At 41.0% G+C, this 288,358-nt stretch overlaps 3 protein-coding genes and 1 long non-coding RNA gene across 6 annotated transcripts; 3 read left to right on the top strand and 1 right to left on the bottom strand.

Annotated features, from left to right (window-relative positions):
• Positions 1 to 30,304: 30,304 nt before the first annotated feature.
• SEPTIN7 (septin 7) lies at positions 30,305 to 85,688 on the top strand. 2 transcript variants are annotated; one of them, XM_072153316.1, is made up of 14 exons: positions 30,305 to 30,346; positions 38,907 to 39,009; positions 57,409 to 57,515; positions 60,862 to 60,962; positions 64,480 to 64,614; positions 70,642 to 70,759; positions 71,268 to 71,360; positions 71,442 to 71,538; positions 73,074 to 73,125; positions 73,435 to 73,560; positions 78,129 to 78,149; positions 79,161 to 79,296; positions 81,856 to 81,995; positions 84,621 to 85,688. In XM_072153316.1, exons 1-14 carry the CDS (start codon positions 30,320 to 30,322, stop codon positions 84,658 to 84,660), a joined length of 1,296 nt encoding a protein of 431 aa, XP_072009417.1. In that variant the 5' UTR covers positions 30,305 to 30,319; the 3' UTR covers positions 84,661 to 85,688. The 2 variants fall into 2 exon arrangements, with proteins under 2 accessions (XP_072009417.1, XP_072009418.1); XM_072153317.1 differs by lacking the exon at positions 78,129 to 78,149.
• A 79,593-nt stretch (positions 85,689 to 165,281) lies between these two features.
• On the top strand, positions 165,282 to 249,069 carry EEPD1 (endonuclease/exonuclease/phosphatase family domain containing 1). Its single transcript, XM_072153312.1, has 7 exons — positions 165,282 to 166,390; positions 204,446 to 204,497; positions 228,054 to 228,164; positions 234,990 to 235,124; positions 238,562 to 238,688; positions 246,594 to 246,788; positions 248,422 to 249,069. The coding sequence occupies exons 1-7, from the start codon at positions 165,525 to 165,527 to the stop codon at positions 248,619 to 248,621; spliced, it is 1,686 nt and encodes a 561-aa protein (XP_072009413.1). The 5' UTR covers positions 165,282 to 165,524; the 3' UTR covers positions 248,622 to 249,069.
• A 6,861-nt stretch (positions 249,070 to 255,930) lies between these two features.
• LOC140134205 (uncharacterized) lies at positions 255,931 to 257,314 on the bottom strand. The gene is made up of 3 exons (XR_011856121.1): positions 257,190 to 257,314; positions 257,009 to 257,090; positions 255,931 to 256,658 (listed from the first exon to the last, which is right to left on the bottom strand). It is a non-coding gene; the product is annotated as an uncharacterized lncRNA (long non-coding RNA).
• A 4,888-nt stretch (positions 257,315 to 262,202) lies between these two features.
• MATCAP2 (microtubule associated tyrosine carboxypeptidase 2) lies at positions 262,203 to 277,902 on the top strand. Of its 2 annotated transcripts, XM_072153313.1 has the most exons (7): positions 262,203 to 262,342; positions 268,664 to 269,328; positions 272,432 to 272,575; positions 274,385 to 274,517; positions 275,321 to 275,626; positions 276,474 to 276,571; positions 277,526 to 277,902. In XM_072153313.1, exons 1-7 carry the CDS (start codon positions 262,318 to 262,320, stop codon positions 277,685 to 277,687), a joined length of 1,533 nt encoding a protein of 510 aa, XP_072009414.1. In that variant the 5' UTR covers positions 262,203 to 262,317; the 3' UTR covers positions 277,688 to 277,902. The 2 variants fall into 2 exon arrangements, with proteins under 2 accessions (XP_072009414.1, XP_072009415.1); XM_072153314.1 differs by lacking the exon at positions 268,664 to 269,328 and having other exon boundaries at positions 262,213 to 262,342.
• Positions 277,903 to 288,358: the final 10,456 nt, after the last annotated feature.

The raw sequence follows: 288,358 nt of genomic DNA, 5'->3' as shown, positions 1-288,358 counted from the left end.
CAGGAGTGTGCATGTGACCTGTGCAACCAATCCTGGTCCACCGGGGACCACCCATGACCTTGGCTTCCAACGCCGGCTAATCGCACCTGAGGAATGACCTGGTGGCACCCCGCCTCAGTGAAGACCAGGTGCCAGGGCTCTGGTGAAGACCAGGTGCCACTTGGATTCCGGTCCCAGGTGTCAGCTAATACCATCTCCCGTGGTGGTCCAGAGGGTCCACTGACCCCAAGCCCTGACAAGGGCTTTTGTGTAATAAGGGAGGCTGTATATAATAAGGGGGGGTTGTATATAATATAAAGGGGCTGTATATTATATAACAAACGGCCTGTGATATTATATAATAAGGGGAGCTGTATATAATGTAATGGGGGCTGCATATTATATAATAAGGGACCTGTAATATTATATAATAAGAGGGGCTGTATATAATCTAATGGGGGCTGCATATTATATAATAAGGGACCTGTAATATTATATAATAAGGGGAGCTGTATATAATGTAATAGGGACTGCATATTATATAATAAGGGACCTGTAATATTAAATAATAAGGGGAGATGTATATAATATAAGGGGGGGCTGTATATAATATAATAAGGGTATGTTGTGGAAATGATTTAGGAACACTGTTATTTAGCTGACTTTATACTGTAAGTGACTGTGGGCACAGAGTGGAGATGTGGCGCTGGAAGTTGAAGACATCTGGCTGAAAATTCAACTGTCATAGGTAGGAGAAGATGTAATGATGTCCTCTTCGTGATGGAGCGGATCATCACCTAGATGCCACTACTGTCTGTGTCATTGAATAACTACTAGCTGTTAGCACGTGTAGTGTCGGTCACAGAGGGCCTGTCACTAATTTTAAGTAATGTTGTCAGCATTCTTTTATCAGGTTGTAGATTCTTCTTAAAAATGTGTTTCTATATTCAGTAGGCCAAACAGGGTTGGTATGCTGTTGGGGCGGGGGTAGCATTTAAATTTAGGCTTCATGCATCAAATAGGCTAGAATCAACCCTGAGTATGCAATTGCATTTAAAGGGCATTCACAGTGCCAAAACAATTGTAACCCTACAGGTGACCCCATTTTGGAAACTACATCCCCTATAGTATATGGAAAGTAGTGGTAAATAGATAATTTTGCTCCCATGGTTGTGGCAGCACTGTGGCTTAGTGGATAGCACTTCTGCCTTGCAGCACTGGAGTCCTGGATTATAGTCCCACCCAGGTCAACATCTGCAAAGAGTTTGTATGTTGTCTCCGTGTTTGCATGGGTTTCCTCCGGGTACTCCGTTTTCTTCCCACACTCCAAAACATACTGGTAGGTTGTTTAGATTGTGAGCCCCATGGGGACAGGGACCAATTTGACATGCACTGTTCAGGAGGTGTTCACCAACTTTTTTTGTGCATCTTTAACATACAGCATGCAATACAATTCTGTCGAGTTGCAGTAATAAATGTGGCGCATGGTAAAACTCTGAACCGGAACGCCCCTATATGTACATAATGTTGTGGCTTGGCGGACACATGAATACATGTGCCAGCGGTTTTCACATTCTTTTCCATGCAAAGTCAGACCGAAGGAGTTGGTATCCAACAAATAAATAAACTGGGAAAGGGATGGTGAACTTTGTAATGGCAGAGTAACTAAACTACAGCTAAAACCCCAGTTATTTATCACAAAGTGCCAACACAACAACTTATTGCTCCCTGCTCTGCCACAGCTATCAATAATATTGGCATGTTGATGACAACAAGTTGATAGAAGGAGGGGAAATTTGAATGATCATTTTAGCTTCCTGTGAAGGTCCCCTGAAAAGGAATAATTGTGGGCAGGAGCTCCTATGATAACCCTGCCCTGTCCACACCTCCTGATTCTTCTACAGAATCCCAAGAAGTGTTCCTTTAAAATATATACTTTACTATGGAGGACTGGTGTGCTGGGGTTATGGCCTGCATGCCCACAAAGATGGCCCTGAGCGTTACTTATGTCACATATATACCGTTACAGTCCTGGCTAAATGACAGGCTGTCATGGTGATGAATAGTTATCCCCCCCCCACACCCACACACACATTAAAAATGGGGTTACAATCCCAACCAAGATGGCACCATGGACACGCTGCCAGCATAAAGTGGTGGCATTGAATGCCGCTAATGGCTTTGCTGGCAAAATTTTAAGTGTTAACACCTGCGATTTCCATATTGCCCACGTTGGTTGGAACATTGCTCATCAGCTGCCAAGGATTAGCAGACACTGCTTGGGAGGTAACTAAGGACTTCTTTAAGTGCACCCTGGACCCTGAACAACTGAAAACCACAGTAGCAGTGATATATGAATTATTGTAACAGCTCATTTGTATGGTATCAGGTAAATGTTATTAGTACAAGCAGATTGATTTTGTCTTTTGTTTGCCGTGTATAGAGGGTGGCAGAGTTTATAAAATATTGAATATGTATCAGTTCCAAATGAAATTGTAATAATATGTTATATACAAATAAGCAGCAGTGATCAAATATTGCGTTGTCTTTGCTGATGGGACTTCTTAATGGTTGTAAGTGTAAAAATGCAGCCCCATAATTACAGCACACTCCCCAAATGCTCATAACTACTATGCTCTATTTAACAGAATGTTTGTTTGAATTTAGAGCAGGAATGTTTCCATGGTATTTATTATACTGTTGGCAGGCACAAGATCTCAAACAAGCAGACTTTTTCCATTTACTAGAAAGCCAGTGCCAATAGTAGTATTTTTATTGGTGATATTAATACATTCTAGTTTTCTTTAAAAATAAAAAAAATGAAAATCTTAGTGATATATTACTCATGTTTAAAATTGGATACAAATTTCAAAATTCTGATTTTATAATAATAGTATTAAGAAAAAAGTATAACAAAAAACTAATGGAATGCAATAGCCCACATAGAAAATTCTAGGGCAGCTGTTGATGTCAGTCAGTATAGTGTAGTACTAATAACATGTATGTAAGCATGTTTTGAAAGGAGCAGCAATGCCACTCTGTGCCATCCCTGTGTGCTAAATGCAGAGAATTTCAGTAGCGTTTTCCTATGTGAAAATACCAAGGCAATAATCAGGATATGATTTCCCCCAGTAACGGCAACGGCCATAGTCTGATCTGAGGGTGGGGGAGGGATTGTTTGGCAGCACCAGCCATTATCTAGTTTGGGTGGCGTCGTCATCAGCCATAGTCGGGTCTGGGGGGACATCAGTCATCATCTGATCTGTAGAGGTCAGCGGGTTCAGCCAAATCAGCTGATAGAGAGCAATGCAGAGAAGGTTTCAGGCAGATATTTAGGACAAAAACCAGATACAAGATGATGGCTAAAAAATAATGATAGTTTCGTAGTTGATGGTGATATTTGGAGCTTGAAAGTGAAAATTTCAAAACATTGTTACTCTTTTGATCATCAATGTTTACTCTTCCCCCAACATGTAACCTCTTTGCTTACAATCCTCTCGACCCATTACAATCCAGTTTCCGCACTTTGCACTCGGCTTTGAGGGCTTTTTGTTAAAGCCTCCACTGAAATCCTTACATCTAAAAGCTGATACTATTTACTATGCAAATTCATGTGTGGAACAGCATCCAGTCAGTCAACAATTTAGTGATATAGGTAGGGGTGCCCGCGAGATGTTGATCCTACTTGCAAGACTCCATTTGTAGATGAAGTAGAAAATATCTGCAGCACTCCAGGATGAAGCATTATATCAAAAGTCTTCATTTATTTATCAGAGGTATGGTGCAATGTTTTGACCATATATGCTTCATAAAGATCTATATGTTTGAAACGTTGCACCATAGCTCTGATAAATAAAGGAAGACTTTTGATATTTCATCCTGGAGTGCTGCAGATATTTTCTACTTTAGTTATTATTTACTACTCATTCTTCTAGATCTCTTTGTAGCATTCAATACTATGGACTGTAAACTCCACAATGGGATCCTTTAGGCCCCTTTCGCACTTGCGTTTTTCACAAGCGTGTGCTTTTGACGTGCAGAACTTGCATTGCACTCTGACCCATTGTAATCAACAGGCTTTTTCAGACTTGCAATTATTTTTCACGCACACACGCGTGTTTTTTTAACGCGCATTTAATTCATCATACAAGTCTATGGAGATGCATCAAAAACGCATTAAATTCTGAGGCCCCTTCCACACTTGCGTTGCAGATCTCATCAGAGTTTGATCAGGGTGCGATCAGGGTTTGGTCAGTGAAAAACGCACATTTTGCATTAGAGTGCAATCAGTTTTCAGTCACAGTTTGTTCAATGTCTCAGTTTTTGACGCGCATTTTCAATGCAATTTCGATGCAATTTCAATGCGTTTTCACGCATTGCACTTGCAAGTGTCTCAGAGTGCAATGCGTTTTTGATGCATCTCCATAGACTTGTATGGTGCGTTTTTCACGCGCGTGACTTGCAAAAGTAGAGCATGTCGAGATTTAAACGCGCGATAAAAATAACGCGTGTGTGTGCGTGAAAAAAAATGCAAGTCTGAAAAGACCCATTGGTTACAATGGGTCAGAGTGCAATGCAAGTTCTGCACGTCAAAAGCACGTGCAGAAAATGCGAGTGAAAAACGCAAGTGTGAAAGGGGCCTGAGACAGATGCAAGTCCAATGCAAGTGCAATGCGTTTTTCACACATCAGTTGCCATAGAAAAGATAGAGCTGAGTCCTGAGTCCTTTTCACGCTTGTTATCTGCGCGTGAAAAACACATTGAAGTTGCATTGAAAATGCATTGAAAACGTGTGTGAAAACACTGAGACACTGAACAAACTCTGACTGGAAATTGATTGAACTCTGATGCAAATGTCAGTTTTTCACTGACCAAACCCTGATCGCACCCTGATCAGACGCTGACGTGATCTGCAACGCAAGTGTGGAAGGGGCCTAAGAAGATTGAAGACTCAGTTAGCCTCAAAAATGTATGCCTAGATTTTTATTGTAGGTATATATTTACAACCATCACAAGCACATGCAATATATTAAAAAATATATCCATCAACCCTTTATACACATAAAAACTCCTAGTATATACAAACCTCACTATATACCTCACTATTACACACACATACATCACTTTATACACATATTTACACTCTATTATATATTTCCACGTTGCTTGCTACTCCCTGTTCCTTCATATCTGAAACTATTATCCACATCAAGCTTTTTGTCCACCAACTTACCACAAATGTTAGACAAAGAAATGAGGAATTAACAGTTTCACTTAAGGGTGGCAGTGCAGACCATTTTATTGCTTCTAGCACTCATATACATACATGCATACACATTTAGATACCTCACTATACACTTACATATGTCTAAAAACACAAATAAACCAAACTATATACTGTACACTGTACTATAACACATCTCACTAAAAACTCATGCATATACTTATCTATATTGTTAAAGATATTACACTGGACTCAGACGCCATCTTACGTATTGTCGGACATTTTAAAGATTCAGTATTCATTTCATATAACTTTGTGTAGTGATAACTAAAGTTTGGGTTTGTCCCTCAGCACACAAAGGACTTAGTGCTCACTTGCACCACCTAGTGGAAGGTATCCAGGTGCACATCTGGACATTTGGTTTATGTGAAAACAGCCAATGGTTCTACACTCCTTTGTGTGCTTACATCCAATAGTGTTACATTTCCTGGGTGAGAACACCCAATTATAGTTGCTGCTTTCCTAATTACACGCCTTATGTAAAGTGCCTTATGGTTTTCTATAAATGTCGGTCCCTCAATAAACTTATCAGTCTTGTTTGCTAACTTCCTGCAAGGACAGGTTTTGTCTTTTCTTTCAAGTTAGTCAAATTCCAGCGCTGGACACAGACTCATTTAATTTGAAAGTCACCTTACAATGATTAGGGGTTTGAGCCCCAGATATAAATCTATAAGAATATACACATAAATACACATCTCTATATACTGTACTATAACATATATAGTTAACTTGGAGCCAGAAATATAGCCGTGATGGAGAGGTTGTTGCTCAAGTGTTTACACCTAGGTGCTGTTGAAACTTTGCTCATTATTTACATAGTATTCTAGTGTGGGCAGTGAGCAGTCTTCCCTTAAGCAATATGGCAACCGGAACATCGGCACTCAGTGTCGGACTGGGTTTCCTTAAGCCCACCAGAGAAAATCAATTTGGGGGCCCACTCTTCATTTTACCCCAGGAAATATACTCTAGCATCCTCCAAACTGAGGTGTTTTCTGATGGACCTCTGGGGTTCAGTATTGGGTTGAGCCAGGGCCCACCGGAGGATCCTCTGGTACTCTGGTGGGCCAGTCCGACACTGTCGGCACTCGTGTACGCATGCGCGCTCTCTGCCGTTATCACACGATCGCCTTCTCCCATACTTCCCTGTGTATAGGCTAGTCACATGATTGAGGACATGTGCAGTGACTAAGGCAGGATGCGGACGGCACTCGCTTCGGTCAGAACTTATCCTTAGGTAAGCGATGGATCACTATTAGATTATAAGCACAAGAGCACTTTATAGTACAGTTTACTTATTGCTTTATCGAAGTAACATAATTTATATAAATTTTTTAATATGAATACTTATATGCACTATTGTGATCACATGATTTGATTGTTTATCTCAATGATGTCACTTCCTTTGTATCTGTTATAAATTGTCACATTGGAAGAAGGCTCCAGGTCTAAGGAGACGAAATGTAGCTTGACACGTGTGAATAAAGGAGTACGAATCATCACATTCAAATCTCGGAGTGCTGACATTTATATATATATACATATACCGTATATACTCGTGTTTAAGCCAATTTTTTCAGCACAAAAAATGTGCTGAAAAATGTCCCCTCGGCTTATACACGAGTCAATACTTGTAAAAAATAATTAAAAATGTACTAAAAAAAAAATAAACTTATTTACTCACCCTCCGGTGGCCCTGATGCACAGCGCTGCTCCCCCGATGTCATCGCGGCTCCTCTTCTGGCTTCCCGGCTCCTCTTCTTGCTTCCGCGCCGTCTTCTGTCTTTTTTAACATCGTGCTGGGCGCCGCCATTGTTCTTCTCCCGTGCGGCGCCTAGTATGACGTCAGCACCGGCCTTAAAAACAATTAAAAGTGTGAGAACACACAAAAAGGAAAAACAAGTGGATCAAGACAGGGTGAGTTGATCCACATTCAGCCATAAATATCTGTAATCAATTCCCACAAAAAGAAATAATATCTGATGTCTGAATGCCCAAGAAAAAGTAGGTACTCCTGTAGCAGTCCCTATGTAAGTCACCAAAGGTATCCCTAGGGTTGAAAAGCCAGACAATAATATAGTCGAACCATGCACATGGGTCACAACCTGGGTATATGCAAAAGTAACCAAAGGGGGTGACAAAGCTAGGGCAGGGGAAGAAACGGTTACCGTATTACATATGGCTGGAGGCACCCCACGTGTTCCGTCGCAATCCTGCGACTTCCTTAACCCTGAGGAAGTCGCAGGATTGCGACGGAACTCGTGGGGTGTCTGGTAAGGCAACAGTTAACTTTGTAATATGTGATTATCCAATGATGTCTCTGTTATGCAAATCGGAAAGTTGTGAGAGATATACTCCTCTACAGGCGCCATTTTGGAGATCAAGCGGACATTTTAGTCTTAGCTGGGGATTATGTTGACTTGTGTACAGCCATCAAAATGACTGGAGACTTCATCCAATGTGAAAGTGTTTAGAAATTACTGTGTCTTTATTAGCTACCTTATCTTTTCTTTTCAGTTTCTCTGCGTGAAGGCCATTTTGTGACTTATACAGAGCTAACACAAGGGCAATTAGTATAAACATTATGTTTCCCTGGAGACGGTGCTCAGTGTGAGAAATATTATGTGAAGTTCACATACATGTTTTGGGAAAGTGAATTTATGAAGAGATATTCATTATGACCAATAGCATTGCAGAATTCTGTCACCTTTTTATGCCCCTATGCTGATGATAGATCAGGAAGAGTACTTGTCTTAAGTCGGCGCACACAGATACGTCAAATGCACAAGATGGATCCAATAAAGGGGGTATTTTTATTCGGTATCTTAGAAACACAACACGTTTCGGAGTCTAATATGACTCCTTTATCAAGTGGGTAGATACTGCAGCGCGGGTGAAGATAGGATTCCCCGGAGCTCTTCCTGATCTACTGACTACGCTTTCAGACCGGTTTGGCAACCGCGTCTCGACGACCCTTGTCCATAGGCAGCACCAGGAAATATCAACCTTTTCACCTTCACTAGAGTTGTGCCTAATACAGCACAACCAAATCCAGTGAGCCTCTCTCCACCTCTCCTAAACAGCACCATAGCCTACGACCTTACTACTCTATGAGCGCTTTTTGGTCTCTCCTTGTCCGCCTTTCTATACCTATGCTGATGATGTTATGTTTTATATATGCGGTTGCACACTAATAAACTGGAGAGTTTCTGCATTTTCTAAGAGACTGGTGTGTCTTAGTTTGTGCTCTCGTCCCGGTACCAGGTAGCCATGAAAGGGTTAATATGAAAGTCACCTTGCAAATGATAAGGGTGGTTTAAGTCCTAAATAAAAATCTCTTTCAAGGTGATTTGAGAGGTGGTACCACCTGACCAGGGGAGTATATAAAATCCTGCTGGACGGAAGCACATGATCTTTTGCTAGAGTCTTCAGACAGAACGAGGCCGCATACCAAGCACCCTGACCACAGCGTGCCCAAGGCCGCCCTAGCCAGCCACTCCAGTATTCTGCGCCCTGGCTGCCTCCAGGCCACCAAGGCCAGACCCCAGTGGGGGATGTTGCACTCCCACTACCAGCCTGCCCTCAAGACCACTGTGGGCGGTCATAGGCCCCTGGGGAGTGTCTGCCCCCCCCCCCCCCCCTGACCACCTGTAACCCTCTTTTGAAGATCCTGTCATTAGGTGAAAATGTATGTCCTAATTACAGGTTCACATCATGATTTACTACCAGACCCCTCACCAATTACCAATTTATCAGACATGCATTTGCCTGCATTATACATTTTCATAGACAACCATGACATTGGATTAATAATCTTTGTGTCGACCCTTATCGTATTGAACATTCAAGTTGTCCCTTTTAAATTTCTCAGGCATAATGTTTTTATTCCCTGTAGAACTATAGTCAAGAATGTGGTATTTTTATGGCCTTATAGAAAGCAGGTATGTTCAGCTGTTGAGAAATGCTAGTTCTGCAAGCAGCAGAGAAAGAGAATGTGTGGCGAAGCACATGATAAAAAGAGCAGATGTTTTTGGCTACAGTAAGAATTTTCTTAATCTTGGAACCTCTTTCTGAAATAAAGACGTATTAAAAATATGAAGTTATGGATGCAGAATTATAACTGGTTACCGTATATATACTCTAGCACAGTGGTTCTCAACCTTTCTAATGCTGTGACCCTACAATACAGTTCCTCATGTTGCGGTGACCCCAAACCATGTACAAGAATATTGTATTCGTGCCAAAAAATGCAATAAAATCGTGGCTCCGATGGCTTTAGGCGACCCCTGTGTTTTGGTCGTTCGACCCCCACCGGGGTCGCGACCCACAGGTTGAGAACCACTGCGTCTAGCATAAGCCGAGTGTTTTACACACAATTTGTGTGCTGAAAATTCCCCACTCGGCTTATACTCGGGTATATAATAAAAAAAAAATAAACTGAATACTCACCATTCCGACGGCCCGGGCAGCTACTCTTCTATCTCCATGTTCACGGTGGGTCTGCGCCTCTTCTTTCTTCAGGCTGGCGCCAGGTCCGCGACTGCTCCGTGCGCATGGCTCGGCCAGCTATATACTACAGGGAGCTGGGAGGCTATATATTACAGGGGCTTGCTGGCTATATACTGGGGCTGTGACCAATGCATTTCCCACCCTCGGCTTATGGTTGAGTCAATAGGTTTTTCTAGTTTTTTGTGTTAAAATTAGGTGTCCCGGCTTATACTGTGGTCGGCTTATACTCAAGTATATACGGGTATCCCTAAGCTAAATTGAAAAATAGCTGGAGCATCAGATAATACAGAGCCACATACATTTTATTTATAAATACAGCAAGATGCAGAATGCTCTTTATGTGACAATATACACTCACCAGCCACTTTATTAGGTACACCATGCTAGTAACGGGTTGGACCCCCTTTTGCCTTCAGAACTGCCTCAATTCTTCGTGGCATAGATTCAACAAGGTGTTGGAAGCATTCCTCAGAGATTTTGGTCCATATTGACATGATGGCATCACACAGTTGCCGCAGATTTGTCGGCTGCACATCCATGATGCGAATCTCCCGTTCCACCACATCCCAAAGATGCTCTATTGGATTGAGATCTGGTGACTGTGGAGGCCATTTCAGTACAGTGAACTCATTGTCATGTTCAAGAAACCAGTTTGAGATGATTCCAGCTTTATGACATGGCGCATTATCCTGCTGAAAGTAGCCATCAGATGTTGGGTACATTGTTGTCATAAAGGGATGGACATGGTCAGCAACAATACTCAGGTAGGCTGTGGCGTTGCAACGATGCTCAATTGGTACCAAGGGGCCCAAAGAGTGGCAAGAAAATATTCCCCACACCATGACACCACCAGCCTGAACCGTTGATACAAGGCAGGATGGATCCATGCTTTTATGTTGTTGACGCCAAATTCTGACCCTACCATCCGAATGTCGCAGCAGAAATCGAGACTCATCAGACCAGGCAACGTTTTTCCAATCTTCTACTGTCCAATTTCGATGAGCTTGTGCAAATTGTAGCCTCAGTTTCCTGTTCTTAGCTGAAAGGAGTGGCACCCGGTGTAGTCTTCTCCTGCTGTAGCCCATCTGCCTCAAAGTTCGACGTACTGTGTGTTCAGAGATGCTCTTCTGCCTACCTTGGTTGTACGGGTGGCGATTTGAGTCACTGTTGCCTTTCTATCAGCTTGAATCAGTCTGCCCATTGTCCTCTGACCTCTGGCATCAACAAGGCATTTCCGCCCACAGAACTGCCGCTCACTGGATGTTTTTTCTTTTTCGGACCATTCTCTGTAAACCCTAGAGATGGTTGTGTGTGAAAATCCCAGTAGATCAGCAGTTTCTGAAATACTCCGACCAGCGCTTCTGGTACCAACACCCACGCCACGTTCAAAGGCACTCAAATCACCTTTCTTCATGTCTACATGCCTAAATGCACTGAGTTGCCGCCATGTGATTGGCTGATTAGAAATTAAGTGTTAACGAGTAGTTGGACAGGTGTACCTAATAAAGTGGCCAGTGAGTGTATTTGTTAAGACTAATCCTGCCTGATCTTTTGGCTGCTGTAGTTTTGCTAACTGGAGCTTAGATCTAGATTTACCCCAGATAAAGGATGTCAGGATTCGGGATGAGTGAATCCTCTGGATCACCGTGGGGGGTGGTACTAGCCGACACCTGGGACCGGAGTCTAAGTGGCACCTGGTCTTCACCAGAGCCCGCCACAAAGCGGGATGTCCTTGCTACGGCAGGGTACCACCAGGTCGTTCCACAGGTGCGACTAGCCTGCTGTGGCAGCCGAGGTCGAGATACCTTAGCACAGTGGTGGCGAACCTATGGCACTGGTGCCAGAGGCGGCACTCGGAGCTCTCTCTGTGAGCACCTGGGCCATCGCCCCAGCATGAAGTTCACCAGACAGAACTCAAAGAATCTTCCTACAATGATGGGCGAAGTTCCCCTCCTCCTTTCAACTGGGTTGGTGTCTTTTGGAGGCTGAACGAATGAAAGTTGTCAAAGAACAAGGAGAAATAAATTACTGCTTAAACTGCTGCGCTGGCACTTTGCAATAAATAAGTGGCTTTTGGTTGAAGTTTGGGCACTCAGGCTCTTAAAGGTTCGCCATCACTGCCTTAGCAGAAGACAGTCTCGTAGTCAGATACAGGACAGGCACAGGGTCAGGGCAGGTGGCAGAGATGCAACGTCAAGTCCAATCCAGGTTCATCAACGGGGGGTCCAGGCAGATGGGGACAGGAACACAGACACACAAGAACGCAGGACACGGGAAATCAGGAGCAGGAACACAGAGGAACAGGAACTCAGGATACACGGGTACATACAGGAACACACAGGAATGCAGGAAACACTGGAACACAGGTATAACACTGGGAAGCCTTTTCTAAGGCAAGAAGCACAAAGATCCAGCGGGGAATGCAGGAATTGGCCAGCTTTTATAGAATTCCTGGAAATGGCCAGCACTAATTAGCGGTGTGCAGGCCCTTTAAATTGAGTGCTGCTGTGCGCACACCCTAGGTGAGCAGGAGCGTGTAGAGGCAAGACAACACGGGGGGAAGCTGGGGACCGCATAGGAGCCGGGGACTGGAGCGAGGCACAGGTGTACACGCGACCTGAGATGTGGGTCGCGGGGACACCCATGACAAAGGAGACTGTCAGCCACTTGTAGATTGCACACCTGCGGGGGAGAGGAGGCCCTATGTGGGGAAAGGTAGAGCAAGTAGAATTTGGTCCAATTGATGGAAAACTGGAATATTGGCTAAAGTAATTTATAACTGCAATGGCTTGTGTCCGGGCTTGACATGAACAGGAGAAGGTCGTCCGCATAAATAGCAAGACGTTCCTCATGTTGTGCCTCAAGGACCCCCTTATATTGCTCATCCGCCCTGATTCTCATGGCCAGGGGCTCGTTGGCCAGAGCAAAGAGCAGAGGAGACAGAGGACATCCCTGACGGGTGCCCCTGCACAACCCAAAGCTCTGCCACTGTTGGCCGTTCAGGGCGACTAAGGCTTTTGGGTGTGCATATAACATAGACATCCACTTAACAAAGGAGGGGCTAAATCCAAATTTCTCAAGAACTGCTATCAAATATGGCCACTCCAGAGAGTCGAAGGCCTTGGCGGCATCCAGTGACGCCCAGGGCCCAGTCCTCCTGCCTAGCCTTCCTATTTGTTGTATTACCTGCGAACGGAGCAAGTTGTCCGAGGTGCTGCGACCCGGCATAAAGCTGGCTTGAACTGAGTGAGAAGACAACGACATTCAATCTATGGGCTAAAATTTTAGTTAGTTTATATTCCGAATTTAATAGGGATATGGGTCTGTAAAACCCGCAATCTATGGGATTCTTACCGGGCTTTAAAATCAGTACTATTGTGGCTTCATAAAACAGCAAAATACCCCCGTTTTGTAATACCTGAAGGAGAGGTGGGATAATCTGATCCTGATACTGTTGATAAACCTCAATCAGGAAGCCATCCGTGCCTGCCGCTTTACCCTTAGCCATCTCCGCTAGTGCTTCCTTTAACTCATCTAGAGTGATAGCGGCATCTAACATCTGATTTTGCTCAGGAGTGAGGCGTGGGAAAGTCAGATCGCCTAGATCAGTGATGGCGAACCTTTTAGCGACCGAGTGCCCAAACTGCAACTTAAACACCCTCCCCATATTTATTGCTAGGTGCCAACCAAAATTAAAACAGTAACTTATTGCTCCCTGTTCTTCAACAACGTTCAATTATGATCAGGACAAGATGGAAAATTTACATAATTTCAGCTTCTTTCCAGTGTCCTTCTGTACACAGAGAATTGTGGGGCCAGCAGAATGTCTTCCAAAGATAATTTGGATAAGTTGCTTGGAACTGCAGGAAGATTCTTTGAGTCCTGTCTGGTGTGCTTGGGTGATGGCCCGGGTGCCCACAGAAGGTTCGCCACCACTGGCCTAGATAATGGGCCAACTCTGAGGGTGCATCTCGCACTGTATAGGTCCTGATAGAATGAGGTGAACGTGTCAAGTACGCCTGGGTTGTCAGTCTGAAGTATCCCACCTGCTCCCGTTATTTTCAGAATAGCTTGGGTTGAGTTATTTTGGTGTACTACAAGGGCACTAGATTGCTGTGTACTCTGTATTAGATGTAGTTAAACAGACTATTGCTCCAGTAACTGGGGCACCCCAGCTAATGCATAGTATAATATTTAACCAGCAAACATACAGATTATCCTAAATGAAGAGCAGTATATTGACAGATATATAAAGACAATTGGCACAAGGTGCATCTAATAATACCGGACATAATGTCAATCGGAGCACGGGCCAACCTGGGCAACAGCTGAACTTCACCACCACGGTGATGTACGCAGGGAGTTGATCCAAGAGTCGGCGTCAGTAGGAGAGGGAAAAAAATGAGAGCTTTCCTCATAAATGATCCAGAGTCATGCTATATTGGATCTGCATCTCCCATAAAGGAAGCCCTAGTTTTCTGCAGGGCGGCCGAAAAATCAGGAAAGATAGAGATGTTAGCGTTCTACAGGCGTCTGGCAGCCTGTAGTAGCTGATCCCGGTCCTTGCTGCTCTAGATTCTAGCAAGCATGGGGCGCAATGGTGCACCTGGCATATGTGGTCTCCCCGGTACTCTGTGGGCCCTCTTGATGGTAAAGGAGGTAGATAAGTTGGCATCTGGCAGCGTGTCTTTTAGCCAAGCCTCCATGAAAGCCACCGGGTCTCAGCCTTCGGCCCTCTCCGGCAGGACCAATATGCAGAGGTTATTCTGGCGCAGCCGGTTTTCTATATCGTCTGCCTGCTGCATCCATAGAGCAGCCATGCGCTCCAGGGCCTGTAGCTGGAGTTGTGGTCAGGCAGAAGGTCAGGACAGGCAGCACAGGATCAAAGTCCGGGATGTAGCACAAGGTCAAGGCAGGCGGCAGAGAATCGAGGTCAGAAATGTAGCAGAGGGTCACAATGGTAAATACACAGGAATCGCAGGAGACAGCTTTCTCTAGGCGAGGTATTTAACAGGTCAGTGGCCGTCCAGCGCCAATTAGCTGCGCAATGGCCCTTTAAATCTTACAGAGCTGGCATGCGTGCCCTAGGAGGCGGGGACGCACGACAGACCACAGCAGAAGCAGCTGGACCATGGATAGGTAAGAGACATGGGGAGCCGCTACTGCGACCCAAGATGTGGATCACAGGGGCAACCTTGACAATAGGACCATGAGCATCATCAGCATTATAAACACCAGTCTCAATGAATCTCCCCCAATGTGTAACAAGAAAACAATTCAAAATCGTTGCAAAGTTAAAACCACTTATTGTGACACTTGTCATATCCTAAAAATTGGGCCTGGTCAGGAAGGGAAAAACTTCACTCCCTCACTCCGATTGTTTCACATGACTTGTTACTCTGTAATGTCTTATTTTATTTTTACATATTAGCTAAAATATTTAACGCATTTTAATTATTATATGGACATTACGTCAGAGATGATCAACTTAAAGGTGTGCACTCAGGTTTTTTAAAACTTCCCTCATTTCCTTCCTTTCTGCCTTCTCTTTCAAGGAGATAGCGCACGCAGTGATCCGTTCACCGTAGCCAGCTTTTAGTTTTTAAACTACTGTCTAGCACAGATAAATCATTTCCTGGGTAAAGCATGCTCTATTTCCTTCTACACTGACCCATTTCCTTTACAATGTTTATGGTAGAATGCTTAACATGCCAATTACTGTGCTCCTTTATCTGTTTCCTGCTACGGTCATTGATCTGCAAGAAACACAGGAATAAATCAGCAATGTACAACAGGAATATATCTACAGCAGAATAAATGAAGAAAGTGAGTTCTCCTTTATAAGGAAAGTGGACATCATATAGAAATAGGTGTAGTGAAAATGCAAGATTACTACTGTAGTTAACTATAGGTAACCGGTATAGATAACTGCTGCATTCGTTATCCATGTGGTATGGAGGTTCTAGGTCTTATTGAAACTGTGTACAGTATTGAATTGCCTGCTACCCCCCACATTATCTCCTTGTCACGCCCACCAATGCTGATTTTTCTGTCTTTTTATTATGCATTTGAGATATTAAACGGGAGAAGATCTTTACATACACTAAGAGACTGACGTGTCTTGGTTTTATGTTCAGGTTCCTGGTACCAGGACAACCATGAAAGGGTTAATTTGAAGGTCACTGTACAACATGAAATAAGGTCGGTTAGGCCCTAGATAAAAATCTCTAACAGCTTGGATGCTCTATCATGTTAGGAAGCTCCTTGTGTATGACTAGATTCAAACCTCTCCTTCTACAGTGCAATAGTATGTAAATCAAATGAATAAAATAAATAGGCTTGAGAAAGGAGTGTATCTTAAGAGGAAAGCAGAACGTTAGATTGAGCAGATCTGGGGTCCCTGGCTCGACTCTCCTGGTCTACCATCTATACATTTCCAACGAAACTCGCTTCCTATTCTACCATTACATCCAGACTCTGAGCTGAGCCTGTCATCATAACCCTCTAGGTGTAGCGAATTTCCTTTCCCAGTAATCACTGGGATTCCCCTCTGAAATTTGTGCATCCCCATGTACTGTCAGGTATGATTTTTTTCTTCCTGTGACAACACACTGCGCATATTTATTGTGTACTTTGCAATTCTATTGAACTGATTACTACGGTTGTACTTGTCTGACGCTGTTAAATTGTAAAAGGTTCAATTAAAAAAAGATTGTATTTTTTTTTTTTTAAGTAACAGTTCTAATGTCAGTTTAAAAATAAACATCTTCCAGGTGTGACTGAACTGGATATATTGCTCCCGCCTGTAGATTGAAGTGTAGATACCGCTGTGTACACAATCTGAAATTCAAGAGGAGCTTCTATAAAATGACAACAGAACTGTGATCTAAATGCCACAGTACAGACATAATAGCTATTTGAATTGGAGATGTATAATGATTGTATAAGAATAAATGTGGCTTTTTAATGTGGAATAAAACAAGCCTCTGCCTTGTTTTCACACAGTATACAGGTAGTGCACCTGGAGAAAACTCCATAAAAATACATATGTGTACACCAGGCCCACAATGTACTGGCAGTAGATCTAGAAGGGCTGTATTAAAGGTCCCTATAAAGTACGGGTAGTATCGGGAGACATTCCGCACATGAACTCTCCATGTACCGGCTGTGTGTGACTGCTGGCGCCCCCTGGCTACAGCCCTGGTATATACAGCCTGTAGTAATTGTGCTGCCTAGCAGGACGCATCCGCAGCGGAGGACATGTTCTCCCCTTGAGCGCGCACATCTCCACGTCACAGGGTGCGGCCTCCATTTTGTCACACAACACCCCTCCGGTCTCCGTCATTGCTCCCGTTCCGCCAATCGCGGCGCTCGGTTCCTCCTCTTGTGACCGCACGCAGAGTTCTGGCGGAAGCGGCCCAGCAGCTGCCCCTCTCCTCAGCCGCCGCCACTCCCACCTCCCGCTGTACGAGCAGGGCGTACGGATTCCACAGCCAGAGCACCTCCCATTTCCTGACGTCACCGTGTGGGCTGAAGTCGCCGCTTCCTTGCCGTCTGTAGACGTAGCGCGCACGGCAACGTCCCGGGGCTGTGTCAGTTACAGAGACTAGAAGCAAGCCAGGCAGAGCGGGAGCAGCACCGGAGCAAAAATGGGTGAGTCTCATATCCGGCCTGTGCCTGTGCGGGGGTTCCGAGCTCTGCATGGTGGAGGGAGGGAGGGAGGGAGAGGACGGGGAGCTGGCGGCGGGTGTGTGCTGCTCTGCTCACTGCTGGGCCTGGGACGTGCCCGCTACTACTTCCATGTGTGCGCCTCCCTGACGTGATGTTTATAGTATGAATGGAGACATGGACTCTTCCACTGCTGCCTGCGTGGGAGGGTGGGGACATGTTATGGTCTCTTCCAGTCGCAGAAAGGCCCAGCTGCAGTGTGTGGATGAATTGCTGTGCTGTTGTACATCTCCACATGACCCGTGATGGCCGCAGAGGGCAGTGGACCAGGACCAGGGGCATCCCTGATCATGGAGCAGAAGGAGCTGAGGATACAGAGTGTTGTGGGGAAGATAACTATTTCTCCCGGGTCCAGTGACTGACAGCTGGGTACATTTCTCAGTATGTATAGTGACACAGGGAGGGCCAATAGGACCGCCCACTGGACCCTTGCTCCCAAATTGGGCAGAGATTTCACTGAATAAATGCCAAACTTTTCCCCCAAACTATGTCTGTTCAGTGTAACACAAGGCTAGAAGGGAATGCAAGGCTGCTCTGTATTTTCTGATGGTTTATTCTCTGGACCGATGTTACGCGCTGCTGGATGACAGTTGTGAGCTACAGGGAATGATTATTCTGTGAATGTGTAAGAGCCAGCAGAAAATGTCAGATTTTGCATACTCTTCTACTATTGACATCACTTCCTGTCCAGTGGAATTTAGCATCTGCTTTCCCTACCCCTCGGAGCAGCAGCTGCCTGGCCGGAAGCTGAGCTGTACTGCATTGTGTATAGTGTAAGACCCTGTATGGGTGGGGGGGGGGCATAGGCGTGTTGCCATTTATTAAAGACGGTATCCTGTCTGTAGGTTGTAACTTGTCTGTGGGTTTAACTTTTTTTTTGTTTTCTGTAAATATCCTCAACATCAAAATATCAGCATAGGCTCAGGACAAACAGGATGTCTCAAAATATAAAAACAAAACAAAAACAAATACTTGCTGAACGTCCCCACTTTAAAATGCTCTCTGATCCGCCCTGTTGGGACGCAGCATTGATGCCATACCTACCACAGTATACGTTTCCAGCTATTTAAAGGAGGAGTATGAGGAAGATTATTTTTAGTCAATAGCTCCCTTCTGTACCAAAAGCATAGAATTTCAGTATGTATGATCTCCATACAGAAGTGGGTGAAGTTGCTTCTGAAAACTAGTATCTATTTAGCCCTCATGCAAAAGGACATTTTTTTTTGTCTGAGTCCTACCTATCAATGCAACAGATAGCGCACACGCATTTTCTATAGGCTTATAAACATTCCTGTGGTTCTTAAGCAGAGCCGCAATACTCAGAGCAGGTCCTAATTGCAGTTGGTCTTTAATGCACACATAAGTGTTTGCGTTGACTTCACCTGCTGGTGACACACAGCCCAGAAATGGCGAATCATGAATATGTTATTTGTGGCCCATAACATACACGTTTGTATGCAGAGAGCCTTAGGCCGCATTCCATCTTGCATTTTTTAATGCAACAATTTCCACTATGCATTTATAGTTCCACTAAAACGCCTAGATTATGGTGGCTGTTTGGGTAGCACTTCTGCCTTGCAGCGCTGGGTTCGAATCCCACCCAGGTCAACATCTGCAAAGAGTTTGTATGTTCTCTCCGTGTTTGCGTGGGTTTCCTCCGGGTACTCCGGTTTCTTCCCACACACCAAAACATACTGTTAGGTTGTTTAGATTGTGAGCCCCATGGGGACAGGGACCAATTTGACAAGCTCTGTGCAGCGCTGCGTAATCTGTGTGCGCTATATAAATAAAGAATTATTATTATATATATATATATATATATATATAATATATATGTGTGTGTGTGTGTGTGTATGTATCAGTGGAAAACGTATGCCTTCTGACCAAGCCCTGACCTGTTGTTTTTAAAAATGCAACTCAGATGGAACGTCTGAGAGCAACCTTAGGGGGTAAAGGGAATGTGGAAATTTAACTTGCCGATTCTTCCTTTCAATAGTGGGATACTGTTAATCAGTTTTGCAGACATGTAAGAACATTGTACTTGGTGGAATTAGATGTGCAATCCAGGTGTCTGTACGCTGCAGCAGTTGTAGGCTGTGACAAATGCATTGCTGTACTAGACTAGGCAGGTTAAGTTATGTTTATTAGTGACTTTGACCTTGTTGTAGATGGTTATTATTTCTTTCTAATTTCCTTTATTTCAAAATGGAGTTTAGTCTCTACTTTAGCCCGGGAAGGAAAACTCCTTGTGGATGTGTTCAAAATTGCAGCGGTGACTGTGGGAAAGGAAGTTTTTCTAATTGTATTCTCTGGGCTGGACATCAGGAAGTTGCTCCTCCCTCATAACATTGCTGGAGATGCAAGGGTTTGGCTCTGTGAGTCTGTCAGAGACCAGCTTTTACCTAATTTATGTCTGGGGGGTGGAATAGCTGTCCTACCGGAAAGGCAGACGACGGTACCTTCATGAGGGAGGAAATGGAAGAACAGGGATTGGAAGGTGAACTTCTCTTACTTTCATTTATTTTCTTAGTAGCGAACTCTTTGTTGAGTTGCTCTGCTTGTACATTCATTTATCTTTTATTCTCTGACTGATCTAGAAAACAATGTTAACTTTGTTACAGTTACGTGACATGAAATTATGGCAACAGTTTTCTGTAAGCACTATGTATGTTTCGGGAGGAAGTTAGTGTTATGGAATCCTTCATATCTGCATCTTAAGTACCAACTGTCTTTCCAGAGATTTCAATTGTTTAAGTTTTCAATTGTCTTTGAAGTTTAATTATCTGTTGGTAGAACCCTCTCCCCAGTTATTTCCATGGAGATTACACAAGAAGCATTCATGGAACAGCTGCTGTCATACAAATGAAAACCATTAATAGCGAACCTTTATGCTGTAATATCATTCTCATAATGAGAGAATTATTTTAAAGGTGGGTTTACATTACCAAACCACTGATACATCCCAGTGACACTGGTTAAATAGAGCGGCTGTGTTGCCACTGCATTATGTGATTTCATTTTTATATATGTTGTGTTACGTAGGAAAAGCTTCTATAGCCACTTGGAAACATAGTGACAACGTGTAATTCTGCCCAATCAAAAAAAAAAAATTCTCTTTTGACTTTATTGTAATACGGGCGGTCCCCTGCTTAAGGACACCCGACCTACAGAAGACCCCTAGTTAAAGACGGACCCCTCTGCCCACTGTGACCTCTGGTGAAGCTCTCTGAATGCTCTCTGAAAGGTGTCTTTTATGAAGCTTTATTGTTAATTCTTAGTTAATTACAGCAAAAGATTTTGAAACTCCAATTGTCACTGGAGCAAAAAAAAATTGTCTGTATCTACAATTATAAAATATACAGTTTCGACTTGCATACAAATTCAACTTAAGAACAAACCTATGGAACCTATCTTGTACGTAATCTGGGGACTACCTTTATGTTACCTTATGTCAACCCCACTCCCACAAAAAAAAAAAAAAAAAACTTTTGTGCGAAGAGAATCCTCTGCAGTGGAAAATGATGCAGTTTATGGAATACGTAAATATAATTTCATAAAGATTGAATTCCAAAGAATTTTGTATGTTTAAAGAATAGGTTCTTTGCTATTGTAACTTGGCTTACTGAATGTAGAGCTCCTGGAGCAAATTACTATGTGCTACACAGCGTTGGAGGAAGATTTCCTGCTAAAATCCGCTTTCTTAAGTGACTTAAGTTCCCATTATTCTCCTTTTGGGCAGAGTTAAAGTGATCTCATTTATTTAGCCTGATCCCTGATTCAGATATGTGGGAGAAATTGAAACCATTAGGCACATTTATCATTAGACTTGTTTTAAGAACTTTTTAGATGTCTATTGCAAATCAGATTTATAACAGTTGCTTAGACAGTTTGATAAATGTTTATAAATGTTGTATATGAGTTGTCTGCAGTGGATATGCCACTTTTAAGTTAAAGGAAACCTACCACCACAAATCTACCTATAAAGGTAGATTGGGTGGTAGGTGGATCAATGGGACGTGAGGATAGCCCTTTTAAGGGCTAATCCTCACGTCCCCTCACTTTTTTCATAACTTTTATTCCACATATATTTAAATGTACTTATGCGGCTACCGGGGCGTGGAGTAGCCGCATATGAGATTACACGAGGCGGCTACTCCACGCCCCGGTACCCACTTTACCCCTCCTACTCACCCATCTTCGGCGCGCAGCTCCGCGTAGCTGCGCGCCCTCGTCCGGCGATCCTGCCGTCTGCGCATGCGCAGAAGAGCAGGCCCGCGCCTGCGCGGTCACAACTCCGAGACAGGCGCGGGCCTGCTCTTCTGCGCATGCGCAGACGGCAGGATCGCCGGACGAGGGCGCGCAGCTACGCGGAGCTGCGCGCCGAAGATGGGTGAGTAGGAGGGGTAAAGTGGGTACCGGGGCGTGGAGTAGCCGCCTCGTGTAATCTCATATGCGGCTACTCCACGCCCCGGTAGCCGCATAAGTAAATTTAAATATATGTGGAATAAAAGTTATCAAAAAAGTGAGGGGACGTGAGGATTAGCCCTTAAAAGGGCTATCCTCACGTCCCATTGATGCACCTACCACCCAATCTACCTTTTATAGGTAGATTTGTGGTGGTAGGTGCCCTTTAAAATGTAGTACATAATTTGTAAACTCATCGTAACTAACTCTTTAGTCTTTCCTGCACCATTGAGTGACTAGAGTGGATTTGCAGGACATTTTGAAGACAGAAACCTGACGTAACTGCAATTACGCCCCCACACGTTATTTCCTATTTCACAGCTAGATGTTCTGTGGTTACTAGGTTACTGTATCACATATAAAATCATGTGTTCATCATTTTACTGGGAGCTGAATCTTTAAAATGAGAATTTATAGAACAGTGGCTTTTCTCACCTTGGAGATTTATGTGATGTCCTCTGATCCTGCAACTGTAAGGTCTCATTCACACAGCCATGTGTTCTCTCTGTGGGCAGAAGAGCAGCTACATCACATATCTTTATCCTGCAGACACTACACCAGGGTTACAAGAATTTATTCATATTCCTCCACAAAAATTTCTAATTTCCCGTCAGCCAACCCGTTCCCTAAATCTCCAGCTCTGGACCTACATCCAACAAATACTTCAGTTGGATGTGGCAGTTCCAGTACTAGAGAGAGAACAAAAAATATTAAATATTATTTATTTTGTAAAAGAACCCAATGTGTCTTTTCATTTGATTTGTTCAGTATTTTAAGATTTATAATCAATCAGATGGAGTCCATAAAAACATTTTCCCTCCTGATAGGGCAAAAGTATTGTTATGTGCACAATACACCTGAAAGACATTACTTTGTCCCCGCTCAATCTCTTCTGAAGGGTCACCATTTAAAAATATTGTCCAGCAATACAACTACCGTAGCATACCTACGGAGACCAAGGGGACCACATACAAAGACCTGGTAACTCTATCCCAAAACCTATTAATGTGGCTGGAATTAAACTTACTGTCTCTGACAGCCACTTACCTGAGGGGTAGAGCACAAACGAGCAGACTTCCTAAGCACAGTCTACCTGGACCTATGAGTGGTTATTAAACCCTGAGGTCTTCGGCCTAATCTCCCACAAATGGGGGAGACCAGTAATAGACCTGTTTGCAACACACCAGAATACAAAGATGGACAAATTCTTCTCGCTAGACCCAAGCAGGACAGGATGCCTTCAGCCAATCTTTGGATGTAGGCCTAGCCTAAACCTTTCTTCCTTTGCAACTGATCCTCAAAAGTTTACAAAAACTGAGGCCAGTAGGGGGCAATGAGTCTAAGAGTAGCTGGCTCTGTCATAAAGTTGGCAATAGCATCTGATTTCCCTAAAAATCGAGAAGTCCTACCTTTTGGTCAAAGAAGAAAACAAAAAAAGTGTGTATAGGCAGAAAAATGTTGGCAGAAAACTTTATTTCATATACTACAAAAACTGCTACATTTAAAAGCATTTTAAAAAGGATAAAAAGTACATGCATGAATAACCCAGGTACCAGACCCCGGTAAGTCAATGTACTCAACCCTCACAATGCACAAGTCGGTGCAAACATGAAAAATGGCACTCACAATTGATATCCCTCAGTACTAAAAAATGGTAACCTACTAGCCCTGTGTATACAAATATCGTAAGGATGGTTAAGTAGACATAAATACAAATATAAGCTATTGGCACAACTAGTAAATGAACAAGGTACATTGTTACCAAGTAGTTAGGTATACGCCACAATCATGATGTGAGGGTAGGAATACCCTTCACTTATATGATTTAAATTGTTTATAGCACAATTCTCTACCTATTATTGACTACCCATTCCTCCAGTTTTTCTACTCTTTGTGGTCCCTTTTCAACATGTTTCTGGACTACATGGTAACTATCTATTGGAGTAATTTACTGACAGGCCAATCGAGAGACAACCTTCTTGATGCATCAAAAGATCGGGCAGTGACTCGAAAGGATAGTAAAATGTTTCCATAATAATAAATAATAATTCCTTTATTTGTATAGTGCACACAGATTACACGGCGCTGCACAGAGCTTGCTAAATCAGTTCCTGTCCCCAGTGGGGCTCACAATCTAATCAACCTATTGCTATGTATTGGAGTGTGGGAGGAAACCCAGGGAAACACGGAGAGAACATACAAACTCTTTTCAGGTGTTGACCTGGGACATAGGTTCTGAGCATGGATGGTGCATCGATCTGGTACTGCCATTGCAGAAATATTTACAGTGGATGTAAACAGAGAGAAAATTGGGCTGATGATGTTCATGGCTTTCCCAATTTTTTTTTTTTTTTTTGAGGAAACAGGTTTCCCTAAGCCAGTGATGGCGAACCTTTTAGATACAGAGTGCCCAAACTACAACCAAAACCCACTTTTAAGTTGCACAGTGCCAACATGACAATTTGAGCAGTAACCTGTTGATCTCTGGTGTATTACAAGTTTCAATCGTATAAGCATCCTGAGGACACCAATACAATAGAATGCAGGATTGTAGCTTCCCTTCTGGCTCCCTCCTGGCAGCTAAGTACGTTTCACTTTAAAATTGCAAGGGGCATGGCGCGTCCTGGGCCGTCTTGGACTGCAGGAGGAAGGCTTGAGTCCTATCTGGTAAATTCTGTGCTGGGTGCCCACAGACAGGGCTCCGAGTGCCACCTCTGGCACCCGTGCCATAGGTTCGCCACCACTGCCCTAAGCTCTTCCTGACTTGGAATAGCTTATTACTTCATAAGGAGCTACAGAATAAGCTGTGTTAGGCTGTTCTCATACATGTGTTTTTTTGCAGAGTAGGGCTGTCAAAGGAACACAGTTGCTAAATTTTACACCATATTAGCCCAAGCACATACAGGCGGTCCCCGACTTAACACTTGACTTACAGACGACCCTTAGTTATAAACGGACTCAACGTTCTTAAAATCCTATTGTCAGAATTTTGGCTGGGTTTACAATTATAAAATGTACAGTTCCAACTTGCATACAGATTCAACTTAAAGGAAATCTACCATTTGTTTTTATCCATCATGAACCAAACATACCTTGAGAATGCTGTAGCTACACTGATACAGAAACATACCTTGTTTAATCCTTGATCCAAGTGATTTTGCTCAAAGAACAATTCTAAAATGATCAAGCTCTGACGCTCGGCATCGTCGCTTTCCTTACCTTAATTATGCACTGCACCAGCCTTGTCCTGCCAAGCATAAGCCAAGAACATCTCATTACTGTGTTGTCCCTGATTGTGATTGTGTTGTCCCAAAATGAATCGCCGCACCATCCTCGAGCTGCTGTGTGTGAGTCATCCAGCTCAGGTTGATTAATCCTGTCTGGACAGTTCAGGCAGCTCCTGTGTATGTGTGTTATGTACTGCAGACAGCCTGCACCCAGATTTCCCAAGGTCCTGAATTTTATACATTTTTTTTCTTTTGAGCAAAACTACTCGGTTCAGGGATTAACAAGATGTTTCTGCATCGGTGTCGCTGCAGCATTCTCAAAGTATGTTTGGTTCACAATGCATAAAAACAAAATGGTAGATTTCCTTTAAGATATAGTTGAGTAGGTGTATGTGTGTTTTTAAATTTATATGCCCCCCATGAGGCCATAAAAGACCTCTAGGAGACATGTCCATTTTTTTAAAAAAATTTTTTTAAACTTTGTTTTCACCTGTAAGTGGGTCATGTATAAGAGCCCCAGTTAAAGGGGAAAAGGACCCCCAGCGGGGACAGATGTTTGACCTGAGCCAGACTAGGTCTGATTATCCGCAACAGACTCGGTGATCACTTGACCGATGGGGATCTATAGAACCGGCACCAGTGCCAGCTCTTCTCTCTGCATTGCGCTTCTTCAGCTCGATGCTGTGAATAAACAGCACCTCCCTTCTCCATACCCGATCCTGCTCCCACGATTAGCGTGGTGCAAAAGAAAACTGCAGAAGACATTGATACAGACTCGGGACGCGCACCCGCTGACGTCTTTAGTCAGTGATCGGTCGGGGATGAAGGGGTTAAAGACCAGACTCTCCAAATGTGTCAGCATTGTTGTTCTTTGAGCTACTTTACAATGATACTAAAAGCATGTCTCTAGGAGTCCAAAATATGAGTCTAAAGTGACCCCCTCATCCAGCCTCTAAGGCTGCACTCGCATGTTGCATTTTGGTTGCGTTTTTAAATGCAATAGGGAGGGATTTGGCCAGAACGCATAAGCGTGTTTTGCCTTATTTGCATGTAAAGCATGTGAATCTCATTCCCTATAATGTGTTTAGGTAAAAGTGGATATGTGTTTGAATTGTGTTAAATGATGCAACTGAAGCTCACTGTTTGAACCCGACCTAACGTAACCCTGCAAAAAATAAAAGCGGTCATATGTGAATATACTGAACAGCTCTGTTGTAACATAAGAACTTTATAAAGGATGTGCGTTGTACCTGAGGGGGAGGTTAGTTTGTTAACTGTTATTTTCTTAATTTGTAGCAATTTTTTTTTTTTTGTCTTTAGCTACAACTAGACCCTGGATTTATATTCTTGCTGTCTGCAGTTGATTGTAGAAAGTATTAGTGGTTATTCCAAGTCATCAATTCCAGTTAGCACCTGATGCCATTAGATTGTCATTGGTGTGACACGTGACAGGAAAGATTACTGTAATGTACCGCTTGCAGGCTGGCTTGGAGAATACTGTGTAAAAAGCTGAAATATTTTTACATTTCAGTATTGGTCTCTACAGGATATTACCAATAGTATGTTGTGTTACTAATTGTATTGGTGAAACTACGACTTCTTTAGCCGTGTAATACAACCACTTACAATAAAAATGTCCAGTCCTGAGCATGCTATACAGATTGTCTGGTCTGTCTGTCTGCCTGCCTGCCTGATCAGCAATGATAAACTGTACAATATGTCCATGAGTACTTGTCTGCATCAGCCCTTTAACATAGGTCAATTTTATCAAGATCCTGAGATTTGTGTTACCTGCTTATTTATTCCTTTTGAGGTTCAGAAATATTGGGGAAATTTATCATCTTGTAGCTTGAGTCCATTTTGTTGGAGACTGTATTTAATTTAAATGACAAATGTATGCATTATTTGATTAAACCTGATATTTCCAACCTCAAGGGAAAATAAGCAAGGAAGAGTCATATTTTGCCTGAGATGAGTCAAGTTTAGAGGCTGTAGGGGACGTGTCACTTTAGACATTTCTATCTTCATTCTATAGTACCTAGAAACCTTCTACTGGTGTCATTTTAAAGATAAGAATCTCATCTTGCAGATCACTTGTTACAGAACCATAGATACTTGGAGTTAAAATAAAGTTGAAATGCAAGCTGCAGACAGATCCAGTTGTCACTGCTGGACTGAATGCTACAGCCAGCCTTTTTGATGCTTCTTGTTGCATGGCACTGTAGCGCACTTATTTTCCATAGTGGATTCCGTGTCCAGCAACACTTCCTTCCTAGCTGGGAGTATTAGAAAACCAACAGATGCTGTGAAACTGGAAAGTAAACAATTTTGTCCTATTATTTTTTTTCTACCCTCCATAGTTCACTATAGAATCACAAAATATGCATACATTTTACTAATATGCAAATATAGAAAAAGTACTATATATTTTGTTTGTTTTTCCCTTGCTGTTAGAAGTAATGTGGGTTGGGTTCAGTATCCTTTAGAATAGAATTTAGAATGTAAATGAATATACTGAATGTACTACTACAGTGAAGAAATCATTGCGATAACCTTGTCACTGAAGGTTGGTGTGTGCCTAAAGCAAAAATCTTTACATTGACGGACTGGGAGCCTTTTGTGTTGTGGTCCAATCTTTTCCCTTGACAGTCATTTAATGTAGTAACATATTTATATTCTATTTAGTATTTTCTTCCACTTCATAAGAACTATATTGTAGTTTGATATGTACCGTATATACTTGAGTATAAGCCGACCCGAGTATAAGCAGAGACCCCTAATTTTACCACCAAAAACTGGGAAAACCTATTGACTGGAGTATAAGCCGAGGGTGGGAAATACATTGGTCACAGACCCAGCCAAGTATATAGCCAGCCTGCCCCCCTAGTAGTATACAGCCTGCCCCCCTAGTAGTATACAGCCTGCCCCCCTAGTAGTATACCGTCAGCCCAGAATTAAAAAAAAAAAGCTTATTTACTCACGCTCCAGTGGCCCCGATGCGCAGCGCTGCTCCCCCGATGTCATCGCGGCTCCTCTTCTGGCTTCCCGGCTCCTCTTCTTGCTTCCGCGCCGTCTTCTGTCTTCTTTAACATCGTGCTGGGCGCCGCCATTGTTCTTCTCCCGTGCGGCGCCTAGTATGACGTCAGCAGCGGCACGTCCTACTAGGCGCCGCACGGGAGAGAACAGCGGCGGGCAGTAAATACTTTTATTTTTTTTAGTCCATTTATTTATTTAATTATTTTTTACAAGTATTGATTCGTGTACAAGCCGAGGGGACGTTTTTCAGCACATTTTTTGTGCCGAAAAACTCGGCTTATACACGAGTATATACGGTACTCATATAGTTGCATTTTATTCTGTCATTTGACATTTTAGGGGAGCTGAACTCCCAGGATCAGGAATTTATTGTATATCCTGTGGATAACAGAATACATGTGGAAAAAGTCCTGTACTGGTGTACTTATATTTGTACCTTTTGAGTTGTAAAACCTTTGTATTTTTTAAGGGGGTGATGATTAAAAATAACAGAGGCGTGTAAAGGGTACAACAGTATAGAGCTATTATACTGGGGACACTTCAAACCCCCCCAGTTATTATATTATTATTATTCCTTTATATAGCGCACAGAGATTACGCAGCGCCTCACAGAGCTTGCCAAATTGGTTATATAGCCAGTGCCTGCACCATCCATATATATAAATATATAGTGCTTCCTCCTCCTCCCCCCACCCCTCCCCCGCCTAACATAGCCAGCAGCTCCCTGCTCAGCCTAAAAAAAAATCCCCAAAAACTCTGTACTCACCTTTCCGAACCCCCCCCCCCCCAGGTCCTCTTCTATCTTCAGCTTTGGCTCCCGTCGCATAAGCCATGAAATCAGCCGCTTGCTGACATCATAGTGTGTGCCGATTGCGGTGCACACACTATGATGGCACCAAGCGGCTGAGATATAAAATACTGTCAATGGGAAGTACAATTTGTTACACAGAAAACAATCCTTCATACAGCTATATACATGGAAATATAAAAGTTATGAATTTTTGAAAGTGGGTAGCGATAAACAGGAAATCAAATTGAATATGCCCATCAGTGGCAAGGGGTTAAAATGCCCCCTATACCACACAATAAAAAGTTTACAAAATGGAGTCATTCTCTGGGATAATGGGTTTGTGGTATGTGAGGTCACATAAGGGACTTTGGTTGCGTTTTGAAACAAAATCTAAAGGCTTCACTTGTGATCAGTCTTATAAATTCAATCTTACATCAACATGTGATCACTGGTGGAGCCTTTAGATTGCAACCGAAATGCCACATGTGAATGTTGCCTCGGGCTCTGCGGACGGGTCAAGGGCTCTTCAAACGTCTGCCCTGCAAAAGTTTGATGCAGCTCTTTCCATTATGCGCCCCTTCATGTGCTCAGACAGCAGGTTACATCCATATGTGGGGTGTCATCATACGCGGAAGAAAACCGGCCAATATTAGTGGTTGCCTTTTCTACTTCAGCTTAAGTGGGTACATTTTAGGGCTAAATTAATGTATTAATGATGAAATTAGTAAATTCTAAATCAAACCTTCATTTTAAGTTCTGTAAAATACTTAAAGGGTTAACAAGCTTCCTATCTGTTGTTGTGAATAGTTTGGGGGATGAAGTGAATAGAACAGGGCTATATGTGGGGGGAGGGGGTTCTATTAACAGAACTTTCAAAACCCTATGGAAATAAAATGGTCCCTAAATTGACTGTATAATTTTCATGAAAATTTGAAAAAATATTAATTGATTTGTGATCTTTCCAAACAAGCGGACCGTTATAAAATAATGCAAAGCTGAGTTACATTATGAATTATGATAATGGTAAATTATCTAAATTCACTTTTTCCCCCAAAATAAATTCTAAATATATCAACCAAAATTTCCCACTAAGGAGCCTGGTCATTGAGGGGTTAAACAAGATTATTTAATGCTAATGATATTGTTTTTCTTGCTGTATTGTGATTTGCAAGACAAATGTTTTTAAAGAGAACATTTAACTGACTTTTTTTTTCCCCTTCTTTCCTCCTTGGTCCCTTCTGTGGCTTCCTCATTTGACCCGATGGAATGGTTGTACAAAATGGACATCTATTACCCTTCGAATCCATGAATGCTGTTATTTACAAAGTAGCTGTAAGTAGCCCTCATATGTCCTTGGCATCAGCCCACTGATATTGTATTGTCTTTTCTATGCTATAAACCTGAGGAGCGGATATTTGCCTAATTGCTGTTAACATCATGTAAACACATTGTTGACATTGTGTTTTGTAAACATTAGTTTTTCTAAACTCAAATCTCCCTCTCCTCAGCCCACGGGCAGTTTCGCACTACTGTTGTCGGTCCGTGAACACTGTCGGCATTGTTGTTTAGAATAAAAGCAGGAACTCCTTACATTTTAGATTGTATAAGGAGTTCTGTCCCCAGCAGTAATGTCCGTGGTTCATAGATCGACCACGGCAGTGTGAAACTGCCCCAACTCCTTGGTGCTTCCGCTCCCCACAGGCCATCTGTGTTGTCTCTTTAATTGCACTTCTATGGTCTGGGCCAATCCTTAAGGCCAACGATTGCTTAGTTTTCACACGTGTGCTGAATATGACATTAGCACCAGAGTCATTGATGTCTGTAGCACGTTCATGGCATTGCTATTGCAATGTTAAATTCCACGTGTGAACAAAGCCTGACGCCATGGCTGTAATAAGTGCTGCAGCAAAAGCCTGGTGGAATTGCATGTTTCCAGTTCTGATAGCATGGGCTCACCTTCTAAAACTTTTTTTTTTTTTTTTTACCCTGTTAGCATGCAACCCACATTCCAAAAGCTATTCTATCCTTTATTTTTTTCCAATTAAAGAAATGTATTAGGACTTGTATCTGCAGGACAAATTGTACTTCATAGTGAAACTCATTAATTTTGTGTGCAGTGCTCTAGAAAGCTTGAAAAAATCCAAATATGAAGGAATAGACAAAAAAAGCAAGCTTTCTGGCTTTCGATGTGCTGTCCAAATGATTTGTCATGATTATCCTTTGGGTCAGTACCAGGGCCAACTACAGGTTTAAGGAGGCCCCTGGGTGATGGAGCCTCAGTGTGCCGCTCTGCTCCTTATCCCCCGAATTTTGCAGTAGAAAGTACCCTAAAGGCATGGTGGGCACATGTCGGCACACCGGAGAGGAGGATGGGGATGAGTGCTGCTTGTCCCCGCTCCTCCCCACAGAGATGCATGGTGCACTGTGCAGTATTAAGGGAAAATATAGAACATGTCCTTTCTTTTTTTGGGGTACAGAACAGTACCGTACCGCTCCGTACGCCCATTGCCAGCCTATTGGGGATATATACATCTCCCACAACGGTCGTTTGACTTCGCCCTAAGGCCTGTCTTTTGCCTCCATCTCTTACCCCATCACCTTGTATTTCTTCCTACATTGTAAAATACCCCCCCATTAGTGCCTCCCCCCTCACATTGTAATACCAGCTCCGTGACTAGGCTCACTGTAGCATGTGAATTACATGTGCTTTACTGTGAAGGGGGGGGGGGACACTCATGGGGCTCAGCCTCTCCTATTTATGCCACTGCATGTACTCATGTATATTTGCTCACCTTAAACACATGTAAACATACATACAAGTACAGTTACATACTTGCCTCTCCTGTTGATAAGCTGTAGTTGGACCTCTGTCATCCCAGGAGGACAGAAGAGCAGATACACAGCTACAAGTGCAGATGTCACAGGGGGCACATGGCTGCTCAGGGACCTGAGTCTCTGCACTTCTGCTTCCTCACCTCCCGACTCAATACAATACAAGCACAGGGCTTGTAACACGTGCTCCAGGCTTGTATAGTGTCTTATGCTGCCAGGAAGTGCATAGTACAGGCCAGTTTATGGCAGCTGCACAGACAGGCCGGACTGGTGGGCAGAGGAAACTGCTAAAGAGAGGTAATACCACCAGGGGGAACAGTCCAGCGCTGCATTACAGGCACTACTCTTTTTGAGTATTCTGGGAAGCGGGAAAAAAATTCTGAATGTAGTGAAAATGATGAAAAACCACGTTTGCTCCATTTCTTGTGGGCTTGGATTTTATAGCTTTCACTGAGCGCCCCAAATGACATGTCTACTTTATTCTTTATGGTCGGTACGATTACGGGGATACCAAATTTGTATAGGTTTTATGTTTTCATACATTTTACAAAAATTAAAACCTCCAGTACAAAAAAAATAGGCTTCTGGCAAACCTTTTCATACTTTGGTGTACAGAGCTGTGGGTGGTGTCATTTTTTTGAGACTTTTGACAGCCTTTTTAATGCTTCTATTTTTTAGGACTGTGCGACCTTTTTGATAACTTTTTATTGAACTTTTTTTTATATGTTTATTTATATTTATGACTTCTAGGGAAAGGGGGGTGATTTTAATTTTTTTAGGTTTATTTTGTATATATATATATTTTTTTTTTTTTACTTTACTAATTTTTCAGACTCCCTAGGGTACTTTAACCCTAGTCTGATTGATCCTACCATATACTGCCATACTACAGTATTTATTGCAAATCGCGCATTGTAATCGATCGGTTACAATCAGGTGTGGAAATGCTTAGTAACCTGAACATTGTAATAGCCTAAAAAATGATAGCCTCGGATCTTTGTGTGACCCGAGGCTGTCGTGGAAATGGATCGGAGCCATCATTGCGGCACAGGATTGTTAATGCCACCTGCAGCTTTGCTGGCGGTGATCAAAGGGTTAACACCCGCGATCGGTGTTGGCGACGGGCATTTGCTTCATTGTGAAGGAAGCACCCGGTGAGTATTAAGAGAGCTCAGCCCGTGAGCCCTCTTCATACTTCCCCATGCGCAACAAGACGTAAGGGTACGTCTTATTGCACGATGGGGTTAAATACACTTTTATTACAAAACTGCAGGATATCCATTTTTAGTCTTGGTTTAAATTTATTTAGTAAATGAATATGTAAAATATTCAGTAGTAAGTGGTCAACCAATGCAGTATATTTTGTACTGGACTCTACACTCACCGGCCACTTTATTAGGTACACCTGTCCAACTACTCGTTAACACTTAATTTCTAATCAGCCAATCACATTGCGGCAATTCAGTGCATGTAGACATGGTCAAGACAATCTCCTGCAGTTCAAACCGAGCATCAGTATGGGGAAGAAAGGTGATTCGAGTGCCTTTGAACGTGGCATGGTTGTTGGTGCCAGAAGGGCTGGTCTGAGTATTTCAGAAACTGCTGATCTACTGGGATTTTCACGCACAACCATCTCTAGGGTTTACAGAGAATGGTCCGAAAAAGAAAAAACATCCAGTGAGCGGCAGTTCTGTGGGCGGCAATGCCTTGTTGATGCCAGAGGTCAGAGGAGAATGGGCAGACTGGTTCGAGCTGATAGAAAGGCAACAGTGACTCAAATCGCCACCCGTTACAACCAAGGTAGGCAGAAGAGCATCTCTGAACGCACAGTACGTCGAACTTTGAGGCAGATGGGCTACAGCATCAGAAGACCACACCGGGTGCCACTCCTTTCAGCTAAGAACAGGAAACTGAGGCTACAATTTGCACAAGCTCATCGAAATTGGACAGTAGAAGATTGGAAAAACGTTGCCTGGTCTGATGAGTCTTGATTTCTGCTGCGACATTCGGATGGTAGGGTCAGAATTTGGCGTCAACAACATGAAAGCATGGATCCATCCTGCCTTGTATCAACGGTTCAGGCTGGTGGTGGTCGTGGTGTCATGGTGTGGGGAATATTTTCTTGGCACTCTTTGGGCCCCTTGGTACCAATTGAGCATCGTTGCAACGCCACAGCCTACCTGAGTATTGTTGCTGACCATGTCCATCCCTTTATGACCACAATGTACCCAACATCTGATGGCTACTTTCAGCAGGATAATGCGCCATGTCATAAAGCTGGAATCATCTCAGACTGGTTTCTTGAACATGACAATGAGTTCACTGTACTCAAATGGCCTCCACAGTCACCAGATCTCAATCCAATAGAGCATCTTTGGGATGTGGTGGAACGGGAGATTCGCATCATGGATGTGCAGCCGACAAATCTGCGGCAACTGTGTGATGCCATCATGTCAATATGGACCAACATCTCTGAGGAATGCTTCCAGCACCTTGTTGAATCTATGCCACGAAGAATTGAGGCAGTTCTGAAGGCAAAAGGGGTTCCAACCCGTTACTAGCATGGTGTACCTAATAAAGTGGCCGGTGAGTGTGTATATATAAATCATGCCAGCTATTTAAAGGGGTTTGCCCATAAAAGAAAGTTCTCAAATTTTAAGCCATTTTTGTCCCCCATACTTTGCAATTTTACTTGGTTGTATTGCTGTTTTAGCTCCTATAACTCAGTTGTGATCAGAAACAATCACTTCATGATTCCTCTGTGCTATGAGATGCTGTGTGCTGACAATGTGCTCAGAGGTTACAGGGTTTTTCTATACTTTTATTTAGCTTCTGAACATACTACTAGCAGCTGACATTTAGAACAAAAGAGGTGAGACGGGTGAGAAATGAGAGATCATGTGATGGATATAAAACACAATGACACACTCAACTCTGCTATATCGCAGCTATAACAAAGAGTCCGCTCCACCATATGCTTCCCTCAGATAAAGACCTTATCTTGCCTGTAGCTTGCAGAGTAAGTCTCTGCACGCTGCTGCTTGCCGGCAGGAAGTGCCTTTGTCTGAGCTGGTCTTGTAATGCAAGGGGAAGGGCTGGTGGCAGAGAGCACTGCAGTCTGCAGGCAAGAGAAGCTATTCATGGGTAGAATCCAACCATAGTCCGAAGTTTCACTGTTGGATCCAGGGGCATCCAAATTGTAGGACTGATGGAGACGGTTTGGAATTATATCTGTGAAATGCTGTTTTGTGTGTGTTTTTTTTTTTTTTTTTTCTAAGAACAGTGAACTAGAGAGTGTGCTATTTTGTTATCCTAAGTATATTTAAGAAATTTGCCTTTGTGGGAATACCCCTTTTATGATGTAAACACAGACAGCTAGCATTTTTTAAAGGAATTTATCCTTAGGGCTAAGGTATGTCTTGGTTTGGGATACTTTTCGTATATATTCGTGTATAAGCCGAGTTTTTCAGCACAAAAAATGTGCTGATAAACGTCCCCTCGGCTTATACACGAGTCTATTAAAAAAAAATTACCCACTTAAAAAAAATAAACTTATATACTCTCCCTCCGATGTCAGCGCGGCTTACCGATGTGCCGGTGTCAGCGTGTTCCATCTTCTTTCTTCTCCACGGCTCCTCTTCTTTCTTCTGTCATGGACGCGCCCATGTTTTCTTCTAGCAGGCGCATACTATGATGCGGCCGCTGCTGACGTCATCGTAGCGCTGTCACAAAGAAAACTTGGCCGCGTCCATGACAGAAGAAAGAAGAGGAGCCGTGGAGAAGAAAGAATCGGTAAGCCAAGGTGACATCGGAGGGTGAGTATATAAGTTTATTTTTTTAAGGGCTGTGAGGGCAGGCTGGCTGTATACCACGTGGGGGCAGGCTGGCTGGCTGTATACCACGTGGGGGCAGGCTGGCTGGCTGTATACCACGTCGGGGCAGGCTGGCTGGCTGTATACCACGTGGGGGCAGGCTGGCTGGCTGTATACCACGTGGGGGCAGGCTGGCTGGCTGTATACCACCCTCAGCTTATACTTGGTCAGTAGTTTTTCCCCAGTTTTTGGTGGTAAAATTAGGGGTCTTGGCTTATACTCGGGCCGGCTTATACTTGAGTATATACGGCTTTCTAATACTGTATTTCATTGGACCCCTCTGTTTATGGTGAAGAAGTGGTAGTGCTATCTCGGTATATGAAAAGGGCTAGAAGCTTATGTAATGGCTAATGACATCAAGGGTTTTACATTATTTAGCAGTGTGTGATGTATAATGGATATGAGAAATTATCAACTTGTTTGGGAAAAAAGTAATATATCAAAGTATTGAACCAGATGAGTGGTGAAAGAAGCATTTTAACTAATAGCATATATAAATGAGTTTCTTATTTGCTAGTACTGTTGAATACTGTAAAGGTTGGTGGCCATATAACCCTTTCCTACCCGCTATGCTGCCTGTAACTCTTCTGCCAATGTCACATTGCTATATGGGTCATGTCCCCAGCATGTAGGCGGATGTTGCACATGGAGATCTGAGTGATTGTGAAGAAAGTAGGAAAGAAGCATTTTTAAGTCATCCGATACGGCAGATTATACAGACTGTATTTTCCAAAAGATCAACCAAACCCAAGCTAAGTTTTTCCAATGTTTTGACTATCACATTTGGTTGGTTGGATGCTTGCGTAGCTTTATCCACTTAACCGTGCCCAAAATTTGCCACATTTTTCAAGCATTTTACGAAATTACGTGTAATGTATTTTCATGTATAGAATGTGTGGTTGTAATGCCGGACTCTATAGGTGTGCCACTGGGAAGGGGTCCCGCCTTCATTCACAACGTTAAATAAACCCAGGTAGCACAGACTGTAGAAATGTACTTCATATTGCAGCCCATGCAATGATTCAACTGGTGTAGTTGAAAATAAAAAAAACAGGATATAAAAAGAAAGCCTGCATCTCTTTGTGTGTCCACAGTATCCTATATGTTCTGTTGTTGTATGACAAGAGAAACGTCAAGTCTTGAGTTAAAATGTTTTGGTTTGGGTTAAAAAGGTCTTCAGTACAATGTGAACAATTTGAAAAACTAAAACTGTTAAAAAAAACTGTCTACACTTTATAACAGACCAATTTATTATGTGCCTGGACCACATTAACGCCTGTTCAAGCCTTAAAGACGTTTGTGAAGACAGTATTACTCCTTGAAAAAATGTCCTGCGTGTCTAAACGCACACAGACTTTTCAATGTGTCTGGGTTGACTGAGGCTGTCGGGACATCGAACAGGACAGGACGTAGAACTGCTCATGCATCCTTTAGTTCTTCGTAACTCCTCCTCCCTCTTATGCTCTGTTACCACAGTGAGCCCTCTTCATACTCCCCCATGCTCAACAAGATGTAAGGGTACATCTTATTGCGCTATGGGGTTAAGGACCTGTTTGTATATGAATTATGCTTATTCCTTGAATACCCCTTTAAAGCTGTGTCAAATTCTGGGGAACAACCGACACGTCCAACCTACATGCAATGTCTCTAAGCTATAGTTGGTTTAGATATGAAAGGCTTGGGCTGTACTAGAGCAAAATGTTGCCACTTGAGAGCAACCAGTGATTTGGAGGCATGGTGGCCAAGTTCTGAAATCCGTAGTGTATTGCAGTATATGGCAATTTTACATAGGATTCATTACAATGAGACAATGGCTCATGCAATTTAAAGCCCTTCTGCAATTTGTTTAGTTACCTGAATCTTGCTTCTTCCACTTCTATTCAGAAGCCTTCCCCTTGCTATTGGCCTCTGTCAGTGATCCTTTGGATGACAGTTGCTGACTACTGAGTGAAAATTTACATGTCAGCCACACCCCCTTTCTCTGCACTGCTCCTCTCAGCTGATTCTCCACATGGCCACTCCCAGCACTCAGTTATGTGCTGGCAGGAGCCCTAACTAATGTAATAACAAAACACCTACTCTTATCTATCCCTGTACACCAGCTTTCCCTACACTTGTATATGAACAAATAATCCTCCTACATGGTCTTCCCTCTCCCATTCACCTCACCTCCTCCAAGTATCCAATCTTTCCCATGTGCTGTGCTGCAGTATAGATAGATGGATCGATAAAGTAGATGATTGAAAAGATAGGTGTGATAGATGGAGGGGAGAAACATTTCATTACACTCTTCTCTAGTCACAAACGTTTCATGTCATTGAATAAACCTTTACATTTTCACATATGTTAATTGGACTCATAACTACAAGCTCCACACTTGCATGTGTGGGTGTGTCTAAGAAGCTATTGTCTCATTGGTCAGGAGCACGTGCTTGTGATGATGTCACAGGAGGTAGGTCTCGCCCCTCCATCTAGCTGATTCTAGGTTTTTTGTAGAGCTGGAAAACATGGTTACTATAGACCAGAAAAGGTACTAAATGGGGAAAATGGACACCTGGAGCAGAATACAGTTTTTGTTTTGCAAAGAATGACTGTTTTCGCTTTTAAAATACATTATTGAACATCTTTCTATTTTCAGATTACATGAGAAATTTTTCAAAAATAATTTTTTCATACTGCATCCAGTATGGTCAGTGTTATGGTAATGGCAGTTACACATCATTACTATGGTAATGAAAGTCTGTTATATCATCACTGTTAGCAGAGCATAAGTGGTAGGAGGAGTTACTGAGAACTAAAGGATCATGGAACTTGTAGTTTCCAGTGGCGGCCATCTTTGTGATAACTCCACCTACTTTAGGGAGGCCATAAACTTTGTAAATCATAAAATCAAATTATTTAAGCTTTGTTTTGTGACTAATGACATTGAGTATTGTTGTATTCATTTAGTTATATCATCATGGGTTCATATTCCTGGAATACCCCTTTAAGCTGTAAACTGGCTACCTCCTTAATAAATTTATTTTGGATGAGTTAATTTGCATGGCAGGTCTACCCTAGTTTTAAAAGTATGTGGATGAAAAAAAAATGTAAAACGTCCCCTATTTTTATATTTCTAAATTTGGATTATAATGTTTATGAACTGTTGCAGCTCTTCTAACATTGCTTTTCCTCTGCATTGACTGCAGCAACAGAAGAACCTTGAAGGATATGTGGGCTTTGCCAATCTACCAAATCAAGTATATAGGAAATCTGTGAAAAGGGGTTTTGAATTCACACTCATGGTTGTAGGTAAGAGATAATATAAGAATTTCCATTTTCTATTTTGCTTTAAGATTTTCTGCTTTTGTATCTTAAATTCATGTGTCTCTTGCTTTTACCTGATGTTATCAAACCATTTTTGTTAGTATTTGTTGACCAGTTAAGGGCATATTTTTATTTTTTTAGCAGCGCTTTGGTGCATTACATACATGGCTGTGAGGGGTTTTATGAAGGCCAAATTCTGCTGTCATGCTTTGAAAACTTTCCTTTATGTTGTCTGTCTATATAAGAGGGTAAAGATGATTTAGAGACCAGAAAAAGGGCAAATAAGAAATTTTCTTTATTTAAAGAATATTAGAGCTTACTGTTAGCACCTGACCTGACCTGATCTGAAGGAAAAGTAGTTTCAAATGTGTAGTTATAATTTAGTGAGACGTCCATACGGAAATGTTCTGATGAAATATGGGGCACTTGCAATTAGTCAGACCTTTGTCCGGCTGATCGTGGCTTTATTTTTCTTTTCTCCTTTATTTCTGGTTAACTTTAAACAGAAGCTGCCATAAGGATATGACATTTCCTCCTGATGACAGGTTCCAATAGCCATTTTTTTTTTTAAACTCAGTTTTATTAATGAGTGCATAAATCAGGTTACATACATACAATATTCATAAAAGGTGTAAAATATAACAGTATTCCACTGTACAAGCAGTCTGATATGCAAAAATACTTGACATTATCATTCAAATAGAACAATTAAACATACTAACACTAACTAAACAAAACACGCTTGCTTCTCTTAGTATTTAATGTTTGGGTTATCAGGTTTTAATGAGTGGTTAGGTCAGATTAAGATAGAGAGGGTATAAGAATCAGACTTCGCGCCTCAGGTCAGTGAGAGATATATTGGGGGTTCAGGCTCCTAGATATGCAGTTGGGAGTTATGCCAAGTTTCTGATGGCTTCAGAAAGATCCCGCTCATCAGGGGCCGTGGCAGCTGAGTCACACCATCTATCCCATATTTTATGAAATTTAGCAGGGCACTTCCTGTGTTTGAAGACTACCTTTTCATATGGAATGACAGTATTAATCAAGTTTTCCCACATGCTTCTGGTAGGGGGTCTAGCGTCCATCCATCTTAGAACAATGGATTTCCTGGCTAAGAATAAGGTCTGCCGAAGAAAAATTCTCTCATAGTGTGTCCAAAGCTCCTCATCTAGCAGCCCAAATAGACATACCTCTGGGGAGTGCGGTATGGGCCTCTCTAATACCAAGGCTAATAAGGCAATCACCTCCTCCCAAAATTTCTGGATGGTGGGGCATTCCCACACCATGTGATGAAATGCCGCCGGCGTCTGCCTACATCTATGACACTCTGGAGCAGATATACGCCCCATCTTGAATAGTCTCAGGGGGGTCAGATAACTTTGGTGAATGATGTGCAGTTGTATCATCTTATTATTCACCGCCGGCGACACATGTAGGTGTGACTGACAGACTTCTTCCAATTGTTCTGCATCCAAGTTAGGCATTAGAGTGTGCCATCTCTCAAGCGCCTGCAGTGGCGTAGAGGTTGCCTTTGCATTAATCAAGTGTGAGTAGATAAGGGATACAAGCCCAGCTGGACCCTGAGATCGGATTACCCCTATCAAAGGATACCTGGAAATACGCAGGCCTGCATTGGGAAACTGCGCCGATATGGCGTGCCTGAGTTGTAAATACCTGTAAAATTGCCTATGAGACAAATCACAACGTTCCCGCAGGGAATCAAAGGTAACAAATGTGTCATTTACATATAGATCCGCTATTGTGTGTATCCCCAACCCAGACCAAAAATGGCTCTCCTGTAATTCTCCTAGGTGTGGGAGGGAGGGGTTATCCCATAACGGTGTTTGGGCTATGGTGCCATCTATCGGGTCAATATTCTTGGCCGCACTCCATACTTTCCGCGCCGTGCGGTGTACTGGAAGGAGCCTCCCATCAAACGCGTTAGTGGTCTCCAACACTCCCCATAAGGATCGCTGATTCAGGTGCGTTGCCAGATGTAGCTCCGGAGGGTTTGGGCATTCATGTCCTAACCATGGGCCCAGGAATTTAAGTTGGCCCGCTAAATAATATAAGAAAATGTTCGGCATTGCCATGCCTGCTAAATCCTTGGGGCGTTGTAATTTGCCCAACTGCAACTTGGCTCTGGAAGACCCCCATATAAATTTTATGAACAGGGAATCTAAGGCTTTAAAAAAGGAATGTGGAACGGGGGTAAATATGTGCTGCAGAACATAAAGGCATTTTGGCAAGACCACCATCTTAACCAGATTGATCCTGCCCGGTACTGATAGTGGAAGGCTAGACCAAGTCTTGAATTTGTCTTTGAATAAATTTAAGAGAGGGTTAACATTTAAATCTAGTGCTTTAGCAGACTCTTTGGTTATGACAATTCCTAAGTATTTAAATCTGTCAGACACCTCCAGATTGCAGACATATTGTGAAGTGTTAATTCTCTCAGGCGATATAAACATGACATTGGACTTGGACCAGTTGATGAGAAGTCCAGAAAATGCTCCAAAGTCATCTATCAATTGGATAGCTCTTGGAAGGGATATGTCTGGTTCAGACATCAACAACAGAAGGTCATCGGCGTATAAAGCTAGTCTCTCCTCCCTCTCTGCCAATACCATACCCTTGTATATGGGGTCATTACGAATGCGTATAGCCAAAGGCTCTATGGCCAGGGCAAAAAGAAGGGGCGACAGGGGACATCCCTGTCGAGTGCCCCTCCCAAGTTCAAAGCTGGAGGATGTCTGTCCATTAAGTGATATGGAAGCACTAGGGGACTCATACAACAGCGAGACCCACTTGATAAAAGTCTGTCCAATACCAAAACATTCAAGCGCCGCTAGTAGAAATGGCCACTCTACCGAGTCAAAGGCCTTAGCGGCGTCAAGAGACGCCAAGGCCCAATCGTTTTTCCCAGCTACTCCAATTTGCGTCAGTATCTGGGCCCGTCTTAGGTTGTCTGACGTGCTTCGTCCCGGCATAAAGCCAGCCTGATCGGTATGTATGAGATTTGTGATAACTCGGTTCAACCTAGAGGCTAATACTTTAGTGAGGAGTTTATAATCAGAATTTAGGAGAGATATGGGTCTGTAGGACCCACACTCTGTTGGATCCTTATCTGGTTTAAGGATTAGGACGATATTGGCGTTATAAAAGGAGGCCGGGAGACTACCCCTATCTAGAGAGCATTGTAGTACCTCTAGTAGGGCAGGTAGCAGCTGTTCTTGGTACTGAACCAGGACTTCCACTGGGAGGCCATCCGGGCCGGCTGCTTTCCCCTTAGCCATAGTCGTTAGGGCCTCTTGTAATTCAGTCAGTGTGATCGGGGCATCTAGTCCCTGTCTTTGCTCATCCGACAGTCGCGGGAATGTTAGGTCTTTCAGATAGTCCTTAAGTTCTAATTGAGTCTTATCACACCGTGTACTGTACAGGTCTCTATAAAAGTCGGTGAATGTTGTCAGTATAGCGAGGTTGTCCGTGTGTATTGTCCCGTCTAGGCTCCTGACCCTTAAAATCGTCGGGGAGGCATTATTCTGGTGTATAAGGTGGGCCAACAAGCTGCTGGACTGATTACCATGCTCAAAGTACTTCTGTTGTGTGAAAAATGTGCGTCTCTTCTGTTTCTCATACAAGCAGAGCATATATTTCCTCCCTGCGTTCAACCATTCATTCCTGTTGGTATCAGAGGGATCCGCTATGTATGTTGCCTCCAGGTTCGTGCACCTATTAGCCAATTCCTTCTCCTCTAATGTTGTGGCCCGCTTGACCTTTTTAATGGCGTGTTGTAGGCAATCTCTAAGGCATCCCTTAAGCGCCTCCCAATATGATGAAGGACTAAATGATGAGTCATTGGTCTCAATAAACTCCGCTAGGCGACTCGGGGTTTGGTCTCCCTCTGTAATCAGCGAGAGCCAAAAAGGGTGCACCTTCCTCATGCTGTTGTTCGGGGGTTGGGGAGTGCATTGTATAGTGGCTAGGATCGGGGAGTGATCAGAAATGCCCCTAGGGAGATGGACTATCGAGGTAGCCCAGACATGAGCTAAGTTGTTACCAATTATATAGTCGATCCGCGAGAGAGAGTTTCTGCCCGGAGTATAACAGGTAAATTCTTTAGTGTGAGGATGGCGAATGCGCCACAAATCATGCCATCCCATTTCAAGGAGAAGACGTTGGAGCGGGGTGACACTTGAGTCAGGGAGTTGCGTACCAGGGGGCCAGAGTTTATCCTGTCTAGGATCCAATAAAAGATTTAGGTCTCCCATACACAATACTGTCGCATTGGGGTAAGCTGCAGCAAAATGAGCTGCCTCGCATAAGATCTCCAGAGAGGAGGCTGGCGGGTTATAGATAGCTATTATTACCACAGGCACACAGTTAACCCTGGCATGAATGAAAAGGTATCTGCCTTCTGTATCTGCTCTTATTGTCCCCAGTTCCCACCGAACCGCCCGGTGGACAAGGACAGACACCCCTCTAGAGTGTGATGTGTAAGTCGAATGGGCAGCCCATTGTATCCAGGGCTTTTGCAGCCAATGTGTGGTTTGGGGGGTGAGATGGGTTTCTTGAAGGCATATAATTTTAGGGGAATGACTCCTAACATAAGCAAATATCATATTACGTCTCCTGGTCTCTCCCATCCCTCTCACATTCCAAGACAATATATCTAGCGCCATTGGACAATAATATACATTATAGTAGCAAGCAACTTACATAAAACAAAACAGTTAACCGTGTGTAACACCTGGAAAGGTGACATTATCGTACCCTTTACGGGTTAACCAGAACTAAAACGTACGTGGCAGGTAAGCAAGGGGGTAGTCTGTACTAGATAAAACAGTATCAGACTAGTGCTCCAGCATTTGGGTTCATTATTGTTATTGCGTTAACTAAGGCAGCAGCCAATATATAGCGGATAACAATAAATAGAATTAAATATGGAGCTATACCACATGAATTTGTAATAAAGGTCAACTTGTCATATTACCAGAGTCTCAAGTAGCAGTCCTTGGTGTGAGAGGGGCAACCTCTCCAGGTTTTCCTCAGGACTTTGTGTGAGACAGTCCAGGGACTCAGCGGCGTGGTGACCTCCGCAGCGCATTAACCCATGCATCGGCCTCCTCCGCAGATGTAAAGAAGTGAGAATTGTCCTCATATATCACTCTCAGTCTTGCTGGGAAGATCATGCTGTATTGGATGTTTAAGTCACGGAGGCGTTTTTTAACGCTCAGGAACGATGCCCTGGATTTCTGCAATGCTGCAGAGAAGTCAGGGAAAATGGAAATGGCAGAGTTCTGGTACTGGAAAGGGCCCTTGCGTCTGGCAGCTTGTAACATGGCGTCTCGATCTCTGCTACTAATCAGTCGTGCAAGCATCGGCCTTGGTCTGGAGCCCGGAGGAGGGGGACGAGCCGGGACTCTGTGGGCACGCTCGATGGCATACAGTGTTGACACTGAGGCCTCCGGTAGGACTTCTTTGAGCCAGGATTCCATGAAGGCCACGGGATCTCTGCCCTCAGCGCGTTCCGGGAGGCCCAAAATTCTCAAGTTATTGCGCCTCAGCCGATTTTCGGTGTCCTCCGCTCTTTGCATCCACTGGTTAGCCAGCTGCTCCAGTGCTCGTATGCGTCCGGGCACCGGGGCTGAAGCGTCCTCTATCTGGGAAATTCGGGTCTCCGTTTCTGTGACCCGCTCCCTTAACTTCTGCATATCATTCCTAATGAGGCCCACATCGATTTTAACCTCCTCGATTCTAGTTGTCAGGGCAGTTGTGGACTCCTGTATGGCTGTGAGGAGCTGTGCAGTGACCTCTCTCAGTGTGGGTTCTCTGTCACTGTCCTCCATGTCAGCGGCTTGTTCCTCTCGTGGAGGAGTGAAGGCGCGCCTTTCGGCGGGAACAGGGCCGCGTTGTGGATCTGTGCGGGCGAACGCTTTCAGGCGCTCCGCTGCCGGTGGCGGGGTCAGATTTTTCGAGCCGCCCGACGCCCCTCTCACCGGGGCCCCCTTGGATCTTGCTCCAGGCATGGCTGCAGGCAATTTCGGCAGGATAATTGAAGAAACCCCTGAGTTGCTGACGGAGCTCAGTTACATGCGTCCGCTCATGTCGGCTGCAGGCCACGTCCCCCCTCCAATAGCCATTTTTAACCTAATTTTCACTAAAAACGGTTACAGAAGCCCATCACACCTAGCTTTCTGCTTACTCTAAGCATTTACATTACAATATAATTGGGTGTTATAACTTACCTTGCACCCTGACATCCTCTGTGTAGTCCCAGGGGTTGGGTTTTGGTTTGGATGCATTTCACAGAACAACATGTGACTTATCTGTACTGCAGACTGCTCAGCCCCCACCTTTGTGCTCCTGTACAGCTCCTCCCTCCCCCACTGATGTCAGCCCACAAGGCTGTGAGCTCTGTGGAGGAACAGGAGGAAGGAGCTGTAGAGCAGCACAAAGGTGGGGGCTGAGCAGTCTGCAGCACAGGCAGGTCACGTGTTGTTTTTTGAAATGCATCCAAACCATAGCCCAACGTCTGGGACTACACAGAGGATTCTGTCGGGGTGCAAGGTAAGTAATAACACACAATTATATTGTAATGCAGATGCTTAGAGAAAGCAGAGAGGCAGATTTGCAATGGAGCTGTAATGGGCTTTTGGTATCCTTCTTTATTAAAGGGAACCTGTCACCAGGGACCTCATTTTCACTAATGACTCTAGGGGACAGAGGAGAAGGTAATGTCATATCATGATGACAGCTTCCCTTTTAGTGAGATGATAAAGACATTTTTTTGGTTTATTAGTCTTCATATTTGTTTATTTGAAGGCTTCATTCATATCTTGTTTTTCACCTCCATTGTAGGGATACATCAGGTATCCTCACAACAGATATCTAGGATATCATCCAAAAAAATGTTTATGCTCATGAGAGGCCATTGGAGGGATTCAATACTTTGCATCTGTCCCTCCTTGCTTCCACAGAGCGTTTGTCACTAAGCAGGATATCTTGCTATATCTCTTCTCTCCCGTGTTTTCTACAGTATACAACGTATACTGTGCAAACTGCAGCAAAAAGGATGCCAATATATGTGTATGGCATGGTTTGAAAATGCACTAAACGAGCGCGAACTGGCATGTCGCCTGGCCCTGCACCCTTGTTGTACAGCACTGTGTTAATAAAAAGTTGTATGCACAAGATACTGGATTAACATGGACTCAGCTATGGAGCTGAGCACCACGGTGTATTGGAGAGTTGTGTGTTTCCTGCTGTAACCACGAGACCCTTCATTCTTAACAAATGGCTGGATAGTGCCGGTGGTGTGTGCTCTCCAATTATTACATATCTGTATGGATGAGCTCCTCTACACGTTGGAAGCTTTCCATGTGTATATGCTGAATGTAACGCATTAACATGATATGGATGTAGCCTTATCATTACAAGACCATAACGGGTCACCCATAAAGTACGGGTCTGATTCCTGCCTGTATGTTGGTGCTTCTATCTCCAATGCATCACAAACTTGCGGCCTGTTTGAAGCGCCTGTTGATGTGCATTTATCTTTAAACTATATATTAAAGCAATGTTTCCACCCTACATTTGTTGGCTTAGTTTATATAAGTGAAACATGTGGAATGTTTTCGCTTGCTCGGTAAGCTATATAATTATTAGTAAAGGGTTCACTGTATTATAGCTTCTTTCTTTACTTGCTCTGATCAAGCAAGTAGAGGTTAAACACTATTGGTTTCTTGGAATTTCTTTCTCCCCATCCCCCTCCCTAAGTTCCTTTTGGTTTGGCCTGGGAAGTTTCCTGTGTTTTTATTCAAGAAGCTGGAGCCCTGAGCCAAGCAACTGAACAAAACTTTTATGTCTGAATGGACTGAAATCCTCCAATGCTTGGATTTTCAGAAGAGAAATTCCCATGCAAAATTGGGCAGTACCTGCTCTGGTTATGTAATCTTTACACATAAAGCAACAACAAAATATTTTCTAGTAACTTCTAGTTACTAGGCAGTTTGTGAGATCGTATTGTCCATGCGGAGTGACAGATCCTCAGCAGTACTTTTGGAATTACTCCTGAAATATTTAGAAATGTTTTTGTTATGGATTAATAATATATCTATTATTTTCTCAATTGTGAATACTTGTTTGTCAGACTGGTTGCCATAGTAACTAAGACCTAAACTAGGATGCCAAAAGAAACAGATGCATATGCTCTGATTTATTACACACCTGAGCCGATTCATGGTGATCAGTATGTTTCCCCGCCTTTATATATTTGGAGTTGTAGGGTGTTTGCAGAACATTTCGTCTCAAGGACAGTTACCCATTTCTCTAGTAAATTTTAAAAAAAAATGGTCAAACATGTTGTTTTTATTTTGTGGTCTTCTTACTTGTATTGTGGATTTCTACTCGTACCGTATATACTCAAGTATAAGTCGACCTGAGTATGGGCCAAGGCCCCTAAACTAAAACCTATTGATTCGGGTATAAGACGAGTTGAAGACTGAAGAGGACCAGTGGGGGTGGTAAATTTGGGGGGAGTATTATGTTGCGTCTCTTCTTTAAAGGGAACCCGTCACCACTATTTTCACAAATACAGGTAGTGGCAGGTTCCTATAGAGCTCTAGTAACTATCTGACCTCCTGCTTGTAGCTAAAAATTATTCCCCTCAGATCCCCATAAAATCAGAGTTATAATCTTGCCTGGTATCTATGCAGCTTTGGAGCGAGTCCACGGGGGCGTGGCCTACTGTCATGTGACCAGGGTGACATCATCAAAGGTCCTTGAGCTATTTAATATGCAAACTATACCCCATGTATATACCAGACCACATAAAACAATCACAGCAGCCTCCATGGACTTCTACTCCTCTCCATGCAGGCTGCTGTGATTTCATGTGATAAAATATGCTGTGATTTCATGACATATGCTTAGTGTACAGTTCCTAATGCTACTAAAGCTATAGGACCTGTGATGTCACCCTGGTCACATGACATTATAGCAGCATACAGCAATAGGGATGGAGAGGAGCTGCTGGACTCAGCCTGAGGAGGCCACGCCCACCTGGACTCCATGTAGCCATGCTTAGTTACCAGGTAAAACTATAAAGTTGAATATATGGGAATCTCTGGGGAATATTTTTTAGCTACAAGCAGGGTGTCAGATAGTTACTAGAGCTCTATAGGAACTTGTCACTACCTGCATTTGTGAAAATAGTGGTGACGGGTTCCCTTTAAAGACAGAAATTGGTTGCAAAACTATTTTCAGTTCTGAGTAACTTTGCATTGCCCATATTCTTTCATATAATATCATATTTTGAATCTGATCTCTCTAATGAAAACCCCAAATTTTAATGGTTTAACAATCAAGAATTCTTGTTCAAAGGAGTCGTGTAGTCACATGTGCCCTTTCTGTTTATATTGCTATATCAGATACTGTATGAGCATCATTGCACAACAAGTAATGTGTCCTGGTTACTTTTGGTTACAGATCTCCTTTCTAAGCTTATAACTTAAGTTGTGAATGTCACGATTCCTTTGGCTGTTACAAGCAGCGTTTTGAGATCTTGTGATGCTTCAAGACTTGCATTCTTTGTCCGAATTTTCTGATTTCTGAACACTGCAGGAGTATCCTGAAGCGGAAGGAAGGGAAAGGCATTGGATGAAAGGAATGTGCAACAAATGTTAACCCTTTGGGTGTGGAGCACTTGGAAATGAACTATTTTACAAATGTATTAGCCAGACGGGAGTAAAATTAGCAACTTAATAAATGACTGCTGAATGCAACAGATTTCCATGTTAAATGGCCTTCTTGTTGTAGCAGTTGCTGCTAAATGTTTCCGTTTTCACAAACCAACTGCGATTCACTACACATAATACGTTAATGTCAAAGAAGACATTCAGACCATTGCTAAACATACAAAGCCCTGGCAGAAGACTTAAAATAGTCTTGTAAACTTCCAAGCCCAATATGGTTACTTTCACCTTCTAAAATCCACTTTTCATTTTCTGTCATCATAAAGATTTTTTGTGGGTGAGTTCAATGGAATAATTTACGGGTCCATATAATTTATAGAAAAAACTTTTAAGCCCCTTTTTTTGGGGGATGGGAATTGGGGATAACAAATTCTGATGCTTTTTTTTATTGCTTTATATTTACTGAGTTGAGTTGGCAGTACAGTATAAATGATTCATTCTATTGTGGTCACTAAAATTCTGATCATTTTTATCTTTACATCTACAGAGCTTTGTTTGCAGATTCTCATAAGGACATGCCGAAAATGCATTGGTCCCAGCTCCCTGTGGTATACAGCCAGTCAGCCCCTGCCCCCTATATAATACCTGCAGGAAAAAAACAAAAGGTGTACTCCTCTTCCGATGCCCCCTGGCAGGTCCTCTTCTATGCCGCATTGCTCTGGCATTGGCTCCGTGTCCCCGCACGGTCCGTCGCACCATGACGTCAGCCGCTCGCAGACATCATAGTGTCTGCCTATGCGGCACACGTAGTAGAATGTGGGCAAGCAGCTGAAATCCCGATGCCTGCGATGGACCGCACGGGGACATGGAGCCGATGCCAGAACATCACTGTATAGAAGAGGACCTGCCGAGGGGGCGTCGCAAGATGAGTACACTGTTTGTTTTGGAATATTGTACATAGTTTTGGACACCAGTGTATAAAAAGGACATAGTAGAACAGCAACCAAGATTATTGGGGGAATGAGGGGGACCAGAATATAATGATAGATTAGGCAGATCCAAGGATCTTTTTACACCTAAACATGTGGCGAGGACAAGGGGGCATCCTCTATGCCTAGAGGAGAGGCGTTTCTACCATCACCATAGACGGGGATTCTTTACTGTTAGAGCAGAGACTATGGAACTCTCTGGCTGATTCTTTGTACGTGTTCAATAGAGGCCTAGATGCCTCACATGTTATGGGAATAAAACATTTGTTTAAGGTTGGACTTTATGGATCTGGCTTTTTTTTTTTTTTTTTGTTAACTTTGATACTATGACATCAAGAAATAATTTTTAGAGCAATGAAAAATGTTAGGAAAGATGGCAGCCCCCATTATCCTGGACCAAAAATGGAAGTAAAAAAATACCAATGGAAGGGAAAATATGTTTAGAAAAAGTGGAAAAAATGTGGTACTGCATTCCATTTGTACACATATGAAGGTACTTATTTGTTTTATTGGGTTCTGGATTGGCTCTTCCAGTAGCACTACATTTTTTTCATGTTTCTACAGCTGTTCGCATTTTAACAACTGCTGCCTGATATGTCTCTAAGCATACTCTGCGTGTCAGGCTGACTCAAGCTAAATAGATAGAAGTTTTAGAGTGCCACAGGAGTTCAGCAGAATGTTCTTCATGTCACATTGCACACGATTATGATCAGCACAAGGCACTTTTTGGTGGGGGGTTCTTCAGTAAAGCACAAGGAGAAAAGTAAATTCCTAAAGTAAGGTTAAAAAAAGGAAAAAAAGCGCAAAGAAACTTGACAAAAATGGCTGAGAGATACTTGTCTGTGTGTATAGACTTTTGCACTTTTTACTATAGATTTTTATATGTATATTTGGCCACAGCCATAACACAAATGTTGTATGAGTGAGACCAGCCTTAAAGGAAACCTACCACTTACAAGTGGTAGGTTTAGACGCATATCCAGGGTGAGCTGGTGCCAGATCATATTTTTGTTAGGGGAACAAAGCCCCTATCGCCGTTTTATAAGTTATATTAACTTATAACTCGGCACACCGCACTTGGGCACGGCGCACCATGCGCGTGCCCGTGCGTGCGCCGGATTCTAACGTGCTGGAGAGGCGGTGACATCACCGATCTCCCCGGCACACGCGCTCCCGGGGAAACAGGCCGTGCTAAGTTGCGCCGGATTCTAAAGTGCCGGAGAGCTCGGTGACGTCACCGACTCTCCAGCACTTTAGAATCCGGCGCACGCACGGGCACGCGCATGGTGCGCCGTGCCCAAGTGCGGTGTGCCGAGTTATAAGTTAATATAACTTATAAAACTGCGATAGGGGCTTTGTTCCCCTAACAAAAATATGCTCTGGCACCAGCTCACCCTGAGCTGGTGCCATGTATATGCGTCTAAACCTAGCACTTGTAAGTGGTAGGTTTCCTTTAACAATTGGGTTCTCAAGCATGATATTTATCAATATTATCTTCAGGATCCAAATTCCTGAAGATTTGCATATACAAATTGTTGTAGATATGATATGAAGTAATAAAACCTCTCTAAACTATTCCATGCTTTTGACTGGTCGCAGACATGGTTATGAGTACAACACTAGCATGCTTCAAATTCTTCACAAACCACAAGATCATCTCAGTAGAAAGAGTTCCTTTTACTTGGTCGTGTCACGATGTAGAACTGCAAGCGTTTCCTGCTAACATCATTACCCTACCTAGAGCAATGAAGAGCTTTGTGCTACTGAGCTAAAGGCTTATAAATATGATGACAAACGTGATTCAAGGTGTACTGGTACCTTCTGAATCCTCCAGTGGTAGTATTTTGGAGGGAGAGGATTGTATGTTAAAACAAAACTATTACCTTAGATTCCCAAAAATTGCTGCAATGAGGTAGAACTTAAAGGGCACCTACCACCACGAATCTACCTATAAAGGTAGATCGGGTGGTAGGTGGATGTATGGGACGTGAGGATAGCCCTTTTTAGAGCTAATCCTCACGTCCCCGCTAGCGTGTGGGGCGTGGAGTAGCCGCGCCGTGTAGCCCCGTGTCCGGCTACTCCACGCCCCAGTAGCCGCTTAATAAAATTTACATATTAGGGCAATAAAGTTTATGCTACACTAGCGGGGATGTGAGGATTAGCTCTAAAAAGGGCTATCCTCACGTCCCATACATCCACCTACCACCCGATCTACCTTTTATAGGTAGATTCGTGGTAGTAGGTTCCCTTTAAACACGACAAAAGCAGGGACACTTCTATCATGCTTGAGTTTGATGGTAGATTTATTTGATATTTGTGGTAAATTTACTTAAATTTCTCAAAGGAAATCTACCATTAAAATCAAGCAGGGATAAAACCTGTGACACCTTCTTATAGATCCAGCACTGTGACACTGCTAATCTTCTTCTAGTTTAAAATTTACTTTCAAACAAGTTAATAGAGGCCATGGATAACAAATATAAGAAGACCTCTGAGGGAGGTTCCTAGGTTATCTTCCCAGACTGTTAAACTGTGCAGGAGCACATCTCGGCCCCCTCACCCCACCGTAAGCTTAAACGGGGAGAGCTTTATTCCTGGTTTATGTATACAGAAATTTGGGATCTAGATGCAATACGTAAACCCTATCTAGGGCTGAACACACGCAAAAGAGCCTATATAATGAAGAAGAAGCATGTGTCATGTAGCCAAAAAACACAATTTTATTCAAATTACCAACATAAACATGGCACAAAACATCCAAAGAGCAAAAGATAAAAACATTTAAAAAGGGTGAAAAGAGTTGCACCCATCAATGAAAAATCACCTGGAGCCTGACACCTGGTTTTGTCAGGTCCTCCAGGCCTGAGCCCCCCACAATGGCATCCCACAAACACACTGGCTGAAATAACAAATGCAAGGTGGCTGAGTGTGTGTGTGTATACCCTGCGGTGAGGTAGCCACACGCAGAGGACACAGCAGGGAGTGATGAAAATCTGTGCACTGATAGTGCAGAGGTGTCCTGCTGTGTCGTGAATGTGGAGAATGAACCCACTAGTCACATGCCACCCATGAACAACCAATACCTAAGTGTTACCAGAGAGTGTGGGATGAGGGTGAAGGCTCAGGAAGGGTAGCCCCACGCGTTCCGCCGCCAACCGCAGCTTCCTCAGGGGTGCCCCATGGATGTAGTACTCGAGTATATATACACATGTAGTATCTGATGTGCATCTGTAGCCGGTGTGTGTGCAGTGGAGCGGCGTCAGGGGGCTGTCCCCTGACACAGGAGGAGGCGCGCCGCGTGGTCGCGTCACTTCCGCTGCCGCAGGAGGCCGCCTGCGCATGCGCGCCGCGTCTCTGTGTCTAGGCAACAGCGACGCCGATGTGTCAGTGCAACGAGAAGCGGATGCGAGGTGTGTATCAAATAGAGCGGTTAGCTGATAAAGTGCTAGTGCAGTATTATTGTATGTGATAGCAGCAGATCTAGTAATATATAACTGTGCAGAGGTATTTAGTCTAATAAGAACATTACTGAAATAGTGTCCAATACAATCGAATGGGCCAAAACAATATACTAGAAAATTCACCTAGTGCTGAATGCAATTACTCTGTACACAACATTAACAATATTGTTATATACAGAACATTTAAAAGTATGTAACACATCCAGTAATTCATATTAATAAACAAAGTGCACAATGAAAAAAGATAAAAAACATGGAAAAAACATAATCCCCAAGACACACTACCATCCATACATCCTCATGGGCCTATGCACACTCAACCAGCACGCATACAGAAACATAAGAAGATGTAAATAAATTCAATATTATATATCTAAGTTTCCGCAAGGAAAGCAATCGTTGTGAGTACTAGGGAATTGTCACTCTGACCATATCTGTTGCTTGTATAGAAAGAAGGAGATCAGGCTTGGATTCATCAGGGAATGGAGTGGAAGACGGAGGTCGGATCATTTAGTGTATCAGAAAGAAGAGACAAAGTAGGACATCCACTGTCAAATCTAGAAGCAATTAGGAAACAAATGAGAGTTGTACAGACCAAGGACTAGCGGATGCAACCATTATCTCAGAGCATCATGAGTTTTGGTACCAGCCTGCTGGCCTATATCCATATAAATCCTATGCTCCCCGTGTGGGAGAATGCGGTTGGCGGCGGAACGCGTGGGGCTACCCTTCCTGAGCCTTCACCCTCATCCCACACTCTCTGGTAACACTTAGGTATTGGTTGTTCATGGGTGGCATGTGACTAGTGGGTTCATTCTCCACATTCACGACACAGCAGGACACCTCTGCACTATCAGTGCACAGATTTTCATCACTCCCTGCTGTGTCCTCTGCGTGTGGCTACCTCACCGCAGGGTATACACACACACACTCAGCCACCTTGCATTTGTTATTTCAGCCAGTGTGTTTGTGGGATGCCATTGTGGGGGGCTCAGGCCTGGAGGACCTGACAAAACCAGGTGTCAGGCTCCAGGTGATTTTTCATTGATGGGTGCAACTCTTTTCACCCTTTTTAAATGTTTTTTTATCTTTTGCTCTTTGGATGTTTTGTGCCATGTTTATGTTGGTAATTTGAATAAAATTGTGTTTTTTGGCTACATGACACATGCTTCTTCTTCATTATATTATTCCTGGTTTATAACGCCAGTTTTTGACCATAGATTTCCTTTTTTTTTTTATTAACATCAACAAGAAAGGTGGACATGCTAGGTGATATTAATTGATAGTCACAGGTCAGGGTACACTTGTATTTAGCTACAGAACATGGTTTGCATTCTTTGTCAGCTCTGAATAGGCAGTTCTGTTGGCCTGAGCGCCAGTAGTTTGTACCACATATGCAAATATGTGTTGCACATTCATCCTCTTTCCGCGGCTGATGAGCAGATCCAATACATTCTTAGAAATTGAATGAATTGAAACATCCCATTTCTTGTGAACTTCTAAAAGCCTTTCTTTGGGCGAAAATCGTGCGCTTAACCAAGTTGTGTTCTCATGTAATATGAGCTTTTTTTCTGGATAATGGTCTAGGAATTTCTTAGACTACCGTTTTGTAATTTACTATTCAGTTATCATTGTTATGGCACAAAATGACCGGAATGTGTTAAAGAGACTGACTTCATGATCGGTTATTTGCATCTTGTGTTGATACTTCGGTCTGCAATGCTAGTCACAGACACACATTTTATAGAGATACCGGATTTAATTGTGAAATATTAGAAATTTAACACCTCCCTCCACCCATCGTCAAAATAGCCGTGTCCTCATAGGTGAAGCCACATGTACTACATGAGGCTGTAGAGAACAGATTAAGCCCATAACTTCAAAGATATTGAAATTGGTCCAAAAGGGAGAAGACTTTGTTTCTTATCATTAAGTTAATATACAGGCAGACCCCGGGTTACATACAAGATAGGTTCTGTAGATTTGTTCTTAAGTTGAATTTGTATGCAAGTCAGAACTGTATACATTATAATTGTAACCCCAGACAATTTATTTTTTGGTCTCTATGACAATTGGATTTTAAAATTGTTAGGTTGTCATAAGAACCAGGATTAACAATAAAGCTTAATTGCAGACACTTCTGATAACTGTTATAGCTGATTATCGTAGCCCAAGTACAGGAAATTACCAACATCCAGAGGTCCATTTGTAACTAGGGGTCGTCTGTAAGTCGGGTGTTCTAAAGTAGGGGACCGCCTGTATGTGCAATACTTGCTTATTATATAATGATCAACACTTTTAATTGCAGTTAATTAGTGAAATTGTTATAGATGTAGACCAAAGTTTTTATTTTTTTAAGAAATCAAATTTTAACCGCAAGCTCACAATTACTTGCACTAATAAATGTGTAGTACATGTGGATTTCCCATTGAGAACATAGACTGGCTGTTCTGATGATGGATGGAGGGAGGTGTTAAATTTCTACATTTTTTTACAATTAAATCCGGCATTTCAATAAAATGTTTGTCCTTTTTATTTCTCTTCTCTCTTTTTCTCCAGCATGGGTTCTTGTTAGAAATCCCTTGTATTTCTTCTATATCTTGGCTGTGTGGCTTATTTCCTTCTGCTTGGTATTCCGTTTTCGTCCCCACCTTAGCAACCAAACAAAAGTAGTCTTCAACACTGACTCTTAAAAATATTCTGCTCCATCCTCGGCTTAATAACAGAATTTACCCCCCCCCCCCCCCCCTTAAAATGTATCACAGATATATTTTCCAACCATGCTGCCAGTAACCTGTCTGTATTTTTATTTTTTTAGCTTAAATTTTTCTTGGTACAGTCTGTAAGTGTTCAGTTTTTGGCTAAACTCTGCAGATTTTGAGTATCCGGTAATCCCGGTGTTGGAAAGTAGTTCCTCCATTTCATTTGCTGATGTTAATCTTATATTTGTTATCTATGGCCTTCCTAAAAATAATAAACATTTCATATTATGATAATGAACCAGAAAGGCTCTGAGGGGTGTTACCAGTGCCCCTCCATGCAATGGTTTCACAGGTTTACCCTGCTCCTTCAGAATTCTTCCCTCCCTCTGCCTGCTGTAATCTCGCACAGCAGTAGGAGTGAAGTTCTTCTGCACAGCCTGTTGAGTTACAGTATGGAGGGGCACTGGCAAAGTTGATGTTAGGTGGAAGGACGCCATGGAGATTACCACCGTCACAGTGCCTGAATCTGAGTAAGTGTCCCTGGTTTATCATGCCTGATTTCGATGGTAGATTTCCTTTAATAGCAACAACAAAAAAAAAACTTCTTAAAAAAACACTTGGCTAAAAATATATATAAAGTTTTTGTTGGCTATTATACACACTGTGGTTGTTCCTTTAGTTACTGAAGTCACACAGCTAAGTAGCTACAGGTGGTTGTTTGTGACAGCTAAATTGATATCATGTTTTTGGATACATTATGTGAAAATGCCAAACCTATCCATAGACTTGTACAAGTAGGCGGAGGCAGAGCATCGTATATAAGCACATAGTACGCTCTGGGTGTTTCCCCATTGATGTAACTGTCCATATACAGGTAACACCCTCAACACGTTCACTCCTCCTTTTACTTTTGTTGGGGTAGGAGGGGGAACCGAAGGACCATATCACTCTACATGAGTATAGAGCGGGCTACATTCTAGCCCTCCATTGCACATATATACGTTTTGAAGAAAAATCTCCACTTACTGTTTTTTTTTTTTGGTTTTTTTTTTTGTTTCCTACTCTACTACCAGCGGGTTGTTTTTTAGACCTCGGTATGGAAAAAGAAACATTTTGTTGACCAGTCTACTCGTTCTTGCACGATTTCTTGCTTTATATTTGTCACTGCTTTTACCTTTTTATGAAGAAATGTCACCTGTAAGGGTTTCAATAGATTTGTTTTTTAGGCCTTTACTGTATGTTAAAAAACATCTACCACAGGATGACGGATTGTAAACCAAGCACCCATACATACTGATGTGGTCTCCCTCTGGCAGGATCAGTTCATCAAGCTTCCTCAACCTTTGTTTTTAATGAAGAAAATCTTTAAAATGATGCAAATGAACCTGGGTGACCCTGAGCCAATGAGGCTCATTTTAATAAATTTAAAAGTATGTGAGTGTTTGGTATACTATCCTTAAACCTGGTGGTAGATGTAAGTACTGACTGTTTGTTTTGCCAATTATATGTTAAGTTTATTTATTTTCTTGTTTTTTAGGTGAATCTGGTTTGGGAAAGTCAACTCTTATCAACTCACTCTTCTTAACAGATTTATATGCTCCAGATTACCCTGGTCCATCACACAGAATTAAAAAAACTGTTCAGGTACAGTATAAAATCGGATGAAAAGTTAGTGAAATGTTACAAGGTGCTTGTGTTTACCATAGTACGGGGGAAATAAGTCAGAGCCCTACAGTTATTAAGATAGATGCCCATGGAAGTTTTTTCTGACCATGTGCTAGCCATCACCCAGGTGACATATTGATAAATAAGTGCATAAATTGGAAAGTATGGTATGAACAGAAACAAGCAGACAAACTATTCTGTTGGATCTACATTCTCCGAAGTGTTTGGTAGGAGTTCAGTGCTCATTCATTGTCCCACGCTGTACACACAAACCTATTTCTGTGCTGCTGTTACTACTACATTCCACTGTAAGGATTTCTGAAGTAACTGGTGTCGGGGGCCACAGATCTGTAAAATGGATGGAAGTGACCTGCCTTACGGAGTGCATGGGAAAGAAGCCATTTGGAGTGGATCTGCTGAGAAAAGTTTTAAATTCCAGGACTCAAGCTAATTTGTTTTCCATGAGTCTCCTGGGAATTCTGGCAGAAGCAGATGATGGGATACATTTGGAAGTTTAACTGTGAAGGAAGGACACTGCTATACAGTTCTGTTTTCTTGGATCACTTCCAGATGTTTTACTGCGTGTGTATGACCATGTATGGGCATAGAATGCTATAGGCCACTGTATTCAAACTGAGCCAGAGAATGTTTGGGGAAAAGCCCGCGCAGCATCGTCTCCTTCCCTCCACATGTGGAATACATGAGTGTGCAGCTCAGAAGTAGCAGCTTTAGTGAACACATGTATATCGGTTTACTGTCTGAGTAAATACAGCGGTCCCCTACTTAAGAACACTCGACTTGCAAATGGCTACAATGATCAGCTGTAGCAGTTATCAAATGAGTTTGCAATGAAGCTTTAGTGTTAATGTTGATTCTTATGACAACCCAACATTTTTAAAATGCAATTGTCACAGAGACCAAAAGTTCTGGCCGGGATTACAATGATGAAAGATACAGTTCCGACTTGCATACAAATTCAACTTAAGAACAAACCTACAGACCCTATCTTGTATGTAACCTGTATACAGTAATTATATATGGATATGGTACCATACACAGCCATATGTCCTATCTATCTATCTATCTATCTATCTGCTATGAATGTTAAGAAAATGAAGACTACAAATAATTCATAGTCGGCAAACTGAATATCTGTACTAGTGACAATTCCAATATCTGTACAAACGAACTTTAGCAACCATAGTGCATCCCCGGAGCACATCTCCTAATTTTTAATGTCTGAACTTTTTTCAGAAAAACTGGAGGTTTGTCTGCTAGTAACAGGCCACATGACTGACCGGGAATGGTTGAACTAAACAACAGTAATGCGTGTACAGTGAAGGAAATAATAGTAATCTTATATAGTGGCATGAAATTCCGTAGCGCTTTATAAATCATTATAGGACCTATACAAATATAATATTACATTACCGAGTACAAACAGTGATAGGAGTGAGGGCCCTGCTTACAAGAGCTTACAGACTATGAGGATGAGGGTGTTGACACAAGAGGTTGTATAATGGTCCAGACATTCTTTATAAGGGAACAATATAAAATAATTTAATAAATAAAAATTCTGCTGCTTGAACCAGACATCAGCCGCCATCTTATTTACAGGGTCCAAGAAAGATAAAAAGACAATAAGTATTTGATCCCTGGCTGCTTTTGTAAGTTTGCCAACTGACGAAGACATAGAAAGTCTATTTTCTACTGTTCCCTTATAAAGAATGGCTAGATCATTATTTGCTGTGAGAAATAAGTATTTGATCCCTCTGGCAAACAAGATTTAATACTTTGCGAGCGCAGCAGTGAATGTTTCTGGAGTTTGAGGTTTGCGCTCATGTCGGAAGGAAATCTGTTATACAGGTGACTATATAGGACTGCAATCTTTAATGTGGGTAATGAATAGATTAGGAGCTCCCAACTGGTCTGTAGGAGCCAGAACACTCAATGCTTGGCAGGGGATCAAATATGCATTTCTCTTTGTAAAATGCAAATTTATATAATGTTTATCATTTTTGTTATTCTATCTCTGTGTTAAAATTAACCCACCCTTAAAATTATAGACTGTTCATGTCTTTGTCAGTGGGCAAACTTACAAAATCCGCTAGGCATCAAATAATTATCTCCTTAAATGTATTCTTATCCTATGCCTTGGAGATAGATTTCCTTTAACTCAATCTTTTGATTTCATGCATTATGAAGCAAACATACCTTGAGAATGCTGTCGCTACACTGATGACTGATAGCACATATCTTGTTTAATCCCTGAGCTGAATGGTTTTGCGGAGAAAGATATAACATTCAGGACCTTGGGAAAGCTGGATTGCTTCAGCCTGCCATTGATAAACACATTACATGGAGCTTTCTGAACAGTTCAGATAGGACTAACCAACCCGAGCTGGATCACTCACACGCAGCAGCTGGGGAATGGTTCAGCAATTGATTACTTCTGCCTGCCTGCCTGCCAGCACAAAACAATGATTACATCATTCTCCGGAGCAGTGCATACTTGATGTGAGAGGAGAAGCGACAGAGCTTCATTATCATTTTATAATAGTTTTTTTGCAAAACCACTCAGCACAGGGATTGAACAAGATATGCTTCTGCATCAATGTAGCGACACAGCATTCTCAGGGTATGTTTGCTTCATAATGCATAAAATCAAATGGTAGTTTTCTTTTATTGCACATGCTCAGCTACTGCTCCATTGTATATGGCATGGGTAACTCGATGACTCAAAACTGTGACACCGACGTAACCATTGTCAAGGATAGATCATGGCTTAACAATGTATGTAAGGAATACTCCAGAAACAATGATGCTTATAATGTCCATTGAGATGTGCCACCCCTGAAGGTTTTTCAGCTACAAGAAGACAAATTAAATTTTATTGGCCAACCACTGCTAGCATAAAAAATCTCCAGTGCAAATTATGCTGTGATATGGATTGTAACTCTCAATTTATTCAGAAAATTCCAAGGTTTATATCCCTTTCAATGACCAACATAAAATGATGATTTTTATGTTTTGTGTCACCGTGCACAAGGGCTGGTGTCACAAGGATTCAATCTGAAAAAAGGTGTGTGCTGGCCACATGTCTCCGACTATCCACGGGCATGTGGACCAAGCAAAGGTTACGATGCAGTCCACTGTGAGGTCTGTATAGTAGTTCAGGAGCTCCTGCCACCAGTATAGGTGACATGATGGGAGGATATGCCACCAAGACATGATCAGCGTTCCCCAGACTTATTAGGCTTATGGAAGTGTCCGAATACAATTACGCTTTGTGCTTATCCAAACATTTTTTTTTTTCTTTTATTAGGTTGAACAGTCAAAAGTTTTAATCAAAGAAGGTGGAGTTCAGCTTCTTCTCACAATAGTGGATACACCAGGGTTTGGTGATGCAGTGGATAATAGTAACTGGTAAGGTCTTTTCTCTCTTGTCAGATTTCTTTTTAAACCCTTCCCAACCACCCCCCCCCCCCCGCTGTCCTTTTGCGTTTTTGCATTTTCAGTTTTCACTCCCCACCTTCAAAAATCTTTTTTTTTCTTCTGTGTAACAAATTGTACTTTATAGTGATGGTATTTAATATTCTATGTTGTGTATTGGGAAGCGGGAATATTCTGAAAGCAGTGAAATTGGTGAAAAAACACATTTGCACAGTTTTCTTGTGGGGTTGGATTTTACAGTTCTCACTGTGCGCCCCAAATAACATGTCTACTTTTATTCTTTGGGTCGGTATGATCACTGGGAGACGTATACATATACATATATATAATATGTATATGTGCGAAAAAGTGCCATTTTCGACTTTGGTTGCTATTTACTGTTAAGGAGTTAAATGCAGTGAAAAATTATTATATTTTGATTGGGTATTTTCGGACACGGTGGTACCTAATGTGTTTATGATTTTTACTGTTTATATTTATATAAGTATTTATATAACCCCTACGGGACACAGCATCTTTTGGCCTAAAGGACGCGGACCCATTTTTCAAATCTGCCCTGTGTCACTATAAGTGGTTATAGCGTGGGAACGCTATGAGAAATCCAGGGGATTTTGAGATTGTTTTCTCGTGACACATTGTACTTCAAATTAGTTTAAAAATTTGGATGAAATCTTTTGCGTTTAGTTATGAAAAAAAACAAAATTTGGCAAAAAATTGGAAAAATTCTATATTTTCAACGTTCTAAATTCTCTACTTTTGATGCAGATAGTCATAGCACCCAAATAAATTCATAACTTACATTTCCCAAATGTCTGCTTTATGTTGGCATGGTTTTTTTAAGATTCCACATATTTTACTAGAATGTTCTGAGGCTCAGAATTTAGGTATCATTTTTCACATTTTTTGTAAAATCACCAAAACCCGTACTTAGATGGACCTGCTCAACTTCTAATTGACACTGAGAGGCCTAAATAATAGCTAGACTCATAAATTACCCCATTGTGGAAACTACACCCCTCAACGTATGAAAAACCACTTTTAAGAAGTTTGTTAACCCTTTAGGTGTTTTATAGGGGTTAAAACAAAACGGAGGTGCAGTCTGAAAATTGTAATATTTTTTCACAATACACTCATTTTGGGTGGAAAATTAAACATTTACAATGGATTAAATGAAAAAAGGCTCCACAAAGTTTGATACCCAATTTCTCCCGAGTACACCGATACCCTATATGTGGTGGTAACCTGCTGTATGGGCACACGGCCGGGCATAGAAGGGAAGGAGGCGCCATCCAAATCAGATTTGCTATGTCACATTGTACAGGCTATAATTTTTTTCTTTTTTTATTGAGGACCTATAGGGGCTTATTTCTTTTGCCACATGAGATGCACTTTTCTGGTACATAATTTTGGGGCATCTATAGCTAATTGGTGAGATTTAATTAAAGCTTTGTTGGTGGAGGAAATGAAAATCGTCAATTTTTAGGAACATTTTTATGTGGTTTTTTTTTGGCCGTTAACCATACCATAAAAATAGTATATTATTTTTATTCTATGGGTCGCCACGATTACAAAAATACTTCATTTATATATATTTTTAATTTTTTCCCATTTTTACTGAATAAAAAGTAATTTGGCAAAATTGTTGTTAATTTTAGCATCACCGTCTTTCATATGCATAACTTTTTTATTTTTCACCTCACAAATCTGTTTAAGGGCTTATTTTTTGCGAGAAGGATTGTTCTTTTTAGTGGTCTTATTTTAGATTGCGTAACTTTTTTAAATCACTTTTTAGAGCATTTTTAAAGGGCATTAATAAAAAATCATCTTTTTTTCAGAGAGAGTTTTTTGAGGTTGTTTTTTACGGGGTTCACTTTGCGGATCTAATAACGATTCTGTTTTATTATGCAGATTGTTACGGACGCAGGGATACCAAATATGTGGGGGTTTTGTGTATTTTATTCAATTGTACTGAATAAAAACTAATTTGGAGAAAATCTTATTCATTTTAGCATCACCATCTATTCATATGCATAACTTTTTTATTTTTTGGCTGACAAATCTGGTTAGGGGCTTATTTTTTGCGAGAACAGTTGTTCTTTTTAGTGGGCTTATTTTAGAGTGCATAAAATTTTTTAAATCACTTTTTAGAGCATTTTTTATAGGGTATTAATTAAAAATTATCTTTTTTTCGGAACGTTTTTTGCGTTTTTTTCCTCCGGCGTTTACCGTGCGGGTCCAGTAACAATTCTGTTTTATTATGCAGATTGTTACGGACGCGGCAATACCAAACATGCGGGGGTTTTTTGTGTTTTTATGTTTTTTATACTTTATTAAGTGTTTTTATGGGAAAGTGACATTTTAGGGGCTTATATTTTTATGTATTTATTTTTTATTTATTATAATGTGTAGTGTTCAGTGTTTTTGCATAATTTTACTTCTACATACTTGAACTTAAACCAGTGATACTCTGATCACTGGTTTAAGTTCAATACACTGCTCTACAATACTATTTTATTGTAGAGCAGTGTAAACTGTCTGAGCAAGCTTGCGCATGCTCAGACAGTTTACAGCCAGACCCGGAAGGGTTCTGGCTGCCATGGAAACCGGGCAGCTCCGGGGCACATGCCAGTCCTCGGAGCTGCCCAGGAGAGGATCGGATCCCCCGGTAAGCGGCACGGGGGATCCGATCCATAGGGGGAAGACCCTTACACGCCGCGGTCATGCTTGACCGCGGCGTGTAAGGGGTTAACACCCGCGATCGGAGTCGGCTCCGATCGCGGGTGTTAGCGCAGGCTGTCAGCTGTACTAGACAGCTGACAGCCGCTGCTTCTGGTACCGGCTCCGTTCGTGAGCCGGTGCCAGAAGCAGGACGTTATAGTGCGTCCTGGTGCGCTAAGTATCTAGCCACCGGGACGTACTATAACGTCCTGGTGCGCCTAGGGGTTAAGTTCTAGGAAAAGAGGGATGATTTGAATTTCTATGTTTTGTTTTTTTATTTTTACTATTTTTCAGACCTTCTAGGGTACTTTTACCCTAGGTTGTCTGATCGTATATACCATATACACTGTTCGATTCTACCATATACACTGTAGTATGGCAGTATATTTCCTCCTAATTTATTACAATGTGTAAATCTTCGGAAGACCCGAGGCTGTCATGGCGACCGATCGCGCAAAACCCAAACCCCCCCCCCCCCCCCCGATGACGTCACAGGGAGCGTCGATCGTCGCCATGATGGCACACCCATGGTATGCACATTTTTTTTTAAGCTGCTGGTGGCGATGGATGGGTTAACATCCGCAATCGGTGCTAGCACCGGTAAGTCTTTGCTGCAATTTTTATCACTTAGTTTATCTATATTCTGTGTTATGATTATTCTATTAATCTGTTCGTCAGGAGATGAATATTACTTCTACCAAATTGATTTATTCTAGTCAGTGTCTTTGATTGTCGGTTTTTACAAGAAACACAAACTTGATTGTCTTTGTAGTTGGCAGCCGGTTATCGACTACATTGACAGTAAATTTGAAGACTACCTTAATGCAGAATCACGTGTCAACAGACGCCAGATGCCTGACAACCGTGTGCACTGCTGCTTATACTTCATTGCTCCGTCAGGACATGGGTCAGTATCTTTTTGCTGGTCTCATTTATGTATGAATGTATATTTTTGCGATTGTACTTATATGCTTGTGTACTTGCTTATATTGAGACCAGTAACTGTATGCAATATGCTTTTATTATTTTAGTGCAGCAACTACTGTAGTTGTAATATTTCAATGAAAAAGACAAGGAATGGGGGTTTTCAACTTTCTACTTCTCTTTTTTTTATTATTGACCTGAGACGACTGACATGGAGTAGGGCTTAATTTGACCTAGAGAAGACATTGCAACTGCCGATAGCTCCTGCTCCAAAGGTGTCTCTGCCAGGACTACTAAGATTTTGTACAATATGCCAGTCTAAGTACATCTGTGTTCATATTGGGGTTGCAGGATGCATCAAAACCTCAGTACTTGTGCAATACTTTCATACTCAGAACGGTTCAATACCAGGATTCTGTCATTTTCTGTACTAAATGACCTCTGCTGTTGTATAGACTTCTAATAGCTGCCTGCAGGGAAACCTTTGTATAAATGTGTCGGGATAGGGAATCCTTTCAATAGATGTCGTGCTGCGGCAGAGTAGGAGCTTCTGTCATCAGGGAAATCCCATCATATTTCCTTATATGGAGTCTCTACATTGCCCAGGGCTTCCCCTGACACAAGGCTCTAAATTACTTCATGTTAAATTATTTTTTTTTTCCCCAGAAGTTTTTGAACTCACAACCTCCAACCTCTACCTGCCATAGAGATACATAGCCTCTATCCACTATGGATATAGGCCTACTGGTTATCCCTGGGAGGATGGAGTTACTGACACAAGCTCAATGCATTGGTATATAGAGATTGATCTTCTTAGAAATATCTTTATATATCACCACATTATTGGGGGGGTGTTTAACATATAATGAATGCAGTTAAATTGAATTTAAAAAATGTAGAAGATATAAAATGTATAGTTTATTTTGTATTAACATTACCAAGACAACATTCGCCTTAATCGCTACAGATCGCATGCTTTTCATTGGAAATTCATATGCAAGTGGGCTAAGCCCTGGCCCAGACATTTGCATTGTGTTTCTAAATGCAATGTAAACACTCCATGTGACCGCACCATAAACATTGAATGCAGATAATATTTTTTTATTTTCTTGAAAGCATTGTATTGGTGACACTCCGGGTATCAGTATCACACTCAAAATTCTGATAATGTTGCAACACTAGTTGATATGCTTAAATTCCTTGGCGTGTTGGTTCTTTATGCATAAATAAATTGGGGTAATCATTGTTTTGCCATTTGACCTTTTTTCAGAGGACATATTTTGACTACTTCACTATGGGAACATTTTCAGAAATAAACATTTTAAAGGCTATTGAGCGACCCTGGGCCTTTGATGGCAACATTTCCCAAATTCCTTTTGAGGAATGTAACATTATGATGATAATACTTTTATTTCAGACGATACATTAATTTCTTGCTGATTTTTTTTTTTTTCTTTCGCAAAACTATTTTTTTTTTTTGAACATAGGTTGTTGCATCTAAATACAGGGCATTGATTGTAAATTTTATTTAGTGAAAGCCTTTTTTATGACATGCTTTAACATCTGAAAAGCTGAAAACTACTGGTATTTGAGGTTCTAGATGCAACAGTCTTTCTTATTGGTCTGTGACAAGTTATGTGGAATTGGGGGTTAGTTAGTAAATTAAAACCCCTGGTTGAGAGATTTCTTTTATCTCATCATACTGCAATTTCTGTTCATAAAATGGCTGCAGATGAGGGCCATGTGATTTTTAACCCCTTGCCAGGACCTTAAAAGGAACTTGTCACCACATTTGCACATATACAGCTAATGACAGGTTCCTATAGAGCCTATTAACTAACTGACCCCCTACTTTTAGCTAAAAATTGTTTCCTTCTCATCCCCATAAATCAATTTTATCTTGCATTACCTGGTAACAGAGGGGGCGTGTCCTGCTCGACCGGCCCTTACCATCTACTCCACCATGCTTTTTGCCTCCTTACTATTCAGCAGTTCATGTCCTGTGACCAGGGTGATGGGTTCTGGCTCTGTTTTCTTTGTTGTTTGGGCTCTTGGACTTGTGATCAGTTGAATGTGACACAATCTACTATTAAAACCGTACATGGGATAGGTCCTTATCAAAGCCATGGGACTCTTCCAGGAAGCCGCACCCCTGGCATACAGGCGTTTTAAAGTTTTGGAATTCTGACCTAGGCATAACTAGCCACAGATTTGGCAGGGTTTGCTACCTATATCTCCACCCAGGATCTTTCTGTAGGTAATAGAAGTATAATCCTTTATTAATGGTTATTGGGATACTATAGCTCAGGAATCTGACCAATAAATGATTATACTACTTTTACCAACATAAATCGGTCAATTCAGGGATGGTATGTATGTTATGACTTTGATCAAGGACTCAAAGCTTATTATTATGGCCTAAATTTCACAACCTTCCGTAGTTGTGTATTTATTGTCTCCTGATCATTCATATGGTTTCAGTCAGTAAATTTCATTACATTGCCCTCATGTGAAGTACAGCGTGGCCAAACAGCCCTTCCATTTGCTGGAACCTCATTGCTCTGTCAGACACATGTGCTTACAGCCCATTATAAATGCACAATGAGCAGTGAATATATGCGGAAGGTGGTCGGCAGATGTTGTTGGAAATTTTTTTTTTGTCTTTCAGCTGCAAAATGAGTTTGCCTAAAGCATCTTTTGTCATTGTTCAGTTTTCATACGGATTTGTGCTGCTTTTACAGTGTTTATCTCTTACTCTTTCAATTTTCTATTGTTTTGTATCTCATTTAAACTGTACCTCAAATGAAAATGAAGAAAAAAAATGTTGTTCTTATTGAAATTGTGATTAGATATCCATTTTATGAAGTCTGTGGCTAGGACTAAGGGCCCCACAGTTTTTCCTCCTGTTCATGTTGATGGTTTTTCTCTTGTCCCTTATAAAACCTTTTATTTTCTCTGAAGAATTGGATGGCTTCTTCCTGTTATGTGCATTTATTGGTTTGCAGTTCGGTTCCAGGTTTGTGATGACTCCTGTAATGAGATTTTAGAGCACTCTGTGATGGGGTTTTCTCCATCTTTGTCCACGACTTCTATTTATAAACCACTAGTGCAGACCTTGCGTGTAGTTCAATTGTTCGGCTAGGAACCATTTCTATCCTATAATCTGATTTTGATGGTTACATGGCTCGAGCAGGCAGACAACATAAAGAGAGATGCACTTTCCCTTTCAGGTTTTATAATATTAGTCAGTTTAGGAATGTAATCTTTTTTATAATCTAAAAATATAATATAGATATATCGCCACGTTACCACAGGAAACTGCAAGATACACAAGTCTGTTGTAAAAAGCTACTACTATACTCCATATGATGGTTAGTGGGCTGCTGATGCCTTCCTGTCATCTCATCTGCAGCTTGGATCTTGCTTTATACTAGAAGTTTATCATTCACTTCAGTTTTGCTTAATTTAATCTCTCCCATTTTCCTATTTTGCAGTATAATTTGTGTTATAGCATTACACAAATATTGTTCTTCTAGTGTCATATGAATATCATCAACAGAAAGGTAAAGGCCACATCCATAGGTTATTTTATTTACAGAATTATCCTTTTTAATACTTGGTATGGCTCACATAATTCATAACAGAATTGCAGTACTGCCCTATTTAAAGGGCTTTGCCCATGAAAGAAAATTCTCAATGTTTACACATTAAATCATCAAAAGCTCATTTTTAACTCCTTGCTTTACAATTTTACTTAAGCTATCACTCCCTAAGCTGGTCAGTGAAAATTCCTGAGTGTGGGCGGGTACTCTCTAGGCAGACATATTATGATCGCTTTAGTGCTATGAGGTGCTGTGTGCTGACAATGTGGTTAGATTATTGTGGTACAGGTTTATATACACTTTAATTTAGCTTCTGAGCATTCTACTAGTATCTGACAATGGAAAGAGATGAGGCAGATGAGAGAAGACATGCATATTACACATGACATTCTCAGTTTTACTATCACAGCCATTACATATGGTCAGCTTTACTATATACCTGCCTCCCTCTGTCTGTGTGTGCCTGTTTGTGTTTGATTGTCCTGGAATACAAGGCTGGGCTGTGAAATACTGTATTTTTGTTAATAACATTGAATTAGAGAATGTTATTTTGATATCCTGAGTACATTTAAGAAACTTGTTGTCTTGTGGATATCCCTTCAAATAATGGGATCTGTATTGCACATCTTATGCATTTCTGAATTCTTAGTTAGGGACACATAGGCCATTTTTGTGACGCATGCTGTAGCACAAAATTTTGCCTATTTTTTTTCCCACTGTTGGTCCCCACTTTTGGCTTTCAATATTTACTGTTAACCTAAAACTGGGGATTTACCTTTTTCAGGATTTAAAACCTGTGTGTGTGTGTATATTTATATCATGCATGTGGATGGAGTAGTTTAATCTCCTCCTCTTCCGCCTTCCTCCTCCCTCCTCTGAAGATTTGTGTGGACTCCCCCAGACGAAGCGATTCACTTGTCGGGGTCAGCGCACACTGCCTTTTGGTCGGTTACTATTCACTATTCTAGTGCTGTGTGATACCCTTCAATTGTAGGAGGGTAATATGTTTGCTGCTTTACATTCCCTATTTGAGACCTACTTGGTCATTTTATATATTTGATCTATAGCCTATCATAGCTTAGCTTTCATTTCATGTTTGTCACTTATACGCAGCAGTATTACATGATTACTACTATCCTCCCGCCCTCCTTCCCTAACTTACTTTACAATCTTACTTTATTGCGATTTTGGCTCCAATAACTCAGTGCTGGTTAGTGTGAAATTCCAGAGTGTGAGCAAGGCCTCTCTAACCAGACACTGATTCCTCTAGTTCTGCATGCTGAAATGGTGGTTAGATTCAGGGTACAGGTTTTTATACACTTTCATTTAGCTTATGAACATTGTACTAGTTTCTGACACTTAGAAAGAGAGAGAATGAGACCGACGAGCGATAAGAGTTGATGAGATGCATATTAAACTTCTCAGATCTACTATCCCAGTCATAACATGCACAGATCTGCTATATACCGTCCTCCCCTGGATACAGATCTCATCTGTCTGTAGCTTGTAGATTTACTCTCCTTACTAGGTGCTGTTTGTCAGCAGGAAGTCAGTGGTGTGTCTGTGTGCGCTCGTCCTGGAATGCAGTGAAGAGCTCAGTGCAGCATCAGACAGAATAACAATATGTCTGCCGACCCTAAACTCAGAGGATCCAGGGTCGGTCTAGGGGCAACTAAAATTGTGTACACCAGGACTGATAGACAGGTAAAATCTGTAAAATTCGGCATTTTTTATAATAACCTTGAATTAGGGAATGTTATTTTGTTATCCTGAGTACATACCCTTTTAATCTTCTAAGTAAAAGCCTCAAACTGTTATTTTTCTTTGTCCAGCATTTTGGGAAACTTCAGGAAAACTACTTCAAAGTGTATTGGTCAATAGGAATCTGCTATAAAAGTAAAATACCAAAGTCAATGAAAGCCTTACATTAGACATTTGCTTTCTCTGCTTTTAAGATCTGCTATATTATATTTTTCTTGTAAATCTATTGGTGCTAAATAGATTCAGGGCTTTCATCGTAACCTCCAAGAATGTATTAATAAAGTTAGTGGGAGGAATTGAATATGGGGGGGGGGGGAGGGGTTATATGTACATGTACCGTCTTGTTTTTTTGTCTTGTTTTCTATTATGTGAAAAATGAAATTAAAATGTTCTGATTAAAAAAAACCTCCACATTTTAAAAATAGAATTCTATATTTTATTGTGATCATTTAGTCTAGGTATTCTTAATTTCAACCCTACATTCTTCAGTCACTCATTTAGTTCATCCTTCTCCTTTAATGATGGTAACTGGACATAAATGACTGTATTAGTAATGACAAAATCTTCAATGCCTTAGAATGACACTTTGACACTGGTGATTTTCCCTGAATTAGAAGTATAACCCATCTAGTTATGTTCCATTGCAGGCTGAAGCCATTGGACATTGAATTTATGAAGCGTCTACATGAAAAGGTCAATATCATTCCACTTATTGCTAAAGCTGATACACTCACACCAGAAGAATGCCAGCAGTTTAAAAAACAGGTAACTTTACATTTGTATGTTTACATGTGTTTGTACGTGTTTCTTCATTATGGTTAAGTTACAGTTAATGGCATTTAATACAATACATTGATTGAGGTTTACATAGTAAAATGTTAGACTTTTAAAGTCACATTTATGGTGTGTAGGGCGCGGCTTTACAGAAAGTTAGTTCCCCCCAACCATAGGCCATAACAAAGACAAATAAAACATGCGATGCGTGTGCAGTTCTCCAGCCGCAATAGACAGCCTGGGGCCAAGGAATCCACGGCTATGTGTTTAAGCCCATAGAAGTGAATAAGGACATGAGTGAATTATACTCTATTTTTCAAGGATTCCTTGCATCATATTTTGTCTACACTGAAAACCAGAAAAGTGCCTTGTCCCCTTAATTGGTTACATGGCCTTTATAGGATGTATGGACGCTTGTTGTTGTGATACAGTCCTTTTAAACAATGGAAGGACTGTTCAGAATCCTGCACAAAATGTCTTCTTCATTATTCTATTCTAGATAATGAAGGAAATCCAGGAACACAAAATAAAGATCTATGAATTTCCTGAAACAGATGATGAAGAGGAAAATAAGCTGGTGAAAAAAATAAAGGTATGATATACTTGTCCTATATTCATTTCTAGTATTCCAGTCATGAATGTGAAAAAACAATTTACAGTTCTTGTCATTTAGGACCGTTTACCTCTTGCTGTGGTGGGTAGCAACACTATCATAGAAGTGAATGGCAAGAGAGTAAGAGGAAGGCAGTATCCATGGGGAGTTGCTGAAGGTGAGAAAATGGTTAAGAGTATATTATTACTGTCCTTTTTATTTTCAATCTTCTGCCCAAAAACGTACAAAATGTGGTTTACAGAGTGTCCCAATACAGATTGGTTAATTGTTGAGTCTTTGTTTCCAAGGTTATTCACATTCTAAATATTTATTGTAGGGTTGAAGGTCCTGGGTGGAGATTGTGAGAAGAAGCATTCCGCTAGTGGTAGATGTTCATGTAGCCCGATGTTACACTTAAAGAGAACCCGTCATGCAAAATAACCCCCTAAACTAAATATATTTTCATAAACTGCCATTAGAGAGCATTGCCTCTATCCCTTCATTGTCCCTCTACATGCCTGTAAACCTAAGCAATGAGGTCCTAAAGCTGTATGCAAATGACCTGTGAAATGTCCAATGAAGCATTAGCATATTCAAGCTGTCCACTCTATTCATGAGTGGGAGGCACAGCCACACCCCCAGTGCATGACTGACAGCCTGTACAATGGTGTGAGACTGTATAATGATGTGCTAGCTGGTGCTGGTGGCCACACCCCCTGCAGCCTGTGTGGGCATGTGTGTGTGTGTTTAGGAGAGATACAGCAGCTCCAGGCAGCCATGTTACAGCAGAACATGTCAGATTCATGTGTAGCTGATGTCTGTGTCTCTCACCTGTATATTAGGAGGATGCAGCATGTCAGCAGATACAGCACACACACTAGCAATACTTTACTATACATTACACACAGACACAAGCAGGGGGAGGAGAGGGGAGGGGTAACAGGGGTGACATCACTGCCTCTGACCATGTGACCAGCCTCATTTACATAATAAAGAATAGATGATTTTACAATGAATAATGTATGAAATAACTAGATAAAGGCTGGGATGGGATCCTTGTGAGCTGCTCCAACAGGTAGAGGTGACAGGACAAGTGACACAGACCTGATGACAGGTGTCCTTTAACACAATGTGATCATGACCACTGCTTTATGTTTTTTTCTAGAAATTCTATTTGTCTTGTCACGGTTTGCAGACTTGTGAACTGGCCCTTAGAAAATTATGGCCCACTGCCTGAGATGTGCCGTTGTTTTGGGACCACTTAACCCTTTGCTTAGACTTTTTTTTATATATACCTTTTTTTGTCAGAACAATCAAAATAGAATGAGAATGTAGAGATCTGCCACAGAGGAGCTACATTTACTTTTGTAACGCATTATAGCTTCACATTTGTTGTTGAGTGCAGTGCAGGGGACACAGGCCTGAATTGTGTACAGTAATACAATTGTCCCATTCAGTAGAACATCCCTCTCTCTGGTGGTGCAAGGATGATGCCTGACCCATGCAATGCCTGTACTTATCAGATCAGTAGGCTTTATTGTCTCCTATTCCCCATTAAACATGCAGTAAAAAAGATAGTTTGCATATTTTGCCTTGTTTTTGCATACATCTTGGTTAATTTCCTGAAAAATGCAGTATTGAGATGACCTTTCTTTTGTTTTTTGCTAAACTTTATTTGATGCCTTGCCTTGTTGTTGTTTTTTTCCCTCCCAGTTGAAAACGGTGAACACTGTGATTTCACTATACTCCGAAACATGTTGATAAGGTCAGTATGTGTAATGTGGCTTCTCCTTTTCCTCTTTTAGTTTGGCTATAAATAAATTGGTCTCCCTTAGAGTGAATGGGGGAGATTTATGAAGACCTTGATTAGTAATGGAAATAGAGTAGAATACAACTTTTCAATTGATAGATAATCTTTGTACGGCTTGACTTGCCCTAGGTTCCTGTGTCCATAGTGATTGGAAATATAAAACTTTATACTTTGGATCATGGACTTTTTAATGCATTTTTATGTTTTGATGCATTTGTAAACAATTGTAACCTGCACCTTCCCTTTATTTCCATCCTACTGTAGAACTCACATGCAGGATCTAAAGGACGTCACCAATAATGTACATTATGAGAACTACAGAAGCAGAAAACTAGCAGCTGTGACTTACAATGGAGTGGATAACAACAAAAATAAAGGACAGCTAACAAAGTAAGTGCCTGCCACGTGCTCACATCATCTGCTTCTCTCCATCTCTTATCATTTCATTCCCTTTTCCATCTTGTGCTAGGACTTGTCTGTTATGTCACAATCATCTGTCTTGTGTCACTTTCACAGTTTTTGTCCCATCTCTTTGACCATAGTTACACACATGCATTACCAGCCTAACGCAGAAATGGAAATAGGAGGCCTCTTGCAAACTAGAATAGAAATGTATCTGCACTGTCTGCATTGTAGTTACAGCCAGCCTTGGATCCCTGTGTACACAATGCAATAATTGATGTCACATAGTGAGACTGTGCATTAGTAATGCATGTGCACACCTATAAAGCAGCTGGCATGCTAGGAAATGTAGTTCAGGCATTATGGTGAAAGGGCTCTTGAGTTTCAAGCTGTTTGGTGGATTCAAACTATAAGAAAGGGTAATGGCTGAAGAGCTCTTGACTCCTTACACAGCCTTGGCTGCCCCCCTATGCTCAAGGAATGTGTATTGGTAGATCTGATCTGTGTGATGAGGAATGTGTAGCTCAGGCTTGAATGGTTGACTTTCTTTGTAGTATAGCGTCTGGTTTTAATTTAATTTGAGGCCAGTTAGAGTTCAGGATGCTGTAGGAGTGGTGAGATGTCTGATCCTGAGAATGTGCTGCCCCCTTGTGGCTCTTCATGTGTATAGTGTTAGTCACAGTGCTGCCTCCTGATGGGATGAGAATTGTATCCATGTGGAAGACATAGACCAGTTACCTGTGCTTATCATCTGAACCATTTTATATAATGGCGAAAATGGCCCTATTTCTATATTTACTGAAGATCTTTGTTATATTTAATAAACCTTTTGGGAGCTCAGAGAGTAATCACTATGATTATTGTAATGTAGGTGTATGGTAAGAGTTATACATCATATTGTCATATTCTGTTTCACTAGTCATCTAATCTAGAGATGAATGGCTATGAATTGTGTACGCTTTGCTTTATTTACTTGAATTTCATCTGTAGTTAGTTTTATTGCCAATGACCCTAATCCCCTATATCACCTGTTATTAAGGAAACAAATTCCATCATATTCTACCAGTTCTAATTACATTGGGTTACATCATTAGTATAGGATTTGGCACCATTGACTGTACCTTGGACAAATCTCAAATCTAGCGAAGGCTACTTGCACACGTCCGCAAGTAGCAGCCGTGCGCTAGCTGTCATCTCTGTGCTCACAGCTGCTACTTGCGGATGTGTGCAAATAGCTTTCGCTAGATTTGAGATCTTAATTTTGTGCACAGACACAATGTGCACATTGGCCCACATTTACAAATAGTAAGGCAAACTGCACTATGTGCAACCATTGTCTCTATGCACCATTTCCAAGCCTTGCATCTGCACCACAAGTGAAAAGTGCAGGACCTATTCCTGCCCTGATTTGTGGCGTGGCCGCCTGGCTCCGTATGAAAATGGAAGGGGTGAGGAGCACTCGCTCCTCTCTCCACACAGGCTGACACTGAGTATCATCATAAACAAACAATCAATTGATTGCTTGCCCATGTCCCATGGTGGAACTAATAAAACGGTTAAAATAAAAGTTATACAATAATAAATACATCAACAAAAACGCCCATAAGTCCCAAAACATGATTTAGACTTATTTGTGCATTATTTGTCTCTTTATATAACACCAACCCCACATATATAGTATCACTGGGTCTGTAGCAAACCGTAGAATAATATTAAATAATTATTAAACCCGCACGATGAACGCAGTAAAAAAAAAAATTTAAAAGCCTTCCAAAAATAGATTTTTGCCTATTTAATCCCATAAAAAGAATGATGCTGTTGCAAAGTACACCATGTCCCGCAAAAACTATGGTATCCCCGTAATCGTATTAACCCATGGAATAAAGAGAACATGATTATTAGGCTATACGGTGAACACCCAGAAAAAAAAAAAAAAAGATAAAAAAATCCAGTACAGAATTGATGCTTTTGTACTCCTGCCCTAAAAAAAGGCCAATGAGGAAACTAAAATCCCGGCAGCTGCAGGCCCCTCCTTCCCTCTTGCACCTCACCCATAAAACAAGTAACAGCCACATTTGGGGGGGGTCCCTGTATTCGGTCAAAATTGTATAACAAATTTTAAGATGGGTTTTGTCTTTTTATTTGGAAATGTGTAAATTTTAGGGCTAAATGAACGTATAACCGACCACCTCCACCTCCATTTTGATTCAATTACTATGAAGATCTCAGGGGGTTAACAATCTTCCTAAAAGCTGTTTCTGATAGTTTGAGGGGTGCAGATTTGAAAATGGGTTGATTATGTAGGGTGGTTTAAAGGCTAAATATTTTAAATTTAATTCAAAACAATAATTATCCCCAAAATAGTCAATTCTGGAAATATGGAAATCGATATTCTATTTTGTAAGTTGCAGAACATCAAATTAAATTATCCAGACATTTCAAAAATGATGAAAATGTAAAGTAGACATGGGAAATGTTATTCAGCAACTTATTTAGGTGGTAAATCTGCCTGAAAACGCAATGATTTAGAAAATAGCAAATGTTTGAAAAAAATTCATCAATTTTTTTCTTAAGTTTTACGTTTAGCACCAAACATTTAGCGGCCAACATTTAGCACTAAAATGAAGTACAACATGTGAGGAAAAAACAATCTCCGAATCGCTTTGATAAGTAACAGTGTTCAAATGTTATAACCACATAAAGCAACGCAAGTCAGAATCCAAAAACTGGGGCTGAGCCATAAGCTATAAAATAGCTGTGTCCTTAAGGGGTTAAAATAGCTTCCAATCAGTATTTGGGTTTGTTTTGGGTTGCTTTTCCTAAAGTCTACAGGGTAGATTCCTGTCTGAAAGTTTATCTATTTTTCTTGTGTTTCCAATATGCTTCTCTATGAGCTCATACACCATGTGGATCTCCTCACTACACATAAGATATGTGTTTATGATGCAATTTGTCACACACTATTTTTTTTTTTTTTGTCTGAAATACATGAACATTAATTTCCCAATGTATGTCAATATTCCCTCCAGGTTAAAATCACCATTGCCCTAAATCTCTGCACTTCATTACCACTGTTCATTACATACATTTGTATGATTTTAAAGGGGTTATCTGAGGTTTCTCAATTTTACAAGGCATCATTCCAGTATTTAAAGGGAACATGTCACAAGGTTTTATCCCACTAAACTTCTAGACTTCTCCAGTAGGGAATGAAATATCCTTTCTAGAATCGCCTCTTTTAAGTGAAATTTCAATCTTTAACCAATGAATAGTCTTCCCCACAGTCAGGCAAATATGACTCTTCTCACATATAACACATGAGATGAATCAAGTGTAGTGGTTGCAGGGGAAGCCAGAAGCCTCTGTTTGGTTCTATAGTACCTACATACATATTAAAGACTGACTGTATCATATCAAGATTATGGTTCTGTGCGCTACAGAACTGGACATACAGGCAGTTAAATAGGGAACTGGATCTTTATCTGGAGCTTTTTCTAGCTGCCTGTATCTGTGGTTCTGTAGCCTGATGTGATCTGAAAGATGAGATCCTTATCTTTACTATGACTCCAGCAGCATGATTCTAGGTACTATAAACCAAAGATGGGTTGACCCCTCTCATGTGAAAATAAGGTGAGAAGAGTTGCATTTGCCTGGCAAAATTCACTGAGGGTGCTAGTAGTTTAATGGGGGAAACTATGGTGACAAGTTCCCTTTTAATGATATGGACCAGCCACTTCATGAAAGGGATTGGGCGCACCTTTGGATCCACAGGAGATTTAAAAGAAGAATGCATTTCAGGGCGCTTAGAAAAAAAATCCTGAAATCCCTTTAAGCTAATACTGAAAAGTAATGAGGAAAGTCTCCCTCTTGGCTCCAAAAACATGCTGAGAGGTTAGACACACTTTAATTTTGCTCTCATGTCTGTCTATTGGTTGTTATATAATTTCCCTTTGGTTGTATATATGTCCACACTCCTAAAGAATGAATTGAAATTTTGGTCTTGGAGCTAATCTGTCCTTAGGATATTGGGCTCCCGTTTGTTTAGGAATTTGATGCCTGAATCCATTGCGTATTCTACTACATCGACAGAAACATTGGGTAATTGATGTTGTATGCCCCTTTGATCCCAGGAATAGTAGAACCTGTTTACGCTTTTTGTATTCTAAATACAAATCATCTTAGTTTTGCAAAAGCAGTATCTTGTCTCCCCTCTCCCAAGGCTTCCCCTTTAAGGATTTAATCCTTTGCAATTTAACTTTCTGTGAAATCTAAATGCATGAGAACTGCCTGCACTTTTACCAATGCACATCTACACAATGAATGTTAAAAATAAGTGATTAATATTGAAGCTGTAATTGGCTGTTTGTCTAATCTATAATCTATTTTGCTTCTAAGAAAACTGATCTCTTATTCTTTCCACAATTTCTTGTTCCTCGATGCACAAATAAAGCTTTTCTTTAATTGATTAATTTTGATTTGCCTAATTTACTTAATTTCCGCATGCTAAGTCCTTGTGTTTTTTTTTTTGTTTTTTTTGTTTTGTTTTTGTTTTTTAGACTTGAAACAGTTGAAGGCATGTAAGTGGTCTTTTCAAATATTCCAAAATCCCATGCTCTGTAATGTGTTCTGTAATGGGGAAAAAGGTAATAAGAGTTACAGTATAACACAATATACTTGGCAGCAGTGTAGGTAGAAAGACTGTGTTTCTTCATATATACCAGTACATAAGTATGTGTACAGAATGTGTACATACTATTGCCATGTGTACGAGATGGAAATGTGAGGAGATTTTTAAAAAAACTGCACTTTTTTCTTTTGGATCCAACGCCAAATGTTTGTCATGAAAAAGTTTAACGTGACATGAACAAGTCTATTGTACAACTCATTCCAAATTGTCCTGAAGTCGAAAGGCTTCTTTACAGGACTTGTGCATAGTCTCTAATATGGGGACCTTGTGAGTCTCTTGTGACAAGTTGCTTAATGTCCTCTCTATTGACTATACAGTAAACCTACCATGCATGTGTATGGGGATGTCAGAATCCAAGGCACGCTGTTCTAAGGGGTAGATTTATAGACCTGGAGTCCTTAAATTAGTATATTCCTGCAGCCTAATGTGTGTAGCTACTACAGCCTTCTGTGTTTTTCAGGAAAAAAAACCCCACAGCTACATTATGTTGGGACTACACCTGCCACCAGGGAAAGCCACTGTTGCAAATAGCATTTTCATGCTTCTACTACTTCATAGGAGTTTATTTTTATATTCCTCATAAGCCCCTTGTGTTCAAATCTCAATTACATTTGCCGAGCTGATACTGCCTGATAAAACCTATCTAGATGACATGTCATTTATAATTATCTCATTTAATAGCCAAGATGACTTGAGCATTTGTTTTATATAGAAGTTTTTCAGCTAAATAGCAGTCTAAGGCATCTCTCTAGTGAGTGACAATGTCATTAATATCATCCTTCATCCATTCATCTCATGGTCTTATAGCTCCGTCATTCTTTTTCTTTTATTTAATGACTGCTTTTATCCCTCATTCTGTGTTTATGCTTAAAGCAACCTGTGTCTTCCTTTTTTATTTTAGGAGCCCTCTAGCTCAGATGGAAGAAGAGAGAAGGGAACATGTGGCCAAGATGAAGAAAATGGAGATGGAAATGGAACAAGTGTTTGAGATGAAAGTCAAGGAAAAAGTTCAGAAGCTCAAGGATTCTGAAGCAGAAGTAAGAACCTTTTATAGACCCATTTTGTTTTTTTTTCCCCTTGTCTTTTTATAGTTGTTTTGTGTGTGTTTTTGAATCTGCCTTTCTCCCCTGATGCTTTTGATCATAGATTGTAAGATATGAAATGAGAATCCAGTTTATTGGAAGCTTAGACTCCTTTATGGATGTTTTGCACTGTTCGGCTTGTGCTACTTGTATGCGTTTACAACACATTGTCTTCGGTGTCCGTTCTGGAAACGGGGTTCATGATATGTCCACAGTCCCTCCTGCTTGAGACACTAGAGCAGTGATGGCCAACCTTTTAGCAACCGAGTGCCCAAACTGCAACTCCAAACCCTTATCGCGCGGTGCCAATCAAAAATTAAAGCAATAACTTATAGCTCTTTGTTCTTCAACAACATTCAATCATACTGGCCTCATGAGTACACCAACACAGTAGAAAGAAGGAGGGGAAATTTGCATAATTGTAGCTTCTTTCCAGTGTCCCTTTGTACACAGAGATTCATGGGGCAAGCAGGAGGTCCTTCATAGATAATTAGGCCTTGTCTACACATTCTCCCTCTTCCTACGGTCCCAAGTAGCCAAGTAAGTATCACTTTAAAATATCACTGAAAGCAGCATCTTTGCTTCGAAGTTGACGGGAACTGCAACAAAATTCCTGTCTGGTGTGCTGGGGCACTGATGGCATTGATGCAGAATATAGTAATAGTTAGTAACTTCATATGAAAATATCATTAGAAACCTGGTTGCTCAAATGTTACGTGCATTTTTGTAAAACAATACTGTGGCTAAGGGTACCCTTTGGATATAACTAAATAGAAAATAATATAACCAATTCTCAACTCTCCTTTCAATATCATAGTTAAATTCCAAATAAGTAAAAGGTAAGGAAAGAGAAGAGTACTTTCAAGTTGGAGGTCACGTACACCACACCCAGTTTCCGAAAATCATAGATCCTATAGATGAGAGAAGCCAATTATGCAGATCACCAAGATTGAGAGAGAGGTATTTATTATCAAGGTACTCGCAAACATCATTTTAAAATAGCGCTTAAGTTTCTACAGGACGTCAGGGCGAGGTGTTGTGATGTCCTGTGGAAACTTTTCAACTTTATAAGCGCTATTTTACAAAGATGTTTGTGAGTACCTTTAAAATACCTATCTCTCTATATCTTGGTGATCTGCACGATTCTCTTATCTCTCTTCTATAGGATCTATTATTATCTTTACCCATTCAAAAGCGAGATCTTGCAAAGGGATTAATGTCGACAGTATACATCATGACTGTGAGTAATGGCCAAGCTCTGAAGCACGGAGGAATCTTCCATTTTCGGAAACTGGGTGGAGTGGTGTACGTGACCTCCAACTTGAAAGTACGCTTCTCTTTCCAAACCTTTTACTTCTTTGGAATTCAACTGTGATATTGAATGGAGAGTTGAGCATTGGCTATATAATTTTTACTTATGTTTTAGCATCTGTCAGAGAGCGTGCTTTTTTTTTTTTCCTAGCAAATACCTTTTCTGTCAGGAAACACTTTTTCAGGTGATTGTTTTTACCCTTTGGATATAAGCTGGGAACATTCTGCATATAATATAAAATGTTATTCATTAAATAACAATCCCATTGTTCCCATGATGTATTATTTCTGTTAGACCAGACTGTAGTTGTAAATATGAATAGAAAAGCAGGGACAGTGGTTGTCTTCAGCCTCTAGCCACCGCCACATATCACCATATATACTCGAGTATAAGCCTAGTTTTTCAGCACAAAAAAATATGCTGAAAACCCAAACTTTGCTTATACTCGAGTAAAAAAGTTGTATCAAAACTCACCTTTCTGGCTTCCCCCATTGCTGGCTATATACTGGAGAAGGGGGCTGTCTATATACTGGGGGATATGGGCTGGCAGGCTATATACTGGGGGGAAGGTGCTGGCTATATACTATGGGGCAGGGTCTGGCAGGCTATATACTGGGGAGTTCACATGAAGGAAAACTGGCGGGCAGCATCTTCCATCAGAGCAGTATCCCCATTAAGCCACAGACCAATCCTGGAACCAGAGATCGCGGTACGGGACCATGCGGTGGTGCTCAGTTAATAAACATAAAAGTCCATAAGTAACACGTAGAAGAAAGTAACGGCACTCACCCACTTGTTGGAAAAGTGTAATGTCCTTTATTCAGGTGAAAAAGCATAAAATCACATGCAGGGAGAAGCAAGCCTTGGCAACGGGGACGTTTCGCGCTCAGTGACACTTTTTTGTCAAGCCAATAATAATGCTATATACTGGGGAGGCTGTGACCAATGCATTTTCCACCCTCGGCTTATACTCGAGTCAATCGGTTTTTCCAGGTTTTTGTGGTAAAATTAGGGGCATCGGCTTATTCTCGGGTCGGCTTATACTCGGGTATATACGGGTAGCTTGTCTGTGGCAGCTGATCCTTGGCAGTAAAGATTTACCCCCCACAGCTGTGCAGACTTACTATTGTATTATTCCAGATTGCATATCCGAATCACTATGTATCGATCAGTCATAGATCTACTGTGTTCTCCTCTTGTAGCTTCAGAGACGTCATGAGCAGATGAAAAAGAATCTGGAGGCTCAGCACAAAGAGTTGGAAGAGAAGAGGCGCCAGTTTGAAGAGGAGAAAATTAACTGGGAAACTCAGCAACGTCTTCTGGAGCAGCAGAATTCTTCCAGGTACTGAGCGCCCAAACTTTGTATTTTGGGTAGTGTGCGTGCATCTCTCCACTAATCTGCGCTACTCTGTATCTTTCATTTGATCTATTGTAACAATTTGTTCCCTGACCAGAAATAGATTTTGCAATGCCATTAATTTGTTGCAGAACAAAGAATTTGAATGTAAATATGCACAGAGACTAAGGGGGGCTTATCACAGACGTGTAAGCTGTGAATTAATCGCAATTCTCAACTTCTCTGCCCTCTACTGTGGTTGGTCGGTGCTGAGCCAAGCAGTGGGCATTTTGTGTTCCTGCCCTGCGTCTCTGTACTGCCTATCTTGGACGCCAGCTATGGTGCAATTCTACACTCGGTCAAACCTGGCATAGGAGTGCCTCGCCAGGGTTATCAGGAGGCCGGAGCCTCCTTATAGATGCGCTGGGGGCACCATCATTCGCTGGCACACTTGCCTCCAGGGTGAGATAAATTTACCCAGAGGTATGTTTGTCTGTTTTTTAAAAGGGGGTAACCCTTCCTAAAACAAGGAGAACCATGTTTTCAATGTTATTTCTTGTACTTGTGTCTGTTCCCTTGTTTAATGAAGACAGACCTTCACTGGAGCAGACCTCCTGGTGCAGAGAGGTGTAGCCACATTTTATGTAATCTAACACATAGAAAATGTTGTTATAGTTTGTACCTAAATATGGGAATATATGGTTTTGTGTAAAAATGATTGCTACCATAGAAACAGTAAACAAGGTAAAATGGGCTCATATGTCACTTCACGGATCCAGAAATGCATTGTTACATTTTAAGGTTTGGAAAAGTTAAACACATTTCACTCAGTTTTGCATCCCTACATAATTTTATTTTGAGAAATGCTCATACAATGTGGAATAGCGGTACATTTATTTATGAATAACCCTTTGATGGTGAGAATGAAAAAATCCAATTAGCCAAGGAAAGTAGGGATTCAAATTTTGTTTTCAATCAGCCAATCATTGGATGCCTTGGACCACGGGATGTACAGTCATGGCCATAAGTTTTGAGAATGACACAAATAATATATTTTCACATGATCTGTTTCCCTCTGGATTTTGTGTGTTTGTCAGATGATTTTATCACAATCTGAAATACAAGTGCAATCATATTATGAGTAACAAAAGCTTTTATTGACAGTTAGAATGAGTTAATGCAGCAAGTCAATATTTGCGGTGTTGACCCTTCTTCTTTAGGACCTCTGCAATTCTCCCTGGCAGCTCTCAATCAACTTCTGGACCAAATCCTGACTGATAGCAGTCCATTCTTGCACAATCAATGCTTGTATTTTGTCACAATTTGTTGGTTTTTGTTTGCCCACCCGTCTCTTGATGATTGACCAAAAATTCTCAATGGGATTAAGATCTGGGGAGTTTCCAGGCCATGGACCCAAAATCTATGTTTTGAGCCATTTAGTTATCACCTTTGCTTTATGGCAAGGTGCTCCATCATGCTGGAAAAGGCATTGTTGATCACCAAACTTCTCTTGGACGGTTGGGAGAAGTTGCTCTTGGAGGAAATTCTGGTCCCATTCTTTATTCATGGATGCATATTTAGGCAAGACTATGAGAGAGCTGATTCCCTTGGCTGAGATGCAACCTCACACATGAATGGTTGCAGGATGCTTTACAGTTGGCATGAGACGAGGCTAGTGGTATCGCTCCCCTTGTCTTCTCCGAACAAGCCGTTTTCCAGATGTTCCAAACAATCAGAAATTCATCAGAGAAAATGACTTTACCCCAGTCCTCAGCAGTCCACTCCCTGAACCTTTTGCAGAATATTCTTTGCTGCCCTCTTTGACACCAGGCCTTGCTCCAAGAGTCTCCTCCTCACAGTGCGTGCAGATGCACTCACACCTGCCTGCTGCCATTCCTGAGCAAGCTCTACACTGCTGGTAGCCTGATCCCGAAGCTGAAACACTTTTAAGAGACGGTCCTGGTGCTTGCTTGTCCTTCTTGGGCGCCCTGGAGCCTTTTTGGCAACAATGGAACACCTCTCCTTGAATTCCTTGATGATGCGATAGATTGTTGACTGAGGTGCAATCTTTCTAGCTGCGATACTGTTCCCTGTTAGGCCAGTTTTGTGCAGTGCAATGATTGTGTTTCTTTAGAGATAACCATGGTTAACAGAAGAGAAACAATTATGCCAAGCACCAGTCTTCTTTTAATGTGTCCAGTGGTGTGATTCTTACTTAATCATGACAGATTGCTCCATTAACACAGGTGTGGGTGTTGATAAGGACAGGGCTGGAGATCAATCACTGAAACGATGTGAGCTGCTCCTTTTAAGCCAGGCCTGCAATGAAGTTGAAATGTGTTTTGGGGAAAAAGTTAATTTTCTAGGCAAATATTGATTCTGCAATTAATTGCTGTTAAGCTGATCACTCTTTATAACATTGTGGAGTATATGCAAATTGCCATTATAAAACCTGCTGCAGTAGACTTTGCAAATAACAGTGATGGCCATAAGTTAGAAGTATGGCGTCAACCAGTAGCTGGGTTTTTGTTTCTTTTTTTATTCTCTGCTATGGTGCCTCTTAAATGAATGTTTTCTCTTGTATTTTATGAGAATGTGTAGTTATGTTTTTTTTTCTCTTTTCCCCTTAAGGACCTTGGAGAAAAATAAGAAGAAAGGGAAGATCTTTTAAGACATTTGTTGACCACCATTCTCTGTATCAGTTGCCAACTTGCCAGCACAGACATCAGTGTTTGTTGGAACCATTCTGCCACTTTTGAAACCAGTTGCATCCATAAATGTTGGATTAAACGGCATGACCTTTTTTTTTTATTATTATTATTGATCTTAGTGGAGATTAAAATGCCTTGAATTATTTTGAGGTTTTGGTTGTTTTTTGTTTTTTTGCATACTTGGAGAACAATACGCTGCAAGTAACTGCTCCCTCTCTCCTCTCTCTTTTTAACTGACGTCTTCATTTTAAAATCAAGAAACCGCATTTTACTGTAGTGTTTGCGCAGTCTGGTGGCTGGTAGCAGGATATTCCACAATACAAGGACTCTGGCTTAACAATGAAGATAAACGCCATACTTTTGTTGCATCTTCTAATTCTTGCTCATGTAATAGAAAACTTACATGCATACGGTTTTTGTTGTTACCTTCTTTTGCCCCCATTTTTGACACTTCCATTGTTTAAGATACACATGGGAAATATAGGCTTACAGCGCACAGTTGGCTTTTTTCTTTTGTTTTTCCCCAAGAACCAAACTCTATTGAGTGGGGAATACCTAAAATATATGCTTTTCCATGTATTCCTTTCTTTCCAGGAGACTCTAATTGCTTCTTCCTTTTTGTAATAACATTTACTTTAGTATGGGCCCTACTGAGTTCAAGTATATCTTATTTTCTTTGCGGTAGGAGTCAGTGAGTAAAACCTTTATTATATATTTTTACTTTACTTTCTGCCTCTTTGAATACTTCCCTATGTTTTGTGGTAATGCAGCAGGAATGATGCATTTATAGGTCATTTCTAGAAACAAATAACAAACATTCTGTTCCTACCCTATTGTGCAGTCTATTTTTTGCTAAAAATTGGAACCTTGGCCTCACAAGGAGAGGAACATCACAATTTTGCATTTAGCTGTATTCATATACTGCAATCTGTATTTTTTTTTTGTTTGTATTGTACAAAGTCACATAATAAACAATGTTGTGATGTAATACCTGAAGTACTTGGTCTTTTATTGTCAGTGTCTCTGTAATGGGCACAGTTCTATAGACCTTTACCCCTTAATATTTAAAAAATGGAGCCTCACCTAATGTAGAGACACATATCCCTAGTATGTACAATTCAGTAGGTACTTTATTTAGTTATTGCTCCCTATCTGAAGAAAATTCCTTGTCGCTTTGACCTTGTACAAATTGCATGGATTTGTGCAGCTGACTAAAGTCTCTGCCTTGGCAGGAAATTAATCGCAGAACATGATGCCAATAGCACTCAGGGCATTCACAAGAATGTGCACAAACCACTCAGCCAATGAGGACACAGAATCAGTGTTACTGCTTGTACAGAGATCTAGTGCAGGGCAAGGCAGGGGAGACACAGAGCACTGGAGTTCTGCATCATACAGTTATCTTCTACTTTACAACGAAAAAGTTATATTGAGGGCTATCACATGTTAACACATGCGTTTTCAAACGCATCAGAACAGCTAAGAAGAGATTTGCCTGATTACATAGCTTGTTAACATTGTGTTTACAAAATGTATGCATTAATGTAATGTCAACACATGCATTAACAGGGTTAACATAGTATTAACACAGTGTTAATGGATGTGTTTGCGAACAATATGTTGACACATGTTAAAGGGTAACTAAAGGTTTTTTTCACAAATCGATAGCTATTGGGATGTAAAACAACTTTGCCTATTATCTTTGTTACCTATATCCAGTAGTTTCTCTGCTGTAGCCCTCCGCTTACCTCAGAGATGCCATAGCTGCTTCCTCTCCATGTGCTCATAAGTCCTGGAGTCTGTACTTTGTTTATAGTTTGATTCTCAGTCGGTTTCATGGGCGGGGAGGAGCTTCAGCTCACAGGGGAGGAGGTCATGTGACAGTGAATTCGGCAGAGATGGATGTGTGCATGCAGAGGTCTGCACAGAATAGTGAGGTACAAGATCTCCCTGTTCCCCATCAGTCCCTCCATCCCAGTCTGTGATTCTGCAGAACTTTCTCCATCTCTCTGCACCTCATGCTGCAGCCCTTCCTCACCTTGTCATCGGCAGTTTCAGCTCTGTGCTGCAGTTAATCTATTAACCCTTAGTGCTCACACAGCACCACATATTACATGTTCCCTACTCTTCCATGTAATGGAAGCTGCCAGGCTTGTCACCATATACATCCTGTATGTGCAGTGTTCAGTGGATTCACTTGTGTTCTCTCTAAAAGTAATTTGGCATTAAATCCTTTAAGTTTTCCACATGGCATCATGGGATCTATGGGTAAGCTAACTGGCCTCATCTTTAGGGCATAGACTGACATTAGTCTCCACCCACTTCACCTCTGGTGAGAGATTTTTGTAAAACACTTTCACAACAGAAAATGCCATACTTTTGGAAAGAAAAGGACGAGCAGCATAAAGTAGGCATAGCTCTGTTTGTTTTCAAAGGGGGAAATCGCATAGTAATTTTGGTAGAATCATAACTTTACAGCCATGCTTTAACATACCATTAATATATGTATTAGCATAATGTTAACATAATGTTAACATGTGTAACAGCTATGTTATCAGTTAAATCTCCTATTTTGACCTGTTTAAAAACGCATGCCTTACTGCCACATGTGGACACACCCTAGAACATGTCCACTACTCTATAAAACACAGGCAGCATAACTGTATGTGTATGTGTATGCTGCAGACCACCACTTTCCTATGCGGAGAGTTTATATATGCTGTGCTGTGTGTGCAGGATCTGATCCATTCGTTAGAACTGATAGGTAGCCTGAGCGCTGTCTTTATTTTTGCTCACATACACATTTCTACTATTGTCAAACTTTCAAACACAAACAGCTCTGCTAAATCCCATTCCTGGTATTTAGTTGGATGACCTGAAGCATGTGATCATGCTAATGACATCTAGACAGGTCCTGGAGTTGCCAGAGTTTACCGATCAGGAGTGTGCCATGTGCTAGTGACCCCTCCAACAATACCTACCCACCCTCCTCTAGTCCATCTATCTACAGAGTTGCTTGGCAACTGACCTACACAAAGACAGCCAGAGAGATAAGGTACTGCCTGTTCCTGCCTGTTAGCTGACAAATGGCTGCAGAAAGATAATGAGCTTTAAATTATAGAATTGCTTTTATTTGCTTAGTGCAGAGCTAGGCAAACTTTTTTTTAACTTTTCATTTATGCTTTAAAGAAGAGCACAAATCTGATTTTCTATATTTATTGTGGAACCTAAATAACATTTTTTTTTCCTCCTGGGTCAATGCGCATACAGAAATAGCGAATTTATAGTATTTTTGCATATTGAAATCCGTTGGGAGGCACTTTTTTCTTTTTGGAAATATTTTATAAGATTTTTAAAAATAATTACAAAACAGTTCAGACACTCTGCAAGGTCAATGCAAGTACATTATCGTAATATAACAGATCGCATCACTTTAGTTTATTACCTCTACTAAATATAATGGGTCCAATAAAGAATTGTAGCCATCTTCTCTAGCTCTGAGTACGGAGTACTACAAGGTGGAACCCGAATATTGTTGGACAGTGTCGCGTCCTTGACACTGTGTCCCATCTACGCTTACAACATGTGACACTCTGTCCCTTTGAATTAGGGCAACCATTAGTTCGAACCAATAAGTCTTGGCAGTTTCCTGAGCTTACTACCTATATTAACCAAAGAAGAAAAGGCCTCCGGTGGTCCCGAGGACCTAATAACTCCCAACAGACCTAGACAAAAACTAAGCTCTCCAGTGTGTGTGTGTCATCTCCCCCACCCACCAACCCAGACCACCTTTGCTATATCCTCAGTCTTCCCAAGCTCCCTCTGATATCTTTGTTGCAATACCATTGCGTATACTGAAAAGTATTAACAATTTCTATAATTTCAGCTCTACTGAGATGTTGCAATATAAAAATTCTCCATTTCTGGAAAAATATCTTGGTTCCTTTCTCTTTATAATGCATTGTATCTAAATTATCTATGTTCATTACCCACTTTAGCTGTTCTACCACTTGTGTAGTGTCAGGTGGCTTTGCTAGTGACCAGTTTTGCTGAATACATCTCTATAATAAGATTATATGTGGGAGCTTAAGCCTTTGAGGGATCCTAACTTCCAATCCGCCTGTCTTGTGTATCTCTTCCTAGTCACCGCGTAGATCATGAAATAAGCACTCTGGTGGTAAAAAACTGAGTTTTATACACCACCCCTATTCGATGTATTGACCTACGAATTCTCAAAAGCCCTCTATTTCTGGACATTCCCAGATCCTGTGCCAGAGATCTGTACGAGGTTGGTTGCATTTGGGGCATGCTATAAGGCGTTCTGGGTGTGCCTGAGATGGGGGATGTTAAACCCATAGATTAACCAGTGCTTGAGCTTGAAGTATGTTTCCCCCCATTTTTCGTTGATAATCACCTGTCTATCTACCACCCTCTCGAGATCAAAGCTTGCGTGTTTGGAACTCCTAGTAATATTTCCCATACTTTAAACAACTTTCTTGGTGCTTTCCCTCATAGATGCTTTTGGAGAGAGCCATACAGGGTCGTGAATGGAGTAGTGACTCGAAATTAGAGCAAGGAGATCCTCAAATACTTGCTCACATCTTTAACCCTAAAATCTGTTCGCAAAAGGAGAGAATTTACTGCAATTCAAATTGTTGTCTAAAGTTCAGACTAAACTTCAACTACAGCTCTGAATTTGTGGACCACCTCGAATTCTCTCTGTTCATTAGATCCTGCGCCGTGCGTATTCCCTTCTCCGCCCATTCATTTATTGTTGCTCTGTTTCCTTGCCAGGGTGACTCGGGATGTTTTCCTTTTTGATAATGAGTATGCTTGCCCGTAACATTTACAGTATTTTTCGGACTATAAGGCTCACTGGAGTATAAGGCGCACCATCAATAAATGCCTGCTAAAATGTCTAGGTTCATATATTAGGTGCACCTGATTATAAGGCTGAATGACCAGCAGATGGCAGACCAGAGCACAGTTCAAGGCAGCTGTTGTCTATAAGTACGGTTCATATATAAGGCGCACTGGACTATAAGGCGCACCTTTGATTTCTGAGAAAATCAAAGGATTTTTTTTTCGCCTTATAGTCCGAAAAATACAGTACTTATTTCTTTCCATACAATTATAGTATCTAGCATAAGCATGGATGATTTATTTGGCTTAGGGAGTTTCGCCTATTTAGTATGCAAGAGTGCAAGTGGTTCCTATGGGTGGCATAAGCCCCTTGATAAATCTGTTTTAGTTTTCTTATGGTATATTTGTTGCTGGCAACATTTGCATAAAAAGTCCCAGCACATTCATCAGGTGATATTGAAGTAATTTTTTCGACCTTATGCATATAGTAAAAAATAGCCTAAAGTAGTATAATGAATTTTCTACAACAGGATCTATGTCAAAGTGATTTTGCTTTGGTCTATGTTCTATTGTCACATGGAAAACTGCAGAACTGCAACTGCGCCACTTCTGCCCTAATACAACACCACACATAGACAGAAAATTTAAAGATACATCATCCCCAGTACAGGCAGTCCCCGGGTTACATACAAGATAGGGTCTGTAAGTTTGTTCTTAAGTTGAATTTGTATGCAAGTCGGAACTGTATACTTTATCATTGTAACCCCCAGCCAATTGGATTTTAAAAATGTTGAATTGTCATAAGAACCAGGATTAACAATAAAGCTTCATTACAGACACCAGTGATAACTGTTCTAGCTGTTTATTGTAGCCTAAGGATAAAGTACAGTAAATTGCCAACATCCAGAGGTCCGTTTGTAACTAGGGGTCGTATGTAAGTCAGGTGTTCTTAAGTAACATGAAGAACAGCACACATTTTTATTTTTAGAATTTCCACAGTAAACCACCAGGGTGCGACAAAGGAAAGTGTAAGCTCTATTCTGTTACGCTCTGTTTCTGACCCATACAGTTTTTACCTGATTCCCATAAGCTTTTATGTATATTGTAAATAACGGATGCAGCTGTATATTTTGAGGCTGTTTTTAATCAGTTTTTAACCACTTCAGAACTATTCTGTTCTGAAACAAAACAATAAATAAAAAGAAAAAAGTTTCAGGTCTTGGAAATCAGCTATGTGTTTTTTTTTTTTTTTATTAAGTAAAATTATCAAAATATAAAAGAGTAGGATCCTAAAATACAACTATTAATTTGGCATGGCAGTTTTCTTAAAACAAAGAAATACATTATGACGGATTTAAGCTGAAGTGTAAACATTGCAAACTTTGTGAGATCTCAGGAAATGTTAATGGGGGAATGAATTATGTTGTTTGCACTTGTTTTTTAGCGCACAATGTCTCTCTTTTAAAGCTGCGATTTGTGCAACATATTTATAATTTATCGGTGGCGCAATTTCTCTGTTTTTCTGATGCTCACAGTTTTTATTTTCCTCAAGTGTGGGTGTGGCTTTGTTTCCCTGCAATTACTATGTTTCTATGTCATTTTGTGGGACAAAAATAATCCGGTAAAAAATGTATCTAAAAGCTTCTAATGCAACATTCCAAGTATGTATCTGGAGTATGTAAGTATTTAAAGATGAAACTTAAATTTAACAAAAAAATAAAATAAATATATGAGTTTTAAATGAATTTTCGAGCGTTTATAATTTCATGCATTACTATTAATATTCCATGCCATGCAATAGATAGCTGGAAAAAAATTCCAAATGTGGTGAAATTGGGCTCTGTTTTTTTCAACTTTAACTATGCACTTCAAATTTATTCTTTGCTTCGGTATGATCACAGGTATATCAAATTTATATAGGTTTTATGATGTTTCAATAGATTTTTTAAAATGTAAACCTTTTGTACATAAAAGAAAAATCTTGATTTTGCCCAATTTTTTTTTATTCAAAATTTTAATCTGATGCAAAGTGGGAAAAAAGTGGTGACTCTGACATTTGGGCGCTATTTTTCTATCTATCTTCTATCTATCAGATATCTGCTTGATATTATTACCCTATATAGAAAAATTTACATCCATGAATGAACATAGAAACAAAAAAAAAAAATAATAACTCCAGAGGAGAAACAAAGTGGGAAACATACCCACTATACCCACTAAATGCACACGGAAAAGGATGAAATTTACAATATTAAGGATATGTTGTCTCCAATATCATCCCAGAGGTACCAGACTTTTGAGAACTGGTCCGTCTTTTCGTGCAAAGAGGCAGTCATATAAAGGACTTGGGGGTATTGGTGGATGGTAAACTTAATTTTAGTGACCAGAGCCAGGCGGCTGCTGCTAAAGCAAATAAAATTATGGGATGTATCAAGAGGGGAATTGATTCTCATAGTAAAGACATAGTTCTGCCCTTATACAAATCCCTGGTCAGACCACACATGGAATATTGTGTACAATTTTGGGTACCAGTGTATAAAAAGGATATAGTAGAGCTGGAACGGGTGCAGAGGAGAGCAACCAGGATTATTAGGGGAATGGGGGGATTAGAATACACTGACAGATTACAAAATTTGATTATTTAGTTTAGAAAAAAGACGACTGAGGGCAGACCTCATTACAATGTACAAATACCTGAACGAACAGTACAAGGATCTCTCCAAAGATCTTTTTATCCCTAGGCATCCTCTGCGCCTGGAGGAGAGGCGATTCTACCATCAACATAGACAAAGGTTCTTTACTGTAAGAGCAGTGAGACTATGGAACTCTCTGCCGCAGGAGGTTGTTATGGCGGACTCTATGTACATGTTCAAGAGAGGCCTGGATGCCTTTCTGGAGAGAAAAAATATCACGGGTTATGGGGATAAAACATTTATTTAATTCTTAAAGGTTGGACTTGTTTGACAGGAAGATCTAATAGAGAAGGGGGAGCTGTCCATCTCCAAAATAGTGTAATCAAGGTTTGTGCAGCACTTAAAGGACACCTGTCATCAGGTCTCTGTCACAAGTCCTGTCACTACTACCTTTTGTAGCAGTTCAAAAGGATCCATCACAGCCTTAATCTAGTTATTTCATACATTAAAATCATCTATTTTTTATCATGTAAATGAGGCTGGTCACATGGTCAGAGGCAGTGATGTCACCCCTGTTCCCCCTCTCCTCCCCCTGCTCATGTCTGTGTGTAATGCAGGCCCGGCGCCAGCACCCGGCTAACCCGGGCAAGTGCCGGGGCCCAGGGGTACTGGAGGGGCCCACTCGGCAGGACATCTGCCCCGCTGCCCGGGAGGTTCCTTCCCTCTCTCATCGCGATCTGTGTCCTCCGGACACAGATCGCGATGAGTACCTGTGCAGTCACTGCTTTCCCCGGCAGGAGCTGCAGAGGCTGAAGGACCTGTGATGACGTCATGGTCACATGACCTGCCGGGGAAAGCAGTGACAACACAGACCTGCATCTGTGAGGTGAGGGGGAGACTTACAGGGGCCAGGGAAGGGGGAGAACATGGGGGGCTGTGTGTATACAGGAGGTGGAGGGGGTGGGGCAGTGTGTATACAGGGGGAGAACATGGGGGGCTGTGTGTATACAGGAGGAGGGGGGCAGTGTGTATACAGGAGGAGGGGGGTCTGTGTGTATACAGGAGGAGGGGGGTCTGTGTGTATACAGGAGGAGGGGGGTCTGTGTATACAGGAGGAGGGGGGGTCAGTGTGTATACAGGAGGAGGGGGGCAGTGTGTATACAGGTAGAGGGGGTCAGTGTGTATACAGGAGGAGGGGGGTCAGTGCATATACAGGGGGAGGGGGGCAGTGTGTATACAGGGGTAGGGGGGCAGTGTGTATACAGGGGGAGGGGGGCAGTGTGTATTATACAGTGGGAGGGGGGCAGTGTGTATACAGGGGGAGGGGGGCAGTGTGTATTATACTGGGGGAGGGGGGGCAGTGTGTATACAGGAGGGGGGCAGTGTGTATTATACAGGGGGAGGGGGGCAGTGTGTATTATACAGGGGGAGGTGGGGCAGTGTGTATACAGGAGGGGGCAGTGTGTATACAGGGGAATGGGGCAGTGTGTATTATACAGTGGGAGGGGGGCAGTGTGTATACAGGGGGAGGGGGGCAGTGTGTATACAGGAGGGGGCAGTGTGTATTATACAGGGGGAGGGGGGCAGTGTGTATTATACAGGGGGAGGGGGGCAGTGTGTATACAGGAGGAGGGGGGGCAGTGTGTATTATACAGTGGGAGGGGGGCAGTGTGTATACAGGAGGGGGCAGTGTGTATTATACAGGTGGAGGGGGGGCAGTGTGTATACAGGAGGGGGGGACGTGTACATGGGGATGAGGGGCCGTGTGTCCACGCGGTGGAGGGGGGGGGGCAGTGTGACTACTGGAGGGCGGCCCATAAAGGGGCCCACTAGAGCTCTGTCGCCCAGGGGCCCACTAAAACCTGGAGCCGGCCCTGGTGTAATGTATAGTAAAGCATAGTTAGTGTCTATGCTACATCTGCTTAGAATGAAGGCTTTATTCACATAGAAGGCATAATTAATTTTATGCCTTCTATGTGAATAAAGCCTTCATTCTTTGGAATCTTCTGCGTGCTGTGGCCTCCTCCTTCGATGTCCTGTCTCTCAGGTTCGTGTACCAGAACCTTTGGCTGCGAGCACCACACCTTATGAACTATCGTGTAGGACTCTGATTGCTGTCTCTCCTCTTCTTGTTTATGCTACATCTGCTGACATGCTGCATCCTCCTAATACACGAGACACAGACATCAGCTACACAAATACCTGAAATGTTCTGCTATAACATGGCTGCAGCCTGGAGTTGTTGTATCTCTCCTAAACACACACACATGCACACACAGGCTGCAGGGGGCGCCAGCACCAGGAAGCACATCATTACACAGCCTCACATCATTATACAGACTGTCAGTCAAGCTCTGGGGGTGTGGCTGTGCCTCCCACTCATGAATAAGCCGACAAGCTTGAATATGCTAATGACTCATTGGACATTTCACAGGTCATTTGCTTTAGGACCTCATTGCTTAGGTTTACAGGCATGTAGAGGGACAATGAAGGAATAGAGGCAATGCTCTCTAATGGCAGTTTATGAAAATATATTTAGTTTAGGGGGTTATTTTGCCTGACGGGTTCTTTTTAAAATGTGGAGTTTGGATTGAAATTTCCCCAATCCCACTGGCGGAAGTTCTAGGAGAAATGCAACAGGGTCTTCTACCAAAACCTTCTTTTATTGCTGAAAAAGAACCTGACCTTAACCCCTTCAGGAATCTATTTTGTCCTCAAGGACACAGAACCATTTTATATCTGTACTGTGTCACTGTACTTGGTAATAACTTTGGAACAATTTAACACATTGAGGGCATTTTGAGATCTCATGGGGGGGGGGGCAGTATATGACATAATTTACAGAGGGGCCCAGCATATTAAATAATTTATTGGAGGTGGGGATCACTATAGAGAATAGTTTACATGGTGAGGGGCAGTATATTAAATACTTCATTGAACATAATAGGAAAGAAAAAGAGGGCTATCGTGGGGCGCTAATCCGTACACTACCCAAAAATCAAATACAATAATAACCAAAATAACGAACAATTTTTAATAATTGATCTACATACTACAAATAAGTATCAACGATATCCCTCTTTTTCTTTCCTATTATGTTCTGCATACTGGACCCCTAGTGGTGTTCCAGGCTATCTGGGCTGTGGGAGCTGCTTTAAAGCTAATACTCCCTACAAATACATCTAGCCAAGTGGATCTTCTTGTCATCCATTTGACTACAAAGGAGTCCAGATTGAGTCCTGATTGAGTAAATATATCTTACGAGCTCGATTTCAAGAATCCATCACGTGAGCACCCTTGATCTCTCCCCTACACGGACCACCAAACGTTATCACCCGAGGTGCCGTCCTCTGTTGTTCTTTTTTGTTTATCTTGTCCAAATAGTTCATTGAGGAAGGCAATATATTAAATAACTAAATGGGTGGTCCAGTATATTACATAATTACTTGAGGGGCCAACATCTAAAATTCATGGGACACCACGTTTTGAAAGGGCAATACATAGGTAAATTAATAAATTAAAGGGGGTGATATATAAATTAAGTCATAGGGGAACCATACATTGTATAATTTATTGGGGGGCACCATATATAATTAGGGGTACAGTATTATTTATTCAGGGGCTATAGTATAGTAATATATTGGGGACACAATGTATTCTTTGATATATGCAGGCGCCACAAAGTGGTTTTATTATGGGGTATATTTGGTGGGGGGCAGGGCCGGCACCAGCACTGGGCAAGTGCCGGGCCCAGGACTGCTGGGAGAACCCACATAAGCTTTTTCTAATAAATCCATAGTGTATGAGGGGGGCTTTATATAAAATAACCCTGAGGAGGCAATATACTATAATAAACTAGGAAATATTTTAGGGAACAGGGGACTCTTTTAATTTGTGAATTTTTAATGCCTCCATGTGAGTTCACCACAAAGGGGCCCACTTAGGCTCTGAAACCTGGTGCTATCCATGGTGGGGGGCACATTGTGGTCAGTTTTGTTTGTATATTATTTTGTTTGTATGTATATTATTTATGAGCACAAAGTGGGATATCTCTGTTATCCAGGTTAATTATATTGTAAATAACAGGGGTATTTTTAGTTACATAGTGTGAGGCATATGCCACCAGTTGATAAAGACATACCTGAAGGAGAAGACATGTTGCCTGTAAGGTACTAGATGCTGGTTGCCTTGACCTATTACTACGTCCCCGACTCTGATCCCGTGCTGCCCGTCCGGACCTCCTGCCTGAAGCCTGACAGTAAGATCCAGCCATGGATCCCGCGACTGTGCCGCTACGGAAACTGGCTCATCTTACCACCATTGTGGTCTAGCATTCTCAACAGATTGCCATGCAAGGTGAAAAGCTTCGACAAGTCATCACCATATTGCAGCAATTGATGGCGACTCAGCAACAGCACCAGGTTCCTGCGGCTTCTCCTGCTACTCCAGTTAGCCTATCTACTGCTGAACCTAGGCTGAGACTAACCATGTTGTCTAAATATGATGGGGACCCCAAGTTGTGCAGGGACTTCATCACCCTGTGCTCCCTGCACATTGAGCCTATGCAGACTCAGTTCATCACGGAACGGTCTAAGGTGGCATTTATTATCAGCCTCCTCCCTGGGAAGGCCCTGGCATGGGCTACTCCCCTCTGGGACAGAAAATACCCGGTTACAGCTGACATCACCTCCTTCTTTGCCGTGTTCCGGTCTGTCTTTGAGTAACCTGCACAAGCGTCTTCAGCTGAGGCTGCACTGCTGAATCTGCGTCAAGGGGACTACCTGTTGGTGACTGTGTTGTTCAGTTCCGCTCGGTTCAGTATTATTTTTGACAGGGTTCTACAGCTGGATCCTGCCAAGTTGTCTGCAGTTCTTCAATGGCCACGCCAAGTAGGACTACGTGATATACAAAGGTTCCTGGGCTTTGCAAATTACTACCAACAGTTTATCCTGCACTTCTCCTCTCTTGTGTCTCCTATTGATACAGAGAAGCCTTTCCATTTTTCTAAGACTTTTCCTCCGCAGAGAGGAATTACTCCATGGGGGACCGAGAACTATTGGCAATTAAACTTGCCTTAAAAGAGTGGCGCTATCTCCTGGAGGTAGTTCATTTTCCAGTCTGCACATACACAGATCACAATAACCTCCTCTATCTCCAGACTGCTCAGCGACTCAATTCACGGCAGGCTCGCTGGTCACTCTTCATTCCCCGTTTCCCCGGGGTGCAGCGCTTTGTCGCCCTCATTTCCCGTTTCTATTGATGACCAGACCTAGTAAATGATGTATGGGATTTTGTGGGTTCCTGCACTTCCTGTGCCCGAACTAAGCCATCTCATCTTAAAACTCCTGGTCTTCTTCAGCTTTTGCCGATACGCAGCTGACCGTGGACTTACGTGGTTATGGACTTCATCACGGATCTGCCAATTTCCTTTAACAATACCATCATCTGGGTGGTAACTGACCGGTTTTCCAAAATGTCCCATTTTGTTCCTCTTCCAAGTCTGCCATCTGCTACTCGCCTTGCCAGTCTGTTCTTCCATCACATCTTCCGGTTTCATGGACCTCCTCAGCACCTCGTTTCTGATCGGGGGGGTTCAGCTTGTTTCTAAGTTCTGGCGATCTCGGTGACCAGCTTCAAGTAAAATTGGACTTTTCTTCTGTCTATGACCCACAGTCGAATGGTCAAGTGGAAAGAGTGAACCAGACTTTGGGCTGTTATCTCCGCCATTTTGTTTCTGCCTGTCAGGATGACAAGTCTATTCTGTTGCCGTGGGTGGAGTTTTCTTACACCCCCTGGATTTTTCATCTGCTGGCTCTGCTCCATTCTACATCAACTGTGGTCTGCACCCACGCCATCCTCTTCCTCTACCTATGTCCTCGAACGTTCCTGCAGTTGAAGTCCATTTGGGAGCAGACAGGCCTTTCCCTGCTACAGGCTTTTGCTTGAACCAAGCTCCAGCTGGATAAGAAACGAAGGCCTCCTCCTATTTTCTCTCGGGGTGACAAAGTCTGGTTGTCGGGTTAAAGATTCCTGGCTACAAACTTTGTCCTTGTTTCCTGGGTCCTTTCAAGATGCTTAGGCAAATCAATCCTGTGACCTACAAGCTGCGCCTTCCTCCCACCATGCTCATCCCAATCTCCTTCCATGTATTACTACTCAAACCAGTCATCCTGAACCCAGCAAGTTCTTCTTGGTTGCCTGGAAGTGGTTTGGGCTGGAGGAAAGATCTTGGGGACCATGATCTCTTGCAAAGATTTCTCTAGCCCAAGAAAAGGGGGATGCCAAAGGGGGAGGGTTCTGTCATGGGTGTTCCCACGACCTATACCTTAACAGTGCCCCTCGCTGCCCACCAGTGCCTGCGCTACTTACCTGTCCTCATTCCTGTTCTTGGTCCTGCTCCTAGGGTGTGCACATGCCGTCACGTGAAGATGTAAAGGGCCAGGGCACCGCTGATTGGTGCTGGCCATCCCCAGGAAATTGCATAAAAGCCAGCCTCTCCCAGCATTCCCCACCAGATCTTTGTGCCTAGTGACTCTGAGAAAGCTATTTCATGCAATTTACTGTGTTTCTGAATTCCCGTTGTGACCTTGGTTCCGTTATTGACTCTGATGCTGTCCTGCCTGTCTCGAACTCCTGCCTGTCCGAAACCACAAGTTTTACTTACGATTCTGTACTTCGCTCTGGCTGCCACAGTGGACAAAGTCACACCTGTGGAACGACCTGGTATCACGCCTGGTGGTATCAGTCCAACCGCTTTGCGTCGGGCTAAGGTGAAAACTGGGTATTACTTAGACTTGGGTCCCAGGTGTCAGTTTAAGCCATCGTTCGTGGTGGTACAAAGAATCCACTACCACTGATCCTGACATTCTCCTTACGGAGACTTTGTCAATTAAGGCTGCGTTATGGGAATGTGGAGACTTATAGCTATTGACGCTCCACTAGGGGATTGTGGGATGATATGCAAATAAATTTTTCAGGATGTGATAAGGAAAACTTTGCCTCCTTAAGCTATGTTGTACCTTAACTAGTTGTCCTCTGAAACAGACGATGTCACACAAGCCACTACCTGGGACTGGAGTGGCACCCGGTTTTCACCAGAGCCCACTGCAAAGCTGGTTGGATTTGTTGCAGCGTGGTACCAAGATCCGGCAGGATGTGGTGGGAGAGGCAGGTTTAAATAGTCTTATGGGAAAAATGGCCAGCGCCAATTAATAGTGCACTGGACCTTTAAATTTCCAGAGGCCGTTGTGCGCGCCCTAGGACACAGGGAAGCGTGGGCATGGAGCACGGCCTGGACTAGGGAGCAGGGACAGATGAGAGGCGCTGCGCCTGTGGGGAGCGAGGGGCACGGATGAGCCCGTGACCCGCAATATGGGTTGCAGGACCACCCCTGAAAAATACATATTTTCAATTGGATGATAATAAAAAGAAATTCTCTTAAATGTCTGCATTTTGTCTCTTAGAAACGAGATAGCTGTCCTTGGATATGACCACCTCTGCACTCTGGCAGTGGTGTCCACACCTGCGCTATTTAGTCGCCTGATCACCTTTATTCAGTGCGTATTACCGCAGGACAGCTGTGGGACATGAAGTAACTCCCGGCCATTACATTAGCAAAAACTATTTGTCCAGCAGCGGCGGTCATATCCAAGTCCAATTATCTCCTTTCTAAGGGACAGCATGACTATGTTTATGGGAAATAATATTCACACAGGTATATATTTTTTAATAACATCCAATTGGAGAAATATATCATTCTGGCAGAGAAGTTTAATTAAATGTCAATGTCCAGATGAGAATAATATACCTGTAAACTGATTTGAGATGAAATTACTATATACTGTATGTCTATGCATTTACATTTTGTCCTGCAGTAAGACACATGTTCACCACACTATGGCATAGTTGACTATGAGCAGTTTTCTTGGAAATGAATGATGGCATGATGGCACACAGGGTCAATAAACTGTATAAAGGTTGCTGGATGTTTGAGGTTAACATCCAGACAGATGTCCTCACACTTTATTTGTGCAATAGCTACGCAGAGTTTAAAGTGCACTTTCATTCAAGTCCTGCGTAGACTTGAACATCATCTTCTGCATCTGTTTCTATACTCAGAAATTATATCTCTTTTGTTTGATCATAGAATGGCTTCAAAGAATTTAGAGTAGTATTGCATCAAATAGTAATCCTCTATTTATTTCTTAACTGTTCTCTAATTTTGTCTACAAATAATTTTTCTAATCGAATATTTTACTGCACAATGTACAGCCAAACTAAATAAAACTAAATGAAACAATGCAAATTTGGGACTTTTACAGCTTCTCCTTTAATAGATATTGTCCTGCTAAATCTGCTAAATGGCCTGGAAGCTGGACTGTACTTTCTTAATCATAATAGCTCCAAAAACACAAGGCCACCAAATGATCTTTTTTTTTTTAACTCGACCATTTAGTCTCTCTCAAAAAGAAAAAAGGCTTACAAACTTATTGAAATTCAGATGTGTTCTTTATGGAGATTAAACTTTCACACACATTTCCGCACTGCATAGATTGTACTTGTGAACCTTTCACTGCCAAAGAGGTTACTTCAGAGCCAGACAGGAATTAGTATGCAACGAAATGCTGCAGTAATGTCACCATACAAGTAACTGTGAATTAAGTCTGATAAGTAAAAAAGGAGAATTTCCATGTCAATGCAGGTCCTTGCAACCTACATCTATAGGCATTGCAAATAGGTGGCAGCTTGTTTTTGGCTTGCTGAACTTCAGTGTTGAGGAAGTTAAATTAAATGCAAAATTTTAGTAAAAAATGCAAGACTGTATACAGTATGGAAATAAACTTTACACATTTGGTTAATCTTGAATGTTGATGACTTCATTAACCCCTTAACGCCACAGCCCTTTTCTGTATTTTCTGCGTAACAAATTACACTTCAAAATGGTGGTATTTAATATTCCATGCCGTGTACTGGGAAGCGGGAAAAAAATTCCAAATGCAGTGAAATTGGTAAAAAAAAACGCATTTGTGCCTAATTCTTGTGGGCTTGGATTTTACGGATTTCACTGTATGCCCCAAATGACATGTCTACTTTATTCTTTGGGTCGGTACAATTATGGGGATACCAAATTTGGATAGGTTTTATAATGTTTTCATACATTTAAAAAAATTAAAACCTCCTGTACAAAAATTTTTTGGGGGATTTTGCCGTTTTCTGGCGCTAATAACTTTTTAATACTTTGGTGTATGGAGCTTTGGGAGGTGTCTTTTTTTGCAGATTTTGATGAAGTTTACAATTATATAATTTTTAGGACTGTGCGACCTTTTGATCACTTTTTATAGAATTTTTTATTTTTTTAATATGGAAAAAAGTGCCATTTTCGACTTTGGGCGCGGTTTTCCATTATGGGGCTAAATGCAGTGAAAAAATGTTATTATACAGGCGGTCCCCGGGTTACATACAAGATAGGGTCTGTAGGTTTGTTCTTAAGTTGAATTTGTATGTAAGTCGGAACTGTATATTTTATCATTGAAATCCCAGCCAGAACATTTTTAGTCTCTGGAACAATTGGATTTTAAAAATGTTGGGTTGTCATAAGAATGAATATTAACACTAAAGCTTCATTACAGACACCTCTGATAACAGTTACAGCTGATCATTGTAGCCTAGGACTAAAGCACAATAAATTACCAATATCCAGAGGTCCGTTTGTAACTAAGGGTCGTATGTAACTCGAATGTTCTTAAGTAGGGGACCGCCTGTATTTGGTTTTGCCATATTGATTTTGTTCGCCGGCCTCCGATGACTTCACGGTTACTTTGACAGCCTCGGGTCATACAAAGAAATCCAAACCTTATTTTAGCCCGTGTGCGACTAGGGGGATCCAATACACTTTTTTCTTCTACAAATCTGTATAAAACGAAAAACAACAAGAATTCAGCATACTATAGGATTCCTACGGGCACATGAATTTCTAGTTGCTTTCTGTCTTCAAGACTTTTATTATTTTTCAAAGCCTCAAAGTAGTTTTCCCACGAAATATGATTCTCACATCCCTCAGTGATGTTAACACAATAAAGATCATTTTAACCCCTAACTTTACAATGTTACTCAGTTTTATTGCTGTATCATTCCCTAGGCTGCTCAGTGTAAAATGCCAGGGGGTGGGGCCTCTCTAAGCAGACACATTGGGGGTCATTTACTAAGGGCCCGATTCGCGTTTTCCCGATGTGTTACCCGAATATTTCCGATTTGCGGCGATCGTACCTGAATTGCCCCGGGATTTTGGCGCACGTGATCGGATTGTGGCGCATCGGCGCTGGCATGCACGCGACGGAAATCGGGGGGCGTGGCCAAACGAAAACCCGACGGATTCGGAAAAACCGCCGCATTTAAGAAAAAATGTGTAGCGAAAATTACACTTACCTTCACCAGGTATAGGCCGGTGAATTTCAGGGCATTCCAGCGCGCCTCCGGGGAACTTCAGCGCAGCAGCGCCACCTGGTGGACGGCGGAGAAACTACCTTAGTGAATCCGGCCGGACCCGAATCCATTGCAGAGAACGCGCCGCTGGATCGCGAACGGACCGGGTAAGTAAATCTGCCCCATTATGATCCATCTAGTTCTGGGTGGTGACAATGTGGTTACATTATCAAGGTAAAGGTGTATATATCCTTTCATCTGGCTTCTGGTATTGTACTAACACACTGACACAAAGATGAGACAGATCACTGATGCATGAGATGCCTATTACACAAAGGCATGACAGACAGAGGCTGACAGACTTTTACAAAGTTACACTTTTAGGGCTCATTCACATGGCCGTATGCGGGGATGTACATGTGGCCGCAAATTTTGCTCTATCTTTTGGTGAGTGTGCGGCCGTGTGCTGCTGTTCTCTATGGAGGGAGGAAGGGCCACCTCCTCCTCCTCTCCAGCACACGGCGGTATGCCCGCACCGCGTGTGTATGTACCCTTAGCTCTGCTACATCTCTGTTCTCACATATGTGCCTGCCCTTCCCCCAGATCACTTATCTCCTTGTAGTTTGTAGCTTCCAGCTTCTCTCTCCTCCTGATGTCCTGGCAGGAAATGATGAGTGTCTGAGCTCGGTGCTGAGCTGCAGGGGGCATGGTTACAGGCACAGAGCAGAAAGAGACAAATCTCAGAAAGTGTGGCTGTCACACACAAATCCAAGATGGTGGCCCGACCCTAAAGTCAGATGTTAAATGGTCGTGTCTAGGGGCAACTGAAATTGTATACAGCAAGACTGATAGAGACAAGTTGGACTTACATCTGTGAAATATGCCATTTTTATTAATAACAATGAATTATAGAATGTGTTATTTTGTTATCCTGAGTACATATAAGAAACTTTTCATCGTGGGAATACCCCTTAGAACTTATGCCTCAAACCCTGTCTTGCAGAGAGTTACATTCTGTATGACTTGCTAAAATTGTGACTTGTGCCAAACATAAGGGATGTCATAATACTATCTAATGTGTATAGTTTCCAAATATTTGCTATGCTGGCCTGCAAACCTTTTTTATTTCATCTTACTAGATGGCCCTGTCTTGTTTAAACAGTGTGATAAGGAAGGTTGACTTCTGTTCTAGATAAAAATACTGTACCTGATGTTTGTTTTCCTAGGACCATAGTGTTCAATTGTATGATATGAACCAGAACATTGCATGAGGCTAGGCCAGTGTGTCTTTTCTTATTTGCCCATCTGTTACTTAGGGTGCACATACAGGATAGAGTATATGTATACACTTATGAGGGTTTGTACACCAGTATTTTGGCATACAAGCCCTTGAAATAATAACAATTCCTAGTGCAGCGCCAAGAATTGCATTTATGCCACCTCCGAGTGGGCACGGAGAGGTGTGAAGAAGGGTATTCCTGCCCAATGCCTTTGCACCAGCTATAGCCTGTGCCCATTCAGTCCTCAGTCTAGTATCATAGTATCATAGTTTATACGGTTGAAAAAAAACACTTGTCCATCAAGTTCAACCAAGGAAGGGAAGAGATTGCATGAGGAAGGGATTTAGGGGAAACAATTCTACCATCAGTCAGTACTCAGCCTAGAATAACATGTCCCTGCTTATGCCCTTTTTCAGTTTCCATTTACTGCTGCCCTCCTTTACAATTCCATAATATTTGTAATTTTCTGTGTACAAGCTTGTTTTCTGAGCGGGTTTTCAGTCCAAATGCTCTAAAACATTGTGACACTGTATGATGTGCCAGATCCATACCCTGCTCAGTGCTGGATTGGCGAACAATCCCAGCTGTAGTGTTGAAATGATTACCCATGCAGATTCCCCGCATTACCCTTTCATCTCTTGTATCGTCTTTCGAGGGTGACCAGCCTTCTTGGCAGACTTGAATGAGTTTGTGATGTTCAAAATATGCAATATTCTAGAATGACCAACTTCTCTTGTTATGGCTGATAGTCTCACTCCTTTGCCCTTCATCTGGACAACCTACTGCCGAAGAGTTTCAGTCCCTTTGAAGCAGCACGCCATTCAAATGCAGTGAAAACTGGAAAGATGTCAGTTAAATAGGGTTTGTAAGATAATTAAGATAGTTAGCACCAGTTGCCAGATTAACACCAATACCTTGCAGGTATCTGAAAGTGCTCTATAATTTTAATCAGTGTTCTTTTACATTATCTCATTTACATACAATAGTGGTCCCCAACCTTTTTGTATTCACCCCAAAAAATTGTGTGACCAGCAAATACCCCATATCTAACCCTAACATATATAATGGGGCTTATTTACTAAGAGTCCGCAGATGCACCTTGGTTGTATTTTCCGACATTTTCGCGTTTTTCGCCGCTGTGATAGGTATTTAACTGGGGATTGTGTCACACGCAATTGGATTGTGGTGCAGCTGTGCCGGCTTTCATGTGACAGAAATCGCGGGGTGGGCTGTTGGGCGATCCGACTGATACGGACTGAGCGCAGGATTTAACTTTCAAATTGTATTGCAAGATCAAGCACTTACATACACCGAGAAGAAGATGGTGAACTCCGGTGGATCTGAGCGGGGAAATGACACATGCAGGATATCTGATGCACGATCTTAGTGGACAATGCACTTTTGGGAACTCCACCGGACGAGTAAGTAAATGTGCCCCAATGTGTCATTGCTTGCTGTCCTGATCTAAAATGCCCCCTCTTTTGTAGCCACCCTTTATAGTCCGTCCTCCCTTTCCTGTCGTGCTTTTATAGTGCTCTTTTATGTATCCTTCTCTCGTTACTGTAGACCCCTTTATAGTGCCCATTTTATTGTAGCCCCCTCCTGATAGTACTCCTTTTTCTGTAGCCCCCTTTTTATAACACATATACTCGAGTATAAGTCGGTCCTAGTATAAAATAAACTGGGAACTTTATTGACTATAAGCCTACTCATTAAAGAAATGTCCAGTAGCCTCCCCTCATTAATACAATGTACAAAGGAGGGCCCCCACAAAAATGCACAGCCCTCAATAGAAATGTCCCCTGCACAGCCCCCAATAGTAAAGACCCCTAATCTGCCCCTATAAAGAGAACCCGTCAGCCAAATTAACCCCCAAAACTAAATATATTTTATAAACTACCATTACAAAGCATTGTCCCTATCCCTTCATTGTCCCTCTACATGCCTATAAACTTAAGCAATCAGGTCCTAAAGCTGTGGACCTGACAGATATCCAATGAGTCATTATCATATTCAAGCTGTCCAGCTTATTCATGAGTGGGAGGCACAGCCACACCCCCAGTGCATGACTGACAGCCTAAATAATGATGTAATGGCTCCTCCATGTGCTTTCTTGTGCTTGCGCCCCCTGCAGCCTGTGTGTATAGGAGAGATACAACAGCTCCAGGCAGCCGTGTTACAGCAGTACAAGAGAAAAGGGGTTGACCGCTCACCTCAACTTGTCAGTCTCTGTGCTGGCTGCTGCTCAGGGACCACGAGCATGGAACAAATAGAAGACAGAAGAAACGCATGCCGCACCAGATGAAGATAAAACGTAATTCTTTAATTCCGATTCTTCCAATAAAAATAGTGGTAGCAATAAACATATAGGACAAAGCTGTAGTTATGCATCCTGGTTGACCAAAAAAGTACCAATAAAAATAAGGCAGTATAGCCTACGCGTTTCGGACGCGTCACACGTCCTTACTCATGGCTGTGTTACAGCAGAACATGTCAGGTACTTGTGTAGCTGATGTCTGTGTCTCACACATGTGTATTAGGAGGATGCAGCATGTCAGCAGATGCAGCACACACACTAGCAATGCTTTACTATACATTACACACAGACATGAGCAGGGGGAGGAGAGGGGAGGGGGAATAGGGGTGACATCACTGCCTCTGACCATGTGACCAGCCTCATTTACATAATAAAGAATAGATGATTTTAGAATTATTAAAGTATTAATTGAATAGATAATAGATGGATCCTTGTGAGCTGCTCCAACAGGTAGTGGTGAGAGAATTAGTGACAGAGACCTAATGACAGGTGTCCTTTAAATATAAAAAACTATATACTCACCTCTGACATCTCAAGGCTCTGCAGGCTGCTTGTGACACACAGGCCACAGGTTGTGCACCCCTGCTCTAGTGTAATCACTGCTAGGGGTCTTTCCTGTGTTCTCTAGTCCTTGTCTTGCTGATCTCCGGCTACAGTACAAGTCTCTGGCAGAATTTCACAGGAGGGAAGAGATGCTCTCTGATACTGCAGGTGGGCCCAGCACACAGGAGGGGATGTCAATGTGCAGTGCAGCCTCAGAAGAAAGCCTGTGCAACAGGTAATAATTGTGAATAACTGGCTTGCTGCATGCATGGGCTCTGATAGATTGCAGCCAGTTATTCATACTTATTATCTGCCGCACAGAGCAGATTCTAGCCTTTTTGCTGCCTGAGGTAAACGTTGAAATGCTTTCCCCCCAATAGCAAGAACGGGATCCTAGTAACTAGCCTTAGCAATGGTTGCGTGATACATCTACAACTACTACTACTAATACAGGCCCTTTACAATGACATTCCAGGTCCTGCAGCACAATACTGTGTGCTTACTACACAAATAATTATATCACTTTTTGCTGTAAATTGCCAGATGCAACCCTGCTACTGCACTGGGATCTGTGGATTGAAGGATCACTGCCACCAGTTCTATGAATTTATTTTATTTACAACTGTAAAAGCATGTAGCCACTCTGTGTGCACTTCCCTTAAAATACTAGCCTGGAACATTAATTTACTTGGTATGGAGAAGTCACCCGCTAGAGGCAGAGACAAGAGAGGCAGTTGTTCTGGGAGTCATAAGGGGAGGCAGAAGATCTGATGTAGTTAGGGAAGATAGAGGCCATGGGGCTTATTTACTTAGGGTCGCGGTTCGCACTTTCTTCGGTTTGTTCGCAGTTTTTGGGATTTGCGCAGCTTGGACAGGTATTTAACAGGGGTTTGCGCTGGGATCGTGACGCACGTGATCGGATTGTGGCACAGCTGCGCTGGTTTTCATGCAACAGAAATCGGGGGGGGGGCGGGACGTTGGACGATCCGACTCATTCGAACTGAGCACGAGATTTAACTTTAAAATTGTGTTGCAAGACAATGCACTTACATACACCAGGAAGAAGAAGGTGAACTCCGGTGGACCTGGGCGGGGAAGAAACACATGCAGGATATTGGGCACATGATCTTATCGCGGCAGAGTGCGTGATCGTCAAACAATGCACTTTCTGTAAACTCCTCAGAACAGGTAAGTAAATGTGTTCCCTTATGCTAAAGAGGGTATATAAATTAATTCATTGAAGTTGCCATTGAATCACTGCTACCTATCAGTCCTCAGTCTAGCATAATCACTGCCAAAAGTGAGTCCTCATTTTAGTGTCATCACTTACACCAATCGGTCCAAAGTCTAGTGTAATTACTGCCTCCAGTCAGTCCTCAGCCTAGTGTAATCACTTCTACCCAGTGTCGGACTGGGTTTCATTAGGCCCACCAGAGAAAATCAATTTGGGGGCCCACTCTTCATTATCTCCCATGTTCAGTATTGGGTTGAGCCAGGGCCCACCGGAGGATCCTCTGGTACTCTGGTGGGCCAGTCCGACACTGCTTCTACCAGTCATACTTCAGTCTAGTCGTCACTGCCACCACTCAGTCCTCCAAATAGTAAAAATCACTGTTATAAGTCATTCCTCACTGGCACTGGTCAGTCCTCTGTCTAGTGTAATCACTATAAGTGACCATTCAACTTTATTAACCATTTTAACAACTTGAATTCTACTTAAATCATATGATGCTCATAAATAAAAGAGAAGTCTGTCCTGGGCACATATACACTCACCGGCCACTTTATTAGGTACACCATGCTAGTAACGGGTTGGACCCCCTTTTGCCTTCAGAACTGCCTCAATTCTTCATGGCATAGATTCAACAAGGTGCTGGAAGCATTCCTCAGAGATTTTGGTCCATATTGACATGATGGAATCACACAATTGCCGCAGATTTGTCGGCTGCACATCCATGATGCGAATCTCCCGTTCCACCACATCCCGAAGATGCTCTATTGGATTGAGATCTGGTGACTGTGGAGGCCATTTGAGTACAGTGAACTCATTGTCATGTTCAAGAAACCAGTCTGAGATGATTCCAGCTTTATGACATGGCGCATTATCCTGCTGAAAGTAGCCATCAGATGTTGGGTACATTGTGGTCATAAAGGGATGGACATGGTCAGCAACAATACTCAGGTAGGCTGTGGCGTTGCAATGATGCTCAATTGGTATCAAGGGGCCCAAAGAGTGCCAATAAAATATTCCCCACACCATGACACCACCACCACCAGCCTGAACTGTTGATACAAGGCAGGATGGATCCATGCTTTCATGTTGTTGACGCCAAATTCTGACCCTACCATCCGAATGTTGCAGCAGAAATCGAGACTGATCAGACCAGGCAACGTTTTTCCAATCTTCTACTGTCCAATTTCGATGAGCTTGTGCAAATTGTAGCCTCAGTTTCCTGTTCTTAGCTGAAAGGAGTGGCACCCGGTGTGGTCTTCTGCTGCTGTAGCCATCTGCGACGTACTGTGCGTTCAGAGATGCTCTTCTGCCTACCTTGGTTGTAACGGGTGGCGATTTGAGTCACTGTTGCCTTTCTATCAGCTCAAACCAGTCTGCCCATTCTCCTCTGACCTCTGGCATCAACACGGCATTTCTGCCCACAATACTGCCGCACACTGGATGTTTTTTCTTTTTCGGACCATTCTCTGTAAACCCTAGAGATGGTTGTGCGTGAAAATCCCAGTAGATCAGCAGTTTCTGAAATACTCAGACCAGCCCTTCTGGCACCAACAACCATGCCACGTTCAAAGGCACTCAAATCACCTTTCTTCCCCATACTGATGCTCGGTTTGAACTGCAGGAGATTGTCTTGACCATGTCTACATGCCTAAATGCACTAAGTTGCCGCCATGTGATTGGCTGATTAGAAATTAAGTGTTAACGAGCAGTTGGACAGGTGTACCTAATAAAGTGGCCAGTGAGTGTACATCAGAGGCACAATTTGCAAAATATTTTACAGTTAAAGGAAACCTACCACTTGAAGTGGCAGGTATAAGAGGGAACTACCGAGCACCAGCTCAGGGTGAGCTGGTGCCGGAGCTTATTTTTGTTAGTGTTTGAAACCGCAGTATCGCAGTTTAAAACACTTTTTAAACTGTATGGCTGAAGCTGCTTCGGCGCAGTGAGGTACGCGCCCGGCGCACCATGCGCGGGTCCGTGCATGCGGCTCTCATTCACTTCCTATGTAGCCGCGTGCACGGTCGCGCGCATGGTGCGCCGAGCGCGTACCTCCCTGCGCCGAAGCAGCTTCGGCCATACAGTTTAAAAAGTGTTTTAAACCGCGATACTGCGGTTTAAAACACTAACAAAAATAAGCTCCGGCACCAGCTCACCCTGAGCTGGTGCTCGGTAGTTCCCTCTTATACCTGCCACTTCAAGTGGTAGGTTTCCTTTAAAGAGGTATCTCCAATAGAGATGGGTGAATCGATTCTAATGAAGTGGAATTCGTTTAGAATTTCAGGAAAACTTCGGTTCTGCACGAATCCGAAGTTTAAGGTGATTCGTGGGAACAATTTTTTTTTACCCCTTTATTAGCAAAATGGCCATGAGCACAACGTGTTGCATAGGGCAGAGAACTCTGGGAAGAAGAAAGGAACAACCTCGTCACATGTGCAGACATATAAGCCAATCAGCAACCGGCAGGCTTATGTGATGTCACAGCCCTATAAAAACAGACAACCATTTGCAATCCTGTCATTTCACACTGCATGTGCTGTCTCTAGCGTCTAGCTGCTTGTACTCAGTAGCTGATGGAGTGATTTTTGCTCAAAGTCCAGGGTGTCAGTTTTTGGGGTTCTGTATTCCCCAAATTTCAATTCTTTTTTGTTGCTAAAGTTGATATCAAGAAATCTGTGTCAAACCAATATAGTGCACTCTTTGATGTTATAGTGGGATCTTAGCCCACAGCTCAGTCCTTTCGAGCTGGCACAGACATTACCTTGTCAGGCTGCGTTTCCGCTTCACTTATTTGGTTAAGTTGGCCTATGTAAGTGCCCATGGAATTGAAGAGTGAAGCGATTCTAAGAGTGGCGGCTGTCATGTGTGTGTCATACTAAAACACAGCATTGTTTGAAGACCAAACCACACTCCCTATGTATATTTAAGCATGGCACAACGTTTTACAACACCCTAAAGGCTCTCTGCAGCCAGGAAATACCTGTTTTTTAACTTGATTTGCCGTGATTCGATTCGGGTCAAATTCGCCCATTTCGCCCTTTAATGTCCAACATAAAAAGACACTTTGAAGTAGAGAATTGCAGAACCAAATTTGTTTTAATCAAAACATCAGAGATGAATTAAACTGCAACCTGAGGATGGAGATGCGGTCTAGAATGCGGCCATGAGAGAAAAAAAATCAACTTATGTTCAATAAAATACACATGTATCTCTACAGTTTAGAAATTACACAAAAATATTCAACAATTTTCCATGTTGTATCACTTTCTTTTCAGAAATCATGAAATGTGTAACTCTTATAGAAAGAAGCATCAACAGTGGAGAAGAAGTCTCTGATTTAAAAGAAACATGCCATCAAGAACAGGTATAATAAACCTTACTCAGACCCCCGTCCCCATTGTGCATTTGTTGAAAAGTGCACCGCAGGCATCCCAGATTAAATTTGCCTCCTCCCACCAGTAAAATCTTACACCATGCAGTGAGAGGGACAGTCTTCTAGTAAGGACAGGAAATGGACAGGGAGAAGACTTCCTGTTTGCTAAGACTGTAATTTGAAAAGACATAGAGCTGCCAATCAAAAGAAGAAGGCATGGTTTAAGGGGAGCTTGGAGAAAAGATGACTCTTTAATTCAGAATATGACTCATCCATACTCATTTGCTTAACAGAAAAATGGCTGTAATTAAGGTAGAATGCCTCAATGGCAGATAATTTCTTGTGATATGGGCAAGACATTTAACCTTTTACCAGTAGGTAGTACTAATGTGAGGAGAAACATTTTGGTAACAGGTGTTCTTTAAAAGAGGTCTTCGTGAAAATATGTAAAAAACCGGGTGTAGTACATGTTTGGATTTACATAATTTGAGGTTCTCCTTTAAAGGACACACATCAACATGAGTTCATTCAGACAGTTTTTTTAAGCAAGCATCCATACTGCTTTCCCCGTGAGAGTCTAGGGACATTTTTTTGCACCAAGACAGACGGAATGAATAAAAAAGGAGAAAGAAATATAATACTCTTTTTACTGTCTAAGCTTTGCTAACTGAAAAAAGAAGTCCATACGACATGATAAAAGCAAGCAATGACATCCATCTGATTATATATTTATTTGGAAAGTACAGGCAGTCCCCTGCTTAAGAACACACAACTTACATACAACCCCTAGTTAAAGACGGACCCCTTTGCCCACTGTGAAGCTCCCTGGATGCTACTACTTTTGTCCCAGGCTGCAATTATCAGCTGTAAGATGTCTGTAATGAAGATTTATAGATAATCTTGGTCCAATTACAGCAAAAAAAGTTTGAAACTACAATTGTCGCTGGGGCAAAAAAATTTTTTGTCTGGATCTACAATTATAAAATATACAGTTTCGACTTATATACAAATTCAAATTCAGAACAAACTTATGGAACCTATCTTGTATGTAACACAAAGACTGCCTGTATTTAAAAAAATAATTATAATTGTACTTCTTAGGAAAGCATCTGTTTCACGGAATGTGATTGAGGCGACTTTATTGACTCTTAGAAGGTCACAGCTGTAAGAAGTTCATGTCTTCCAAGCAGTAGTTACTCTTTCAACCGTGTCAGTATGCATCCCCAGTAATGCTGTTGTAGGACAGCCTGTATATTTGGAGTATTGGGTGTTCTCTGTTCCTAAATTATCTCCAAGCAACCCTGGAGGGCTGGATATGTTTACATGAATTAGCTGACAGCATGAAGGTGCTCTCCTTGTGTAACCCTCATCCAGCAATGGTATTTATGTTGCATCATTGGGATGTGAAGCTTTGGACACTAACTGATACACACACACATTACATACTTGAAGCTAGGGTCTCCACGTTCTTGTACATAAAGTATTTGGATTAAATGTGATTGCAGGACTCACTGCCAAGGAATATTAACACTGAAAACTAGATACATAGGTTGGTCTGTCTTGGATACCAATTTCCAAACTCCAGATTTCATATTCGAACGGGCGCTGCCCCTTCTGGTCCTCTTCGACTTGGTCGCCAGCGCTGACTGGACGACCAGGTGCTTCCAAAGCCTTACTCTTTCTTGCCTGTGTTAGTGGTGTTTTCTGGATTCAATACCCAAGTTTCCATCAAGTCTGCTCTACTCCTGTGATGTAACAAGATCGTTCATGTGACCTGTGCAACCAATCCTGGTCCTCCAGTGGGTATTTATTGGATCCTGTCCTCTTTTGCCTGAGGGTCAACTCACCTTGTGTTTTCCTGAAGTGCTGCTGCTGCCCCCTTCCTGACTTGTGTTGTTTCCTGGATACTGCTACTTCTCCAGTCCTGCACTGCTGTTCCTGTGGTCTACTCCTACTGTAGGTACCTGCCTGGCATCAGTTCTGGTGTCTGCTAATCCCCCTGGACCAGCTGTCTTGTGGATTCTATCTCCTTGAAGGTGCACTTGGTGTTCCCCTAGGCTTAGTCATCTCCACCATCAAAAATTCTGTGAAGAAAAGGGGTTCATTTAGATATTGCCCTCGGAGCAGGTGGATCGTAGGACACAGTGGGTTCACACACCTCGCATCTATAAAAGCCTACATAAAGGAAAGAAATACACAATCAATCTTTGTGATGAATAACACTAGTGGAACATCAAAGACATACAAAAGAAGATTGTAAGACCATAGAAGGCTAAATTTGTATCTCTTTTATATACAGCAGTGTGCGCAAAGCCTGCAGGTTTTTTACATTTTACACATTAACCTGAGGTTTCCCTCAACTTATGAAAATCTTTCAACATCAGATAGTATTGAAGACTTTAGGAGTAAGCATGGCACTTGTTAAACCCTTCCTTCTAATGTTAATGGAGCTCTGCTAAATATCAATCTCTTTGCTTGAATGAGGAATTCCGGTCCTTTTAAGATGGTATGGTACTGTCTTTTCCCAAAAAAAATTTCTCCAAAAAATTTCAAACACTTAAAGAAGTTGCTTGTGCATGTACCAGGGGACTAGAGTGGTTTCGCAACTTGTTTTGTGACAATTCAGCCTGACATGGCCATGCTCTAGCCAAAAAAAATAATAATTGTGACAGTGAAGAGAATTGCCCTGTATGACTTTTTGATGGTAAAAAGTCTCAAAAAACGCAATGCAACTTTTTACCACCAAAAAGGCACCATATTACAAATGCTAAATGTAAACCCAATATCTACAAGTTTGATAACCTTTCTTAGTTGTCCAATCCACCCTTTTCTTTAATTACCTTAATTTCCTTCTTCTTCATCCCCAGTCAGCTTTGAACTTCTTGTATTTGGGTTCCCAAAATTAGTGTTGCGTATCACTATAATAGTAATACGTTCAATGAGTACAGTTAGTTATAAGTGTTATATAAACTGAAAAACGAAGCTGTTAATGCTCTTGCTTCAGCTTTGATATTGAAATGTACTAGGGTATATGTCTCACTGCCACTGAACCAACCAGAGGGTCATTATTATTTTTACCAGCAGCAAGAATTCTGAAAGAGGGTAAATACCTCGCTTGCTCATCTGTCTTTTAATGCTATAAAGAAAAACATTTCTTGTATAAAATTTAGATGTGGCAGATATGGGTTTTCCAACGCAAGGTAAGGTTATATTTTATATTACCTTTGAAATTACATTTTAAAATAAGTTCTGTGAATTTGATGCATTTTGAAATAATGACCCACATTTATCACAACTAGTGCAGTCTGTACTATGCGCAGTTTGCCTGTGGAGAGTACAAAAAGCGGCAGATCAATCAATACTGGTGCACGGTCTTCATTAATCTGATGCATACTGCACTGCTCGTGGAGTGTGCATCATTTAATAAATGTGGGTCAATGTCTTAGAGCTGATAGCCTTTCATAGAGTATGGTGTTTATATTTTTATAGATCGGGCATTTTCGGACGTGTTGATACCTAATGTGTTTATGATATTTACTGTTTATTTATATTTATATCAGTTCTAGGGAAAGGGGGGGTGATTTGAGTTTTTAGGCTTTTTTATTATAATTTTTTTTTTTTTTTACTATTTTTCACTCTCCGTAGGGTACCGGCAGTATATGTAGATTTTACTCCTCATTCATTACAATGTTCTGATAGCGCATTGTAATGAATAGGTTAACCCGAAGTAGCATCGGGTCTTTGGAAGACCATGGGGAGCGTCATGGGGAGCGACGATCCTCGGAAAGATGGCGCCGCTTTTGCGCCGCCATCTTTTTGAAGTCGCCGGCGCCCATCAGCGGGAAAACACCTGCGATCGGTGCTAGCACCAGTGAGCCTTTGCTGCAATATGCAGCAAAGACTTACCGGCTATGGAGAGGGCTCAGCCCTTGAGCCCTCTCCATGCACCCGCACCCGGCATGTGACGTAGTATTACGTCACATGTCGGTAAGGGGTTAACAAGACTGAAATGGGAGATGCATATCTCAGTTCTGGTTGCACTCTTTTGAAATAGCTGGAGCAGGATTTTTGTAGATATATAATGCATCTTTGTACAGTTAATTGAATTTGGAGGTTGAAATCAAGCTTTATGGCTTCCTGTACTATCATCATCAGTGCTGCCAAAATAAATTAATGTATGTGGCCTCCTATAGGTATTATTTCCTAGAGACATCTTGTATTTACATATTTTGTAATTCAGAACAGAGATGGCCAGAGTTGTTCACTGGTACATACAGGGGCACATTTATTATTTGTGTCACAGGATCCATTGTCTCGGCACATAAATCATGCAGATTTATACATTGTCATTCTAGATTGTGTCGCAATGGCTTAAATATTTGGCACTGGGCAGAAAGTGTTTAAAATGACTCCCCACATTCATGAAGGTGTTATACAACTTGGTAACCTTTTTGTGGGTCTAACTGTACGACACAAACCGCACCAGAAAAAGCTGTCAGTAAACTATATGTGCCAGAAAATTGTTGGGATTCAAAAGCTGCAGCAAAAAATTGTGAGACCAAATAAAAAAAAATGGATGTGGGGAAAAGAGGCTAAATTGTGGTGCCAACATACAATAAATATGGCAATAAAATATAAAAAACGTCTGCCAAAAAACTGGCACAAAGCCAATAATAAATGTCCCCCATTGTTTCTCTCTGTCCATATGACATTTACTGATCACAGTTTTAAAATTCACTGCTTGTCTCATTTCATTTGTTGTCAGCTTTTTCTCTGTAAATGAGAAAAACTATTTGCAAAGCAAATTTTACTACCAAAACATGAGCTTGATACTTGGATGATGATGATGTTATGATGGTAAACACAAATTACCATAGAAACAATTCTCCAGATTTAGTAGGCACAGCGTAAGTTCTAACCCTGGTATACTACAGCCATTAATCAGCCAGACTGGAGATGAGCAAATTCTTCTAATTGTCTACATTCACCAAATGACTCATGTCAACAGCAAGAAGAGAGTTCTATTTATACTATCCTCTTTAGCAATCTCAGATGTAATTCTGAACTTTAAGGTCAGAGAACTTTCATGACACCATAAGATTGTTGTCTGTTAATTAAATAATTATAGTAAAGCTTGGGAAATTCCCATTTTATCTTTGTAGTAGAGTTCACATGTTTCCATAAAACTTGATGGTAAACAACCATTTCAACATTAAGTACAGCTATGCATTGCTGAATGGAATGTTTTAAACAAATCATACTGGAATTAATGGTTTTATTTATAAAATGGTTGCAGATTAATCTTGGTGATGTATACACTTCTGCTTGCTGCTCTTGTTTAGATTTTTTAAGTTCCTCTGTACAAGTCTCTGTTTTCTTTAAAATAGACAGTCAGGGGAGATATTTGGGCACATTTACTTACTCGACCCCTGCACGATCCCCAATCCGGAATATCCGACAAGGATGAACTCTGCCGCGATTTATAAAGATCGTGCGACAGATATCGCTTCCCCGATCAGGTCCGCCGGAGTTCACCATCTTCCTCCCGCTGCATGTAAGTGCTTGGCTTGTGTTAACCTCTTACACACGGCGGTCACCCTGACCACTTCATGCAAGGGTCTTCTGTACTAGATCGGACCTCTCACCCCACCCCCACCACTGCTTCCAGTTCTCCTTTAACCCCTTCCCGACATTTGACGTAATAGTACTGCATCGCGGGAGGTGCGTTCCCGCAAAATGCAGTACTATTACGTCAAGCTTCTGGCCCCGGCTCCTGAACGGAGCCGGGGCCAGAAGCTGCGGGTGTCGGCTATATGTTATAGCTGACACCCGCCTCTAACACCCGCGATCGGAGATTTCTCCGATCGCGGGTGTTAACCCCTAACACGCCGCGGTCGCGCTGACCGCGGCGTGTTAGAGGCATTTAAAGTTATTTAAACTTGAATCGGACCCCCCCGCGGCGCTTACCGGGGGGGTCCGCTCCTCCGATCGCAGCCCCGGGACTGCCGGTGCCCGGGGCTGCGCGATCCTCCTCTCGGTGCCGGGTCCCTGCCTTCTGTATTGCACTGTGTAACCTGTAAAAAAGCTTGAACAAGTGATCAGAAGATCTCTTGTTCAAGCTTAGATGTCATTACCTGTAAAAAAAAAAAGGAAAAATAAATAAATAAAGTTTTTTTTAAATAAAAATAAATAATAAAAGAAAGTGAAAGTCCCCCCAAACACCACATTTCCCTTTACACAAGTAATAAAGTATAAAAAACACTAAATCACGAAAAAACCCCACTTATTTGGTATCGCCGCGTCCGTAACAATCTGTACAATAAATCCTAATCATAATTGGACCCGCTCGGTGAACGTGGTAAAAAAAAAAAACCAAAAACTTGCCAAAAATTAAAACTTTTAATCAAATTGCTTTACAAAAAATGTTCTAAAAAGTGATCCGAAAAAGTTACAAGCACCAAAATGATACCAATAAAAAGAGCAACTTGTCACGCAAAAAATAAGCTTACAACCAGCTCCGTAAACCAAAAAATACTATAATTATGCCACTATAAAAATGGCAATACTAAAACAAATGCAATTTTTTCTATTCTAGTTTTCCTTCAATAAAATTGGACAAATAAAAATAAAACTATATAAATGAGGTATCACCGTAATCGTAGTGATCCGTAGAATAAAGATAATATATTATTGTTATGCTACAGTGAACAACCCCCCAAAAAAATGCTAAAAATCCAAAACAAGAATTGATGATTTTATTTTCCTCCACACATAAAAAGTTAATAAAATTTCTTCAATAAGCTAAAAACCCACTAAAATTAAGTTTTTTTTACAGTGCATCTCGTCTCGCAAAAATTAAGCCCTTATTTGTCTAAATTGCTTAAAAAATAAATAAAGATTGTATAGCCTATTCCCAACGAGCGTTGTTATAGAACGGTGCAGCGGGTAGTGACTTTCCAACACCGGTCAGGGTAAGACGACGGCTGTTCACTGATCGGGGTAAGACGGCGGCTGTTCCTGACAGCCATCCATCCTGCCCGATGGACCAGAAGGGTTACGTCCCCCCCCACACACCCCCAGTTTATTATCGCTGCTACTGGCTCATAAATTCAGACGAGCCGATAGCAGCGAATTTACTTATGACGTCAGTAATACCGGTCACCATGTCTGTAGACACGGTGATCGGGGCAGGATGGCGGCTGTTCCTGACAGCCACCAATTTTGCCTTGCGGTCCAGAGGGGTTTTATTGCCCCCCTCTGTCCATGTTTGCCGCTATTTGCTGGTCGATTTGGTCCAGCCAAAAACAGCAATATTCGTCACAATGGGCATCGCTAGGGTGAATAAGAGCAACACTTGGCGATAATTTCCCTACTAAAACAAAGATTTGGTACAAAAGCGCTGGCCGTGCACATTGTACAGATTACGCTGTACAACTCTTACGAGCTGTTCCAATGTGCATGTCCTGCCGTATCATTTCTCTGTTTTCAAGAGGAAGATATTAGGAAACTAATATTGGGACAAGAAGGACGGGGCCCCAGTACCTCTGGTTTAGATGTTCCTGTGTTTTGCCAGGACAGCATTTTCCCGGTGAATTCTGCTGCTTCTAATGGTAGGACTCAATAAAGAGTCTGTTCCAAAAGAGAAGTTAGGATGGACACTACATACTACTAAGAGACCTGCGACAACTCCAGAGTGACAAACGTTTAGTTGGTCCCTTGGTATATTCCACCTCCTTATACACTAGACATTCACAATTCACGCCCAACCTATTGTGAATTAATTTCGGTAAAATGAATAATAACAACTGTTATGTCCCGTTGCTCCCTATACCCCTCCATTATTTCATAAGGGGCGCCACATAACGGGAGCCACATAATGGGCGCCACATAACGGGCACTGAACTTTCCAGAAATAATTGCAATTTCTTGGACTCCATTGCACATCATATTTGGAAACCACCTATATGTTCAAAATGCTCATTTCACCACGTGTATTACACTACACCACATATTACACCTTGCTATATTCCCCAGGGGGTGTACATTCAACAATTAGGGTCACTTTTCGGGTTTTCCTCTGTTTTGGTACCACTACGGCTCTCCAAATGTATCCTGACACATGTGAAGGATTTCTTACAAATTTGGCCTCTAAAAGACAAACATCCCTCTTTTCCTCTACTGTGCGCCCATAAAGCATTTTACATGCACATGTGGGGAACTTCTACACTCGGGAGAAATAGTTTTACACCTTTTTTGGGGTTATTTAATATATTATCCCTTGTGGCTTACATAAATTAGGGGTAAAGTTACATTTATAGGAAAATTTTCACCTTTTTAATGATTCGGGCCTAATTGGATCATTCACCTGTAGGGGCAAATACATATATTACACATTGCAAAATTCTCTAAGGGGTGTGCATTCAAAGATTAGGGTCACTTTTTGGATTCTTCTCTGTTTTATACCACTAGGGTTCTCCAAATGCATGTCAAACATTTCTGTCAAATTTGGCTTCTAAAAGGCAAACATTCCCCTTTCCTTTTACTGTGCGCCCATACAACATTTTATATACACATGTGGGGTACTTCTACACTCGAGAGAAATAGGTTTACACATTTTGAGGGGTTATTACATTTTTTTATCCCTTGTGGCTATATAAAATTAGGAGTAAAATGACCTTTATAAGAAAATGTTCACCTTTTATCTATTTAAGTCCTAATTAAATCAAAAACCTTTACGGACAAATACACATATTACACCTTGCTAAATTCTCTAAGGGGTGTGCTTTCCAAAATGGTGATACTTGTTGGGGTTCCGCTCTGCTTTGGTACCACTACGGCTCTCTAAATGCATGCTGACACATGTAAAGGATGTCTGTCAAATTTGGCTTCTAAAAGGCCAACGCCCCTCTTTCCCTTCTGAGCTTCACTGCGTACCCATACAACATTTTATTTGCATGTGTGGGGCAATTTTATACTCGGGAGAAATGCTAGTACACATTTTTTGGGGTTGTTTCATCTTTAATGCCTTATGGGATACAAAAATTAGCCGTAAAAGTGACTTTTTTGGGAAAATGTTCACCTTTTTCCTTTTAGGGACCTAATTGAAGCAAACACCTGTTGGGGAAAATACACATATTACACCTTGCTGAATTCTCCAAAGGGAGCACTTTCCAAAATGGTGACACTTGTTGGGGTTCCCCTCTGTTTTGGTACCACTAGGGCTCTCCAAATGCATCCTGACACATGTAAAGGATGATTGTCAAATCTGGCTTCTAAAAGGCCAAAGCCCCTCTTTCCCTTCTGAGCCCTACTGTGCACCCATACAACACTTTATATGCAAAAGTGGTGCAGTTCTGTGCTTAGGAGAAATAGTTTTACACATTTAAGGGGTTGTTTCATCTTTTATCCCTTGTGGCTTACAAAAATTTGGGGTAAAAGTGAATTTTTTGAGAAAATTTTCACCTTTTTTCCCTTTTGGGGCCTAATTGAATCAAACACCTGTTGGGGAAAATACACAAATTACACGTTGCTAAACTCTCCAAGGGGTGTACTTTCCAAAATGGTGTCTCTTGTTGGGGCTTTCCTCTGTTTTGGTACCACTATGGCTCTCCAAATGCATCCTGACACATGTAAACTTTTTCAGCCATATTTGCCCTGCAAAAACGAAACAACGCTCTTTCCATTCCAAGTGCCCCCCTGTGCCCGTACAGCAGGGTACAGTGACAAAATGGGTATTGGCATACTCAAGAGGAATTGCCCTCAACATTGTAAAATGCATTTTCCTTTTTAACCCATTGTGAAGGTGCAAATTTTAGTGTTCAATGAATCTATAGTAAGATAAAATTACATTTCTCTAATTTCACTTTCATTTATCTTTCACGCTCATGAAACGCTCAAAGGGTTAACAAAATTCCCAAAGGTTGTTTTGAATATTTTGAGGGGTGTAGTTTCTAAAATGGTGTCATTTGTGGGGGGTTTCTGTCATGTGGGCCTTATAAAGTCACTTCTAACTAAATTGACCCTCCAAAAGTAGGTTTTGATGATTTTCGTGAAAATCTGAAAAATTGCACCTAAAGTTATAAGCCTCCTAACATCCAAAATAAAGGAAAAGATGTTTGAAAAATGATGCCAAGTTAAAGCAGACATATGGAAAATGTTAGTTATCAAGTTATTTTAGTGCTATGACCAACTTTCCAAAAAGTAGAAAATTTTGAATTTGGAAAACATTGTTTTTTTCAAAATTTTTGCCAAATTTCCATTTATTTCATAAATAAATACTAAATATATTTATTAAATTTCTCAACCAGCATGAAGTACAATGTGTCACGAAAAAACAATCTCAAAATCAACTGGATATGTTAAAGCGTTCCAAATTTATAACCACTTAAATAGACACATGTCAGATTTTAAAAAATGGTCCGTGTCAGGAAGGTGAAAAGTGGCTTCAGCGTTAAGGGGTTAATAAAAGCCCGGTCTGTAACGGGATTATATAGGGTGAGAAACCAACCCAGTAGCATGTATATAACTGAGACGTGGGGATTCGTGGATCGAAATAAAAGAGCAACACAGATTAGATTTTATATTTAATTGCCTTAAGGGCACACTAGACAAAACAATATATACAATATTTATAGTTACACAGAGTACGAAATCGCACTACAAGTAACAGCAGTTCAGTAAGTTTGTTACCTTGTGTGTGGGTCTATTGGAAACGAATAGTGCACACCGTAAGATCCTTCTCTGCTCTTGATGTTACAATGGTTCCCAGACAAAAGACAAGGCGCATTCAGAGGTGCCTGATTATATCGGGTGGAGTCACACCTCTGCCCACCCCACAGGAGGGGTCATGGGTCCCTACTACCTGGTATTACAACCAGAGCCCTGGAGAAGACATAGCTTCCCAAGAGGAAGTTGTAGAGTCATGGTTCTGATATCATTGGATCCGGGTGAATCCCTGGATTGCATTGATACCAAACCTGACCCATTTGCTATGGTCCTATCCAGAGATATTGATATCTCTGGAACCAAGTGTTCTAGAGTCCCAGAAAGTTTCAATATTTGCAGATGATACTAAGCTCTGCAAAGTAAATGATACAAATGCCTATAGTATAAAATTACACAGGGATTTGTGGGAGCTGGATAATTGGGTGGAGTAATGGCTGATGAAGTTTCATGTAGATAAATGTAAGGTTCTGTATTTGGACCAATTGAATCAAGAAGTATAATTATGTTCTACACAGTCATTACTTGGTAAAACTTCGGCATTAAAAGACTTGGAGGTATTAGTGCATGTTAATCTTAATTTTAGTGACCAAAGCAAGACAGCTGCTAATAAAGCAAATAAAATTATGGGATGAGTAATACATTATTGAGAGGAAAACACATCTGCCTTATAACATAAGGTAATTAACACCTAGTTACTAGACAAAAAGTTTCCTCTACCACCCTCTGTGTTTCCTCTACCCCATGAATAGAAATGTCATTGAATGCAGTTCTTCATGTCACATGTGTGTGTGCCATGTCCCTTACAATGGATGCTTAAAAGTATGGCAAAATGATACTTCAAAGACAACCTACCTGGTCATAACTCAAATATTTCTATTTCTGGTCAACAAATCTGTGATTAGCATCCACTGATATTCATGGGATGTCCAGTACAAAGGATATCAGACTCAGGGAGACAAGAAAATAGTTATTAGAGAATTGTCCCAACATTTCATAATAGTGTTTGGTATTAGGCGGATAAGGTGCTGGGTTCTAGGAGAGAAGAATTTAGGTGGGTGGGTTCCCTAGTGAATGTGCACCCTGTGACAGAACTCAATAGTGGGGGCTCATCACAGATTGGTGGCAGCGGTGGGATACTTTCTTGCTTGGTTTAAGTAATTAACCCTTGCACTTAAGGACTGGTAGAATCCTTGCAAGGAGCACCTTAGTCTATTGTAAGCTTATTGTAGTAAGACATACTTGCAAAACAGCTTCCCCCTCTTCTTTTTTATCTTTAATTTAACAAGTAACTGCTAAGATGGTGGATACTCATAAGAAGGTGGATGGAAGAGACACTAGTTGAGACACTAGCTACTCCAACTGATGGGAGAGTGTGTTCCACAAAGGCAATAATGATTTATTTTACAAGCATGTCAAGCTGAGCAAAAGTCCAAGGAGTTAGAAGCCCAGTTGGTGCAAGAGTTTGCAGAGAATCAAGCCCAAAGGGAGAAAGTTAACAGAGCATCAAGCCAAGAGGGAGTTCCAAGTGGAGTTTTCATGTCTCTGGGAACGCATTTCTATCGGCCAGAACAATGGGCAGCAAGTCGTAACGGCTCGAGAGCCTAATGATGACAACAAGGCCGCACAGATAGCGGATACTTATATAACTAAGACAGTAGCAGCTTTGCAGAGGTTTGCTAGGCATGACTGGACAGAGGGTTAGCCTAGCATCAACCCCTTCTCCTCAGCCAATCAACCCATTGGGATTAGGTCTCCTCTACATATAAAAGCAACCCTACAACAAAGCCCCGTTTCTCTTGTGATTGAGAAAGCTGAAAATATTGCAGTTGGATGCTGTGATGGGAGTGCTGGAAGAGGATTAACCCCTTAATAACCAGGCCCTTTTTTCGCTTTTAATTTTTCACTCCCCACCTTTCATGTAGAGAGCTGTGTTAGGGCTTGCTTTCTGCTATGCACTTCATAGTGACAGAATTTAATATTCTATGTCATGTACTGGGAACCCCGAAAAAAATTCTAAATTCTAAAATCGGTAAAAAGATGCATTTACTCCGTTTTATGCAGGCTTACATTATACTTTTTTTTCTGTCCACCCCAAATCACATGTTTACTTTATTCTTTGGGTCGGTATGATCACGGAGGTACCAAATTTGTATAGGTTTTATAATGTTTTCATACATTTCCAAAAATTAAAACCTACTGTACAAAAAAAAAAATCTTAATTTTGCCATCTTCTGGCACTAATTACTTCATACTTAGGTGTATGGAGCTGTGTGTGGTGTATTTTTTTGCGACTTTTTTAATGCTACCATCTTAAGGACTGGAAGGCCTTTTATTGAATTTTTAATATTTTTCAAAATGTCATTTTGGACTTTGGTCGCTATTCTCCATTATGGGGTTAAACAGCGGGAAAAAACTTTATTATATTTTGATATATCTGACATTTTGGGAAGTGGAGATACCTAACATGTTTATGATTTTTAAAGTTTATTTTTATTTATATCAGTTCTAGGGAAAAGGGGAGAAATTTTAGGTTTTTTGAATTTCATTTTGAAAAAAATTAACATTTTTTTACAGTTTTTATTTTTACTATTTTTCAGACCCCCTAGGGTACTTTAACCCTAGGTTGTCTGGTTGATCCTACCATATACTGCCATACTACAGTAATTCTTGTTGGTAATAATCCAACGAACCCATACTGGCAAAAAATCAAGTCATAGATGTCCATGAAATAACACAGGGAGAAAATACTAAGTAAATGAAGAAAGAGGTGCAAAATCCGTCAGATGAAATCCGTCAGTACTTTTGATGGCCTATAAAAAGGTGCCTCATTACCAAACTGGCAAACAAGAAACATCTCATGATATATACATGTACAGTATTGGAAAGCCCCAGGAAAAAAGACATTGACAATATTTTATCTCAAAAAATTATAATTATAATAAGTTTAAAAATGGTTTGTTCTCTTATTATAATTTTTTCTCAGTTCAACCTGACAACATCAGTAGAGCAGCATCTGTAAAGAAGACCTACAGTTTTTTTTGTTTCTGAACAGAATTCCTAAAATAATACATTAGGTAAATGGTCCAAACTAATGTACTCAGCAGTAGATGTAGACAGCCAGGCTGTGAGCATTAGAAAAGTAAGCAGAGACTGATTATTTATTCTTCATTGAACCTCTATACAATTTATTATCTGGAAGGTCTGTATTAGAACCACAAGCTGATATGACCAGATTTTTCCTTGGGTTCCTGAACATTTACTAGATAATTAATACCATGTGGCTGGCAATCAGCGTTGGCATTGCCTCAATGTTGCTGACAATGTCTAATGTTCCTGCTGACAATATTTGTAATGTGATCAGCGTTATAATGCAGCTTGTTAATAGGTTTTATTCTGCAAGTGTGCAGACTTTATTAATGCAACATAATAAGAGATAAGCAACGTATACATAAATAAGGACTGTATATAGTTATGTAAATACTGACACTGTAGAAGAAGCATTTCATAACATAACATCTATCTCTTCATTAACCCCTTAAGGACACAGACATTTTGTAGCTTAAGGCTCAGCCCAATTTTTTGGATTCTGACCTGCGTCGCTTTATATGGTTCTAACTTTTGAACACTGTTACTTATCAAAACGATTCTGAGATTGTTTTTTTCCCTCACATGTTGTACTTCATTTTAGTGGTAAATTTTGGCTGATAAAAGAAAAAATGATGATTTTTTTTGAAAAATTTGCCATTGTCGAAATTTGAAATCATTGCGTTTTCAGGCAGATAGATTTAGCACCTAAATAAGTTGCTGAATAACATTTCCCATATGTCTACTTTACATTTTCATAATTTTTGAAATGTCTGGGTAATTTATTTTGACATCACGCGGCTTACAAATCGAACATCAATTTTCCGTATTTTCAGAATTCGCTATTTTGGGGATAAATCCAATTTTGAATGAAATTTTACATATTTAGCATCAAAAACCCCCCTATGTATCAACCCATTTTCAAATCTGCACCCCTCAAGCTATCAGAGTGCAGAGACCCCCCACATGTGGCGCAGAAGGGAAGGAGCACCCTGCAGCTGCCTGGATTTTAGTTTTCTCATTGGCCCCTTTTGTAGGCTATAAAATTTTTGGTTCTTCTTTATTGGGTCCATGTGATGGCATTTTTTTTTGCGGGATGAGATGCTTTTTCCAGTGTTACCATTTTGGGGTTGGTATCTCCTATTGTTGAAAATTTAGAACTTTGTTTTGAGGGCAGGAGTAAAAAAATAATCAATTCTGTACTGGATTTTTTACTTTTACAATTACGAGGATACCATACGTGAATATTTTTTCTTACGTTTTACTAAATTTGCCAAATAAAACCCTAATGTGGGAAAAATCTATCATTTTTGCATTGCCATCTTCCAAGTGGCATAACATTTTTACAAAACAAGCTGGTTGATGGTTTTTTTGAGGGACATGTTGTACTTTGTACCAGTATCATTCTGGAGTACATATGTTTTTTTGAACACTTTTTATTGCATTTTTGTGGGATTAAATAGGTAAAAATCATAATTTTTGGCAGGTTTTTAACAGTTTTTTTTAACGGTGTTCATCGTGCAGGTTCAATAATGGGGCTTATGGGCATTTTTAGTGATTTATTACTTTATTCTTTTATTGAAAAACATTTTTTTTTTACTTTTCTACTACTTCCACCATGGGACATGGACAAGCAATCATCTGATTGCTTGTACATGATAATACTCTGCAATACTCATGTATTGCAGGGTATTATCAGTGTCAGTCTATGCACATGCATAGGCTGGCACTGTGCCTGAAAGATGACGTCACAGACGCCATCTTTCAGGCACTGCCTTCAGGTATTGGACCCCGATCGGACCCCAGAGATGCCATAGCAATGATCGGCGCCCACCGAAAACAGTTCGGGGGGCGATCTTGGGGGAAAGACCCCCGGAAGGCATGTTTGATGCCGCAGTCACACTGACCGTGGCATTTAACGTGTTAAACACTCCAATCACGGGTGTTACACTGGGGTGTCAGCTATCAATCACAGTCGGCACCCCATGTTTTCCGATGCCGGTTCGGCTCAGATCTTGAGCTGGACCAGCATCGGCTCAGCGTCTGATATATCGGACGCTGAGCGTTAAGTCACCACGTTCAGCGTCCGATATATCGGACGCTGAACGTTAACAGATTAATCGTGAGTTGATCCATCACCTGCTTGCATACAGATTAAAATCATTTTTTTGTTTGAACCAAACACTTAAATGGACTTCTGTACTTATAACGATATGTAATCTTTTTGTATAATTTAAATCTTCAATATTAAACAAAAAATATTTTTTTTTTCTTTTGTAGTGCCTGAAGTTTTTCACCCAATTCTGGCTATTTTTGAGCCACTGATTCCAAAAATAACTCTTTAATTTATGAAATGTTGATGCGATGAGTACCTTGCTCTTTTGGCTACTTATTGCTGAAGTATCCACCCCCATCCTGGGGATTCACCGCATACTACTGTTTTCTAAAGTACTGAAAATATACTTAAAAGTGTAACTGTAATTTTGAGCAAAAAAAAACATAATTCTGCTCTAGGTGTCCTTGGGAATCATTCCTCAAAGTATTTTGCCTCTCAGTCCCCATTTAGTACCTTTTTTTGCCCATAGCAACCATGGTTTCCAGCTCTCAAAAAACTACAATCAGCAAGATGGAGGGGCAAGATAGAAGGGTCAGGAACTGGCTATACACTAGAGGGCTGCTGGCTTCATTAGGTCCCTGGCTGCCCTCCCAGTACGGAGACCGCGGGAGAAATCCGTATAGCTGGTCACCAAGTGGTTAAAATTTTACATTTATTTCACATATCTCTAAAAGTAGTCATTACAGTTTGCTTTCCAGATTAGTTCCCAAACTCCATACACTTATTGATTTTCTATGTAGCAGTGTGATGGCTAGTTACACTATTGCAGTGAAATAATGTTGATAACCCTATGGTATTGGACTGTATTTAAAATAAAGTATATATTTTAAAGAGTTGTGACTCTTCTTAGCACCATTCTGACTCAGTTAGCGATATATTAGCTATCATTCAACTATACATGGCTATGAGTCTCTATATAAATATATGCTCTGTATAATGAAGTGTCTTGTGTCCTAATCTAATTAATAGAATCAACCGTTGCATATAACCTAGCTAAATCTTTCCAAGCACCAAGTAACTGCCATTAGAGAGCATTGCCTCTATCCCTTCATTGTCCCTCTACATGCCTGTAAACCTAAGCAATGAGGTCCTAAAGCTGTATGCAAATGACCTGTGAAATGTCCAATGAAGCATTAGCATATTCAAGCTGTCCACTCTATTCATGAGTGGGAGGCACAGCCACACCCCCAGTGCTTGACTGACTGCCTGTATAATGGGGTGAGGTTGTATAATGATGTGCTTCCTGGTGCTGGTGGCCACACCCCCTGCAGCCTGTGTGTGCATGTGTATGTGTGTGTGTATAGGAGAGATACAGCAGCTCCAGGCAGCCATGTTACAGCAGAACATGTCAGATTCATGTGTAGCTGATGTCTGTGTCTCTCACCTGTATATTGGGAGGATGCAGCATGTCAGCAGATGCAGCACACACACTAGCCATGCTTTACTATACATTACACACAGACATGAGCAGGGAGAGGGGAGGGGTAACAGGGGTGACATCACTGCCTCTGACCATGTGACCAGCCTCATTTACATGATAAAAAATAGATGATTTTACAATGAATAATGTATGAAATAACTAGATAAAGGCTGGGATGGATCCTTGTGATCTGCTCCAACAGGTAGTGGTGACAGGACAAGTGACACAGACCTGATGACTGGTGTCCTTTAACAGTGACATTTAAAACTTATAAGATATTTCCTTTATAGCCAATACATCTACCCATGCATGACCAATAGTGTCTATGTGTATCAGTTTACTGTATTTTCTAAAAATAGTTACGGTATGTAACATTTATGCAAGAAATAATAAATAACATTTGTAAACCCTGTTGTGTTCTTTTAGATTATTTCTTCCCAGCACAAATTGATAACTACTCTTTGACTAATTGGAGTGCCCCCAATGAGCCCAATCTCTCCATCAGATACCATCCTATAAGTGTGAATGGGCGCATAATGCCCTGTACTTCTTCAGGAGTGAAATAAGTGACTATTAAATGTCTCTGTTTCCTGAACAAGGAAGCAGTGTATGTGCTTTTTGACATCTCAAAATGCAGGAGGCAGATCTCAAGTGCAAAAAAAGTCTTGACTATGCTGTACTCCTAAGTTCCTCATGTGGTGACACAAAAGTGGCACCACAGGGATACGAAGATCCAGTAAGAGAAGTTTCCTCCCAAATGTTTGGCAGAATTATTATAAGTAAACTTTGAACTTAAGCACAGGGAAACTCTAATTGATACTTGTTTAATAATTCCTCCTTTCAAGCCACCTGGACTCTGTCTCATGCAATAGATTCTTAACCCCTTACCGCTCTGCGTCCGATATATCGGACGCTAAGCGCAGTGACTTAGCGCTCAGCGTCCAATATATCGGATGCAGAGCTGATGCCGGTTCAGCTCAAGATCTGAGCCGAACCGGCAGCGGAAAACACAGGGTGCCGACTGTGACTGATAGCCGGCACCCCGGTGTGACACCCGCAATCGGAGTGGGCTCCGATCATGTGTGCTTAACCCGTTAGACGCTGCGGTCAGCGGGACCGCGGCATCTAACATGCCTCTTGGGGGTCTCTTCCCCACGATCGCCCCCCCCCCCAACTGTTTTCAGGGGGCACCGATTGCTGCTATGGAAGTGCTGGTGTCCGATCCGGTCCCCATGCAGATGGTCTATGACGTCATCTTACTGGCAGAGTGCCAGCCTATGCATGTGCATAGGCTGACACTGCTAATACCCTGCAATACATGAGTATTGTAGAGTATTAGCATGAACAAGCAATCAGATGATTGCTTGTTCATGTCCCATGTTAGAAAAAGTGAAAAAGTAAAAAAAATTATTATTCAATAAAAAATAAAGAAGGAAATCAATAAAAATGCCCAAAAGCCCCAAAACACATAAAGAGACATATAACGCAAAAAAAAATCTAAATCAAAACACAAACCCCACATATATAGTATCAACGCGTCTGTAACAACCCGTAGAATAACAGTAAATAATTATTGAACCTTCACGATAAACATCGTAAAAAACAATGTTATAAACCCTCCAAAAATTATGATTTTTACCTATTCAATCCCACAAAAAATGCTATAAAAAGTGATCAAAAAAACATATGTACTCCGGAATGTTACTGTTGCAAAGTACAACATGTCCCGCAAAAAACAAGCCATCAACCTGTTCCGTAGCCAAAAAAATAAAAATGTTAGGAAGACGGCAATACAAAAATGATAGATTTTCCCCATAGGTTTCCGGTAACGCTATCACTCTAAAACTGCGGAGTTTGATCAAGCACTAGTGCCGAAAATTTAGGTCCTTAAGGGGTTAAAGGAAACCTACCATTTGATTTCATGCATTATGAGCCAAACATACATTGAGAATGCTGTAGCTACACTAATGCAGGCACATATTTTGTTTAATTTTATAAAAAACAATTATAAAATTATAATAACGAAGCTCTGTTGCTTCTCTGCTCGGTTTCGGTGCTTTTCCTCTCACATTAAGTATGCACTGCTCAAGAGAATGATATAATCACTGTGTTGTCCCAGTCATCACTGTGAATTTATACACGCATAAAAAGCCTATTTTTATAAACCCAGGTATTTCACAAAGTTGAATATTATCAGTATTCCACCAATTTCTGTGTCATGTCCCATTAATCCCTACGGGACTCAGCCTTTAGGACACGGTCCCATTTTTCAAATCTGCCCTGTGTCAATATAAGTGGTTATAGCTTTGGAACGATATGAAATATCCAGGGGATTTTGAGATTGTTTTCTCTTGACACATTGTACTTCAAATTAGTTTAAAAATTTGGATGATATATTTTGTGTTTAGTTATGAAAATAACAAAATTTGGCAAAAATATTCTATATTCTCTACTTTTGAAGCAGATAGTCATAGCACCCAAATAAATTCATAACTTACATTTCCCAAATGTCTGCTTTATGTTGCCATGGTTTTTTAAGATTCCACATATTTTACTAGAATGTTATATGGCTCAAAATTTAGGTACCATTTTTGAAATTGTTGGGGAAATCACCAAAACCCGTATTTAGATGGACCTTCTAATTGACTGTGAGAGGCCTAAATAATAGGTTGTCTCGTAAATGACCCCATTATGGAAACTACACCCCTCAACATATACCGACATATGTCAATATCATTTTACATCTATATCTAAGGTGCTACGTATATTACCCGTCTATGGCCCACCGACAGACTCTTGTTAGCGTTTCTGTAAAGAAAGTATGTGGTAAGTTTGAAATTTCAATATTTGTAGTAATCAACATAATTCACTTCAATCTATATACATATATTCATGGAAAGTAGAGACATATTGACCAATTCGAGGGTAACTCAGTTCATGTAAAGCTCTGGATGTTATAGTCTCTGTTCAACTCATCAGTATCCAGAGTCTGTAGGCTATGAATCCAGAAAGATTCTTTCCTTTTTAGTAGGGTGACACATTCACCTCCATGTCTTGGAATGTCCACTCTGTCAATCACCTGGAATTTCAGTTGATTGGCTGAATGACCAGCTTTGGCAAAGTGGGTGGGAACGGGCAATAGGAGGTTTGATGTCCATATGGGGGACTTATGTTTCGATATGCGGTCGCGTACATGCTAGGCGGTTTCCCCAACATAGGAGAGGCTGCAAGGGCATTTTATGAGATAGATCACTTAGGAGGAGTCACATATGTGGTAACCCTTGATCTGGTATCTCTTACCAGTATGTGTGTAAAGGAGTTTGGACATTAGTGCATTGAGCACAATGTAGGCATGGGAAAGTACCTTGTTTGGTTGTGTTGAGAAAAGTCTGCCCGGGGACTCTGAACCTACGTCTGCCCTCACCAATCTATCTTTGAGATTTAGGGGTCTCTTGAATCATGGAAGAAATGGATTTTTAAATTCTTCGATCCCTGGATGTCCTTTTTGTAATAGGGGCCAGTGTTTCATAATGGATTTGTGTATTCTATACATGAATGGATGAAATTGGTGAATGGTTTTCAGGGTGGTTTGGGTTTGGATCTTATGGGTCTGGGAGAATACGTTCTGCCCTGTTGGAATTGAGAGATGGGAAGAGAGTTTTTTGTTGATAGAGGATGACATCTTGTGTAATGTAGCAGGTTGTTCTTGTCGGTAGATTTTGTATAAAGGTCGGTCCAAATAAGACCGGTGGAGTCTTTTTTGACCATAGTGTCAAGGAAGCTGACCCCATCAGAGCTATAATGCATTGTAAACTGAGGTTCAGTCCAAATAGAATTGTGGAAAGAGAAAAACTCCTCTAGGGATTCTATGGGCCCCTCCCATATGCAAAAAATATCATCTATGTAACATTTCCATACTGTACAGTGGTCTGAAAACAGTTGGTTAGGATAGATCATCCATTCTTCAAAGTCTGCCATATAGGCATTTGCATATGGGGGGCCACATTAGAACCCATTGCCGTGCCTCGGCATTGTATGTAAAGAGTGTCCAGAAACAGGAATTAATTTTTGGTTAGTCCTATTTCAAGAAGTTCTATGAGTAGGTTCACTTGTTGTTCTGTGTATGGAGTGTTCTGAAGTAGTTTGAAGGTGGCCTCTAGACCTTTCTGGTGTTCAATTGAGGTGTACAGACTATTTACGTCAAATGTCACTAAGATAGTGGTGGGAGTTGCTTTCGGATTTTGGATAAGTTCCAGAAAAGTGCTAGTGTCTAGTAAGATTGATTTGGTACGGTGAATCAGTGGTGTGAGAATTTTTTCTAAAAAGATAGAGCTGATAATATTGAATCTGTAGATACCACTATGGGACGTCCAGGGGGGTTGGTCAGAATGTTGTGAATCTTTGGAAGTGTGTATAATACTGGAATGAGAGGGTCTTGTTTAGTCAGAAATTTTCTTAGATCTACCAAGATCGTCCCTAGCCTAGCCAGAACGCGGCTGCCATACAGCCAAGGTCCAGAGCGGCGGATACCGCTCCCTTCCCTCAAGCCTAAGAGCGCTTTCTAAGTGTAATCCGGTGAGTTTCCATTATAGGATCTAGTACTCAGCAGGATTATGCCTGCATAGGATCCCCACAAGATATCTAGGTCTGAGTACATTTGACCTATATCAAGTCTCCACTCCATGGTATACTTACCTCCAACATTATGTCAGTGCCTATATATCTTGAATAAGTGGATGGTCATAATTATGCATGTATTTATGTTTCAGTCTCTTTATGTGGGATACAGCGACTATCTCTGCACAATGCTACTACTGTAAAACCGGAGAAGCCTACAGAGAAGCCTTTCATCATGCAGAACTATAGACTGTATTTCTGTGTTTTCTAAATCTACATGTCTGACAATATTGTTTTTTGATCACACTATTTTTTTGCGCACCCGTTAATGATACTGAATGTATTATCCACAGCATCTGAAAGGTGATTCTGACCAAAACATCATATGTATTGAAGTGGATTTGTACAAAAATAAAAGCATTGATAATCTAATCAGATCGAGTGCCATCCTCTATATTCCATTAAGGGCCTATGACTTTGCAGGGCAGAACTTCACATTTGGTTTTATTCATCTTAAATCCAGAAAAAGATCAGAACGGATCTGCCATCGACAATAAAATGCAGCCTGTGAACAAAGTGGCTTTGAGCACAGAAGATCCAGTTGAGACACTTTAAAAATGGTATCTCAGGAGAGGTTCAATAGTGAGAGTATATAACAGTGGCCAATTTTGTAATGGAAAGGCAGAGAACAAATATCTTGGGGTACAGATTCTCGCTCTTGGACTTTAATTGAGCCTTTATACGTATGTTTGAAAAGAACCCTGAAAAAGCTTTTTCGGCATAAATTGTGACTAGGGATGGCGCTGGACTTGAGAACACCTCATTAGCTGCTGTGTTTAAAGCCAACACAGCTTTTCTCACATTGGTGACTGCTGATCTGCCCTGGGTAAAACCTGAGGAGGTTGCTATTTTCCATACCTCACTCATCTGTATCCCTGTCCCTAAGGAATTGTGCAAAATGATCTCCAAGATCATCTACAATTTCTTGAGGGTTAGTAGTAACAGAACCATTAGGTCTTCTGAGTCAGTGTATATGTGGAATTTCTGTCAAGCAAGATGAACATGGAATTTTCCAGATTTATTTCCGAAATTTCACAAACGTAACTCCAACAAAAAAGTTCTTTGAGCTGCAATCCATAGCAGTTGGGGATGAAAGGAAGCAATCCTTTATTTTGCCCGATATTGTGATTTTCACTAATTCCCAAAACAATAAGGTGGGAGTGCACCTGGTTGTCACCCATGTATTTATGCCACCATCCCTTTAGCAGTGAGACAAAGTTTAAATGCTTAATTAGGAATGTCGGAAATCGCCATATATATATTTATCTGGTGAGTTGTCTGAAATGACCAGATCTTAAATTTGTGCTTCAGATATTGTAAGGGAGAACTGACTAAAATAAAGTAAATTCACGATGATGAATCATTGGCATGTGAATAGTCTCTGCCATTGAGGAGTACAAAATGCCAACTGAAGATCTGCTAAGTGTGTCTGACTCCTGACCTGTCTTTGCACCCATTTACATCCACACACTGCAGTGGAGACCGCAATGTGGGAGACAAAGGAGCAGGTGGATCTACACATGTCAGCAGGGCCCGATAGTTGCTGTAGATTCCTGCCTGCTTTGCAAAAGGTACTGGTTCATAAAGTCCATGAGTGCAGGTTAGAGCTGTGCAAATTTGTCAAAATTTGATTCGACCAGATTCACCGAATTTTTAAAAAAATTTTTATTCGACCCGAATGGAATCATGACGAATCACGTTAAAAACAGGTATTTCCTGGATTCAGAGAGACTGTGGGGTGTTGTAGAACGTTGTGCCATGCTCAAATATGCATAGGGAACGTGGTTTGGTCCTCAAACAATGCTGTGTTTTAGAATGACAATGACAGCCGCCGCTCTTAGAATCGATTCACTCTTCAATTCCATGGGCACTTACCAACTTCACCAAATAAGTGAAGAGGGTAAATAAGTGAAGGTAACGTCTGTCCCAGCCAAGATCCAAGATCCCACTATAACATCAAAGAGTGCACTCTTTTTACACTGACATCAGATGATTCCATAGATTACGACAGAACCTGTTCTGTTAAACACGGATATATGTAGAAACCCCCCCAGAGAGTGGAGAGGGTGTTGGCAGTAATTTTGCATTGACATCACTGATAATTTTGCCCTTCATTTCATGCGTCAGTGTCCACTTTCGAACGGTCAATAATCCATCAGTATTGCTAAAGCCAAAAACATACAGGAGTTGATCCAAAAAAGGAGGACCAGTAAATGGGATATTTGCATGTCCTCTGTGTTCTGTATCCATTCCTGTGTTTCTCCCAGGCCATTGGATGGTGATGCTGCATGTGTTGACGCAGGGCCGTGGTGCCAACGTTAGTTCGCTGGCCACGCTTCACTTTCTGCCTGCAGATTCTTCATATACACCCGCTCGGCTCCTCTGGTGTCTTAACAAAAAACTGCCACGCCGCCGAGGTGGTGATTTTACTGCCAACACTCTGCACTAAGTGACTACTAACACCGCTGCCTCACTGAGCCCCTGTGCCACTGCTTATTTGGACCCGCGAAGCGGGGTTTGTACCCCGCAGCCGTTTGCCTCCTGTCCTCGCACTGCTGTCCAGCAATTTGGGGTATACAGATCCTCCAAAACGGACAACATGGGATTGGAGCAAAAATCACTGCTGCAACTATGTAGACTTTACGCAGATTTCTTGCTATTAACTTCAGCAACAAAAAAAACCCAGCAATTTGGGGTATACAGATCCTCCAAAATGGACACCCTGGAATTGGAGCAAAAATCACTACAGCAAAGTACAGTACAAGCAGCTGGACGCTACACACTTGGACATGCAGTGTGAAATACCGAGATTGGAAATCGCTGCTTGTTTTTATAGGGCTGTGACATCACATAAGCCTGTCGGTCGCTGATTGGCTTAGAGGTCTCCACATGTCATCGAGGGTGTTCCTTTCTCCTTCCCAGAGTTCTCTGCATCATGTATCACGTTGTGCTCGCGCTCATTTAGCTAATAAAGTGGAAAAGAAAAACTTTGTTCCCATGAATCACCGTAAACTTCGCAACAGATTCGCAACAAAGTTTTCCTGAAATTCTAACTGAATTCTGATTCCTTAGAATTGATTTGCTCATCTCTAGTGCTGGTGTATGAACTACCGATCCAGTAGTCCAAACTCTGCTTTAATTATGCCAAGGACAGGTGTTCTCCTGCGGGGGTAGACGTTGTCTTTAACACACAGCTTCTTATACCAGCCCCAGAAGTCCATCAACTTAGTTTTCATAAGGGGAAGTTACACTACGGTGTGAATGTGGATGTATTATCTCAGAAAATAAATTAGTTTCCTTTTACATAAATAAATTCACTGTCTAAGAGCTAATTGAATTCTATTTTAAACCACAGACATGAATATATTTAACTTGTCATTTCAACAGCCTATGACTGATTGTTTGAAGTTCTAAAAATATCTTTCTATTTTTCTGTCTGCATATTTTTAGATTCTTGACTACTAGAGATAAGTAATAACTGTTTGTGACAAATTTAGATTAATAGTTGCATCCAACAGTTCGTCAGTGCATTTAATGTTGGGTGAGGAAGACCCCAGACACTGTGCCAAGTAAAGGTGCTGTAAGAACTTAGAAGGGTATAGTAAGTTGCTCTTAGAGCCTTTCTAAATTACAGTCAACATTCTATGTTCACTGTAAGAGAGACTGGAATCAATATACTTTATCTAAAATTTAACCATTGAAACCTGTTCATCAGGGGCGTAACTACAGGGGGCCCCGTCATAATACCTGACACTAAAGAATGAAGGATGTGCACCATTATATACATATTATGCTGCACATTGTACATACATACATTAATGTGATGTATGTATGCTGTATATGCTCTATTTGTGATGTGTATATGCTGCATGTGTATTTGTGTATGGTGTTTATATATTGTATATGTGTAACTATGTGTGCTTATGTGATGGGTATATGTTATATTTGTGTATGAGTGAAGAACTGTATGTATATAGATATATATCACTCTGGTCTTTGTTTGCACCTTTCATGTTATTGGTATGTCTGCTTAATTTGTAAATGCAAATCTGTTTACCTGTACAGCGTGGAGACTTCCTGACTCCTTTCTGGGTTTTTCTGCCCACTTTATAAACACCTGATAGTTCTAACTAAGTTCATACCTGACTGTGGTCTTACCCAGTGTAACTTTTCTAAGTGTAACTATTTAAGTGCACAGAATTATTCCAGAATTGGAAAAGAAGGGAACAAAGGGATCTGTCAGCCTGAAAAAGAGCACTAGGAGCTGCTTACTTTAAGCAAAAACAAAGACAGCAGTGTTACACTGCTAGCGTTATCGGAAACCTCCTACAACGCTAACTAACACCGCTGCGATGTACAGTACTTACGCCGGACCACTCTCAAAGCGGTCCGGCGTATTCATGAGGGGGCGGGTTTGGGGGAGGTGACCGCTGCCCTATGTAACGAGCGGGGTAGTCCGGGGAAGAGGCAGCGCCTCAGACCGCCCCCTCATGAATAAGCCGGACTTGAAAGCACTTTGGCAGCGGTTTGACGTTTAAGTTATCGGTTAGCTATCTGAGGTTTCTGATAATGCTAACAGTATAACACTGCTGCGTTTGTTTTAGCACTAGGAGCTGCTTGCTTTAGTAAGTAGCTCCAAGTGCACTTTTTCAGGGTGACAGGTCCTCTTTCTTTAACTCTTTCTTTCAAATCATATCCAGAAAACAAAATAACCTCTTTCCTCCATCACATTCCCACTCCAAATCTTGTGTACACAACCAGAGCCTTATAGCGAGGAAGCTGCACCATGGTTCCAGTGCCACAACCAGGCAGCTTAAGCGCCAGTACTTGGCTACAGTGGAGTTTCGGGCAGTGTCTCTTCTGCCAAACCAATACCTGCAACAGCAGCACATTGCTACTTCACCACAACACTGTCAGTATTGCAACGGCACCCCTAGTGTAATATCCCCTATTCATGTCTGTCTAGTCTGTCTATGTGTTATTGTGACTAACATATTTTTTTGTACCGTAATTGCTTTCCCATATGTAATGTGTCATGTAACCTGTATTGTGCTGTATCGCAACATCCTGTAACTATGTTTTATGCAACCAAGAAACTAGCAACATGTAAGAACGTGCCTCTCAAAGTATTTATGTATTTATATTGTTAAACCTGTGTCTAACTGTGTAACAATTTCCGGAACCCTATTTACAAAATAATTTCCCCCACGGGGATCAATAAAGTCTGCTATGGGGCCCTCCCTCTCCTAGTTACATCCTTGCTGTTCATTTAAGAGACTCAAACTAAGCCTAGTGCCTAGTATTGTAACCAAAAACTGATGCAATAAAGTTTATTTGCAAGTTAAGTGATGTGTATCCACCCCTTACAGATTTTTATCCTCTGCAATTGAAAATTTCTACAAATACATTATAAGCTACAAGCAGAAAACTTGCAACCACAAACACTTGTGACTGATTGTTAATAAATAATACATTTTGTGTTATAAACTGAAAAACATCCTTGTTGCATCACTGCATCTTTAGCGTTTTTTGATAATTTTTTAAAAATTTGTGTGTAAATGTAAATGTAATGGGCGGCATTTAAATTTTCTCCTCAGGCAGCAAAAAGGCTAGAATCATCCCAGGATGGCTGAGATACTAACTGGGTGACTAGTTTGTGGAAATACATATCCCCGGGCAGGGGCGTAACTACAGCAGTAGCAGCCATATGGGGCGGTTATGGGGCCCACAGTGTCAGGGGGCCCCGTCATCAGACACTAGACACTAAAGAATGAAGAATGTGCACCATTATATACATATTATGCTGCATATTGTGGTATATATATTGTTTATGTGTGTGTATCTGTGATGTGTATATGCTGTATGTGTATATGGTGTGTATAAATACAGTACGTTATGTGTGTATGTTAGCTGTATGTCTGTATATGGCAATGTATGCGTGTATATGTGATGAGTATATGCCCTATATGTGTGGAACAGTGTATAAATGAGAGTGATGACCTGTATGTTTATGTATATAGGAATGTACTATATGTATATTTTTAAGCCGACAGGGGGTCCCCTTCAGAAGTCTGCTATGGTGCTCTGCCTCTCCACTGTCCCCGGGCAAACAAGAAGCTCAGCTACTAGCCATAAATGTGACAGATTGTGACCGTGCCCCAGTTTTCTATCATACTTTGCCTGTTCTTTTCAGTGCAAACTGCTTGCACAGGTATTTAAGAAGTGTCTTAAACACATTGGGGCTTATTTACTAAGGGTCTCGCGGCCGCAAAATATTGCTAAATAGTGCCTGTGTCTCATAGACCGAAGGTCAGGAGGATCCAGCACTGCCAGACCCTCCTGATCGCTGTAATGGAGATCGGGTGATGCCCTGATATAGAGCTGCACCCGATCTCCTAGAGAGGAGAGGTTCCGTACTGCGCTCTCCACTCCTGGGTGTCCTATCATGTGACTGATCACATTCTTCTTACATCACCACAGGTCCTGATACTGCTGAGAATGGGCACATACTGCACTTGGACAGGGGAAGAAGAAGGGGAAGGGGGAAAGAGGGAAAGGGGGGAAGTGTGTGTGTATGGGGGTTTCTGTGGTTGTAGCTGAGATGTGTGTCTATCTGTATGAATGATGCGGAGTTGTGTGTGTAATTGTATGGATGATGCAGAGCTGTGTGTGTAACTGTATGGATGATGCAGAGCAGTGTGTGTATCTGTATGAATGATGCAGAGCTCTGTGTGTATCTGTATGAATGATGCAGAGCTGTGTAACTATATGGATGATGCAGAGCTGTGTGTGTAACTGTATGGAAGACTCAGAGCTGTGTGTATAACTGTATGGATGAAGCAGTGCTATGTGTCCAAAAAAAGATAAAAGACAGCAACCAATCTATTTAGCAAAAGCTGTTTGTTTGATGCACGCAGCCCAGGGTCCTAGTGTGCAGGATCCATAGTCCAAGACAAAAAGGGGAGAGAAGGCCACAGCATCCAATATAATGAAAAAAGGTTAAACCTTTATTCACACAGGCATAGAAAAAGTGCAACGTTTCGATTCACAATAAATCTTTCTCAAACTTGACAAAGATTCAATGTGAATCGAAACATTGCACTTTTTTCTATGCCTATGTGAATAAAAGTTTAACCTTTTTTCATCATATTGGATGCTGTGGCCTTCTCTCCCCTTTTTGCAGTGCTGGGTGTGTAACTGCATGGATGGTACAGAGCTGTGTGTGTAACTGTATGGATGATGCAGAGTTGTTTGTGAAACTGTATGGATGATGTAGAGCTGTGTGTGTAACTGTATGGATGATGCAGAACTGTGTGTGTAACTATGGATGATTCAGGGTTGTGTGTGTAACTGTATGGATGATGCAGGGCTGTGTGTGTAACTATGGATGATGCAGTGCTGTGTGTGTAACTATGGATGATGCAGAGTTGTGTGTGTAACTGTATGGATGATGCAGAGCTGTGTCTGTAACTGTATGGATGATGCAGAACTGTGTGTGTAACTGTATGGATGATGCAGTGGTGTGCTGTGCTTTAGTGCAACCAGCAGGGATATTTTAATTGGTGTAAAATAAATTGGGGGTGCGTCCTATAGTAAGAAGCATCTTATAGTTCGAAACATAAAGTATTTAAGTGTCTGCACCACAATTTTGTGGCGCAGCTGCATTAGACATCATGCGACACTAATTTGGGGGCGTTCTGGCACTTAGTCAGACCATGCGCCATATTTAACATGCAAAGTCTGTCGCACGCCCTATGTTAAAGGCGCACCACAAAAAAGTTGGTAAACTCTGTCAAACCAGTGCAGGGGAATTCAGATTCCACAAAGAGATGGGGACCAAACGAAACAATAATAATATATCTCGCTACACACATGTACAAACATCAAACTGACAAACTTACACAAAAGCACGTGTCAAGTAGCAAAAAAAAGTTTTTATTCTTTATATATCAATAATGCATATGAAACAACTCACCAAGCAAGAAAAGTTAAAAGCAATTAAAAAAGGGAAACAACACCTAAGGAAGCCGCGGTTCGCGGCGATATGCGTGGGGCGCATTGAGCCCTGTTCCTGGCCACTGCCCTGCCCATTCGGTAATTTTTCACACAGTGTAGGTGACTTCTCTCCACTCTTCCAGGGCTCTGTTCGGAGTGGGGATTCATTCAGGCTATAGATCTGTTGCATTTCTATATTTTTGTTTTGTTACTAGCATATATTTACCTACTTTCTATGTGTATACCGTATATTTTTTGTATTATTTTTTTTTGGGTTGAGGACGGTGCTCATTACAGGGCTCTATAGGAGGACATCAGCATTATCAGGTGCTCTTGTTCCTTCTGCGTTTTTTGTGATATAGGGACACAGCTTGTCTGTTGTTTCCCTTTTTTTAATCGCTTTTAACTTTTCGGTGAGTTGTTTCATATGCATTATTGATATATAAAGAATAAAAACTTTTTTTGCTACTTGACACGTGCTTTTGTGTAAGTTTTTTAGGGGAATTCAGATTCATGATTTCTGGTGCAAGCTCTTAATGAATCTGGCGCACCGAGCATTATACACGGGCAGAACTTTTAGTGCTGTTTCCTACATTCTTAGTAAATGGGGCAGATTTACTTACCTGGTCCATTCGCGATCCAGCGGCGCATTCTCTGTAGTGGATTCGGGTCCGGCCGGGATTCATTAAGATAGTTCCTCCGACGTCCACCAAGTGGCGCTGCTGCGCTGAAGTTCCCCGGAATGCACTCAAATTCACCGGCCTATTCCTAGTGAAGGTAAGTGCAAGCTCCACGACACTTTTTAAATGGTGGTTTTTCCAAATTCGTCAGGTTTTCGTTCGGCCTCGCCCCCGATTTCGTTGCGCGCATGCCAGCACCGATGCGCCACAATCCGATTGCGTGCGCCAAAATCCCGGGGTAATACAGGGAAAATCGGCGCAAATTGGAAATATTCGGGTAACATTTTGGGAAAACGCGAATCGGGGCCTTAGTAAATGACCCCCAATGTGTCCCACTTTTTTGCAGTTTACCGTACTCTTAGAAAATGTGCCCCATTGGCCCAGATATTTTAATGACCTTGCACTAGTTTCCTGTCTAGTTGAGCACTAAAAAAAGGTCTCACTTTTTATAAATCTTGGCCTTTTCTTTAATAAAATCAGGTCATTTATGGGTGTTTCTACCAAAGAGAGTTTACAATATTTAATATTTTTCCTAAGACATCATAGATTTACTTTTTACTATATACAGCTGACAGACTGAACTTTGCAGTCTTACCTTACTTGATCCTAGAGCTTGGGCAACTGCCGCTGTCTGTCATAACTTCTGAAGACATGTGTGATTACTAGGCTGGGTCCATGATAGTACTAGTCTATGAATAAATCTTTTATATACATGCACATATCAGTGACACACATTGACAGCAATGTCAGACTAGCTGCAATTAATGCAAAACTACATTTTTAATCTGCAGTATTTGGGATTCTAATCTCTCTACTTACTAGACAGATACAATGGGGGACGTGTATAATTATTTCTGCTTGTCAAATTGTCTTATTTTTGCTACTTTTGTTGTATTTGCGACTTCTCACTGCAGGTTCTTCAAGTACGCCTTGGTCTGCACCTTGTGCAGTGTGCTTTGTGTATCTTTGTTTCCCAGATGTTTCGTGCAGCTTTTCACTTATGTATGAATTGTTTTGCTTATTTTTGCGACATTTTAGGCGCAAATCTGCACCTGGTCTAGGGCAGGTGCAAAGGAAGGATTTTTTCATGGACCTTATTATAACATGTAAATTGGAATTATTGCACATGCTTTAAATATTTAAAATTTTGCACAGTAACCAGTTTTTTGAAAACTCAGAAAATTTAGCATTTACTTATTTTTTTTAATTTATTGGTTTATTCTAAGGGTGAGGTCACATGGTGCATTTTGATTGTTGTTTTAACCCCTTAGGGACCTGGCCCTTTTTAGCGTTTGCATTTCATTTTTCACACCCCACCTTCAAAAATCTGTAACTTTTTTATTTTTCCATGTAAAGAGCTCTGTTTGGGATTGTTTTAGGCGTAACAAATTGCACTTCATGGTGATGGTATTTATCATTCCATGCTGTGTACTGGGAAGCAGGAAAAAACACATTTGCGCCATTTTCTTGTGGTCTTGGATTTTACAGCTTTCACTGAGTGTCCCAAATGACATGTCTATTTTATTCTTTGGTTCGGTATGATCACGAGGATACCAAATTTGTACAGGTTTTATAATGTTTTCATACATTTAAAAAAATTTAAACCTTCTGTACAAAAAAAAATTCTTAATTTTGCCATGTTCTGGCACTAATAACTTTTTCATACTTCATGGCGGCGCCCATATAACGGTAAGTTAGGTGTTCCGGTCGGGTTCGACAGCGGCACTTAACAGGTTAACTGCCGCGATCGGTGCCAGCAACGACCACGGCAGTGACAAGCAGGTGTTGGCTATTTTATACAGACATTACCCGGTGTGTATGGAGAGAGCCCAGCTTGTGAGCTCTCTGCATACCCCCTTTGCCGCACGAGGACGAAATAGTTTGTCCTCGGTCGGCAAGGTGTTTGTGTTTTGAACACATTACAGCAGCTGCGGAGAGGTGATTTGCTTAATTACATTACTGTTAACATTTGCGTTTACTAAACAGAATCTAAACGTGATGTTAACACATGCATTAACATCAGGTTTACAATGAGTTTTGTAAATGCAAAAAACACAATTAAAACGCAATGTGTGACCGCAGCCTCATATGTCGTCATCTCTCTGGGGTGTGACTAGAGTGCTTAAAAATGGACACAGGACACAGCCTCAAATCCAAAATTAAAAGTAGTGTCCACTTCGGCTTGTGTCCATGATTTGAGACATTTGAAACAAAAAGTCTCAAAAAGAAGGCAAAATTTGCACCTCAGCATGGGGGGAGATGGTGGGGGTGAAAACATCTGAGTGGGCCCCCAACCAAATGTTTTTATCTGAAAAGGCACATGCTAATATTTGAGTGCTGCTAGCAGTTGGTAGGTCCTAGGCTGAAGCAGAAGAACGCTGTGTGTGCTGTGAACTCTGCCCTTTTCACAGCATCATTGTGTCACGCCCATCACCAGTGTCTCCTGCTCACCCTGAGCTCCCAGCGCAAACAGCGTTCTTTTGCTTCCGTCCAGGACCTGACGCCCGCTAGCAGCACTCAGAGTGCACGTCCTGGGATGCTTTATAAAAGGTCAATAGTGTAACTTAGTGCCCCCTGCAGAGCTGGGACAAAGCATTTTGGTGCTCAAGGCAGAGAAGCAAAATTGCGCCAAACTCCTCCCCTGTAAAATTGTAGAAAAAATGCAGCAGAATCAGAGCGAAGACTGAAATTAAAATGCCCCCCAATTAAAAAAAGCATAGGAACTAAATCCAAAAGGGCTACTGCTTTTGGATCATTTACAATTAGGCCTATGAGTAGTAAATATATAGCGTTTATAGAAAAGTCCTCCAGAGAAAATATTACAAATATATGTATACATCTGCCGCTTCTATGTCTATGTTGGCCTGGTCCATCCCGCTCTTCTTCCTGTAGTCTCCTCATTGTTCCCAATCCTTCTCCATCAGGTAGAGAAGGTCATGGAAACTTCTCCAGGCCGTGACTTATCATTGCAGAATTTTCCCATCAGGGTGACTGTGGCCTCTGGAGAACATCTCCACACTCCGTCCCTAAAAAAAATCACAGTTAATACAATGTCCCCTAAGTATCAGCTAAGTGCTCCACAATGTGCACCCTGCATATACAGATAATACACTGAGACCCCTCAATATATTATAATATATACAGTATATTATACACTATATATAATATATACACTATATTATAATATACTGTATGCCTCGCCCTCATTAATTCATATTTAACACCAGCAAATCCTCATTAATTTAGATAGTAGAGCACCCCAGTATATATGTAGCCCTAGCACGTGCCCCTCACTTAATATATGATGCCTCAGGCACTCAGCACATGCCCATCAGTATAGAGGTAGCCCCCACACATACCCATCAGTATACATGCAGCCCCCAAACATTCCCAGCAGTATACAAGTAGCCTTCACACGTGCCCAACAGTATACAAGTTGCCTCCACATGTGCCCAGCAGTAAATAGAAGCCCCCACACATGGTCATCAGTATATAGTAGCCCCCACACATGGCCCAGCTTTATATAGTAGACCCACAAATGCCCCAGCAGTATATAGAGGCCACCACCTTGCCCTAGCAGTATAAAGGAGCCCCCATAAATGCCCCAGCAGTATATAGTGGCCCTCACATTGCTCCAACAGTATATAGTGTCCCCCAAAATTCCCCACAGCAGTATAAAGTAGCCCCCAAAAATGTCCAAGCAGTATATAGTGGCCCCTACTTGTGCCCCAGTAATATATAGAGGCCCCCACATGTGCCCCAGCAATATATAGAGGCCCCCACTTGTGTCCCAGCAGAATATTGAGGCCTCCACATGTGCCCCAGCAGTATATAGAAGCCTCCACATTAGCCCCAGTAGCACCGCCGAAAAAATTTTTGTAAAAAATCAATACTAATTCACCTGCAGCAGCCACCTCCTTTGGTCACCTTCTCCAGGTGATAACGTCATTGTTTAGGCGATGGTGGTGCATTTTTACAACACACCGTTATATTACATAATTGTGCTTTAAAGTGAATGTGCATTTTCCGATCTGAATCTCGATGAAATAGCCAGTAATAATTAACATGACATTTTATAACTGAAATTCTACTGCCAACTGAAAGCCATAGAAATATTATAAGTGTTTAATACTTAATGTTTACTCTTTCTAAAAATAGAGCAAAATAATTTTCTCATAAAATATTCACTGTGTCTCCAATTTATGTCTCCCAGTTAGCCTAGTAAACAAAGGTACAGAAACATTTCATAATGCATTTCGAGTACAAAGACTCTTCATCATGGCTGATGAAGAGTCTTTGTACTTGAAATGTATATGGTTTTATATCATGATCAAATAAAGAAGAACTTAAGTGCTTAGAAGAACCTAAGTGCTGGATTCTACATATTTTTCTACTCTCATTCCAGTGACTGTCGGTCTCCGGCACTCTCATTCCAGCCACTCTCTCTGTCTCCGACTGTCACTTTGTCTATTGGAGAGATTTATCAGTGTCGGCGAGCATGGCAACCAATCAGAGATCAACTTTAATTTTTCCAGCTGTTTATAAAATTACAGCTGATCTCTCATTGGTTTCCATGGGCAACTGGAACAGTTTTACCTCAGACATTTGATAAATCTCCCTCTATAACTGTATCCCTATCCATCCTACCTCACATAAGTTGTCTTATACTCATTTCCTGTAGTAACCAATCAAAGCTCAGAGGTCATATGAATGACATGTGCCAACCAATCACTGCTTAGCTTCCAACTGCCACAGCTGCAGCAGCTGTATAAGGTGGTTAATAAGCGAGTTGATAACCAGCCACAGCACTTAACCATCTATGAATGTTTGAGTACTGGATTGTACCTAGCTCTTTCAGGCACCCCAGGAAAGATGTAGAGGCAAGTGTAAATTTAAAAGTAATTGTATGACAGGTGGTCAAGACAGATTATTACCGTATAAGCACCATATTAACCCCTTAATGGATTATGACATACACATATTTCATAATGCTGTTAAAAATGTATAAAGAGGGCTCACGGGCTGAGACCTCTTCACAAATGGTGGGTGTTGACTTCAATATGCATCAAACACCCACTGCTGACACCTGCCATTGGTGCTGAAACCAATAGCGGGTGCTAACTAGCTGCTGGCGGATAGGATTGGTGCTCCCCGTGATGTCATCTGGGAGACACAATCCGTTCCATGGTAGCCTGAAGTCTGTATAAGACTTCATGATCTGTCAATTGGCAGGATCTATAACATTGTTAAGTAAAACAGCCACATTTTTATAGATCCATAGCAAATTCTCCCTATACTGTAGTATTCCTGTATATGGTAGGATGCTCAGAACTCCAAGAGGGTCTAATAGGTAGTAAACAAATTAATGAATAAAAATTAAAAAAAACTTAAAAATTCACATCTTTTTCACTGATTACAAATAAAAATCATCATAAACCTGTTAGGTATCGCTGCATCTCAAAAGTCCCGCTCTATTAACATATAAAAATGGTTATTCCATGTGGTTAACCTCAAGATAGGCATGTCATAATATCCGAAAAGCCACACAAATAACAAATTTTACAAAAAATGATCAGAAGGTCGTACAGCCCCCTAAATGGTATAAATGAAAATGACTTCTCGACGTCCCTGTAGTATGAAAAAGTTATTAGCATCAGACTATGGCAATTTTTTTTGGACAAAAAGGTTTTAATTTTTAAAAAAATCTATTTAAATTTAAAACCTAAATAAATTTGATATTCCTGCGATCGTACTGATAAAATAGAGGTGTCATTTGTAGTGCACAGTGAAAGTGCTGTGTTCACACAAAAGTATAAAAATATATTTTTCTACAATTTTATTGCATTAGAAAATTTCTTCCAGTTTCCCAGTAGCATGGAATGGCATGGAATAGGAAATGTTGTCAAAAGAAAAAAAAATGATAGTCAGAAAACAAGCCCTCCTACAGTACAGTGGGAAAATAAAAAAGTTATGAATTTTTAATGGAAAGGCAAAAAACTAAAATGGCCTGGTCACATAACAATGATGTAATTTAGATAATAAATTAGGCATAGAATTTTGGTTGCTGATTATCTGCTGTAATTAATAACCTACTAAAGCACCCTACTTTTCACTAAAATAACAGTAAAGCATGTCAGCCTATGTGAATGGTTCTGATAGCAGAACAGTTAATATCATGTCTGTTGTACAGTGATTTGCCATTGATAGCATTGAGTCATTATTTCCTTTATTTTGGTTCCAAGTTTCCTGTAACTAATAAATTATACAGAATAAGAGCAAAAAAATAATGTCACAACCCATATGTCCGGTATTTAGTACGTAATAGCACTGGAAACCCCCATCCTCCTCGTAAGAGTAGTATGCTGTGATTATGTTTGGGAATATGAGATGGTGTGTTAAAAAACAAAGTAAATACATACTGCATCCGTTTTCTACCTCCAATACAGAAGTGTAGATAAGTGCTCATATTTTCAAAAACAAAATGTCAACAAGGCAGTATGTGAGCCAGTCACAGAGGAAGAAGTGTCCAGACTCTTTTCCTCTGCTCACCCCACTACCTGCATCAGTGACCCCCATCCCGGCCCATCTCATACAGTCCCTCTCCCCAGCAGTCTCTTCTCACCTCACAAAAATCTTCAACCTCTCTCTCTTCTGGTGTCGTCCCCTCTTCTTTCAAGCATGCGGTTGTTACCCCATTACTAAAGAAACCTTCACTGGGTCCATCCAGTGCTACTAACTACCGACCAATTTCTAATCTCCCTTTCATCTCTAAACTCCTGGAGTGCCTGCTCTATTTTCAACTAACCTGCTATCTCTCAGCTACCTCCCTCCTTGACCCCCTACAGTCTAGTTTCCGCTTTATGCACTTTAATGAAACTGCTCTTTCTAAAGTCTCCAATGATCTCCTCACTGCTAAATCCAAAGGTGACTATTCTCTTCTCATTCTTCTGGATCTCTCTCCAGCGTTTGATACTGTGGACCACCAACTCCTCCTCAGGATGCTTCGATCCATTGGCCTAAAGGTCACCATGCTCTCCTGGTTTTCTTCCTATATTTCTGACCGCACTTTCAGTGTATCTCTTTTTATCTTACTCTTGCTGTTGGGGTTCCTCAGGGCTCAGTCCTAGGCCCTCTTTTGCCCCATCGGACAAACCATCAGCAGATTTGTTTTCTAATATCATCCGTATGCTGATAATACACAGCTATATACTTATTCATGTAATGTCACCCCTGCCTTACTTCAGAACACGAGTGTGCCTCTCTGCAATCGCTAACTATCTGTCCTCTCTCTTCTTGAAACTAAATGTTTCTAAGGCTGAACTTCTTGTCTTTTCACCATGTTTATTGACACACTCGTGATCTTCGATCTGCCAGTGATGTTATATTAATCATTACCTTAATTTGAACCTCTCACCCATGTCTTCAGGACTTCTTCCGAGCTACACAAATTCTCTGGAATGACCTTACCTGGACTATCACACTAATACCCAACCTCCAAAGTTTCAAACTTGCTATTAAAGCCCATCTCTTTAGAAAAGCCTATCACAATTGCTAACTGCATGAAATGTCAACTCTCTTTACTAACCCATCCTATGTCCTTTTCCCATCTGTTATCTGGCAAACACCAAATAGATACCAAGCTCCAGGCTTCTCTGCAGTCACATTCACCTTGTACTTTGTATATAGGATAGAAGCTGATGGCTGCTTCAAGCAGCAGCATTTTAATTTATAAAATTATGTTATTCTGTTCCCTTGTAAAGAATGGCTGGACCATTATATGAACCCCCTTATGCTAATAGACTGTAAGCTCTTGCGAGCAGGGCCCTCACTGTTCCATATTACTGTTTGTATTTTTGTAATGTAGTATTTTATTTGTATATGTCCCCTATGAAGTGCTACGGAATAGTATGGTGCTATATACATAAAGATTATTATTATAATAATAAGTTGACATTTAATTAGGCACCAAGGGTGTAACTAAGAGAGGCTGAGCCCCATTGGAGACTTCTACATAGGTCCCCGCTTCCCCTTAAAAATATATAAATATTTGTACACACATGTTTATAATGGACGCGATTGCTGTAATGGAGATCAGGTGCCCTGATATAGAGCTACACCCAATCTCCCAGAGAGGAGAAGCTCCGTACTGCTCTCTCCTCTCCCAGGTGTTCCTTACATCACCACATACTGCCGAGAATGGGGACATTCTGTGCTGTAATAGGGTAAGAAGAAGGGGAATAGGGGAAGGGGGGTTCTGTGTGTATAGCTGAGCTGTGTATGTAACTGTATGGATGATGCAGAGCTGTGTGTGTACTGTATGGATGATGCAGAGCTGTGTGTGTAACTGTATGGATGGTGCAGAGCTGTGTGTGTAAATGTATGGATGAAGCAGAGCTGTGTGTGCTGTGCTTTAGTGCAACAACAGGGATATTTTGATTGCTGTAAAATATATTTTTCCTTTTTGAAAGCATAAATCTGGGGTGCATCCTAAAGTAAGAAGTGTCTTAATAGTCCAAAAAATACGGTATATACACATCAAGAACACATACATATAGTATATACATACATGCACTGGAAATCAAAATTAGAGAACAATGTATGGTTACTTGAATTTTTTCAGAAATAATTTAATCTACATTGATCAACATTTTTTTTTCCAAACATTATTTTTATTCATTTTCATTATTTTTCAGGGGAAAACAAATTAATAGACCCAGTATACATGACCCAGACGTGCTACGAACTTGCTACACTTATTTTCTCCAGGGCTTTTCTGGCCCGGTTGGCCTGACTGCACTGGTGTCCTGTATTCCATGCCTTAGCCAGAGTTGTCCCTGTCTTGGTCTAGAGCTGGTTCATATAAAGTAAAAATATGTGACAAGCAATGAAAGGCAAGACTTATTGTAAGATGCAAGATACATGGTTACACTGGTTCAGTATACCTTCAATTTTGTGTAAACAGCAAAGCACCCCCACACCATCTCCTCTATGCTTCACGGTGGGAACCAGGCATATTTAGTCCATGGTTGGAACCAAAGATCTCAACTTTGGACTCATCAGACCAAAACTCAGATTTCCACTAGTCTAATGTCCATTCCTAGTGTTCTTTAGCCCAAACAAGTCTCTTCTGCAGTGGTTTCCTAGCAACTATTTTCCATGGTGGCCTGCTGCACACAGTCTCCTCTTAACAGTAGAGATGTGTCTGCTGTTAGAACTCCGTGTGGCATTTACCTGGTGTCTAATTTGAGCTGCTGTTAATCTGCAATTTCTGAGATGAACTTATCCTCTGCAGCAGAGGTGAGTCTTGGTCTTCCTTTCCTGGGGCAGTCCTCTTGTGAGACAGTTTCTTTGTAGTTTTGTAGCTGTACTCTTTCAAAGTCTTCCCATTCCTTGGACTGACTGACCTTCATTTCTTAAAGTAATGATGGGCACACATTTTTCTTTACCTAGATGCTTTTTTCTAGCAATAATACAAACTCTAACAGTCTATTCAGTAGGACTATCAGCTGTGTATCCACCTGACTTCTGTACAACACAACTGATGGTCCCAACCCCATTTATAAGAAGAGAAATCCCACTTATTAAACGGTTCCCGACCATCCGCCGTGTATTCACAGTGAGCATTGGGTCCCGGTGCATGGAGAGGGTTCACAGGCCGAGCCCTCTCCATAGCCAATAAGTCTTTGCTGCATATTGCAGCAAAGACTTACTGGTAACACCCGCGATCAGTGCCAGCATGGGCGCCGCCATCTTGCCGAGGATCGTCGCTCCCAGTGACATCATCAGGAAGCGGCAATCTGTTGCCATGACAGACTCGGTTCTTCCAAAGACCCGAGGCTGTCTCGTTTTAACCCTTTCATTACAATATACTGTGTAATGAGGAGGAAATCCCCATATACTGCCATACTGGAAATCCCCGTATACTGTCGACTTTAGAGAAGACATGTTTGTTGGCCTTCAACAAATGCGGCCTTATCAGGTTCCTCACACAATAACCCCAAAGCAGAGAAAAACATATCAACTATAAACTACTTTGGAGCATCAGAAAGAAAATGGACACATCTAGGGATCTCCACAAGAGATTATTAGACGCACTCTGTGAGATGTGATTACTTGATGACTGGGATCTTAAATGAAAATAAAGCACTCCCTAAAAGAAAATAACAGCTATCAGCACTGAAAAAGGCAGGCAACTTAAATTTAGGTTCTTTCAATGGAGCAGTTCCTGTAGCTGTACACATTGAACTAATTGAACCAGATTCTGCATCTGACTGACCATGGTCTCCAGAGCACATTAGGGTAGATAGGGCTAGACAAAAGGAAACAAGTCAGACAACAAGGAGAAGTCAGACAAACTGGATCAAAAACCAAGATGGCGAGGAGTTAAACTATTAGGGATAAATGGTGCGATTGAACGCCAACTCTGGAGCCGATTAGTTCACCCGTCTGTCACTCCAGTAGGCACCTGAGATACACACCAGCTCAGAGAGGTTGTTGACTTGTAACTCAAACAGCCTCCCGCAGTGCATCACACCTGGGTGTGGTTCCCAGCCAGGAGAATTCATCTGCAGAACTTTGCAAAAAACAAAAAAGAAGGTGCTGGAGAAGTCAATGCAGAAAGCTCTGACAATCAGTTGGCAGAAATTACTTTGCCAATGAAAATGACTGCAGTGTAAACAACATCTGAAAGGTAACTGATGTATACTTCCTCTAAAGGAGATGTCAAAGGGTTTTATCTTAATATCAGGTATGTGGTAACCCATCTTAAAACTTTAGAGGCTTACTATAACTTTGATTTGCCTTCATACTTCTCCGTGATGTTTTTGTATGATACTTATCATCAATATATATGTATGGAACTAAGTAAACTGATACTCTTAAGCAATGTCTGGATTTCAGGACAAGCTGGCAGTAATGTTGTGTAAGATAACCATCAGAAAGTTCACCATTAGGAAAGAGGCCTTAAATGTCTGATCTACTAAATAAAAGATGATCCCCATTGTTATATATATGCTACAATAACAATAATAATATATACTGACCCATCTAGCGTATGCTGTAGTCTCACTTCCTAATATAACTGCTACAATACAAAATCTCCATGTACTGGATATAATTAGACATCATATCAACTATATAAGTAAACCCCTTCAAGACCAGGTCTTTGTAAACCTTTCTTTCTCCTTTCACAAGCCACATCTTTAAGATTTTTTTCAGTTTACAGTGCTATATTTGTGATTTCTCTCTGTGGGATAACTGGACTTCCTGGAGGGACCTTTTAAAGGGGTTATCCGGGTTTAAAAAAATTTTTATGGCCGGGCTGGGGAGGGCTAGTTAAAGATAATAAACATAGACTTACCTCCTCCGGCGCCGCTGATGTCCCACGCCGCGGTCCCTTCGATCCGTGCCCCTGTTTGTTTACAGGGGCACGGAAGCCGCGCACAGGGACCTTCCGGTCCGCGATGTGGACGGCTCCTCCCATCCGTCCCTTTCTCTCAGCGTTGTAAGCGCTGGGAGATGGTGCGCATGGGAGCATCCGGCCGGCCGGAAGCTCCCTGTGCGCCGGTGTAATGAAACTGGCGCACAGAGAAGACCGGCCGCGGCGCGTGACATCGGCAGCACCGGAGGAGGTAAGTACATGTTTATTGTGTTTAAATAGCCCTCCCTAGGCCGGCCAGAAGAAATTTTTTAAACCCGGATAACCCCTTTAATTCTGTGTAATGTACTGAGAAGTTGCGTGAGCGCACCGCATGGGATAATCATTTAACCATTCCCACATTAATACATAACATTGTATACAAATTTTTTTTGTTTGTTGACCGAACCATTTTTAAGCCAAGACAAGCTAGACAGGACCCACATGTGCCCACTCAGTATACAGACAGCCCCTACACGTCCCCACTCAGCATATAGATAGCTCCTGCACATCCCCACTCAGCATGTAGGCCCTGCATGTCCCCACTCAGCATATAGATAGACCCTGCATGTCCCCACTCAGCAAATAGATAGCCCCTGCACGTCCCCACTCAGCATATAGATAGCCCCTCAGACAGCTCCCCCAGTCCAAAGATAGCCCCCCCGCCAGTCCACAGCCAGCCCCCCCAGTCCAAAGACAGCCCCCCCAGTCCACAGATAGCTCTCCCCCCAGTCCAGACAACTCCTGCCACCAACCCCCCGGTCCACAGACACCGCAGTACAGCGAAAAAGAAAAAGGATACTCACTTGCCTGTCAGTCGTCCGGCGCTACCTCCTCTGTGACCTGAATGCTACGGCCACCGCAGTGTGATGAGTGCGCATCCTCTGACCCAGGCGCCACCCCCATTGCTTAAGCGACAGCGCAGTGCTGCCTGGGTCCGAGGACACACTTGTCACAGCCACTGGATCGCAAGGGAGGGACCGCAGGAAGGGCAGGTAGGCTGTCAGAGTATCGACATAGGAACCAGGGGGCAGGGGCAGCAGTTGGGGGTTTGTGGGGCCCCCTGAACACTGTTCCACTAGACCCCCACATGATGGTGGCCCTGACTGCAACCTGTACTGGACAGGTCAAATAATGAAGCAGTGATGGTGCTCTGCTAGTGAGCCAAAGATCACTGTATAAATTGTGCTTAAAATAAGATGTCAGCGGCACCCACCATAAGAACTTCTTTATTTAGTATGCATCATATAACAAGGGAGGAGCAGCCAGGCACTCAAGAGACAATATTCTGTGTGTGCAGACTGCACTTTCTTAAGTTCATTGCAACCGTTCCAAGAACAGATCACGCCGGCAAACAGAAGGCGTCTGCTGTATAATACACCTACCCAGCATGTAGAGCCCTCTCCAAACACACTGAGAGGTCAATGTTTTTTACAATGACCAGTCAAGAAAGGGTTAGACAGCTTAATCAGCATCAGAGAGTGCGGGGACAGGATGTCCGGCACTCCATGCAGGTAATTATGCATGCCCTCGCACCTCCCTCTCCCATGTGCTGAGGACAGCGCCAGGATCAAGATGTAGAGGAGCAGAGGTGAGTATTTCTAGGTGATTGATTCACAAGATAGTTCATATTTTAAAAAGACAGATGGAGAGATTCATCACAAGTGTCTGAGAACAGTATTGCAGTATTGTTTTAGTTGCTCATGGCAACCAATCAGAGCTTAGTTTTCATTCTCCCACAGGCATTTATGAAATGAAAGCTGTGCTCTGATTGGTTTCCATGGGCAACTAGAAAAGTTGTACTCTCAAACACTTCTGAAACAAATCTCCCCCCTAGTAGATGTTTTAGCTTGGCTTCATACAAGTGTCAATACATATAGAAATGTAAAAGCAAGAAACTGATTTCAGGAACACATTTCCATTTTCATCTCAGCTTTCTAAACCTGTCACAGCACATTCACCACAAAGCAGAGTATTAAATGCTTGTGTTCAGCGACGTGTGGTTTTATAGAGAAGAACACTGGGGACTAATGCAAATCTAACATGGTCTAGTGGAGAGATCTTACTGGTGCATTGCAAGTCATTAGAGGCTGCGGCACAGGGAGTCTGATGCTACAACTCACATAGCGAGGGAAGGCGAGAAACAACTACCAGGAAAGAAACAGAATAGTAAATGATTTCTGCACTGAATGTTCACATTCACATGGGAGCACTCTGGAGACATCCATGACATATCCAACAATAAAACAAAAAGTTTCAGATAGCTGGATATAGTTAATAAATCTTGCAGCGTTCACATTTACATTACATTTATTTACAATTAATTACAGTAGTTAATTACATTAACAATTATAATTTACAAGTTCACACTGTATTTACATTGGGGCACGTTTACGTAGAAATTCAGAAGATGCACTAAAAGTGCCATTTCCATGTATAATGCTGAGTGCGGCGATTCACTAACATTGTGCGCCAGAAATCATGAATTTGTTGCTTCCCCGCTCAGGTCATTCAGAGTTTACCATCTTTTTTGTGGTCCACCTTTAACAATACCATGTGCAACACAACTTGCAAGTTTAATACGACGCTCGGTCCGAATCAGTCAGCCCGCCGACGGCACACCCCCCAATTTGTGTCGCATGGAGACTACCGCTGCTGCTCCACAAAAGGGTCACATGTGACACAATATCAGCACAGACACTCCTTAAATACCTGTGCAAGCCGTTTTCGCCTAGAAGTCCGACAAAAGTGAGGGGCAAAGTGCACCAACTTTTTTTGAAATATGATGCAAGAATACCCTGCCTGTCAGACAAACAGCAGCGACAACACTGTAACAACGGTTATCACTATTGGGCAAGGACTCTCATCCATGGAATCTGACAAACACACAGCTCCATTTTCATGGGCCGAGCACTTTTGTGTGCAGGTATCCTCAATAACAGCAATGTCCATCAGCTGTCTCTAAAGCCAGCAAGATCTTGTCATGTTTTAAGATGTATGGACTCTCAAGATAAGGAAGTAATATTACCACTGTAATTAGATGTTCAGTCAAGATCTTAATTAGGAGGAAAGATTAACATAATTCGGTTTTACCAAGAGGGGACATGATTAATGTACACTCACCAGCCACTTTATTAGGTACACCTGTCCAACTGCTCGTTAACACTTAATTTCTAATCAGCCAATCACATGGCGGCAACTCAGTGCAGTTAGGCATGTAGACATGGTCTGAGTATTTCAAAAACTGCTGATCTACTGGGATTTTCACGCACAACCATCTCTAGGGTTTACAGAGAATGGTCCGAAAAAGAAAAAACATCCAGTGAGCGGCAGTCTGTGGGCGGAAATGCCTTGTTGCTGCCAGAGGTCAGAGGAGAATGGGCAGACTGGTTCGAGCTGATAGAAAGGCAACAGTGACTCAAATTGCCACCCGTTACAACCAAGGTAGGCAGAAGAGCATCTCTGAATGCACAGTATGTCGAACTTTGAGGCAGATGGGCTACAGCAGCAGAAGACCACACCGGGTGCCACTCCTTTCAGCTAAGAACAGGAAACTGAGGCTACAATTTGCACAAGGTCATCAAAATTGAACAGTAGAAGATTGGAAAAAACGTTGCCTGGTCTGATGAGTCTCGATTTCTGCTGCGACATTCGGATGGTAGGGTCAGAATTTGGCGTCAACAACATGAAAGCATGGATCCATTCTGTCTTGTATCAACGGTTCAGACTGGTGGTGTCATGGTGTTTCTTGGCACTCTTTGGGCCCTTGGTACCAATTGAGCATCGTTGCAATGCCACAGCCTACCTGAGTATTGTTGCTGACCATGTCCATCCCTTTATGACCACAATGTACCCAACATCTGATGGCTACTTTCAGCAGGTTAATGCGCCATGTCATAAAGCTGGAATCATCTCAGACTGGTTTCTTGAACATGACAATAAGTTCACTGTACTCAAATGGCCTCCACAGTCACCAGATCTCAATCCAGTAGAGCATCTTTGGGATGTGGTGGAACGGGAGATTCGCATCATGGATGTGCAGCCGACAAATCTGCGGCAACTGTGTGATGCAATCATGTCAATATGGACCAAAATCTCTGAGGAATGCTTCCAGCACCTTGTTGAATCTATGCCACGAAGAATTGAGGCAGTTCTGAAGGCAAAAGGGGGTCCAACCCGTTACTAGCATGGTGTACCTAATAAAGTGGCCGTTGAGTGTATATAGGGTGTAATAAAAAGGTCGGAACGGTGAAATATATCTTGTGCGATAAACATAGTCTCAAAAAACTAAAAATATATGTGTCAAATATTTTTTTAATCTATCCAATGATACCACACTCTGATTCCCCAGGAAAAATGACATCGATTTGATGTAAGTCTTTCAATTTTGGTGACAGATATGTTATCGCCAAAAAGAAAAATGTGTGCAAAAACATTATATTGTATATTTCGATAAATACACATCAGTTAAAAAATCTGAAAATAAAGGTAGCAATATTTTTCTAAAAGCTATCCAATGTTACCATATGTAAGAACTTAATGTAGAGCATTTGATATTTAAAATCTTAGTAGGCAACAAGAAAAATCCCCATATTCAGAGGGGGGGGGGTGAATATGAATGAAAGCAAAGGGATGAATAAGATAGTTTCTTTCTTCTGTGTACATCCTATTGGAACAGTGTCTGTCTAAGGCTACATTCACACGACCGTATGATTTCTCCAGTCCTGTATTTACGGGCCGTATGAGCCCGTATTTACGTGACGTTTTTCATCCGTATGCAGCACGTATTTAACCCGTATTTTATACATGCCCATAGACTTTTAGGGCATATAGAACTGAAATACAGGAGAAAATAGGACATGCTCTATATTTTTATACGGCCAGTATACGGTACGTACACTCCAGTGTCAAAAACGGCAATATAAATGGTTGGACGTATTGTCCATTGAAATGAATGTGGCCGTATGTAACCCGTAAAAAAACGGTACGTATTCGGCCGTTTTTATACGTCCGTGTGAATGTAGCCTAAGTGTGAAGGTACTAGCCCTACTTGACATAATTGTGTTGAGAAGAGTGCTGGCGGTGTAAAATAATGAGTGTAATATTTTTAAAAATACCTGTTGGTATGTCTATTCTAATGTTCTAGAAGTGTCCTATGTGCGTGAAATTAAGGTTCTCCCAAAGTGTCCCATTGACATATAAGAAAAAAGTGATATTGTTAATTTATCGTGAAATACTTTACTGTGTCGATATAGAAATATTACTTCTATGTCAGGTTCGCCTTCTTGTTATTGTTTCCTTTAATGATCTACCAGTCAACTAAAGTGCTGTGCGCTATCCCTAGTATCCCCTCAGAGCCAGTTGAGGTGTAATACAGTGTGCTACAGTGTCCGCTAATTGCTCCACAAGCTGAATTATTAGTGTGTGAATGTCCTTATTCCTCAGTGCCAAGAACGTGCGTAACATGCCTATGATCCCTTTAAAGGACACCAGTCATCAGGTCTGTGTCACTAGTCCTGTCACCTCTACCTGTTGGAGCAGCTCACAAGGATCCCATCCCAGCCTTTATCTAGTTATTTCATACATTATTCATTGTAAAATCATCATTTCTTTATTATGTAAATGAGGTGGGTCACATGGTCAGAGGCAGTGATGCCACCTCTGTTCCCCCTCCCCTCTCCTCCCCCTGCTCATGTCTGTGTGTAATGTATAGTAAAGCATGGCTAGTGTGTGTGCTGCATCTGCTGACATGCTGCATCCTCCTAATATACAGAGACACAGACATCAGCTACACATGAATCTGACATGTTCTGCTGTAACATGGCTGCCTGGAGCTGCTGTATCTCTCCTAAACACACACACAGGCTGCAGGGGGTGTGGCCACCAGCACCAGGAAGCACATCATTATACAGCCTCACATCATTATACAGGCTGTCAGTCATACACTGGGGGTGTGGCTGTGCCTCCCACTCATGAATAGAGTGGACAGCTTGAATATGCTAATGCTTCATTGGACATTTCACAGGTCATTTGCATACAGCTTTAGGATCTCATTGCTTAGGTTTACAGGCATGTAGAGGGACAATGAAGGGATAGAGGCAATGCTCTCTAATGGCAGTTTATGAAAATATATTTAGTTTAGGGGGGTTATTTTGCATGACGGGTTCTCTTTAAAATAATTCTAGGTGCTGTCCTACCCCTGGACGTCATAATTGTTGGTGCTGTGCATCAATAACCCAAGTGTCATGTTTCTTATATCCTGTCCCCATCCCTTAAAGGTTAATAGTATGTTCCCATATTCCTAATTGTGCAATATGATTTATTGCCATTTTAATAATGGCGTCGGGTGCATATTTAGTAATACTAAAAGGGCCATAATTGTTGAATACACTGAAATCATCTTCGACTGTTCCATACTCCATATTCAATAATGAACTTAATAATCCAATGGCAATCAATACATTAAAGCCTTTATATTGATGGTAACCAATAAAGTTAATCCGACCTTTTCTCTCCAGTTCATGTGAATGTACACTTACTCATAGATCTGGGCACCGTGACGGTCATTATCTTCTTTTATCCATGGCCTCCTTCCTTCTGAAATAAATGTTTTATCTCATGCTAATGGGCCCGAGGGGCTCTGTGGGGTGTTTCCAGAGCCCCTCAGTGATGTCTTTTCACAGGCTGTTACAATGAGAAGTACCTGTCTCACCCACCCCTGCACTTCCTGCTGCTGCTAGATTAGGAAGGGTTAGACATGTTTTGCTCATTGTAACAACCAGTGAAAATACATCACTGAGGGGCTCTAGAAACAGCCCCCAGAGACCCTCAGGTTCATTAGCATAATTTTAAAAGTTTATTTTAGAAGGAAAGAGGCCATGGATAACAAATATAATAATAATAATAAGATTACCACAGTCACAGTGTCTGGATCTATGAGTAAGTGTCCCTGGTTTATCATGCTGTATTTTCATGGTAGATTTTCTTGAACCCCTTCGCGCACCAGAAAGTACTATTATGTCCTAGTGCTGCGGAGGGTGTAAGGAGAGAGCTCACAGGCTGAGCTCTCTCAATACACAGTGGGTGTCGGTTGTATAATACAACTGACACCCGCCTGTTATTGCCGCAGTCAGTGCTGGCATAGATTGTGGCAGTTAACCTGAAATTTGTAGGCTTGTCATGTGTAATGATATCCAAAAGCCTGCAGATAGCAGGCTATTAACCCCATAACGCTCTGCGCCGTAGCTCTGCAGGGAATGTATGAAGAGGGCTCACAGGCTGAGTCCTCTTCATACAAGGGTGGGGGTTGTTGCATATTGCAGCAAACCCCCACCGCTATTAACCTTTCCTTTGCCGCCAGCAAAGGCGTCGGCGGCATTTAAAAGACGGCGGAGCGTGGGCGCCGCCATCTTTATTGCGATCGTTCATCCCCGTCATCGGGGGGCGGCGATCGTTTGCCATGGTAGCCTCGGTCTTCATTTGACCCGAGGCTACATGGCTTCTGCAAGGGTTAATGTACCCTATGTGGTCTAAGAAATAGTGAAAAAAAAAAAGAAAATAAAAAGGCTGCGGTCACACGTACCGCTAGACGTCCGTTCATAACGCGACGCTAGCGCACAGGGGGAGGTCCTCGGCCCCAACGCACATGCGTTTCCTGAGAAACGCATGCGATCGGCTTAACAATCGCATGCGTTTCCCTGGAAACGCGTGTGAGTTCGTGCCGAGGACCTCCCCCTGTGCGCTAGCGTCGCGTTATGACGGACGCCTAGCGGTACGTGTGACCGCGGCCAAAGTTGAAAAAATAGAAAAATTTTATAAAATATTAAAAATTCAAATCCCCCTTTCCCGAGAACTGATATAAAACATAATAAACAGTAAAAATCACAAACATATTAAGTATCGCGTCGTCCCAAAATATAAAAACGGTTACGGCCGGCGACGACCTCCGAGACGGGAAATGGCGCCCAAATGTCCGAAATACGACTTTTACACCTTTTTACATCACATTAAAAATTGAATAAAAAGTGATCAAAATGTCGCACAGACCTCAAAATGGTAGCAATGAAAACGTCGGCTCATTTCGCAAAAAATGACACCTCACACAGCTCCGTACCCCAAAGTATGAAAAAAGTTATTAGCTTCAGAAAATGGCAAAAAAAAACATTTCTTTTTTGTACACATTCGTTAAATTTTTGAAAATGTATTAAAACGCAATAAAACCTGTATAAATTTGGTATCACCGCGATCGCACCGAACCAAAGAATAAAGCTGAGGTGTTATTTGGAGCACACAGTCAAATTCGTAAAAACTGAGCCCACAAGAACGTTACGCACATGTTTTTTTTCCAATTTTTCCACATTTGGAATTTTTTTCCAGCTTCGCAGTACAAGGCATGTTAAAATAAATAACATTATGGGAAAGTAAAATTTGTTACGCACAAAATAAACCCTCACACGGGTCTGTACATGTAAAAATGAAAAAGTTATGGATTTTTGAAGGTGGAGAGTGAGAAATGAGCGAAAAAACGCTGCGTCCTTAAGGGGTTAAATATCATTATGAAAATTGCTATATACTGCAATACAGTAGTACTTGCAGTAGTAGTAGTATTTTCTCTGCACGATACATCAAGAGGCCTCACTGCAGGTTTCTACTTCTCCCACGGGAGCAGGACCCGGTCTCCGGCGGTCAGAGACGCCCATAGGATCTGGGGAGAATGGAGATGCGGTTCATTCCCCCTTCTCAGCTCCTCACAGCATCGCGAAGAAGGAGCGCGGTGCAAGGAGAAGCAGAGCCGTCACTCCCGAGTAAAGCTCTGATCAGAATCCCCAATCACAGGTGGTGGTTTTCCCCTGTAACTGGGGGTGCAGTCACAAATCACGTTTAACGCATGCGTTTAAAAATACATTGCAACAGCTGAAGAGTGATTTGCCTAATTAAACAGCTGTTAACACTTGTGTTTGCAAAACATAACCGTGAACACATTGTTAACACATGGGTTAACACCGTGTTAACACATGCGTTTGTTAACACATGCGTTAACAGCGTTTTAATTAGGCAAATAATCTCTTCAGCTGTTGCAATGCGTTTTTAAACACATGTGACCACACCATGGGACACTTAGGGCGCGTTCACACGTTCCACGACGCTAGTGCACAGGGGGCGGGCCTCGGGTCGATCGCATATGCGTTTCCTGGACTGCTTGAAAACAGCCTAAAAACGGGTTCAAAATGCCATGTGTGCCACCACCCATACGGTGATGCCACACAAGGCGTTTTGAAACCGTTTTTAAATAGTCCGGTAAAAAACGCATCCGTTTTTTAAAAACTCATGCGTTTTTTGAAAACACATCCCTTTTTGACAGGTTTTACCAATTATTTTAATTAAAACAGGTCAAGAACGGATGCTTTTTCAAAAAACGCATGCGGTTTTTAAAAATGCATGTGTTTTTTAATGAACTGCAAAAATGAACTGCAAAAATGGGTCCGAAAAAGCCATGGGGTTCAAAAAGCCATGTGTGACATCACTCTTAGGCCGCGGTCACACGTACCGCTAGGCGTCCGTTTATAACGCGGCGCTAGTGCACAGGGGGAGGTCCTCGGCCCGAACGCACATGCGTTATGAACGGACGCCTAGCGGTAAAAGAGAAAAAAAAAAGTAAAAATGTACCACAGGGGTCTTTTATGACCTCATGGAGGGCATATTAAAGGGGTTATCCGGGTTTAAAAAATTTTTTATGTCCGGGATGGGGAGGGCTATTTAAACATAATAAACATCTACTTACCTCCTCCGGTGCTGCCGATGTCCCGCACCGCGGCCCGTCTTCTCCGTGCGCCGGTTTCATTACACCGGCGCACAGGGAGCTTCCGGCCGGCCGGAAGCTCCCATGCGCACCATCTCCCAGCGCTTACAACGCTGAGAGATAGGGACGCATGGGAGGAGCCGTCCACATCGCGGACCGGAAGCTCCCTGTGCGCGGCTTCCGTGCCCCTGTTTGTTTACAGGGGCACGGATCGAAGTGACGGCGGCGCCGGAGGAGGTTTATTATGTTTAACGAGCCCCCCCCGGCCCGGCCATAAAAAAAATTTAAACCCGGATAATCCCTTTAAGTAAAAACACACATGTACACAAAATACAATGACATTTCCCCGTATATATATAAAAAAAAAAAAAATCCCCGCTACACTACAAAAAGCATCGCCATAGTCGCCCTGTTTGCCTGAGACTATATATAATATATATCAAAAGGACGGAAACAAAATAGGGAATTCATTAATAATGTTCATTTTAAAATTTTAATAAAAGTACTATAAAATGACAAAGAAAAACCTTTTTTTCACTTTTAACCCCAAATAAAAATGAAAAAAAAACTTTTGAATTACCTTTTTAACTAGTTCTATTTGTCCCAAAAAAACACTGTAAAAAATTTTAAGGTAGCATACAAAAAAAAAATTATGGCCCTAAACCGCTGCTTATGAAAATTCGCTAAAAATGCCTAGTCACAAGTCTTTTCAGGCCGCTTCACTAATGGGTTAAAGGTTAGTAATCTGACTCTCTTTCTCATTAATTTGGAATTTGGCAAATATAAATAATTTTGGTAATCCCAATGCTCTTCGAGCACTATTTTAACCTTGGTCGCGCTTTTCACTTTGTACCTCTGCATCAGTAACTCAGGGTTAAACCCAGTGTTGGGAAATCAAATACCTCTCCATTCAATAGAGTTTTTCCCATGGCCTGATCAAGCTAGGGGGATCCCAAGTGTCTGGAAATGGTAATGCAGCTGATAAATTCTTGGCCTGAGAAGGAATGTATTGATGTTGACCAATCAGATGTACTGTTATTGTTGCTAAGCAAAGAGAGTGCTGATTGGATAGCAGGCTTGCCAAGGGGGGTTTATAAACCCTCTTGTGGCTGTAAAGTTCCTGAGAGTCCTCCCTTAGAAAGAGCGTATCCTGAAAGCATATGTGCTTGTGGCCTGCTGCCCCCACACACTTGGCCTGTCTAGAGACCAGGCCCAAGCAGACATCCACCTTCTGGAGTCCGTCTTACCCTTTTTACTGAAGCAGCCAACTTTCCTCTCCAGCCTGAAGCTCCCGTGACAACCAACAACTAACGACATCCAACCAGCCATCTCAACCCAGCTGATGTTACAACTGTTGTGGCTGTTGCTGAGTTCCAATAAACTAACTGTAAGCTGAATGCTTTACAAACTCTGCCTCTGAGTGATCCCTGTGCCAGGCTGCTACCACCACGGGCGCCCCATTCACCACCATCCGGGATGGAGCCTCTGTCTCCTTTCCTTGTACCTGTCGGAGACCTGCCAGGTTGTGGACGAGGCCTCTTCTCCCTGCTAGCCAGTGACCGCAGACGAGCACAAGGCCACACCAGGGCTCCGGGTTCCTCCAAGCCACAAAAAAGGCGAGACTCTGGGGTGGGATATTGCACCTCATGCAGTAAAATGGCTAGAAGGCAAATGAGGCCAGAGTTGCAGAGCAGGTATTGTGCAGGTAATTGTAAAAAGTGATAAACTGTCCATATTGTTTCACTAGACTTGCAAGATGGCATAGTGCCAGGTACTAGTGATACCACATGATGCGCTTTACCGCCGGGGAACACGTAGAACTATTAGCGGATTTCTAGTCCTACTTCTTGTCCGGATGTATAGCAACAACCGCACGGACAATGTGAATGATGACAGGAGAGCGGTAACGCAGAGAACTGGATGAGAATCCGAGGGACAGACGGAAGGAAGGCGCTGAGGTAAGGGCAGGGCGGGAGCCGCTCCGTGAGAGGGAGGAGCCAGGGCGCGGGGGGCGTGTCAGGTACTAGTGTCTGGAGCTCAGTGATGTGTGTGCCCGGGAGGGGATGCTGCTCCGGGGGAGACCTCTGTATGTGCCGGTGCCTGGACGCCTGATCTCGCCAGTACACAGCGCCGGGCACGGAGGACAGCCCTGCACATGGCTACCGGTGTCACGCAGCTCTCCTCCCGTGACCAGGGCTGCTGCATGTAGTTGCCTTCCCCACTGCAGCTCCGCCGTCACCGGATCACAGGATGGGGGGAAACCTCGGCTGTCACCGGTCCATCCCCAAGGACCCCTCCGACCTGTGTCAGAAAAACCGCAAGTTTAGCGCTGCGTGTAACTTCAGCAACATCCTGGTGAGTCAGGAGAGGCTGAACATCAACACTGCCACCGAGGAGGAGCTCATGACCCTGCCCGGGGTGACCAGGCAGGTGGCACAGAACATTGTGGAGTACAGAGAGTACATTGGGGGATTCAAGAAAGTGGAGGACTTGGCTCTGGTCAGTGGGGTGGGGGCGGCCAAACTGGAGCAGGTCAAGTTTGAGATATGCGTCAGTAGTAAGAGTGGCTCTGCCCAGCACTCGCCCAATTCCCTGAGGAAGGACATGGACTATGGGCACCATAGTGGGCACCTTTCTGCTACCAGGATCAACATAAACGCTGCAACTGCCTCCCAACTGATGAACCTCAGAGGGTTAACGGAGGAGATGGCGCAGGATGTCATTACCTATCGCGCTCAGCATGGGCCACTGAAAAGCATCGAGGACTTGGCCAAGGTGGACTCTATCACCGTTGCCTTTCTGGATAAAGTAAGGCATCAGGTCTATGTACAGAGGTCTAGGCCACCGTCCACACATACCAATGGAGGCTTACACTTCATGGCCAAACCTCATCCCAGTCCAACCTCTCTAAGCCTACAGAGTGAAGACCTAGACTTCCCACCTGGAGGGCCCACTCAGCTCATATCTACCAGACCTGCTGTAGAAGTCTTTGGTGGGGTGAGGGAAGGGAAACCTGTACTCAGGTTGGCAACGTGGAATCTTCAAAACTGTAGTTTGGACAAGGCCAGCAATCCTGGGGTGAGGGAGGTGGTGTGCATGACCATTCTGGAGAACTGGTAAGTTGTGAATGGAACAAGATTTTAGGTCACATTCTAAGTCTCTGATGTCTAAGTTATGTAAATATCCTTACATGACCCCGTTTTCAGAGGGATTATGGAAGGAATTTAACTTGACGTTCTCATCAGTCTGATGTCAATATAGATAGATATGTTTAACGGGAATCCTGTAAATGTACTGGAAACTGTTCTGTAATATCCATCCAAGTATATGTGCAGATTTGTATATAGGTGTAAGAACGGTAAGACCTTGTCTCTTCTGTTAAGCACAACAGCATGAAACTTTGGGTTTGGTTGAATAGTTTATCATTTTGTATTGGGATGAAGGATGAAATGGACAGAACACAGCACTCCAGTCAGTAGAAGAAGATTATTGTCACGTCTATGCAGTGTTGCCATCGTACATTTCATATTTCACTTGTCAGTGCCACATGTCTAGTGGATATCTTCTGTGATGTGTTAAGAAATGTCAGTGCCGCTCTTATTTATGGGCTCCTAGTGTGCCTCTTTAGGAGAAGATATTGTCTTTTTATTTAGGCACCTAGGAGGTCATCCATGCTGTGAATCTCATGGCAAGACTTCATGTATTATAAATGTTCCAGTCACCAATTATTAGTACACTGTTGAGTTGTAGGATTTAAAGTTCTAGTATACAGTTTAAAAGGAAGCCTATGCACAAGATAGGTCCTTTAGATTTCAACTTAAGTTGGAACTGGTATATCCTATAATTGTAGCTCCAGACAAAATTTCTTATTTAGATTTTCAAAGTTTGTGCTTTCCTGCAAAAGAAGATTATCAATAAAGCTTCATTAGACATATTCCAGTTGATAACTGTGTAGAACTAAAGTAAAGCACCCAGAAAGCTTCAGAAGTCACAGTGGACAGAGGTCCAACTGTAAATTGAGTGTCCTTAAGTTGGGGACTACATGTACTTGAATTATGGCCTGCTCCATGCAAACATGTAATGGAATTTGTAGCCAAAGTTATGTATGTGTTTCTAGAAATGTTTTCTGTTACTGACCAGCAGTGCGTTTACTGTAAACTACACACATGGGAAAAGTCAGGATTTATTCAACCAACTCTACCCGACAAAAAACTCTCCCACAAAAAATAGCATTATCAACTGCACAACTTTTCCCCTGTGTAATAGAGTAGCCAAGGTAATGTTGAGGATGCACTTTTCTGTAAGCTGTTTTCGTTAGGGAATGAAAATATGCAGTAATCTTTGTTTATATTGCATTCCAAAAAGTATTATGCAAATGATATTGTTTACCAAATTACCTAATTGGTCAATGCAGATGACAGAATAAATTTGTAACTCTCACCCATTTTATTGGACATTGCCGCCAATGACAGCAGTTGGGACTAGAAAACTGACATATTTTCGATGATATATGTGGCGTTTTAGTTTCTATCCAGTCAGCGGTTCTTCTTTTTTGTTCAGGGTGTGTTCACACATGGCAGTAATGCTGCCTTTGCAAACTCAGGAATACACAGCACACTGGGCTACGGAGCGGTACGGCGACGCACGTGTGCTGCACCATACCACTCCCATACAGCGCCGTGAAGCCATAGAAGTGTATGGGGGACGTATATACCCCGGCCGTATATACGTCCCCTATACGTTCGTGTGCATGTAGTCTAAGAGCTATGTAATTCGGTAAATCTCCTCAGCTGTTCTGATGCGTTTGAAAACGTATTTGTTACTGCCACTTGTGAACACACCCTCAAGGATGAAAGTGGTCAGTCAGAAACTTTACATACTTTGCAGAGGTCATTTTCACACCTTCATTGATCCCTAAGGGTGAAGACACACATGGCGTTTTTAGGCCGTTTTTGGGCCATTTTTAGTTAGTGCGTTTTCAGATCGTTAAAAACGCGTGCGTTTTTGACAGGTTTGAGCAATTATCTTAATTCAAAAAACGCGTGCGTTTTTCAAAAATGCATGCGTTTTTTAACGATCTGAAAACTAAAAACGGCCTAAAAACGCCATGTGTGTCTTCACCCTAAAGGGGCCTACCAGCTTTCTCCTCATTGCAGCCTTGATGAGACATGGTGCCTGTCCTCCAACTATTTACTGATTCGCCGAAGCAGCTTCGGCTATAAAGTTTAAAAAGTGTTTAAACCGCGATACAGCAGTTTAGGACACTAATGAAAGTAAGCTCCGGCACCAGCTCACCCTGAGCTGGTGCTGTATATGCATCTTACACCTACCACCTCAAGTGGTAGGTTTCCTTTAATTAGTCTTCAATTGTATATGGGATATTACAACTGTCTCTGCTCCACAAGTTTGTGGAGGTTTCTACACCTTGGCCATCACAGGAATCCAGAGGCACAAGCAGCTTTACATGCATGTCAGCTTCGTTGTAATGGATTTTGGACATCCGCTCTCGAAGGCCTCATGCAACCGAACGTTTGTCTGTCAGAAACCTTTCTCGTTATACCTTTATCTGTCTTTGCTTGGGGTCAACAACAATCTCTTGAAAGTACAATTATCACGCTTAAAGGTGAGGCAATTGGAGCCATTTTTCTTATATGCAAATTAGTTTTCCTGACTTGTGTCTTCAGGCTCTGACTCTTCTCCTCTCCCAGGCTGCTGGTGAACCATGCCCCTTATTTTGACTGACCGCTCTGTGTCTCTTCAAATCTCTTCTCTTCCTCCTCGTACTTGGGGACCCTCTGCTAATATTCAGATGAATATCATTGCAAGTCCTTTAGCCTTCTAACAAAAACTGTACACCATTTATGTGATCATATGAAATCACGGCAGCTGCATGGCGGATAGAGAGGAGTAGATGTCCATGGACTTCATATGGTCAGATACATACATGGGGTACAGTTTGCTATTGTTAAGAGGCTATTACTAAGAGGCTTAGATTGTCACCCTGGTGACTGCTGAATATTAATGAGATGTGACGAGTAGATGGGAGAGGCCAACTGAGCAGGACACTCCCCCCTCTGATGCCAGGTAATATAAGATAAAAGGTGATTTATGTGAATGTAAGTGAAACAATTTTTAGCTAAAAGAAGGGTGTCAGTTATTAGAGCTCTATAGGAACCTGTCACTGACTGTATATGTGCAAATGTGGTGACAGGTTCCCTTTTAAGTTATTGTGAAATATGTAATTTCATTCCTTTTCAAAGGCACGTGACCCCTCTCAGCAACACATCCATTTTTGTTCACATTTACTAGAAACTTGTCACCTGCTGTACAATGTGGAACGTCCTTCTCAAATAAGTGTCCTTTAATTGGAAAGACAAACTAGGTATTAGGGGTGTATAAGATTGATTTCAGTTTTCCACAATACCATTTGAGTTTGATTGAAATACAAAAAATGTAAACTTTAAAAATTTGTATAATGAAATGTTTTAAAATCTATTAAAACCTAATACAACCTATATAAATATGGTATCTCTGTGATCGATCTGACCCAAACGATAAACTAAATGTGTACTTTTGAGCGAACTGTTAATAACGGAGCTCAAAACACAATAGTACAACTGTGTGATTTTTATTTATTTATTTTTTTTCCCACCAACTCCGTACATAACTTGGGATATTAAATACGGACACTAGGAATTCCAATTTGTTACTCATAAAACAAGCCCTTGCGAATACAGAAAAGTAAAAAATATTAGCTTTTTATGAAGAGGAGCAAAAAAATACGAAAAACAAAACACGTCGTCGGGAAGGTTTCTATTTGCTATCATAAAAAATTATTCTGAAGACCTCTAAAAATATGCTATATTCCATTTAACGCCTTTTGGTTATAATTGCACACTAAAGAAATCTTATTTTAAGGTTTAAATCTGACCGTAGATAAGCTAATTGGATATCTTCTCTAACCTACGCCATTCTCGAATCATCATAAGCGAGCCTCCTACAAAATTTACAGTTTTTTTTTTTTTTTTTTTTTTTTTTTTTCTTTTTCCTTCCATGATCACTTTTGTCAGTATAAGGGTAACTGAATTTAGCAGAATGGCTGCAGGATTTGCAGCATTAGTAATACTACAGCCATTTTAAAAGCCTCAGAAAACACCAGCAATCTGCTTGTTTCTGATGAATATTCTGCCACAATTTTGCAGTTGTGGGTCAGAGCTCAGTTTGCATTGCAAAGGTTGATTTCCGCACTGTAATCCTCAGGATTAAGTGACCTGTCACTTTGCCGAGGTTGAAAAATCTGTAGCTAAAAGATTGTTATTGGCTAAAAAGCTAATAAATGCTGCTAAAGTTAACACACATGTGCATAGTACATTGTTTATTTGCTGTGTGTTTTCCTAAATCACTTCTGATGTGAGACTGGAATACTACACGGGCAACCTGTGAGTGACCTGAAATTTAACACTGATCTAATTCAGTAAATAAGATGGCATGTCACTGAGCTACTAAACTTTCTCACTGCCTGTTTTAGTTTTTTAGAAGCCTGGTGTCTGTAGATGGATAAAGACGAGTTGTGATGACTGTAGGCTGTATAGATTTCAATGGTTTCTCCTGGGGCAGCATTTGTTCAAACAGGTAAACATTGCAATTGGACCTGTAGCCATCACTGAACTCTGATCAGATGCTGCACATTGGCATCACCGTGATTGGCCGTGGTGGTTATTGGGAGCTTGAAGTATGCAGAGACTGGTGGGAACCAGTGCCGTGGCAAGGGATCACACAGATGTTGTATTAAGTGATTGGCTTATTTTAAAATGTTTTTTTATCCAGTTACCCAACAATTTATGTACAAGCCCATCCACATAACGGCAAAAATGACGTTCCAGGCTTTTGCAGCATTTACTTGTCCAACAGCCAAAATGAACAAGGAGATTCTACTCGGTATTATGCGGTATTAATAACTTGGATGTTCCTATTACCCGGCATATGACTTTCAGCTTTGCTAGTAGATTCTAACGGCAGCAGACGAGAAGAGGATGGTTCGTGACTGACAGTCTCTCTGTTTGGAATCTGTGGAATCAAAGTACTGAACAATGGCAAGCCTTGTTTGCATGCAGAGGAGGAGGAAAGCATTCTGCAATCTTTAGGGCCGCTTGGGAACCTTATGAGGACAGTTCGGTTCTGGTCAGAAATGTACATTTGTGTGAATTTGCTATTCCATGAGGCCCTCGATTGCATGCATTCGATTGCATCACTTAATGATGATTTAATAAAAGATATATCTTGAAGTTTGTATGGGGTTGTATGTCAGATTAAGGCTGCATTCACATGGCAGTTTAGGGCACGTATGTATGGCCGCATGGAGCGATACAGTGTCGCCCCTCCTCATCTCCATCGCAGCGAACGTATGCCCACTCTGCTACGGCTCAGGTCTGAAAACAGCTTTTAAGACTACTGGAAGTTAGTTTTCCAAACATTATGGTAATTCTTGTACATAATTTTTATAAATGTCCATAAGACAGTAATACTGGAGAACTGCATCTCTGCTCCCATTCACATGAATGAATTGGTGGCAGCCAGTACAACCGATTAAGGCAGGGTCCATGTGACTTCACCGATCACCTAATTACTTCTTATAAGGATAAGTTATCATTGTGACAGTTGCTTGGGTAGGCAGACAACCCCTTTTACCCCCTGGCGTTTTTTTTTTTTTTTTTTTTTTTTCCCATTTCCATTTTTCACTCTCCACCTTCAAAAATCTAACTTTTTTATTTTAACTTTTCTGAGTAACACATTGCACTTCATAGTGATGGTATTGAATATCCCATGTGCCTTCCGGGAAGCAGGAAAAAAAAATTCCAAATGCTGGGGAAAAAATGCATTTGCATTTTCTTGTGCAACAAATTCAATAAAAAGTGATCAAAAAGTCGTACAGTCCTAAAAATGGTATTGAAAACTCCATCAAAAGTCGCACAAAGTGACTATACAAATTTGGTATCCCCGTGATCATACTGACCCAAAGAATAAAGTCGACATGTCATTTGGGGCGGACAATGAAAGCCGTAAAATCCAAGCCCACAAGAAAACCCTGCAAATGCATGTTTTCACCATTTTTACTGCATTTGGAATTTTTTCCACGGCCTGGAATAATAAATACCATCACTATGAAGTGCCATTTGTTAAGCAGAAAACAAGCCGTCACAGAGCTCTTTGGATGTAAAAATAAAAAAGGAGATTTTTGAAGGTGGGAAATGGGGAAAAAAAAGGCCAGGTTGTTGAGGGGTTAAACAATGGGGTATTGCATCCCAAATATGTTACTGCATTTCTTGCGGGGTCTAGTTGGGTCCACGCTGAGCTTTTTACCGCCCTACTATCTAAGGGGCTCAGCCAATGTGACATGGCACCTGAAATCTTTGACAGCAATCCGCCCTCTAAAAGCCATAGATCCCACTTCACTTCTGCATTCTGTATTATTGCATTCTAGAGAAACTGGGTAATGCATTTACTACTTTAACCCCTTCTAAAAATAAAAATTTAGGTCCCAATGCAAGGTTATTTTGGAAAAAGATCTTCACTTACATGAGCCAATGTAAATACTTTCTATGATGGTAAAAAGCTCAATATAAATTTTAATTCTTTGGGTGGTGTAGTTTCCAAAAGAGGATCATTTAAAGGGGAGTTCAGTTCTCGTAGCTCAGGAACTTTTCAAATAAGCAATGGCACATAAAAGCAACGTCTTCAATGGCTTCTTCCATTCTGTGCTCTGCCGTGGCCCCATCAAGTAGATTCCAAATGGGGTATTGCCTTACTTGTAAGAAACTGTTCAACAAAATCTCATTTTTCATTTTATCCCGGATGACTGTGTAAATTTTAGGTATAAATAATTTTATTGTCACAATTTAAAAATTCCAAATAGAACCTTCATTTTGTTAATTCTTGTGAGGTGCTTAAATGGTTAGCCAGCTTACCAATGGCTGTTTTGGGCAAATGGGGCAATTTGTGGGTATATTTGCTGGCCAGGTATCTGTGAAATGTATGTATAAGAACTTGTCTGTACATAAGTTAGTGTTGTGTGTTTTTAATTTGCCTAATGGGTGCCATCATTTTTCCGGAGCCTCTGATGCATATCTGTAGACACTGCCAAGTATAAATAAGGCAATTCTATTGTAATTTCTCATACTTTTAACCATTCCTTAAATACTTTTATATACAGGCGGTCCCCTACTTAAGGACACCCGACTTACAGACAACCCATAGTTACAGACGGACCCCTCTGCCCACTGTGACCTCTGGTGAAGCTCTCTGGATGCTTTAAAATAGTCCCAGATTGCAATAATCAGCTTAAAATTGTCTGTAATGAAGCTTTATTGATAATTCTTGGTCCTATTACAGCAAAAAAATTTGAAACTCCAATTGTCACTGGGGCAAAAAAAAAAAATTGTCGGGAACTACAATGATAAAATATACAGTTTCGACTTACATACAAATTCAACTTAAGAACAAACCTACAGTCCCTATCTTGTACGTAACCCGGGGACTGCCTGTATTGAAAAAAAAAAAAACCAAACAAACAAAGCAAAATGCCAACAGTCAGACGTTTTGTCTATTGCTGCTGAGTCAATGCTGCTTATCAGTGCTGACTTGTGCTCTGGTAACTCTCCCTGGCATTTTTGCAGCTAAGCAGAACAAAAAGATTGATAATGCAGAAGAAATTCCACCCCAACAGTGATATCTCTGAAGTTATAAGGATCCTAGGAACCAACAAGACTATGGGAAGTTCAGAAGATTGTTGTGTAGCAAAAGACCTGATGTTCCAATTGGTTATATCCTAGAAAAAGCTCCCAAAGGAACTCCTATAGATGTGGAGAGATCGGCAGAAGAAAGCAATGATGCATGTCTTCCTCTCACAAGTAATAAATAGATCCACCAAAACCACTGTTTTAGGTTGGGCTCATGAGGTTTCCCCCAGATAGTACTATACTACATCTGTATAAGTACCGTATATACTCGAGTATAAGCTGACCCAAGTATAAGCCGAAGCCCCTAATTTTACCACAAAAACCTGGGAAAACCTATTGACTCGAGTATAAGCCGAGGGTGGGAAATGCATTGATCACAGCCTCCCCAGTATATAGCCTGCCGGACCCTGCCCCATAGTATATAGCAAGCACCTGCCCCTCAGTATATAGCCTGCCAGCCCATATCCCCCAGTATATAGCCAGCCCCCTGCCCCAGTATGTAGCCAGCAGTGGGGGAAGCCAGAAAGGTTAGTTTTGATATATTTTTTTTACTCAAGTATAAGCAGAGTTTGGGTTTTTTAGCACATTTTTTTTGCTGAAAAACTAGGCTTATACTAGAGTATATATGGTAATTGTTGCAGAATTTTATAAATATATATTGCGAAAGTTAATTACATTATCACTTTTATTAAATGAAATCTACTTTTTCCCCTGGTGGTAAATTTAACTATTAACGCTGCTGGGTAGAACAAAGCTGTGAATATATGTTTATTAGGAGCTTTGCTCTTGTAGATAACTTTTATTTATATGCAAACAAATCTCAAGGGGTGGGGGGGACACGAGCATTGGCTGAGCCCCTCCGAGCTGCAGTGTCACTGGCAATAATATTCCTTCTTGTGAAAAAAAAATCCAAATGTAGTGAAAATATACATTTGCACCATTTTTTCTTGTGGGCTTAGATTTTACGGCTTTCACTGTGTGCCCCAAATGACATGTCTATTTTATTCTTTGGGTTGCTGTGACACAAGGATACAAAATTTGTATGTTTTCTACATTTGCAAAAATGTAAATCTCCTGTACAAAAAAATAAATAAAACTTTTTCATACTTTGGTGCATGGAGCTGTATGTGGTGTCATTTTATGCGATTTTTGATGTTTTTAATGTTACCATTTTAAGGACTGTATGGAGTTTTGATCACTTTTTATAGAATTTTTTTTTTCCAAATGGCATTTTCGACTTTGGGCACAATTTTCCGTTACTGTGTTAAACACCGCATTTTTTTTTTTTTTTTTTTTGTATATATCAGTTCTAGGGAAGGGGGTGATTTGATATTTTTAAGGTAATTTTAAGGGTTTTTTTATGTAAATTTTGTATGTAGATAGTTTCCAGGCACCAATAGGAGGTGCAAAGTACAACTAGACAATCTTTTACTACAATAGAGTTATCATCCAGCATCAGACACTGCTATACCTGGTGCAGTGTAAGATTATTTAGTCTCTGCACTGACTTACCTTACAACACTTCCGTTAAATCTGCCCTTTTGTGTACTATACATTTGCGTATACTGAAATTTCATTCATCACACAGCAGCACTGGGCAGCTGAAGGAAGTGGCTGATTTAAACAAGTATTTTACAGAAAAGTGACTTGTCATAACCATTAGGTAACCAATAAGTGCATAATAGCACAAGAAAAGAAAAAAGGTTGTTTCAACGCACATGGAATGTGGTCTCTATGCAGAAGGAAAATAAATCTAAGGTGATGTGGTCACTCCCTATTAACAGAATAATAAGGCTGGACACTTGGGCTGTTCTTGCTATAAAGATAAAAGGTCATTATTGTGCCTCACCTTAGAAAAATAACCAACAGTAAAAGTTCAAAGACCTTTTAGACTTCCCAAGCAGTATCCCTTTATAAAAGCATGGCTAGGTGCTAACAATAATGATACTGTAGGAGAAAGTATGAAATGTAATATGTAACAGGGCTGATGTATCTGGCATCTACCATATTGATTGTAAGTGTTTCATGCACTCAGTATGTTCATTTATTGCCTACAATTTTTCTGAAATTTAACTTGAAAGTTGAAACCTATATTAGAAAACCCAAAACTCTTATTGAAAAACCCCAAATTCATTATCTTAGAAAATTAGAAAAATTAACGCAAAACACCTGCAAAGGTTTCCTAAGCATTTTAAGCGGCCCTTTAGTCTGGTTCATTAGGCGACACAATCATGGGGAAGACAGCTTTCCAGAAGGCAGTCATTGACACACTCCACAAGCACGGTAAGCTTCAACAGGCCATTACAAAATAAGATTGCTGTTCAGAGAGCTATATTTACGCATATTAAAGGAGAGTTGAGTGGAAGGAAAGTGTGGTGGAAAAAGATTCACAAGCAACCAAGTTAACGCAGCCTTGATAGGATTGTTAAGAAACGGCCGTTCAGAAATTTGGAGGAGATTTGCATGAAATGAACTGCTGCTGAAGTCGGTGCTTCAAGAGCCACCATACAATGACTTAGCCGAGACATGGGCTACAAGGATTGTATTCCATGTGTCTAGCCACCCCTGACCAATAGACAACGCCAGAAGCATCTTACCTTGGCCAAGGAGAAATAGAACTGCACTGTTGCTCAGTGGTTCAAGGTGGTGTGTTCAGATTAAAGTAAATTTTGCATTTGAAAATCAAGGTCCCAGAGTCTGGAGGAAGAGTGGAGAGGCACAATCCAAGCTACTTGATGTCTAGTGGGAAGTTTCCACCGCCAGTGATAATTTTTGGGAACCATGTCATCTGTTGGGGCATGTCCACTGTGTTTTATCAAGACCAAAATTCAACTAAAATTTTAGAGCACTTCATGTTTTCCAGCAGCATCAGTCTACACTGGCAAAAGTACCAATATCTGGCTTAAAGGCTTTTTCCCCTGAACAAAAGTTAGGACCTATCCAGTGGATAGTGTATCACTAAATCCATTTAATATTGAACACTGCAGCTCATTTTTTAAATATGATTTTGGCACATGGAGACCATTTACACATGACACCTAGCAGATGTGGATCTTATTATACACTGTGGAATACATTCAAAGGTTTACTCATCACTCATGTCTTCAGACGCTCCGATATATAACCTGTAATATACACTCACCGGCCACTTTATTAGGTACACCATGCTAGTAACAGGTTGGACCCCCTTTTGCCTTCATAACTGCCTCAATTCTTCGTGGCATAGATTCAACAAGGTGCTGGAAGCATTCCGCAGAGATTTTGGTCCATATTGACGTGATGGCATCACACAGTTTCCGCAGATTTGTCGGCTGCACATCCATGATGCAAATCTCCCGTTCCACCACATCCCAAAGATGCTCTATTGGATTGAGATCTGGTGACTGTGGAGGCCATTTGAGTACAGTGAACTCATTGTCATGTTCAAGAAACCAGTCTGAGATGATTCCAGCTTTATGACATGGCGCATTATCCTGCTGAAAGTAGCCATCAGATGTTGGGTACATTGTGGTCATAAAGGGATGGACATGGTCAGCAACAATACTCAGGTAGGCTGTGGCGTGCAACTATGCTCAATTGGTACCAAGGGGCCCAAAGAGTGCCAAGAAAATATTCCCCACACCATGACGACACCACCACCACCAGCCTGAACCGTTGATACAAGGCAGGATGGATCCATGCTTTCATGTTGTTGACGCCAAATTCTGACCCTACCATCCGAATGTCGCAGCAGAAATCGAGACTCGTCAGACCAGGCAACGTTTTTCCAATCTTCTACTGTCCAATTTCGATGAGCTTGTGCAAATTGTAGCCTCAGTTTCCTGTTCTTAGCTGAAAGGAGTGGCACCCAGTGTGGTCTTCTGCTGCTGTAGCCCATCTGCCTCAAAGTTCTACGTACTGTGCGTTCAGAGATGCTCTTCTGCCTACCTTGGTTGTAATGGGTGGCAATTTGAGTCACTGTTGCCTTTCTATCAGCTTGAACCAGTCTGCCCATTCTCCTCTGGCATCAACAAGGCATTTCCGCCCACAGAACTGCCGTTCACGGGATGTTTTTTTCTTTTTCGGACCATTCTCTGTAAACCCTAGAGATGGTTGTGCTTGAAAATCCCAGTAGATCAGCAGTTTCTGAAATACTCAGACCAGCCCTTCTGGCACCAACAACCATGCCACATTCAAAGGCACTTGAATCACCTTTCTTCCCCATACTGATGCTCGGTTTGAACTGCAGGAGATTGTCTTGACCATGTCTACATGCCGCCATGTGATTGGCTGATTAGAAATTAATTGTTAACAAGCAGTTGGACAGGTGTACCTAATAAAGTGGCCGGTGAGTGTAGATCACACTATCATATAATGCAAATGTGGTTATATTGTCTCTAGACCACTATATTGGTATTATTATTTAGTAAAATTAGTATACTCAAAATAAGGGAATGCTTTGGGGTACAGTGCTACCTCACATTTCAGTGCCCCTAGGCTATAATGTGTTAAATGTACAAACGTCCAGCCAAGAATAATGAACTCGTTACATACCTGTATTACGAAAGCGTGTGAACTGTGGGGAATTGCTCCGTCAGACACTAGTTAGCAGTGCAGGAAGCAGGGACACGTGCAGGTTATTGTCCAAATTTGGGTTTTTTTTTCGCACTCTGTGTTCAAACAACTTATATTCAGCCTCGGCATAGGCATTCACAAAAACAAATCCTGCTTGTCTGAGTACTGTCTAATATAATAGTAGGTCCCTATGTATATGTGCACCTGGTTGCCAGGCACCCGCTCAGTTACCTTTGCTGTGTGAGCACAGTCCAATCTTCAGCTCTCCAGGTAGTGCCTCACCTACTGCTTCTGGCCTGGAGTCTATATCAGGCTCTAACGAGTCCTGTGTCCCGCACCTGTGGGCTATACAGAAACCCAGGACCGAAGCCCGGATGGAGTAGGCATCCCACTACCAGCCTACCACTACCTCGTAATAAGCAGGCCCAGTTTGGACATTACAAAGGTGTCTATGCTAGCTAGGCCAACATAGACCAAACAGACTATTCCTGCTTACTAGATGTCTGCATTAACCGTTACTGCAGAAAAATCCAGGGCTTTTACCATGCACCCTTCATCTGCCTGTTGGTTCTCCCAAGCAACACCTCTTACTGTCTCACTCTATATGTAATATATAATTTATGTATTTATTTTTATAACCCCTTCCCGCACCATGATGTACCGTTACGTCAAAGCGATTGCTTTTGCCGTGCAATTTCTGCAGGAGCTCGGCTATGTGAGAAATCCACAATAACAGCTAGGATTGCCATACTTGCAATCGTGGCTGTTTAGTGCTAGCTGTAGCTCTTAGGTTCCTTGGGATAGTAAATAACTGCTCTTGGCTACAACAATAGAATGGGTTAACAAAAAATATTTTATATGCATCTATAGACTCTTTCAGTGACTGTTTGCGTGGTCAGCAGTCTCAAGTTTCATTTTCCCACAGATGTTTATAAAATTACAGCTGGTCTCTGATCGGTTTCCATAAGCAACTGGAACAGTTTTACCTCAGACATTTCTGGTAAAAATCCCCTATGTATCCCTATGCATCTTTCCTCACACATAAGTTTTCTTATACTCATTGCCTGTAGTAGCCAATCAAAGCTCAGAGCTCATATGAATGACCTGTGGCAAAATAGCAACCAATCACTGCTCAGCTTCCAACTGCCACAGCAGCAGCAGACAATGGCTTCTGTATACGGTGGTTAATAAATGGGTTTTGGAAAGCGTGGAGTAAAAAATTCTGGCTCAAAACCTGATCTATGACGTTTCTTGAGTCACAGGAAACAACTGTGCATAATTTGATTGTAAACGCAACAATTCAGATTTCTTTAGCGGACATGCACACATCCAGCTTTATATATTAGATTTGGACATATAGGGGCTTATTTTTTCCGAGATTAGATGCACTTCACAAATAGTTAATTTTAGTGGCTCATTAGATTATTGTTGAGATTTTATTAACTTTTGAATGTATGGAGGAAAAGAAAACCAGGAATTCTGTTTTCCTTTTTTGGTGCTGTACACCGTGCCATAAAAATAATATGGGATAATAAAAAATTATTCTACAGATAACTACAATTACGGTGATACCTCATTTATATAGTTTTTACTTATGTTTACAATTTTACTGACGGCGGTCCCCTACTTAAGAACACTCGACTTTCGGACAACCTCTACTTACAAACTTACCTCTGGCAATTGGTCAATTATAAAATATACAGTTCAGATTTGTGTACAAATTCAGCTTAAGAACAAACCGGCAGAACAAACCTACAGAACATATCTTGTACGTAACCCATGGACTGCCTGTATAGAAACCTAGAAAAAACTTGGAACAGCCTAGAAAAAAATTACAGGATGTGTAAAAAGTGAAGCCAATATAAAGCAGACATTTGGTAAGTGTTAGTTATAAGGTTATTTGGGGGCTATGGCTATCTACCTGAAAAGGAGGTCATTTAGAACTGCCAAAATGGCATATTTTTAGAAAGTTTTGGCCAATTTTTTCTGATAACTAAACGCAAAAGATACAATCCCTATTTTTCAACTGATTTGAAGTACAATGCATGACAAGAAAATAAATTCCAAATCCCTTGGATATGTTAGTGTTCCAAAGTTTTATAACCCCCTTATAGCAGTGATGGCGAACCATTTATAGATCGAGTGCCCAAAATGAGACCCAAAACACACTAGCTTTTCCCAAAGTGGCAACACGGCGATTTAGGCAGTAACAAACTTATTGCTACTAGAATCTTTGAGCTCAAATCTGACCCTGTCCACGACTTCTCACTCTTCGTACAGGACCAAGCAGCACAGGATGGTCACTTTAAAATAGCAGGGCACTACTTGGACTGCCAGAGACTGCAGGAAGATGCCATATCTGGCAAACTCTGAGACAGCCTGTGTGCCCCCAGAGAGGTCTCTGAGTGCCATCTCTGGCACCAGTGCCATAGGTTCGCCACCACTGCCTTATAGTGACAGGGCAGATCTAAAACAAATCCGGCTTGGTCCTGAAGCCCTTAAATGGCTTGATCCATTTGATTTGATACTTTTTAAAATTTTTGTTGGGAACAAACTATGTCTATTTAGAGGGGACATGCCAGGGCAATTTAGGATACTAAACCACCCACAGGTCCTTATGGACCTTTAGTGACACAAACTGCCCTGTTTGAGGTTATCTTTATACTTGCCCATACATAGGTCTGATAAGGCACATCAAACTCCTCTCTGGTGTTCCCGGCATCTGCACACTAATTCCAAGAAACTGTAGCAGTACACCCAACCATTAAACATTTAATGTGCCTTAAATAATTTTTCAAAATATTTGCTTTTGCCTTGTTTAGCAGTTGATGTGTGTAGCTTTTCCCTGTTTTTCTCGGTAAAATCCCTACTAAAAGACAAACTGTGGTATATTGATATATTAGTTTGTAAACAAATGTCCAGGAATTAAAATGGCTAACAAATTAGCTCCAGGCAATCTCTGTTTTTATGTCCATCTAATTGGCAAAAAAAATATTTATTCTAACAAATAAACCAGAAAAAAAACAGTGAAATATATTTTCAGGCGGCTCAATAAATGCTATAGTGACTTTAATCAATAGTTCTAGACAAAAGTCAGTTGATCATTTTAAATCATTAACTTTTTACATGAACAGATGGGTTCTGCTTACCACATATTTACATTAGATATAGGGGAATATGTGTCTATGGTTTCTCGGACAATACACGACTGTAAGCAAACATTCCTTATCTGCCTGTTATACATTAGATTCTCCATATAACTGAATAGTTTTCCTGTATTTTGCTCAACTATATTGACTTTTTTTCTTTAATAGCATATTGCGGAAAATCCCAATATTGTTATGGCAGTCTCTTTTAGAGGTGCATATTCTGTACCTAAAAAGATGGCTTCTTTGGGGATTGATGTAAAGATGTAATATGAAAATATTAATGCAGCATTGTAAAAGTTTTTTGTTGAAAGAGAGATCCACATAGTCTTATCAGCATTGGAACATTTTGTACGCTGATTCCTAAAATGTATATTCCCACTATAACCAGCATCGAATCGTAGGGGATTTGCAACCTATTTGAAACTGCAAAAAGTGTTACACCATCATATAACTTTTATAATAATTTACACCAACAGTAATTGTAATGTCTTTATGGAGCTGCTTCTTTTATGGAAGTAAGTAATGTAATAAAACTTGCAAGTTCAGGCATGTAATGCAGAGTTATGGCTGCTTGAGATTCTATAACCTTCTAACTTCATTGGAGTGCTTCTTCCTTGGATCCTTCATATGTGACCAACACGCATCTTGAAGCCAGGTTCTTTTGACAATGGATATTTATCCAGAGGTAGGATGCATGCCTGAAAGTGCTGCTCTTTCTCTACTATTGCTCCTCATTTAAGAAATGTAACGGTTGCTTGAGAAAACTCTCTAGGAAACATTCTTAATTTGTTTTGACCATTGAGCACATGCTTGGCCCCCCAGAATATTTTAAGACCATGATTCTAAATTCTATTGATCTCTACCTCAGTGTTGTTTCTAATCTGGAACAAGGATCTCACCATGCTCTGACAAGACCCAAGGTCACAGTCTCTTCTCACTTGAAAAAGGAATCCTTTGTGATTCCAAAACTCGTTGTACCGATAAAAAGTATTTTTTAATGATTATTCTGAATTCATTTGACTACCAGAGTGCACCGCAGTGACAACCACCCTATTACCTCATGATACACAAGACAGTCCTATCTTTTCAGACAGTGTAATAACCGTAAGGCTATATTCACACTGCTGCAAGGGGGACGTATATACAGCCGACGTATATACGGCCGATATACGCCCCCAATAGACGGCAATGGGTGCATGGCGCCCTATGAGAGTGGTACGGTGCGGCAACGTACCGCTCCGTACCCGGGAAAAAGATGGGACATGTCCTATCTTTTCCCGTATTACGGCACTGTGCGCCATACATCCCTATGGAGAGGGGCGGGGATGAGCAGCGCTCACCACCTCCTCCTACTTTCCCCGCGGGCTGCCGTCTGCCCACCGTGTTACGGTACGGTACGGGCGGGCAACGGCAGTGTGAATATAGCCTAAAACTGGATTTTTTCATTAATATCACTTCTGGTAAAAAGTAAATCAGAAACTGAGAAACAATCCCTTCCTCCCTCCTTCCTTCCTTCCTTCCTTCCTTTTTGTGGTCTTTTTTTCTAAAAAGAAGAAAAGCATAATTGCAGTGTACTGCATGTTACCTGAACACGTCTTTGTAGTTTGTACACTGGTGCTCAGTTACATGCATTAGGACACATTTAGTATTTTGTACATTATTGAATTAAAATTCCTATCCTAATGGGCACCTACAGCTCCATTAGAGTCTATGAGCCCATGACTCACCACAAATTACAGTATATCTGTAGCTTTCAGTATAGGAGATTTTTTTTCTTCTCCATCTCGTTATTTACTACTCAAAATAAAAATAATTGATCTTTCTACATCTGCTTGTCTGTAAGTACAAATATGTTATTCTTTTTGTGATGCTCAGGTTCTCATGTAAAGAACTGTTTAGCATAAGTATAGTGTATGCACATATGTTGTAAGTGTATTCTTTGGAGAGTTATTCTCTTTAAATACATAATATAATACATAAATATTCTCCAGTCATGAGAGCATTATGGAGTGCAAGTGATAAAGAAATTTCGGAGCAGGATGGAGAACCGCTGTGCACTTTGTAGGACATCAGAAAAGATATTTGTTTCACCGAAGAATTAAGATTGTCTGTGAAATGTTTGCTGCAGAGATGATTTTATTGATTTTCAACCTTGTCACCAGCCTGGCATAGCTGCTACCCTGTACATTTCCCCGATATCTAGTTATAATAATATATTATTGCTTGTCCTTATGTTTTGCTTTATTTTGATTATTTCTGTAATGCGCCATAATGTAGTCCTACTGCGAGCAGTCAAGCAGAACAGATGGGTGTATGCGCCAGGGAAGAGCAGGAGAGATATGCTTCTGGCATCTAGAGGTGAATGTATTATTTAGAGATGTAGGTTTGTGACGCTTGTGTTTTGTCCGTGGTTTTCCTGTCAGCTAAGCCCCTTAGGCTTTTCTGTTTTCAGCTTGCAGTAGGTCACATGTTTTTGGCCGTCACAGGAGATGTTAGAGCAGCTTTTCCCTTCTCTCCTCTGACTGATCACAGTAATTGTCGGTCAATGAACTCCAAGACGCCCAGGTCGGGGAACGCTTGCACTGGCATTTTACTGTACGCTTACTGACCCAGGGTAATAAATTGATAGTTATTAGATCTAAAAACTGTATTAAAGCCATAAATATTTTTATTCCATTTGTTTTTATGTGTTCTTCATTGTACGGTTTCCTTACAATCTGACCTTGCATTTCTGACTTAATCTTTAGAGATTCTCTAAATAATGGTGAATAGTATGCAAACAGCCTGTGGGGTTAGTAAGCTTTGCATCACAGGTAAAACCTTCTAACCCTGAGAATTTGCAATCAAATTATATTTTTGATTATAAATTATGAATATTTCTTTATATGACGCTAATATTTTGACTTCATCCATGCAATTTGAGACATATATATTTAAGTACAGTGTTTTTGTTCATCATTCCTTTGTGTGAAAAATGTACTTACATTCCAGGCTTATAGCTGGACTTAGAGCACTGTGTTGCACTAGGGTGAGAGATCTTACTGAATATAACACAGCCCTTCCTCTGTGCTTCTGGTCACTGTTGTAGCAGGCTTTCGTTTGAATACAACAGAACATAGTCAAAGGGGAGGGGCAGTGCATTGTTCACTGAAAGCTTCTCACACACCAGAGCACTCCCAAATATATAATCCAGCTATAATCCGGAAATAAAAATGCATTTCTAACAGTCCTGCTGTTATGAACAACACACTTGTTTTATTATTTTATCATTATAAGGGCTGTTTACTTTTATAGCTTAGCTTAAGAAATTAATGCCCTCAGAAAATAGGATTAACAAACTTGGTCTAGCCATGGCCAGTGGTTGGCTCAGTGGGCATTTTCTGTGTTGAGACTAGTGGGAACCTGAGCATGAAAATGGATGCAGCAGATTAGACATCAATTTATTTCTAGGACTATTGCCACCAATTTATTGGATAACCCCTTTGGGCATCTGGTAGAAAACCAGAAACCTTTAAGGGAACCCATCAGCAGAAACTGACCTAATAAACAATCACCGGTATTTTGTTAAGTATGTTAATCAAATGACTTAACATCTTCCAGTTTGATTCTTTCATTACCCAGTGTGGTGGCATCATCCAGAAAATCAATTCTGAAGTGAGATATTAATTGGATGTATAATGTAAAGGAAGTGGAGAATTTAGCAATGAAGTCATGTTCTCCTCACCTGAGAACACCACCTTCACTGTAATTGATTGGACATGCCTAACTGGCTCTCAAAAAGTCTTGTTCATGCCATCAATCACTGCAGAAGGGGAGTTCTAAGGTGCGGGGAGTTTGACTTCAATGCCAAATTGATTTTCTGGCATCACCAAACTGGGTCATGAAAGAAATATAAACTGCAAGATGTTAAACCATTTGACAACATACTGGAAGTGGTTTATTGGGTCAGTTTCTGCTGACAGGTTCTCTTTAAATTGCCAAGAAACACAGATTAAAACCAGCTTTCTCAGCTGAAACCAGAGGAACCAGTTCTTATATACTGTACCTGTTCATGTCTAAGCACCAAGATGATCTGATTTTATGACTCATTCACCTGTTTGGATTTTCAACATGAGATTGCAATTCTCATGTTGCTACCAAAGATGAAAACTATAGGGGAGATTTAAAGTGGTTGGGTACTCTACCCCATGTGTTTGTGATGTGTAAGGGCAGGATATTAGGTCATTTACAAAATAAACAACTATTAAAAATCTAACCTTTCTTTTTTTGACATATAAAGTGCCACCTCCTGTCTTTTAGAAATTTATAGAGAAAGATGCGGCACTCACCGTAGTAACGCTTCAAAAACTTTTTTTCTTTTGAAGCTGGGGTAATAGTGCTGTATCTTTCTCTGCAATTTCTACGTGACTATTGATCTACAGAACAACTGAGCACCTCCAGCTTCTCGCATTTGTCACGAGTGTCATTGAAGGCTCCACGGACTGACCACCGGCTGTGTTTGGAGTCCAATGTAAGTACTACGCAGTGCCAGTGCCATCTCTTTTCTTCCTGTCTTTCACCTCATTAGCCAGACATTTCTGACCATCCCTGCCAGGATCTTGATCTTAAGTTCATGAATACTATCATAAGGTGTTAGCAGGGGGATTGTTCAACAGCACTCGTTGTGCTCACAGTACCGAGCCCAGATGCCATAGCTGCTTATGGCGGCCGGTTATATGTCCCTCATGAGTCCATGTGAAAGCACCCTAAGTAGAGTGGTTTCTGCAGGTTGACCAGCCTCCGGTATTACTGTGACAGAACTATTTCACTAACCCCTTCATTACAATGTGCTGATAGCACATTGTAATGAATGAGGAGGAAAATCCCCATATACTGCCATACTGTAGTATAGCAGTATATGATAGGATCGATCAGACAACCTAGGGTTAAAGTACCCTAGGCAGTCTGAAAAATAGTATAAATAAAAATAAAAAAAAGTTAAAAAAAAAAAAATTATAATAAAAAAACCTAAAATTTCAATTCACCCCCCTTTCCCTAGAACTGACATAAATATAAATAAACAGTAAAAATCATAAACACATCAGGTATCGACGCGTCCGAAAATATGATAACGGTTTTTCAATGCGTTTAACCCCGAAACGGAAAATTGCACTTTTTTGCCATTTTGAAAAATATAAAAAAATGTATAAAAAGTGATCAAAAGGTCGTACAGTCCTAAAAATGATATCATTGAAAATATTATCAAATTTCGCAAAAAATGACACCACCCACAGCTCCGTACACCAAAGTATAAAAAAGTTATTAGCGCCAGAAGTTGGCAAAATCAAAAAAATAATTTTTGTACAGGAGGTTTTCATTTTTGTAAATGTATGAAAACATTATAAAACCTATACAAATTTGGTATCCCCTTAATCGTACTGACCCAAAGAATAAAGTAGACATGTCATTTGGGGCACTCAGTGAAAGACGTAATATCCAAGCCCACAAGAAAATGGCGCAAATGCGTTTTTTCACCATTTTCATTGCATTTGGATTTTTTTTCCCCGCTTCTGAGTACATGGCATGGAATATTTAATAAAATAAAAATTTAAGGTACAGTATGGTAACATTTACAGTAAAATGGACGATGGTTATGTTGTTGTTGTATGCCTTATGTTTATGAGCGACAGTTTTCCTGCTATATACCTGCATGTCATAAGAATTTACATTAAAAAAAGGACCATGTTAAATTCAAATCTGTTGTTTGTTTTTTTAATTTTTACCAGTGTTTTGTATGCGTTGGAAAAGGGGTAGTCTTATACGGCGAATATATCTTAAACTCTATATTTTAACAGGAAAGTAGGGGGTCGTCTTATACGCCGGAATATACGGTAAATGGCAAATTATAGTAAATCCTTATCTTATTAATTCTATATAGATCAGCTTATCTCCTTCTCTTTAACAAGCTGCCTGCAGATTATACCACATTTTTCTGGTAACAGTCTCCAAGTTTTGTTGTCATGATTTGCAAATTAATTTAGGTAAATTTTACTTGCTTAATGTGGCCAAATGCAATTAGATATAATGCATAGTTCTATATGAATACATATTGTTGCCTAATAAGGAACTTGCAGAAAACAGATATTGTAACATATCAAACATCCTGTTTTGGGGGGTTTACTGTGTGAATAGACGGCCTTGTTATGTACAGTATTATTCTTCAGGGTTATCCTATATGTTGCATAATGACTATTGCTGTTATATTTGTTGCTCCCCGAAGTACCAGTCCTCTGATGAAACCATTACAATATGTTCCCATGTGATATGAAATTGCCACTTACCGTTCTCTTGTGTATTTATGAGATGCAGATTCTGTTCTTGCTGTTTGTCAGGAGAAACGCTCCACACTTTTAGTTGGTCAATATGATCCTTATCACTTGTTAAGAAATTAACAGAAGATAAAAGCCATATGACGCAGTCATACAAATTAGATGAAGAGCAGCCTAAGCTGTGAATTTCTGTGGGACCGACCAACTACCATAATAATAATAATAATAATCTTTATTTATATAGCGGCATCAAAATTCTGTAGCCATATGATGATACAACAAATTTTATGCTTAAAGGGCAAAAATAATAACCCAATTTACCAGGAAAAGTATAATCCCCTAGTAGTCACCCATATTATACTTATGTTGGGATTTAATACAGTAGAAAGAGGAAAAATTCTGATTATTATTGTAGTCATCCTCCAGGCTCCCCTGTACAGGAAGAATTGCAGGGCCCATGGCAGGAGCTCAAATTCTAATCCAGCTCTGTTCACATCTTCTAACTCCCCCTGCAGTCCCAGGCCGTCAAGGATGTGTTGCTTTAAAATAGTGCACAATGTCCTGTGTGCCCTGGGACTGCAGGGGGAGGCCATGGGTCCTGTCTTATGAACTCTATGCTGAGGACGTGAGTGCCCACAGAGAGTGCTCTGACTGCCACAGGTTCGCCACCACTGGTCTAAGGCATGGTGTCTCATCAGCCTTATATATGACGAGTGGTGGCAGCTAAATTCACTCAAGTTTGGGAGGGTGGAGAGCTGTCAAAGGACAGTCATCCTATAGTTTTTTTTTTCCTGAACCTAATTCTGTGATCTTCACATGCCCTTCTCAACACACTTCCCATTTCATTGGTTTGTACTCTCTAATTCTACACTCACCGGCCACTTTATTAGGTACACCATGTTAGTAATGGGTTGGACCCCCTTTTGCCTTCAGAACTGCCTCAATTCTTCGTGGCATGGATTCAACAAGGTGCTGGAAGCATTCCTCAGAGATTTTGGTCCATATTGACATGATGGCATCACACAGTTGCCGCAGATTTGTCAGCTGCACATCCATGATGCGAATCTCCCATTCCACCACATCCCAAAGATGCTCTATTGGATTGAGATCTGGTGACTGTGGAGGCCATTTGAGTACAGTGAACTCATTGTCATGTTCAAGAAACCAGTCTGAGATGATTCCAGCTTTATGACATGGCGCATTATCCTGCTGAAAGTAGCCATCAGATGTTGGGTACATTGTGGCCATAAAGGGATGGACATGTTCAGCAACAATACTCAGGTAGGCTGTGGCGTTGCAACGATGCTCAATTGGTACCAAGGGGCCCAAAGAGTGCCAAGAAAATATTCCCCACACCATGACACCACCACCACCAGCCTGAACCGTTGATACAAGGCAGGATGGATCCATGCTTTCATGTTGTTGACGCCAAATTCTGACCCTACCATCCGAATGTTGCAGCAGAAATCGAGACTCGTCAGACCAGGCAACATTTTTCCAATCTTCTACTGTCCAATTTCGATGAGCTTGTGCAAATTGTAGCCTCAGTTTCCTGTTCTTAGCTGAAAGGAGTGGCACCCGGTGTGGTCTTCTGCTGCTGTAGCCCATCTGCCTCAAAGTTCGCCATACTGTGCAATCAGAGATGCTCTTCTGCCTACCTTGGTTGTAACGGGTGGTGATTTGAGTCACTATCAGCTCGAACCAGTCTGCCCATTCTCCTCTGACCTCTGGCATCAACAAGGCATTTCCGCCCACAGAACTGCCGCTCACAGGATGTTTTTTCTTTTTCGGATCATTCTCTGTAAACCCTAGAGATGGTTGTGCGTGAAAATCCCAGTAGATCAGCAATTTCTGAAATACTCAGACCAGCCCTTCTGGCACCAACAACCATGCCACGTTCAAAGGCACTCAAATCACCTTTCTTCCCCATACTGATGCTCGGTTTGAACTGCAGGAGATTGTCTTGACCATGTCTACATGCCTAAATGCACGGAGTTGCCGCCATGTGATTGGCTGATTAGAAATTAAGTGTTAACGAGCAGTCGGACAGGTGTACCTAATAAAGTGGCCGGTGAGTGTATATGGCCCATATACCTTGTTTTGGATCACAGCAATAAAAATTGGCAACTTTAATAGTAGATATCTTCAGTTCTGTAGCACCTACAATATTAATGGTGAGATTTTCTTCCTTAATATGAGGCCGGAACTCGTTCTAGGTGCCACAGTACAGCCATTTAAAATATGCCCCCCTCCAGACTGTGATGGTGACAGAGCTGACAGTTTGAAGTGTGTCCCTGTCATTATGTCTATAAATGTGTTATCTGCACGGGGTATGTACAATTTGGATATGTACAGGCAGTCCCCCGGTTACATACAAGATAGGGTCTGTAGGTTTGTCCTTAAGTTGAATTTGTATGTCGGAACTGTATATTTTATCATTGTAATCCCAGCCAGAACTTTTTTGGTCTCTGTGACAATTGGATTTTAAAAATGTTGGGTTGTCATAAGTACCAGGATTAACAATAAAGCTTCACTACAGATACCTCTGATAGCTGTTACAGCTGTTTATTGCAGTCTAGGACTAAAGTACTATAAATTACCAATATCCAGTGGTCCGTTTGTAACTAGGGGTCGTATGTAAGTCGAGTGTTCTTAAGTAGGGGACTGCCTGTATATATAATTATATGGCAGCTGTGAAGGGGTTAATAGGGGACCTGTCGAGTTGTCACAAGTACCATGGCATTGTCATAGCAACGTAACACTATTTGAAAAAATAAATGTGGCTAGTTGTATATTTTTTATCTATGTGGCTCACTCCTTGTCAGCTGAGCAGTGTAAAGAGGAAGATGGATTTATTAGCAGTCAGACATGTCATGTGACCTGCTGAGTTCAAGGAACTGTAGTACCTCTCATTGCTCATGACTTCAAGTAATGAAGACTTCACATTTTGTTGATGGATGTAATTTCTGTTTTTTTCTGGCTTTATGTAACCACCAAGGTCTCCTCATGTCTCCTTGGTTTATTTGAGTTCAACATTTTAAGTGTGTACAAAGGTTACTACAGGGCATTTTGTTTTATCTCCAGCTCCAGCTGAGCCAAGAAGGAAGCTGTGACAAAACAAACTGTGTGCTTCACATTCCCTGCAGTTCTTTAGTGCTGAACTGGTAGAAGGACTGGCTTCACGTTGTGGTGATTGGCAGTTTCTAGAATTGTTTCTTGAACCTGCAGGTCAGCACAATCCTCGATGGCTTCTCCTCATCCTCGATGCAGTTCTCTGTTAAACTTCTCTGGACTCTTTTCTTGTGCATTTTTTTTTAGATTAAAATCCATTTCTTAACATTTTATTTTGGATGTAAAAGATGTGCTTTAAAATAAGTATGGCCACTCGAGTGCAGCACAATGTCACTAAACCCCTAAGAGTATGCGCCATTTATATCTGCTTTTTTTTTTCTTTTTTTATTAGTTTTTAATGTTCATTCTTTTTCTTCATTTCTTTTCTTCAGTCTTTTTAGTATGTCCCTTCTATTTTATTTGTTGTTCTACAGGAAATCAATCTGCATAAGACAACAGTTGTAAAACTAAACAATAGGAATTAAAGGAATATATCACTTCTCTTACTTTCTCTGTAATTAATGACTTAAACTCCTGAGGAAGCCTGTGCATACAGGCGATACACGTGGGGACTCTGCTCCTTTAGCTTCCTACAACTTACCTCTTGTGCTTTATAAGTAATTACTGTATTCCCTCTTCTTGAGGCCAGGATTATATATATGACTTGTATTACTATAAGATTGTATTTTACTTCGACTTTATTATTATATTATCCCAGGCCTAGTTTACATTTTAAGCCCATACATCTCTTACTAAGCTTTATGTGTACATGGGAGCTTTTGGATTGTGTGTATATGTGCACTAAGGTGCCTTGTACTTGTTTTTAACATCTATTATGTATTTTCAAATAAAGATTTTGTATGCTTACATCCGATCTTGTTTTGTGTTGGTAATGACTAAAACTGTAATGGGCTCCTTGTTTAAGCCTCACTATTTAGCGTTGAGTAAGATCTATTTACCTATAATTATTTTTATGCTAAATTTACTTGTCAGTGGAGACCATCTGTTCATTGAAATCACAAGTATTTATAGAAATATATTTTAAGCATCTATGGGCATGTCTGAACACTAGTCTTCATAGCTTTTATGTCATCTTTTATTATTTCCTCCATCCTTTGTGCTGTACATGTACAGTAGCTATACAGATACTTTTGTGTAATATGTTTAATTGGGAACAGAACAAAAAACAAAGGGGTGGGGGATAAATAAAGTATTGGCAAATGAAACATGATAGGCACTAAAGCAAATCAAAATTATTCATGTAAAGTAGTGGGGGGCCCTGACCTCCTACTACAAGACAAGAACAGAGAAAGGAAACGAGCGAAATTGAGAAAATAACCCCATACCACAAATGTGGAACGTACCTAAGGAGTTTCTGAAAAAGCTGGGAATTCTTCCAGTGGTTGCCAAGAGATCACAAAGCTGTTACCACTTTCTACCACTGAAATTTGCCTACCTTGTGGACCCATTCCACCATACCTAGGGCAAGTACTCGGGGGAGGGGAGTAAAGATGGTAGGGCCAGTTGAAACTGAATGACCACTCATTTGTAAGTATATTTTGAAGACTGTTCCAGTTGGTTGCAGTTTGGAACAATCAGTACAAATGCTTTATGAAACTTAATCTTTAATTTTTCTTCATTCACGGAGTAATGGAGGCACTGTAATAAAGTTCTAAATATGAGCCCTCTCTTTGCTCAATTACTTTAACCTCTTCCCCGTATTAGATTAGGAGAGCCTCTGGTTGGGGGCACCAAGAATTTATAAAAAGGGTTACTCCTTGGGGTCTGGTGCAAGCATTTTCTTCTGTAGTGTGAAGTGTAGACAAAGAGCTGGCAACCAGCAAACTTTCACTCAAGTCCAAGGGAGTTATCGAGGCCTCAGCTATGGCCTGCACACAGCCAGCCCTACCTCTTGCTACCAGACAGGGCCTGCACTATTCTATTACTGCTGTTGGATTGTGGTTCTGGACTGTTGTCATCTGGAAGTGCCCCAGGGGGATCCTTTATAGCTATGTGCCCTCCCATCAGATCAGTCCTGACAGCTATGGGAGAATTTAGCATCACCTAGAAGAGGGCTTCCATGACCCCTCAATAATGCCTCAGAACAGAACCACTGTGACTCTGGGCTATACTTCACCTAAACCAATTGGCGACCATGTTGCAACTGCCCTGACTATCCCTGTGGTTAATTTAGGGACATTTGCATGTACCCACCTACCACCATCTAAACACAAGTCTCTGGTTTACAGTGATTTAGAACCCATTTGGTCCCCATTTAAAGCATCACTTTTTTATCATTTCAAGTTGACAATTCTCTTTTAACGAGCAGTGACACATTCTGTTCTGATCTTCCACACCAATCAACAATTTGCAACAAATCCTAATCCCTCCATATTAACCCAATTTCAATTATATACAACAAAGCAGTGAACGAATGTAACCTTTCAATTTCAGTATGTTCAGAGGGGTTTTTTGTGCTACATGGACATAAAATCTGTAGTAGTGATGTTTGGCAAGCTGTACTGCACAAAAATATGTCAGCAGTTTTTACAAACGTTTAATGTATTGAGTCATCTGAATAAAGAGTATTCTCATTCTTAATATGTTCAGTGCAGATGCTTAACATGCAGGGACATTACAGACCTTCTGGACCTTTTATGCCGGCAGGCTTTTTCCCCATGATTGCATTGTATATCTTGTACATTATAAAAGATACATATTGAAATTAAAAATTCCCCCACCAACAAAGAAATGATCAGATTTGTTACATCACTTTTGTGGTTAACATCCTATACAATGAACACTTAGTTGTCTCCCCTCTTTCTCCACCCTGGTTCATCGCATGCCTCTCTATATCTCCGCTCCTGCCTGTATTTCAATCCCACTTTCAAATCAAGGGGTGCAATTACACCAGGGAACCACACAAATTAGCCCTTAAGCTCTGCCCACTTATGCAAAATGGCATCCTTATGCTAAATTTTACTCCCCTAGCACACAATACCCAGTCAACACGCATCTAAATCCCAGACACTACACACCACACACGCAGAGCCTAGGGGGGCGCACAACCACACTATGTACCCCCCTACCACTTACTTGCCTATGGAACACTACTGTACAGAGCCACACTGTACTCCAATACAGTCACATGTTTATTCCATACACCTTGTCGCTGCCACCACTAATTACGCCCATACCAGGACCGCACACATACACCCAGATGCACACTCTTCTAGGTGCCATACAGTTCACTTTTTTTTTTTTTTTTTTTTTTTTTTTTTAATAAAGCTTGTGTACAAGTACATTTAGTAGCATTTTTCTTTCGTCCCACCAAAGGCAATGTTTCATCAGTATAGCTTCTTATTCAATTACAGTATTTTTCGGACTATAAGGCGCACCTGATTACAGGCAGTCCCCGGGTTACATACAAGATAGGGTCTGGAGGTTTGTTCTTAAGTTGAATTTGTATGTAAGTCGAAACTGTATATTTTATAATGGAAGTTCTAGACAATTTTTTTTCTTTTGCCCCAGTGACAATTGGAGTTTCAAAATTTTTGGTGTAATTGGACCAAGAATTATCAATAAAGCTTCATTACAGACATCTTACAGCTGATCATTGCAGTCTGGGACTATAGTAAAGCATCCAGAGAGCTTCACCAGAGGTCACAGTGGGCAGAGGGGTCCGTCTGTAACTATGGGTTGTCTGTAAGTCGGGTGTCCTTAAGTAGGGGACCGCCTGTATAAGGATGAATGACAAGCAGGTGGCAGACCTGTGCACAGTTAAAGGCAGCTGTTGTCTGTAAGTACGGTTCATATATAAGGCGCACTGGACACATTTGATTTCTGAGAAAATCGAAGGATTTTTTTGTGCGTCTTTTTTTGTGTATCCGAAAAATACAGTAAGTATATATCTGGACGCAACTAAAGTCCTTGTGATTTGACCTTCCGTATATCATGTTTATAGCGGCACATCATCAGGCCGTACAATTCACTTGAACCCTAGCAGTCTATAGCTACTGCTAGCATATGGGCACACCCAGGCTAACACGGCTTAGCAGTAATTCACCTCTCCAGAGTTATGGGAACATATGGAGCGCAAGGAAAAAAAAACTTATTAAATGACAATTTAATATACAAAATAGGCATAATGCTTATTAGTTACTAAAATGATGACATACATAAAAGCAACAGTAAAATAAAAAGTTATAAAATACAGACAGTCCCCAGGTTACATACAAGATAGGTTCCGGAGGTTTGTTCTTAAGTTAAATTTGTATGCAAGTCAGAACTGTCTTTTATAATTGTAACTCCAAACAAAATTTTTTTGGTCTGTGACAATTAGATTTTAAAACTGTTGGGTTATTATAATAACCAGGATTAACACTAAAGCTTCATTACAAAATCACAAAATTTGAAATATTTGCTTTATGACTGTTTTCTTTAGTATAATTTGCCATATTCTTAAGCAGCCTAAGACACATGGCCAAGACTCTTGCAAGCTTGAGTCATGATGTCTGGGTCAATTGACATTGAAGGGACAGAGGAAATGAATTAACAGTTCTTTTCATGGGGAGAGGAAAATCACAGAAGGGTGGTTGGGGGCAGTTGGTCTACAGACCAGGTGCTAATTACGTTATCTTATAGGGCAAAGGTAACTTCCCCTTAGCTCATAACATAAGAAGGGTCCTCATAACCCATAATATATAAATCCGTTATCAAATAATCAGAGTGGTAGGGAGAATTTAAAGGGACTCTCACACCAGATTATACACAATTAAACTACTAGCTCTCAGTATGAAATGTCCTTTTGTAGAATTCCCTCTATTATGTGAAATCTTTGCCTATAGAAGGAAAGTGCTTCCAAATTCCTGAACAATCAGCAGTCTGAGATGAGTCAAGTTTAGAAGCTACAGGGGGAGAGTCGTTTCGGATGCCTCTAGTTTTATTGTACCTAGAACCATGTTTTTTGTCTCATATTAAAGATGAGAATCTAACCTTTCAAAGCGGTCTTGTTCTATTGATCTATAGAATCGGCTGATACATGCAGTTAAATACAGTTGGAAATACAGCAGCTATTTATTTGCTTTGATTGATTGTCACCACAGCAGCCAAAGGGATTGTTGATCAGTCCTGCGTCAGCTCTTTCTCTGATCAATTCCCACTATGAAATCATAGGAGGGTGTTATTAGTATTTTATTTATTTTTACATTTACCCAATAAAGAATGATTTTGTTTTCTTGCAATACAGTATAGAAATAATTATATGGTGCCAATACAAAATACATCTAGTCCCGAGAATAAGCACTCATAGACTATGCTGACAGAAATATATATATGTTGTCAAGCAGATAAACATACTCGGGTCGTTTTTCTTTCATGTCTTATCTAGAAAAACTACTTTTGAAGTAAGATGTAAATTGTAAGTTGTGTAAAGTCACAGAGGTGGAGATTTTCTCACTGAAGTAGAGCTCCCACTCTCCCCCCCCCCCCTCCCTCAGATCATCCCCTGCGATATGATTGACAACATTCACCCACTTCATGAGAGCTAGTTAGTGAAGATCCTGAACATAATGGCATCAAATCCAGCAAAGTAGGGAGAGCTTGACTTCAGTGCTGAACTCTCCACTTCCATGACTATATGGATGAAACCATTAGTTGATGCCACCTTACTGGACAATGAAAGGAACATGATATGGCTGCTGTAACTTAATGGTAGTAGTTTATTAAAGGACACCTGTCATCAGGTCTGTGTCACTTGTCCTGTCACTACTACCTGTTGGAGCAGCTTACAAGGATCCCATCCCAGCCTTTATCTAGTTATTTCATACATTATTCATTGTAAAATCATCTATTTTTTATCATGTAAATGAGGCTGGTCACATGGTCAGAGGCAGTGATGTCACCCTGTTCCCCCTCCCCTCTCCTCCCCCTGCTCATGTCTGTGTGTAATGTATAGTAAAGCATAGTTAGTGTATCTGCTGACATGCTGCCTCCTCCTAATATACAGGTGAGAGACACAGACATCAGCTACACATGAATCTGACATGTTCTGCTGTAACATGGCTGCCTGGAGCTGCTGTATCTCTCCTAAACACACACACACATGCACACACAGGCTGCAGGGGGCGTGGCCACCAGCACCAGGAAGCACATCATTATACAGCCTCACATCATTATACAGGCTGTCAGTCATGCACTGGGGGCGTGGCTGTGCCTCCCACTCATGAATAGAGTGGACAGCTTGAATATGCTAATGCTTCATTGGACATTTCACAGGTCATTTGCATACAGCTTTAGGACCTCATTGCTTAGGTTTACAGTCATGTAGAGGGACAATGAAGGGATAGAGACAATGCTCTCTAATGGCAGTTTATGAAAATATATTTAGTTTAGGGGGGTTATTTTGCATGACGGGTTCTCTTTAAGTCAATTTATGTTGACAGGTTTTAAAGAAAAAAGAATTTAAAGTATAAAAAACTGTCCTGTTGATTAAGCGGTTAAAAGTGAAGCTTTAGTATAATGGATATAGTGATAGTCAAGTAATAAAATAAATCCAGGCTTTCTGTATATTTTCCTTTATGCCTGCCTCAGAATTGTCGGTTTTGATCGATGGTATTAAGAGCTTGTACCATTCTGGCAGTGCTTTGGATTTACTTTGATCATGGATTTTCTAGGATTTCCTGGATCATAACTGACAAAAGTAACCATTGTTTTCTTGTAAGCACTTCCACGTGACTAAGAATATGAAGACAATTGACAATTATTAATAGTCAGAATATAAATACAGCAATGTACGTAATTTCCAAATGTTCCAAAAAAGAAAAGTGCAACTGAATTGCTTTCCCTTTTCATAGTTACTATTGGTATTTGATTTGAAGTTGCTAATTTGCTGAAATGGGTCTTCCTATTTGAGAGAAATATACACTCACAGACCACTTTATTAGGTACACCTGTCCAACTGCTCGTTAACACTTAATTTCTAATCAGCCAATCACATGGCGGCAACTCAGTGCATTTAGGCATGTAGACATGGTTAAGACAATCTCCGGCAGTTCAAACCGAGCATCATTATGGGGAAGAAAGGTGATTTGAGTGCCTTTGAACGTGGCATGGTTGTTGGTGCCAGAAGGGCTGGTCTGAGTATTTCAGAAACTGCTGATCTACTGGGATTTTCACGCAAAACCATCTCTAGGGTTTACAGAGAATGGTCCGAAAAAGAAAAAACATCCAGTGAGCGGCAGTTCTGTGGGCGGAAATGCCTTGTTGATGCCAGAGGTCAGAGGAGAATGGGCAGACTGGTTCGAGCTGATAGAAAGGCAACAGTGACTCAAATCGCCACCCGTTACAACCAAGGTAGGCAGAAGAGCATCTCTGAATGCACAGTACGTCGAACTTTGAGGCAGATGGGCTACAGCAGCAGAAGACCACACCGGGTGCCACTCCTTTCAGCTAAGAACAGGAAACTGAGGCTACAATTTGCACAAGCTCATCGAAATTGGACAGTAGAAGATTGGAAAAACGTTGCCTGGTCTGATGAGTCTTGATTTCTGCTGCGACATTTGGATGGTAGGGTGAGAATTTGGCGTCAACAACATGAAAGCATGGATCCATCCTGCCTTGTATCAACGGTTCAGGCTGGTGGTGGTGGTGTCATGGTGTGGGGAATATTTTATTGGCACTCTTTGTGCCCCTTGGTACCAATTGAGCATCGTTGCAACGCCACAGCCTACCTGAGTATTGTTGCTGACCATGTCCATCCCTTTATGACCACAATGTACCCAACATCTGATGGCTACTTTCAGCAGGATAATGCGCCATGTCATAAAGCTGGAATCATCTCAGACTGGTTTCTTGAACATGACAATGAGTTCACTGTACTCAAATGGCCTCCACAGTCACCAGATCTCAATCCAATAGAGCATCTTTGGGATGTGGTGGAACGGGAGATTCGCATCATGGATGTTTAGCCGACAAATCTGCAGCAACTGTGTGATGCCATCATGTCAATATTGACCAAAATCTCTGAGGAGCTTCCAGCACCTTGTTGAATCTATGCCACAAAGAATTGAGGCAGTTCTGAGGGCAAAAGGGGGTCTAACCCGTTACTAGCATGGTGTACCTAATAAAGTGGCCGGTGAGTGTATGTCCTCAGGATAGGCCATAAATAGCTGAAAATGTGGGAATTAATGGTCCAGAAGAATAAGGGTAGTAGCCTGTGTTGTAGGCTCAGCAGTCACCATAGAAGTGACTGTAAAGTGCTGCACATGTGGAGCCCCATCAACACTAACCATGGTATTTATACTGGGGTTCAGTGTAACATAATCCTTACTTGTGAAATAGGAGTCCTAAGCCTACAGGTAATGTTATGTGTAACATACTAGAAGCAGACTGGATGAAACTAGTTACCAGTGTCGCAGCCAAACCAAGGTTAGGATTATCTCTGCAGCCACTGAAGACCCTGTTTGCACTGGCAACATGACATGGAGATACATTTGCAACCGCTTTCATAGTAAATGTCAGCAGGTAGGGGTGGAGGAAAAGAGCTTGATAAGTGGGGAAGTAAAACAATTTTCTTATTTTCACCTGCACAATATTTATTTATATAGTTTTAAAAAGTTTTTTTTGCAGTTGCTGTGATTATATTATAATCTCTTTTTATAAATGTAGACAATATTTTGGAATATATAAGGCATTCTTTGTCTGATTCTTTGGTGATTTGTGAAATTTGAACATGTATCCTTATTTTATATGCAGAGCACAAATAGTGTGTGCAGTAGGAAGAGCTACCATAGATGATGTCTTCTCTCAGCACATGTTCTTTTTGATCGAGCACTAATATAGTGTGTTGTATTTGCCGCAGCGCTGAGCTTTGCTGTAGGAATGTATTACTGGATAGATAAAATGGATTAAGCTACTTCTTAATGCCCTGCTGAATGGGAGAGGATTATGCACTTCCTATGATATCTGTCTGAGTGTTGACCCATGAAAATGTTATGCAAACATTGTATTTGCCGTCTTCATAAATTTACTTCATGAATGATAGTGTTACATGTTGCTGTATGTGCACTTGATTGGGCACAGATGGAAGAATGAGGCAATGTGCTGACATCGGTACTGTTGGCATGGAATGGAACTACAGAAGAACATGTTTAAAGGCCAAAGGTAATGGGTCAGGGTGATCTGGGACGTTAAACTAGTGGTTTATCATCAGAGATGACCCTACATGATTGCTGTCGGCATCTGCAATACAAAGTACTTACATTAGCCTGCGCCTAATGATGAATTTGCCCTACTTCTTTGAACTGTATTGGTGTACTCAGGGGGCTGATACGATTTGAATATCATGGAAAATCAGGGAGTAAAAAGTTAATTTTTAAGTTGTCTTATTGGCACTTCACATTAAATAAGTGGGTTTTGGTTGTAATTTAAGTCACTTGTCTCTGAAAGCTTTGTTATCACTGCTACATAGGATAATTTAAAGGAATTTAAAATGTGCATATGAAATATAAAATCAAATTAGCCATAAACCCCGACCCTGGAGTTAATTTCTAGAAGCTTCCTCCAAGGCACCCTGCTGTCATTGAAAATTATCGACACCCCTGATGACATCGCAGCTGTGCACCATGGTCGAGCACAGCACCTAACAGGTTAACTGCTGTAATTGGTGCCAGCATGTTAGATCTAAAACCAGCCTGTGTATCTTAGCAGTCACACTTGCTGTAACTGTTTGAGTCTATGTAGCAATAGTTGCTTAAATATTTGTGACCCAAACAGGAAATCAGACAGTTGCTATGGAAATTAGATAACCTCACTGCATGGTTTCTACAAAAGGAGAAATTATGAGTTTTAATAGCAACTATGTGTATCACATATCATATAACTTTGTGGCGATTCTCTGTATTTCTAAATTTTTGATTTCACCAATTTTAACAAGCTAGAAAACTTTAACCTCACAAATTAATTTGAATGACTTGTATCAACCAGCTGCAGTGTCCTCCCTTGTACATTATATATAATAAGGACCCGGGGGATCAAGGATAAATGAGCAGTCCGTCAGGGAACACCCTGAACAATGGTTGTGATCGGTTATTTGGAATGTATTATCCTTTAAAAAAAAAACAAATGATCAAAGCCTGCGTGATTTACAATAAAAGTATATGTAGACAGTCCCATAGTTTAGAGATCCATCAAGCACATTTCTGCCTGGTGTCCGGTCACTGACCAGAAGACTATAAAATCTGTTCCTAGAGAATGTGAAAGGGGAATTGTGTAAACGCAAGGATCATGCACACAAAATGTGCCTAATGTAAAATCCAAGGGTATGAAATAGTCCATAAGAGTAGTATCTTACCACTAGTACAGTATTCCGAATATTAAAATGTAGCCCTCTGTAGTAACTGAAGACCTGTGTTCCTAACGGCACCTTTGAGTGGTTGAATATTTGTGTATGCAGATCACAGGGTCCTGTATTCTGTGCTTCATTGCTTTAGGTTAAATGAAGGTGATTAGTTTAAAGGGAACCTGTCACCAGGGACCTCATTTTTCACTAATGACAGATTGCAGAAGCCCATTACACCTGCAGTGCAAATCTGCCTTTTCTATGCATTGTCTGTGTTACTCCTCAGAGCTTGGCCCCCACCTTTGTGCTAATGTACAGCTCCTCCTCCCGCTTCTTCTCAGAGGTCACAGCCTGGTCAGTCTGACATCAGTGGGGGAGGGACAAGCTGTACAGGAGCACAAACATGGAGGCAGCCTGCAGCTCAGACAAGTCACATGTTGTTTTTTGAAATGCATCCAAACCAAAGTCCAGCCCCTGTGACTACCCCAGGATTTTGTCAGGGTGCAAGGTAAGTTATAACACACAATTATATTGTAATACAAATGCTTAGAAAAGGCAGAGAGGCATGTTTGCACTGCAGGTGTCATGGGCTTTTAGAATCTGTATTTAGTGAAAAATGAGGTCCCTGGTGACAGGTTCCCTTTAAAGTGCAGTAAATTAACCCATTAGCATCAAACTATTTAAGCTATAATGCAGAGTACTGTGAAATGGTTTTATTAGGATATGTGATTAAACATATCTAAAAAAACAAACAAAACCAAGGTTTTTACAGTTTGTAGCAGCCACCTCTTAAACAGGCAGAGTTTAGCAATGGGTATATCTATATGATGGTTAACAATAGAACACTGAACTACTCAAAAACCAGAGTGGTGTGTAAGCAACTTAAAAGATGCTGCTCTCCACACTATTTTAGGCTACATTCACACAATGTATGCCTGTCTATGTACGGCGGGCATACATTGGCGCTGCAGAGAGGAGCAGGGGATGAGTGCAGTTCACCCTCGCCCCTCTCCATAGGAATACACAGCGCACGGCACCGTATAACATTGAAAGATAAGACATTTGTGCTGTACTGGGGGGGGGGGCAATACAATTGAATGATGTTGAAGAACAGGTAGCATTAAGTTACTGCTTGAAATGCCATGTTGGCACTTCATGGTAAATAAGTGGATTCTGGTTGTAGTTTGGGCACTCAGGCTCTAAAAGGTTCGCCATCACTGCCCAACGCGTATCGCCACCTCCATGGCTTCCTCAGAGGTAAGTAGCATGGTGTCAAAAAGTCATGATTTATATACAAATACAATTAACATGTCCGCCTATGGCAAACAGTGTCGAACCCTCACATCTGTTCGATGATGTGCCTGCCGCGAATTTCCCGCGGCACCGCAAAGCAACCGCGCATGCGCAGCCACCCTGAACCTCCTCCTCCACTCGGGGAGCTGCGCGGGCAATATAATTTCTTCAATAACAGATATGTAAGGAATCCTCTTAAGTCAGGAGGATGTGCATTACCCACTTTGATGTCTTTTATTAGAAAAGAAAGGAAGCTTATAATTTACAGTAAACCATTTTTTTTTCTGAGAAAAATCCATAGGCATTGCATGTATTGCAAATAATATTTTACAGTACATGCAGATAAGACCCAGCCTTCCATAAGAATGGAGTACAAAGAGTATAATGCTGGACAGAACTGGAAAACCACAAAAATGTGACTGGATTCTTTTGGCTTTTGCAGGTTGTGGATGCTTTGTGTTGTTGTTATATAACGCATATGTTCTGTTTTCCTAATATAGTACTACAGGACAAGCATGACTGCGGGTCACAAAACCAAAAGCAAAAACTGCCTCGCAGTGTGATTAAGTTTCTACTACACGAATATAACCTATAACTATATGAAGCTGTCACAAACCAAAAGATAAGAATACATTCATCTTTATTGAACAATTACTAAAATTAGTGTGAAAACCATTAAAATTACCTGTTACATAAGGGAACCCTTTTGCACATAAGGGCACACTGATAATATTCAAAATTATAGGTATCGTTGTAAATTATATATACATTCATTTAGATTATCGATGTGCCGCATAAGGGTTCCCCTTATGTAACAAGTAACATGTCACACTGTAATTTTAGTAATTGATCAATAAGGATTAATGTATTCTTATCTATTCTTGTTTGTGACAGCTTCGTATGTTTATAGGTTATATAAATATGACTGTCTTTTAAAGGAGTTGTAGTATAAATGGCCTATTCTGAGATTTTCAGCCAATCACCTCAAGTCCATCGCGCCTTTAGTTGGCTGATCAGGGAGTGCAGGAGTAGAGTCAGAGGCTAATTACATCATCTTCAAGACCTATGGCCATGAATATACAAATACAGGCAGTCCCCGGGTTACATACAAGATAGGGTCTGGAGGTTTGTTCTTAAGTTGAATTTGTATGTAAGTCGAAACTGTATATTTTATAATGGAAGTTCTAGACAATTTTTTTTCTTTTGCCCCAGTGACAATTGGAGTTTCAAAATTTTTGGTGTAATTGGACCAAGAATTATCAATAAAGCTTCATTACAGACATCTTACAGCTGATCATTGCAGTCTGGGACTATAGTAAAGCATCCAGAGAGCTTCACCAGAGGTCACAGTGGGCAGAGGGGTCCGTCTGTAACTATGGGTTGTCTGTAAGTCGGGTGTCCTTAAGTAGGGGACCGCCTGTACCAGCTATCCCCTTAAGAGGGAGGACCATTATCTTTCCAGAAACTTTTCCACCTCCACATCATTTAATTTGGAGACTACTCTCTTGGCGCACATGTTTCTGTCCTACTCCAAAATATACTGTTAGGTTGTTTAGATTGTGAGCCCCATGGGAACAGGGACCAATTTGACATGCTTTGTGCAGCGCTGCGTAATCTGTGTGCTCTATATACATAAAGAATTATTATTATTATTACTGACTTATTTTACTTTTATTTTCAGCATCAAGCTTGTTGCTGTTCAGGAACTTACAGATAAAGAATCTCTGGAAAAGGTAACTTTTTTTTATTTGCTGATATGTAATATACATATAAAAGTGAGGAACATATTCAAGCATGTTGCACAGATTCTGTGGTTATAGACCATTTTTGCTCCACTAAAAATTATGTGCAAAAGGAATATGAAAATAAGTTTTCCTAGATGGGGAAAAAAGTACACTAGTCTCTAATCAAAGCTTTTAGAAAGTCAGTTTCTGTTCAGTTCCGGACTTGAAGGAAGCCTTGTGACAGGACTTAAATTTAACGGGGTATTCCCACAAAGACCGATTCTTGAATATACTTAGGATAACAAAATAATGTATTCTCTAATTCACTGTTAACAAAAATACAGCATTTCACAGATATAATTCCAACCTGTCTTTATTAGTCCTAGTGTTTACATTTTGGTTGCCTCTGGATCCTACCGTAAATATTCTGACTATGGTCAGATTCTTCTCGTGAATAGCTTCTCTTGTCTGCACGATGCAGTGCTTTTTGCCTCCTGCCCCCCCTTCATTACAAGACCAGCTCAGACACAGGCACTTCCTGCTGGCAAGCAGCATGCAGAGACTTGCTCTACTAACAACGGACAGAAAAGGTCTTTATGCTGGGGAGGGGAGGGAGGCCTATAGCAGAGCGGAGAGTGTCATTGTGTCTTACATCCATCTCCTTGATCTCATCATTTCTCATCTGTCTCCTGTTTCTTTCTTTGTGTCCGATACTAGTAGAATGTTCAGAAGCTAAGTAAAAGTGTAGCTAAATCCTGATAATCTAAGCACCAGCAACCAGCATCTCATAGCATAGAGGAATCATGACGTGTCTGCTTAGAGAGTCCCCGCACACAGCAATAAAAGTAAGTAAGGCCCCATGGACTTGACCGTCTGCCGCCATACATATTTCCCCCATAGATGGCAATGGCCGCACAGAGTCTTAATAAATAGAAGCAAAAAGAAGTCTTCGCATACAATGGCACCATTTAGAAAATGACTCCCTATAATCAGTAACTGACTTTTAAGAGGGTTCTTTGGGCATTGATCTATAGTGCATTTTGCTCTTTCCTTTCAGGAAAACGTATTTGCCTATTCCATTCCTAGGAACAATTTAGTAGGATAGGTGTTAACCCATTCATGCTACATGACATGAATCATGAAGCTGATAAGGGCGCATGGAGAGAGCCCAAAGACACTGATAATGAACGCAATGCATACTATAATACAATGTGATCGCACGCCCTGTGGTGTCATTGAGGGGCAACGATAGGTTGCCATGACATTCAGGAACATTGCATCCCCTATGACTGTCAGTAGGCATTTTCTATTACAGCCAATTAATTAAAGGTGATGACTGGAGCATCACTGGGTAGGGACAAGGGACTTGCATATATTTTTATGGGGCTTAGAGTGTGGACAGTCAGATAATCATGGATCTGCAGTTGCCAGATTTCACAGACTAACCAGAGTGCTATGGTTGGTTGCAGACGAACGTGCTTAGCCTGTGGAAACGGGCCACTATTATGAAATATGATGCAAGGATTTGGTCTACCAGCCAAACTCCAACACAAGTACTACAGTCATGGCCATAAGTTTTGAGAATGACACAAATATCATATTTTTACATGATCTGTTGCCCTCTGGTTTTTATGTGTGTTTGTCAGATGTTTTTATCACATACAGAAATACAAGTGCAATCATATTATGAGTAACAAAAGCTTTTATTGACAGTTAGAAGGAGTTAATGCAGCAAGTCAATATTTGCAGTGTTGACCCTTCTTCTTCAGGACCTTTGCAATTCTCCCTGGCAGCTCTCAATCAACTTCTGGACCAAATCCTGACTGATAGCAGTCCATTGTTGCACAATTTTGTCACAATTTGTTGGTTTTTGTTTGTCCACCCGTCTCTTGATGATTGACCACAAGTTCTCAATGGGATTAAGATCTGGGGAGTTTCAAGGCCATGGACCCAAAATCTCTATGTTTTGTTCCCTGAGCCATTTAGTTATCACCTGTGCTTTATGGCAAGGTGCTCCATCATGCTAGAAAAGGCATTTGTGATCACCAAACTGCTCTTGGACGGTTGGGAGAAGTTGCTCTTGGAGGACATCCTGGTACCATTCTTTATTCATGGATGCATATTTAGGCAAGACTGTGAGAAAGCTGATTCCCTTGGCTGAGAAGCAACCCCACACATGAATGGTTGCAGGATGCTTTACAGTTGGCATGAGACAAGACTGGTGGTATCGCTCACCTTGTCTTCTCAGAACAAGCTGTTTTCCAGATGTTCCAAACAATCGGAAAGGGGATTCATTAGAGAAAATGACTTTAGCCCAGTCATCAGCAATACACTCCCTGTACCTGTCCCTGATGTGAGAAGTGGCTTCTTTGCTGCCCTCCTTGACACCAGGACTTGCTCCAAGAGTGCAGATGCACTCACACCAGCCTGCTGCCATTCCCGAGCAAGCTCTGCACTGCTGGTAGCCTGATCCCAAGGCTGAAACACTTTTAAGAGACAGTCCTGGCACTTGCTGGTCCTTCTTGGGCGCCCTGGAGCCTATTTGGCAACAATGGAACCTCTCTCCTTGAATTCCTTGATGATGCGATAGATTGTTGACAGAGGTGCAATCTTCCTCGCTGCGATACCCTTCCCTGTTAGGCCATTTTTGTGCAGTGCAATAATGACTGCACATGTTTCTTTAGAGATAACCATGGAAGAGAAACAATAATCCTAAGCACCAGCCTCCTTTTAAAGTCTCCAGTGGTGTGATTCTTACTTAATCATGACAGACTGATCTCCAGCCCTGTCATCATCAACACCCACACCTTTGTTACTGGAGCCATCACTGAAACGATGTTAGCTGCTCCTTTTAAGGCAGGTCTACAATGAAGTTGAAATGTGTTTTTGGGGAAAAAGTTAATTTTCTAGACAAATACTGACTTCGCAATTAATTGCTGTTAAGCTGATCACTCTTTATAACATTCTGAAGTATATGCAAATTGCCATTATACAACCTGATGCAGTAGACTTTGTAAAAGTTAACATTTGTATCATTCTCAAAACTTATGGCCATGACTGTATAAGAACTGTTAGTGCAGCTGGCAGACAGGGAGTCCTTGCATCGTATTTCTATATGATGGAAGCACTCCCAACCTGTATATTCACTCCATGGGGAACATGTTCCTCTGCAGAGTAATGACTTTGCAGCATTAGAAGAGCAGAACAACAAATGTGGAGAATAGAAGGTATACAGAATTGTTTACTACAAAACTATATTTGCAGATGCCCTTTTCCTCCAGCTCTATAACATGCAGATTACATCCCATTTTCATGGTGACAGGTTCATATTAAACTAAAGAACTGTTGTGGGTGCTGATGATTTGTTAAATACACTTATCCAGTTGGACATAAATATGGATTTATTTCATGAGTTCATCATCTATTAGTAACCTTCATATGGCAGCAATGCTTTCAGCCTCCTCTCTATGTCTAGCGGCTGCTCACTCCTAGATTTATCTTCAAAGTACAGAAGTCTTCTGCTGTGCAATGTTGTACATAAACAATATATTGATAAAGAGATGATGAAGACTAGAAACACTTCAGAAATGTTCACATTGAGCCAAATCATAATGTTTCCTGGCAGAGAATATAATCACATACAGCTGTAATTTACACAAGAAAAAATCATAAAAAATTATTTCCTGGAAAAAACACACATGAATATTTTGTTTTCCATTTCTCCTACTTAGTTATGACAAAAATAAGGCATGTATGTGGAGGTTGTCAGAATGTGTGGATAACAGATGTTGTACAGTACTACTGTATTTTCATGACACCACCATGCATCCATATGACTGGTCTCTTTGTAGTATCATCCTTGTTAAAATACTTTTAAACTTAACAGGCCTCATCTATAAAATCACACTGTCATGGTCCAAAATCATGGTGCTAGTGTAAGTCCATTGTCTTGATGCATTCACAGAAGAACTGTGCTTGATTTATAACAAAAAAATAAAGGGGTTGCCCCACAACTAGTTTATTTCTGCACTTGTGACAGGGCTATAGAATAATAGGGAGCAGACATTAACCATCTAATGTTATTGTACACCAAATTGGATATGGCCCAATTTCACACAGGAATGTTTCACGCGCGAGTCTGTGAAACTCGAGACTGGCATTGGACACTGATCCATTATATTCAGTGAGGGAGATTTATTCGGCCCCATTATTCGACATGAAAACCTCCCCATTTGGGAGAGTCTTCCGGACATCACTATGGGGCGTGTTGGGGTGGGAGGTGGTTGTACAGGGGGTGTGAAAACTACGCCAGGTCAGATCTGCTCTAAACATGTGCGACCTGGCCAGGAGCCTCTGTGACCACGGTGACACATACACAAGTTTCCATATGAGCTGTAGACACAAGTTTTTTTTGTTGTTGTTTTTTTTTTTTACTTTATTTAACCCCTAGGGGACACAGCCTATTTTGGCCTTAAGGACGCGGCCCCATTCTTCAAATCTGGCCTGTGTCACTATAAGTGGTTATAGTTTTGGAACGCTATGAGATATCCAGGGGATTTTGAGATTGTTTTCTCGTGACACATTGTACTTCAAATTAGTTTAAAAATGTGGATGATATCTTTTGTGTTTAGTTATGAAAAAAAACTAAATTTGGCAAAAATTTGGAAAAATTCTTTATTTTCAACGTTCTAAATTCTCTACTTTTGATGCAGATAGTCATAGCTCCCAAATAAATTCATAACTTACATTTCCCAAATGTCTGCTTTATGTTGGCATGGTTTTTTAAGATTCCACATATTTTACTAGAATGTTATGAGGCTCAGAATTTAGGTATCATTTTTCAAATTTTTTGTAAAATCACCAAAACCTGTATTTAGATGGACCTGCTCAACTTCTAATTGACACTGAGAGGCCTAAATAATAGTGGGACTCGTAAAATACCCCATTGTGGAAACTACACACCTCAACGTATGAAAAACCACTTTTAAGAAGTTTGTTAACGCTTTACGTGTTTTATAGGGGTTAAAACAAAATGGAGGTGCAGTCTGCAAATTGTAATATTTTTTCACAATACACTCATTTTGGGTGGAAAATTAAACATTTACAATGGATTAAATGAATAAAGGCTCCACAAAGTTTGTTACCCAATTTCTCCCGAGTACACGGATTCCCCATATGTGCTGGTAACCTGCTGTATGGGCGCACGGCCGGGCATGGAAGGGAAGGAGGCCCCATCCAGATCAGATTTGCTATGTCACATTGTACAGGCTATAATTTTTTTCTTTTTTTAATGTGGACCTATAGGGGCTTATTTCTTTTGCCACATAAGATGCACTTTTCTGGTACGTAATTGGGGGAATCTATAGGCTAATTGGTGAGATTTTATTAACTCTTTGTTGGTGGAGGAAATGAAAATCATCACTTTTCAGGAAGATTTTTATGGGGTTTTTTTTTTGGCTGTTTACCATACCATAAAAATAGTATATTATTTTTATTCTATGGGTCGCCACGATTACAAAAAGACCTCATTTATATAGATTTTTTATTTTTTTTCCCATTTTTAGTGCATAAAAAGTAATTTGGCAAAAATGTTGTTACTTTTAGCATCACCGTCTTTCATATGCATAACTTTTTTATTTTTCGCCTCACAAATCTGTTTAAGGGCTTATTTTTTGCGAGAAGGATTGTTCTTTTTAGTGGTCTTATTTTAGAGCATTTTTATAGGGTATTAATTGAAAATTATCTTTTTTCTGGAGCTTTTTTTTGTTTTGTTTTTTACGGGGTTAACTTTGCGGATCTAATAACGATTCTGTTTATTATGCAGATTGTTACGGACGCAGGGATACCAAATATGTGGGGGTTTTGTGTATTTTATTCAATTGTACTGAATAAAAACCAATTTGGAGAGAATCTTGTTCATTTTAGCATCATCATCTTTTCATATGCATAACTTTTTTATTTTTCGGCTGACAAATCTAGTTAGGGGCTTATTTTTTGCGAGAAGAGTTGTTCTTTTTAGTGGGCTTATTTTGGAGTGCATAACATTTTTTAAATTACTTTTTAGAGCATTTTTTTTATAGGGTATTAATTAAAAATTATCTTTTTTCGGAACGTTTTTGCGTTTTTTTTTCTACGGCGTGTACCGTGCGGGTCCAGTAACGATTCTGTTTTATTATAAAGATTGTTACGGACGCGGCAATACCAAATATGCGGGGTTTTTTGTGTTTTTGTGTTTTTTATACTTTATTAAGTGTTTTTATGGGAAAGTGACATTTTAGGGGCTTATATTTTTATGTATTTATTTTTTATTTATTATAATGTTTAGTGTTCAGTGTTTTTGCATTTTTTTTACTTATACATACTTGAACTTGAACCAGTGATGCTCTGATCACTGGTTTAAGTTCAATACACTGCTCTACAATACTATTTTATTGTAGAGCAGTGTAAACTGTCTGAGCAAGCTTGCGCATGCTCAGACAGTTTACAGTCAGACCCGGAAGGGGTCTGACTGCAATGGAAACCGGCCAGCTCCGGGGCACATGCCAGTCCTCGGAGCTGCCCAGAAGTGGATCGGATCCCCCGGTAAGCGGCACGGGGGATCCGATCCACAGCGCAAACACCCTTACACGCCGCGGTCATGTTTGACCGCGGCGTGTAAGGGGTTAACACCCGCGATCGGAGCCGGCTACTAGACAGCTGACAGCCGCTGCTTCTGGTACCGGCTCCGTTCGTGAGCCGGTGCCAGAAGCAGGACGTTATAGAACGTCCCCGTGCGCTAAGCATCTAGCCCCGGGGACGTACTATAACGTCCTGGTGCGCCTAGGGGTTAAAATCCAGTAATAGAGTAGCAAATCCTGTTGTGCAAACACATTCATCTAACTATTGTTTTTATTACTCCACATTGCAATGTGGATTCTACACAATGATGTACTTGCTCTATTACATAATTATACAGGTACGATACATGACACTTTGTATAATCGTCTGTTGTGCAGCATTTTCTTTAACTGGTCTAAAGTCATTGGGATGGACACAAGTCAACATCATAATAAAGGCACAGTCCAGGGCTTGTTGTTGTTAAGGTTAAGTCTGTCAGCGCCCCTGAGATCTATTGTCGGCTTTGGTGGAGGTTTGGATTTCACAGCTGTTCTGGGTGAAAACTAAACATACCTTTTGGCAGGGAGCCCTGGTGAAACACAGCTCGCCAAGAGAGGTTGACCTCGGTGTAGCACACATCTCCAGCCAGCCATTGTTTTGTGTTCAGAAGGAGCTGTTCTCAAGGCTGTGTTTCAGGAGAGGAAAATAGGATCTTGTTGAGTCACTTGAATATGTAATACGATTTACCTTCCTAATCTTGTGGTTTACAGATTAAGTGGCAGATCAGATGGGTTGCATGCATTTTACATGAGCTCTTGTCTTTAGATGTCTAATCATTGTGACATTTTACTTCAGAGTTATGAAATGTTTATTATGCTCGCAGTGAAGTCTCATACACCTGGAGTTATTGTTTTTTTTTTTTTTAACAAAAGGGCCAGAACATTCTTTATCTAGATTTCTAGATTTTTTAAATATTTGGCACCATTATTTGGCTATGGCTGTATGGGAAGTGTGTATTTCTCATGTTCTTCCTCTAATCTTTTACATAAGGTAAATGCTGTGGTCTTGTTACAAAATTATATAGCAATTGGTTATTTCTGCTATCATTTTGCCTAGTTAAACTACAGTACTTTATTCCATTAGAACAATCACTACAATCATTTTACAAAACTTTAGATGTATTCAATGTTTCTGGTGTTCTCTTTGGTCTAAGCCAATCATATCTCCTGTCTGCTAAATCTCCTTGTCCCTACTATTTTACTAAAGCTATAGGGCAGTGGTGGCAAACCTATGGCCCTCTCTGTGGGCACCCAGGCCATCACCCAGCACACAGGTCACCATGCAGGACTCCACCTCCTGCAGTCACAGGCACCCCAGAACGTGCCATGTTCAGCACTATTTTAAAGTGACTTGAAGAGTAAGGGAGGAGCAAGGAGGAGTGGACAGAGCTGGATTATCATTGAAGCCCCTTCTCAGGGCCTGCAATTCATTATGTTAAGGGGACCTTAGAGGGAAGCTACAATAATAATCTGAATTTCTCCATCTTTCTACTGTATTGGTGTCTTTAGGACGCCAATACGTTCGAATCTGTAACACAGCAGGGAGCTGTTACTTTAAAGTTACTTTAAATTTGCATTTGGCACTTTGTGAAAATTATGTGGCTTTCGGTTGTAGTTTGGGCACTCAGTCTCTAAAAGGTTCGCCATCACTGCTATAGGGAAATTGGCAGTAGGAAATTAGTACAATCGAGCATTGGAGGAAGAGGCTATAGTCCACGATTATAGCTTCTCCAAGTGCACTGTGGGTGTTTCTGTCATAAACTTGACCTTGTCATCTAACATCAGTTGTTAATTGGAACATAAGGGAGGAACTTCTAAAGGCTAGTTAGCCAAGATGAAAAATGTGCCAACATTTACATATGCAATATCCCCCACCGGTGCCTAGCCTTTCCTTGGGGGGCCTGGAGGCAGCCGGGGCCCAGAATACCAGGGTGGCTGACTAGAACGGTCTTGGGCATGCTGTAGTCACGGTTCTTGGTATGGGGACCTACAGCCTGGCAGGTCTCCAGCAGGGGGTGTGCGGAAGAAATCTGAAGGAAGAGGCTGATGCAATGGTTTCTCCCTAGGCAACCCTTGAGGTGTCTGTAGGATGAATCCCTAGGTGATGGATGGGGAAGCCCATGGTGGTATGCAGCCTGGATCCAGGGATAAGACAGAGGCAACATTTTGCAAATCAACTTAGTTCTTTATTTAACAGGCAACGACCAAACGATAGCAGAAGATTCTCTGGGGCTTAAGTCTCCTGACTTGACCTACTGTGTCAGGCAGCTTGCCTGGGCACTTCTGCTTCCTGGTGTTAGGACACTGGTTGGTGCAGCTATGCAGGAGCTGCACTCTCCGCTGCTTACTGGAGCTGACATGTGCTCCAAGATGGAGTCTCTCACTTTCCTGCTCAGACAGACCATGTGCTCCCGCCCACCAGGGGTTTTTATACTCCCTTGGTCAGGTGGTAGGGCTCTCCAATCAGCTTCCAGCTTCCTATACAATATCACAAGAAATATCATTGGACAATAACATTTGGTATTGTTAACTTTTGCCTTACCAGGCAGTGGCTACAGCTGCAATTACAAAATTCTCCAGTACCAGAGACCTCTTAAAGAGGTGATCAGTCTCCTTAACAACTCCTGACACGGAGAGGGCGCTGTTCGTAACTACCACCTTACCTATGCGTTGGAAGGAGTGTTGCACATAAATAATTTTTCTCATGAATAAAGTTTTCTCATAAAAATATTTATATTTCTCTAGGCAATTAGCAGAAAGGGGGGACAACAGGTCTCCCTGAGCTTCCTTTTAGTAAATATAGGAAATATTTCCTATACCTAGTCACTGTGGTCCTCTAAACATCGATGGAATCTATAATTATAGTGATTTTCTTTTGTTTATGTAAAGAAAAGTATTGGAAGCTGTGAGGCTTGTCTCATTTCATCACTCCTGCAATCCAACCCATAACTGATTGACTATGTACCGTATTTTCTGGGTGATAAGGCGCACCGGACTATAAGGTGCATTACTAAAAAAGGCCTTATATATGGAATAATTCCATACATAAGGCGCACCGGACTATAAGGCGCAGGGAGATGGGGAAGGGGGTCCGTTCAGGTGGAGGAGGGCAGCGGACCCTACTTACATAGGTCCCCGCTGCCGGAGACAGCCGATCTCCAGCAGGAACTGCAGACCGCGTGCCGCGTGGTCTGCAGTTCCCGCTGGAGATCTGCTGTCTCCGGTAGCGGGGACCTATGTAAGTAGGGTCCGCTGCCCTCCTCCATACATAAGGCGCTCCGGACTATAAGGCGCATTTTGGATTTCTAAGGAAATCTTAGGTTTTTATGTGCGCCTTAGTCCGGAAAATATGGTATATAAGAACATTTGTATGCACCGTTAAAGGGGTTATCCGGGTATAAAAATTTACTTATGGCCAGACTGGGGCAGGCTATTTAAAAATAATAAACGTATACTTACCTCCTCCGGCGCACCTGAGTGAAGCTGGCCCCCCCACCTCGTCCAAATCAAACAAAATTGGTGTCAAACGTTTGTGCTACGTTTGTGCTGGTTTGTGCAGCAGAAATTTTCGTTTGTGCCGCTATCATTTTTAAGATATTCATGAAAGTTTCCAGAGGTCATCAGAGGTCAACCAGCCCCCCCACATTGCCCAAACCAAACCAAACTGGTGCCGAACAATTCTGCTACGTTTGTGCTGGTTTGTGCTGCTCAAATTTTTGTTTGTGCTGCTTTTGTTTTGAATAAATGAACAAAAAATGAAAGTTCAAAAGTTCAACTAGCCCCCCCACATTAACCGAATCAAACAAAACTGGTGTCAAACGTTAGTGCTACGTTTGTGCTGGTTTGTGCAGCAAAAAATTTCATTTGTGCCGCCATCATTTTTAAGGTATGTTCAGGTGTTTACATAGGTTAAAGGAGTTTAGGATGAACTGGTAAAAAACAAACCTAGTGACACTTCCCTGGTTTGATCACCAGGGGGAGCTAGCAAACACATTGTACTTTGGAAGAAATGAACTCTGATGACCTCTGGAAAAAAGTATGAATATATTAAAAATGATAGCGGCACAAATGAAAATTTTTGCTGCACAAACCAGCACAAACATAGCGCTAACGTTTGACACCAGTTTTGTTTGATTTGGTTAATGTGGGGGGGCTGCTTGAACTTTTGAACTTTCATTTTTTGTTCACATATTCAAAACAAAAGCAGCACAAACAAAAATTTGAGCAGCACAAACGTAGCAGAATTGTTAGGCACCAGCTTTGTTTGGTTTGGGCAATGTGGGGGGGCTGGTTGACCTCTGATGACCTCTGGAAACTTTCATTAAAATCTTAAAAACGATAGCGGCACAAACGAAAATTTTTGCTGCACAAACCAGCACAAACGTAGCACAAACGTTTGACACCAATTTTGTTTGATTTGAACAAGGTGGGGGGGCCAACTTCACTCAGGTCTCCGGTGCTGCTGATGTTCTGTTGTATAGAGACTGGTAATAACATTGCAGAGCCATTATCATGGAATGTGCAAGGCATGAACAAAACTCAGAGACTGATGATGCTCCCATACATTTGGAAATGTACAACTATAGTGTGTTTACTGGAGATGCATACAACTCCAAGTTAATCTGGGTGCAGTTGGCAGCTCATTACTGTCAAACGTATGATTTGTGGCAGAATCTTGTCAAGTGGATGGGGTGGGAAGCTCTGTTCACAAGCACTTTGTTTGGGAGATCTTGATATGACAACCACACCCAAGATCAAGATTTATAGGCCCCTTGATCGGCTCCTGTCATAGTATCATAGTTTAGTATCATAGTTTATACGGTTGAACTTGTCCATCAAGTTCAACCAAGGAGGGGAAGGGATTGTATGAGGAAGGGATTGTATGAGGAAGGGATTTAGGGGAAACAATTCTATATAACATAACAATCAATGTTATTTAGGTGTAAAAAGGCATCTAGACCCTTCTTGAAGCTCTCTGCTGTCCCTGCTGTGACCAGTGCCTGATGCAGGCTATTCCACAGATTGACAGTTCTCATAGTAAAAAAGCCCTGTCGTCCCCGGTGATTAAACCTTGATTTCACCAGGCGGAGACAGTGCCCCCTCGTCATTTGATTTGATTTAATCTGAAACACTTTACCACCATATTTTTTGTATGGACCATTCATATACTGTATTTATATAAATGAATCATGTCCCCTCGTAGTCGACTCTTTTCCAGACTAAATAAATCTACTTGTTTTAATCTTTCCTCATAACTGAGACCCTCCATACCCCTTATCATTTGTGTGGCTCTACGTTGAACCCTCTGGAGCTCCAGGGCATCCTTTTTATGGACCGGTGCCCAGAACTGGACAGAATACGCCAGGTGAGACCGAACCAATGCCTTGTACAGTGGTAATATTACATGCCACACTACTGTCCACTCTCTCTAGCAGTTTGGTCACACTCCTGGGAGAGAGTGGTCGGCTGGAAATTGACCAGAGGCACAATTCCATTCAGTATTTTATTTGTAGCTAATGTGGAAGGACCCAACCACGAACGGCTGAGATGAAATACTCCTTTAAAGGTAACATGTCCTTATAAAGCAGCTTTAGCTCTTCTAGATCATATATCATTTATGGAACAGGGTGGTGGCATCATCCAAAAAATCAACTTTAAAGGTAATGGAGCCCTCAAACCTTAGAAGACCACCTCTGCTTCATGAGAGCTGTGACACTTAGACATAGGGACATTAATCACTGTGTTGTAAGGAATGGAGAGCTTGCCTGTAGTGTCAAAATCTCCACCTCTTTTCATTTGCATATTACGTCAAAGTTTATTTTCTGGATGCTGCAAGTACACGTGATCTGGAAGGTGTTTTACCGGCACTGGTAGTGGTCTATTGGGTTCCTTTCTCCTGCAAGGTTTCCTTTTATAGTAAATCAAAGTGTAACAAGGGAACTTAAGGGACAAATAGTGCGACACAACTTTGAGACTGTGCCTAAATATTTTGAACCTCAAGGTATGCTCCTCTTTACCTGCCATGACAGGTCTCAGCACAATAGAACCCCTGCTGATGGAAACTAACATAAGGGTATGTTCCCATGTTTTGAAGAAATGTTTTGTCTAATTTTAGCTGTACATAGATTGTTGGCAAGAATCTTGTTATTGGCTAGGCAATACTTTTCTAACAGAACTCTGATTACTGAGAGAGTTTGGATTGTACAAAGAGCTTCCTGGCCTTAAGGAAAAATCCTAAGATGCAATATAACCTACTGAGCTTGTTAAAGAATTGTACTGCAAGTGCCGTCCTTGAAAAGAAGGTGTGTTGCTCTTTGGCATAGTCTTATTGTTCTTTATTTAGCAGCTGGGGTGTGTTTTTGTACAGTATGAGAATACTCTCAAGTTTTCTTTTCATACTCATAATTAAAGAATATTGGATTTTACTTGCAGCAATGTAATAATATAAGTAAACATGATGGAATATACAGGATGTTTTGCAGTAGACTTTAATCACAATGGCCAATTAAAGTTTATTACACTATTTAACAAAAACGAAATAACTCCCTTGCATAAAAATAGAAAACTTTGAAGAATTGATACAGAAAGGATATTGGAAAATAGTACAACTTTTCATCATCCAAACAATACCATTAAATATCATTAAACAAGAACATTAATTTGCTTGAATGGGAATACCCCTTTAAGGATGAATGTAGAGGGCTCAAGGGCTGATCCCTCTTCATACATGGTGTTTAATGGCCGCCAAATTATGCATTGGGATCAGAAGTCTCTTGATGCTTCGCTCCCACCAACCAGAGTGTGCTTGTGCACAGAATTCACAGCAGGAATTGGCTGCTTGTGCTGTGTGCTTGTATCATAGAGGAGGCAGGCCCTCTACATACAAGGAAGGATGCTGTATGGAGAATTACACTGTGTGCCGCACATGGTCGCGCACAGAGGAGGATGAAGACTGCAAGTGGCCGTACTGTTGTCTAGCGTACTGTTTGTCTAGTGTGCCCTTAAGGCAATTAAATATAAAATTTAACCCGTGTTGCTCTTTTATCTTAATCCGTGAACCACAATATCTGTGTCTTAATCATATACATGCTACCGGGTTGGTTCCTCACCAGACCAGTATAATCTCGTTACAGACAGGCTTATATTAAAGGAGAACTGGTGGCAGCTTAATTGGGTTGATAAGGTTTCACTGAGGTTAGTGAAAAGGGGTCTTATAGCCATTCAGGGTTTTGATTTTATTGTTGTATCATATATCCGGAAGATGTGTGGACAACTTTAAATCACTTCCTGCGCCTCTCAGAACCCTTGCATTGTGGGAGTGCCTAAAAAGGATAACTAAGTGATCTTGCGTACCCTTCAGGGGTCGGAAACATCACGGTTTCCTTCACAGCAATGAAAATAAGGTATGTGCAGCAAGATGATACCACTGAAAAAAAAACCTCTTTTAGCAAAAAATCGGCCTGAACCAGCTCTGTCAACGGATAAATACAGAAATTATGTCTCAGAAAATCTATCGATACAAACGAATGCGATTCTCTCCAATATTGGTTTTGCTCAGTAAAGTTGAACAAATATAAGAAAAACTATATAAATAAGGTATCCCTATAATCGTAGTGAACCACAGAAAAAAGATAAAATATTACTTTTATGGTGAACAGCCAAATAAAAGTGCCAAGAGTCCAAAACAAAAATGATGATTTTCTTTGTGTCCACCTTGAAATAGTTAATAAAATCTCATTAATACGCAATAGACCCCCCCCCCCAAAAAAAATTAAGCATCTGTTTGCTCTATGTCATCCAACAAATACGCTCTTATATGTTTGCATTCCCCCCAAAAAAAACGTTTTATAGTATGTACAATGTGACAATACAAATCTGCTCTGAATGTCGCTGCTTTTATTCAATACCAGCACGTGTGCCCATACAGCAGTTCACCTCCAAATATGAGGGATTTTTTGTTTATCAGACTTTGCAGAACATTTCATCATTTAATGTGAATGTGTCATTTTTGGCCTAAATGAATGAATGTATTTTTTAAAAAAAATTTGTTTCTAATTCCATTTTGTTTTAACCCTTATTAAACACTTTGTAAAAGTTGTTTTAAATAAGTTGAGGGGTGTAGTCTCTACATGGAAATGAGAAAAATCGCACCTAAAGTTGTAATTCCAATAACATCCAAGAAAAATGAGAGGACACAGACATTCCAGAAATGTTCCCTATCAAGCTATTTGGGTGGTCTAACTATACATCCAAAAAGCAGAACATTTCAAGCTTTGAAAATTTCCATGTTTTTCTCAGAACGAAAAGCAAAATGTATCACTAAAATCACATTCAAAATCACCTGGATATGTTTAAGGACATCTACCACCAGGATGATGGATCCCATCGGCTCATTTGCATACAGTCCTTCATACTGGTGGTACATGCCCTTTAAAGCGTTCCGAAGTAATAACCAGTTATTGTCATTCATGTCAGATTCTAAAAATTGAGTCTGATCATGAAGCTGAAAAGAAGAGTCGGTGATAAGGGGTTAGTTTCCAATTTCCAGTCTCTACTTCATTTATATAAAATGGCCATCAGCTCTCTGAACTATAGTTTACACACAGTGCATTGACATTAAAAGTCTTCAGAATACAAAAGAACAGGAAGGGGGAGTCTATTAACCCGTTAAGGACGCAGCCATTTTACAGCTTAAGGCTCAGCCCCATTTTTTGTTTTCTGACATGTGTCACTTTATAAATTACTTTTTTTCCTCATGTTGTACTTGATTTTAGTGGTAAATGTTGGCTGCTAAGTTTATTTGCGTTTATTTACAAAAAAAATGATTAATTTGTTGAAAAACTTGCCATTTTTGAAATTTGAAATCATCGCATTTTCAGGCAGATAATGTGCCACCTAAATAAGTTGCTGAATAACATTTCCCACATGTCTACTTTACATTTTCATAATTTTTGAAATGTCTGGATAATTTATTTTGATATCGTGCGGCTTACAAATAGATTATTGATTTTTTTTTTTTTTTTTTTCCGTATTTTCACAATTTTGGGTATAAATACCTTTTGAATGAAATTTTAAATATTTAGAATCAAAACCCCTTGAGATCGTCATAGTAATTGAATCAAAATGGAGGTGAAATTTAGAATGGTCAAATTTTGTCGGTTATGCATTCATTTATCCCAAAAATGTACACATTTGCAAAAGATAAAAAGAGAAAACCCATCTTAAAATTTGTCATGCAATTTCTCCCGGGTACAAAGACCCCCCCCCCCCACATGTGGCCGTTGCTTGTTTTATGGACGCACAGCGAGGTGCAGATGGAGCGCCCTGCAGCTGACAGGATTTTAGTTTCTTCATTGGCCCCTTTTGTAGGCTATAAAATTTTTGCTTTTTTTTTGTTATATGGCAATTTTTTTTGTGGGACAAAATGCTTTTTCCAGTGTTACCATTTTGGGGTTGGTATCCCCTATTGTTGAAAATTTAGTTCATTGTATAGCCTAATAATCATGTTCTCTTTATTTTATGGGTCAACACGATTATGCAGATATGCAGATACCATACTTGAATATTTTTTCTTATGTTTTACTAAATTTGCTAAATAAAACCCTAATGTCGGGATAAATCTATCATTTTTGCATTGCCGTCTTCCAAGTGGCATAACATTTTTACTTTTTTGGCTACAGTGCTGGTTGATGGCTTGTTTTTTGTGGGACATGTTGTACTTTGCAACACTATCATTCCGTAGTACACATGTTTTTATTGCATTTTTTTGTGGGATTAAATAGGTAAAAATCATAATTTTTGGCGTTTTTTTTTTTTTTGTGTGTGTTCATCGTACGGGTTCAATAATTATTTAAATTTTATTGTACGGGTTGTTACGGACGCATAGATACGTAACATATGTGGGGTTTATGTTATGATTTAGACCTTTTTTAGTGTTTATATGTCTCTTTATATGGGGCTTATGGACATTTTTATTGATTTATTACTTTTTTTTATTGAAAAACTTTTTTTTTTTTTTACTATTTCCACCATGGGACATGACCAAGCAATCATCTGATTGCTTGTTCATGGTGATATTCTGTCATACTGATGTATTGCAGGGTATTAACAGTGTCAGCAAGAGCAAGAGCCATTCCACAATCAGAATGCAGTGTAAATAGAAAAAAGCCTCGGCTGTTTAAAGTGTAACTGTCATTTCAAAAAACTTTTGATATGTTGTAGGGCAGGTAATTTTAAGCCCTTTTGCAATTGGATTAGTTACCCGAATCTTGCTCCTTCCTCTCAGATAGCTGTTACTATGGACATTCCGTCTTCATAAAGAAGACTACGGAACAGGAGACGCGCCCCCTCCTGCTCACAGCTGATCACCTCATGGCTCAGTGCTGCAGCAGTTATGTGCAGGGAGAAGCCATCACTAAATGTAGTAACCAAGCACCTTCATCTTCTCTCTCCTCAGCTTTCCCTACACTTGTGTATAAACACATAATCCACACAGACAGAAACTGCAGCCCCCCCTCCCCCATCACCTCACACAAGGAGACAATCTCCAAGTCTGCAAGCTCTGCCCTCATGAGCTGTGCTGGAGTGTTACTTAGATAGTTAGGTACATAGATAGATAGTATATACATAGATGATAGATAGTTATTAGATAGATAGATATGAGAGAAAGATATATATAGATAGATAGATAGATAGATAGAGGATAGATATGAGTAGATGATAGATATAGATAATAGATAGGTAGGCGATAGATGGATGGATAGGTGACAGGAGGAAGTCCCGCCCTCCATCTTGCTGATTGTAGGTTTTTGAGAGCTGGAAACCATGGTTGCTATGGGCCAAAAAAGGTACTAAATGAGGACTGAGAGGCAAAATATTTTGAGGAATGATTCCCAGGGACACCGGGAGCAGAATTATGTATTTTATTTATTTATTTTTATTCAGAATGATGGTTACACTTTAACTCCTTTAGATGCCACAATTGCTATTAACACCGCCAGCTCACATCTCCTACCCAGCTCCCTGCTCACTAATAGCAAAGTATTAGCAACAGAATTTATCCCAGGTCTCAATCGGGGGTGAACCCAACACTGCCTTTTTATGTCCTCACTTACTTTTGGCTCGGTAACTAGGATGTTAAAAGGCACTGGAGCAAAGCCAAGCGGTTAACTTGACAATGTCACTTTGAACTTGTTAGATATAAAAGAAAATTGTGTGCAGCAAGTCTCTGGCCTACATGCTATGGTCTTTAGTAATAAAAAAGTGTCACCGCTACAGTACATTGATGCAATATATCTTGCATCGGGGATAAATTTAAGAAACATTGGTAATTTCTTTTAGTAGTAATTTTACGCAAGATGGCGTCTTTACGATAGATTCTACTAGCACCCAGCACACAATTCTGTAAGAGAAACTAAAGATATTAGAGTCCCTGACACTGCACACCACACACAGCCCTGCTCAGGGGGTGCACAACCACACTATGTACCCCCCTACCACTTAATGCTAGTGCACAGAGCCACTCTACTTCCTGATACAGTCCCATGCTGGTTCCAAACACTTTCTCACTGCCACCACTTGCAATTACTGCTTAAGAGACGCCTACACCAGGATCGCACATGTATCCACAACATCTGCCAGACTTATGGGAACGTATAGAGTCCAAGGATAACGTATTAAATGAAAATTTTATATGCAAAAGGCACAGCCTTAAAATGCCTCTCTGGAATAGAACTCAACATTGGGACACTTTTGTTCTTGGTTAAGTTGAATCTATCTCTATTTTGCAACAAAATAAAATAAGTTACCTGCCCTATTCCCCATCCTCTTATTAATGTTTATTCCATTTATTAATATTTAACAAAGCAATATCTCCATTGATTTGTATGTAGCCCTGTACCCCATCATTAAAGTAGCAGAGCAGCAACCCCTCCGCAATCTGTATATACCCAGTAGTGTCCCAGTAATTAATTTGTAGCATAGCAGCCGCTCTAACTTTAATTGAGTTAAATTTAGCTAAGAAATATGCCGTTCAGCAGCTATATATAAAGGTGTAGCAGCCTCCAATTTTACAGCAGTCTTATATTATTACATGGTCCAGGAGACCCCTTATACTATACTGTCCATGATCTGCCCCACCCCTCCCCTCCTTAGAATATAATGTCTAGGAGCCCCCCCCAATAATATGTTATCCAGGAGTCCCCTCCCCAATAATATACAATCCAGGAGTAACTTTCCCCTCCCCCCCCCCCTTCCCCAATGATATACCTTCCAGGAGTCCCCTCCCCCTTCCCAATGAAATACTGTTCAGGATTCCCCCCTAATGATATGCTGGCTAGGACACCCCCACTCTACTAATATTCTGTTGAGAAGTGTTTCCGACCCCCCATAATCATAAACTGACCAGGAGTTCCTGCCCTCTCGGCTCCTAATGATATTCTGTCCAGGAGTCCCCCTACCCCTAATTATATACTGTCCAGGATTTTCCACGCACCCCCCCCCCCCACACCTAATAATATACTGTCTAGGTGTTCCCATCCCCCACTCCCCAATAACATACTGTCCATAAGATCCAACCGCCTCCAAATAATTTACTGTCCAAAAGCAGGAGCCAATTAAAAAAATGTATAACTTACCTTGCTTCCCTGGTCTGGCGCTCCTCTGCAACTTCTCATCTTCACTGAAGCAACGAGGCACATCCCCGCGCCTGCCTTTGTGCGTAAGACCATATATTGAACAAATGCAGGCAGAGCGCAGGGACGTACCTCCCTGTGTCACTGAATCAATGCTATGTTTATCTCAATGACACACATAGCATGGGTTCTCTATCCCCTCTCTTGGGTCCGCACCTGACGCCTGGCAGATGCGGGCCCATACCATCGTTATGCCACTGACCAAGTCTTTCATATTGATGAGGAGTGATCTAACTCAGCCCTCTCTTAGCTGCGTCCTTCAAATGCTGTGCATAGGTAAAAAACCTATTGATCAGAGGCTGTAGGACCAAGTTAACCAACAGTTGATCAATATCAAGTACTTTGAAGACTAATGGCTAGCTTATTGAACTAATAAAGAGTAGCTGGCATAATATTTTCAAAGCTTTCAAAGCTAGATTCCTTGACAAGAAACATTGATATTTTTTTAAGGTTTTTTTTTACCAACCTCAACATTTTATAGGCATGACATAGACTTATAAACCAGACTTATAACATGTATTTTTTTCACAAAATATTGTCAGAAAGGACAATTGGGGAGCCTGCGTTTGTCCTCCTGTTGTAAATAATGGTAATAATGTGTTTTGCCATGGCATGTCTGCAGTCTGTCTTGCAAGCTCTTGCAAAAGCAGGTGATATCCCTGAATTTTCAAAAATAAAAAACTGTTTTATTGTTGGGGAATAACAATATGATCGTGGGGAAAGCGGGGGGGGGAGTCTGACCCCTGGAACTTCACATACCATTAGAATGGGGGTCGCCTTGGCACTAATCGATGGGGCTGCAGGTGGAGAATGCTGCTGTTCTATTGGAATGTCGAGATTGGGCCAGATGTATTTCTGTCATTTTTGTGCATCGTCAATGAGAGTGTCAGACTACAAAATGTTACAGCACTCCTTTAGATAGTAAATGGAGAAACGGGTGGATAATTCATTGTTCAGAAAGGATCGGTGGCTTTTCCCACAAATAAAAAAGAAGTCCCTATTCAGGTACATGTATGGGAAAAACTGAAAAATTTTAAATGATTTGGGTCTTTGTTTATGTTATTTCCACATACACAAAAAATGGCTTGGTCACCAACTAGTGAGTTAATCACTAGTGAGTTTCCCCAAAAAATATTATTCTGTGTGTGTTTTACCATTTTTGCAAACTCAACACTTCTTGCATATTACAGCTAGATCTCCTTAAAGGGACCTGTCATCAGGAATCGACCTAATAAACTACTACCAGTTTGTTGTCAAGCAGTTGCGTAGCTTCTAGATCATGTGTCTTTCATGGACTGGTGTGGTGGCATCATCCAGAAAATCCGTTATGAAGTTACATGTAAATTGGTTTTATGAAGTCAAGGAGGCGGAGATTTTTACACTGAAGTCAACCTTCTAATGGGACATTATCCATAATTATGGTCCTGCGTCCAGGGACATTATTGATCAGATTTCCCGTAGTCTGGCAGATGTTGTCAAGGCGGTGTTCAGAGGCAGGGAAATCTTGAGTTCAGTGTAAAACTCTCCGCCTCCCTGACTTGTTACAACCAAATAACAATTTTCTGGATGATGCCACCAAGCAGGGCCATGAAAGAAACATGATCTAGAAGCTGTTAAGCTGCTTGATAACATACTGGTATTGGTTTATCAGGCCAATTTCTGATGACAAGTTCCCTTTATCTGGTCTTGTATACAGAAATGTGAGTACGCATTCATATTGTCTATAGCAAACACACGTCTTTCAGGACTTCATAGCGTTTAGATATTGAATTTGTACTCTGGTTTCTTTTGGTAACATAAACACCACTACACATGTTTTTTCAGGAAGAACACTTACAAGCTATCTGCCATGTCATCCCTGTATCCCATTCTTGTTAGGTTTTTCATTACACTCCACTTTGCAGTTATGATCAAATTCCATAGTGCTCCATTTCTGTACAATCAATAGCTACATATACAAACAAGGAAGAACAAGTAGCTGTTATTGGTCCATTAATGTTTAATCTGCTTGGTCTCCAATACTCAGGTTAAACAAAGTGGAATCTGAAATGGTAGTTTATGGGATAATGTGCTTTAATCTATCCGTATACAGTTTCCATGGTTTCTGATGTTGTCAGCCTTTCTAATTTACGGGACCAGCAAAGTTGATGGAGTTTGATTTAGATTTGTTCAATCTGTGGTTCTGATTTAAAATGTGGAATGTGTCCGTTTTTGGGGGAAAAATGTACACATTTTTTTTCTTTGTATAATTTCCCGCCCCCCTCCCCCCAATTCTTTCCGTATTTTTAAATTGTATGCCCGGATCTTATAGTATTTCCTTCATGCCTAGTAAGTGAAACATTGATGATCATTATGAGATTTTTTTAAATGCACAGATTTGTCACAGTCGCAGCTTATTCTCAATAGTTTGCCCTATTAAGGCGCTTTACCAAAGGAATAAAACTGTTTGTCCATACTCGCACAACTAAATGCCTTGGGCGCTCTTACATCACTATGTGTGAGCGTGACTCCTTGAAGTTTATGTTAGCACTTTTCCTATTGATCTAGTTGTCCTTGACAGCCGAAGGGGATTTCATATATAACAGCAGAACATTTTTTCCAGTCTAAACTGCAGTCTCAGAACTTAAAGCAAAGTTTTATTTCATGTTTTACTGTGGAAAAAATAGGTCAAGTGTGATGTTCCACTTTCAAGGTGACTTCAGGCAAAAAACAAATGCTAAGAAAATATGGTTTACTCCTTGTAATTATGTGTATTAAAAGATCTACAGCCATATACCACAGCAGCAGTCACTGAATTGAGGTCCCAGGAAAGGGCAAGTGTATTTATTTCCTTCAGAGTAGTATATACGGTATATGTTTCTTTAAAGGAAATCTACCACGTCGCCTAAGCATTGTAATCTACTGGCAGCATGTTGTAGAGAAATGTACTTTTATTTCCAACATCCGACCTTACTCTTTTCTGTCCATTTTGCCACTTCCAAGATATTCTCAGTTATCTTTTTACTAATGAGGCTGTTGGTGTCCTTCGCACAGCGAGCACTGCTATTTCCCATTTCCCACTTCTTCCAGAGTCTTCTCATGCTTTTCTGATGAAGAGGGTAGTGGTCCAGGCAGAAAAAGCAATGGTATGGGGGAGGGTACTCCCTGGGGGGCACCAAGTGCTTTATTAGCATACAGATTAAAATGGGAGTTTCTTAGAAACTGTATAAGGGACAAGAATAATAAAGTTTATTATTATGATCTGTTGTTACCATGTTGTTCAAACATGGACCATAATTTCAAGATAAGATAATCCTTTACTATAATGCTTGGGTAGGTGGTAGACTCTGTTTTAAAGAGAACCTGTCATGCAAAATAACCCCCCTAAACTAAATATATTTTCATAAACTACCATTAGAGAGCATTGCCTCTATCCCTTCATTGTCCCTCTACATGCCTGTAAACCTAAGCAATGAGGTCCTAAAGCTGTATGCAAATGACCTGTGAAATGTCCAATGAAGCATTAGCATATTCAAGCTGTCCACCTTATTCATGAGTGGGAGGCACAGCCACACCCCCAGTGCATGACTGACAGCCTGTATAATGATGTGAGGCTGTATAATGATGTGCTTCCTGGTGCTGGTGGCCACGCCCCCTGCAGCCTGTGTGTGCATGTGTGTGTGTTTAGGAGAGATACAGCAGAACATGTCAGATTCATGTGTAGCTGATGTCTGTGTCTATCACCTGCATATTAGGAGGATGCAGCATGTCAGCAGATGCAGCACACACACTAGCAATGCTTTACTATACATTACACACAGACATGAGCAGGGGGAGGAGAGGGGAGGGGTAACAGGGGTGACATCACTGCCTCTGACCATGTGACCAGCCTCATTTACATGATAAAAAATAGATAATTTTACAATGAATAATATATGAAATAACTAGATAAAGGCTGGGATGGGATCCTTGTGAGATGCTCCAACAGGTAGTAGTGACAGGACAAGTAACACAGACCTGATGACAGGCGTCCTTTAATGTCCTGCATACAGGTTTTTTTTTTTTTTTTTTTGTGTTACTTGTATGACTGCTATGAATTGTATGCATTTTTATAAACCTTTTACTATATTTTCCATTATCTAATAATTATCTAATTATGTAAAACATCTGGTTTAACATAGTAGGATGTCAATATAAGAAGAATCATTAAAGCTTTATATTTTTTTATTTATTTTCAGTTCTGTTCAGAATTAAACCAACCATCTCTACCTAATATTCGCAAGTGGAAAGGCGTGAGAGGGTCATGGAAGTGCGTGGTTTCTGAGAAGCCATCATCCAGCCTCAGCGAGGTATGCAACATTCCTATTTCTGGTGTTACAGATTTTTTTTGTTTAAGGAAATTTCCTTTGCTACATGGGAGTTGGCTTAAATTTGTTTTGGCAATCATCACGCTAGTGTTGTTATTCTCATAATTTTTTGGCATAGGATATTTATCCAGCTGTTCTTTTCATAGTTTTGTAAAGGTGATCCAGCTTAGGTCTGAAGCAGTGCAGTTGTGTGCATTCACCTACCCCACCTATGGGATTAGAGCCACCATTCTTCTAAAAAGGGACTTCCGACTGCAGTATACAGTGAATATAGTGAAGCTTCCCTGCCTCCTCACTGACACAGCTTTGTGCTGCTAGGCTCTGCTATATCATTAACCCATCCCTCAGGAAGGTGGGGGTTTAGAGTGATGCTGGCTGTGTGTAGAAGAATCCTCTTGTTCCTCACCCTTCCCTCAGGAATTTTCTTCAGCCGGGTTAGTAGTGTCGGTGTCAGCGAGGAGGACAGAGTAGCTTGACTGTATGCTTCTGCTCTCCCGCCTCCATGACTGAAAAGGAGTACATAAATAAGTCTTTTTTTTTTTTTTTTTTGAAGAATGGTGTCTCTAATTCCATTGATAGAAGCATCAGTTGGAACATTATACAACGAACATCTAAAATTAACTGTGTGTGTGGTGGCGGTAACTGGTGACAGGTTCTCTTTAAGCCATACCCCAGCCAATTCTCTTTTCTCCTTTTTTACTACACCTATTTACAATACATGGTACAAAACACTGCATGTGATGTACTTTTTGTCATAAAATGAGCAACATTCTGGCACATTACTTTTGGAAAACTTTGTAAAGCAGTATTTGTATGTGCTACATATGCTTTCCTTTCATTTTTGGAACATCCAGGCTTTAAACCTTCATTTATTTATATTTCCTTTTCTTGGTTTAAACTTGCTGCATTTTTCTTAGAATCTCAGTTCTGTACAGATCTCCTTTAAATTGTAGCAATTTATATAACTAATAGCACAGTGTGAGAGATATCGACCCAAGAATAAAATGCCAATTGTTGGATCTACAGGTTGTGAAATATCACATTCCTGTCTTGTCCTTGACATTGGCATCTGCAATTGTCTTTGCACTAAATTTAGTCGCTTTTTTATAGCTCTTATACCTGATATATCCTGCCACTAATCCTTCAGTACAGCAACAATATACATTGTTCTCTTGGTCTTGGAATATACAACATAAATACAACATTGTGTAAACCCCTTCAAAATGTAAAATCTGGCAGGGTATATTAGTTCTGCATAACTGGTCTCCCTACACTAACAACCAATCGGATATTCCATTAAACATATGTAGACTGCCAAGGTTCCTCCTTGGTCTCCCCATTCTCATTCTGTTGATTCCCAAGTCTAAGGGAAGTAATTGACTAATATGTCCTATATTCACAGAAGCACACAACTGTTGGTTTGCCTAAGGGCCTAATAATTTCGATAGTTCGATAAATTTTATTTTTTATATTTTTTGCTGGTGAACATAATGCTAGAAGAAAATGTTTAAATCTTAAAACCTCACAGGGTTCAAGACATTTTTCTAGAAAATCCTCAAGTAGGGTCCAATAGAAAGCTGATGGTGTGTACTTTATGTCAGGGCAATCTGTGATAGAAAGCAGGGAAACGGGGCAGTCAATATAGGTCTATTCCAAAACTGGCAACTAAACCACAAATGAGTAGGAGTCAAAAGAACCTTGTTGCTTTTTTAGTAAGTGTTTATTAATCCGTACCTAGAGAGATGGCTGTAATTTAGCCAGTAAACAAAGGAGGTGTTTGCATTGTATTTTCCGGTGAAATCCGTGGCTTGTCTGAACTTGACTAAACTTGTCTGTTACAGAACAGTAAAACCCTGCTAATTATGTAACTTGTGTCATCAAATGTGATGGGTCGGACCCCTAGAGTTCAATAGCCACAGGTTCAGCAGTTACCCAGGTCTTTTTCTTTAAAATGTGGCATAGCATTAACCCAATTCTGTTTTATGACGTGTCAGGATTCCTTCCTGTGGGCATTACTCTGTCTACATTGGAGGCTTCATATATCATAGATGTCCTTGGTTGCATTCTATTATTTCATTTGTCTGCTCAACACATTAAATCTACCCCGTTTCTTCCGATCATCAGCATCGTGAGCCACTGAAATGATTTTATTTGCAGGGAATGACATATGACCTACACGGGAAGACAATGGCTAGTGCTGCTATTTTCAGCAGCCATCATTTATGAGATGAGATGCAATCTATGCATTGTTGATGAGACTGCTAACTTGGCAGGAAGTTTGCTCTGCATTAATACCACTTTAATGGATATTATTGATTAAGCTACTATATTGTTTCAGCATTTGGCAGCACTATCATTTCTTTTAATAGTTTACAAAGTGCTGGAGATGATCTGCCTGAAGATAAATGTATACATCGTGCTTGACTAAATATTATTTTAAGAATATGCGCTTTCTTGCAAATGTGATGCATTTTGCACCCAGTCCCCAATAGCACCTCAATACATCAGCAAAGATAGAACAACAAAAAAACAAAGTTAACTTTTTAATCATCCTCTCGACTTCACTAGTAAGGGGACTGGAAATATTGTTAGCAAACAGGTCAGATCAGAGTTTACATTTTGACTACTTTTTACATCACAAATGCATTTTTTCTCGGCACAACCATATGCAGGTGGTTCCCTACTTAAGAACACCCAACTTACAGACGACCCATAGCTATAAACGGACCTCTGTATTTTGGTATTTCCTGTACTTTAGCCCTAGGCTACAATAAACAGCTATAACAGTTATCAAAGGTGTCTGTAATGAAGCTTTATTGTTAATCCTGGTTCTTATGACAATCCAACATTTTTAAAATCCAATTATCACAGAGACCAAAAAATTTTTGACTGGTGTTAAAGGAAACCTACCACTTAAAAGTGGTAGGTTTAGACACATATACATGGCACCAGCTCAGGGTGAGCTGGTGCCAGAGCATATTTTTGTTAGGGGAACAAAGCCCCTATCGCCGTTTTATAAGTTATATTAAAGGACACCTGTCATCAGGTCTGTGTCACTAGTCCTGTCACCTCTACCTGTTGGAGAAGCTCACAAGGATCCCATCCAGGTCTTTATCTAGTTATTTCATACATTATTCATTGTAAAATCATCTATTCTTTATCATGTAAATGAGGCTGGTCACATGGTCAGAGGCAGTGATGTCACCCCTGTTACCCCTCCCCTCTCCTCCCCCTGCTCAGGTCTGTGTGTAATGTATAGTAAAGCATGGCTAGTGTGTGTGTGCTGCATCTGCTGACATGCTGCATCCTCCTAATATACAGGTGAGAGACACAGACATCAGCTACACATGAATCTGACATGTTCTGCTGTAACATGGCTGCCTGGAGCTGCTGTATCTCTCCTATACACACACATGCACACACAGGCTGCAGGGGGCGTGGCCACCAGCACCAGGAAGCACATCATTATACAGCCTCACATCATTATACAGGCTGTCAGTCATGCGCTGGGGGTGTGGCTGTGCCTCCCACTCATGAATAGAGTGGACAGCTTGAATATGCTAATGCTTCATTGGACATTTCACAGGTCATTTGCATAGAGCTTTAGGACCTCATTACTTAGGTTTACAGGCATGTAGAGGGACAATGAAGGGATAGAGGCAATGCTCTCTAATGGCAGTTTATGAAAATATATTTAGTTTAGGGGGGTTATTTTGCATGACGGGTTCTCTTTAACTTATAACTCGGCGCACCGCACTTGGGCAAGGCGCACCATGCGCGTGCCCGTGCGTGCGCCGGATTCTAAAGTGCTGGAGAGCCGGTGACGTCACCGAGCTCTCTGGCACACGCGCGCCTGCGCAACTTAGCATGGCCTGTTTCCCCGTGCTAAGTTGCGCAGGCGCGCGCGTGCCGGGGAGTTCGGTGACGTCACCGCCTCTCCGGCACGTTACAATCCGGCGCACACATGGGCACGTGCATGGTGCGCCGTGCCCAAGTGTGGTGCGCCGAGTTATAAGTTAATATAACTTATAAAACGGCGATAGGGGCTTTGTTCCCCTAACAAAAATATGATCTGGCACCAGCTCACCCTGAGCTGGTGCCATGTATATGTGTCTAAACCTACCACTTGTAAGTGGTAGGTTTCCTTTAAAATTAAAAAGAATACAGTTCCGACTTGCATACAAATTCAACTTAAGAATGAACCTGCAGAACCTATTTTGTACTTTTTCGCTAAAGTAATTGATTGGACTAACGTTATAGGCCTGGGCATATTTAATATTTCCGTTTGTCTTTTGGGGTTGTGGGGGGACGCAACACTTCTTTTATTCAAGAAACAAATGGAAGTGGATTTGTGAGAAAGGGGTATGTCTTCAAATGGACAATATGCCGTAGTGAAGTAAGCTGACTAATAACTATTATACACTGAAATTGGACACCAAATTAGTCTGACATCAGCACTGTGTTGAAGAGGACCTGTCACCCCAAGTAAACCCTATACCCGTCACCCTAAGTGAGCAGCTCCCTAGCCCTACCCCAGTGATAGCAGTGTTAAATTCCTAGCTTTATTGGAACATACTGAAAGCTAGCAAACACTGCACTACATAGTGATCCAAGCTTACAGTGGTCCACCATATTCATGATGGGGCTATCCAAGGAGCCAGCCCATGGTGTAGGAGGGGTGGTCCCATAGATATGCCGGACCGCTGTAAGCTTGGACTGGCATTCGGAGCACTATGTATTGCAGTGTTGGCTAGCTTTATCGGTACACTGCTACACCTGGGATAGGGCTAGAGAGCTCCTTAGGGTGACAGATCCTCTTTAAGTTTTCGTAGTTGCACATTACATATTTTAAGAAATACTCCAGTAATTATGATTTTTTTTTTAAGGTATTGTCTACTTCTGGTGAAGCTCCTCCTTTACTATTATTGCACCATGGCTATTTTGTGCATTTTGAGGATTTTCTGAAATCTAGTAAGAATAGTGGGGGAGCTTTAACTAGGTGGTAAAGTGTCCGTGGTTAGGTTGGAAGTTGGGTTCAATCTTGGTGCATCTCACCTCTCACAAACTTGAAAGGGTTCCATTTTCAGTAAATTTATTGATAACTAATTCCAATGGGCATTCAGTCCTTGGATGGAAGGAGGTGATATTGCTTTAAACATATCATAACAAATATGTTAGTTCAACATTCAAGGCAGTCCTACTTTGTCTGTTGAGAAGCCCATTGATCGTTCATAAGAACTGTATATATCGGGAGGTTTTGTTAAAAACATGACTTGTGAAGATATCATATTCAGATGCCATTCCAGCATTTGGTAATCTGGTATCAACTAACACTGGCCCCTATCAATAGACCAGACGATTATATATATTTGGGGTGATGTTTCACATCTGTAGACCTTCTCCAGTTTCATTCTGGCAGCTTAGCATAGTCCTGCAGAACTGGAGGTAGGAATACCCATAAGCATTTACTGTATTGGACTGAAGTTGAGTCATATGTTTTAAGGTTTGGACAAACTGCTGCTCGTTTGGATACAGATTTTTTTTTTTTTTTTTATTGGCTCTGGATTCTGTAATGAAATGGGGCCTACAAATGTATACAGATTCTTAATCATTCTTAATCATTTTAAAACAAAAGAATAATAAAAGATTAAATAACTGATGAGAAAATGCAGGCTCAAAATGTCAGTGTGAGAACCGACATCCATGATTTATAGTAGGAATACTGTGTACAGATCTAATGCTTAGTGCCAACTGCTGGGGATTTAATCTTTGCCCGGGATCCAAGGAGCATTAATATTGTTGTGTCCTAACTTTGATTCACGTACATCCTATCATGAAGCTTGATTTGATGTGACTCGCGTAACTCCTGTACACCATACTGTAAATGCACCGTTTGGTTGACCAGTTTTCACATTGTGTGCCACCACACTGATGTGGAGATTGGAGAGATTCGACAACTACAGTATGTTTTTAACCGGGTGTGCAGGGGCAGCAAATGAGCGTTTGCTTCTTAAAGTTTTAAAGCTGGAAAGGTGGACTGAAGAAGGATCTGAATGACTTTGACATGGTCCAGATTGCAATGGCTCAGAGTTCCAAAAAATGCATGTTCTGTGTAGTTTACTTGGTATTAAAAGTGGTCCCAGGATGGGCAACAGGTTAAGCAAGGGTCTAGGCACCCAAGCTGTATTAATCAATGCTAGCCATACCAATCTTCCTATACCACAAATTGCTAAAAAAGATGCTGGGTTAATGTAGTGTATAATGATCAGATTACAATCCCCCTGATCATGACATTTTCTTTTATCGGGCTATATAAAAAAATTTTGGCCATTGCAATATACAGTACTATAAACTATAAGATGGACTTTTAAGTAAGGCAAAATCGAGACCCTTGTTTCCCACAGTTAGGGCGATTTGTACCAGACCTCACTGATCACATCCTTACCTACTGATGCACTACTCTTTTCTTCTTTGTCGGCCTCTTTTCTACAGAGGATGTCAGTCTTTGTGTAAAAAGTGGGATTATTTCGAACTCCTAAAAAGAGGAAAATGGGTACAACCACAGACATGCCCCACCCAGGTGCAGTAAAAGTTAATTTGCATAATTATAATTTCTTTCTAAAATGACATGAAATGAATACCAGACCATTCATTCCAGAAGAAAGCTTTTAACGTGCCCCACACATTTATTTTTTCACCAGTGTGGGAATTTGGGAGCTGATGGACACCCAGTAACGATCTGAATAAGCAATGGCGAAAAGGGAAATCATTTCATTTGATTTTACTTTTTTGTTTTCTATTTTTCAGAAAGGAATGTATTCTGGATTTCTGTGGGATACAACTGCTGGTATTGAATTGAAGAATGTTTGTTTAAATGAAGCCCCTCAGACCAATGGGAATGGAAAGCACACTTATTCTCAGCCCTACATTGCACATTTCAAGGTAACAAACCATAACAACTGATAAAATGTAGACTAAACACCATTGGATAAAGATGACTTTATACAAAAAGATATTCTTTATTTTATGGAATACTTTTGAGCTAGTAGGATATTTGCTGTTTCATGTGGGTCAGTCGCAAAATACAAAGCTGTAGTTAGGCTATACTTGCCCAGATCAAAGCTTTCGATCCTTCCCCCTACTTTTGAATGAAAACAACTGGTATCTAATACACAAGATTCCATCTGTTGACGCACACCACCCCGGCTTAGTGCTGTCATCTGGACAGCAATGAGTCTATCTAGCATTAATCTCTGTTCAGATAGCATAATTCACATTTATAATTTAAACAATGCATAAAATTTTGGTTGTCCTGGAAATTAATTTAATCAGCATAGGAAAATAATTCAATATTTAAAGAATGTCATTATCTAGAAGGAGCTTCCTGTTTTAAAACAACTGCATCCTGTTGATGGGGTTTTGATACGAGAACTATTAAGGAATGTGCTGCTGAAATTATTTTTAGGCTTTATAGATGTAAAATTTTGAAGCATGGCTTGGTAAAACAAACATTTCATATTATGAGATTCTTGCTTTGTGAGCTCAGCCATTGATGGGACATTGCTCACCCTGGCCAATCATAGCCATGACTAAATGCAAGGACGTCAATTCAGTATGTCAAGGCCATGTGGGCCGAGCCCTGACATAAACATGGGGTCCACTCATCTCTAGCCCATAAGTCTAAAAATATGCATCTGCTGTTCTTATTTGCTATAGTACCTAACTAATGGTCTGATTTTATATTCATTTTGATCCGTTATAACCTGTCACTAGGATTTAGTCATCGGGAGTTTATAACATTAAATATCTGTCAGAAATCTGTGCAGTGTTGTTTTTCATATTATATAATATATCACTACCAACAACATCAGCTGCCTAGAACATAGACTGGTGGCAGTGAATCCATTCTATGTCCACACTGGTTGACAATTTAATCTTACAACCTTCAAAAGCTTCTAAAATGGGTAAATGTCCAAAGTACCCTCTTCTGAAATAGAGACTCTTTCGGACTAAAAATATGGGGCACATATCCATAGACTTGGTCCTAATAGGAAATTGGAGGGGCCAGCACCCCACAGGTCAGCAGTTCTCAGCATAGTGTGGAACAGAAGCAGACAGTTCTGATCTTTGTTTAGTATTCGTACGAGATCATCCCCCATTCATTAGTAGCAATGTCCACAAACCTGTTCAACTCTTGGTTGGTGTATGTAAAACCTCTTCCTTCTCTTCCTCACTTGTAACTTTGTAACTTGTAAACTTTGCGGAGCATTTAAGCATTAAATCCATTGTGAATGTGTAATTTTTGTCCTAAATTAATGTATTTTCCAAAACAAAATCGTTTCTAAATTGCACTTCCATTTTGTTTTAACCCCTGTGAAACACTTAAAAGGTTAACAGACTGCGTAAAAGTTGTTTCACATACATTGCGGGGTGTAGTTTCTATACTACGGGTAATTTATAGGGCTTTACCATTATTTAGGCATCTCAAAGAAATCCGAAAACTGAGTTGTCCCTCCAACATGGCGATTTTTCATGATAATTTAAAAAATTGCGTTTAAAGGTCTGATCCTGATAACATCCTAGAAAAATGAGAGGACTCGTGACAAATCATGCAAACATAAAGCGGACATTCTGGAAATGTTAGATGTCAAGCTATTTTGGGTGGTTTGACTATCAGTCCGGAAAGCGGAACATTTCAAACTTTGAATATGAAGAATTTTTCAGAAATTTTCACAAGTTTGAACGAACCGCAAATTTTCACTAACATTTTTCCACTGACATGAAATACAATGTGTCATGAGAAAACCGTCTCAAAATCACCTGGATATGTTAAAGTGTTTTTGTAGTTATAACCGCTTATAGGGACGCATGTCAGATTCTAAAAATAGGCTGGTCATTAAGCAGAAAACAAGCGTCAGTGATAAGGGTTTAAGAGGCTCCTCTGTCCTCCACTCATTACCTGTAGTAATGGCCCCTGTTTTCTTATCAGTATAAAAGACACCTGTCCGCAACCTTAAACAGTCACACTCCAAACTCCACTATGGTAAAGACCAAAGAACTGTTGAAGGACACTAAAAACAAAATTGTAGACCTGCACCAGGCTTGGAAGATTGAATCTGCAATAGGCAAACAGCTTAGTGTGAGGAAATAAACTGTGGGACAATAATTAGAAAATGGAAGACATACAAGACTACTCATCATCTCCCTCAATCAGGGGTTCCATGCAAGATATCCCCCCGTGTGGTCAAAATGATCATAAGAAAGGTGAGCAAAAATACCAGAACCACATGGGGGAACTAGTGAATGATCTACAAAAAGCTAGGACCAACATAAAAAGGCTACCCTCAGTAATACACTGCGCCGCCAGGGACTCAGATCCTGTAGTGCCAGATGTATCCCCCTGCCTAACCCCTTATGGACACGTCGGCTGTGGTTTTATGGAGAGGGGTAACAGCCATGATCAGTGCCAGTGCTGGTTCTTTGCCGGCGGCACGTTGGCGCCGCCATGTTGGCTTAAATAGTTGTTCCCCGTGATGTAATTTGGGGTTAATAAAATCCCCATATACTTCCATACTGCCATTTTGAGGACCGTAAGTCCTCAAAGCGGTAGCATTGAAAATGTCATCTCACAAAAATTCAGATTTAGATATTTATATTTACAAGTGAGATTCCTCCTCTTCTGGGAAAATAAACTCTATTTATTTCCAATTTTACTCCTCCAACTCTGATGAGGCTTGTAAGATTGTTTAGATCCTAAATAAACTGAAGGCATATGTTTTGCGATATTTTGACTTTGTCTGAACTCCCTCCTTGGAGGCTGTTGAGTCCTGAGGAGAATGTTTACTTCTTTTAACTTGACCAGTCACCAAGACTAGAAACTAATGGCAGGTGCAGGAGACAGTAAAAATAGTTCAGCTTGTCTGGTAGAAAGGATGGATGGGGTCTGAAAAGGAAGCAAAAGGAAAGCAAGTCACCAGTTGAAAAACAGAAGTTAAGGTCCCTTTGTCACAGACATTTTGTGACTAGTTTTCCTGCAGGTAGCCCAAATCTATCTTGGTGCTCACAAGGGTGGTTGGTCTGTTGGATGGGATTGCGCAGACCGACCACAGTGCCAGGGACTTTGTGCAAAATAGATGCATTTGATGCAAGGAGTCCCTTCTTCCCTGTTGATTTGTAACCAAAGAGTATTTCTAGTGCCACATATAGTGCGTAACTTTTAAATAAGGTTAAGAACTAATTTTGCTCTAGCCTATTACTTACATATTACATACTTACATATTCAAAAAAGTCAAGCACTGTATACTATAATAGGTATAGAATTATCTTTATTAGCTGATGTTATCTTTGCTGATTTGATCCATTACTTCTTTGTTTCTTAGGTTGGAATGAATGATGTCACCCTGGTGAATATTCATCTGCGGCCTCCCCCACAAGATGGTGGAAAGCAGCACAGCGACAGCCACAAATCATCCACCTTTGGACAAACGCTGCAGGAGACTCTGAAAGGTATATAAAGTAGCAGAGACCTGACTACCTGGACATGATCTAGCCTGTCCTCAAGGGTCATTCCTGAAATGCTTCCTAAAAGCCTGTGTTATCACAAATTGGAGAAAAATCAACAACAATTTATAGGCTTTTACAAAAGTATTTTGGTGCATTTATATGTTTGTTTTTATATTCTACCCAGAATGACATAATCTCAGATGTTAACTTATTTGGATGTATTTGAATTTTAAAAAGTTAAGTATGTAATGGCCATAAAGAGTAGCAAAAATTATATAAAGGAGGACATTTCTTTAGGTCCTACTATTAAAGAAAATGCATAATATAGTATTATTTTGCACAACGGTCTCTTTAAATCCTAGTACTTTATTCTGTTAGTTTAAGTCAACTAAAGTAATGTCTACATCTCACATGTCATTCAAGAAATATTGAAAAAAAAAGTATATATTTTTAAAAATATAATCATTTGTAAATACATATAACAAAATGTAAAAGAAAAGCAAATACAAAGTGAAATACTGTACAATAAGTGAAGTAAGTATAAAAATTTTAGTATAACTATAATCCAATGAACATAATTGTAACACAAAAAACTGGGAAAACCTATTGACTGAGTATAAGCCTAGGGTGGGAAATGCATTTGTTACTGCCTCCAGCCAGAATATAGCTAGCCAGTCCTTTTCCCATCCAGCCCACTTCCTCCCTGTATATAGCCAGCCAGAAAAAATTAATATTGTCCTCACCTTTCCGACACCCGCGCATGTCCTCCTTCCAGTGGTCCGGATCTGTCTATGTCATTGCAGAAGTCATTGTTTGTGCACCGCCGCCACTTGTGTGGGTGCAGGGACCCGAAGACTGAGCCACAGCCCCCGAAGCAAGAAGAGGACCTGCGGGGGTTGTTGGAAAGTTGAGTGCAGTATAGGTTAGTATACTTAGTATAAGTTTGGTTTTTTTTCCGCATATTTTTTGTGCTGAAAACTTGGCTTATACTCGAGTAAATACAGTAATATATCCTATAAATATTCTCTAATAGAAACAGCTGATAATATAGAAGAGGGGAATATGGGTTAACTGTTTATGACGGTGTTTCCCTAAAAAAAAATTAAAACACTGAATATCCTCTTCCACGGAAAATAGTTCTGTGTGTTTTGACAATGGATATAAATACAGTAATAAGGCTGCATTCACACGAGATATGCCCGCCGTGCGGGGAAAGGGGGAGGAGGTGGCCCCTCCTCCCTCAATATGAAACAGCGGCGCACAACCGCACACCAGGGAAAAGATAGAGCATGTTCTATCTTTTCCTGGTGTGGCACGGAACGGTGTCACATATGTGCCGCCATTGCCGTCTATGGGGACATATGCGACTGCAGATTTGCGGCCGCATGTACGTCCCCGCAGACGGCAGTGTGAATGAACCCAAAGTTATATTTTGCTGTTCCATTGTAGGTCAGTGAGGACTGTCAGGCCTGGTCAGTCTTTGTACTCTGTGCTATGTTGGTCTTCTTGGTAGCCATCCATTGATGATTACATTTGGTTAATGTATAATGCAGTTAGTAGAACAAAAAGGTCATTTATTCACTTTGTCCTGAGTTTTTTGACCTGACTGTTCCTTGTGAAGTGCCAATTATGTAGCTCATGGTGTTGCCTTCCGACACACTGCCAGAAACAAGAGACTACAGGTTGTTGACCTCTTATACTGCTCTGAATTGACCCTTTTTCTCTTTAAACAATATCCATTTTGTGTATGTCCACTGATAAATCTAGACAGGTAGACAGATTTTATGGCAGTCATAATTTTAATAAAGCCTTGATAAAGTCATGATAAATACACAGCAACACAGAAAAGTGTGCCATAGTACCTGATGCAATGGTGAGGTCACAGTGACAAGTTGAGTCTTAACCCTTTAAAGATGAAGGGTCATTTGTACCAAATGTTCAGGTCAATTATTGCAGTTCTGTTATGCTCTTATAGATCTTTGGAACTGTTTTACATATCATGTTTTCACATGACGTGAGATTTTGACTTGATAGAATCATTTTAATGATAACATGTTTATAGAATTATCAGACAAATAACCAAAAATAGGGAAACATTTTTTCACAAAAAGTTTTCAATTAAAAATGTTTTAATAAGCGTTAACATTGTACAAACCATTACCAAAATTGGTTTTGAATATGTACAGCGTCAATCATTACAATTTTTCAGGTTCAGGGACAAAGGCAGAGCGTGCATGTATTTTTGCAAAATGTCTTCTCAAGCTCCTTATGCTTTCTGCCAACAGCCTGGAGGGAGGCTGACTTCAAAGAGTCATACCTATGGAACCATCGCACCTAGAGAATATCCCTTTATTATAATATCCCATTTGTGTTTGTTTTTTACACAGAACCAGAGATATACACTTTTAAAGTTAGTCAGGAATTAAGATCTATATTTAAAGATCACACTTTTTTACAGTAACTTGGGGCTGCACAATCTCCTGAGAAGTCATGCCCTGCCTCCATACAGGACCCGACTGTAACTCACTGAACATGCGTATCAGAGGATCGCTTGTTCAACCAAACCTGTAAAATTTTAAAAAAAACTCAAAAAAATTAATTAGGTATTTTTTTTATAAAAATGGATAACTAAAGTGAAAGTCCCTTTATCACCACCATTTCCCATAAACATGTAATAAAGTAGAAAAAATACAAAAACCCCACATATTTGGTATTGCTCATTGAATGCCGTAAAATAAAAAAAACTTGCTGAAATGTTAACATTTTTTTAAATCACCTTTTAGTGAAGGGATTTGTTTAAAAGTTCTGTGCGCCAAAATGGTACCATTGAAAAGAATAACTCATCACCCAAAAAATAACCCTACAACCAGCTCTGTCAACTAAAAATACTAAATTTATCCCTACGAAAAGATGGTGATACTAAAACAAATAAGGTTTTTTTTTTTTCTTTAAAATTGTAAAAATATTTTTTTAAAAACCTATATAAATGAGAGATCACCGTAATCGTAGTGATCCATAGAATAAAGAGAACATATTTTTATGGTACGGTCAACGTCCTAGAAGAAGGGCAAAAAAACAGAAGCCTGAATTGATGATTACCCTGTTACCAAGATAGCACCACCTGAGAGAGGGGGTTTGCCCCCAGGGACAGGAAACCCAGGCCATAACATTTTGACAGCTCCCCCTCTGTGGGGAGGTGTGGTTTCTTGTCCCTGTGGGAGACCCAGGAGCGAACCTCAGTGAGGTTCCCATAATACACCTTTTTTGGTTGGCTCCTCGGAGTGCATTGGACCGAAAGTTCCTGAGTCCCTGGCTTGTCATGAGCCGCCCCCAATCCAGCGTTTACCTGAGTCTGCGGGTGTGCCTGGGGGAGGCCATTTGGCTACTGGTTGGTAGGCCCAGTTTGTGGACAGTGGGGCAGCCTTGCAAAATGTCACTTGATCGGAGTTGCAGGAACTTCAAATCTAGGAAGTAATTGCATGCTAATTGGCGTGTTTTCCATACTCCCAGCCAATCACAGGATCATGTATCAACACTCCTTCTGTTACAGTATGTACTTGTCCACCATGTGTATGTATACTGTCCTGCTGCGTGTATACTGACTTTTCGTTTAAATATTAGCCTCCGTGTCTGCAGTGCCTGTTCCAGAACTGTTTCATGGCGTCAATCGATTTTATCAAATACATACTATCATGTGCCGATTCATCCCTCTTATCATTAATGTCTTATCAGTAGATAGATACAATTACAGCCATAACTCCAAGAGTTTTTAACAAGATGGCATCATTTTTTCGGACAGCACAGGGAATCTTCGTTCCTTATCTGGACGGCTTCCTGCTGGTAGGAAGATCAGAAGAAGCTTTTTCCCTGCAACTACTCAGAGTACAACAGATTCTGGGTAATTTGGGATACTTAGTAAACATTAAAAAACCTATTGCATACCATCAAAATCCAATATTTTTTTAAGGAATTTGTTTAGATTCCAGCTGTCAGAAGTCCTTCCTGCCGGTAGAAAAGATACAGAATATTCAGGAATTCAATTCATGGTCTATTTCTAAATTGCCTTTCTCTATAAGGCCCCTTTCACACGGGCATCCGGCCGCCAATTTGTGTATGGCGCCCAATCGTGATACGGTAACCACACACGTGTGGCACTGTACTGTACCGTGCACAGGGAAAAAGATAGAGCATGCCCCATGTTTATTGCCTGGTGCCGTCCTTTGCTATGGAGAGGGGTATTCAGTGCTCACCCACTTTTTTCAGCCTGCTGCCGTGTGCTCTCCTGGGCTACGGCTGGTGAAAGTAGCCTAAGAACAGTAATGTCCATTCTGGGGCTCCTTGTAGCACCGATCCAGTCTGTACCTTGGGCACAGTTTCACAGGCGTCATCTGCAACTCTATGTACTGAACATCTGGGACAGAAAAGAGTTAGTTCTAGATCTGATGTTATGGAATCCCTGAAGTAGTAGCTGGAAATAGGAATAACCGTTACTACAGAAGCAAGTTCATGGGGCAAGTTCTGTTTCAGGGCGTTTAGGACAACCCACTGATGGAAAATTCTCGAATTTCAGGAGTTGAAAGTTATGCTAAAGGCAATTAAAGCAGTATTCCCACAAAGACATTTTTCTTAAATGTACTTAGTGTAACAAAATAACACATTCTCGAATTCAATGTTGTTAATAAAAATACAGCATTTCACAAATACACAAATTTCACAAATTCCAACCTGTCTCCATCACTCCTGGTGTACACTATACTGGTTGCCCCTTACCCTGGATGTTCTGAATTTAGGGTCGGCAGACATATTGTTCTTCTGTCTGACGCTGCACTGAGCTGTGCTGCTCCCTCCCTCTAGACCCCACCTGTGCATTCCAGGACAAGCTCCACAGAGACTTCCTGTTGCTGCATGAGGAGAGTAAACCTACCAGCTACAGGCAGATAAGGGTTTATCCAGGGGAGGGGGAGGGAGGCACAGCAGATCTGACAGTATGTGTTATAGATGAGCTATAGCAGTGCTGTGTATGTTATGGCTCAATAGGGCTGAGAATGTCATGTGTAATATGCATCTCATGGATCTCGTCATCCCTAATAATCTAACCGCATTGTCAGCACACAGAACTAGAGGAAATATGAAGTGTCTGCTTAGAGAGTCCCCACCCACACTCTGGAATTTTACACTAACCAGTCTAGGAAATGATAGGAGCTAAAACAGCAATGAAACTGAGTAAAAGTAAGGGGTTACAAGTGATCTGTATTGTGTAAACATCAGTAGGGGAATGAAATTTGAGAATTTTTTTTCATGGGCAAACCCCTTTAACGCTACTTTAACAGACATTCAAAATTCAGATCTGAAGATAATGTTGGACAATACTACTGAGGTAGCCTTCATAATTCATTAAGGAGGCACCAGGAGCCCAGCATTGATGCAGCTCAATCTCAACATTTTCTCCCTAGAACAACACCACCTAATCTCCTTAGTGTTAGTCCACACAAAAGGCCGGGAGAACACACTGAGCATGGAAGGCTTTCTTCAACTTCTGCCAAGATCCTAACTTGGACTTGGACCATCCAAATATCGAAGGATAATGGACTTCCTGCAGAGTGGCCTAGAAAGGTCTAAAGCCTGCCACTCTAAAGGTTCAGATTTTACCTCTGGCAGCTCACCCATGGATAGTTAGGTTCATTAGGGCAGGCTACCGAATGATTCCCTTTAGGAGATGTACAGTAAAGGTGTACAGTAAAGATAGACAGGAAAGAGCGTTTTGGTGTCTTGATGTAACGCGCACCCTTATGAAATATTTAGAGAGAACAGCCCTTTGAAGAAAGTCCGCCTCTTTATCTTGTTTGCTCAGAGAGCTTCCCTAGGGACCATAGCTAGATGCATTAGCATATAGCTTCTTCTTATTTGTTAACTAATTTACCTGTACCCATAGGTCTTAAAGTTCATTCTACTAGATCAGTGATGGCGAACCTTTTAGCGACTGAGTGCCCAAAGTGCAACCCAAACCCCCCTTATTTATCGCGAAGTGCCAACCAAAAATTAAAGCAGTAACTTATTGCTCCATGTTCTTCAACGACTTTCAATCAGATTGGCCTCTTGATTTTAGCTTCTTTCCAGTGTCCCTCTGTACACAGAGAATCCTCTAAAGATAATTTGGCCCTGTCTACTCATTCTCCCTCTTCCTACAGTTCGAAGTAGAGAAGCAAGTATCAAAATATGTCTGAAAACAGCATTTTTTAAGTGGCTTGCAACTACAGGAGGATTCTTAGAGTTCTGTCTGGTGTGCTGGGGCGATGGCCCGGGTGCCCACAGAAAGGGCTCTGAGTGCCACCTCTGGCACCCGTGCCATAGGTTCGCCACCACTGTACTAGATCAATATCTACCTCCTGGGCAGAATTCAGGGAGGCTTCTATTAACCAAATTTGTCAGGCTGTCTGCACAGGGCATATGCAAATAGAACATATATAGTCATATGGCAGTCAGGAAGGGTTAACTTTCAAGACAAGTGTTGGAAATCTAAAATATTTGACTTTGTCAGAGAGTAACTGTTGTGCTTTATTTAGTAGGTTAAACCTAATCAATATGATTTGATTGCAAATATTTAATGGAACATTTTGCCGCCCATAAAAATTTGTGATTAAGAGGTCATAAAGTTCTCAAAATACTTTCAATACTTTTTGCCTTGCAAATAAAATGACACCTTGAATAGCTCGATACAACGAAGTATAAAAAAGTTCAGGGTATCAGAATATGACAATGCAAAGCCTAATTTTGGTATCTTCCAAATATTCCATGTAGCCATCTATAAGCTTCTGCAACTTCTCGGCTGCTATTATCTCTTCCTTAGAAGTTTGTTCAAGCTCTTAAATGGTTTGTAGGGTTCTTTTTACTAATGGCAGATTTGAGCTCCCCCCAAAGATTTTCAATGGGATTGAGGTCACTCATTTTTGGCCATAATAAAACAGTCCATTTCTTCTTTTTCCACCGTTCCTGTGTACTTTTGAGGGTGCGTTAACATGTGGTAGTAACACATGCGTTTTAAAACCCATCACAACAGCTGAGAAGAGGAGATAAACCAACCCTGGGGAAAAAGTTTTGATTAGTCCCTGGTTACAAAAAGCTAAGGGACCACTGATTGGTGATGTCTGTAAATAAATTGTTGCTTTGCATTGCCAAAATGCTTTTTTATTTCAACTGTCCACAGAACATGTTTCCAGAAGGTTTGTGGTTTGTCAATGGTCCTTTTCTTCAGAAATGATCTCTTTCTTGGCCTTCACCTAGGTTCCCCTTAAGGCCTTAATGAAGGGTTTAATGAAGCTACATTTGCATGCTCCCATTCATGGTAGTTTCACTGTGGGGCAATCCCTTAGGGTGCATTCACACGCGATATGCCCACTGTGCGGGCATACCGCCGTGTGCTGGGGAGGAGAAAAAGGTGGCCCCTCCTCCCTCCATAGAAAACAGCAGCGCATGGCCACACACCAGGGAAAAGATAGAGCATGTTCTATCTTTTCCTGGTGTGCGTCGCGGAGCGGTGTCACAGATGTTCCGCCCTTGCCGTCTATGGGGACGTATATGCGGCCACATGTACGTCCCTCCAGACGGCCGTGTGAATGAACCCTTAAAGGCATCAAAAAGTGCAGATGTTTTGGATATACAGATTTGAGGTTCACTATCCTAATGTGCAATATATATTTGTAGAAATCTGTGTGAGAAGTAGAGAGTAACAGCACCACCTAGGGGTGAGTTTAATAATAACTGATCATATTAACAGAATACATACACATCGACCATCAGGTAGCATTCAGGTGCATTATTTTCTATGGACAATATAGATTTTCCTTAAAGGTTTTCTATCACAAGCATTGTTTATTCTCTGTGACTCATCCTGCTTCCTTTTGATTTTAGGGGAAAAAGATGTCATTATTTTGGGAGGATTCAGTCAACCACCGGATAGCAATAACTTTGATTCACTCAGAAAAGAAAAGTTCCAGAGCTTGCTGTCAGCTAACACGTATACAAATATCAGCACAAAAAGTCCTCAAGGCAACAAGTCTTTAGACAATATCTGGATCAGCAAGAGCTTGAAGAAAGTGTTCACAGGTCAGTCCCAGAATATGTTATTTTTATCAGACATTAAAATAATTGTTCTGGAGAACAGGGTGATGTTTCTGTACATTTATTTGGGGAGCTCCTTCCTCCTCCAATATACTTTCAAATTTTACCTGTACCAAATTTTAATATATGTTTAAAAGGCTTCCTCTGCCACGCATTGGCAGCAGCGATTTGTGGGTGTTGATAACATCACAGGCAGCCCAAATGTATTCTGAGGGACCCCAGGGCTGCTTGTAGTAACCTGCTTGTCAGTGCCTCTTTGTGCAACTACGTAAAAAAATGGCATACAGCTATGGTGATTATAGCTTGTAGAAGGCCTTGATGAAAAAAACTGAAAAATAGCCTGGGCATTAATGTGGAAAACAGGTGCGGAGATAAGGGGTTAAATACTAGTTAGTAACCACTTTGGGTGGTGCATGCACCTCTCTGAAATGCAAAACATTTCAAACGTTCAAGAATAGCTAATTTTTAAAACTCAAAATAGGCTAAACTTTTAAGGAGTTGTGTGGAAATTATCCAGCTGTACAACTATCTCTATATTGTTGCTCCCAATGCCTGAAGAGTTCCACAGTCCGTTTGTAAAGTTGACCACCTATACATATTCATGTTTCTCTTGCTCAGCCACGCTTCCTGATTGACAAAGGGGTCAGTTTTCTCTTCAGCTCAGTGAACTCCGCTCTGCTACATCATTCACACACAATCCTGAGGGTGTTTGAGAGAGATGCTGGCTGCATGTGTCTGGATAAAGTAAAATCTATTCACTCCTCCCTGAGGAATTCTCTTCACCAGAGAAATGAGGAGCCGCAGCTGAGCAGGAAGGATATGACTACCCCGGACACTGCTCACACTCACATGGGGTCATTTGCAAAGATATTGAGTCATCTTAACAAATGGACTGTGGAACTTTTCAGGCATAGGGAGTAACTCTATATGGATTGTTGTACTGCTGTATAATAGCAGCTTCCAAATATATGTTATTGGTATAGGTCAGATCAAGTGACAGGTTCCCTTTTAAGGTCTAAGCATTTTAATTTTTTCATCACAGAATTTCATAGCCTGAATACATTATTTTTAAGTTTTTATATACAGGTTTGTTTGTCAATATTATTAACTTTGAAATACCAATTTAAGGAAATACATAGATAGGCTTTCATTATAACTGGGTGGAGGGCACCTAAAGGTAATTAGTCAGATGGTACCATATTCTTAAACTCAACCCAGCACGGGAAAAATTCCAGTAAACTATTGGACAGTCCAAAGTACAGGATTTCCATGCCTTTAGGACACCTGACAGACGACCCCTAGTTACAGATGGACCTCTCTGCCCACTGTGACCTCTGGTGAAGCTCTCTGGATGTTACTTTAGTCCCCAGCTGTAATGATCGGCTTTAAGGTGTCTACAATTAATCTTTATTGATGATCCTTGTTCCCACAACAGCAAAAAAATTGGCACTGGGACAAAAAAAATGTCTAGAGTGACTCAGTTCTGACTTGCATACAAATTCAACTTAAAAACAAACCTAAAGAAGTAATCTTGTACATAATGTGGGGGCTGCCTGTATTGAGTAGTACACAGTCACGTATAACCAAGACATCCCTAACTATCTTTTCTTCTCTGCAGGTTATTCTCAGGTGGTAAGAGAAGGACTAACAAATCCATGGATTCCAGATAACTGGTCATGGGGAGGAGTGGCATCCGAGTACTGTCCTGTTCTGGCAGAGTTTTACCTGGAGAAAGACTGCAATAAGAAGGAGCTAGCATCAAAAGCCAATGGTGTCACTGTGGAACGGAATGAAGCCAATTCCAAGCATGAAAGATAGAAAGTGAATGTAGATCTTCCATCTCCTCTTCACCCACATACGGACTGTACTGTGAACCAGAACCTCTGCACCTGCCTAGCTCAAGTAATACAGATCCACATGTTCCATAGCCTCTGATGTTGTAGATTGCTGCTTCCTCTAACCATCTGCTTCTGCCTACCTGTATGCCATGCACAGGCAACCAATGGAATAGAAAGAAAGTATACCAGAAAATGTGTAATGCAATAATATAAGACTGTATAAGAAGACCTATAACACTGTCAGTGATTACTATCCGATAAATTACTAAGATTACCTGGTGACTGCATGCTTTTTTTATATGTGTTAAGACCGTTTTCAACTTTTTAACTATGCACTTTTAACCCCTTTAAAGCTACTGGAGCCAGATGGCAACATAATGTGATGAAACAGCGCTTCAATAAAACACACTCAGAATATGTTTATTTAACATGGCGTTAGTATATTTTTAGAATTAGATCTCGCCGGTGAGATCACACTGAGAGACTGAGGGGGCAGAGTCACTTCAAATACCCATATCTTCGGCTATATAGCACCTAGAACCAGGATGTTGATATCATATTAAAGATAGGAATCTCTTCTTCCAAATGTGGCTTTCATAAGGCTTGTTAACCTGTGTTATACAGAACTAGAGCTACAGAAATTTAAAATAAAGAGCGAAAATCCCAAATATGTCTTTAACTTTCCTGTACATCCGGTTTTGAACTACACAAAAATGGACACTGGGACCTGTGCATAGGGAGCTAAATTTGGGGCCTATTTTCATCCTTTATCTAATTTTCATGGTAATTCTCAGTCTCTCGAGGGATGCAGGTCATATTTGATGATTTCTCATCTTTTGGAAATGTTTGTTTTCAACATTGGATGTTATATGCAAATTCTTTTTCAAGGGTGAGATGAGGAAAACATTGCCTCATGGCTTCCTAACCTTTCATGCAGCTAAACCAGTCCCCTACACTACTGACTTTGAAACAGTGCTGTCTAGAGTTGGGAATGTTAGTTTTGCTATAGATATACTAGTTTTAATCCCACATTATGCCATTAGGCTTCCTGAAAGTCATGCTTGATGTTCCGGGGGCCGCCTTACAAATTAGCAAATTTTTCCTATCCCATCCTGGAAGACATATTTGCATATTTCCCAGATTGCCCCAGTGATGTGTCAATGGTAGTAACTCTCCACACGCCTGCAAGGCGGCCTTCCCCTACGTGGTAGTATACTCTTGACACTTCTGATTGTAGCCATAGGTTCAGCAGATAGCATACAGACGTCAAAAACGCCCATTTGACTGAACCCTTAGGCTAATTTCACATAGGCCATGATAATCCTGTTGTGAAAAGTGCTGTCAGTTGCTGACCACACTGCCGACCACAGAACTCTGTATATCATATTTGTATATGAACTCTTGCTTCCCCAATGTGCAGCAAATCAAACACTGTACTGATAACATCAGGTAAAACCCAGTTGTAACTCGGCAAAAATCCAGCATTTCACTTATATAATTCAAACTTTTCTCTATCAGTCCTGGTGTTTACACCTTCTATCCATTTCATGATTCTGATCTGTCTCTTCTCTCTTTTTCTGTGTGTCAGATATTAGTAGAATCAAGGTACAGGGTTAAGCTACACTTTCATTTAGCTTCTTATCTAAGCACATTTTCAGCACACAGCATCTTATATCACAGAGGGATCATGAAGTTTCGGCTTAGAGAGTCCCCTCCCACACTCAGTAATTTTACACTGACCATCACTGAGTGATCGGAGCTAAAACTGTTATAAAACTGAGTAAAATTGTAAGTAGGGAGGTTAAAATGATATCTATTGAGTAAACATCACTAGGGGATTAAAATGTGAGAACTGTCATTCATGGGCAAACCCCTTTAATCATAGCCAGTTTAGCAGTGTAAATGCTGGTGACCGATTCCCATTATGTTACCATTGTCGGTTGTTTCGCTTAGCCCAATAGGCCAGCAAGAATAAATCCACTAATATGGATAGAAAAAAACAAGACTATGTCAATAGAAATGAATAGTCACTTCATGGGATTTAGTAGTGTGAAGCCTTTTTTGGGATGAGTCCTTCCTTTTTGCATTTTGTTAGGAAAAATATGTCATATTGCCAAGGAACTCCAACCGATTCTGCATAAAGATACAAAACTAAGAAATATTCCCAGTCCCTCCTCTCCTGTCCTTCCGGCAACCACCAAACCTGAAGAAACTGGTTGTCCGCAGGGCCCTGAGACCCCCATCAGAAAATGATACCTCACCCTGCAAAACATGCCAACACATTCACATGGGTGACCAGGTATATGTACCCCAATCACAGCAGGTACATCAGATTAAGAGGACCTTTTACCTTTTATTATGTGTCCCGCCACAGGCCTTTATGTTGGAGAAACAGACCAGAGACTCCATCAGTGCATGAACTTGCACCAATCTAATACTTAAAATGAAAGGAAAGATCTGCCAGTGGCTGCACATTTCTCCAGAGAGGACCACACTATGGAAGATTTGCAGATTACTATTTTAATGGGACATTTCAAGACACAGAGGGAAAGAGAAGAATGGGAGTATAAATTAATACAGAGATTCAACACCTTACAAAGTGTTCTCAGAAGAAGAATGAAGAAATCAGGCGATACCTTTTTGAGGCTAAATTTCAAGAATACTTGTTCTCTTCGTCAGACATGATGTAATGCATGAAACAGAAAATTCACTGCATTGGTCTTAACCTCCTACCTCTGACCTGGAGGCCACTAGCAGATAAGCACCAGGGCTCTCTTGTCTCGCCTCACAGGTTTTTAGTCTGTTTAATACCGTCCTGTCGTAAATAAGATGTCTCTGTATTTATCAATCTGTTTTTTTAAAGGCTGTTTTTTTTTTAATGATCACGGTCTAGTCAAATCATGTAGGATCATGTCTGACAAAGAGAGCTTGTATTCTCGAAAGCTTCACCATCAAATATACTCAGCCTCAAAAAGGTATCGCCTGATTTCTTCACTCTTCTTGTTGTAGCAATCCTATATGTATATATTTGTGCTATACTGCCACCTGCTGGGGAAATGTGAAATTACTTTTTTCTATCTACAGCTTGGGTTTTTCTTGTCAAAAATCATTTTTTAATAGTTTTTAAAAGTATTTAAATGTTAATGTATTTCATATAAAAGGGAGGATTCCATAAAGGAAATCGTCATATTGGAGTCTTATCGCACACCTATGGGTGAAGACACACATGGCGTTTTTGGGCCGTTTTTACTAAGTGCGTTTTCACATCGTTAAAAACGCATGCGTTAAAAAATGCATCCGTTTTTTAAAAACCGCATCCGTTTTTGTCCGTTTTTACGAAATTGCGCAATGAAAACCGGACAAAAACGCATGCGTTTTCAAAAAACGCATGCGTTTTTTAACGATCTGAAAACGCATCTGAGGTTGAGCTATTTTGCAAAGAAGAATGGGTAAATCCCATCCTCTAGATGTGCAAGCTAATAGTAAAAGCTGTTATTCCAGACACAGGTGGTACTACAGACTATGCTACACAAAAATTTGCATGAATAATGAGAGGTAGCCCCGAAAACACTGAGATGGTGGCACAGCTTGAACAGTTCTGGAGCTTAGGGAACTTTTATTATAAAAGTGACATGCCCCTGCAGTGTCGAAACTTGACTTAGGGAAAATATGACTACACTTCTCAAATACTTTATGTTTTGTGTAACCCTGTCACATTAATGGAAATCTATGATCAAAATCATTTTAAATGTTGTATTTAGAAGGAAAACACATATAAGAAGATTACTAGTCACAGTGCCTGGATCTATGAGTAATGTCCCTGGTTTATGTGTGAATAGTGTCCAACCTCAGGCCTTTATGTTGGGGAAACATGCTACAGACTTCATCAGCGCATGAACTCGCACTGATCTGATATTAAAAATGAATGGAAAGATCTCCCAGTGGCTGCACATTTCTCCAGAGAGGACCACACTATGGAAGATTTACAGATTACTATTTTAATGGGACACTTCAAGACACAGAGGGAAAGAGAAAAATGGGAAATTAATGCAGAGATTCAACACCTTACAAAGTGGTCTTAACATTCATGTCAGCCTCATGACCTCCTACCTGTGACCTGGAGGCCAGAATCACATAAGAGCCAGGGCTCTCTTAACACGCCTCACAGGTTTTTAGTCTGTTTATTGCCATCCTGTCGTTAATAAGATTTTTTTTAACATCCTTTGATGATCACTGCCTAGTGTGTATAAAATGCTGTGAATACTAGAGAACTAGTATTCCCCAAAGCTCCCCACCAAGTATACTCAGCCTCAAAAAGGTATCACCTGATTTCTTCACTCTTCTTATACAGTGGATTCCTCCTTCTCCCCTGAAAGTGGGGGGAGGGGTGAACATCATCAGCAGATAGTGATTGGCTAGTAATGATGTTAAGGGTTTCTCTCAAGTGATGTCACTGTGCTTGTATGGGCAGTGACAGCTTCAGTCACCCACATTTATTAAAGTGTTTGCGCCAGTTTTCTGTCCGACTTTGCACTGAAAAGAACATGCAAACTGCTTGCACATGTTTTTATATTGATTCACTTTCATTCAAGTGTCTGCGTTTTATGTCGCCACTGCACTGTGTCTGATAAGACAGCGAAAAAATGGAGCTAAAGGGGCGTGTTTCTGCTTAGTCGGAGTTTGCACCACATTTATTACTGATGTACACCACGATTCTGCAGCATGATAAAGTGCGCCCCCAAAAAAATGCTGCACACCTCCCGCGCAGTGCAGGGGGCACCATATTAATGAAGGCTGTGCGCCATTTTTGATCGATCTGCCGCACTTTGCTCACTCCACAGGTAAACTGCACATAGTACAGTTTGCAGTTGTTTTGATAAATGTGGACCATGGAGTGAATACTTCGCTAATCAGGTAGGAGCAAGATCATAGAAAATCATAGCTATGCCTCCATCTGCCAGCATACGTCTATGGGTACATTCAGTGTATACACCAGGAGCTTTCCTGCCATATACACTGAGCTTATAACAAAACAAAATGAGCAGTGAATGAGGCCTAAAAATCACCTGAGGGTTTTTAACCGCTTTAGGATTCAGCCTATTTTAGCCTCTACGACAAGTTCTAAATTCTCTACTTTTGATGCAGATAGTCATAGCACTCAAATTAATTCATAACTTACATTTCCCAAATGTCTGCTTTATGTTGGCATGTTTTTTTAAGATTCCACATATTTTACTAGAAGGTTATGAGGCTTAGAATTTGGGAGCCATTTTTTGGAAAATAACCAAAGCCTCAATAATAGCAAGACTCGTAAATTACCCAATTATGGAAACTACACCCCTCAACTTTTGTTAAGCCTTTAGGTGTTTTATAGGGGTCAAAACAAAATGGAGGTGCAGACTACAAATTGTAAAAGTTTTGGACAATAAATTCATTTTGGATGGAAAATTAAACATCCGTAATGGATTAAATGAAAAAAGGCTCCACAAAGTTTGATACCGATTCCCTATATGGTAAAGAGAAGAGTAGCAAGATATGCAAATCACATCATATAACGGAGGATCCACACCAAAAAACAACAACAATATCAAGGTGAACCAGTGTGGTGTGTATAAATGATCCTCAAGAAGATGTAAGTTGATTCAAAATAATCCGTACAAAGTTTATTAAGGACACCATTAAAAACATTTAAAACTGCATGAAAAAGTTCATACATACAGAGGGAATGGTTATGATGCAACCAAAAAAGCCCTCCACATTGCCCCCTAGGCGTGAGAATGCAGTACAATCAAATCACAGAGATACATTTGTACATATTCATGGCTGACAAAAAGGCAGGTAGGTATGCAAATCCAGTCTATAATAGAGGCACAAATAGCCAATCAACATATGGACCAACACATGCTAGCGTCAAAAGCCGAATATTACCCAATTGGGACTGCATTCAGGGGGAATGTGGTTGCGAGCCCCACGCGTATCGCCACTATGTGTGGCTTCCTCAGGGGTAATTGAACACTGGGGTGTCCGGGGTATATATACAAAAAGGTAGCAAATTGTGTGCCAATGGCGGCCAGCGTTCTTACCTGGCTTCCGCTTGTGAGTGCAGCGACCACGAGCCTCCCGCGCCGTCGCCCGAACCACGCGCACGCGCAGTCACCCCGATCCTCCTCCTCCAATTCGGGGGACTGCGCATGCGCGGGCCAAGCGACGATCGCGAGAGTAGTGCCGCGATCGTCACACCACAGGCAGAAAGGATGATACGTATCATGTATGCATAACGAAGGGGAAACAGTCTTGTATTATGGAGGAATACATGGGGATATATATAGTTATAACCTGTTGTTATTCTATACATTATAAAAACTTGCATAATAACCAGTTTTGTGCTTAGGTTGTTATAATGGTGAATTATGTTAAAATTGTTATATTTCATAGTGTAGCCGTACAAAGTGAAACTAGTGCAGATATGTTAAAGTGACCTGTGCAGAAAACATTAGTACATGAATATCTGTGGCTCCAGTAGTTTGCTTCTCTCCTTCATCTTTTATTCTGCATGAACATTCTCTGGAGTAGAAGGTGAATTGGGATGAGAGTGGACAAGGTGCAAGTCGTAAATGAGCTTCATCGTGCTTAGTGGAGAAAACCTGTAGTGAAACAAAAGTGGGGAGGAAGAGAAGGAAGAAAAAATAATAAATAAAATGATAAGACCTTCATAAAAAAACGAAACTGTGACATGGGTGTGCTGTATCCTAGGATGTAAAGTGTCATGTGTACATATATATGAGTACTGGCATATAGTTGCATAGAAAATTTAATGCCCTCCATATATGCCCACCATCATATAATAGATAGGGGTATTGAATTATCTTTATTTTTGTTACTACAGTGATTCTACGTTTTAGTTCCTGTTGATGTTATTATTTTTTGTAAAAGCCAGTAAAGAGGAATTCTTCATTTAGTCCCCTGGGGGTCATGGACTGAGTTTGAAAAATCCACTTGCTCTCTTTTTGTAGTAGTTGTGGAACTACATTTCCCCCTCTTATATTGGAGAAGACTTTCTCCAGACCCATAATTTTGATTCCTCCGCACTTACCTCCATGATAATGGTGGAAGTGCGAGGCAACCGAAGTCAGACTTCTATCTTTGCCAATGTCTCGTCTTGCTGTGGATATTGTGGAAAGATGCTTCTGGATTTTTTGCGCAGCTCCTGTGATGTCTGCCCTATATATACCTTAGGGCAAGAACATACAATTGCATATACCACGTTTTTTGTGCGGCAATTAACGTAATGTTTAATATGATGTCTCTTACCGTCTATAGGGTCTTCAAACTCATTAGATGGCAGCATATATTGGCATATGTTGCAATTTCCGCATGCATATGAGCCTGTTAATTTCTTTCCACCTGTTGAATCTCCTTGGCGTTTGAAATGGCTCTTCACCAAGATGTCTTTAAGGTTTCGTGCCTTCCTCGACGTAATTGTCGGAGTCACGTCGATGTAAGACTCCAGTTTAGGTTCAGTTAAGAGTATATTCCAATTTTTGCCCAGTATGCGGTATATATCCTGCCACTGGTTATTATATGTGGTAATGAGTCTTGTTTTCTTTTCCGGTATTCGATATTTTGGTTTTAGGATGTCCTATCTGTTGGCATTCTTGGCTCGCATGTAGGCTCTAGAGATTATTTTCTTGGGGTAGCCTCTTGCTTTTAATCTTCTTGTCAATTCTAATGCATTTTTCTTAAATTCCTTGTCATCGCTACAGTTCCTTCGTATCCTCATGAACTGCCCCACTGGGATACCATTTTTTTGGTGTGTTGGGTGAAAACTCGTATAGTGCAATAAGTTATTGGTGGCTGTTTTCTTCCTGAACGGTGTGGTTGTAATGCTTGAATCTTGGATTGTTAGTTTGAGATCCAAAAAGTCAGCCGTTTTTTCCGAAATCTGTGGGACCAGGTAGATGTTGTATGGGTTATCGTTAAGTTCCGCCACAAATTCTAGGCATTCTTGATGTGTACCCTGCCAAAACAACACAATATCGTCAATGAAGCGGAGCCAATGTAATACCTTGGTCTGAAAAGACCGCGACGGGAACACCCTGGTCTCCTCCCACCAACCCAAAAAGAGGTTGGCATAGGAAGGAGCACAGCGTGCCCCCATCGCGGTCCCCGAGACCTGACGGTAAAATGTCCTGTCAAAGGTGAAATAATTGTGCCTAAGGACAAAATCCAAGAGCTCCAATAAAAAGGAATCATGTCCCCTATCTGAGTTGGTCTGCTTATCCAGGAAGTAAGCAGTTGCCCCCACACCAACATCATGTGAAATGTTGGTGTAGAGGGACTCTACATCCATTGTCACGATTAACGTACCTGTTGGTATCTGTATGTTGTTCAGACGTTCCATAAGGTGCATGGAGTCGCGTAAGTATGAATCCAATTCGAGCACGAAAGGCTGTAAAAAATGATCCAAATAAGTGCATGCTTTCTCACTTAGGCTGCCAATACCTGCCACTATTGGTCTTCCAGGTGGGGATTCAAGGGATTTATGTACCTTGGGGACAAGATAGAAGGTCGGTATGACCGGATGATCCACTGATAAGTATTTTGCCTCCTGTTTGGAAATTATGTTCTGCATGAGGGCCTGCTCTATCAATCGATCCAATTTTCTTTTAAATGTTTCAGTAGGATCTGAAGGTAAGACATAATAGAAACATTGATTACCTAACTGTCTTTTGGCCTCTGCCAAATACATGTGTACCGGCCAAAGGACGATGTTACCTCCTTTGTCCGCCTCTTTGATGAGGAAAGACTGGTTGTTCTGTAACGTTCTTATTGCCTGTTGTTCTTGATGTGTGAGATTGTTGTTTTTACATCTGTCTAGTGGTAATGCCAAGATGTCCCTATAAGTGCCGGTAACCTGCTGTATGGGTGCATGGCCGGGCATAGAATGGAAGGAGGCGCCATCCACAGCAGATTTGCATTGACATATTTTACAAGCTATAATTTTTTTTTTTTTAATGTGGACCTATAGGGGCTTATTTTTTGGCCACATGAGATATACTTTTCTGGTACATAATTGTGGGGGCTCTATAGCTAATTGGTGAGATTTTATTAACTCTTTGTTGTTGGAGGAAATAAAAATCATAAATTTTTGGGGGGGCTTTCATCATACCATAAAAATAGTATATTAGTTTTATTCTATGGGTTGCCACGATTCCGAAAATACCTCATTTATATAGATATTTTATTTTGTTCCCAGTTTTACTGAATAAAAAGTAATTTTGAGAAAATGTTGTTAATTTTAGCATCAGTGTCTTTTCAAAAGTATACATTTTTTGCGATAAGCGTTGTTCTTTTTAGTGGTTTTATTTTGGAGGGTGTAACATTTTTTAAATCAATTTTTAGAGCATATTTTTTAATTGATTAAACATTTTCCTTTTTTCCAGGGTTTTTTTGAAGGTTTTTTTTAATGGCATTCGCAGTGCGAGCCCAATAACGATTCTGTTTTATTGAACAGATTGTTACGGACACAGTGATACGAAATTTGTAAGGGTTTTATGTATTTTATTTAATTTTACTAAATACAAACTAATTTGGAGAAAATCTTGTTCATTTTAGCATCACCATCTTTTCAGCATTTTTTAAGGGTATTAATTAAAAATGATCTTTTTTCGGGAAGTTCTTTGTGGGGGTTTTTTGCGGATTTAACCGTGAGGGTCTAATAAAAATTCTGTTTAATTATACAGATTGTTGATATCAAATATGTTGGGATTTTTGTGGATTTGTGGCTTTATTAAGTGTTTGTGTGGGAAAGTGACATTTTAGGGGCTTATATTTTATTAATTTATTTTCTATTTATTTTAATGTTTTAAACTTTTCTTTAACTTTCTTTACTTTATACAAACTACAACTTGAACTAGCAAAGCTCTGATCCCTGGTTCAAGTCCAATACACGGCTCTACAATACTTATGCATTGTAGAGCAGTGTAAACTGTCAGGCGGTGCTCACGCATGCTCAGACAGTTTTCAATCAAACCCGGAATGGATCTGACTGTAGGACTGCTAGGGCAGCACCACGGCACTCGGTAGACCTCTGGGCTGCCCAGAAGAGGATTGCATCCCCTGGTAAGCAGCACGGGGGTAGAATCCTTAGGGGGAACCACCTTACATGCTGTGGTCATGCTTGATGGTTAACACAGTGTTAGAGCGTGGTGTCATCTGTAACATACAGCTGACACCCACTGCTTCTGGTGCCGGCTCCATTCGTGAGCCGGTGCCAGAAGCTGGGTGTAATAGAACATCCCGATGCAGGAAGTATCTTCCCGCAGGAACAAACTATTATGCCCTGGTGCGTGTAAGGGTTAAACTAGGCCTGACAAATTCAGTAGCAACAGTTGAATAAATAAAACAGAATGAGAAAAAAACCTGCAGAGTAGAAGTGCCTTGTACTGAACTTGAAAATACAGTTTGATGCATTCAAATAAACCTCAGTATATAGTACCAGGCCAATCTAAACCAATGCCGATATCTCTTGAGAGTCCATACTACAAAGAATGAAATAGCAAATGTCACTAAGCAACCTCTGTTTGTTGATTCACTCTTCTTAGTTCCTATTCAATGTGTATTGAAACTCTTTGTATCATTGTTCTCATCCATTGTGAAGTTCTTAACTTGTATGCAAAACTATTATATAAGTGCTTATAGAATACAATAGGATCTCTCAGTTACACATAATTTGCATTACTGAATAACTTAACCTTGAGCTGCAATGAATATCACTGGCAAGTCTTAGCATTTTTAACACGTATCTGGCATGTATTGAGGAAGGTGTTTTGTTTTACTGGAAAAGCTGAATGAGAAATGACATTTCTCAGTGTAACTTTGATAACAGTGAGATGAGTCAGGTGAGTGGTCCGGTGCTGGTCTGACACTTCAGATGCCCCTATCTTGGGCTCTTTACCACCCAAACCTATGCTACTGGAGTCTTTTTAAAGATGATTATTCTGGCTTAAAAAACAACCCATTCTCTACAGCGGAGAATAAGAGACAAGGACAATGCAGTTAAAGACATAGATGGCATTCAGAAGCACTGAAATAATAGCAATTTCTTCCGCATTTGCGGCTACGCCACCTCCACACCATGTGAGTGGAATGGGCTGGCATGGGACGTTACTGCCCTGTGCCTGAGTACTTTCTAAAAGCCTATGAACATTTGTTTGCAGGTTTTTACACAAAACTACTCCATGTTTTGTGATAAATACCCCCATAGTTACCAAAAGGATGTGCAGCAGGCACTCCAGTTTTATGACCCAGAGAATTAATGCACATGACTATATGTGAGGCTGTGAGCTAGCTGCACAAATTGCAGTTAACTCATAGCCCCCATAGTCACGGTGTGGTGAGCCCACTGTCTCTCACCGCACCATGACTAAGTCGCACTATTCCTACCCCTATTTTAGCAATGCCACCCCATTCCTCCAAACTTCCCCTGTTTGCGTCCATTTATGCACAAGGTTGTGTGCATAAGGTGTAAGTCTGTGTATTTAAAGCTAAAATTTGCTTTAGATACAGCACCAACATATCAGCCTATGAATAGACGCTCCCACTCCCGTCTTTCAGCGTGAATCGTCTCTATCAAATTGTGATTCTTTCAGCTCATTTACATATGACTTTTATTTGTAGGTGAATGGATAACATTTTAAATAAACTAGTGATACCAGTAGGCCCAGGTGCTCAATATGCCTAAACTCTCGCTGCCACCCCTTTTCCGCACATTACATTTGGAATAGATGCTAAACAGACATATAGTCACAGCACTATAGTCACATGCCAGCCTTCCCTCCTCATAAAATGTCCAACAGCCTCCCCACTTTTATGAAATGTCCACTGCTCACAAATGAAATGTCCAGCAGCCTCCCCATAATAATGAAATGTACAGAATCCTTCCATCACTAATGAAGTGTCTAGCAGCAGCTTCCCCTTACAAATGAAATGTCCATCAGCAGCCTTCCCTCACAAATAAAGCCTCCAGCAGCAGCTTCCACTTACAAATGAAATATCCAGCACCAGCCTCTCCTCACAAACGAAAGGTCCAGCAGCAATCTTCCCTCACAAATGAAGTGTCTAGCAGCATCCTCGCATTACAAATCAAGTGTCCAGCAGCAGCCTCAGCTTACAAATGTAGCATATGTCAACAGAAACTACACAGACATATAGTCACAGCACCATAGTCATATACCAGCCTTCTCATTCATAAAATGTCCAACTGCCTCCCCTCATTTATCCAATTTCCTCCACTCGCATTTGAAATTTAATCATGAAATGTCCGTCAGCCTCTTCCTAATAATGAACTGTCCAGCAGCCTCCCCTCACAATTGAAATGTTCAGCAGTAGCCTCCCCTCATAAATGAATTGTCCAGCAGCAGCCCCTCACAAATGAAATGTCCGGCAGCTGCCATCCCTTACAAATGAAATGTCCAGCAGCAGCCTCCACTCAAAAAAGAAGTGTCTAGAAACAGCAGCCTCCCCTCACAAAAGAAAGGTCCAGCAGCAGCCTCCATTCACAAATAAAGTGTCCAGCAGCAGCCTCCCCTCACTAATGAAGTGTCTGTAAACAGCCTCCCCTTACAAATGAAGTATCCAGTAGCAGCCTTGTCTTAGAAACAGAGTGTCCAGCACCAGTGTACTTACTTACTTCCTGTGCTCTGGCAAACCCCACGATGACATCATACAGTGGGTGCAGAGAGCAAGACGCGTGTGTGTCTTACATGCATACAATTGATTTTATTCCCCTTTTTTGGACCTGCAGTCTGCCGGATTCCTTCCGGCAGATGTTGGCCCACTCCATCCCCTGTTCCTGGTCGCACACCCAGTGCCCTACCTGAAGGTGGAGTTAGTTTACTGGTGAAGATGCTGGTGACAGGATTAAATGGATAGACTTTCACAGTATACAACCAGGATAGATACATAATGCAGGTCCATCAATAGCATCTATCATGAACATTGATCACATGTCCACAGGAATGATTACTGAGACCATTTCTACTCATGAAGGACCCGTTTCCCTCATTAGGATCAATGGTCACACATAGGACCTACCTTTGCATTCCACTGGAATATTGAATTTTTAAAGTGGCAGTAGCTTATATACATGAACAATAATTATCTCAAACGGGAATACCGGACCCCTGTTTTTTCTGTACATAATACCACAACGGATGTGCTCTGCAATCTTTTAGCATGGACAAGGCATTTTCAGGTGTCTCTGCAGGCCACTAGGTGCATAACAGTTCTGCTATGGAGCGGCACCTGAGTCTAGGATTGCTGGGAGTTGGTCGCCTGTAAAAGTTCAGCTCTAGGATGAATTCCTTTTTATTTGCCTTGTGACGTAGTGCAGCTGTTGCCATAGAGACCAAGGTAGAGCTGTAAAGCATTCCAGCATGAAGCTGCCGCTGTAGTCACCAGGAGAGGGACAGTAAGCTGAATGTCAGGATAGAACGCGTCTCTCCAGCTGCATATCCCTTGGAAATAAACCAGAAATTGTCATTCACTGCACCCAGCTCATCGTCCACAAGTCTGCATATTGCAAAATGCTGGCCCCATGTCAACACTTAAACTGATGATCCTCATCCTAAGCAAAGCCACCAGAATATCCTACTAGATATAGCTAGCTGGGAAGGATGCTGGATTCTATCGTGGTCACTGGTGAGTAAGGCTGCTGCGGGGGTAAACTTGTCTATATCATCATTTCCTTTCGTTTCTCGCCTGACGCAGTGCAGTACTAGCTGACGCCGTGCCTGCCTATATCTGCTCGCCTTTGCCTTTCATACGTTGTTTTCTTCCATCATCATTTATATTCACAGAGAGAACATTTATCTCGTACACATCTTTCTTACTACATCATATGTCTATGAGTATATTAGAATATTGTTGTGTACATACATTTTGTGTTGGATAACTGATCTCTCCTTCCCTTATAACAGTGATTGGTTTATGAATGACATGACCTGGATTGCTATGTATCTGTGTGAGCATGTGCACTAGGTTACTAGTGGACTGCACCCGCTTTTCAGGGGTAGGCTGTTTATTTACATTTATGGATGAATATTAAACATGTTTAAAGGGGCAAACCCCAAATTGAACTATTGTGCAGCTAGTCCAATACTATAGCAAAATGCGACAGAACTAGGGACAGGGCACAACTTTATATACAGGTCACGCCTATGGAGTGTGCAGAAGGGTTTCCAATAGAAGTACTTTTGCTCTTTAATCCAAGTAGAGTTCCTGCATACAGAAAGTATACTATTATATACAGGCAGTCCCTGGGTTACGTACAAGATAGGTTCTGTTGGTTTGTTCTTAAGTTGAATTTGTATGTAAGTCAGAACTATGCAAAACAAACATTAGAAACCGAAAAGCACTAGGACCAACTATGCCATAGGCTAGTGTTGATTAATTAGTTATCAGTCCTGTGCAGGTCGCACACCCAAAATAAGGCCTTACTGAACACTCATGAATTAACAAAACCTATAGTACCCTCTCAGAGAGGTGAAAAAGTAAGGCACTGAGATACATCCCCGGAAGTCGGACCCTTTACTTCATCAACATTTGGTAAGGACTGGCTCTATTCAGTTGTAAATGGTTTTGATCTGGTCTATAGAATTGGCTTTATGGCTACTATATTTGCACTTGCGCTATACCTATATTGGTTTACACTATATAAAGCCAGATACCTTTATACACCAGCCCTTCACGATACCATATCACTGCCTCTTGCTACTGTATACCATCATCTGTATCCTGTCTTTTGACTATCTATACCTTTTAACTGTTATTTTTTATGTACATAATTGTTCAAAATAAAGATTGTCATTTCTTTGTCCGATCATTTCTGTATCTCAGTGCCTTACTTTTTCACCTCTCTGTGAGGGGTACTATAGGCTATGTAAGTCAGAACTGTATATTTTACAATTGTAGCCCCAAACTAATTTTTTATTGGTCTCTGTGACAATTGAATTTAAAAAATGTTGGGTTGTCATAAGAACCAGGATTAACAATAAAGCTCCATTGCAGACACATTTGATAACTATTACAGCTGATTATTGTAGCTTAGGTCTAAAGTACAGGAAATTACTAACATCCAGAGGTCCCTTTGTAACTAGGGGTCGTATGTAAGTCAGGTATTCTTAAGTAGGGAACCGCCTGTACATAGAATGAAGGGGAAATATTTCTATTCCTTATCTCTGTTATTTGTGCTCAATTTACCATTTCTGTAAAACCCCCTGTTCAGATTATATTAGATTATTGGATTCCTAGGGGCTAGAATAGTCAAATTGTTGTATAATGTCTCTGGTCTACTGCGCTGAGACTATATTATTGTGCACTTTCCATTTACATGATGAGCTAGGGTTTATTCCAAGCCCTTTCAATGAATGAGTAGATGATGAAAGATGCATTAATTGTACTACATCACTGAAGCAAGTTTGTATATGTCAGCACCTATTAGTTTTCATGAAAGTGTAATCTAATTCGGTGTAATATGATAGGTGCCTTCAAATTAATTTGCCATCTTGTTTGTTATGTGCCATACAAAGTAATGGCACCAATATATGTCAAAATTTGCATAATAGAGGGGGAATTTTGACATTTTTATGAACTATTTTAAAGGGACAATGTCTACTCCCTGGTCACATGTAAGCTAAATAAATGGCCTTGTAGGAAAAGGTTCCAGTAGAATAAACATGCCTATTTATATGCAAGTACATTTAGAGCAAACCTGTCACAAGGAATGGTCTTTTTAGCTGGTGAGAGGTACCAATAGCCTATGCCAGTGATGGCAAACCTTTCAGCGGCCGAGTGCCCAAAAAGACACAGAAACCCCCCCTTTGTTATCGCGAGGTGCCAACAAAAAATTAAAGCAGTAACTTACTGCTCCCTGTTCTTCTACAATCATATTAGCCTCCTGAGGACAGCAACACAGTAGAAAGATGGAAAATTTGCATAATTTTAGCTTCTTTCCAGTGTCCCTCTGTAGACCTGTAGGGGCCAGCAGGAGGTCCTCCAAAGATAATTCAGCCCTGACTATTCATTCTCCCTCTTCCTACAGTCCCAAGTTGTGAAGTAAGTATCAAAATATGACTGAAAGCAGCATCTTTTAAGTTGCTCGGAACAGCAGGAAGATTCTTTGAGTCCTGTCTGGTGTGCTGGGGCGATGGCCCGGATGCCCACAGAAAGGGCTCTGAGTGCCGCCTCTGGCACCCGCGCCATGGGTTTGCCACCACTGGCCTATGCTATGCTAATTTAAAAAATGCCTTTGTCAGCATTCTGATTCATTTCAGTACTTTATAGAACGTTTTTCATATTACCTTTCTTCTCTGACAGCAGTGTGTGGTGATTCCCAGGGAAGAAACACATACTTCTTCCACATACTTCTTCCATCCATAAAATGAAATGGAGGCAGGTCCTAGTGGCCAAACACATAAATCACTCTCCTCCATGGAAACACACAGGGAAACATAAACAGAGGAAAATGCTACAGAATTTTGGTAATTTTTAGTAAAAAACTGGACATGCTTTTCCCCACATTTTCTTAGTGTGCTAGACCGATTTTAGAAGATTTTATTATTAGTTCAACAAAATGTTTTTATGGAAAGGGCAATGTTTTTACCAAAGGGGGTAATGTTTTTTTTTTTTTTTTTAAAGTGGGTATGGCTTAAAGGGGTTTTCCCACCAAACACGTTAGGCCTTATCCACAGGACACTATCCTCTGTCAGACACCTGGTCGTTTCCCAAGATGAGTGGTGCAGAAAGTTGCGCATGTTTTGGTAGGAAAACCCCTTTAAGTTTTGTTGTGCTAGGGAGCAGAAAGGGTAACTGACTGGTAAAACAGAAATTGCACAAGCAATGCCTTCACTTTATATCAGAACATAGGAGGTGCTTATGCTGCTGTCCTTGTGAGATGGCCCAATTCTGATATCTGTGGGAAGAGTCATCATATACAGTAACTCCATTGGTAGATTTCATAATTATATTTGGAATCTGTACAGTTCTCTTGGTTTTTTCTTTTTTTATGTCTTTTGATCGATCCCATGATGCTCCAGCACCACATCACATAACCAACCAGAGCCAGAACCACCTCAGATAGTTGGGAGTGCACAGTGATTATCATTTCCATCTATACTCTCCATACCTTAATTATACAGTCAGGGATGTTGCGCAGAGAGCTCCATATTTATAATTGTGTGACAGGAACCTATCCAAATATTATTTGTTGCTTGTGTAAAAAAAATGTATTCCCCAAAATGTAGTCCCCAAATGTCCACAAAATAAGCCTAACTTACCTTAAGGGACATCTACCACCAGGATCAAGAATTGTAAACCAAGAACACTTACATGCTTGTGTGTCCCCCCTCATACAGGATCTGTTCTGCTTTAAACTTCTTATGCCCTTGTTTTTAAAGGAAACCTACCACTTCTGATGGTAGGTATGAGATGTAAACACCAGGCACCAGCTCAGGGTGAGCTGGTGCTGGAGCTTATCTTAGCGAGTGTTTTAAACCGCTATATTGCGGTTTAAACACATTTTGATTTACCTCTCCGAGGTAGCTTCGGCGCTGCGCGCGGCCGTGCGCGCGCGCGCCTCCAAACGGAGTGCCGGAGGCGTCACGCGCGCATCGCGGCGCGCAGCGCCGAAGCTACCTCGGAGAGGTAAATCAAAATGAAGTGGTAGGTTTCCTTTAAGAAAAAAAAGCGCTTTAAAATTATGCAAATGAGCCTGAGGAGCTGGCTGTGGAGAAACACCTGTGGAGCCCAGAGCCCCTCAGACTAATTAGCATAATTTTAAAGCCTGTTTTTGTAAAAAGCAGGAAATTAGAAGCTAAAGGGAGAGCAGATCCTAGCAGAGGGGGCACACACCAGCGTGTCAGTGTGCTTGGTTTACAACCTTGAACCTGGCGATAGATGTCCTTTAATTCTACCCAGACAATCCAGCTCTCTAGGTCTTTACTATGGTTAGGTGGCACGAGACCACATCAGCCAATCAGTGGCTTACCTCCAAAGTCATATGCAAACGAACTAAGAAGAGTGAGATTTTGTCTAAATTTAGTCACTTATAGAGGCTTGAGGGGGACCGTCACTGCAGATGTCCATATCTACGGCTCTATAGTGACTTTTGATCACATATTATAAATATGGATTTCATCTTTAACATCACTGTGAGCTACAGATCTGTTTCTTAAAGGCAGCAAAAGAAATAGTTGAAAATATTGCAAATGTAAATGATAAAAATAACAGCATCATTGGGGCATGGCGCATGGCAGTCACCGCTGGCCTATGGAGCGAGCAGGGCATTCCAGGGAATAGGCAGCGTCTCAGACCGCCCCCTCATGAGTACACCGGACTGCTTTGAGCACGGCCCGGTGTTTGTTAGCATTATCGTAGGTTTCGGATAACACAATAAATGTAACATTGCTGCGTTTGTTTTAGCACTAGTAGCTGCTGACGTTATAACAGGAACCCAGTTATGTCAGAGCCAATATCCTGCATTAAAGGAGAGATTTATCATAAGTCTCTTAGAGCAGAAGTGTTCAAGTTGCCCAGGGCAACCAACCACAGCTCAGCTTTCATTTTCCCACAGCTATTTATAAATTAAAGCTGAGCTCTGATTGATTTCCATGGGCAACTAGAACAGTTTTACCTCAGAAATGTGATAAATCTCCCCCTAAAGTTCATGCACAGCTTCTGTTCCTGCACCCTTACCCAGATGAATCTTATCTCCAGGTGCAAAGTAAATGCACAGTCTTATCAAGGCGCCCCAAGGGGTATTCCAGGAATTATCCCTGAAGGTCTATCTTCACCAAAGGACATTTATGTCTGCTGGTTGGGGGTAATGCTCAGACCTCACACAGATCAACTGTTCAGCCTTGTGTATACAGAGAGCACAGAGCTAGAAACATTTACTTCTGCGCTCTCTGTAGTGCCTGGAAGTCATTAATACACATCAGTTTTAGACAAAGTGGGGCCCTGGGCAACACTAAAAGTTGGGCCCCAAAATAAAACTATTACAGTATATGAAAAGTCACATTCAGTAAGATGCTCCCTTAAGCCCTGCACAATAATAACACTTTGTGGTTTACAAACAGTAGTAGGTAAGTATCTGCAATATGAGATAATAACTAGACAGGAGATACATAATAGATATATAGACAGGAGATAGATGATAAGCATCTATACCATGGGATTCAACCAAGGGGTATTTAAAAAGCAAAACATCCTCTACCCATAAAAGTCCACATGCAGGGGGCCCAGTTTGCTGCCAATAACGCCGACACTGGTTGTGGCTGGGAGTAAATGGGAGGTAAGTCTGCAATTCCATTGTGTGACAACTAAACAGGGTGAAGCCAATTCCTTCAGTCTCCATTCCATACCAGCCCAAACAACTGATCAAATAGGGGCTGGGTGTCAGCCTCCACAGATCAGACATTGATGAGCTACTCTTGGAATAAGCCATGAATAATAATTCCCAGGAAAATTCCTTTATATATATAGCAGAGAGGAAAAGACTCCTTGCTCTACAATTTGGAGTGGAGACATAGCTATGCTGTGATTCTAGAAAGGCAACCCCCCCTGTCTACTAATCTCTGGGTTTACATCATAACAGAATTGTGACTCCATCTAAAAAGTTTATATATACATCTTACATCTTACACACTTGAGCTTATGTCTTGGTGTTAGCAAAAATGAAGTAAAGGAGAGATAAGTGTGAAAGAAATCACATTACTTCCATAAGATATTGTAGGAGTAAGTTGCTTGTATCCACCTGTACTATTGATTTATGCAAAGTTTTTGAAAGCTTAGTGATTAAAGCCATTTTTACCTTTTTTTTAACATTCTCCTATGTATGCATTATACAGGACAAACACAAGTCATACCTGATTCCTAAGAATGAAATTCCCCTTTAGGTGTAAGAGTTTATCAGTGCTGTATTAACCAGCAGGTGTTAATGTGTGCATATTTTATTCATTGTAGAAACACTTCATTGGCCGAAAAAGGAACTGTCACGAAAATCTATCCTAAATGTGGAAAAAGTGTGCAATGCAGAGAATAAAAAAAACATCCATGAGCTGTCCACAAGTGTTCTCCAAGATACATTTACCACAGGAACCAGCAGTTATAATGTTCTGCTTCAGAGCAAAGAGGAAAAGAAGCAACAGTCTCAAAAAGAATTTGTGACACAACCCAAAAAACGTAGGAAAGGAAGCAAAGTGCCCGGTACATTGCGCAGCAAAGACTACCATAAACCCCGGATGGGGGGTTGCCAGATGTATGCCAGAAAGAATATGTCAGGTCTGAGCTCCAAAGCTAGAGGAAGCAGCGCTAAATATCCACAAAGTATCTCTGTGGCAGGAAACAGCATAGGATTCTCACTTAGGCCGAAAATAAAGACCAGAAGAAAACATTACTTTTCCAGCATCACAAGTGGAAAGGAGTCTAACGTCATAAAGACAAAGGAAGAAGTCTCTGGGAAGAAAGTTTGCATTTTAAATGCAATAAAGCCTTTAAATGTTGAGAAAGAAAAAATCAAGTTTTTTAAGTCTGCCTTTATATATAATCCTCAGTTTGAATATGCCAATTCTGCACTGCCAAATGTCTTAGCAAGGCACAGTCATGCCTCCGACAAGTTCCTTAAACAGGTACTGATACCTTTTGTACAGCAGGTACATGCAGCCCATTAATTTTAAAATCCACCAATAATTGCTTTAAAATGTAAAAACAAAACAGAGAGTTACAGTGTCACTACTGTGACTTGCACATGACCATGTTTCTCCTATAAGGAAAATTTGCGTCTGGACACCTTATGGATTGGTTTAAAGGGAACCTGTCATCAGAAATTGTGCTAATAAACCACTACCCGTATGTTGTCAAGCAGTTGAACAGCTTCCTTGTCATGTTTCTTTCATGACCCAGCTTGTTGGCATTATGCAGAATAAAGTCAGGGAGGTTGGTGGGGTTTATGTTGACAACATACTGCTAGTGGTTTATTAGACCAATTTTTGATGACAGGTTCCCTTTAACCGCTCAAGGACAAGGCCTTAAATAGCTTTCAGGACACAGCCCTTTTTTAGTATGTCTCTGCTCAAATTCCTAACATTACTTTTTTATTTTTTATCTGACATGGGCACATGAGGGCTTTATTGCAGTAAGATTTGTATTTTCCAATTGGTTAATTTGATGGTAAAAACTACATAATAATTAAAATTTATTTACTCTTTTCTGCAGTGGAATGGAATAAAACTGTGGTTTTTCCACTTGTTTTTTAATGAAAACTTTTACGCAGTACACCGTACAGTATAAAAAATGATGATAATATTATTTTGTAGGTTAGTATGATTAAGGGGACACCAAACACGTAAAGGTTTTCCTGTGTTTTACTATTTTAGCAAATAAAACACCTTTTTAAGGAAACTACATTTGCCTATGTGTCACCATAATTTGAGAGCTATAACTCTTTTATTCCTCAATGAAAAGAGGATTATTAGTGCTTGTTTATTGCGAGAAAAGGTAACAGATTGGTATCATTATAGGGTACATCTGACTTTTTGATCGCTTTCTATTAAGGGTATAATTATGTAATATCTGCTTGGCCAAGGTGGCTACGGACTTTATCAGCTGAAATAACATATTAAGCAAGTATATAGGTCCTAACCTCAAAAATTGGCTTTATTGTTATATTTAAAGTACAGACCAAAAGTTTGGAGATGAGTTTTCTGTATTTTCATGACTATAAAAATTGTAGATTCACACTGAAGGCATCAAAACTATGAATTAACACGTGTGGAATTATATACTTAACAAAAAAGTGTGAAACAACTAAAAATATGTCTTATAGGAGCAGCACATGTATAGGTCAATCATGGGTGCAAGTCTAAAAAAAAGCGGCTGATCCAGACACATCAAAAATTCACCAGAAAAATATAATAGTGAATCAGCACTCCTTAAAAAAGTATTTCTTTATTTTCTTTAAAAGTAACGTTTCTCCCTCTATATGAAGGCATTGTACAACATACGCTTTACTCCTCTTACTTGTGTCTCCTATCCATTCCTGACAACCCTGGCCCACAATACTTGACGCAATGGGAAACTGATTTGAATATTTCACTCACACCTGAACACAAATCACGCGTTTTTTGAACTATGTCACAGCACCTCAGTAAGCTGAAGACACCAGGAGGCGGGTTACAAACTCATGGCCAGGTGGTATAGGCTTCCTACCTAGTTACACACTATCTTCCCACTGGTACCCACTAAGTGCTGGAGATGCGGAGAGGAAGACGTATCCTTCTGTCAGGGGTTCTTGCCCCTTTTTGGCAGAACTTGCAACATCTTATCTCCTCAGTCTGTGGAGATTCTGTGAGACTGGATCCCCCTCTCCTCATCCTCCACCACTGTGACATCTCAACGCGGACGTACAAAAGATCTATACTGTGTTTCTTAATAATAGTGGCCCGATCTTGCATTCCAATACTTTAGAAACAGACCACCCCCAGCGATAGCCATGTGGATCAACAAAGTAAACAACATCATGCACATGGAAGACCTCACTTCCTCTCTACATGGCACATTTACCAAGTTCAACAAAACCTGGCAGCCGTGGATCCTCTTCCAACAATTTGCCGAGTATCCTCCCATACTTTACCTTTATGTTATTACAGTTAGTGTTGCCCTGGGTAGCCCTTTGTGGACACTCTGCTGAGTCCTGGAATTACCCCATGGTTTTGTTCCTTAAAATGGCGGGAGTGGAGGGGAGACTGGAATGTGAGCATGTAAAAGTCATACCTAAAGTGATTTTATGCAATATGTATCATCATTTGTGATTCATGTTTGATCTGTTATTTGAAATGTGATAAGGACTGCGTTCCTGTCCTTCTTCTTGTACTCTGGCTACCAATAAAAACAAATTATAGAGAGCGTAAAACATAGCTTTTTTCTTACGGTGGAATAAAACAATTTTTTTTACGGAGAATTGCTTTGCTACTATATATTTCTGCTGTCTTATATTCTAGGTTCTTCAAAGTAGCCACCTTTTGCTTTGATTACTGCTTTGCACACTCTTGGCATTCGCTTAATGAGCTTCAAGAGGTAATCACCAGAAATGGTCTTCCAATTGTCTTGAAGGAGTTCCCACAGATACTTAGCACTTGTTGGCCCTTTTGCCTTCACTCTGCGGTCCAGATCACCACAAACCAACTCAATTGGGTTTGGGTCTGGTGACTGTGAAGGCTAGGTCAATTGACAGAGCACCCCATCACTCTCCTTCTTGGTCAAATAGCCCTTACACAGCCTGGAAGTGTGTTTGGGGTCATTGTCCTGTTGAAAAATAAATGATGGTCCAACTAAACGCAAACTGGATGGAATAGCATGAGGCTGCAAGATGCTGTGGTAATCATGCTGGTTCAGTATTCCTTCAATTTTGAATAAATCCCCAACAATGTCACCAGCAAAGCACTCCCCTACACCATCACACCTCCTCCGCCATGCTTCACGGTGGGAACCAGGCATTACTTTGAAGAATTACTTTGAAGAACCTAGAATATAAGGCATATTTTCAGTTGTTTCCCACTTTTTTGTTAAGTATATAATTCCACATGTGTTACCTCATAGTTTTGATGCCTTCAGTGTGAATCTGCAATTTTTATAGTCATGAAAATACAGAAAACTCTTTGAATGAGACCAAATTTTGGTCTGTACTGTACATTTGATAAACATGGGTCATACTGACTTTCTTGTCTTTTATAGGCAGTTAATATCATGCTGAAAGCACTTGAGAAGTATGGCAACTATGAGAAATTTGAGCATGCCACTGGAGGTTGCATTCTGCCTAAGAGCAGAATATGGCATCAGGTTAGGAAATACATGGAAAAAGAAGGTTGCTTGGGTGAGGTATGTGGTTTATGCATTTTCCCTAAAATGTGTTCCAAACTGTTGAATGTACTTTTGAACATATTCACTTGGTTTCTGTTTTGATGGACCAGCATATTAAGAGTCGTTGATATACCATAATGCTGGGACAAAGATAAAAGCAAGTGACATCATTGCTGTCAAAACAAAATCAGAGCTGACGGACTTACTAAACAAAGAATAAATAGTTCACTTTGTGCAGAGAAAGATTTAGATATAAATATGCCTGTAGGCAGCAGCAGGGAGAGTGCAGACATTATACATAGACTGTATTAGTGAGCTTTCTTCTTTCTGTATAGCACAGGTGAAGATGGCTTTTCCATAGCAACGGGTTTTTACACAGCAGGGCAGCGGAAGCTTACATGGTAGATTTTGAATAAAAACTAATAAAATTCCCTAACAAACTATACAGACAGCCCCTGGGTTACGTGCAAAATAGCTTTAGGTTTGTTGTTAAATAGGGCCCGTCACTACTAAAGTAAGCAGCTCCTAGCGCTACCCAGTTATTAGCAGTGTTAAACTGCTAGCTTTATGGTAACCTTCTGATAAAGCTAGCAAACACTGCCCTGCCATATCCGGAGAACGCCGGACCAAGTTTACAGCAGTCCGGTGTATTCATGAGGGGGCGGTCAGAGGCGCTCCACTCTCCTCTGCTTCTTCCCTGGGTCACTCCTCCCATGCCATAGACCGGCAGTGACTGCCAGGCTTCATGCAGCAGTCACCGCCTCCTCATGAATACATTGGACTGCTGTAAGCTTGGTCCGGTGTTCTGAGGCTATGGCAGTGTTCAATAGCTTTATCAGAAGGTTCTGATAAAGCTAGTGATTTAACACTGCTATTACTGGGGTAGCGCAAGGAGCTGCTTACTTTAGTAAGCATTTGGAATATTAACCCCTTAGGGATGTGGCCCTTTTTCGTTTTAGCATTTTCATTTTTCACTCCCCACCTTCAAAAATCTGCAACTTTTTTATTTTTCCATGTAAAGAGCTCTGTTTGGGCTTGTTTTCTGCTTAACAAATTGCACTTCATAGTGACGGTATTTATCATTCCATATCCTGTACTGGGAAGCGGGAAAAAAAATATGAATGCAGAGAAAATGATGAAACCGCATTTGCGCCATATTCTTGTGGGCTTGGATTTTACAGTTTTCACTGAGCGCCCCAAATCACATGTCTACTTTATTCTTTGGTTTGATACGATCACGAGGATACCAAATTTGTATAGGTTTTATAATGTTTTCATACATTTAAAAAAATTAAAACCATCTGTACAAAAAAATTCTTCATTTTGCCATGTTCTCTCCATATACCCTTCGCAGCACGAGGACCATATAGTTCATCCTCAGCCGCAAAGGTGTTAATATGTATTTTTATATATTTATTTATATTTTTTGTGTGTGTTTTTTTTTTACTTTATATGTCCCCCATGAGGTCATAAAATACATTTTCACAATATTTTTTTTCTCCTATATCTATAAGAGCTCCAGTTACAGCGAACAACAACCCCATGTGGAGGCAGACACTAATTCGAACTATATTGTGAGGAAAGGAGAAGGTAGAAGCAGTAATAAACCGCTTCTGTCATCTCCTTAGTATCTCTGGCTTTCTCTGACAGCTGGAAACCCTATGATTAGCAGGAGTGACTGCAGTGACTCCATCAGTGCAGACTCGGGCCCCTGCATCTAAAGTCGGTGGGCTGTCAGCATTGAGTTGAGAGAATAACTGCTAGATGTTGAATTTTGTGTTCAACTGTACTTTGTACTAGTACTGAAAATATTCCTATATTTTCCAGATTGTAGTGCACCTTACAGATGATTTACTTTCTCGGGCTTCCATGACAGTTGTGAATGGTCGGCCAACACTGACAATCAACATTTCCACTGCAAGAGAACAGTGGCTTGAAGGAATGCTTAGACATGAAATAGGTAAAAGATACCATAGTTTTTATATTCTGTGCTGTTACAGTTCAACACCCTCTCTGTTCTCTCCGTGTTTGTGTGGGGGTCCTCCGGTTTCCTCCCACACTCCAAAACATTCTGGTAGGTTGATTAGATTGTGAGCCCTATTGGGGACAGGGACTGATTTAGCATAATCTATATGCACTATATAAATAAAGGAATTATTATTATTAAAGATGCCATGCTTATCTTTAATATGACACAAAAAGTTAAACATTGTTCCTAGTTGCTATAGAACAGTAAATAGGGGCTTATGAAATGATAATGCCACTGCAACCACTAGACTTGACTTATCTCATGTGAAAATGAGATGAGAAGAGTCATATTTGCCTGACTTTGGGGGAGATTTCACATAAAAGAGGGAATTCCAGAAAGGACATTTCATACCCTACCCAAGGGGGATGGTAGTTTAGTGGGATAAAACCTGGTCAGTTTTCTTTATGTATACATAAGGCTCACAGGCTTCAGCTATTGAACATGCCCACTACTGTCAAATACAATGCATGGATTTTGAGTCCTAGTAGCTGACAATATACTATTGTAGTCCTATGTGGCTCCATCTGTAGGGTTTAGTAGTAGCATATATTCTCAGGTATCATAAATGTATAAAAAGTAGATTTCTATTAAATTCATTTTCTGATACTGAGGGTTAGATTTATTCCTGTGTCTGGCACTAAGCTCAGTGATCTGAGCATTCACAATACAGTTATATAAGAAGATCTGTCAATGTGTTTCGATAATATAAAATTCTATTCATTATCTACATATAGGAACACATTATTTTCGTGGAATGAATAATAATCAACAACCTTGGAATAACAGCACTGGGCGAAAAAAATATGGACTTAAACCAGTCAATCCAACAGAAGAGGGCCTGGCGAGCATTCACAGTGTTTTGTTTCGCAAAGACCCCTTCTTGTGGAGAGCTGCGCTCCTGTACTATACTGTTTACCAAGCCAGCCGTATGTCCTTTAGTGAACTGTTCCAAGATGTGGGCCGGTTTGTAAAGGATCCAAACACCAGATGGGATTACTGTGTGCGAGCAAAGAGGGGCTGTACTGATACATCCCAACCAGGTAGTAACCACAATAATATATATGTTGTTTATCATACACTAGTTTAATCCTCCACTGCTCCACTTTTGTCACTTCCCACAAGTACATATTTCATGTGGCTGCTGTAGCATGTAATGTATTTAGGGTATAACCGATATAGATTTGTCCAGGAATCCACCATATTGGAATGGCATAAAATGCAGCCCAATGCCAGAAGAAACCGATCTGAAGAAAAATGACAAGAGCCGATGCAAAGCATATAATACAGCAATTTATTACCCTTTTGATATCCGTATTATTTATATATCTATCACTATAATGTACTGTAGCGAGTCTAGTCCTCTGCACTATGGCTGATCTGAGAAATCCAGCATTACTGAGAGATTCTTGACTCCTAGAGATGCCTTGTACTTTATGAGCAGCTGGCAGACTTTTAGGCGGAACATATTGCTGCACTTAAAGAAGCAGGATTGTCATTTCCACAATCGCTCACCTTTTAGTCTGTCCTCATTTAGCTCTTTGGATGTGGCAAACACACGGTGAACACCACTAGTACAGATAACATGGTATAACCTGCCAACAAGCATAAGCAGTTTCCTTGTCCACCATCCAGGCTTAGGTGGTTACCAGTCTTACCTGTTATCCAGGCTAGAGGTGACCCAACAGGGTAATAGTGTACAATTGTACAGTCCCCCTAATAAACATATTCTGCTGTCCTACTATTGTAATAACTAGCATAAATTATCATTACATTCACACTTCATTCATAAAGATTGATTAGATATTTTAATGTGTTATTTATTTTGGTCAATGAGTGTTGGAAAGAACAGGCTTGTTTTTTTGAATATGTAATGTCATTTTTATCCAGGTTGTTTCAATAAAGACCAAGTATATCTTGATGGGATTTTACGAATTCTAAGACACAGAGAGACCATAGATTTTCATCTTTTGACAGCGATGGGAAAGGTAAACTTTATCATCATGATAATTACTGTTAAGGGGTTTTTCACAAGCCCCGATGTTAGGCTACCTGCACATGTCGTAGACAATGTTAGATAGCAGCCATTGTGAACTGTGTAATCATACCTTAATGTGTGTTGTTAGTAGCAGTAGGACTGTGAAAAATTGATTCATAATACAGGATTGTAGATGGACTTGCAGCACAGAGGTGCACTCCTGTGCTGCACATTACAGCCCCTCTATCATAATGACAGTAGAAGGCTTCTGGTTAGATATTACAGCAGCAGGGAGGGACTGGGTAGCAGTTTTAATGCAGAGATTATAGAACAGCAGTTTGAGGAGACTCTCCCACTGCTCCAAGTTGTCTATGCTGCTTCCTGCTGACAGACTGTAAGGGGGCGTGCACTTTGGAACCGTGGCACCCAGAAAGACTGGTGTCAAACTATATTCCCCTTTTTACTATGACACCAGAACTGTGTTTCTAGGGTGCTATCTACACTGGGTATGTACAAATAGGATAAACTGCATATAGCTGTATGGCATCCGTGAAGGGGGATTGCATTTTTTACACTGCCGCTACTAAGAACACACACAAAGGTACAGTCAAACAGCTCTCCATGGCCAATACCTGACTCATTGCTGCTGTGAATGGTCAAAACTGGTTGTTTTTTCAAGGTACATCAGTACTAAGCTAATGTAGCGTAGAGCAGTGTTTACAGGGTAATGACTTTCTCTTTTTAAATGTTTTTTTTTTAGGAGTCTTTTCATTTTGACATACAAAATATACTACATAAACAATATGGAATTCAATAAACACAAATGCAGTACCAAAAATATAGATCTACACAACAACCCATTAAATTACAAAGGGCTTTTTGCACTCACGTTAGCAGGAAGGGGTCAGTAAAGACTTTCTTCTGAAGCCCTTGTCTTATAGCCTTCCCATTAATTCTCTTAAAGGTTTCCTATGAAGATATAGAGCGCCTGAAAGACCTTGCTGTGCTCCACAATGCCAGAGTTCCTCAGTTCCTACAGGACAGGAGTAGATATATGGAATATCTGGAGAAAATCATGCAGGTGAATGATCTAACAGATGAAGATCTGAGAATGCTGATTGGTTAAATCAAGACTGAAAGATGAGAATGGAGTCTAACACGGTGCAAATACAATAATTTGCTGGCAAATGAATAAAATGCACAATAAAATGCTGAACTTAACAACTTGTTTAATTGCGATACAGTTTTTGTTATATTTGTATTTAAAGTTTATTCGTAATTTGACAAAAATGCCTTATTGCATTGGTCAGTACTATGGTCAAAATAAATATTCAGATTGTATTCATCTGTTTTTCACTGTGTGTAAAGACATTATTAATTAAATTTGTGGTTCCGTGATTTCCACATATGCCTCACAATGCAATGTTAATCCCTAGACACTCTGCACCGTAGCTGTATGGCACAGAGGGTGTATGAAGAGGGCTCACGAGCCCAGGTGGGGTTTGTTGCATATTGCAGCAAACCCCCACCACTAAGAGCGGTGGTCAGTGCTTGCACTGATCGCGGCTATTAACCCTTCCAATACCAGCGGCAAAGCTCCCAGCGGCATTTAAAAGACGCCGATGCGTGGGCGATCTGTTGCCATGACAGCCTATGGTCTCCGTCAGACTCGAGGCTATCTGGTTTCTGAAGATTCATTACAATGGCCAGTGGCTCATTGTAATGAATCTGTAATGAATGTAATGAGCCACTGGCCATTGTAATGAATCTTCAGAAACCAGACAGCCTCGGGTCTGACGGAGACCATAGGCTGTCATGGCAACCGATCGCGTCTTTTAAATGCCGCTGGGAGCTTTGCCGCCGGTATTGGAAGGGTGACGATCAGACCAAAAAAAGTTTCAAAAATAATAAAAAAAAGGAAAAAGCCTAAAAGTTCAAATCATCCCCCTTTCCCTAGAACTGATATAAAACGTAATAAACAGTAAAACTCACAGACACATTAGCTTTCGCCGCATCCCAAAATGACCGATCTATCAAAATATAAAAAGGTTATTGCCAATAGCGTCCAAATGTCTGAAATGTGCCTTTTACACCATTTTACATCATATAAAAAATGGAATAAAAAGTGACTAAAATGTTACACAGACCTCAAAATGGTAGTAATTAAAACGTCAGCAAAAAATTACACCTAACACAGCTCCTTACGCCAAAGTATGAAAAAGCTATTAGTGTCGGAAGATAGCAAAAAAAAAAATTCTTTTTCGTACACATCCAGTTAATTTTTGAAAATGTATTAAAACACAATAAAACCTGTATAAATTTGGTATCACTGTGATCGTACCAAACCAAACAATAAAGTAGAGGGGCTATTTGGAGCGCACGGTGAAAGTCATAAAAACAGCCCACAAATTTTTCCACATTTGGATTTTTTTTTCAGCTTCCCAGTACACGGCACGGAATAATAAATCATGTGACAGAGAAGTAAAATTTGTTACGCACAGCTCTGTACACGGAAAAATGAAAAAGATTGGGATTTTTGAAGGTGGAGAGCAAGAAATGAGCGAAAACACCCTTGCAGTCTTTTTTTTGTGAATGCGGAGACAAAATGCAACGGAAGCTAAGCACAATGGGAAACTACCTTTACTGACTCCAAGAACTTAAAAAACAACCTTAATGTCCAAAATCACCCTGTTTCTTATAGTTCCATAGACATTAAAAAATTAAATGCTTATATTTTTATAGAAATAAGTCCAATAAGGTGCATAGGCTTATTTCTGGTGCTCATGCTGCCTTTGCGACACTTGAGTGAATGACACACGCACACTGAAGCTGGGGTGTACCTACTGTATGTCAGCTTCACTGAACAACCGTACAGGCGCTAAGAGCTCTGGACAAAAGTAATAATATAGACCAAAATAATATAGGGCTGTTTGGGACGCTAAACAACCAGTCAATAAGGTTGTTTAGTGTATCAACTTACTTTGACAGGTTCCCTTTAACTACTACATCTGCAAGCAAAGACAATTCACACAAGGCTGTTATAGTCTTATAGTTCACCAGTAAACTGCTTTTTACATTAATAGTCTGTTATGCTGATGAATATATACTTTGAATATTAAACTTGGGTATACATCAATCTGTTCAGTTATTCTCGCACTATAATATGCTACCTGCAAATTAAATTGGATTCTCATGGTGACAGCTCACTGATTGGTTTATCAGATGTTATATTTGAGAAAGAACCTAATATTTCTCATATAAGGTTAGACACCATGGGACAGGTTCGCAGGTTAGAATCGGTCTAACCTGCAGAGTCTCCAAAATTTTAGGGACCAATAAAATGAGATTTAAGGCTTATATATCAAAACCCTCCTTCAGTCACCCCATTGTTTAAACCAGGCGTAGGCAACCTATGCCTCGGGAGCCACATGTGCCTCTTTTCATGGCTGCATCTGGCTCTCAGACAATTCATTGATTAAAAGCGATCGGCAGTGTGTACGTTTAAGACACACACAGCGATGATCACTGGATGCAGGCAGGGATGTTACAACTGCCTGTGTCCTTTGTATGCCCAATGTGCCATCACGGCACCGTTGTTTAGAGTAGAGCAGTATCCACTCCTCTTTATGACCCAGACGCCATTGCCTGAGCAACAATGGCAGCGGCGTCTGGATCATAGAGAAGAGCACGGGAGTGATTAGAAGCCGCTGCAGGGAGGGCAGGTAGGTGAATATTCCCTTTTATTTTTGCTGTGACTACCTATCTACTGGGAGCATGTGCCTAGGCAATCTTTCTACTGTGGGCATGTGCTGGAGCTAACTATCTACTGGGGGAATGTGCTATGACTACCTATCTAATGGGGGGCATGTGCTGTGGCTACCGATCTACGGGGGGGCATGTGCTGTGGCTACCTATTTACTAGCAATCATGTGCTATCTATCTACTGGGTGGCATGTGCCGTGATTACCAATATACTGGGGGCATGTACTGTTGCTACCTATCTACTTAGGGGCATGTGCTGTGGCTACATATGTACTGGGGGGGGGGCATGTGCTGGGGCTATCTATTTAATTGGGGGCATGTACCGTGGCTACCTATCTACTGGGAGGCATGTGCATATTGTATGGCTCTCACCAGGGGCGGATTGGCCATAAGACCCACCGGGAGAAATCCCGGTGGGCCGATTGGTTTAGGGCCGGTCCGGGGCCGGTGGGGCCGGTGAAAAAATAAAAACACATGAAACTCACCTCTCCGACGCCCCGACGCTGCGGCCCAGCTTGATCCAGTCCGGCCGCGGTGACAGCTCCGTACGGGCCGGCGTCGCACATACCATGACGTCGGCAAGCGTCTGACGTCATGGTCTGTGCGACGCCGGCCCGTACGGAGCTGTCACCGCGGCCGGACTGGATCAAGCAGGGGCGCAGCGTCGGGGCGTCGGAGAGGTGAGTTTCATGTGTTTTTATTTTTATTTACTGGGTTGGGCTGGCTATATCCCGGGGGCTGCTGTATCCCGGGGGCTGCTGTATCCCGGGGGCTGCTGTATACCGGGGTGACCGACTGGCTGTATACACTGGGGCAGGGGATGTCAGCTGTATACACTGGGGCAGGGGCTGGCAGCTGTATACACTGGGGCAGGGGCTGGCAGCTGTATACACTGAGGCAGGGGCTGGCAGCTGTATACACTGGGGCAGGGTCTGGCAGGCTATATACACTGGGGCAGGGGCTGTCAGCTGTATACACTGGGGCAGGGGCTGTCAGCTGTATACACTGGGGCAGGGGCTGGCAGCTGTATACACTGGGGCAGGGGCTGGCAGCTGTATACACTGGGGCAGGGGCTGGCAGCTGTATACACTGGGGCAGGGGCTGGCAGCTGTATACACTGGGGCAGGGGCTGGCAGCTGTATACACTGGGGCAGGGGCTGGCAGCTGTATACACTGGGGCAGGGGCTGGCAGCTGTATACACTGGGGCAGGGGCTGGCAGCTGTATACACTGGGGCAGGGGCTGGCAGCTGTATACACTGGGGCAGGGGCTGGCAGCTGTATACACTGGGGCTGGCAGCTGTATACACTGGGGCTGGCAGCTGTATACACTGGGGCAGGGGCTGGCAGCTGTATACAATGGGGCAGTAGTTATAGTAGTTATATTCTTGTACATAGGGGGCAGTATTATAGTAGTTATATCCCTGTACATAGGGGGCAGTATTATAGTAGTTATATTCTTGTACATAGGGGGCAGTATTATAGTAGTTATATTCTTGTACATAGGGGGCAGTATTATAGTAGATATATTCTTGTACATAGGGGGCAGTATTATAGTAGTTATATTCCTGTACTTAGGGGGCAGTATTATAGTAGTTATATTCCTGTACATAGGGGTTAGTATTATAGTAGTTATATCCCTGTACATAGGGGGCAGTATTATAGTAGTTATATTCTTGTACATAGGAGGCAGTATTATAGTAGTTATATTCTTGTACATAGGAGGCAGTATTATAGTAGTTATATTCCTGTACATAGGGGGCAGTATAATAGTAGTTATATCCCTGTACATAGGGGGCAGTATTATAGTAGTTATATCCCTGTACATAGGGGCAGTATTATAGTAGTTATATCCCTGTACATAGGGAGCAGTATTATAGTAGTTATATTCTTGTACACAGGGGGCAGTATTATAGTAGTTATACTCCTGTACATAGGGGATAGTATTATAGTAGTTATATTCCTGTACATAGAAGGCAGTATTATAGTAGTTATATTCCTGTACATAGGGGGCAGTATTATAGTAGTTATATTCTTGTACATAGGGGGCAGTATTATAGTAGTTATATTCCTGTACATAGGGGGCAGTATTATAGTAGTTATACTCCTGTACTTAGGGGGCAGTATTATAGTAGTTATATTCTTGTACATAGGGGGCAGTATTATAGTAGTTATATTCCTGTACATAGGGGGCAGTATTATAGTAGTTATATCCCTGTACATAGGGGGCAGTATTATAGTAGTTATATTCTTGTACATAGGGGGCAGTATTATAGTAGTTATATTCCTGTACATAGGTGGCAGTATTATAGTAGTTATACTCCTGTACATAGGGGGCAGTATTATAGTAGTTATATTCTTGTACATAGGGGGCAGTATTATAGTAGTTATATTCTTGTACATAGGGGGCAGTACTATGGTAATTACATTCTTGTTTATCAGAGAAGGTATTGTAGCATGTTTTTAGTGTACATATATGGCAGTATTAAGTTGTGTGCTCTTAAAATAGAAGCATTATTCCTCTATAAAGGAGGCAGTACGAGTCTCTTTCTCTGTGGTGTACATGTTGATTTAGACCATCTATACAGTTTTTACGGAGTTTAGTAACTCCACCCACATCACAAGGCCACGCCTACTTGTTTTGACCCCCGCCCACAGAATGGGGCCACTTTTACAGTTTTTTCCAGGGCCACTTTAAATTCCCAGTCCGCCCCTGGCTCTCACAGAGTTACATTTTAAAATATGTGGTGTTCGTGGCTCTCTCAGCTAAAAAGGTTTCTGGCCCCTGGTTTAAACTATACAAAACAGTTTTTAGGATGTTTGTTAACCCTTTATGTGTTTCACAATAATTAATACAAAATGGAAGTGAAAAATCAGTAATTTCTATTTTTTTCAAACAAAAAGGAAAAAATGTATCCTTCAGTTTGTAACACAATTTCTCCTTAAAACAGAAGTGCCCCATATCTGGTTATAAAGTTCTGTACTGTATGTGCACTTGGTAGGCACCAGATGGAAAAATCCCCTTTGGAGGGCAGATGGAATAGCACCTGTGCCCCCTAGATACCAGAAAAGTTGAAACCCCCAATAAGTGTAAATAATTTGGAAATAACACCCCACAAAGAACCTTTAACTATTAAGGGTTATAACAGGTCCCACACTATTATTTATGGCTTATTCATATTTTGCCCTTTTACTTGGTAAATATTGACAAAATCTCCACCTTTCCTTTAACAGGACCAGTGACTTATCTATGGCGATATTTATTTCTGCGGTCTAAGCGGGGTTTCAGATGGGTTTCTTTATAATGGCCATGGACAGTACGAGTCCCAAGAATTGTGGTGTTTGTGCGATTCCACATCTGACCTCCAGGATAGGAACATGTGGGATGATTGGGCAAAAACTGATCTGCACAAAGACATGTTTGTGTGACTATTAGGTTTACCAAGGTATCTGTAAAATCTATTTTATTACTGGGACAGAGATAAAATCAGTAATCTGGGACAAAAATAAATTTGGAGTCTCACACTTGGCGTCATTTGGTGAAGTCAGTAACTAGTGGACTAATGGAAATGCAGCAACGGATTAGATGTTTCTTGTATGTTGTAGGAGGCACAGGCACATGTGATAAATCAGGGAACTGCAATGTCTACAAATGACTATTTTAGAAGTCTGGGAACCTCACTGCTTGAATACAAGCTAGTAACGTAACATCCAACTGCTACAGTGCAAGCGCAAAAGCTTTAGGTAACAGCATACTGGAAGGATCTGATATCCAAGGCAAAGAAAAGTGAATTGTCCATTCATAACGCAGAACAAAAGGTTTAAAAAAAGTATCAGGCTGCAATCTCCTTAGAAATGCAGTTTTCCCCAATTTCTATAACCAGCTAGATACATTACAACAGCAGCTAGGCTTTGCCAGGCTGGGAAAGCAAATGTTTTTTTCCAAGCTTTTTTTTTAAAATCAGATCATTTTTATTAGTTACGCCAACACATTTTTCGTTTATAACAATGAGAATAAAACTTGACAACACATTCCCTTTCTATACCCTCCCTCCCCTATATCCCTCCCATTTCTCGGTAGAACAAGCAAATTGGGGAAAAGATACTATGTTTATTTAAAACTAATAAATAATTTTAAAAAATCTATTGGGACTCCTTCAACCAAAGAATAAAGCAACAGCACCTCATATAACTGAGTGTGAAAGACCAAAAACCCAACATTTTATACCCATAATGCCAGCGTATTCTGCTAAGTTTATCCTCTTCCCTTATGTCATCTTTTTATATTTAACCCCTTCCCGACGCGCGCCGTACTAGCCGGGTCCCGGTGCATGGAGAGGGCTCGCGGGCCGATCGCGGGTGCTTTCACGGCGATCGCTGCCGACAATGCTGCCGGAGGCTCCAAAAAGATGGCGCCGCATGGGGAGCAGTGATCCGTTGCCATGACAGCTTCGGGTCTCACGAAGGCCCGAAGCTGTCTCGTTTTAACCCATTCATTACAATGTGCTATCAGCACATTGTAATGAATGAGGAGTAAAATACCCATATACTGCCATATTGCAGTATGGCAGTATATGGTAGGATCGATCAGACAACCTAGGGTTAAAGTACCCTAGGGAGTCTGAAAAATAGTAAAAGTAAAAAAAAAGTTTAAAAAAAAAATTATAATAAAAAAACCTAAAAATTCAAATCACCCCCCTTTCCCTAGAACTGATATTAATATTAATAAACAGTAAAAATCATAAACACATTAGGTATCGCCGCGTCCGTAAATGTCTGATCTATCAAAATATAATTACGTTTTTTCACTGCGTTTAACCTCGTAACGGAAAATAGCGTCCAAAGTCAAAAATGACATTTTTTTGCCATTTTGGAAAATATAAAAAAATTAATAAAAACTGATCAAAAGGTCGCACAGTACTAAAAATTATAGCAATGAAAACGCCACCAAAAGTCACAAAAAATGACACCACCCACAGCTCCATACACCAAAGTATGAAAAAGTTATTGCCGCCAGAAGATGGCAAAATAAAAAAAAAAATTTGTACAGGAGGTTTTAATTTTTTTAAGTGTATGAAAACATTATAAAACCTAAACAAATTTGGTATCCCCTTAATCGTACCGACCCAAAGAATAAAGTAGACATGTCATTTGTGGCACACAGTGAAAGCTGTAAAATCCAAGCCCACAAGAAAACGTTGCAAATGTGTTTTTTCACCATTTTCACTGCATTTGGAATTTTTTTCCCGCTTCCCAGTACGCGCCATGGAATATTGAATACCGTCACTACGAAGTGCAATTTGTTACACAGAAAATAAGCCATAACAGAGCTCTTTATGTGGAAAAATAAAAAAGTTATAGATTTTTGAAGGTGGGGAGTGAAAAATGGAAGTGAAAAAACTAAAAAAGGCCAAGTCGTTAAGGGGTTAAAAAAGGAATGGAAGAACAAAAATAGAGCCAAACCAAAGCCAGGAGCAGTGCACAGCAACATACATCAAAAGCAGCAGCAGCACAACCTGCTAAATGAAAGTGTTGGACTAACATTGCAACAGCAAAATCTTAGGAAACAATTGATGAGGACTATTTAGATAATACTTTTCTCAATAATTGTGCATGCACATATACATAGTTATGCATATAGGGAGCACAATTACAATTAGAAACATAAATATTAACCCCTTAAGGACGCAGCCTGTTTGCAGGTTAAGGCTCGCAACTTTTTTTTTAAATTTGACCAGTGTCTCTTCCTGTGGTAATAACTTTTGAACACTGTTACTTATCAAAGCGATTGTGAGATTGTTTTTCCCCACATGTTGTACTTCATTTTAGTGGTAAATTTTGGCTGATAAGTTTTGCGTTTATTTACAAAAAAAAGAAAAAAATGATGAATTTTTAGAAAAATTTGCCATTTTTGAAATTCAAAATCACCGCGTTTTCAGGCAGATAGATTTACCACTTAAATAACTTGCAGAATAACATTTCCCATTTGTCTATTTTACATTTTCATAATTTTTGAAATGTTTGGATAATATATTTTGACGTCACGCGGCTTACAAATCGAATAGCGATTTTCCGTATTTTCAGAATTGACTATTTTGGGGATAAATACTGTTTGAAATCAAATTTTACATATTTAGCAACAAAACCCCCAATATAACCAACCCATTTTCAAATCTGCACCCCTCAAACTATAATAAACAGCATTTACAAAGATTGTTAACCCCTTGAGATCTTAATAGTAATTGAATCAAAATGGCGGTGAAATTTAGAATGGTCAAATTTTGTCGGTTATACGTTCATTTAGCCCTAAAATTTACACATTTCCAAAAGATAAAAAGAGAAAACTCACCATAAAATTTGTTCTACAATTTCTCCTGAGTGCAGCAACCCCCCACATGTGGATATTACTTGTGTTATGGGGGCACAGCGAGGCGCAGAAGGGAAGGAGCACCCTGCAGCTGCCAGGATTTTAGTTTTCTGGTTGCCCCCTTTTGAAGGCTATAAAATTTTCGCTTTTCCGTTATTTGGGCCATGTGACGGCATTTTTTTTGCGGGACGAGATGCTTTTTCCAGTGTTACCATTTTGGGGTTGGTATCACCTATTGTTGAAAATTTTGGAACTTTTTTTGAGGTCATGAGTAGAAAAGCATCAATTCTGTACTGGATTTTTAACTTTTTTTTTTTTCGTGTTCACCGTATAGCCTAATAATCCTGTTATCTTTATTCTATGGGTGGATACGATTACGGGGATACCAGACATGAATATTTTTTCTTATGTTTTACTAAATTTGCCAAATAAAACCCTAATGTGGGGAAAAATCGATCATTTTTGCATCGCAGTCTTCCAAGTGGCATAACATTGTTACGTTTTTAGCTACCGAGCTGGTTGATGGCTTGTTTTTTGCGGGACATGTTGTTCTTTGCAACAATATCATTCTGGAGTACATATGTTTTGTTGCATTTTTAGTGGGATATAATAGGTAAAAATCATAATTCTTGGCAGGTTTTTGACGTTTTTTTTTACGGCGTTCATCATATGGGTTCAATAGTTATTTAGTTTTATTCTATGGATTGTTACGGACGCGGTGATACTATATATGTGGGGTTTGTGTTATGATTTAGACTTTTTTGAGTGTTATATGTCTCTTTATATGTTTTGGGGCTTATGGGCATTTTTAGTGATTTATAAAGTAATTTTTTTATTGAAAAACATTATTTTGTACATTTTTTACATGATCCACCATGGGATATGAACAAGCAATCATCTGATTGCTTGTTCTTGATAATACTCTGCAATACTAATGTATTGCAGGGTATTATCAGTGCCAGCCTATGCAGATGCATAGGCTGACACTTTGCCTTTAAGATGACGTCACAGATGCCTTGATCGAATTGGCGAAACGTCGCACTATGTTGGTGGAATAAAAACCTCTTTATTCACTGGAAATACCGGAGTGCTGCTTCTCAATTTTCTATTATCGGCTACTGGTGGATGGTGTTCAATGTTTTTATGCATACCGATGGTAATGTTGTTGTTGTATGCCTTATGTTTATGAGCGACAGTTTTCCTGCTATATACCTGCATGTCATAAGAATTTACATTAAAAAAAGGACCATGTTAAATTCAAATCTGTTTTTTTTTACATTTTTACCGGTGTTTTGTACGCGTTGGAAAAGGGGTAGTCTTATACGGCGAATATATATCAAACACTATATTTTAAACAGGAAAGTAGGGGGGTCGTCTTATACACCAGGTCGTCTTATACGCCGGAATATACAGTAGTTGTCATTTCCACATCAGAATTTGGTTGAGGTGAGGCATTGTGCCATTGTGGATCAGTCCAGAGTACTATTTAGGCTACCTGCACACAGGATGATGGGGTTATACAGGGCGTACACAATGGTCCCATGGATGTTTGTTTGCAAGCAGCATGTCATTGGTGAGTGAGCCTCTTTTGTGCACCAATGACAATGACATTTTATGCATGATCATATAGAATTGAATAAGGGAGTGTGCAAGCATCAGATAAAAGAGCT

The sequence above is a fragment of the Engystomops pustulosus genome, chromosome 5 (assembly GCF_040894005.1).
Source record: "Engystomops pustulosus chromosome 5, aEngPut4.maternal, whole genome shotgun sequence".
NCBI classification, from domain to species: Eukaryota; Metazoa; Chordata; class Amphibia; order Anura; family Leptodactylidae; genus Engystomops; species Engystomops pustulosus.
The sequence above is the reverse complement of the archived record's forward strand: the minus strand, read 5'-3'. Positions and strand labels throughout refer to the sequence as shown.

Excerpts from the sequence above, each read along its gene's own strand:
- EEPD1 (XM_072153312.1), top strand. The coding sequence starts at position 165,525 with ATGGGGGGAAACCTCGGCTGTCACCGGTCCATCCCCAAGGACCCCTCC. Across the intron at positions 166,391-204,445 it reads ATGACCATTCTGGAGAACTG|CATCAAGCTTGTTGCTGTTC; the intron begins GTAAGTTGTGAA and ends TTTTATTTTCAG. Across the intron at positions 204,498-228,053 it reads ATAAAGAATCTCTGGAAAAG|TTCTGTTCAGAATTAAACCA; the intron begins GTAACTTTTTTT and ends ATTTATTTTCAG.
- SEPTIN7 (XM_072153316.1), top strand. The coding sequence starts at position 30,320 with ATGAATGCTGTTATTTACAAAGTAGCT. Across the intron at positions 73,126-73,434 it reads CTCCGAAACATGTTGATAAG|AACTCACATGCAGGATCTAA; the intron begins GTCAGTATGTGT and ends ATCCTACTGTAG. Across the intron at positions 81,996-84,620 it reads GAGCAGCAGAATTCTTCCAG|GACCTTGGAGAAAAATAAGA; the intron begins GTACTGAGCGCC and ends TTTCCCCTTAAG.
- MATCAP2 (XM_072153313.1), top strand. The coding sequence starts at position 262,318 with ATGCTGGATTCTATCGTGGTCACTG. Across the intron at positions 262,343-268,663 it reads GGATTCTATCGTGGTCACTG|AAACACTTCATTGGCCGAAA; the intron begins GTGAGTAAGGCT and ends TATTCATTGTAG. Across the intron at positions 272,576-274,384 it reads AAGAAGGTTGCTTGGGTGAG|ATTGTAGTGCACCTTACAGA; the intron begins GTATGTGGTTTA and ends TATATTTTCCAG.